This window comes from Pteropus medius, unplaced genomic scaffold (assembly GCF_902729225.1).
Source record: "Pteropus medius unplaced genomic scaffold, Ma_sr-lr_union100, whole genome shotgun sequence".
Taxonomy (NCBI): Eukaryota; Metazoa; Chordata; class Mammalia; order Chiroptera; family Pteropodidae; genus Pteropus; species Pteropus medius.
Window position 1 is genome coordinate 5,985,857 of NW_024342467.1, and position 288,358 is coordinate 6,274,214.

The following is a 288,358-nucleotide window of genomic DNA, read 5'->3' on the forward strand; positions in this document are numbered from 1 at the left end:
CATGAGGAGACAGAGGATCCTCTACTTCAAACGATCGAAGCTTCTCTCCTCTGAACTCCTATCACTACCTAATGATACCACTTATTTCATTTTTATCAGATCATCTTCTACTGTTGTAATTTTCATTTGTTTTTCTCTTCTTTCCAGAACAAAAGTATCATGGAGAATAAAAGTCCTGCCTTTTATCTCTTTGCAGAATTTCCATAGGTCCCAGAGGTCATGAACATAAGAGATGCTCAAGAGTTAGGAACCTGGGTTTGATCTGCTGCTTAGTTTTCATCGAATGACTCTCTCAAGAAACACATTTGCTGCTTATGGCCCACTCTGCCAGCTGGCCTGGAGTGCACAGAAGAAGGAGAATCCAAACAAAAACTGGAACACAATTGAAACAGTTGACTCTAAACATTTTTATCACCAGATATATTATCATTCATTTCTTATTGTTATTTAAGATCATTTTTAGATCCTATTGATGACAAGCTGTGTAGGGGAATTAAAAAAAAAATACAGGATTTAGGTATTGGCAGTGCCACTTGACAAGCTGTGTGATGTTAGGATCCTCCCTTGGCCTCCACGAGCCTCAGGCTCTTCTGTAAAATATGGATAACTGAGTGCTCAAGAAAGTTCTATCAGATATGTGAAAATTATTTGGCAAAGAGTGAAATGCAACTTAATGGTAATTATTATTAAATAGCTAGTTTGTCTCCAAAGCACTCTACCATAATAAAGATCACAGAGACTTTACAAAGAAAAAGAGCAAAGTCTTTCTTTTACATACTTTGCCCATACTTGTGTTACTTTATTAAGTCTCATAAAATATTTCTCTGTTAGATGTTTTTTTGAAAAAAAAAACAAACCCATATTTTGAGTGTTACAAGTTGACCATGGCTAAGACTAAAAAAAAATCCAGATCTCGAGAAATGTTCAATATTCATGTGATTTTGTGTTTAATTTGGAAACATGAGCATTTCTCTTGGAGAGAATGGATGATTGTCCCACATTCTGGGGAGTATCTAATCTTAATATAAGAAATAAGTCAAGTCCTTTGGATAAGAATGTAGTAGAGAGCAGGCACTGCTAGCTCTCTGGCCCAGGCATAGCTGGGCCTCAAATTCCATGAACGTAAAGTGTTACTGATAGTGAGCCCAGTGGAAACGGGCCAGATGTGAGTGGCAAACCTACCTTCACTTCTCCTTGATGGCAGCACATATTCCTCTAACAACAGAAATACAGTGGTTTCAGGGAGAGTCCAGCCCCTACTGCCTTGAACTGCATGCACCCGAGATCAAGCTCTCTGAAGGAGCTGGAAGAGCATCCAAAACTGATACCCGGAACGCAGGGGCGGTTCCTACTCTGAGGCTGCAGTGGGACACACAGGGACAGTCAAGCCTGGAAATGGCGGAGCCCGGTAGAGTGGCCTTCTCATGAGGGTCATGAGCAACGGATGTAATAGCATGGCAACAATGAATAATAAAGGATTAAGGAAACTGAGATACTTATTCTAGAGCATTGCTGGGGAAGATACTGTGAATTAGATTAGTTTTCGGCAGAAACCATGTAGGTTCATGTTTTAATAATTTGGGTTTAAAGAAAACAAGTGTAAAAACAAATCATTTTTACACTACAGGCTAGTGAGGCCACCAATATTAAAGTTATACAATCACTTAAAAATTGTGTTGAATCTGTATCTGCATTGCCAAATGAGCATTGTTAATTATGTATAATTATTATGTATAAATATATATTATATATATGTAAAATATATTTTCTCTATTTTCCTGATTTATTTTAAAATAAACTTTGCTAAATCAGTAATACCTAATCTCTGTAAGTTCTTCTTGTATGTGCACACAAAGCACCAGCTCACAACACAATTGTTTTAGAACAACTCTCTCAAGAAACTGTTGATGTGAAAAAATATATATTTTTTCTCTTTCTCTACATTTTCTCTTTCTATACACACACATATACAGAAAATCAAGAGGAAATTAAAAGAGATATATTGGTAAAATTAAACTTATGAGTTGTCTTTCTTAAGAGAAAGTTTTACATTTAGGTTTTAACTCTCAAGTCAAAGGAAATAAAAAGACCATAATTTTCAATTCCTATTCTGAGATAGACAGTTGCAAGAGTGTGTATTAAAAAAATCTCTACAGGAAAAATCCCCAATCCATCAAACTGCTCTTCACTATATTCACAGATTTATGTAGATGTGTAAAAAGAGTCACTAATTTTTTATTAATAATAAACTAATAATTTACATATTATATGTTTAGTTTGCTAAAAGAATATAAAACAGTAGTTGAAAGATTGTTTGATATTAAGCAAAAATTAAAAGTTAGTAAAATAAAAATAAAATTCCATTTAGGCAACATATACGAGTTTTGAAAGAAGTAGTGTTATGCATTACCCCATAATTAACCCCAAATCTTGTAATGTCCATTAAGAATCCCAAACCGGAGCCAAGAATATCTAGTCTATAGTTGCTTCCCCTGCTATTTTATAATAGCATATTGCACTTATCTTAAATTCCTGATTTATGGTACAACTTATGGATATTCCCACTGGGATTCTCAAAACTCTTAATTTGTTTACATACTTTGGCTTCTGTCCAGATTTATGTGAACAGTAACTGATCCAAGAAACAAACAGGCGGAAATGTCTTTGAATAGCATTCTTTCACTATCAGGTCATACATATCTCCATTCAGTAAAACAGGCAACTGAATTCCTGAACTGGGCAGTTCAATAATACATTTTTAAAACTCAGGGGGGGATTAAGGAGAGCGGTTTTCTATTCAAACAAGAACAGAAAAAGGAACTATGAACTTAACAGGGTCTTAAAAACACACACAGGATGGAAAAGAAATTCCTCCAAACTATTGAAAAAATTAGTAACACGCAGATTTTATCATCTACTTCCTCCTCCTCAAAGGGATGTTTTGTTATCCACTTAGACTGAAGAGCTTGCTTTCAACCAAATTAAGGACTCGGATGTAGAGAATAGAAAAGGAAAAAAAAAAAAAAAAAGAAAAGAAAAACCTGACATACCAAGATGCCAACCAATAGTCCATTTCAATAGTCCATTTTATAATGAGGTAGAACAAAGAACAAAATGGATAGCACCAAAATGGCAAAGCTCCAGAAACCTCATTCAGTTAATCTATTAGATGCTTTGCCAAATCTTATCCAAATAACCCAATTATTACAGTCTATAGACTACGGGAAATTCTTACAAAATTGGCCTCCACTTGGAATCTCAAATCATGTCTCCACTTGGGTCAAAAAGATCACTACGATTGCCTTGTTGAAGCTTTTGCCTCTAGGCTTAACTGTAATTTTGCAAAATGGAAAATGAGGGAATGCATCCAGGTAAAATTCTGGATGTGGATTTAAATCAGATTTTTTAAAAAAAATCTTAAATAAAGAACAGTCCCTCCTCGTTGTAATCTAATTCCCTGAAAAAATGTGCCTTCAAAGTAGAGGCAGAAGTTCTAGATTTCCAAATTCAGTTTAGCTTCCAGTGTACTGGGTGATCATGAGCTCTTAACCTCTGCATCTGCCTTTTTGCAATCGTCATATCACAAGGTTGATACAGATCTACCTCACAGAGACCATGCAAGGATTAATTAAGGTTAAAAAGGAAGAAAAAAATTGCATTTGACAAGCCAGGCCTCATCCATGCTGCTAAATAGACTCAGATGTTTTAACAACTGTTCAGATTATTTGGTAGCATCCTAAGTAAAGAATAAATTTGCATAATGCATTTTAGCTGTGAGGGCATTTTTAAAAATCAAAGATTCCAATATTTCAAATGGGAAGAGAGAAACAATCTGGCTCCATTCAGGTCGAACCCATCACACTGGGCACCGTTCACTCCAAAGTTTTCTGATCTATCAAACATTGTGAACCTTACGTTCTTAGGAGAGTCTCATGGCAAGGGAAGACTTCATACTTCCTCATGCCTAGGCATTTATCTTCTTTTCTCTTGTAAAGATGGTGAAGGGATTTCAACTTCTCTTTTCATGTCTTTTGCATTGCTGAGGCACTAATGGCTACATGCAACTCTGACTGATCAAGAAAGCATTTGTTTCTACTTTTTCATCTTACGCTTTTGTTATCCAAGTATGTCTGAACATTCATTGCCTGAGGAAATCCCAAAAACTTTAGAGCTCACAGAGATGGCACTGATAATAACTGAATGTGGTTATCAGTTTTTGTAGCTTTTACTGGCACACACAGACCCAAGGATGTTCCAAAATATGTTTGTGTGTTGGGAGTGGCAATTGGCAAAGGAAAGGAAGCATATAGAAACATGGAAAGGTAATGGGCTTTACCATTTTCCTTCTCTTGCTATTAAAGAAAAAAGATACTTGAGATTCCCATCTTTGAGGGTCGTTCTTTAAGGAATCTTAAAATAGTATCTTTTGTAATATTGTACAGCATCATACTTAGGAACATAAGCTCTAAAGTTAGATAACCAAATTTGAATATCATTTCTTCCACTTGCTGTCTGGGTGACCCTTGAATAAATTGTTCAAAATGTATGTGCCTTGGTTTCCTCATCTTAAAGAGGGAGATTGCTATACTACCTAGCACATAAAGTTACGATAAAGGAAAAAAAAATTATGTACATGTAAAGCAGAGAACTTCTGGAACATAGTAATCATTCAATAAATGTTAGTTATTTTTATTATCTATCACTTTAAACACCTATATTTTAACTCAATATCATTTCAGGTCCAAGAAAGTTTAACCACATTTGAAACTTTTCTAAAAAATTCGGGTGTATTTTTGTCTTTTAATGACAAAAATAGGGAAGAAGGCAATCCTCAGGACCTTCCAGCACCTTAGGATCATTGCTCTGATCAACATTCTCCTTATAAGCATTCTGCTTTAGCAAAATGTGTGTCTCCAGCTACATCCTAGACTTGTGGGGGCAAATACATTGCACACTGCCACAGATCTTTCCTTGGTTACTGAATGATGTGCAATAAAAAGATTCAAAACTCCTTACTATTAAAAAAACAATGAGCATTTATTTAACTCACCTGTCTCCTGGAGGTCCACTGAACTGGGCTAGGCGGCCATGCTGATGTCAGCTGGGCTTGTTCATCCAGTGGTTGATGAGCTAGAGATCAGCTGACCTGAACTTTTTTCTCCTTTTGGAAGCAGCAGGCCAGGCTGGGCATGTTCACCTCCTGGTGGTAGCAGAAGTAGAAGAGGGCAAGCAGCAAATGAAAGGTCTCTTAGATCTAGTCTCAGGGGCACACTGCCATTCTGACTCACTGCAGTCAAAGCAGGTCACATGATGAATCTCAAAGTCAAGAGGTGGACAAATATTCCTCCTAAGGAAGCTAAGTGGAGGAAAAGAATATTTCTGAACAATAATTCCAACTACCACACCCATACAGACACTGTTAAGTGATCAAAATACTCTTTTCCAGTGTGTCTGAGTATAGTTTTTATATCCTTAGCAGCCATAATAATCGCCAGGAAACCTGCTAAAAATGAAGGAAAAAAGAAAAAATCTAACTGAGACTTTGGGTTTTGCAAATGTTTAATAAATTTATAGAATAATAGATCTGGATCCCAAATTCTACCTATAATATAAAACATTACATTGTTATATTTCAGAAAAAAATGTTATATTTATTTCATTGGTGACTAAGTTAGTTTGAAAAAATATGTACGTCTGCAATAAATATCAATAAAAATTGCCACTGTATTTTAAAACATCAATAATTTTAGTTATTTATCAATCATTTATCTTGTTTTATAAAGAGAATATTCTGAGAATCTTTAATAGTAGTTTGTTACTTTTCATTGAAAAAATATCCATATGTTTTTCACAATTTTGAAACTAAAAACATGTAAGAACATATATAAATGTTACGGTGCCAAACCACCTACACAGCCACTTCTAGTTCACTTATTTTAAACCATACTAATACTAAAATCATATGTATTTTTCATTTATTCTGTTTATTTTTGAATTAAACTTTTAAAATAACTTCATTGTTTTCTTATTCCAAATGGCTTTCTTAATATTTTAATTAAAATATTATGATTTATGCTTCCTTCACATAGTTTAAACATTAAAAGGAAGTACAATTTGCAAATTCAACACAAGAAACTTTTACTGCAACTTGACTTTTATAAAATGATTGTATGCACATTTATACACATAGGAAAATCTGATAGTTGTAAAAAACTAGCATGGGGAAAGAGTTTTCCTGTTAAACCAATGCAAAATGCTAAAAGTGACTATAGTAAAAATGGGTCCAGGTAGAATATGGGGGTCTGATTTTAAACTGAAATAAGTCTATTTGCAACACAAGAGCTCTGAAATTGGCCACTTTTATGAAAACTACTACCTCTTACCAATATCAGTCATTAATCAAACCATTGATCACACTGTTAAATTCCTAAAAAGGCTATCTTTAAATTTCATTTTATTAACTAGCACATATTTAGAAAGAAAATAGTCTTTTCATAAAATTTTCTACAGGTAGAAAGCAATTTCAGCAACCCTGAGGCACAATTACTATTCTTTTTAAGGGATTTTAGAAAATAAAAGTGAAAATAGACAGTTCTCATGAAAGCAATTAAGTTTATAGAAGTAGCAATAAAGATATAATTGTAAAGTTACCTCTGGATTTCTTAAACAATTAAAACAAGTAATTTATCTTTCTCTCTTGGTCAATAATTCTCTCCATTCCCTTCACCCTAGGTTACAATTTCTGTATGTTGGAAAGATGGTTAGAGAGCCCAAAGCTTCAAGACTTTCCTCTGGCGAATGGGCCAGTCTGTCACTCCTCATCCCTTTCTCCAGTGCCCTGGCTTATTTCCCACAGCCTCTCTACTGGATGTCCTTTGCCAGCAATCAAGTTTATACAGGGAGATGAGCTTAAAATATTATCAGTGGTCCTGAGTTTAGGCTCTGCCTTTTGTTACGAGGCAGCCGAATGGCACCGGGCAAAGCAGTTAAGATCCCTGCCCATCACTTCCCATCTAAACAATAAAAGATGTGGGGAGATTTCTTTAATTTTTTTTTAAATCTGTGAACCTGTAGACTATAAAGGAAAAAAAATAAAATTAGGATGATCGTGGTGATTAGTTTGGGCACAACTGAATATTTTATTAACTAAATTTTATTACACTAAATGTTTCCAATTACATAGGGCAAAGTCATACTAATTGCTCCCGGATAGATTCTCATCTGGTATGACATTCCATTATGAGGCTGATATGTAAGAATTTAGCCAGCACTCAAGTTATATACAGTGATTTTGCTGTGCCTCTAGATATGTCCAGTTTCCTGTCTCATACACCCATCCTCTCTTGAAAACCTTGATGGCATTTCCTCATTTGCATTTATGAGCAATTTCTAATTCTTAAAACATGTTCGCCTGAAGACTTCAATATGCTCAAGGTGCAAACTTCTCACAAGACTGCCAACCCAATGCCTCAACGGCATATACTTTCTAACCAAAATCTACATATTGCCCATATGTTGTCACCCTTAAAATTTGAATTAAATTATTTATTTTACATTTCTTAACATTTCTGAAGAGACAAAGACAAAGAGGCAAGCCCGAGAACTTAGCTTCAAACTACAATGAAAACGCATTTCATTAAGGAGAATTGTAATAATTATTCCATGTCTATTACTTCTACTCACTATTACTTAAATGTAAAATATAAACTCTCCTACTAATAAAGATACTTGAGACCTATAGGAAAAATCATCCAATGTTAAGAAATTCTACAAGGTAGATATTTCATAGAAAACATTTCATGCAACCTTTATAGCTTCCACATGCAGTCTAAGTGCTGAAATAATCTGGTCTAATGTGTTTCTAAAAAGTAAATGTGAATATGAAATAAAAGGCATCTCTAATAACTGGATGTACATAATCGTAAAATATAATGTAAGGAAAAATCATCAATATTTAAGATGTATATACCAACAGAAATTTGAAAAAATAAGAACTTGATTTAAAATGAGAGCAGTAACTGTATCAAAAGAATAATTAAATTCAATATGGATGTATACACAATGAAAATTGAAAAGAATAAGAACTTGATTTAAAATGACACCAGTATCTATATCAAAAGAATAATTATGTTCTTGGATGTGCAATGACTCTGCCTTTTAGAAGAACACTAAAATTTAAGATTGAGCAAAATAATTTTATTTTTATAAAGCTTTCCAAGTCTTCTTTTAAATTTATTCAGAAAAATCAGGTCTTTTAAAATGAGTCAAAATTATGTATCGTAAACCAAGGAAACAGAAACATCCAATTTTAAAACAACAGAAAACCAGGAGGAGGTTACATCTCCATTAGGGATTAGAGTAATATGAGGCCAGTGGTGAAGATATCTGAACCAGAGTTCTGTGCTATTGTCTTTTTTAAAAAAATATGAAAAAGTCAGAACACAATATCTTATGGTAGAGGACAATTTTAGAATTAAGAATAATTCTGAATCTCATTTAGTTTCATTATAGTGTGATTTACTAATTAACACAGAGATAATAGTTCAAGTTTTCTAAATTCTTATTCCTTGGTGGATTAGCTCATTCATCATTATATCTATTTGATCTTTCATGCCTTTGTGAAAAGATTATGAGACAATTACCTTCCACTTCTTTATTCTTTTCCAGTTCAGGCAATTTAATTTGACATGCACAAAAGTAAATTTTTTTTCACAGATATAAACATTGATCAACTTTTATAACCCAAGCATCATATCCTACAAATCATAAAACATAAAACAACTTAAACATTCTACCACATAAAATAGAGAGGAAGCACAAAAGAGATACTTAGGTAAACATTTCTAAAAACTCAGGAGGTAATTGTCTCTGTGTTTTTCATGCTACCAGTAGCTGACCAACGAGTCCAGAATTTCTTTCTTTGATTAAGTTGGCAATAATAATGGCACCTTGCCTTAAACTGTCCTGTAGTTTCTGCTTCTCCTAAAAAGAAAGGATAAAACAATAATTACTTTAGAAAGAAAAGACATCACACGTTAAATTTAGTAGAGTTACATTTCTTTTTTAAGTTTGTTTGTTTGTTTTTTTTATTTTAAAGTACCCCCAGGTTTACAAAGATATAACTGACACATAATGTTGTGTAAATTTAAGGTGTACAACACAATGATATGATGTATGATATACATTTATATTGTGGAATGATTAAGACAATAGTTATCATATCTATCATTTCATACACTGACCGTTTGGTGGGAGGGTGTGAGGACATTTAAGATCTACCCTTTCAGTAACTTTCAAGGAAACAATATTGTTAACTATAATCCCCATGTTGTACATTATATCCCCAGAACTTATTCCCTTTGTAACTGAAAGTTTGTATCCTTTGACCAATATCTCCTCCATTTCCTCCATCCCTCAGCCCTTGACAATGAGCCTACTACTCTCTTTCTATGAGTTCCAGGAACCACTTTTCAATGCTTTCTGGACTCAGCATTCTATAGAACCCAGATCATAGTCACAGGGATAGACTTGGTCCCTCAAATAAAGGAGAAATTCTCTTGCAAGCACTTTTCATTATAGACAAAAAAAAAAATTTGATGAAGATATCAAGAAAAACACTGATGCAATTTCAAATGCTAACAGTATAAAAGATTATTTTCATTTAATCCAGTATCTGACCAACTTTCACTCTTCCCTGAAGTGTGAATATTTCATCAATGATGCAAGTCTTTCTTTGCCTTGTTTCTGAATGTCTCTAACAACAGACTTATAAACTATGAGTACTGGTGTGTGGGAGGAATCTGCTTGTTGTTTGTGAAGAAAAGATCAGGCAAATTTGTGAAATTCGTGAAATCAGTTATCTCACAAGTTGCTAAACTGTGGTTTTGCCTTTGAAATCATATTGCCTATTAAAATATGTTTATTCTAATTATTGAAGCTTCTTGAAGCCATGAGGGGATGATAATATGAAAAAAAAGGGAAAGTGTAAACAGAGCTAATATCGCTAAGGTCTCTGTGTTATAACTGTGCTATGTTAAAAAAAGAGGGCTCTAGTAACCAACCTCTAAATTTGGCCTTTTCCTTAATACCTTATCCCCATGTTCAATATATTACTAGGACCTGCTGCTTCTGCCTCTTTCACATTTTTTGAATCCATATATTCCACTCAAACTGCTGCTGCCAGCATAAGACCTCTGCCTTGAATTATTGGAACAATCTCGTAACAGCCTATCTAAAGTCTTATACCATTCTACCCTATTTCCTACACAGCAGTCAAAATATTTATTTTAAAATATAGATCTGTTCACATCACAATCTTGCCTGAAATCTTCTGAAGGCCACCTTTAAACTTCAGGATCAAGTCTGAGCCCTTTACCCGGTAATGGAAAGTCTTATCCTTCCAGCTTCTCCCTTAAAACCACTCAAATCTCCAAGCCACACAGAAGTGTTTACGATTGCCCAAGCAAGCCATTTTCCTAACCTTTCATCCCTTTGCACCAGCTAATCCCTTTGCCAGGAATGCTGTCCCACTCCATTCCCAGCTTAGCTGAGTGTAGTTTCTCTGTGGTTCCACCCAGATATCAGCGACTCTTGAAATCCATCCTGGCTCCTGTCCTCCAGCCTCTTTTGGGTGAGGTGAGGCTATGTTTCCACAGCTGTGAATTCCTTAACACACTGAATTCTAAGTCTTTTTAGTTGTCCATTTATTCCACCAGATGATGTTTCTTGATGTGAAGAATTTTTCATTTTATCTTTGAATATGAAACACTTAGCTCAATGCCTAACACATGGTAACACCCCATAAATTATAACAAATTCAAAGCAAAGGAGGCTCTGTGATAGAGGTATCATCACCCTTTCAGTTTAAGTCATTTGCTAACAATGGCCATTATCTGGTTACTTTGTTTACTCCTATTAGCATATTTAGCCAGAAACCTCAACAATAGTACAAAGAAGAATGTTCTCGAAGCTTTACCACTGCCACCACCAGGCCTCCACCAGCCCCAGCCCTGAGTTTCTCATACATGAGGATGGTGGTGAGAGCCCACCTCTGTTAAGCTACTCTTTTCCATCACTTTCTCTGGTGAAGCTGGGAAAGATGCACAAGGGGCTGGATGGTGGCTACTTGGCTTCTTTCATGTTGGTTTTAATGACATTTCAATATTGGATTTCAAATGGTCTACTGGTTTCTAGAATATCACAAGACTTAAATCATATAAAGATAAATAATTAGAAAGCCAAATACATTTGGGCTTAAAATGTGATTCATTTATATAGAATAGATATCATCCATGCCATGTTGTTCATTAAAAAAAAAAAGTATTCTAAAACTGAACAAAATACAAACCAACTATAGGTATGTATCTGTTACTCTTAATGATTAATTAATTACAATGTCACAGGGTTAATAATATACATCTACCCCTCAGTCTTATTTGTTAAATTAAGACATACAACAGATGATGACAATTAAGGTTTCCCCTTCAAAAATAAACAAAAAAAGGCTATCTGTATAGCCTCTTTGAAACCAGTGTATACTTGTCAAATGAAAGCAGCACAATAATAAATGAAGATATGAATAGAAAAAAACCTATTTATGATTCTAGGGCTAGAAAAGTCACATTTCTATATCTTGGAATAAATCTTCCATGCTCATTTTGATAGCCCTATAACTTATATATTTTTAGTTAATAAAAAATTTAAGAATATTCTTTTAAGAATTCAATTACTTCTGCAATTTTTTATTGACATCATTAGAATTCAGTGAGAACTTATGTTAGTCCCCTAAATATTTGTTTTTCCTCTCTGCCTCAGCTCCACTGATCACTTCATTGAGAAATACGGAAATTTAAAAACTGATTAAACGAAATGGTGAGACACACATATACTCAGAAAATTCTGGTATGTATAAAGATCAGCTGGTCAAATAATTTATGGGTTTCAAACTAATATCACCATTCCATATCTCTATAAAAGTATTGATAAAACAGGTTAAAAATGCAAACTCAAATAGATCTTTTAAAAGCATTTCTTGATTCCAGTGGAGATGCAAAACAGTATTATTAATCTTTGAGGAAAGGGGCATCATAAGTGGTCATTTCATTACCATTCACACATATGTATGTATAGATATACATAATACATTCCTTGTGTGTTCCAAATATTATGTAATAAAACGTTCAACATTGACACAAAGTAAGCAAGATCAACATGAACACTGAAAATCACGTTGATAATATGTACTCTTGATATGATGTGATACAAATGGCATTTATCTTTGTGGTCTTCCTCTGCAAAACCCATAACTCCAGTCTAATCACAAGAAAAAGGTCAGATGAATTCCAATAGAGGGGCTTCCTACAATATATTTGACCAGTACTCCTCAAAATTGTCAAGTTCATCAAAAAATAAGGGAATTCTGAGGAAATGTCACAGCCATGAGGAGCGTAAGGAGACATGACAACTAAAAGTCATAACGGTATCCTGGAATAAAAAGTTAAAACTAAGAAAATCTGAATAAACTATAGATTTTAGTTGTTAATAGGGAAAATTGGGAATAAGGCATTTGAAGACTCTGTACAATCATTTCAATTTTTCTTGAAATCTAAAATACAAAATCTATTATTTTTCAAAAAAGGTGTGTGTTCAATTGTGGAGTCCAGAATGGACAAGGGATATTTTGGAAACAAGAAATAATTACTAATTTTCATTGTGGCATATCAATGTGATAAGCTAGACCTTCCATTGCAGGAAAAGGGGGTACCCAAATTACCACAATAAAAGATAAAAATTACCAAAATTAAATTTATCAGCAGTTTATTTACTGTCTGTAACTCTAGCAACTTCCATGCTTCAGGTTTACCTTCATTACCTTGATTACTCACCAGCCATAAAGGTCATGAACTATAGTGGCACACCAGTGTTTACACACCCACATACGAAAATCATGTATTTGTTAAATTAAAAAAAAAGAATATATTTAATGATAAGTCTGCATTATTGTCATAATTATAATTACTTGTTTTATTTTATCTGCTCACTTCATAACAATGCCAACCTTTTATAAAATAATAAAAATATAACTTCTAGCTGAAAAAATACAGCATTCACTCTTTTTCTTGGTTACAACTGTATTATATAATAGAAACCAGTCAGAAAAGTAAAAAATAGAGTAGTTATATTTCTTAAAATAATGAGAAGGGAAATATCAAAATGTTAATAAGAGTAATTTTCGGATAACAAATTTATACCTATTTTTATTTCCTCTGTGTGTTTTGCTATATTTTCAAAATTTCCATAATGAACATAATTTATTCTTCTAAAACTAAAATAAGTTATTTTAAAATTTAGTTTCAAGACTTTAAATTCAAGGAGCTAACTTTGTTTTGTTATCAGATTAAATCAATAACGCAGAATATTGTCCAAATTTCCAGGAAACATTATCTCCTTAAAAATCTTCAAAATCTTACCCCAAAAAAAGCATTTTTGGTTGAATATTCTAGTTTTCAATAAAAGGTCCAAGAAAAAATCATATTAATAATGCATACAGTCTTAGCTTTCATGAAAAATATCATGAAAGTCCAACTAAAAGGGACAACAAAGAATATGTACTTAATTTTATCAGTACATTAACAATTGTTCATTGAGACACTGAGATCTTTAAGAGTTTCTAACAAATTTTTAAAATATTAGAAAGAATGTTAGATAAAATAACAATATAAAATAGCTATTTTTAATTTTCTATATCCTCAAACTGATTTAGGATTAGAATTCACTACGAGTTTTACCTAAAATAGTATCATATTTATCTATTTCTCCATTCTTTGTAATTTCAAGAATAGAATGAAATATACCATGCTTAGATAAAATATGAACAAAAGTTCTTATTACCATTATCGTTTAAACACATAAGGTAATTCTAAATTTACCTGATAGTAATTAAGTCTTGTCAATTGAATCCTGGACTTTGATGTGTGTGTGTGTGTGTGTGTGTGTGTGTGTGTGTGTGTGTGTGTGTGTGTGTGTGTGTGTGTGTAGGGGGTTTGGCTGATAGGTAGGTTTCCTTATGATGGTTATATATATATTTCTCATTTTCAGTAGAGGAGTAAAGTCATGCTGCAGAAATTCTCATGGAACTTCTAAATCTTTGGCAAGATTTGGGGAATCAGAGAAAGTAGATTATTATTTTCACAGAAGCTTGAGAATGATAGCAGTACCTCCATAATTCACAGCAGCTCTTTTCCCTCCCCCCACCATCCATCTCATGATTTGCACAAATAAAGCCTGCAGTTCCAGAAGTAAGTTACTAAGAAGTTGCACCTTACACATGTACACAAATGTTAATTTTCTATAATGCCCATGTCTTCAAAATGTCTTACTTACTAACCATTCCTTTCAATTCTCTCAAAGGGCAACTTTTGACAAAACTATTACAAGTGTACATAAACTTGAAGAACTTTTTAAAAGGTATATTTTAAAACATTAAACCCTATCATTGTACTACACAGCTCTCAGTATTTGAATTAGAGATACAAACTAATTTATGGTATGCTGTTAGAATCAAATTTACATGCATTTTGTAGAATGTGGTCTCAAAGAATAGCAGGAAAAGCAATGACGTCATTGTTGTCCAAATCTTTATAGACAGACTGAAAGGAAAACTTTTAGAGATATTCATCCTCCATACACATCATTCCTCAAGAATGCAATGTGCTCTGTTAAAAGGAAAATCATAAAATTAAAATATATGTATATATATTTAGGTTTTAGATGTCTCAGGAGATTACAGAGCCCTCTTGAAGGGTAAACATTACCGTGTCTCAGCAAATTTCATACCTAAAATCTAATTCAATTTCCAAGAGTTACAAAGCTGTCTTGAAATTCAAATGCTTATAATTTGAAATATATTCTTCTTCCATACATTCTTGTTTTGGTGAACTTATGCAAAAATTACCTAAACACCACAAAATTTCAAAGACTCTAAACAAATAAAAGTGTACTATCTATATCTATATAAACATGTAGACCTACATATCTTTCTATCCATACAACATACAATTACAAAAATCCTAAGTTGCAGATTTCGTTACATTTTTAAGATAATATCAAAGTTAAAAATATCTGTATACATTTTGCTGATATGGAAGAAAAAAAATCTAATGGTAAAACACTGTCCCCTAGTGGAGATGAAAATGAATGTTTGGTGTTTGTAAAGTTCTAAAATGCAGGAAAAAGCAGTCAGTCACCTATTGAAAGAGTTTAAGAAAAACAAAAGTCATCTTCCAAATAAAAGCATTTTCCTCTTGTTCATTTGAGTGAAACAACTGTCTCCAAAACCTAGATAATAAAATACTCATGAAAATGCACATGAGTTTAGTTACTAATATAATCATCACACAGCAGTTTTCATCTCCTTTATTCTCTGTGCCTTGCACACACTGTAGGTGCTTGAGTGTTTGTGGAATGAGGTAATTAAGAAAAAAGATTGGTCAATAAAACTCTGGGGGGCAGCACGGTTACTTTGCTAAATAGGAAAGGCCCAAACTATGCAGTGTTCAGAGCCAAAGTGCAGGGGGGTAAAACATGGGCAGCCAAAAGCACGAGACGTCTGGGCTGAGAAACAAGCAGTTCATTATTGTGTCAATTATTTCTAGATCTGGGACTTGTCATACTGTCATACTTTACTATCTTACAGCATCATTCATAATATAAATTCTACAACTTAAGAAAGTTGAAAAAGCAGTCTCATACACAATGTCCCTTTTAATTAGCAAAACTGTTTTGATCCTACACAACTCATCCAACAGTTACTAAGTCCTGCTGGTTTTCTCTTGTGACATCCTTCACCAGTCACAGTCTAAGTCTACATCCACGCCATCCTATACCTGAATTCCTCTAGGATGCCCTAACTGGCTACTTCTCTTTGCCTTTGGCTATTGTTCTAACCTCACAACAATTTTTACCATATCAAACCCATATTACTTTCAGCACGAACATCATCTAAGCATTCGAGGCCATCCACAAACAATCTAATCAACTCTTCTAATCACACTTCTCACTCCTTTACTATACAGAATCTACTTTTGTGGCCATACTGGTGATAGTCATTGTTATTCCTTCTCCAGTCAAATAGATTCCTAATCATTGTCTAATTCATGCTGAGTTTCAAAGACCTGGCTATGATGACTTCCTCTTATGATATTGTCTATTTTACTAGACATCAGCAATTTATATGATCACAGACTCATAGTTTCTTATTAATATTTTTATTAGGTTTACATATGTACAGGTCTTATTTTCATAGCTAAAATGTAGATAATAAAAGATAACTCTTCAGAATTAAATCCTAGACTCACATAAAGTATTATATCCATAGCAGGTACTCATTAAATGTTAACTGGATTAATTTACTAATTGATTCTATAAAGATCTGGCTTTATATATAACTATTAAGACATCTTTGAAATATCAAAGTTTTAAGATAAAAGATATATCATTATGGAAATAATCCCTTAAACATAAAATTAAGAAAAAACTTGTACCTGTACCTAGAAACTAGAATTGTGTCAAAAGCTAGAATTCTGAGCTAAATAAATTATGTCAAAAGCTAGAATTCTGAGCTAAAAGAATACCTGGTCTGGGAGGTAAGTGTAAGGGACATTGATAAATTAACACTAATATACCCAAGTTAGAGGGATAATAGTAGATGACGAGGTGGGATTCTCTTATATGAGGTGGCTGTATAAGCAGAAAATCTACATACTAGGTGCGGGTTGGGCAATGGATACTGTTTCTACAATGCATGAGAAATAATAAGAGAAACAGAAAGATCATTCAGAAGAGTTTCTTCTTTAGTGGATGGCCCAGGTGTTAGTAGAAAAACTACTGACAATTTCTCTTGAAGAAGAAAGTCTGGTTAAATTTTCCCATAAAATATAATTTAAAATTTTTAATTATAAACTTAATGCAAGAAAATAATTAAAATGGGCAATTCAAAAATATTCTCCTGGTAGCAATGTGTGTGTGTGTGTGTATGTGTGAGAGAGAGAGAGAGAGAGAGAGAGAAGAAAAAAGCTCTTCAAAGCTCTTCTTGTTGTAGAATTCCAATTAATAAATTTGGAAAGAATGATGAAAATAGGAAATCACCACTCGAGAAGTACTACCATATAATTGTTCCCAGTAAGAATCATCAGTATATACTAAAATTAGCATGCACAATTCTGATAACTGGTATATTTACATAGTCTCAAGATAGCTCCCCACAAGATATTTATTAATTATATAGGGGAAAAAATAACAAATTTTCAGTGGAGAAATGTGGCAGGCCCCACATTAACTAAGTGATCACAATTGACATCAACCATAATGAGACACGAGGACATCATATAACCTCTGATATAATGCACTGAGAAGAATACAACATTACTTCTGTAGCACTCTTGCCAAGAATTCATAGCCTGTGTTTATTCATGAGGAAACATCAAACAAACCTAAATCGAGAGACATTATACATTATAACAGGCCAGAATTTATCAAAAATGCAAAGTCATGAAAGACAAAGACTGATGATGTGTCCCAGATTAAACAAGACTAAAAAGAGATGACAACAAAATGCACCATGTATCTCAGTGCTGGATCAACTAGAAAAAATAGTGGGAAAACTGACACAATGTAATAAAATTTCTAGATTAGATAATGGTGTTATATCGTTTATTCCTTGATTTTCATACTGTGATAAGATGTTAATATTGGGGATTCTGGGTCAAGGGCATACAGGAATTATTTGTACTATTTTTCTTAATTTTATTAAATTTATTGGGTTGACATTTATTGGTTAATAAAATTATATAGATTTCAAATATACAATTCTATAATACCTCATTTGTACATTGCATTATGTGTTCACCACCAAAGTAAAATCTCCTTTCCTCACCATATATTTGACCCCCTTTATCTTTATCTACCTTTGCCCACCCCCTTTCCCTCTGGTAACCACTAAACTGTTGTCTTTGTCTATGAGTTTTTGTTTGTCTTGCTTGTTTGTTGCTTTCAGTTTTATATCTCACATATGAGTGAAATCATATGGTTCTCAGCTTTTTCCATCTGACTTATTTTCCTTAGCATTATATTTTCAAGATCTATCTTGAATGGCAGTATTTCATCTTTTCTTATGGCTAAGTAGTATGTCACTGTATATATGTACCACATCTTCTTTAGCCAATCATCTATCAAAGGGCACTTTGGTTGTTTCCATGTCTTGGCCACTGTGAATAAAGCTGCAATGAACACAGGGGTACATATATCTTCACAAATAAATGTTTTCAATATTTTGTGGTAGATACCCAGAGGAGAGATTGCTGGGTCATATGGTAATTCTATTCTTAATTTTTTGAGGAACCTCCATACTGTTTTCCACAGTGGCTGTACCAATTTACATTCCCACCAGAAGTGTATAAGGATTCTTTTTTCTCCACAACCTCTCCAACACTTGCTATTACTTGTCTTCTAGATAAGAACCATTCTAACACATGTGTGATGGCATATAATTGTGGTATTGATTTGCATCCCCCTAATAGCTAGTGATGTTGAGCATCTTTTCATATATCTATTGGCCATTTGTAAGTCTTGGGAGAAGTGTCTGTTCAGGTCCTTTGCTATTTTTTAATTGGATTGTTTGTGTTTTTGTTATTGTTGAGTTGTATAAGTTCTTTATATATTTTAGATATTAGCTCCTTATCAGAGGCATTGTTTGTAAATATCTTCTCCCATTCAGTTGGTTGCCTCTTTGTTTTGTTGATGGTTTCTTTTGCTGTACAGCAGCTTTTTAGTTTGATAAAATCTCATTCATTTGTTTTTTGCTTTTACTTCCCTTGCCTTTGAAGTCAAATTCATAAAATCCTAAGACCAAGGTCTATAAGTTTAGCATCTATGTTTTCTTTTATGTATTTTATTGTTTCAGGTATTATGTTTAGGTCTTTGATCCATTTTGAGTTAACTTTTGTATATGGTAACAAACAGCAGTCTCGTTTCATTCTTTTGCATGTGGTTTTCCAATTTTCCCAGCATTTGTTAACGAGGCTTTCCTTTCTCCATTGTATGTTTCTGGCTCCTTTGTTGAAAATTATTTACCCATATATATATGGGTTTATTTCTGAGCTTTCAATTCTGTTCCATTGGTCTGTGTCTGTTTTTCTGCCAATATCATGCTGTTTTGATTACCGTCACTTTGTAGTATAATTTGAAGTAGGATGTGATATCTCCGGTGCTGTTCTTTTTACTTATTATTGCTTTGGTTATTTGAGATATTCTGTGATTCCACGCAAATCTGATGATTGTTTATTCTATTGCTTTAAAAAACGCTACTGGAATTTTGATGAGGATTGCATTAAATCTGTATGTCACTTTGGGTAATAACCATTTCAACTATGCTTATTCTTCCAATTCATGAACAAAGAATATGTTTCCATTTCTTTGTATCTTTAATTTCTTTAATAATGTCATATAGTTTTCAGTGTATGGGTCCTTCACAACCTTTGTTAAGTTTATTACTAGGTATTTTATTCTTTTTGTTGCAATTGCAAAAGAAATTTTTTCATTTATTTTTCTGAAATTTCATTGTTAGTGTATAGGAACACAAAGGATTTTTGTACATTGTTTTTGTATCCTGCAACTTTACTGTATTTCTTTATTGTTTCTAATAGTTTTTGGTAGAGTCTTTAGGGTGTTCTATATAAAGAATCATGTTCTCTGCAAAAAGGGACAATTTGACTTCTTCAGTCTGGATGTCTTTTATTTCTTTCTCTTGCCTGAATGCTCTGGCTAGGACTTCTAGTACTATTCTGAATAACAATGATGATAGTAAACAGCCTTTTCTTGTTCCTAATCTTAGAGAAAAGCTTTTAGTTTTTCATCACTAATGAAAATAGCTGAGTGTTTGTAATATATGGCCTTTATTATGCTGACATACTTTCCTTCTATACCTATTTTATTAAGTGTTTTAATCATAAATGGATGTTGTATCTTTGTGTTATTTTTTAATTTCTCATTTTATACAAATCCAAACTAATATATATATATATATGTGTGTGTGTGTGTGTGTATATATATACATATATATATATACACACACACACACACACACATATATATATATAATCATCATTGACTTTAAGTGAATAAGAAAGGAAAAAGTAAATAAATATGCATGTAAAATTCAATAAACAATCAGCAGTAGTAAGAAACAAGATTATACCTTATGAAATCACTAGGGAAAAAAAGTAAAGGAAATATAATACACTCTATGAGGTAAATTCCATTACTTAAAAACCTAAACCAAGAGAGGTTAAGAAACTTGTCCATAGTTGCAGACATAGATAATGAATGAAAAAATCAGACTTGAAACCAAAATCAGAATCTATAGAGTCTAAGCACTTAACAACAGCATTAGAGACATTCTTATCTAAGAAAACATGCTTCTATATGACTATTTAAAGTTCAGATTCATTAATTTTTTTTTTGCTCAGCTTAATATCAAAGTAAAAATATAATCCCTCTTGAGATTTTTAAATGACTCAGGAACAATAAATAGGCTGTGTGGTCTGCCTCCACAACTGTAAAAAAAAAATACCAATTTATGTTTTATGACATGAATACAAACTGATGAGAGAATTAAATCTCTTGGATCAATAATAATAAAAACTCTAATTCGTACATTGGGACACTAATTCCAGAATTTGTAACATCCAGACAAAAGGTAGAAGCAAGCATTATTCAGTGACTATTTATGGAGAAATTAAAAAACAAAGTTCTGTAAAACAAATGTAGGGGACATAAAGCAAATATTTATTGAGTCAAAATGTCATTTTGTCTTATAGTTTACATCGTCACACATGTACATTGCAAAAGTAAGCAGGAAGCCTTGTCAATTTCAGGAATTGTCATGCCATAAAACGGTAAGTCATAAAGAACAACAAATACCAGAATCATGTTGCTAGAGCAAAGGCAAAAATAAAAATTTAAACCAAAACACACATTGATTTGACTGTCACGGTTGGATGGGTTTGGCATGATCCCTGGCAGGATCTGTTGTATATTGAGAAGTGATGAATGTTAGCTTTCTCTGCCGACATGTTTTCAGTGAGGTATAGAATATAGGAAAGGCTAAGCAACATTTTTAATGATTGCTCCAGCATTTTAATAAACTGAAAAAGATCTGAGGCGAACACAAAGAAGCAGTGCACTAGAAATCTCCTGTGCACCCTGGAAAGCTTACAAAGGCAACACTAACATGTTTCCATTCACTCAGCCTGGAGCATCGTTCTCCGGTTTCCTGAATATACTAATTTCATGAAGAATAATTTAAGTGTTATATAGAACACACACAATCAAAAGGAAAAAAAGGGCTATAAAATCTTTCTTTCTTTTGTTTATTCGTTCTGATTGGGATTGGAAGACCTTTAAAAGACAAATAAATGCCCGGTGGCTATAAATAATTAAAATACTAGCAAAGAGGAGTAATAATTACAAGAAAAAATGTGTGTCTGGATTATACACATCTAATGAAAAGAACGAGATACTTGTGAATACTGAACACTAAATCATGAAAGCAAAAAAAAAAAATGATTGATAATCTTTATAGAAATACATTAAAAGACAGTTAAAAGTAAACCCCAGTTCAATGATAGAAAGTGTATATGCATCATTATTATAAAAATATAGTCCTCACAAAGAATGAAATATTTATTGCCATAACTTGAAATATGAAAGGAAAGCATGCACTAAAAAATCTAGCCTGCTCAGATTTGTTTAGTTTGGATTTCAGTACTTTAGTTGGAAATAAGTTCTCATCATTGTGGGACAAAAACAAAGCAAAAACATACACTCACAGAGATTACCTATAAAGACTATAGCTTACAATGGCATTCTTCTAGATATTATATTCCTCATTTCTGAAAGTAAGTCTTGTGAAATTTAGGAAAAGAAAGGTAGGGAAGGTTTGTCTAAGCATTATGGAAAAAGCCCTGGGGTTTGTTCTTCATGTTTTCAATCATCAATTCTGGAGGAACATCCTGATTACAATTATTTTCAATCTGAGGTAACAATTTCACGTACAGTCCTTTATAGCATGTTACCTTTATATCTTTAACTAATTTGTGGTGGATAGAAGAAATAGAGTGGTTTTACAAGGGAAACAAAATAGATTTGTTTAATCAAACAGTAAAAAATGTATTGTTCTCAATTAGGCATATTGTAGACATATGATTATTAGAGAACATAAGACAGTCCAAAGAGTTTTCATTATCTCATAACATTAGTTTGGTTGCTTGTTTTTTAAAAAAATAGGAGGTATGGAAAGATTTTAAATATAAGTGATACATGTTATATTTTAATATGCTTAACATTTAAACGCTCTAAGAAATGTCACTAAGCTTCTAAGTATTTCTTCTTCCCTTCAAAACAGTTAGTTGACATTTCCTGCAGTCTGATACATTGCTAATTTCTAGGGCATATCAAACAGAAAAAAAATTCAGCTTAAGTTATAGAGGAGGAATATTGAATACAGATGAACCATAAGGAAATAAAATTTCAGATGAGTCTAAAAGTGAATGATATTAGATCCATGAAGATCTATCTTCTCTGTCAGGAAACAAGATTCAAAAACCCCAGTAACAGAGCTCTGTCTAGCAATATGCACTTTCACAACGACACAAGAGGTCAACGATATTCTTTTAAATAACTGTTTTATAGGTCTTAGCTGGGGACTGCCCAACTATCTAGCAACCAAGTAAATATCATGTAATTGTGAAGACGAACTCTAATGAATTGCATGCTAAGTTGTGTGGTGTTTCAGAGGCATGGAAAGGAGTCAGTGTGCCACAGCAAACTCTACAGATATCCATGGACTAGTAACTTAAAAGAGATAATGAATTTGTGAGCTTTTAACTGCTTTATTTACAACTGCCTACATTTTAGAAAAATACCTTGACAGATTGAGAATAAGTAAAGGTTTTAAAAATTTGACAAAATAAGATTTCAACAAATAAATATAAATAAAACAAAAAAATAAATAAATTTGACTTAACAACCATTCATCCTAATTTGAAACTGATAATCACCTCTTTTCAAGGGCTACTCAAAATCTTAATACCTGAAATAGCATTTAAAATATATAATTTCTTTTGTATCCTGCTACTTTACTGAATTCTTTTATAAGGTCTATCAATTTTGGTGGATTCTTTAGATTCCACTTCTGGGTAATTATCCTCAGAAAACTAAAACATTAATTTAAAAAGATATATGCACTCCTGTGTTCACTAGAGCATTATTTACAATAACTGAGATATAGAAGCAACCTAAATGTCCATCAACAGATGAATGAATAAAGATGTAACACACACATGCACACACACACACACACACACACACACACACACACACTGAATATTACACAGCAATAAAAAAGAATGAAATCTTCTCATTTGAACAACATGGATGGACCTAGAGGGTATTATGCTAAATGAAATAAGCCAGACACATAAAGACAAATACCACATGGTTTCACTTATATGTGGAATCTAAAACAAAACAAATGAACAAGCAAAATAAAATAAAAAACAGACTCATAGAAACAGAGACCAAAGAGATGGTCACCAGAAAGGAGGAGGATAGCGAGATGAATGAGAAAGGTGAAGGAAAAGATAGTTAATAATATTGTGATAAGTTTGCACAATGACGGATGATTACTAGAATTAGCAGTGAACAAATTGTAAGGTATACAAATATTAAATCAGTATACTGTACACTTGAAACTAATATAACTGATATATTTTATACCAATGGTATCTAATTAGAAAAGTATAATATAATATAATTTCTTATTTTGATTTTGGGATAGTTAGAGAAAGCACAAAAGAAAGAGTGGTTCATTTTTTGAAACTAAAAAAACAATCTTTTAAAACTGTGAATAAACACAAAACAAGAGTTTGTATTACTTTAAATATAGTAATTATTCAATTTCCTTTTTTTTCAGTTATAAAACAATACCCAAGCATAGCCGCCACCATTTACTCCGAGGCCATCTAGGTAATGTACTATTCATTTAGAAATAGCTCATTTCTTTCAAGCAACCCAACAGAATAATTTAGAGGCTCATTAAGAATAAACTCAATGAATCAACTAGATAGTAATCATCATAAATTTGAAGAAAATGTGAGAACGATAACAACCAAGACAGGGTGCGCTTTCAAGGACGGGATTATAAGTAATGAGAACTATAATGATGAACTCTCTGGACTGCCACCTCCACCCACTGCTATGTCATACGTTCCAAACATCTTTAAAGAAGAAATCAATTACTTTTTAATTTTAAAAAGTAGGTTGTCTAATGCATGATGGCTTGAGAATATAAAAGAAGAACAAAACTTTATTTTTGTGAGAATGTCTTATTTTAATAAATCATTGAGAAGCTGAGGACACATGCCCTCCTCATTTTAAATCTCTACAAATGTGCATTAGTGGTGATGGTGACATTAAGTGCACTCTGGAAGTGCACATGTGCAAACACAAACACACATGTGATAATACTAGAAATGAAAGGAAAATGCTAAGATGTGACTATGCATTTTAGAGAATGTTTGAGACATTGAAAAAAGATGGAATCATACTGGAAATAAAAACCATAGACCAAAACATGCACAAGGTAGGGTGCTGGAGAAGGCAATTCCAGGTTGGTTCGAGCTGAGGGTGACCAAATTCCAGGAGCAAAAAAAATTCCTGGGCCAACCTCCAGGGTAACTAGTCATTAACTATATTCTAAGGAGACAACAGGATGGCCCATACTTCACTCCCTGCCTCCATTAAAAAACTGGCAATAAAGATGTTTACTCATAGCCTGAAGCAGATCGGGCACTTGATCCAGAGAAATAACAATGCTTTAGGTTCTTAGCAAATTCCAGAAAGAAAGGGGTGCTTTTCAAGGGAAACAGGCTATCAGAAGTAAATGATTTTAATAATAATAACGTGAAACTTTAATGCCGTGTTAATTAAAAGTTGTGATAATATGAATACAATGTTTTCTCATCACAATACTCTGTGAAAAAGAATAGTTTATACTAAAATTTCAAGTTTGATTTTAACATATAAAAATCTGTTGTGATTTAACACATTAAGAGTAAAGGAAAAACACACTAGGAATGGTTAATTATATGTCAAAAAGCATTTAGTACTATTCAACATCTATCTCTGAATAAAAAGAAAAAAGAAAAGAAAAAAATCAAGGAAAAATGAGGAGAATAATGTTTCATTAAGAATTTTCCTGAAAGTTAGAGAAAGCACAAGGATAAATGGTATCACTACTGGGTTTCTTAGCTAATGTAACAGGACAAGAAAAATAAATTAAAGGGTTAAATATTAAAAAGACATAATCTATCCTCTTTTTTAAACATAAGGAATAATCATTTGAAAATATAAAAGAACTATTAAAAGAGTTCGGTACATGGATTAGATATAAGATCAATCAAAACAATGCAAGCTTTCTTATATAATAACTATAACCAATTACAAAAGTTAATATTTTTAAAGCTCCTGCTCACGATATTTGGTAGCTCTCAAAACACTGGCAATAACCAATTATAAAAGTAATAATAGAAAAAATAATCAGAATAGCAAAAACATAGAAAAGCCATAAGTGATCAAAATTAAGTCTTGAAAAGTATCAAGCCTATTTTCAGCTCTTTGAATATGTTCTCGTCTATCACACAGCCTTCTTATATGCTGCTTCTTCTCTCTAGAAAGCATTATCGTCCACCTTTACTTTCTTTGGTCTGTCTCCTCAGTTGGAAAAGCTGCCTTTCATTTTCACTCTTCCTCAAGAAAGTCTTTCTTGACACCTCTGCCTGGTCAAACCCATCCATCTTTGGCTCTCGTTGTGTTTCTCCTTTTAAGCTCTTGTCTCTGTTCCAATTTTATATTTTTTGTTAGTGTAATTCACTCCTTGCCTGAAGCTCCATGCTATGATACCAGCTACCACGTAGCCTCGTCTGTTTTGTGCTCAACACTGACTGTACTCTGAGTAACTGTCATGATACCCAAGCCAGAGTAGATACCAGTACTTATTTTTACAGGGAATTAAATATTTTGAATGAATAAATGTGTAAGGGATAAAATTTAGGTTTCTGGCATTGGTTGTTGATGAACTTCTGCAATTCTTTCAGGATCCTTCTTTTGCCCTTTTTCTATTCTAAGTTTCCATTTTATCTCCCTCCAACTCTTTCCCATTACTCCTTGACATCCAATTTCAGTGATCAGGAAAAATGTTTCTGTTTTAAGGTTCCAATCATGCTGGTATATTACCATCCCAATTCTCAGGGTCCATTCTTTCCTGATTGATGACCTAGCTTTATGTAAAACTCGGGACAAAAACACGACTGTACACAATTACACAAGTTAATAGAAAGTTCTATGACTGCAAATCCTTCCTTCTGTGCCACACTGCTCATTCCTAAATGGAGGAACAGATTCCCAAAGGGCAAGTGTCACCTTACTAACACTGACCCCAGTCCTAACTCTGCCAGGTTGCAATAATTGGGAAGCTCCCTACAACTTTCTTTTTCCCTTTTGTATACTGCCTAAGAGTCCAGTAACTTAAGGTAGATGCATGATGAATCTCTGTATCCTATTTTTAAAATTAGGTCCAAACTTAGCATCTGGAAGGTATTCTTAGGAGTTTGGGATTTAAAGATGAGGAGATTCCCTCTTTTCAGAATGAAATATATTTCCTATTTGGGGTTCTTTTAATTCATTTTAGTGAATTTTCAAAGAAAAGACATATGTATTTAACTACTCAGCCCTTAATACTCTACAAATCTTCCCGAGGTAAGATTCTGCCTTTTGATTAGTTTGTTTCCAGTAGTTTTCGATAACTTGGCCATGTTACTCCATTCACAGTTACTAAATCTCCATTGTGTATATATACAGTGCTATATAAGAAACTATAAGGTACACAGAAATGTGTTAACAGGTACCATTTTTAAATGTAATATCTGGAAGAGAAATGATCAAAGAGGGACTAGAGCAGAGGTTCCCAACCTTAGCATTATTGTCACTTTGGGCTGGATAATTATTATAGGGGATTGTTCTGTGCTTTGTATGATGTTTACCATCATCCATAGCCTCTGCTCACCAGACACCCATCACATTGCATGTGCAGTTGTGAAAAATATCTCAATGTGCCCTGGGGCAAAACTCCTTCTGATTGAGAACTACCAGATTAGAGGTAGGGAAGTAATTGTTTTTAGATATAAAGTAAGGGAGATCTTTACTAAAGCAATGAGGACTCGAAATACATAATGAAGAACACATATACAGAATTCCCTTATTGATTCAAATTGCCAGTCTTTGCAATGGGAAAATGCTACTCAGAAAAGGGACATATTTTAATGAGGTGAAGAGAGGTGTGGCAAAGAGACATGGAAAAAGTGGCTGATTTCCTCAAATGAAATCTAAGTCTAAGAACAATAGTCGATAACTTTAAGAATTTTTTTCTGAAGTTCTAATAGGTAAAAATAAAAATAGAAGTGAGTGATACAGAAAAGGTCTGAACTATGAGCAATCCTGATACTTCTAAACGTGCTTTTAAAAATTATGACTGAATTGCATCCAGGCCATATTCAAATTTACTTGTCAAAATATTAGAAATGTTCCTAAAAAGTTTCACAAAATTAAATCCAATCATAGAACAAAGGTATCTTGAGAAGTTCTATATGTAAGTAAAAACTATATCAAACTTCTGAAAAATAAAGAATAATTTTGTAGTATGATTACTTCCTAATATGCCTGCTTTGGAGTCTGGATTTTTATATTGTATTTCCTTAAAAGTGGAACACACTATTAAAAAAGTAAATAAGTAATACTAAGTGTCTTTGGCCAATATCTCAAAACCATTTTAGTCCAATATACTTAAGCAAAGATGGAGGATTTTCTGCCTTTTGATGATCATGTTTTCATCATTATAGTCAGATGCTCTTGGAAATGCTCACAACAAAACAGAAAATCTGTAAAGGGATATTTTAAATAGACATAATTTCACATGTATGCCCAGAAGGTTTTAATAAATCTGAACAAGTACAGTGTCAAGCAAAATGTTAATCTGTACCTCTGTGAAGACCTCTGTTTGACTGGTTCTTCAATATTTTGTGGTTAGGTAAGACTTTATTATATAAACGGTATATTGAGCTTTATGCCTTGTAATTATGTTAAGTGTTATTTGTGAAAGTTCCTTCAACTTATTTGGAATTTCATTTCCTCAGCTGGCAGCAATTACAGATTCAAAGACCACCAGAAATAATCCTTCAGCCCCTTTCAGGATCCACAAGCTTGTTTTGAACACGTAAGCAAGCGTGCAGGAACACTACACTCCGATTATAACGAGGCCAGAGGGAAGGTTATTCTTTCCATTAAAAACCAAAAAAAACCCCCCAAAAAACCAAAAAAAACCCCTGCTCATAAATGATTCAAAAGCCAAAAGAGAAATGATAATTCTACCAACATATACAACTTTATCTGAAATCAGAGCTGCCCAATGCAAGATTTTGAACTTTGAAAGTAACAGCTCACACAAATTACTGACTACTTCTGCCCAGTCAGTACATTCATCTAACAAGGCCATTTCCATATGAGCAACCACAAACATTTCTGGCTTTGGTTGTTAATCTCCCATGAAAAACTATTTCCATACTATTTTTAACTTGTATATGGCAATGATTATCTGTTTATCTCTGAAGCATATAAACTCTTACAGTGTCCTTTATAATGTATTTATACCATTTTCCTTTCCATGTCCTTGGCAGATGGAAGTATTCACATCTCTCTCCCAAGAACAAAAGTTGAGAAGCACATTGCTTCTCCTTCAAAACTGGCTCCTCTTTGTCTCCCAAATTCTTACACTATTAGGTCCACTTCTTAATAGCTTTTCAAATTCAACTTCTTAGATTAAAAAATGCAATTGTGTGATACCTGAAGCCAATTGATATAAAAGAGTTGATTAAATGGCAAATGAAATTCACAATTCACTTTGAACATATATATATATATATATATATATATGTTAGGTATTAAATGTTTAATATATAAATATATATAATAATATGTGTAATATTATTATATATAATATATATTATATTATAATATATAATAATATATATTAAATGTATATACATTAGGTATTAATGTTTTACTATAAATCAGAACTTGAATTTTAAAAGCATAGGAATCCTTTCAAGATATTAAAATAAGAGATCTGATTGTAAAATTTCTTACATATGTTTTACCAAATGTTTTAAATTAACTCATTTAATATACTTAATATCCATATGATATGAGTATTTTTTTATCTTTACAGATGAGAAAAATAAACTTTAGAAAAATTAAGTATCTCATCTTAGTTTACAGAACAAATAAATGATGGTCCTGGGTATTAAATCCAGTTCAATTTGAATTTCAAAAATAACTTTTTTCCTATGATTCTGTGCTCTATCCTTTTTGAAGTTCAAAAAGAACCCAATTACCAAATAGACTGACTTCTAATAGGTAAAACCTAAAACAGAGTTATAAATTGATGCAAATAATTGCAAAACAACACATGGTCTTTATTCTTAAGGAATTCATAGTTTGGTGTTGGAGACAAAACTTTTTATTTCCATGGTGTCTTTTAGAGTTGTCTCCATTGCATCAAATATATGGAATGTCAACACTACAGAGATAAGGTTTCAGGGTAGAAAGTAGATATCCATGGTTTATTGGGGTGAAGTGAGAGGAGAGTAGTGGGAAGATATATATATATATATGTAAATATATATATACACATATACATATATTTATTTATAATTATATTACTATTACTATTACATATAAAATAAAATTATATTATATTATATGATTTATTTATATTATTATATACTAGTTAAAATCTTAATGACATATAATATAAATATATTATAAAAGCATATATACACATATGTATATACATATGATACATCTTCCCATTATCCTCCTCTTATTTCACCTTAATAAACAATAGACAACTATTTTCTTCCATGAAACCTTCTCTGTGAAGCACTGATGTCCCATGTGTTCAATAAGTGCACACACACACACACACACACACACATGTATATGTCATATGTGATCTATCTACACATTATATATATCAATATATGTATGTATGTATCTTATTTTAGAATTTATGTCTAGATTATGATGTCTAAAATTATTCCCTATATCTGAGAGCTCTGAGCTCTATAATTTGGGGCAAATTCGAATTCACTAAGATAATTTCTTGAAATACTATACTACAGAAAACAAGATTAAGATATTGCTTCAGAAAGAACTGAAATGTTTGACTTTAGTGATCTGTACTATAACCTTTTTGATGTAATTAACTGTGGGAAAGGAGTGCAATGGATGGATAAAAAGGGCCTTTTGCTCTTTAGCAGATATACTTCTATATTTTTCAATTGTTTTATTAAAAACATTGACTCATGTATTAATTTTTTTAATGATAACAATACCAAAGATATATGGCATTCAAAACTACATACTCAAAGGAGGGCTAAATTTTAGAGACAGCTATGTAAAAATCTCTCTTTATTGGCATATGATTATAGTATATAATAGTTAAATTTAATTTTCAATCATCTTAATCCAACAAGAGGTTTAATTTTTCATTTTTAACTTAAACTGATAATAGTGTTGAAGGGAAAACTTGAGTTTTTCATTAGAATATCCACTGCTTTGGAGGTTCTATTTATTTTCCATAATCATTTCATATAGAAAAATAACTTGAGGATAAACCTAATGAATAATTCTGAACCAGATTGAAAGATAGCTATGACCTTTGCCTTTTCATTAGCATATAGCATGCAGTATACAAGCAACACATGATGAATTGTATAGTGTATGCTTACAATTATGACCTTGCACACAATATGAACATGCAGTACTGATTAAACTACTAATGCTTTATTAAAACTTTAGGAAAATATCCTGTAGGAAAAATATTTTAAAACATAACCTTTATTCATTTTTGAAGTGACAAAAAAAGTTAATGAAGAATTAAAACAACAATATAACCAACATGTTATAGAAATAAATAAATAGAACATAAAGTATGTCAGCTATTCATATATATCTGACATATTACTCTAAGTGAACCCTTTCTAGCTAAAGATATTTATGTGAAAACAAGATCATCATTTCTAGAGAATGTCTGCCATTTACTTACCATCTACAATAATAATTCAGATAGGACAAATAATTTACAGTTTAAATATCTATAATTTCTTAGAAAAGGATCTGGCTATCGGAAGGTAGAACTAGTAAAAGCTCTATAATTTGGGGTAAGGGGTAAAAGTTAAAACTATCCTTGAGTATAACTTGAGAAATATAAAACAATAAATTTGAAGTACTTTCACAAACTATTAACCAAGAATGTTTTTGAATCATTCCTGAGTCTTTAAGAAATCATCAGAGGGTATTCAAATTATACTGCAAGTTTACATTTACCTGTATTGACCTGTTTCATGTTTTATTTTACATCAATGAGGTGTGTAAGCTTATTATAACTGCAACCCCATACAAGCTCCAAAACATAAACACAAGGAAAAAATGTAACTTAATGGCCCTAAAATACTTTTCTAGTTATATAAAAGCATATACATATTATGAAATCATTTTAAAAAAAAGACAAATTCTTCTTTAAAATTGTGCTGGTCTTTGACTGATGATAGAGAATAAGAATCATTAGTTAAAATATCCACTAAATATTTTAAAGGACCAATGTACTCTACGGGAGGCTCACATCATATGGGGAAGCCATACAGCCATTCACTGGGAAGAGGCCGCGTAGAGCATGAGCAGGACCATAAGGAGAGGAAATGGGCGCTCTAGTCGAAGTCCATGAGGTAAGAACACTGTGACCTTGGGTGTCTCATTAAACTTCACCTATTCTCATTTCCTTTTTCAGCTGCAAAACAGACACAACAAACCACGATGTGTCCACCCCTGAACCTGCCTTACCCACACCAGAACTTTTCTAAGATTTAAATGTGAACTCTGAGAAAGTCTTGATGAAATATAACATCTTATGTAGTTGTCATATATGTTTTATCACTGATTCTCTTTATGCTACTGGAGAAAATAAAGTTAAATTAAAGTAATTTATATCATGAGGATTTTTTATATCCTGAAGTTACTCAAATATTTACTATAATTTACTAATATTTACTATAATATTTATTCAAATATTAAAATAATTTAAAATAGAAATATGATACAGAAATCAGATGCTTTTTTCTTTCTTTCAGAACTAGATTACACTTGCCTTCAGATCCCTGGTGCCTGACTCTTAAAAACTGATCAATAAAGGAAGGAAAGAATGCAAAATGTATTTTGTGTTACCCAGACTGACATCTGCTATATGGCTTAAGAGTTAATGTAACTTAAATAATCTCAACTTATAGATTTGGCATAATTTTCTATTTTGGAATTCCATAACTATCTACAGTTGAATTGTTTTTAACCGAGCAGAAAACCTGCTACAAAATAGAGACAGGTGCTATGATTAACAGATTTAATCTGGCCAGGTATACTTCTCATAGACATAATTAAATTTAAGACTACTATTACTCTGTCATCATTAAAATTCATAAAAAAAAATTTAAGTAGAATTATTGCCCTTGGAAAAGTATACCCAAAAGAATACCATACAGACTAAAGAAAAAAAAAGTACCATATTTGTTATTCATCAACTTAAGTATTATCTTTCCTTTCCTTTATTCATGTAGAGTACTAGGCAGAGACACACAAAAAATTAACTGTAAAGCTGAAGAGCCTCAGCTGAAGAACCGGAGAAGAAGGGCAGCAGTGAAACCTTCCTTCTCTGGCCCACTTTCCACCCACAGAAACCCTGTAAGGAATCTGTCAAATCTTTCTGTAGAGCATAGTTTGAAAACCACAGCTTTAAATTATTTTTTTATCTCAATCTTATAAGAACACCTTTTCTAATTTACAAAGAAACTTTTATGAGTTTTGAATATTTCCCATCATCACCTCCTATATATGTTTCAATAACCCAGGACATGTCTATTTAGAAATCTCTGCCATTTTTAACAAATAGAATTTATTTATTTATTTATTTATTTATTTATTTATTTATTTATTTATTTATTTATTTTACATTTAGGGGTCATGAACTGCTGAGATCTATGCATTCATTTTTTTAAACAACTATTTTTGAGCATCTAGTGTGCCTCCGGCACTAAAGACAGGTATGAAACACTTCACGAGAAAAAGGAACCACTGCACAGCATTTTGCATGTTAATGCCCAAACTGGTCAATGGGCCGGAGGTTAAGATCTTTCCTGATTTGATCCTCCCAAATTGCTTGCCCATTTAGTGTCCTGTTTCCTGCATCTTTCTCCTTCTACGTCAGTTGGAATCCTACACCATGAGTCAGCAAACTACGGCCCTCAGAACAAATCAAGGTTATCTCCTGTTTTTGCAATTAATGTACTATTGGAACACAGTCATCTATTCATTTACTATTAGTTGGCTACTTTTGCACTACAATAGGAGAACTGAATACCCACAAAGCCCCTATATCTTCTTTTATCTTTTATAAGAAAAATAAAACTAATTTATAACAACTTACAAAAACTAATTTTGAATCTGTTTTAATTATACAATTTCTTAAATATTTAATCAACACTTGACATTTGAATTTTATACAAAATACCAAGAACTGATGTTTCTATACTTTGCTTCTCTAATTTGTGAAATGAGTTTTAAAAAATAGACTCTAAATGAGCTAATGGCTGTATAGAACTCTTGATTTAGTTTTCTACAAAGACTAACAAATCCAAAACAGTAAGCACAAGAGATTTGAGTGAGCTATGTAAATATGAATATTAAAACACTTTATTTAAAAGGCATACTAAAAAGACATCCTATATCGTCTACCATTCACTATAATTCTTATCCTTCCCAGGCTAGTAATTATCAGAGTGTTAGAAAGAGATTATTTATTTAATTGCATTTGAAATTGCTCGATAAGAAAATCCCTGGTGAGGCATTTGTATGAGTAATGTCAGGCAAGCTTAAATTTTATTGAGTACAAAATATGCACATACTCATCTACCAAGTTCAAACATTCAATTAATATTCAATATTAATTTAAATACAGGACCACACTTTATGTGAAAAAGTTTCTAATTTTAAGAATAAAGTTCTATATTATATTAAAGAGACTGTATAGGAAGAGAAAGTCTTTATACATTGAGATGCTTGGTAATTTAAATATAAATGCTGATAAAACTGTTGAATTTTAAGCAAGTTGTGGGCACACAATTGTTCCAAAATAGGCCCCATTTCTTAAAGAAAAGTAAAATGTATGATAAGATTTTCCTAGGTTTGCATTCACATACTAATATTTTAAATTTCTTTGGCTACCTTCCCAGCCTACTCAAAATGCAACATCTACATTAATAGTGTAGATCTGTAATAAATCTGCTCTTCAGAATAATGTATAATTCAAAAGTCTATCCTATGTTAAGTTCTAATTAGGTTTTAAGCACGTTTAGATTTTAGCGCATCAATCTATTATAAAATCACCAGAGCAAAGAGTAATGAATCTTGACCTTAGTTCACTTATAACTTATTTTCTTCATGCTCAGATGGGACTGTAATAAGAAGAACAGAGATGATTTAATGATGACTAATAAATGCCTGAAATAGATCAAGAAAAAAATTATAGTAAACATTTGTAACTGGGTAGACTTGGTAGTATTATACTCTATGTGAAGTTCATGGTTGCAAAATAATGTGAGAAAAAATAAAAGATATTCCTTATTTTGTAATTGGCTCAGTTGATGAGTACAGAGTACTGAGAATGGTGCATGGCATGTGGTAAGCAGTATACAAAGCTTCTATCACATTCATTACCATTACAACCATCGCTATCATCCCGTCTTAGACATAAAACAACACAAACAAACAAACAACAAAATAATTCCTCTCTAGGAGTGCAACACTTAAAAGTCTTGAAATGTATGCTTCTGTGTATTTAGAGGTGAAAATTTCCACTACTCAGGAAAGATTTTATAAGACATCCAAGGAATTAAAAACTTATGGAACAATTTTGAGACTAAAGTTACTGGAAACAGAAGGCCAGAAAAGTGAATCCTACAGACATGTATAAAATCTTTTTAAGTCAGGGGTAATTAACATAATAAGTTTATCCATGGAAACAAATTCATGACTACCTGAAGAGAAATACAAATAAAGTCACTGGATGTTCAACTGCCACCAAAGGAATCCTTGAACTCTGAACATTTCATTCTGATTGAAGTAATGCTAACAAGGTTTATTTCTCTCTCACAGGGAATGACTAGCTCTGGTTTCTGTAGACAAGTGCAAAGTGCGAATGTCCCTATCATCATTGTCTCTTCATAGTAGCACAATACAGTAACAGTGGTATGGACAATGGGATTAGGAGATGTGGTCAGATATTTTAGCTGGGGGATGTAGGACAGCTTTCCGAAAAGACATTATGAGGGGAACACCAAGGAAACTACTCCAGCTCCTGGTAAGAAGCCAGCAGCACCTGAACTACAGTGGTGACCGCAGGAATGAAAAAAAAAAAAGAAAGAAAATGCCAGAAATATAGAATTAGACTTCAGAGCATTGACTTATTAGCTCTAGGGTACTAAGGAATAATCAGGGGTTATTCTTAGAGGTATTCAGGTAACTAAAAGAAAAGTAGCTCCCCTAACAAACAGGGGAGTCAGGAGAATACAATGGTTGAGACTCCTTATCTATAAAATTGGAATGAATACTATCTCATGGATATAGAAAGAGAGAAAGCATGAAGACTGAGCACTGTAGCACACAAAATCAGTCCTTACATACTCTGGCTTCGATTGTCTAAATGGAGTTGATGATCCTTGGGAAATATATTATGATAATATTTGCGATCAAGGGGAAACTGATTCACATAGCTAATTTATAGTCTCGTAGAGTAAACTTTACATCTGATTTATTCAATAGATTAATGTTACAGAATTAAATTAACAGGTAATATATGTAATTATGTGAAATGGGTAGAGCTTTGGAACTTCATCTAAGTTTTACATAAAGTATAATTTTGGATTCAAATATAGTTCTATAAAATTATGAGTATCCATAAAATTAAAGATGCCATACACAAATTTTAGTAGAGTTATCACAAACACTGAAAACAGGCAAGTTAGAATAAAATGATATATAATAATAATAAGTAAATGTAAAAAAAAAAACTCATGCAATTAAAGATATGATGAGCTCTAAAGTCTCTCAGAAATACCCTAAATACCTTTCTAAACCTCTGTGGTTCTGCACCTGTAAAATGTAAAGAAGGAAATAAAGGAACTAACTGAAAATTTCATTGAATTTGTAAAGGTGCAGGACTTCCTTCCCAATCTCCAAGCCATAAGCTCCTAGACCTTGTTTCCTCATGTGTAAATTTCCAAGTAATGTTACATTGCATGTATTATATGTTTTGTGATAAAACAAACAAACAAAAAGTCATGGTCAATGAAGTGTGCTAAATTCTGGGTTAAACTGGTTTCTTCACTACCTGACTACCCGAAGTCTTTTATATGTGAATACAGTAGCATCATTTTGCAAGGAAATTTCACCATGCAGTTATTCACTTCTTGGGGGAGAAAGAACACAACACATGGAGAATCTATGCTTTAGGTGATTTCACCTAAGTTTCCAATATTTCTGTCATTGGAGCCTCATAACAACCAGGGAAGAAGGCAGGGCAGATGAGGATCCAATGACTAGTGATGAGGAAATTTAAATTCAAAGACGTAATGCAAGCTGCAAATGGTAAGACTGACCTTTAAATGTTCTGAATCTCAATCAAGCACTATAGCTTTATTAACTGAGACAAAATTTCTGATCTCAAGAATACCACCTACAAGTGGGAGAGACTCATGTCTCTTCCAAATATGACATTCTATTCTACTCTGTAAAACAGCCATGGTATAGTTTACTGACTCTAACTTTGAAAAACTTAGGCAATTTGAAACAGGTTTCATAAATTAAGCCTAAATGTGGAGGTCACTCAATGTTATTAAAGCTTGTGCCAAGTAAAGTTTTTGATATCCCGGTAACTTTCTGTGATTATCTAGATTCAAAGTTCTCTTGGAAGAGATTGAGTGGTGTCTGGAAGACCAAGGAAGGCAAAATACTTTCAAAGATAAAATATCATTCCTGAAAGGACAATCAGCTGCTAGCCAGCTCTTCAATGACAACCTACACGAGAGGCTCTTAAAATTCTTGGGAAATTATTAACTGCATATATTTAAGAGACAAAATGTATTTTGCACATATTTCATTTTAAACTGTAAAAATATGCAGTAATTTATTCAATATCTTATGTGAGAGACCTGGCCTCAATACCAAAAATTCCCCCAAAACCTGAAATCAAGGTTCTTGTGACTCTGAATAAATTCAGTCTTAAATCCTAACTCTAAAAATCATCTCCATCTCTCTCTCTCCCTCTCTCTCTCTTTCTCTCTCTCTTTCCCCCTTCCTCCCTCCCCCGCTTTCTCCTTCCCCACCACTCCTCAGAGACTAGGCCTTTATCCTGGATAATCAGCAATCCCTAAGGCAGCAGAAGACAGTAGCCTAGACCTGACTAATGGTCACAAGGTCTGGACCTCTGACAGGCTAAAGATAACACCTTGACCTAAGTTGTTTCACTTCCTGAGCCCTAAGGTGGAATGACTCCCTGGCTACTTTCCCGTGAAACTGAACTGTCCTCAAGACCTGAAGAAATGATGCATTACTCTTACCTCACCTCCAACCAATCATCTCCAATCCCAGCACAACCCCCAACCCCTAACCCAGGTGTCTTTTGATTTTGCCCTATATAATCTATTCCCTAGAGGCATCAGGGGACCAGGTCTTTAGTGCTAGCTCACCTGTGTCTCCGGACTTGGCACCAATTCCCTAAATAAACCTCTACTTACTTTCTTTGCCACAAACTCCTATTCCGTCTCATTTGGCTGTCTTGCATGCAGGCAAAGGAACTCCTTTAATTCAGTAACAAAACCTCATTGTGATGTTATTTACAACACACAGAAAATTATTTGTATTTTGTTAAAACACAAACCCACACAAGCAGACATGCACACACAGATACACACATTTCATTATGAATTTTAGGAACTTCAAGATATACAAAGATTAGGGAAATCTCTTCACCAAGATCATGATATATAGAACATGATTCCCCAGATTTGAAGTACTTTAGTATACTGTTGATATTCAAATAATTCGTGTGCCAATATATTCATAATCTTATTATTATATTTAAAAATAAGTATATCCCATTTTTGGAATCTCTAAATTACATTGCCAAACTTACCTCATTTTGGTTTGTTTGGTTAAAATTGTTGTTGCTTAATCTACAAGGATCTTTTTAAAAACTGATAATACCCCAAGGCTTTCATTTAGTTATATTCACAACTACTCTAAACAACAAAACTGTGATTTAAAATTATAAACTTACTACACTTGATCTTAGCCAAAAGGCCGAGAAGTGATGTGGGATATGAAACTGAAAGCAACAAACGAACAAGACAAACAACAGAGATTCATGGACACAGACAACAGTTTAGTGGTTACCAGAGGGAACGGGGGTGAGGGGAGGTAGGTGAGGGGAAAAGGGGTCAAATATATGGTGACAAAAGGAAATTTAATTTTGGATGATGAACACACAATGCAAAATATATATTATTGAATTGTATCCTTGAGACCTATATAATTTTATTAATCAATGTTACCCTAATAAATAAAAATAAGTAAATACATAATAAAATTATTAGATTAAATTCTAGAAATTTTAACATTCCAGTATACAACTCCTTGTGTCATTAATATACAGTACTTTGTTTCAAACCTCTTCTGACAATAACCTACAAATGATCCTCACCACTACTGAATATTGGTGGACTAGTTTTCTGTTTACTGCCATAATTGATTACTACAAATTTAGTGGCTTAAAACAATATAAATGTGTCATCTTAGAGTTCTGTAGGTGAGAAGAATGACACAGGTCTCAGCAGAGTAAAGGCTCTGGGGGAGAATTCACTTCCTTACCTTTCATAGCTCCTTACCCACAGTCGTTGGCTCATGGCCCACTACTGTCCTCACAGCCATCAATAGCTGGGCAAGTCGTTCTCACTTCGTATCACTCTGCCTCTCCTGCTCCCACTCTTCCACTTTAAGGACACTTACGATTCCATTGGGAGATTGTTATTTACCCAAATTATTCAAGATAATCTCCCTATTTTAAGGTCAGCTGACTGACAACCTTATCAGTATCTGCAAATGTAATTCTCCTTTGCTATATGAAGTAACATGTTCACTAGTTCTAGGAGTTAGGACCTGGACATTCTTGGAGAACAGGTACTCTGCTTACTAGAGTTGGCCACAAGCTTACACTTAATATGCTGTTGGTCAGTATCTGTGTTTATCAGCAAAGGCATTTTTATTTAAAGAATGTTTACTTTATTCATATAACTCATGAGTCTCTATGAGTAGAATACAGTCATATCATTTTTCAAATGAATTTGACCTTGTAGTATTCACTTCTTAGGGGAGCTTCAAATAACGAGTAAAACTATAAACTGTTTGTTTATAAAAAACTGAGGACGAAGCCTTAAACAATTTAAGATCTTCAGCATAACTTGAGATTTCAGAAATTCCAATATACACAATGAACTTTGCAATTGTCAAGTCTGAAATCATAAAACTAGGATGATCTCACAAGCAACATTCCTACCCTCTCTCATGAAGAGGCAACTCCCTGGCTTCTGAAAAAGCATTTGCCTGATATACACCTCATGCCTCTCATTTATTTCCTTCATAAATTCCCAAGGATTCGCCTTTTAAATGAAACCTTCTGTCAGTAGCCTGATATAAATGTGTGGCTACACCACCGCCCACTTGTACTTCCTAAACACACATGCCCACATGCTTTTGTGCTTGTCTCTGCCAATCACGGTCTTCATGTGGCTGATGCCATTTAAGCAGTAGCCGCTTACTTATCTGTGCTCAAGACTTAATCAAGGAACAAAATTTTCCTTTTCAGGAAAATATGAATCTGTCCTAACTAAAGGAAGTTATACTTTAAGCTCTTTAATGGTTGGCCTATATCTGCCTTATTTCAGCTTTTCACAGGTCCCAGAACATAGTGCAGATACAAAAAATAATAGTTCAAGGAATAAACAAAGGCATATTAACAAGTATCTCAAATCTTCTACCATTTTTGTCCTTACTTGTTGAACGAAGTCTAGTTCTCTCGTTATATAAATTTTGCCCTATTTAAATTCCAACATTCAGTCATATTTTATTTACTAAATGCCAACTATGTGCCTGGCTTGTAATACCGTTTATTAATACAGTGGCAATTTAGTTCCTGCCTTCATTTATATAATTTGTGGTCTTTCAGATTTTTTAATCTTAGTAAATTTAAGATGTTGATATCTATTCCATGAAGCATTTCTCAACACTTCAAGCAAAAATAATGTTTCTCTTCTAGTCCTTAATATTATCTATTCTACATACCATTTACACTGCCTCACACAGCAATTATTTATATACACATCTCATCTCCCCCAATGTATTCCTTATATAGCCCCTTACAATTTATTTTACTCACATACACACACGATATTTCCAGCATTGCTAGACATGTTTTTTTCTCTTAAAAATATGACCTCCACAAAATCATAGGAAGGATATGTTATCTGTTCTGAAATAGCAATTCCCACTTTCATTGAATGTAATTCTTTTCTCTTTATCAACAGTGAAATATTTAATATAAATGTATTAAACATAAATATAAAAATATTTAGAGTGTGATTATAAACTAAGGTACTATGGGTAAATATACATTAATTATTATTCTACAGATAGATAATATTCATTTCAATCATCCCTGTACCCTAAAGAAATTAGGTGTGAACATCAAAATCTGTCCTTCCTAATGACTTACTAGCAATGACTGACATTTAGAGCAATCATTAGACTGCCAACAGATTAATTTGATCACACTTTCCATCAAGGAAAGTGAAGCAAAGGCAGTGAAAGTTACAGAGTTATAAATATTATTCAGAAAAACTGCAAGATATATATAACACATAAATCTATGTTTTTATGCAAAGCATATAGAACTGTTTTGTATAATATTTTATGGTGTTAATACAAAAACTGCACAAAAATTTTGCATGAGCATGACAGGAGTGGCCCTTCTTAGAGTATGTTTGAATCTAAAAAATTAAATTAGATAACAATAGATATGTGAACCAGATAAAGTAGATTGTGCCCAAGAGAATGTAGCTAGTTGGCAAGTGAACAAGAACTTGATCTGGAAATAACTGTCAGCTCTTATTCTAAACCTTTCTAAGTGTAACACTGTCATCTCAGGAGAGGTACTGATGCAGACCTGAAGAGCAGGAACAAGTTCTTTGTGTTTTGGAGATTTGGGCCATTTAATATTTCAGAGTGCTCTTCAAGGTCTTCTTAAATAAACAAGCCTGCCAAATACGATAAAAATTAGGTGATAGGCTACAGAGAAACAAATGAATAAGCAATAAACTACATGCAAAATGTTTCGCTTCATGTACAGAGGAAAAACAATTTCAAAAGGTAAACAAAAATAAAATGCTAAGTTTTTAAAACATCTTAATGTACCCTTTAGGCTTGAAACAATTTGAATCTAGAAAAATGAATATTGTATATCCATTTATTGTAAGGATCAACAAAGCCTCAAATTTAATTTTAAAGTTAACTATTTCCAAGATTGAAAATCTCTTCCATTTTATTTCTTTTAGAGTTAATCGTCAGAAAGGAAAAAAAACTCTTTAACCTCTAAGCAGCCTCTCTATTACTATAAGCAGCATTTTATAAGTCACTGAAGTTGTAATACCATTATTGTAGGCAAAGGAAAATCAATGGCAGACTCAAATCATAATTTCATATATTTGCAATGAAACCATATTTGAGAAGAACAAATATAGAATTAAAAATAATTAGGTCTACACATGGTTTGTTTCACTGTCACCAAAAATCAGGTCATTGGTGATTTGGAAGGAATGGAGTTGATTTGGATTCATGGGGTATGAATCCCAGTAACTTCTGTTTTTAAATGGTTTTTTTCGGGGAAGCTATGAGCAGCCTGGTTTGGCTCATCCCTGTCGAGGTCACAGGTAATGTAAAGGATTTAAATAGTGGAGAAGCTGAAACATTTGCATTCTATTCTGCCACAGCCTGGAAAGAGACCCCCAGCCTATGACAGTATTACTGAATGCAATATCTAGAATAGCACTCAACAGGGAATGCACGGGAAACATGCATACGTCCGCCTCATGCCGCAGCCAGTGATTTCTGATTGAGTCTTGGAAACTGTGATAATAAACATCACATACTATATGTACAGGTAGCATGTTGACTATTGAGGAAATCAAGGCTCTTATCTAGTATTTTACATTTCTTCAAAATGTAGCATTCAAGCATAATAATATTTTTATTTTAAAAACGTAATCTGTAGCATCCCTATAACTGAAATAGTTCCTTAGGTTACCAGAAAATTGATCCATAAAAATTGCAGTTGAGTTCTAACTACATCTATATAATCATTTAGCCTCCTAAATGGAAATGTCAAGTATTAAGAGAAGCTCACTTTACTCATTGGTATAACATACAACTGGTGTTCTCAATCTGATAATAGTCAGAGTGTTTTGGGGCCATAATTACTTAAAAACTTTTACGATTACACTTGAATAAAGATTTCAACTAAATGAGAAAACTGACTTTTTATGACAGTAGATTTAACAAAAATCCTGTTATACAATTTCAGTGGCATATTTAGGGAACTAGGATTTATCTAACAGTTTTATTTCCCCTCAACTTAAGGATAACCAGCATCTTTCTTTTTACTTCAGAATTTAAAAAATTTATTTTAATTGTTAAAACAAAAACCTCCCTGTCTTATTAAGCTGACTATTGTTAAGATGAATAGATGACTGTTCAGTGGAGGATGTTGAAGTGATTCCTGAGAGAAATCATCGTTAAGGATGCTAAATGTTAGGATTGAACCTGAATGAATCCCTTGACACACTTTGAAAGTATGAACCAAAGCTTTCTAAATAACTTTTAATCTCCCATTTAAATTTTGGTATAGAAAAAGAAGTACATTCTATTTTGTTATTTTTAGAATTAAAATTAATAATTAAAGGAACAACACCACCCAAAGGAAAAAAACCATGAGTTGAAAGTTCAGGCTGTCAGTCAGCAGTGTTTCCTCAGCAAGCACCAAATGCTGTAAGGAAATACCAAAGGTGCTATTTTCTCATCACTAATAAAAAAGCAGATAGCTGCTTTCTTAGAATTCTGTTAAAGATGCCCAGCAGGATTCACGAAATGGTACAACAGTAAGTGACAATGCCACCTGAGACAGTGTAAGTGAGGTGGGTATTGTGTCTCTAAATGGCTGAATGAGCCAAAGATAGCAAATCATACTATTTGTTACTTTGTTGCCTTTTCCAAGGCAGGGGATATTTTGGTTCATAATGAATATGACAAGAGAACTTCAGAAAACCAGAAACCAATGCCTGAAACCATCAACTTTCTAAAACCTAACTTGGGAATATGCAGTTTCCTGTTCCTTTGCTTAACTGCCCACAAATTTCATGTCGATTTTGAAAAAAAAAGTAAAAATTCATATTTCAAATTATATGTACTCAAACTCATATTCTGTAGTGAGTGCACAGAAAAAATAACCACTATCTTCACCTCCAAGAGTTTGATTTTTTTATTTGTACAATATCGATACTACTAAATCAATACAAACCTTGTTTTATATATATATATATATATATATATATATATATATATATATATATATATACATTATATACACATATATACATATGTATGTATATATATGTGTGTGTGTGTGTATGTATATATGTATATATATATGTAGTTTTCTTTAAAATATATGCAGAAATATGGATTGGGTTTATTTTCTATCTTACAGGAGTTTTTAGTTTCTAACTAATATATGTTTCCTAGGAAGTTCAATGTATTTTTCAGAAAGAAACAAAAACAATGCTGTATGTTAATTCAGTGCAAGCTCTACTTTGTATATATTATAGTGTTTAATTGTAATTGCCTTAATTATCAAAATTATTGACATTTTTTATTTTATATATTTAGAATTCCAGCTTTTAGGGTAAAAGAGCACTTTACTGGTTGCTTGCCTGACTTTTACATATGCTTGGCTTTAAGTAAAACTGACAGTGCAAATATATATTTATCCAAGAGAAAAAAAATTAAAGATTTATTAGCCTATCAGAACGATTCATTGTCAATTTCTTATAATTTCTTAATACATAAATTACCAGTGAGGTATTTAAATTTATACTATTAATATAAAGGATCAGCAAATTACAGTAAGTCAAATCTTGATCTGTGGCCTATTTTTATTCGATCCATAACCTATATTTTTAATTTTAAAGGTTTGTAAATAATGAAAAACAAAATCTCAGATAGAGACTATTATGTGGCCTGTGAAATCTAAAATATTTACCATCTGACTCTTTACAGAAAAAGTTTGCTGACTCCTGGTATAAGTAATCTACTAGCATTGTTTTTTTAATTCAAAAACTTGGATTTGAAAAAGGAAAAAAAACTTGATTTAGCCAACTTTTAGATTTATTGTATGAAGCAAAGCAAACTGCATATAAACAGAAGGGATAGATAAAAATATTACCAAGTTCTATTTCTTAAAATTTTCTCACACAAAGGAACCTAATTTGTTCATTACATCATAGGTAGCAGGCGGGTATTATATAAGATACTTCACACTAAAATAGTCTCATGTCATTACAATAATGATGGCCATTTTATAGCAGAGGAACCTGAACCTCTGAAAGACTAATTTTTCTTTAGAAAAATGTGTTCACTATGTACTAATATTTTTAAGTAGCATTATATTTATTATAATCTAATTTTGAACTTTCCAACTTCCCCCGTTGTGATTGAGAAAAATAATATAAACAGAGCCATTTCCAAATGGTGTCAGAACCACCATCCCAGAGGAAAGGCCTTGCACGTCTTACTCCTTGAACCTTTGGAATGTTTGAAACGGGCAAATAACCTTTAGATTGGGCCGAATCAACATTGTCTTACATATAACTTTTGTAAAGCTAACAGGCAAGCAGACATTCTGACTACAAAGACTGAAAATTAGACATTGTTTAAAATTAGTACCACCATGTATAGCTAAAGAATAACTCAGCTTATTAGCACCAATAGAGATTCTTTCCTTATTAACACAAATAGAAATTCCTTTTTTCTATTCATATAATTATTCTCCTTCCCTTTCTCATAAAAACCTCTTACTTTCACCCATAATTGAAATACTCTTTAAATTTTTGCCTGAATCAGTGCTGCCTGAATAGCTATTCTTGATCGCACATAAATGCCTGTTGCCTTTCACTTTGACTTTTTTTTTTAGGTTAACATGCTATACTCACCAGGCAGAGATGAGTTATCAACTGCTGGAATTAAATATCAAGCATAAACAATTTTGTCCAGTATTGTATTTTAACTTTTATTAAAATAATGCCAATTTGATTTCTGTTTTATGTAGCAGAACTTAGATATTTAACTACTCAACTCAAAATATTAATTATATACTGGCATATAGCTTTTCGTTGGGTAAATTGTTTGAAATATAATGGTATATGGCTCTCAGGTGATTAAATATGCTCGAGTAACCCAACAATAAGTGGTGGTAAGTAAGTTCATAGTGGGTAATGGCCTGCCTCTCAGTACTTGTAACTGGGTGGGCCAAAACGAAACAAAAACAGAATTCAAGGTTTCTGTTTCCAGGAATTTAATATAAATACATTTATTGAGCCCTGGTTAAGTTATATGGGCTTGATTCCCCACATGAATTATATGTTGAACGTGAAAGAATGCTTATAAAGAGTTTATCATGTATGAATACTTGTAGTAACAAGATCGAACTTCTGTCATACAAGTTTAAGAATAAAAATGTGTGCCTGAGTATTAAATATATAAATCACTGATAAATTAATTTTTTCTTAGACTTATTACTCAGATTTAAACTAGAGAACACATTGGAGATTTTCTTATTTTTAAGACTTTGTAACAAATCACGAAAGTCTTTTTTTTAAATGGTTCTCTTTGATTAAGAATTTTACATATTATTTTACTAGTGATTCTTATTTTTCAAATTTGAAAAATAATGTTATTGCTCTTTAATTCTAATGTATTGCTGCTTTTTGTGCATTTTTTAATTAATTTTTACCAAACCATGAGCCAGCTATCACCATCATACATATTCTAAATGCATCAATAGTCCTCTCATTTTAATGGTGCAAAAATTCCTGCAAATCATATTCCTGCAATATCCAGGCAAGTTATCAGTGGACTCATCTCATTGAACAGGCTATAGACCACTTTAGATATTGTTGAATTTAATGATGTGTGACACATGACAAGCAGCATACTAGGCATGTACAAGAGAAACACAATTATAGCGTGAAGGAAATTACAATTTAATAAAACAAATAAAAATGGGATCTTTAATCTCAGTTTGAGAACTGTGCTCTCATGGATATAAGGGAAGTCAAGGCAAGGAAGCACCATAAATAAGTATGATTAGGTCAGTATAGATACTGTATAAATTTCTTAAAGATTAAACCATTGTTTATAAATTAACTAAGCAAACACAAATGAAGCTAAACTCTGTATATTCTTACTGAGTTATGGAGAAGCAAAAAGTAATCGCTATATAATTTTGCTATCTGGAATTTAAAAAGTTTGTTTGGGTTAGTTTATTAAAGCACTGGCCAAGGTTCAGATTTAAAAATAGCTCTAGGGTCAACATTCATTCTCATTTTATTTCACTTGCTTTATCTCAGTAACTGTCACTTCTCTGTCTGAGTTAGACAAGCTTTTGGCCAGTTTTGCCCTTACTTGTACTTAGCAGCCAATTTCTGTGTTGGGGACAGACACTGGCAGCTTTCTCAAAGGGCTGTGCCAAGGGTTTAACATTCTTTTGTGTGGCCTGCATGAATGAAGAGAAGGAAATCTAAATATGCTCCTAGTCTGAAGAGCCAGGGGGTAGAAGTTTTGAACACACATAGAATGTTCCCTCTGGTGACCTCTGCAAATTCACTTGATTTTCCTCACTCCATCTTCTCCCTCAGAAACCATGTGCTGGGATTTTATTGATGGAAATCTTAGAAGCTAAGAGAGGTATTAAAAGACACAGTATGACTTAAGAGTGAATTATAAAATGATAGGCCTAATCTAAGAAAATTCTATACTATATTATGTGGAGTATTTTCACTGCCATGAAAAGATAGAAACTTTATGGCATGAAATCCAAGCTTCTTGTCAAATGATCAGAACAGTATTGTATTGTTTTTCTTTTAACTTTTTTGGGGTCCCATAACCCTATTAATCTGATGAAAGCTGTGGATCTTGTAGAAAAGTACTTGCATCAACAGACATTGAATTTTCTTTATAATTTTAGGGAGCTTTCCTTATAATTTTAGGGATCACCTGAAATGAAGCCAACAAACCCAATTTAAGAAACTCTGATCCAATCCAACACTCACACTTTACAAATAATAAAATAAAGCTCCAAAGAAGTGATGTATTTTGCTTAATACAATACATCAAGTTAACAGAAAAAGCATATGAGTGGTTTTTTTGCCAAATCTAATGCCCTGAGGATACTCTTTAATTCTTTTAATAACAAGGACTTCAAAGCAAGTCATAGGAAGTTTCTGAGAAAGAGAAGAAATACTTCAAGTGTTTTTTTTGTTTGTTTTTTGTTTTTTTTTTTTTTTTTTTGTAGCATGGGGAAATCAATTGTATCTGTGTCAGATATTGTTAGCTGTCTCCTAAAGACTTTCTCCTTACTCCTGTACAATAGTAAAGAGTGGCCGAGAGATGGCTGCTGGCTGGGGATTGCATTTCCTAGCTCCCTTTGCTACATGTATAGCCATGTGATTAATCCCTCGTTGCTAATGCAGTGTACACAAAAATGATGTGAGCAACTTCTACTTGACTTGCTTAAGAGAAAATCTTTTCCCCAAGGCTTCTGTTCTTTTCTATTTAGAGTAGTGGCAACTAGTGACTTTAAAAAAGTTATGCATTAGAAATGGCAGGGGCATCACCTGCATGAAACAGAGCTGCCAACTGACCTAGAAGATCTATCTGTACTGTTACTCAAGAGAGAAGTCAACTTCTAGCTTGTTTAAGCCATTTCATTTTGGGATCTCTTTGTCAGAGCACTTTAGCCCTTCACCCTGATACGGTATAAGGCATTAGAAAACTACAAATTTCTGTATATTCCTATACGTATTATATTTTTGTGCAATTTAAATAAATCCTCAAAAAGACTTTTTAAACTAGCAAATATTAATATTTTTTATAAGAAACAAAAATAAACCAACTTTTATGCAAGATAGACACGATAAAATGTCCTATCACAAGGCTCTACAGAAAGGGGAATGCAAAAATACTAAAAAAGAACCATCTGCTACAAATCCCAATAGGTTGATGTTTGCCAAAAATGGTCAAGTTACATTAAAAGTTTTTGAAGTTTGAGTACAACTTCTGAATCACTAAACAAAGCTAAGAAGACAGCTAGTTTCTTTTGTTACATATGGACTATTTAATTATTCATGGAATCTTAGCTCCTCAGAAGACAGAACTGTGAATATAAACACAGGGTAGAATTATTATTTAAAATCTAGTTTTAGCTAATTTTCAAGTTGACTTGATTCAGAATAGAAAGTTCTGGCTCACCTCTATCATACATATTTTATAACTTATTATAGAAATAAACCCTGCAGTAAACTTTCTCTTCTATTTTTATTGCCAAAAGGTACTCATAAAAAAAAAAGTCAATTAGGAAAAATTAGAAATTAGAAAAATTGGATTTTTCTATTGGAAAATGCTCAAAGAAGGAGTTCTTTGGTTTTACAAATAAATGGAGAAATAAATACATTCTGAATACACTTTCCCCCACCCCAGCATTTTAAATTCAATAAAAAAGATATAATTGACAATTCTACAGCATCATTTCTGGCATTACTTTTATGACTGTAAATAATCTGGCCTCCTGCATGAAGCAGAGCTTTGCCTCTTTGGGGACAATCGTCAATAGCAACACACTGAAGCTTCTGTGCCACTGCTGCTGGCCGTGGCACTGACAGAGTCCCATTAGAATGCTACACCGTGAGATCTTGTAGTTTCTTAAATAAGTAACCCCACTGCATGGGTCCAAAACTGGCTCTAATTCGACCAAATTTCACTCCAAAGTAACAAGTGGTACAATACTTCCTACTCAGAGATTTGCTTGTTATGTTAATGCTTCTTAAAATATATATGTCTTTATTTCAAAGAGAAAGTGCTAGCTATCAGGTGCTTCCTCACCTTCTTGCCACCAAGGTTACAAAGCATCTGCATAGGAACTCTCCTTCCTCCTTGCATTCTGTTACACCCCAACATTGTCCCTCCTCTTCTCTAATACGTTCTGTGTTCTACAGCTTTGGACGTCCTTATGCTACTGGGCATCACTTCTCTCTCCCACATTCCCACCTTCTTAACTTCTCCTTAACATCAGTATGTTTCCCATCTTAAAACGATAAAAATCTGCTATACCTGCTTGTCACCTTTAGGCCTCTACCTTCGTCCCCTCCCTCTTCATAGGTGTCATACTGTCCTCAAATTCACCAGCTCTCAGACTTCAACTCACTGCGGTTTGATTTCTTTCTAACAATTACATGGCAACAGCCCTTATCAAGGTTACTACTTTCCCACTTCTCTGTAGTTTGAAACAAATGATTCAAAATGCTCTGCTTGATGGGGTAAAAGGGGTCAAACATGTGGTGACAAAAAGAAATCAAATATGGGCGGTGAACACACAATGCAATATATATATGCTTTACAGTTGAACTGTACACTTGAAACTTACTGGATTTTGTTAACTAATGTCACAATAATAAGTAAGTAAATAAATAAATAAATAAATAAATAAATAAATAAATAAATAAATAAATAAATAAATAAAATACTCTGCTGCTTGACAGCATTTTAGGATCTGAGAATACTCTGCACTGACCAACTTTGAGCCCACCACTCACTTTGTTATAAACATGGCACAAGGGGTTACATTTACATAGTTACAATCTAATGGTAGCACTTGGAGGCATAAAATGCACTGATCTGCTTTTTTTAGTATCTGGCAATGTTAACCAATTCTTATTTTATTGAAATATCCTTTGCCTTAGTCTCTACATTGTCCTACTTGCCTGATTGTCTTCCTACCTGTGTGGTTACTTCTCAGCAGGTCTCCATTCTTTCACCCACGCCTTCAATGCACCTTCCTTGGGACTCTGTCATAGGCTACCTTCTCACTCTTCACTGTCTGCCTGGGGTACCCTATTAAATCTTTGGCTTCAATTACCTAAACATTAATAATGCCTACATCCATATCCTAATAATAATGACAATAAATATTATTTCTGTTACTCTGACACCATGTATTTTCAGGTGTTAACATATTTAATCCTTACAACTCTATGAAGAAAATACTATTTTTATTCAAATTTCAAAGATGTGAAAAGTTAAGTTCAGAGAGCTTTAAGCAACCTGTCCATGGCCACAATGCTAGTTGGTGGCAGAGCCAAGATTTGAATCAGATAATTTGGCCTCCAAGTTTCTGTGGGATGCTTCCGATATCACCATGCTAAAACTTTATAATTACATAGCTCCAAGTCTAGCTCCAAGACCATAAATAGAGCCTTAACCTCACAGTCCCCTGGACTTTAAATCTTCATTCATGACTACTGGATATCTCCACCTGAATTTAGCTGAATTTTCAGCAATGCAAACCACATGACTGGCTAGATCTGCATGAGCAAAAGCCTTTGGTGTGAGTGAGACCAATTACACCAGCCCATGGCCAAATATAAATTAGATGAAGATGATCAAGCTGGAGGGAAATATGTTCCTACTTCATTCCTATAACTATAGTTTTAAAAAGTACATGTAATTTAAATATACATGTAATTCCAACTTTTCCAAATGAAAAATTGTGTTTGGGAAAAGTATAAATTCATGGTATTAAACATTAGCCCATTTATTTAGAGGGAATAAATACATGAAAATGCAAAATTCATATAATATTCCCTTTAGTTTAAGATGACTTAATCAAAGCTGTTTGGACCCATCAGGCCACAAACCGTATCAACCAATCAGAAAACAGCTGTAACAGCTGTACCCAGACCAAAGTCTATTCACCAAGGGAGATACGTATCTGTTCTGACTCAGGAAAAAAGGGTCAGAATAAAGATATGCAGTTCAGGTACCATGGATACATGAAAAAGCGACTTAGGTATAACTGGCAAAATGACATTTTTTTCCCATAACAGGTATACACATGATTAAGGCAGACATTATTACCACTTTATGTTAAATAAGACCAGTGACAGTTTGTGCCTTATGTATGACATTCGATTGGGCTCTTCTGCTCTATAGTAGCTTCACTCTCAAATTCAGTATGCCCAGGATGAAATTCATCACCTGTTCCTTAAAACCTGCTCCCTGCCTGGGGTCAGGATTTCAGTGAAGGACTCCATCATGAACCAGCAGTCTAGTCAGAAACATGGGTATCATCTCTGATTTCTCCTTCCTGACAATTTCCAAAATACTTTTTAAATATAATCTATATAGTGGTTTGATTATAGCAACCTTGTGAAGCTGTATTATCCTTAATTTAAAATGAAAGCACTTATGCTCAAAGAGGTTAAGTGCTTTTGCCCAAAGGGACAGGCAGAACTAATGGCTTTGATGTTTATTTTGTGGTGTCTCACTTAGTTAATATATTTATACACATTATTTCATTTAATCATTAGAACATTCCTGTGATTAAACCTTTTTTTTCTCAAATAATGTAAAGTGTATGGAGAGATTAAGCCAGTCATTTGAGGATCTGAGTCAGGATTTGAACTCAAGTCTATCAGGCTTAAAAGCTCCTCTTAATTACTCCTGTCCTTAGAAAATTACAGAGTAGGAATCTAAATCCAATTTATTTCCCAGTAGGCAATCAATCACTCTATTGACCAGATATCCGATGGGACATTTACAACTTTAATTTAGGCCTAAAAGCTTTATAAGAAACTGTTTTAGGCCTTTTTCTTAAAAACAATTTTTAAAAAAAGTTTGTATATACTCTTAGTTTTGCAGAGTCTATAAAACCTAACTGTTATTTTAGTGATTGAGAAATTTAAAATGCATTTTAGAGTTATTATCATTAAGAACAATTTTCTATAACAGTGCTGGACTTTTATTTATAGAAAACATGGCAGAACATATAGAAAACCTAATACAGAGCAGACCCTGGAAGCTACTCTTCTTCAGAGTGATTTTATAAGTCTATTTTCCTTCTTACCTAAAATCGCATAACTCTTTATCCATCTTCCCTAACCCTATCCAGAAAAAAAAATCCAATCATCCCAGATATTTTTAATTAATAAAGCCTATAAGTTTTATTTATAATTATATATAACAAAGGAGAAACACTGAGAGATTAAATTATCTGTTTAAGTCATACAAATAAACTAGCAATAGTACTAGGTTCATAACATATTTAAATTTGTCTTATAAGCTAAACTCGATTTTTGACATCTGGGGAGAAGAGCCCCACTTCTAAAATATGTTCAGCCTTCGTCAGTTCCAGGAACTAGATCAATGTCCTAAACATACTCTTGCCATTGAAGAGCAACATAAGACTATATATGCTATAGCCGCAGTCTATGTATGGGACCACCACACACAAGGAAAAGTCACCAATTAACTAACTTCCTATGTTCACTGGCAGATGGAAACCACATGTAAAATCAAAAATCATCTTTACATTAGGAAATATTTAGAACGAGGTTTTGAAAATGCTATAATTGCTTTCTTCCACCTCACTCTCTCCTTCCTCCCCCACTCACTGCAGTTAGACTGCTATAAAAACCATTCGTGCCCCCAAATTATTAAAATATATAGCTCATGTTGGTAAACTTGGTTAGGATTCATGTCAGGTATCCTTGTAGAGCCTTCTGTAGACTAAGGGATCAAACTCAGCTTGTCTTCATGTTGTAAAATCTTCGGGATGAACAACCCCATGAAGCTGTAATTACTCTATCCTCACTCTTCATTCATTTAAAAAGTTCCAAAAGCCCATGTTACAGTTTCCTTAATTGAAAGAAAGTGCAACGTTCCTCTGATCCCATTGTCTAAATATGAACTTTTTATGGCTCTCCCTTCATTTACTACCTCTTAAACCTTATAATATCCTTGTTTATAAACAGAATTAAATTTCTGTTCAACGATTTGTTAATTACAAGTTTTGCCTGTTTTAATCTGTAGAGCCTTAGGAAAAAGGAGGTGCATTAATAAATATTTTTCTATGTAAATTGTTCTTTTTTTAATAGCACTGGGGCATACAGATGCAGGGAGGTCTCAAATGCCATGTTTGTAGCCTAAAATATCTTTAACAGACCGTAAGTAAAGAAGATTCTACAACTTCTATCGGTGAAAATACATGGGCCTCTCTACAGCCTCCAGTTAGTTCTTACTATCTAATGCGTCAAATTTCAACTCTTTGGACCACTTTACAAGTCTGTCACAGCATGGACTCAGTGGGGCTCCACTGGTCTTGATACCAACCCAGCACCCCTCTGCTATAGGCACCCTGCTCCTTTCCATCTCTTCATCTGTGCCACTGCCCTTCTGTTTGCTTTTTTCAACATAATACAATCCTAAGACTGTTTGTAACCTCTTCAAGAAAGCTTTCTCCATCTTTTCCAACCTACTTTCATTACCAGCGTCACCAAATTTGTAGAAAATTTGTCAGGCCATAGCAAGCTGGCACTTATTTATGTGCTACCCCCTGGCTGGTTGCTGTAAGTCAATGCAATCTTGTCATCTAATTTACAAAATCTGTAAGCACAGGACACATGTCTTATACTTTCTTTGGACATTTCCTGACAGATGCTGCCTCTACACCATACAGAAGGTGATCAATATATCCAAATGTATTAAGAGATTAAAATATTATCTGCCCCAGGTTTTCCATGAAGGGCAATTCAGTCTGGAACAAAGGTACGAAGTCCAAGTTGCCAGGTTCATGACTTATCAATGTGTTTCTCTTACCTAGGTCAAGGTCAGCATGGTACTTTGTAGAAGTTGTCCTATTTAGGTGAGCAAGCTCATCTTTGGGCCACTGACATGTGTGTATAAAATCAAGGATAAGTATTTTTATCAGTGACTTACATGTCACTGACTTCCTGATTTCCTTGAATACACCTGTATATCCTGCTTCAGGGCCCTTCACCCTGATCTCTTCTTCTGAGGAAGTATTTCTTCCCCATCTATTTATCTAGTTAATTCCTATCTACCGTTAAACATAACCTTCTCACAGAAGCTTTCCTTCTTACTCCTCCTCTCTCACTGCTATTCAATGACCATCTGCTCTGGTAAACTGTACCTCACTAGAAAGCATGGATCACATGGTGTTATTCCACACTGTATATCTGGTGTACTGTGTACATATGTCGATATTAGTTACTGAAAATTTATTTCCCTTTTTTATTCTTGTTTTCTATGACTTATTTGCAGTTAAAATCCCATAGTCACTTTTCTTGTTCCTTGATGTGTTTCTTAGCATTTGATGATGGTCATTACCCACCATGTAATAATTTTAGGTGGAAAAACACAAAAATTATGTTATTTACATAAAGAAAGTGACAAGATCAGGCAAACAATACAAATACAGGTCTACATTTCCTTTTCATAAACTCGCTAAGGAGAGGATTTGTGGTAAATGCTAAGTTATCTGCTTTTTTGATTCCTATATGTGCTTCTTACAACTTGGTCCACTATAGACAATATGGTTCTGGTTTTCTTTTTTTAAAAAACCAGTTCATGTACAACTACTTCAAATTAAGTGAACAGAGAAAAAAAAACTACATGATGGACTATGAAAAGGTAAACCGAGAAATGGTTTGTATATAAACCATTATTAGTATGTATATATTACACCAAAATGGATTTCTATGACAGAGAATATAAAAATATTAAATTGATAGGCATTAGTATTTTCATACCTAGCATCAGTGTTCTCAATGTCATTAAAACTGAATAATATCCAGACTGATACAGCTTATTAAGAGTGAATAAAATAAACACACATACACACACACACACACATAAATCATTGACATAGCACCGAAATAAGAACTGCTCTCCACATTCTCATTGAAGTGAGAAAACAAAAAAAAAACAAAAAAAAAAAAGGAAAAGAGAAGACATTTGTTATCACAACAAGAGAGTCCTGACTAGTTAGTCAGAAATAGTCGAGTGTTTACCTAAAATTCTAAGAAAACGCAAACACTATATACAAATAAATTCTCTCGTTCAATTTAGTCAGAGTCAAGGTTAAGGTTAACCAGTACACTAGAAAGGAAAAAAAAATAAAAAAAAATATATACCATGTGGCTTTATTTACACAACTGTTACTGAAAATAAAGTTTCTCAACAAACAGGTAATGAAAACTACCCAAGCAGTTACAATTAGATTTGGCTGACGGTACTTGGCATAGTGACAGTCCCTGAGGGGGCTTCTCATTTAAAATCGCAACCCCACACAGCTAAGGGCATGTAGTCAATGCCAATGTATATGGCAAGCTTTCGTAGGGAAGTTTCAGGCATGTAGGATTTAAGAAATTAAAATCCAGCTCCCGGAAACATGACTTTCTATACTCCTTGGTTGGCAGAATTGCACAATTTATTACACAAATAAAAAAAGACCATGGAAATTATATCTTATTTCCACTTTAATACCCAGTTTATATCTTCCCTAACTTATAAAAGACAAGACATCATTCAAACGGATAAAAATACAACTGGGGCACATGAAAAATACATGCACTACATTAATTTAAAAAAAAAAGAAATAAAGGGTAAGAAATTATAAGGTAGAAAAATTCAATCCACTCTCATTTGAAGAAATAAAAATTTTGTTGATAGATAAAACAAGCTGCAGCTGTACACTTGTCTAACCCTACAATTTTGTCTAATACATTTTTATAATTAAACATTGCTAATCATAATCTAAAACTGAGACTCAGGAAGGAGAATTACGTAAATGGAATATTTCTCATAAAGTGGTAAAATGATCACCTTTTATAATGTATTAAATATTCTTAGGAAACCATGCTTACTCTGACAAAAAGAATGTAGGCAGCTTAAGGATGAAATACTAAGGCTTTAAAATTCAAGAAAAAAAAAATTCGATGACATTTAATGTGACATCCAGCTAACTCACAGTGTGACTTAGTCGCCTAAGAATAACTGGTCCTGAACTTGCCCCATGTTGCATCACCATGTCACTAGTGTCTCTCTCAAGGATTACAACAAGAAAAAAAAAAAAAAAAAAACAACTATAAAATTCATATGCTTCTTCTTAACGACTGAGAAAATGAAGTTATTTCCAACAATAGTCCTTTTGTCTACTGAGATAATGGAAAACCTTCCTTAGATCCAGAAAAATGAGAGGCTCTGTACTTAGGGAAAACAAAACAAATATAAATGTCAATATTAAATTATAAGCAAAGGATCTAGACTTTCCTGGTAGACATAATAATATACTAGTTTTAGGAAGCTCTAAATTTCTGTGACCAGTGGCTAGTGTTTTTAATTAGTCCATATACTAAGGAGAAATTTTAGGCCCTAAATAAGTTAAAATAGGCTATTAAACCAAAAAATATGGAAGTATAAATTACAAGCATCTCATAAAGTAGGATATGACTATTTGTTAATTTATGGAACTGATTCTTTGTCTGATATCTTTGAGAGCACTATTAAACCATAGTCTCCTTTTTCTTTTGCAGGGGTAGAAAGCAAACATTTAAAACTTTACACAATTAATTAATAAATAATTAAGAAATGGGTAGCCAGATGAGAAATATTGGAACCCAATATCTTTAGAAAATTTTTGTATAATGTACTTTTAGCTGAAAGACATTATTTTTATAAATCTTTCACTATTGCATATCAGGAGGCACCTACACAGCAGCAGCAAACTTTTAAAATGTTACCTCCACCTTTTGTAATAGCACTGACTGCTCACCCTTTTATGATTAAAAAGCTAATTCATATTAAAATTTAGACAATGAAATGTAAACGTTTCACATATTTTATATTACTTGTCTCTTTTACATAATCTTTGTTTAAAGTGTATCTTATTAATTTTAACCTCAAAAAGTCTCCCCCAACTCACTAATTGAGTCTAATCAAAAAGTATTTTCCAAGGAAATCTGTTTAGAACAAAGGATGAATTTTCCCTGAGAAATAAATAGTTTCTATCAGTGGTTCTGCATCTTTTTTCCTTGCTAAGACACTGGGATGTACTATAATTTCTTCACAGGTATACTTGCTCATTTGCATCCTCCTCACACCAACCCTTTTGAAAATCGTGGTATAATTTTTTTCAAGTACTTTATTTAAAGAGCTAATAAAGGTGAACTATGTTACAAGCAGTACTATAGATTTCTTCCTTTCCTATTGTGAAAATGCCATTTCAGCCTCATACACTTTCTTCACCTCCCTCCCCAAACCGGCAGAGTATGGCTGCTATTCTCCTTCCTACACACTCTTAATCCGGCAATTAGAAGGTACTATTTCCCAATTTGTCTCCCACCTTAAATGAAGCAGTAGAGATACTGGGGAATTTCCCTTCTGCAATCATACAGGCAGGAGTGGGCAGAGCAGATCTAAGGAGCTTGATACTCACTGCTCTGGAGTTGGGGCTGCAGCCAGAACAGAAAGTGTAGCTATTTGGCAGCTGCAGAGGGAGGCTCCAGCCTCACAGAGCGGGGACAAGTCAGAAGCAGGGCAGCATATGACATGAGGACTGGGTGGTCAAGTGTAAAAAAAGAGTAAAAGGTAGAAGATAGGTATGTCCCATGACACAGGGAACCGGTAGTAACAGTCCTTTTAGCCAAGAACATGAGTTTGAAATGGCATTTGGATACATGGATCATTTCTAAGTCGAGTTTTTAAACAGGAGGTTGTTAATATTGAATGGTGAGCAAATTCATTTTGATAATGTAGACAAATGAAAAACCACTCAGTGGCTCTTCTTTTATGAATTATACATATGTGATGATTAATGTGATATTTTAAACTGTGGCGCTCATATATATCCTGTGTGACCTTCATATAGGTCTAGAATAGGTGCGCAGGTGATGCATAAAGGATATTTAACATAGAAATATCAATCTCAATTCATTTTAGTAACATTTAAACAGGACACAAGTGATCCTGCAGTGGGTAGAAGACCTCTTAAACAAACTTAAGTTTAGAGAAGTTATTGGTACACCCAACATACGTAGGGATGTTTTCTCCCTAAGAAAATAAACCTGTCTCGTAACAAAAATTCATGATATCCATAAATAAAACACTGATGCACTTTGTTTTTAACTGTAGAAAACTACAATTCTCTATAGTTTTATCAAGATATTTTTAATTATAGAGTCAATATTTAAAATTTTAATTACTTTAAATATTCATATTCTTTAGAGGTTAATTAGTTCTATGGACTACTTGAATGATTCCCAACCTAGCTGCATAAGAGTCACCTGGAAAGCTGACTGATGTCTGTACACTACAGACAGAAAGATATTGAATGTAAGTTTCAAAACAAAACAAAGTATTAAATATAAATATCTAAAAGGGGATGAAGTGTATATAATATGCCCTATTTGCGTCAATTTCATTCACTGTTTTCAAAAATGATGAAGTGCACTCTGTTCTCCAGGTCTCTGTGCAACACACAGAATCAGAATTCCACAAAGTAGTTACAATTAAGATGTGGAGGTAAGATGATCAGTTAGGTCTGGAGATAAATAGTTGAAAATTGTCTCCACATGAATAAAAGAAATAAATGTAATAACCCAGAGAAGAAGTGAATAAATACATATATATGTATGTTTACCATATATTATTCAACACTAAAAAGTTCAAAAGCAAATCCATAACCATATCCATTCAGATGTTCTAATAAAATATTAGATTCTGTCTTATCATTCATTAGTTATCACCACAATCAAACTTACAGGTGGAAAAATACTCACATGATGCTAAACAAGTCAAATTCTTGAATTGTATTACTCTTTAAGTGACTTATTTACCAAATCTCTAGCTTCAAGGTGTAAACAAAACACATATGTGGTATCAAATGCACCAAAAAACACAAATTAATGTTAATTGTCACTGCTAAAATCTAAAACTTGTCAGAGCAGATATTCTTTTTCAAAATGAGATTCTCTTTGGAAAAAAGAGAGCACTTTACTTAAGTAAAAAAAGCATAAATTATTAATTTAAAGCAAGGATGGTATTCTACACTCAATGTGTAATTATATTCCTCCACATATACAAAAGCTTTTAAGATACTATTATACTAAGAAACATTTTAAAATATTGTAAATACTAATTATTAGCAAACGAAAAGCACTGATTATATTCTTTAACAAATATAAATTGTTCCTTAAATGAAACCTTTTTATTTATAGTAAATAACTTATATTTTAAACTATACCATGTAAAATCCATATCATACACATACTCAATGTAATTAAACTAATGAGCAACAGAACTAGTATAATTTTGATTATCAGCAATATTTATTTCTCAATCTATAAACCTCATGTTCAATTGTTATAAAGGATGGTAAACATATTCCACTGAACAATAAATAAAAACATATGTAACTCACACTTTACATTTGTTTCATAAAATATTTCTTGGCATCTGGCTAAAATACATCATTTCAGATTCTTCTGTAAGAGTCAACTAATCGGTGGTAGGCAACTTTAACGGGAATAAAAGAAAAAGTATTTTTGCCTGGTGAAATTATATCAACTATTATATACTTGAAATCATTAGTTTACAAAGTTTTAAAAGTTTAAAACTTTAAAAAAATTATGAAGTGCATAAAATTTTATTAGAAATTTTTAGGGAAGGGCTGCTGGTAAACGAGCCACAGTAAAATTCTTTGTTTAAACAGAAAGTGATTTAAGAATTACAAAGGTATAGATTTGTCACCATGGTCTGTAAACACCATTTCAATAACATTCTAATAAATCAGCCCACTGGTAACAAAGCCCTTTGTAATAAATGTTAAATAAATGGAGTATTTCATAAGTTATCAAAAGGAAAATTCCAGTATTAACTTGACGAAAATAATCAGGAGATAGATAGGACTTTAGACTGCATCTACTACAATCTTCTCATTTTAAGAAAAGGAAACTGGCTCTCTTATTTCCACTTCAAGACCATGCTGACTCACAGCAATTTTTAATGAATTAAAATTCACCCAAAGTTTAATTGTGACTTGTGCCAAGTTTTCCTTCTTATTATTCTTTTGGTCTTCTTCCACTTACAATATACTGTTCTATCTCAAGCTGAAAAAATCAAGACAAATAAAAGGTCTGATGACCCATTTTTACCTTTGTGAAGGGTAAAATGATAGACTGTGCCAATGACACTGAGTCAATGGAGTGACAAAAAAACTTCCGTTACCATTACATAAGCCACTTTCTGTAAATGTCCAAAGAAAGGCTTCATCAGTAAAGACCTCTACTTCATATAACAGAAAATCCTAAATCACATGAGCTGCTCAAGTTTTAAAGAATGAGGACATTATTATCTCAAGCTCCAAGTGCTTTACAGTCAGAGCACCAGTTTCACATCTCAAAGATACGCTCCATCATTTTGATCATCAAGAAGGGATACGAAAGTATCTTTCTTTTAATTTTAAAAACACTTTAAAATGTGCTTTATTTTCTGAACTATTTAAACTTAAGAACTTTTTTTCCCCAAACCTTCCTAGAATTCCTGTGCAAATCAACAAGATTTAGTTCTTAACACATTTCTCCTCATATTATCTTTAGACCAATATACCTTTGGAACAAAGGATGAGTTGCTTTTGCCTCAGACACACATCTTCATGCAACAGGCATAGATACTGAAGAGAGCCTGGGTTTTGTTAAAAAGAAGGGGATCATGGCTGCTGAGTAGTCAACCACCAATGTCAACTACTGCTTTAGCTAGATAATTTCCATACACAGCCTTATTGTCTTATTTTCAAAACTGCCCAGTCCTACCTATATATCTCTATTCCCTTCCTGAAGGAGACTCAAAGTCTCTTCTGGACCCCGCATCAATCTCTAAATCCAGGATCTCCATGTAAGAGAAATTATCTCCAGTAGGTCCAAATTGCTTAGCAAACTATACCTAAATGCTAAGGTATCTACTCCCTCACACTTACACACCAACCAACAGTGGAATTAAAAAAAAAAAAAAAAAAAGGCCACCATAAAATGCCAGAAAGAGAAGTCAATAAAAAGCAATTCAAAATAATCAACGGTCCATAGTGAGGTTCCAATTTTCAAACTCTCCTTCAACTTAGATTTAAAGCCACATGCAGAAAGGATCTCTCTCAGTAAAGCCATATTTTTTTCTTCTCAAGTTTCAAATAAGCCAACTTTAGCCTAAGTTTGTTTCTTTATGATGGATTGCAAAAATTGCCAGTGTAATCCAGTATTGTTCATTTTCCCTACCATTCCCTCTAATGCTGCAGACACATAGACAATTTTCAAAGATCTAACAAGCAAAAGTTCTCCAATTTTTTTTGAACCAAATAACAAGGGTCATCTGCATCCTAGCCTATAAGAGTAAGGCCTCACTGGTCAATTCTACATCCTCCATTCACTCAAGTACATTTTAGAGCCTTTTTCTGACAGTTCCACACTCCATAAACCAAATATCATGCCAGAAAGAATGCATTTGGCTTCAAATAACAAATATTCTTTATCTAAATCAGATTATTCAAGAAAGACATCTATTGGCTCACATAACAGAAGTCAGACATAGATATTCTTCAGGTTGACCCATCTTTCAGTTTGACTGTGTCGCCAGTCCAATGTTCAATCTATCTGTCTGTCTGTCTGTCTCTCTCTGTCTCTCTGTCTCTGTCTCTGTCTCTGACTCTGTCTCTGTCTCTCTCTGTCTCTCTGTCTCTCTGCTTTACGGTCTTTAATGTTGGCTCCATTGACAGACAGGTAGCAACATGGCGATAATGGTTTTAGAAATCACATCTGACACAACAATGTATAGAAAAAGGAGACCTTCAGTCTCTGTCATTTTTTCTCATGACCAAGAAAAACTTTCCCATAAGCCTCCAGCAGAATTCCCTTTGTGTCCCATTGCCTAGGATTAATTTCAATGCCTATTCTTTAATCACTAGCACAGGAAATAGTCTAATCACGTCAATCCTAACAATTTAGGATAGCTTTGACATAGAAAGCAATCCACCATGCCCACTCAGGGTAATATAATATACAATTATGGTGATTGTTTATTACCATCTTTTAGGACTAGATATTCTCCCTGTTATAGCACAAAGCCCATGGCAGGTTCCAAGAACATATGGGACTTGATAACAAATAGACAACAGTTTAAATCCCAGCTCTTGCAGTTATATACTGTTTGACCTAGTGCATGCTGTTTAAACCCCCTGAGGCTCAGTTTCCTCATCAGTTAAATAAAGATACTAACACTAACTCATCTCACAGGGTTATTGAGTTTCAAGCAAAATAATGTGTGCAAAGTATCTACATAGTACTTTGCACATGCTGGATAATTAATTCTTTTCTTTTCTTTTCCTGAACATGATTTCTTCTCATAAATTCCCTCAATTTAAATCAGCCTCTTTCATTCAACAAAATTACTCACATAGATTAGGTTTTAAGGTAAGATACTACATTATCCTGTTAGCAAGGTAGATTCCTATGATTACTAAATTATTTCAAAATCTATTAAAAATATTGTTGTCTATAGTATATTACTGAAATGTACTTCTTTAAAGAAGTAATATTATATATGATATGTATATTTTATATATTTTATATATATAATATTTATCCCACAGATATTTTAAATTGTGCAACATTTTCATAACAGTACATATGGTGAGTCAAACTGGAAAAAGGCAAAACATATCTAAAGTTCCCATGTAGTAAATTTTTTTTAAAAAAAGTATGTAGTTCCCCAGATTTGTAAAAATTAGTAATTACTAATGCACAAATCCAAATTATATATCATTTAATTAATATCAACACTTGATTATTAAAGCAATTCAAGCAAGAAAAAATAACCTCAAGTTTTCCCACACACTTACAGTAATTTTCAATTTATTACAAAACATTATCCATCCAGTAAAACATAGATGGTTTACCAAAACAATATACAATATTCCAATTTAACAGTAATGCATAAAATCTACACTCTTGTATTGTTTCATCCCATATGCACTTCATATTTATTTTGTAGAAAAATTTTATTTTACACTCTTAACATTTTCTTGATATCTCTCCTACCTGAGAAGAATCGCATAAACAGCCTCATGTGAACTAAACAGCCTCACATGAACTAAAAATGTAATAGAAATGCAACCATATTACATATTACTCTTAATAAAAAATCAGAAGATATTATCTGGGAAACAATTACATTTTACTGCTTCTCAATGGCAAAGACACCCTGAAAGATACAATTAAAATATACATGTTAGTTATTAATGTTTTTAAAGTAAAACAAATACAGTTTTAAGGAAAGAACATTAAGTAAAGGCAAAGTCTCCCAATCTCCCTCACCATCACACTCTAGTCACTGTTAGCAATTTTATTTTGTCTTTTTTTTTCTAGTGCTTAGGTGGGTTGAGGTTTTTCTGTTTTTGTTTTCATTTATCCATTCTTTTATTCTAGATTGGTTGAGTTTTTACAGCCAGAATCATATGTTTTAATACAATTTTGATTGTTGGTTACTTGGCATAACAAATATTTTCCATGTTTTTCATAACTTGTCACTCGTAATTTTTAATAAATCTGTAACATATTATCGATGTTATATATCATTTTGATAACCATTCCTATAGAGTCTTTTAAGTGATTTCCAATGTTTGGGACATTTTTGTGCATATAATTTTCTATACTTACGATAACTTAAATGGGATAGAATGTCAAAAGTAAAATATCCAGATCTAGCTAATATAGATGATTTAAGACTAATTTTATATATATACATACATATATATATATATATATATATATATATATATATATATATATATATATATATATATATATATATATCTATGTGTGTGTGTGTATATGTATATCTCTCCAAGGCTCAACTTACTACCCCACATCTTCTCTAATTGTCTAATTGTGGTATAACAAGTGTGGCGACAGTAGAGATTAAAAGAAAAGCTCAGTGACTTTGTATGTGGCTCCCGTGTGACCTCTCTTAATATGGATATATATACATACACACACATATGTAAAGCTTACACTCTGGTCATTTTTCAGTTTTGTCTGAAGGCCAATTGATGATTGGTGGTTCTCACATTTGAAATGCACACTTTATGTTCCATTGGAGACTAAAAAATCAGGCAAAAGTAAATCCTCCAGGTGTCAAGTTATATAGAAAATGCCATTTACAATTAGCGGCACACACCACGGCATTAGAAAAGTGAACAAGGGAAAGAAGTGGCGGTCCCAGTAAGAGCTAGCTGTGGTAGCAATGAATAAGGAGGCAACTGTGAAAGAATGCACATGTTACTTAACTTAAAAATTCTACCTTTAAGAATAAACTATTACTCTTTTACAGAAGTAAACACACAAGAGTATGATAGCACACACTCATATACCTAAATCTTCTCTATAACATCAATAGTTTAAGAAATAGTTTACAACAATTAAAGCAAATTATAAACTTAAATATATTAGCATAGAAAGTCCTCCAGGCTATAAAAATCCATATGTATACATATACATAAATATAGACAGATTTGATAAAGCATAGAAATGTATCTAGGTAGATACCTAGTAAAACAGTGGTCCGCAAACTTTTTGGCACCAGGGACCAGTGCTCCTATGAGAATCTAATGCCTGATGATCTGAGGTAGAGCCGAGGCAGTGATGCTAGCCCTGGGGAACGGCTGCAAATACAGACGAAGCTTAGATGGCCTGCCAGCCACTCACCTCCTGCTGTGCAGCGCCTGTGTGGCCCGGTTCCTAACAGGCCATGAACTGGTACCAGTCCCCAGTCCACGGCCCAGGGGTTGGGGACCCTAGCACTGAAATATTAGCAGTCATTTTCTTTGGAGAAGGAGGGGAATTAAAAGGAATTCATTGGTTGATGCATAATACATTTAATATTTTTCAACAAATGCAAATGTTTAAAAAGATAGCTTACTCAGTTAAATAAAAATAATGACAACTATCGAAGAAGTCTTAACCTCAGGATATGGTTCCACACAATTCATGCCTATCAAACATTTTGACTCCTGGTTTTCTAATAATAATAAGGACAAGAACAGAATGTGCTCCTGGGGTTCCCACACACACTTGGAAGACATTGTTGGACACAGCAGACTGGGAGTGACAGACTCAGCAAAGGAAAATATCAAAGAGAGAACATGACCTGATCATCAAGGGTTGCAATGAATTTAGGAATGTTAGTTAACTTATATGGAAAGGTTGCTGAAGCATCTATCAGAAAAGATCTAAGAAAGCTTTTTAATTTTCTAATTTTAGCCTATAATTTTACTATAATTTTCTCATGTACAAAAAGTTGAAAAGAAAGCATTTAAGTGAAAGAAAGCACCTCTTTCATATTGTCGTAATTTCTACTTTTCAGAAAAGGTTTTAGAGTAGTCATTTAGAAGGGACACGATAATCAGTCAATAAAAAGAGAACCTTCTCTTTTTTATTTTACATAATGATATCAGAGTTAAAAATAAAATCTCAAATAATTTTAATTTTGTATCATAAAATACTATTCAGTGATTTTTAGGCTGCACAGTAAAGATAAGGTTCTCCTTCTTCAGGTATCACCCTCATGCTACCTAACTTAATATTTTAGGCCCATTAAGCATATGTACCATGTGGTTTCCACTCTGCTCTATTTGTATGTGTTTAATTAGTCATGGTACAGTGAAAACACACACTCAGTCTCTAGGCAAATTTCTAAGGGATTTTCTGTTCCTAAAACTTGAACCTCATAATAACATTTCTGGATTATGGCCCAATAAGTACATTTACAGGTTTTATATTTAGTTTAGACAGAAAGACTTTTTATTCACATTCTAATCCCTGCTAGTATAAGTACTGTAACAACAACAACAACAAAACATATGAAATGGAACATTTTCCTGAATCCTTTTCAAGCCAAATTTCTGCTTAACGATTTTTTTACTAGTCTAGCTATTTACTTTTTTTCTGTTAACCTTAAAAGATACAGAATAACTAAGTCAATGAAGAGCAGGTATCTTCAGTATTCAGCGCAATCATAGATAACATGAAGGAAATATAGATACATAAAACATCAGAAAAACACGTAAAGCTCCACGTAAAGAGAAATATGACTACGATTTGATAGATACATACATATTTCAGTAGTTCAGAGGGAATATGAGATGGAAAGAAATTAAATAATTCCTTGAGAAGTGGAGAGTTGATAAAGAAGATACATGGACTTGAGAGGTTGGTTAATCTTCATAAATGCAGAAGTAGAAAGTCCAGAAGCAAAAGCAGGAAGGAAAGTCCAGAGATTCGTATGGCTGAAGCAGAAAGTTATATTGGAGGTTAATAAGACATCTTTAGAGGCTGGGGAAGTGTAAATATCCAGGATGAACATTTCGGGCTGCAACATGATCTGGTTTATGGTCTTAGATAAATGAGGAACTGCCTCAATGCCAGGAGATGTAAGGATTTGGATGAAGTCATTATTTCAATCCCGCAGTAATATTTGTTTTGTGCTGTTTTACAGCAAAGACAATAAGGACGAATGTGTGGTGGTGAAGCAGAGATGGCAAGGCAAGGGACTGCTGTAAAACAGATGCTAACCTATTAAACTGTATATTCAATGATAGCAGTATGGATTCAAAACCATATTCACTGATTGAAATGATATTATACACATGCATACACATATATATGTATATATATGCATATAGATACACATATATGTTCAAACGATGTATTGTAGTTGTTAATATTACAGGCTTAGTTATCAGGCTGGCTTAAGATTTTATTCTATGTCTGCCTCTGCTAGCAGCATGACCTTAGGCAAGTTACAGAAATTCTCTAAGCCAATTTCTGTACCCATGGTGAATGATCCCTGATAGGGTCATTGTAAGCATAATGTTAGATAATGAACCAAGAGACCTAAATTCAGTGTTAGAACACAGTAGTCCCTCAGTAAATAGTTATTCATCATCATCTTCTCAACTTCTCAAAAACAGTATAATCTATATTAAATTGCATTTACTTTTATGCACATTCCTTTTAGAAGAAGTGCCTCACTTCACAAAGATAATCTAAGATTATTATAATTCTGTCATTTTTTCCATCCAAATGTATTTTATAAATAATTGACTAATATATACGCCAAGGTTTTTAGGTCCTTAACAAGTTCTTTAACAAATTCCAAGATATAAAGAGACATTATTTCAGCTCTTCTAGCCATAATATTTGAAAAGAAAAAAGAAAAGAAGGGGGGGAAAAAAAACAGAAAAAAAAAGGCAAGATTAAATGCAAATTAAATGACTCCTATGTAAACATTTACTATGTTGCAACATCATTCAGCATCTCCTGGATCCTGGTGGACAGACATACATAACAACCTTATGCAGACTTCAATGTTTCCAGTTTCTTCTCTTTGGCTGATATAGGTCATTGCGACTAGAGTACATCTCAGCAAGAGCCAGGCTATCTCACTCTCAGTAGCAACTAGTAGATAACAAGAGAATATCCTCTAACGGTGATTAAAACCTCTGCAAACGTTGAAAACTGAGGACTCACAGAACCTGCTGAGGCCCAGGAGGGTCATTTTGCTGTGACCAGATCTCATTTACTATCCACAGAGATAAAAAGTACACAAGAAAAATTCAGAATGTATATCAATTTCTACCCAGACAACAATATGGTCTGGAAAACTGTGGCTGCATATTTACCATCTGGCAAGTGGGAAGCATTAACAATCAAGAGCTACCACATAGCCACATGCATGGAAAATCTGAATCAGCAACAAAGCCAGAAGCATACGTTCTGCCAAAGAATGAATATTCATAGTGTTGCCAGTACCACACAGGTTGAATTAAACATAAACGCAAACAACTGTTACAACTTCGTATTGATATTCTCCCCAACGGCAACATCAAAGATCAAAATAGAGCATAATGTAAGATAATTCAAGATTGTTTATATAGTTAGTGTGAAGAAATGAACTGAAGACTAGTAGTGATCACAGGAATGGCTTTTCTAAGTGGGAAAGAATATTGCACAGGAATAAAATACAGAACACAAGGAGGACCAAAACAAAAATATCCAAGACAAATAGCAGGCTCTGGAAATCCTGCACAAAAATATAATTGCTTTAGCCTGTCAAATCTGAGTATGTTGATTTCCATCTTTCTCAAGCCTCTTAAAATGTGTTTATCACTAGTCAAACCCTTCAATATTAAATATCAGTAGAAGGACCTTTACTGATGTTAAATATATATTTCCAAATCTCTCATGCAATAATTCTTTGGTTCACCATAGTCTATCAGGATCAAAAAAGTAAGTTTAAACACGAAAGGCTAGACTTTCAAACATGAGGCTAAAATGAAAGTTCATCCAAACATATAAATGTCAAATCAGATTGCAGACACATAAACCAGATGTCTATCTGCTAGCATGTGCATATAATCCACACGGGTCTGTTTTCACTGTTCTCAGTGTTTCATTTCAAGTTGTCCAGGCTAAGCAAAGCTAGAAAGCTACTTTTACTTATTAACTTTTAATAGAAGACACCTCTAACTAGGAACTTCTCCTTCACATAATGTATAATACAAAGACATTGGGGTTTGAATCTCTTTTAAGCATTAGGAACAAAGCATGGTGCAGTTTGGATCAGTGTTACAAAATGAACCAAGTAACTATAATTAAACAATAAGCATTCCTCAATAGACTTATTCCATTTGGCTTCCTCTGTATAACCAACAATAAAAGGAAATCTTCCAAAATCACAGGTCTGATCACGTTATTCCCCCAGTTAAAAATTTTCAAAGGCCTCCCTTGTCTTTAGGAACAGCACATTTTTAGCGTGGCTTTTGGAGCCAACTTCAATCTCATAATGTAGAGCAGAGGTTTTTTCCAACATTTTCAAGAATGAGGACCCTTTTCAACTTCTGAATTGCTCACAGACTATATACTGCCCAGCATGATCATAGCAGAACTTTTAGTATTTATCAGTTGAATAATGTATAATTATTAAGTTAGAAATGTCATTAAATTATCTTTATCAATTATAACACCTATATGTATTTGAGAATAACATTTATTGCCTACAGAAAATTCTGAGAGCAAAATAGATTCAAAGACTTTTCTAAGGATTTTGTGGCTTATGGATGAGGAACTATTCAGATAATGAGAATAAGGAATTAGCAATTTCTGGGCACAATTTATATTTTTACTGTTGTAGCTCTGTTGCCTAGCACTATGTTTGCAGAAGGAGCATGTTCTTACTTGCTAAAAGAATGAACTTCTTAAGATCAGGGTTCTAGTCCTAGTTATCAGGCTTTGGGGCTTTGTATTCATTGCTTCATCTAGTGGTCTTGCTCTCCCAAGGTATCCACGAGGCTTCTCTTCAAGATTCTGCTTAAATGGCACCATCTTCATGAGGCAACCTCCCATGTGAGATCCTTAACATCCCCTAATTTATTCCACTTCATTTTCCCCCTAATTCCTATCATTTTCTATTATTCCATAACTTATTATAGTATATTCTTTTGCATTATTTTTTACTGTCTCCCACCCACTAGAATGCAAGCTCCTCAAGTACAGAGATTTTCAGTGATTTGTACACTGGTGCATTCCAAGCGTCTAAAACAAAGTCTGACAGAGTGAATTTTTTTAAATAATTAATTTTTTGACAGATCATGCCATCTTGTTGATTCTGATCCTTCATTTGTAAAAAAGAGAAATGAAATCTCTCCTACTCAATTTACGGAGTGCTTTGAAGAGCAAGGAAAGGTGATCTAATCATTATTCTAAACTTTGTGTAATTAAACTTATAATTCTTCCTCATGGGATGGTGCTGGTCAAGAGGATTAAAGAAGCAAGGCTTCCCCTCTCACCTAGAGGTCTACAATTTGGGAAGGATAACTCACCTCTTCAGCCAACTGTGGTTCAATTCATGAACCTGACCTTCTTATACATTTGACGTAACTGGTAGTTATGACTATAAAGATAGCGTACATGTTTTTATTACAAATTTTAAGCCATCCTGCTTCGATGTGGAATGTTTTTCTTTCCTTAAAATCCCTCCTGTTTCCTAACTGAGTTGCACGAGATTCTCCGTAATTACTGGTATGATGGTTAATTTTATGTGTCAACTTAGCTAGGCTGTGGTGCCCAGTTGTTTGGGCAAACACTAGTCTGGATGTGGCTGTCAAGAATTTTTAGGTATGATTAATATTTACAATCAGTTGACCTGAAGCAAAGCAGATTATGCTTCATAATGTGGTGGGCCTCACCCAATCAGTTGAAGGCCTTAAGAGCACTGACTGAGGTTTCACAAAGAAGAAGGAATTCTGCCTCAGGACTAAAACATAGGAATCTCACCTGAATATCCAGCCTGCTGGCCTGCCCTACATATCTAAGACTTGTCAGTTCACACAATCATGACACTCTCTCTCTCTCTCTCCACATATATTCTAGTGGTTTCTTTCTCTGGAGAACACTTACTAGTACAATAGAGTTCTGATGCTGCTGAAGTTTTAGAAACAATGCTATTGGCATGCCTGCTTAGAGAGGCAAAGGCAACATGCACAATCTGATAAGTTATTCCTTAAGGAAACCAGTTTTCATTGAAACATAACTCATGTACTACAAAATGCACAGATTTTAAGTGTAAAATTTGAGTTCCCATAAATAAACACAACTGTATAGCCACCATCCCCATCAATATACAGAACATTTCCATCACCTCTACTGTCTTTTTCCACTGTTCTGATTTCTGTTACTATAGTTTTATTAGTTATAGAACATCCCATAAAAAGATTCATATAGTATGTACTCTTTTGTAAATGTTTTCTAATGCTTAACAATGTTTTTGAGGTTCAACTATGTTGTGTGTATCTGTAGATTGAGTTTTTAACTTTTACGTTTAAGTTTCTGATCATTTATCTTATTTTTGTATTAGGTAAAAGGTAGAAGTTGAAGTTCAAAGCTTTCTGGGAACTCTTTCCAATTGTTCTAGAACAATTTGTTGAAAAAATTATTCTTTTCCTATCAAATCATCTTGACTCCTTTGTAAAAATCAATTGACTTCATATGTGTGGGTCTATGTCTACACTTTCTATTTTATCCAATTTCTCTAACATTATTACACCAACCCCAAATAGTTTTGATTCTGTAGCCTTACAAGTATTTAAAGCAAAGTTGGTGTGAGTCATCCAATTTTGTTATAGTTTTAAGAAATAAAGCTATCCTACACACTTTGCATTTCCATACAATTTGAAAATCAATTTGTGATGTTCAAAAAATAAATGACTGTTGGTATTTTGATTAGGATTACATTAAATTATAGCTCAATTGGTAGGAAAATGTCATCTTGTCACTCCATAAAGGTGACATGTGTCTCCATTTATATAAGAATTAATTTCTTTCAATGGTATTTTGTAGTTTTAAGTATAGAAATCTTGAACATTTTTCTAAATTTATATTTCTAAATCTTATGTTTTATCTTGTTACTATGCTACTGTTCATTTATTAACTTTAGTTTCCAATTTTTTATTGCTAGAATATGAAAAATAAATTAAATTTTAAGTATTGACCTTAGAGTTAAGGAAACAATATTTCTCCAATGTTAGTTAACTATGAGACTTTTTCATGAAATACTTATTAAAATCTTATGGAATATCCTATATAGCACAATATAGAAAAATCTGCTTTACTTCTAAGGTAAATTTGCTTGAATAAAAAAACTACATTTATAATTTGTGATTCACTAGTATTCTCAACCACAGAGTTTACCATAGATTAAAATGATAAACTTTATGATAATAATTCTGCTATATTTAAGTTGCTGCTCATATAAGTTTAGGAAGAAATTGAATAAATGCTCTAGTATAAGTGCCATAATATAAAAGAGGTTAAATATCAATCTTTTCTTTAAAAATTTTTTAAATGGCTTCATAAATCAATAAAATAGTACTGCTTTTGCAGAGATAGGATAAAAATACCTCAAGGCACAACGCCTCTGTGCTCACCCCTTTGTGTGTGAACAAGGCTAATCATTTAGCATCGTATTCTTCCCTTATGCAGGATTTTCTCCAGGAACTCTCTCTGCGAATTTAGAACTCTCCTGACCTCTTCACCACCAACACCAATCTTCTCCTCCTTCAACCAAACAGCATGAAATCTTTTTATACATTGTGGCTGATTGGTTGATTTCACTAAAACTGAAATATATCTATGATAAAAATTTACCAGGCACAGGTAATTTAAGCCTTAATGCTAGAATTAAGCACCTGTTCATCCATTACCAAAAAAAAAAAAAAATCATTGAGCAGATGATGGAGAGCTGCAGTGATAGAAGGGGACAAACAGGCTTTTAAATCCCATTACAATTCCTGGGTAAGCCCTGGGGGAAACCTAACTGAGACCTTTCAAATTGTGTCATAAGCAGAGTGGACTGTGAACAGGTCTTTACTTTCCATATCTTCCAGACACAACACTATTGTCCTGAGATTTAAAAAATATATGGGGGCCTTCCACAGTGAATGAAGCAAGGCACTTTTATCTCTGGCTCCTTCTGGCATACAGAGCCTACTCTGTCCAATGAGCCCTCACTGGGTTTCTTTGTACAGACTACACATACCCTTCCCTCAAAGAGATCTCTCTTTCTCTCTCTATCTCTCTCTCTCTCTCTCTTTCTCTCTCTCTCTCACACACTCGCACACACACACACACACACATTTTGTTAGTACTTATTTTCCAAGTCTCAAGCTCTCTTACCTATTTCTACCCACGTCCCTTTGTCTCTCAACTTTTCCCTAAATTTGACACAAGGCTTCTAACTTGAATGTCATGAAGCTACAATCTAACTAAATGTTAGAAAAAAAAGAGACAGCTATTTGAAATATTTCTCTCCATAGAACAATCTAAGTGACAAAGAAAAATAATTTTAGATTTACTCTTATATCATGTTTTATTTTGTTGTACTGTCTTCATGAATAAGTTTTTGTTTTTAATCAATTGAGTTACATGAATATAATGTATAATTTCTCTTACAGGTCAAATAAAGAGTACTGAAGAAAAAGATGAGCGGATTGAACAGTAGTCAGTAGTCTAATCTACCTTAATACTCTGAAGTTGTGCAGACTTTCGAAATTATGCTCTGTTTAAAATCTTTCTTTTGTTTCTGGTGGGGTTTTTTTTTAAATTTTAACATACCTAAAAGATATGACATATTCTCCAAGGATGTTCTTTGGGAGGTGACATTTGACAATTGGTAAAGTGGAGAATTTGCAGTTTTAAAAACTCCCCAGGTCATTCCAATAGGTTGCTACACCACCATTATTACCCCATTCCCATAAAGAATCATGGAGACAAATTAAAAATAAATAAATAAAACGGCATGAAAAACACTGTTTACAATGTTCTTTATAATACATAATTAGAAATCCAACCCAAAACAAAGTAAGCTACACAACGATCTCTGGAAACAAAGATAATTAAGATAAGCAGATAATTAAAGGGAGCACTATTAGAAAAACAGTGTTATAGCTCCCAAGTTTTCTCTGGAATGTATCCCACCAAGCCAGTTCTGGCAGTGAAATGCAGCAAGAATCTAAAAATGATTCTCCCTGGAACCAAGTATTTCCATAGAGATTCTGTTTAACGGGGTTAATTTTTAAACTGACTTAAGCATTAACTCTACTTCTCTATAGCCTCACCTGCAGCAATCAAGGCAGCATGGGCCAGGAAACAATCTCTCTAGGTATGGATGATGACACAGCCAGTATCAATTCTAACTGCGCTAAGATGGGCATTTCCCAGAAGAGCGAAGAAGGGCCTCAGACGCCCAGGTTCAGAAAGATGCAGAACAAGTCCTGGGAAGTCCTCAGCTGTCTTTGGCCAGGAGTTAGGATTTGAGAAAGTACAGTGATACCCGAAGTGGTCAAAACAATTTTAATATCTTCCTCCCCCATCTTTGGGACCAGGCTGTGAGTGCTCCATTATAAAAAGCCTCTTCCCTTTAATAAGACTTTTCTGAGAGAATGCCTTCAGGCTCTGCTCTCTAAGGCCCCTCCCACCCCTGCACAGCCATTCTTGACAGTGGATGGGAACAGACCATTTGCTTCAGCTCCATTTCTTTTTCTTCACTCCTCTGTCAAAACTGATGACAAAGGCTGGTTCTGGGTTTCCAAGCACATCCAGGCCAGGATTCCTTTGGTTGCTCTCTGCTCCACATCCCAGGTAAGAAAAGACATTGCAAATCTCCACCCTAGCAGCACCTCATCTCTAAACAGCTAAAGTGAGAATACTGGATCATAAAATAATCTTAAGAGGAATATGAGCTAGTTTGACTTTTAGGATAAATCAAAGTCCACTAAATGTTAATAATATAACATGGTTTTCATTTGTGTGTGTGTGTGTGTGTGTGTGTGTGTGTGTGTGTGTGTGTTTAAAAATCTGAAATCCTCCGTGAAGAGGTGAGCATTGTGGTGCATTTGAGGTCCAAATCCAGTTTAGCCAACCACTTGTTAGCTTATGGTGTAAGGAGTTACTTAGGTATCTGGGCCTGGGATCCCCCACCAGTACATGGTGGAGCTATTAACACCCTTATCACAGGACTATTCTGAAGTTTCAGTGACAGTGTATATGAAAGTGCCTGGTGTACACAAGGCTCAAAAAATATTGATCTTTTTCCCGAACTCTATAAATGGCTAATTTTAACAAATGTCCTTCATTTAGCAGCTTCACTCGGCTAGGCATAGGTAGAAGAAGAAAATAAAACATCAACCAGAGTTAGTGCGGTTATCTTAAGCTAAGTTAGTCAAACGCTGTAGATACTAACACCAAGTGCATTCAAGAGAAATGCAGCCGGATTTTCCGAATCATGTAGCTGACCGAAGTTCAAAGATGGAGAAACTCAAAAACTCTCCTATTTAAGATGCCAGAATTCCAGAACTTAGCCACAGTCACAGAAGAGCCATTGCTCTCACTAGCTGAGAAGGTGTGCTCCTTCCACATCAGACTTTCAGGTCACATCGCTCTCAGTTTCATTTTCCCTGAACAGTAAAGATAGCAAACACCTAGGCTCGTCTTAGTTTTGCTGCTGTTTTCATAGTAATATGTCTACTTGTAACCTAATAATGTATATTATTCCAACATACAAAATATGCCAGTCCTGTTGATTAGTCAAATACTGACAGTCATATTTAGTGAAATGCAACAGTCGCCTTGTTTATCTGACAACAAAATTGGGAAACACCTTTTCAAAAAGGCAAAAATCTACCAAAGCCCAGGTCGGACAAAAATAAAGTAAACCTGATCAATGTGACATGCCTACATCATGAATATACATTATTGTGAATTTGAAGAAAGCCTGAGGGCACAGAAAGGAAAACCTAGTTATGAAACCCAAGCACACCCCTGGGAAGGACAGATGTTGCTGTTAAGGGTGAGGTTGGAGACCAGGCTGATGTGAGGAACCCTGATGGTTCAATTCAGGAAAGCATATTGCCTTCACTTCTTTAGATGTCAAATTGACAGTATGCATTTTCTATTGGAAAATTCTATTTTTTTCATTTGAAATTTGTATAATATAAAGAAATGAGAATTGCAGAAATCTTGGCACATAAAAACCCTGCCCAAACGTCTGCCTAAGAGATGACAAAACTCTAGCATGGCTTCTAGCAGCATTAAGGCCAAGACTCTAGGATGACCCCACTCCCCCATGAAAATGCCTGCCTGAGAAAACACAACTATGCCAGCAGAATTTACTGTTTGTTCTAGCCAATACCAGGAAATAGGCCCCTGACCTCCCTTTGGAGCATTTACTAAAAAAGACCTATAATTGTGAATCCTTTCTCTGTCTCTTTGAGATGTACATGTATCTCCTACAAGTCAAGAATGCCTTTCTCAGTCACCTGAAAGCCATTCCTTTGTGTAAGCATCAAGGAAGTATAGGACTTTGGTCTCCCAGACTGTGGAGAATAAAATCATAACTTCATAATTGATATTTGCCAACTAGCAGACACAGCTGGCCTAATGACATTCTTACTGATCAACGCTTTGTCATTTTTCATTTGAGTCCCACTCTGTCCTTCCCTATTCCTTCACTCTCCTTTTAAAAGGGCCCAGTCACCTATGCACAATTCAGAATGCAGCTCAGCCGTGCCCCCTACTGTCGGTAGTTACTAAGAAAATATGTTTTCACCACTTTTAACGTCTGGCTTTATCTTTGGTAGTAGCGCCATTGATGTCTGTAAAGGATAATTCTAAAACTCTTAATTTCTAAAATCAAGATTAGCATCATAGCATAAAATTTACCAAATGAAATGGATTAGAACAAATAAAAGAACTAAAATATTTAATGTATATCCTTAAGACTTCTAACAATTCTATGAACACATGTGTGTACACACACACACACACACACACACACACACACGCCATTTTAGGATTCTAAGTTCCAACTCTGTAGAATGAGACCAGAAAAACAAAACTAATTCGTAAACGCAAACTGAAATTTTTATATTACCATTAAAATAAAATCCTCCCAAATCACATTTCTATGTATAATTTGTATGTTTCCTGAGTACAAATTCTCCTTAACTTATGACAGGGTTACACCCTGATAAAACCATCAGAAGTTGAAAATGTTGAAAGTGGAAAATGCATGTAATACACCTAACCTAGCAAACATTATAGCTCAGTTTAGCCTACCTTAAACATGTTTAGAACACTAACATTAGCCTGTAGTTGGGCAGTTATCTTGAGTTTCATCACAAGAGTATTTGCCTTCCTCTTCTTCTCATCAAAAACAGGAAACACACATGGGAGTTTTGCAGACATAGTGAGATGTGACATCACAAAACACTGTATCAAAAAAGAAACACTGGCAACACAGCACATTGTAGTGTTGTTTACCCTCGTGATCATGTGGCTCACTGAGAGCTGTGGCTCGCGGTCTTTGCCTAACATCATGAGAGAGTATGGTAGATACCTCACATCGCTGGCCAGAGAAAAGCTAAAAATTTGAAGTACTATTTTTATTAAATATGTACCATTTTCACACCATCATAAAGTCGAAAAATCATAAGCTGAACCACCATAACATGAAGACTATATATGCTCGTCGTAAATTAATTTTTTAAAACTTCGGTAAAGATTTTTCTCTAACTTGATAAAGTATTTTTGCACTGACTAGAGAATTTTTTATGGTGTTTCTGGTTTCCAGATTTTATTAATTTCATGGACCCAAGCCAATCAGATATTCTACTCTAATTTATTCCAAAACCATCATCTTGAGATCTGTAAACTTCCAGAAGAAAAGGCTTGCCTTCTATGGATAGTACTACTTTTCTACAAATAAATAAATTTCTATTATGTCGCATGAGTTCCTGTGTAAGAAGCAAACTGGCTACACTTAAATACTAAATGACATATTCTTCATCATTAATGTGATTTAAATTCATGGCTTAGTGTACTATAAATTGTTAAAAGTTATGAATGTCCAAAAGCATTTTCTCACATTACATTTTGGAAATGTTCACCTATAAACCTCAAATCTTCATAGTATTTTTCAAAAATTGACATCAAGAGTAGCATTTAATTACAAAAGCTACATTTACAATGAGCATCTAAAAATACTATAAATATGATGTACATTAAATATTTTCTTCAAGACATTCACATGCCTACAAATTCAAAACACTTATGAAGTTCTAGAAAGTTCTAAGTTGCTGCCTAATATGATTTCTAGGTACCACATAGTTAATCAAGCTTCAGCTACTCTATGGTATCTTAAGATTTCTCCTAAATTGATTAATATTTTTTTGCAAAACTTTTGCAGAAAGTAAAATTACAAGACTTTTTCCAAATGGACCATGTATATTTCAATGCTTAATATTGTGAAAGATTAATAGACATATCAATTCCCTTAAGCAACAAAGCAAGTTCCTATCAATGAAAGTTCACACAGAAATGTGGTAAGAAAGCATACAGAAACCTGAAAGACAAACATCTAGTACACAGATATCAAAAGCTGTTATTGCTTAACAGTTCGCCAGAGAAAAAACAGTACTGAACTCTTCCGATTCAAAAGGAGGTTTTTTCTCTCTCTCTTTTTAAAATTTCTGCTTTTATTTTTCTTTACACATTCTCTTAATACTTTTGAGCTATGACTAAAAATAAAGACTAATAATTTCATCAACACATAAAAATAACTCAGATCATATTCACTGCAAGAGAAATTGATTAAAAAATTATTACAGATTCTTCAAGCTAAAAAAAGAGATCAGTGGAACCCACATACATACACACACCCCATTTAGTGTATTTCTATTTCATAAAGGATAGCATTTAAAGTTTCTAACAGTTTGTTGCTCTTAGGTTAAGAGAAAATATATTAGTATATTGATTTATATGCAAAAGTTTGTTCAGTTACTAAATTTAAAAATTTGTCTCTAATTTCTCAAGGTTTCAGCATGATCAGATTATTTGCTAATAATTATAGGTTTGTTTCTTACTTTCTAATTCCTGAACCTTTTATTTCTCTCTTGCCTTACTGTGCTAATTAGGACATCCAGTACAAGGTTGACCAGAAGTGGTGACTGTGGTTATTCTCTTCTTTATTTTAAGGCAATATTCTTAACATATATTAAGTTTCATGTTTGCTTTAAAATTTTGGTATATCACTTTAACAAGTTAAGAAATTTTACTTCTATGCCCTGTATAGTTAGAGTTTATCATGACTGGGTGATGAATTTTACCACATGTTTTTGCTCCAACTATTGAGATGATATTTTTCTTCTTTCATTTGAATATATGGTAAATTATTATAGTGAGCTTTTTAATAATAAGCTCTGAATCTCTGGGATAAGGCAAATGACATCCACATTTATTAATGATATTGGCCTGCAATTTGGACTTTATTAAATTTTACCTCTGTAAATTCAACTATAATAACATAAATACTAAGATTTAACCACTTTTCTGTTAATATTTCACACATTTTCATGAATACAACAGGGATAACATAAACAGAAATCATCAGAGAAGTATACTTTAAATGAGTAAGGCAAAGATGCTACTCAAATATATGATTTTCTGATAATACTTGCAAGTATTTTCGTACATTACATATTAGTCAACATATAGTTATATAAGGACCTACTTTGTACCAGGCACCATATTGGATGCTGAAACGGATCAAAACACACACACACACACACACCGCACACACAACCTGCCTCATATTTTAGGTGAGAATGACAGATGATAAGCATATTTTACGTAAGTAAAAAACACTGTACATCACATTTTGTTAAATTGCTATGAAGAAAAAATATGAAAGGAGATAAGGATTACTTGAGTGGGGGAAGGGCAGAGCCAATACACATTCAATACAAATTCCATCTGGAAAAAATATATATATGATAAAGGAAACCAAAGCTAAGGATTATGATAAACAGCATAAATGTATGAAAGTTCTAATTTTTTTTATGTGTGGGGATAAATACAATTATGACAAGGCCGATAAATACGGTAGAACAGTAGTTCTCAACCCATTTCTTTCAACTGTAACAAAAATTAAGAACAATGTTCAGGATGTGAACTATCCTATCCTTTCCTTCCTCTCTTGAGGGTGCACGCTGGAATGAAAATGAGACAAGCAGGCATTACTATTACCATGGTTAATTATTTTTATTAAACTAATTTTTTTCCTAAGTTTGGAACTATTTTTAACAATATATAATTAATAGGGCATTTCAAAAATAATTAAAAATAATTGTGGTTGGCAATCTTTTAAGAAGATTTTATCTAGCTATACTTTGAAGTCCCCTAAAAAATCTGACACTCTATAATTCCAAGGTAATTAGTAAACAAGCACCTAAATTTACATCATGTGGACACAAATGTCTTTATCTTACAAATTTACTAAGATGGAAAAATGCCCCAATTAATAAACTCTCTTAGTCAATTCAGGCTGTTATGATAAATCACCTTAGACTGGGTAGATTAAATAATAAATATTTACTTTTCACACTTCTGGGGCTGGGACATCCAAGACCAAGATGCAGGCAGATCTGGTCTGGTGAGAGCCTACTTCCTGGTTTGAAGATTGTTGTCTTCTTGTATCTTCACAGAGCAGAGGTTAAGGGCACTAATCCCACTTATGAGGGCTCCATCCTCTGGACCTAATTATCTCCCAAAGGCCTCATCTCCTAAAACTATCACAGTGGGGGTTAGGATTTCAACATATGAATTTGAAAGAGATATACATTCAGTCCACAACATAAACAGATAATAATCTAGCATTTGGGTCTGTCTAGCATCTGTTCCCCATGCTGTTGGGAACGGTACCACAATTTTCTTTTGGAATGAACTCAATCTTCACACTCACCCATGTACTTTGGGTGAGCTGACCTGTCCCCAGAGGTGGGCACATTAACTTGGCCTGGTGAACAGAATGAACACACATGGGCTACAGTAACTGAATTGGTAAATAAAGATATATTTTACAAACAAGCTTAACAAATATGAGAACAAGGACTTTAGATGAAAATATTGGGATATGGACATTCATTCCACTACGCTTACTAAACTAATAAACCTGGAGGTGGAGGTAATGTTTGATACTATTTAGAAAACTGCATGAGAATAAAAAAACAAGTCATTGGGTATAAGCAGGAGTGGAAAAGAAATAGGAGAGAGAGGCAATCGCCCTTTGTGATCATAAAATTTTGTTTGGGAAGCATAATACTGAAATCTATATCTTAACATAAAGCTACAGAAAGATTTACACACATTTATTAATAGACAATATGTCTGAGAAACCAAAAAATAATATTAAGGTAACTAGTTGAAAATTTAAAGATAAAATTCAAATGTAAACGTCTATGTTATAAACAAACTATGGCAAGTATTTCACAGTTCATTAAAAATCATCAATATATTTACCTAAGCTACAATTTTGAAATTTTCAAATATTACATAGCCTATATTTTTCTTTTTAAAATAAAATTTATAATAAATTTAATATTTTGGCCAAACACTTTTACATGTTTCTCATCTCGAATATCACAAGCATTAGAAAATACATGAAATTTAATGACCAAATAATATAAACCAATTAAAACTCTGACTGGAAGTCTAGAGGTTAGCAGTGATTTTGTCACCATATCTAAGACAAACTGGATACTTGATGAGACAATTACACCACTACACTGTATACCTGAAACTAATATAAATTAATATTAAGTGTCAACTATAATTGAAAAATAAAACAATAAAAATGAGAAAAAATAAAAGCGCATGACATAAAAAATAAAAAATTTCATTTTCTTCAAGCAAAAAATATCAAAGAAAATGAAAATAATCATGCAAATTACAGACTGAAAATACTCATAAGGATTTCAGGCTCCCTATAAAGGATAATTCAAGATATAACATCAAAAATTATAAAACTACAGGAAATAAGGCTAATCTAGGAAATAAAAGTATGATTAGGAGACCATTAATCACATCAATGGATTCCTAAGTACATTAAATCTAACTGGATCCTGTAATTGAAGGCAGAATACCACAGTGCCAAATTCTAGAAAACCCCACTATAAAGAACAAAAATGTTAGAAGGCCATAATTCTTCCTGCAACAGTAGAATATGCAGAAAATACACAGACACACACACAGGCACTGTGTATTCCTTGTGTTTTTAAAAGAAATCACTTCCCTGTCAAAAAAAACAAACATATCTCTGCACACTATATTAATGGCACTGCTGACATTTGTGCTATTGATACTCAAATGTCTTATATAGCAGCTAGGCTTATACATTTGCACAGGTTAACCCTTAGAGGTTACACATTTAGAGCCTGCAAACTGCTTGGGTCATAACAAAGTTCTATGGCCTTCAGAAGTGATTTCATTCCTTTTCCAGTGACTCCGTCATGCCGGATCTTCTTATTTTCGTTTTTCCATAGCTTCCTTTGCATTCTGAAACTCACCAACTGTATTGTGCAAATATATACCTATGTTTGTGAGTATTTTCAATGGATTTTGGTGCGTGTTCTATTCTACTATACAAAGGAAAATGCTCACAGAAAGATATAGAGGTGTTCAACATATGGTATGTTTTTTTCCTATTCAAAGAGCTAAGATTAACCAAGGAAATCAGGAAATTTGTGATAATTCATACTATGAGAACAGCATTTCACTATTTTATAATTGAACGACATAAATTTCCCACAGTCTGACTTCTTTTACTTTCCTATTGGCAAGTAAAGTTTTAAAAAGTGAAAAATAAATACATAAATAAAATTTCCATTTAAGTTTAGTATTAAAGTGAAATGAAGGATCATGGAGAAAAGCTGTCTTCCTTCATAAACCTTGTTAAAGTCAGGGAATCACTTACGTAGACACAAATTTAGTGATCTCCGTAACTTTTCTTTAAAAAATCATAACTGGATAAGCTTTTTGAATTTTTACTATTTTTATTTAACGTATATTTTAGTTAGTCAGGAAATTCAACTCTTCAGAAAAACCTAGATGAGATAGCTCTCTGCTATTTCATCTTAGCACATGTACTTTCTTATTAAGAAAAGCCCCAAAGATACACTAGCTGAAAAGATCTGTAATCTCGAGTGCAGTATATAGTGTTTTAGCTGGTAGAGGCTTCCACAGAACCAGCCTCATAAGCAACAGAAGGCAAAACAGCTATTTCCCATTACTTATTTCTATGAATTTACTGTAAGGGTCACGTTTGCTAACCTCTGGGAAACACTTATCTGTGGAAATAATTAAACTCTAAAATATAAAAGTTATGCATGTTTAACACTATTAATCTGATACAGTTCCTCCAGTAAAAACTCTCTCTGAGGGCAAAGGTCAGATCTTGGCCATCACTTCACTTCCTCATGATGGCTTGCAAAAGTCCTTTCTTGCATATACTTAAAAAGAAAAACAAAACTTATTTCCAAGGTCTTAAAACAATCAGCAAAAATATGGGGAAAGGTAAGAAAAGTAATTCACTTGTAATTCACTTGACTTGAGAAAGTATATTTGTGAAGAAAGCTCATGTTCTGGTAATGTTGCCAGCAAAGCCTCAACTCTTTTAGTTCATGAAAAAAATGGAAACCACAAAATAGAAGGCAAAACTTTGGAAAATATGAATGAGGCTTTCTGAAATCATATTGGCCGGATCATTTATTGAAAATTAATAAGCCCCTCCCCATATTTACATAGTTCTTCAACTGGTAATTTTTAGGCTAAATGCAATGCCTCTATTATTGGAATTGCTATCAAGGTTCAGATTGATTTGTCATTGCATGTTTTAATCTTTCCTCTACAATTAGCATATTTTGAAAAACTATATAACATCTTCATCTAAAAAAATAGATTTATGGATTATGCCTATTCTCTTCATGGGCCAGAACTGAGATTTCAATAACTTAATTTTTAGCAACTTCTTATAGGTTTTTAGCCTATTCTGTCTGTTGAGAATCAGAACATTACTAATAATCTGTACTAATGCTTAGCTTTCTTAAAAAAGAGAGAGAAGCTACCCTCCCTAAAGAGCCTAAATCTTTTAACTGCACCAAAACATCTTAAATATGAAGTCAGAAATTTAATAAAAGGATCAGAGCATTAAGATGGTGAGGAATATAGCACAATTATTTTAAACGCTGGTATATATATTTAGCAAAATTATTCCTATTTAAAATTCAAAACTAAACAGATCAAGTCAGACTCAAAGACATTTACGCAATAAACAAGCAAGAAATAACCTGACTTTTCAATAGAAAGGAACTAGAAATATGTAATATAATGCACATGCATTAGAATACTATAAATGTATACATTCATATATTAAATAAAAGACTTTTACATATAGCTCGGTATTTGGTAGTTGGTATCTTTTCACAACAACGTATCCTCACTAGAGAATCAAAATGTTTTTGTTATCTTTACAGTAAGAACTGAGCATGAATTTGGCTCAATCCTGCAAAATGAATGTAACGACATACTAGTAGGTGGTATATATAGCTAAGTTTAATGGTCCCCGTTTTAATACATCTCATGTTGCCCTAATTTTAGCTTGAAAGCCTATAAACAAAAATTAAACTTCTTTCCTTTGAGTATTTCCAACACAAAAGTCTTTGTGGTAAAAAATAAAAAAATGTAAAGTCTGTCCTATAGTATATATTAATTTCTTGTGTTCCTGAAATTTCTCTTTAAAAAAAAATCTTTCCATATAGCAGAATATTTGTGGCCTAGTTATAAAATTTACTATGATTTAGAAGCATTTAGACCATAAATACAGATTGAGAATCAAAATTTAAAAAAAGAAATAAGAGTAAAAATGCAAAAGATTAAAATATACAATTTTAGCTGAAGTGGTAAGTTGTGTGGAACTTTTTAAATACAATTTTCTTATATTCTTTCTGACACAGGATTTCAGCATAATACAGTGATTAAAAACATACAAACAATGACCAAAAGCATGATAATAATAATCATGAATAGTGTCTTTGTAAAACATCTGTTTTTTCTATTAAAACCCAGATTCTAAAAGTTACTGTAGATATGTTTGTTATTAAACTCATTTCCTAATAGCATTAGTATATAATTGCCATCATGCATTCAGTAAGAAGTTGAAGCTTAATTAAAATACATTTCCTTACCAACTGTCAAAGGTGAGTAATGAGATGAATTGAAAACTAATAAACCTTGCCATTTTCTATACACAAATCTACATGCCAAACATTACTCATATCTCCCTAATTCTCGTGGAGTAGGTCCCTTTGTATTTCCATTATGATGATAATCAGAAATGCTGATAGGATGTTCAGAGACAATAAACACATGTTCTATTTTACAAACTATTATCTTTTCTAAATATTGACTGGGCAGAAAATAAGGAATTTGCATACAATCAACTCTTGTTCCTGGAAAATAGTCTTTAGACAATCCCTGGTTTGGAAAATATTACCCTTAATCTAAATGACTTGAAATACCTAAGAGTCAATAGGCCCCAAATATTTCAACGTATTCAAAATTATTGCCATTGATGTAGAATGTCAAATCTTAACATAATTATTTTGGCTTCACATTTCTCCTATCGAGTTTCACTTCCCACCCTACTTGATGTTTTCAAGTCCTTTAGCACGCACATGATGTTCTCTACTTGATTCAGTTAAACACTGCAATTTTGGAGTTCTTTGTACAGCTGCTTCTGCAGTTTGGATAATTAGTGTTCCATAAAATAAAAATAAACAGTAAAGGTATCTCCCTCCCTCTAATGTTATTTAAGGAAAGTCTACATACAACTGCTGTGAGCTGAATATATACAACACATTTTATTTCAAAGGGCTGAAATAATGCCACGTACATTAGAAAAACTCTCCATTTTCCAGAGACTAATTATTCGGTTTCTTCTTTTGGCCTACTTGTCGTGCCTATTTTTTTCTATTAGTCAAAATATCAGAAATTGAACAAAGAAAGACTAAAATTAAACCTTATTTTCAACTTTTCACTGACATTAGTAAAAGAGCAAGAGTTTTACTGGTGGGACGGGGGTGGAAGGGGAGGCGGTTTATAGGAAATCACATGGTTCCTGATGAAGTTTCTCAGCGTTTTCCACTAGTCCGCAAACATGCCTTCCCTGAAGGTCACCAACATGATTCCGGTTATCGGATGCATTGTCTTCCTTTCACCTCCAGTCCTCGTGACTTTCTATCACAACTCTTTCCTAGAAACTCTTCTCCAAGTCTCTGACGTATAATCCTTCTGGGTTATACGATCTTACTTTAATGGGTCTCAACTTTCTCAAATGCAATGCCACCATTTCATTTTCTAACACTAGCTTCACTAACCTAAATTGAAATAATATAGCCCATCTATAAATATATGCCCCCAATGCATTTGATATGGATCTGACCTGAATCAAGCTCTTTAAAAACAATTGTACAGATAATATAAAAATAAGTTTCCATGTCTTTGGCTCTCCACCTTCTTGATAAACACTTTCTAGCTGTTACTGCTCTATTCACATGTCAAGAGAAAAATTATATGTGTGTATAATCATGTGTATGTACATATATATGTATGTATGTATGTGTATACACACACACATATATAAATAATCTATATGTATTTTTTTTTTATATTGAAATATTCTCAGCCCTATTTTGGTTATAAACTCCTTAATTTGCATGGAGTGGGTAAAAAGAAATATAATTCTTAGCCTAAAATATTTGCAGTCTGGTATTGTGGTAGGTGGCATATGATATAGCTACAATGATGACCCCTTCCTGGTATTCATGCTTTGTGTAATCGCCTCCTGAGCATGGGTAGAACCTAGTAATTTGCTTCAGATGAACAGAATTCAATGTAGATGATGAATTGTCACTTGGTGATTATGTTACAGAACACTGTGACCTCCATTTTAGTTCTCCCTCTTGCTCGTTCTGATGTCGTGAGATGTACTATGTATAGATAGGTCCCCATGGCAAGTAACAGAGGCAGGCCTCCATCCATGAGCCTGTGAAGAACTGAGGCCTCTCAGTGCGATAGCCCAGAGGAACTGAATCCTTCCAAAAGGCAGCTAAGTGAGCTAAGAAGGCAGATCATATCCAAGGCAGCCTTGAGATGACTATAGCCTTGAGAAATGCCCAGAGCCAGACAACCCACAGAGACTGTGACATAATAAATGTTTTAAGCCACTAAGTATGGGGGGATTTTGCTATGCAATAATAGCTAACCAATACATTGTTCAAAGGAATTAGCTCATTAAGAACTTTCCATGGCCATCTTCATTCATAAATCTGATACTTTTATTCAAAAAGGAGAAATCTGTAGCAGAAATTTGTTTCCAACATTCCATTTCATTTAGATATGTCCAAGTATAATAGCTTACTGCCACTCTCTCTAATGAATCTGCAAAGTAAGCTAAGCAAACTCCCTAAGAAGTTTTGACTTTCAAACTTACTCAATTTTGAAGAGACATTATCTTTTATAACCTTCATATTTTCCCAAAGAATGACTAAGTCTAAACAATGAAAGCCAAAACAATATTGAAAGTGAAAACTATTCAGTCTCATAAACATTCCCACATCAAAAAAGCCTGATTACTCTGAACAGGGTATTATGGGTTTCTGTAAACCAATGTGGTGCTGCATGTTTGGTGTGCGTGCCATATGATTCAGTGTCATGGAAAATATTGTTTGTTTAGTAAATAATTCCCAGTTAAATTCCAAGTAATTGCTTATTGCAGGAAGTAGTGTCCCCCAAGATTATCATTTTTAAAAAAATCCATTTCTGCTACTTGATAACATACACCTATTTGTTCTCCAAATGATCATACACACTTGAAGGATAACTCATATGTCTAGAAGACACAAAGCAAATGGGATGCAGGTGAGGGGGAAAGATTGGTGTCAATTGTGTCCTACAAATTCAGGTCTCTTGGCACAAAGATATCCTAGAATAGTGGGACCTATTCATATATTTCTTAATGTCTCATTATAAATTTACCTGAGGTAATTACAAAGAGATTCATAGTCAAGAATGTTTTCTGAATGCTTTTACAGTATAAACAAAAACTTCAAAACCTGAACAATAGGAAAAGACAATAGTATTTAACTCATAAATATAGAGAGGTCTAGTTTGTACTTTGTGACAGATGAATTTATACAGCTTTATCTAATTTAATATTGTTACCAAAAAACTTCATTACATCTTTCCATATTCTATTTTGGAGTTATATAGAAGGATTCTCATAAGTCTTTTACAAATAATTATTTTTTAAAAAACAGAAAATTACAGAACTCTGTTGGCAACTTCTTTCCTCTTTTGTATGCCTTCCAGAACTGTAATTGTAGAAACAGAAGAAAAAGTGGCATTCAGGAGCAGGAGGCGGGTAATGGAGCGCCTGTTTTACCTACTGACCTCTTCAGGGCTTGGTTTTTGTAGCTCTGCTGATTGATGCAACCCTGTCCAATGGCCCTACCTTGTGAAAATACTCATTATGCCAAACATTGTTTTCAAAAGTCCTATTTCCCACTATATCAAACCCAGTGGAATGCCAATTCAAAGGGGGAAAGGAGAAAGAGAAAATGAATAGACTAAAGTGGTACACATTCCCTGCCATGCTAAAATGTGTTATAGTTTCTTTAACCTTTCCCTGATGGATGCTAACTCCCTGTTATGGACTGAATGTTTGTGCTCCCCACCAAATTCATATGTTGAAATCCTAACCCCCATTGTGATGGTAGAAAGTGATGTCTTTTGTGACTGGGTCATGAGAGTACAGTCCTTGTGAGTAAGATTAGTGAAGAGAATAGGTCTCTACTTAAAAGAGACCTCAGCAAGGCCTCCCCCCCTCACAGCCACATGAGGATAAAATGAGAAAACGGGGGTCTGCAACCAGAAAGAGGGTCTTCGCCAGATCTCGACCATGCTGGCATCCTGATCTCAGACTTCCAGCTTCTAGAACTATGAGAAACAAATTTCTATTGTTTATAAGCCACCCAGTCTATGGCATCTTGTTATAGCAGCAGAACGAACTAAGAAACTCCCCTGTGGTCTTCTACTTTATTAACATGTCAGTAAGAAAAAGAATAGTTTCCTCTCTCTGAACCTATAATAAAATATATAAACTATAATGGTTAATTTATCAATGAAATAAAGGAAACAATAGTTGAACAGGTAAAGTGCATGGTGCATGTTCACATAGAAAGAGGAAAAAAGAACCTACACCCAGTTCCAGAATGTTCCTGTGTCAGAGTGAGAAATGGTCAATGGTGTCACCTGACACAGTCTGCACACCTCCTGTGTCTTTATCTTTTCATCCAACAGAGACTTTAATAGAGATGTTCTGACCTCTGCATTTTACAAATGGAGAATCTGAAGCTTAGAAAACTTATACTACTTTTTTAAGCTCATACAACTAGCTTTTAAATGAAAGGAAAAGATACTAATTCAGTGCAAGTAGTAATCAGTTATACTAGTTTGTGGCAATTCTTTAACCATGAACCTGTGTGCTTCTATCTCTGAAGTCCTGAGCATGTACAATGCACAAATTAAATAGAAAACTGCCACTAGACTTTATAAACTTCATAGACTTTTATATTTTATTGGCATAAAAGTTCATGAGCAAAATGTTGTTTAAAATTTATACTTGCAAATATTTGCATTAAAAAACAAAATCATCATAAAATATTTTAGACTTCAATAAAATTAAGACTTCAAACTCAAAGCTATTGGTTTGAATAGTTCATGCCAGAAATACAAAGTCTCCATAAGACCACTGCTATATGATCAGATATAGATTTTCAAATAATTAGAATATGTTTCTCAAACATATAATTTTCTATCTTGGACTCCAAAGTTGACTTGCATAACGAAGTTGGAATAATAGGATGGATGAGGAGTAGTATTTTATGCATAGAATTATGTAAAATAATACTTAAAAGGTGACTAAGCTCCTATATGTATTAAATTAAGGAAACCTGATTTTAATATTATTTACAGTTATGTCTGCATGATTATTTTAGAAAAAAGATAGGACCTGATTTAAATTCATTCAACAAATTTTGAAGGCAAACTTTATGCTACATGTCTTGTCTAGAGCATATATTTCAAATCTTTCCCGATTTACAACCTGAAGAACTGAGCAATGGATGATAAAGTCAGAAAACCTAATACTATATATAAATGGTTAAGCCTGTCACTTGATCCATAAGTCTAAGCTACTCACAAAGAGCTTATTCTAAATTATTAATTATTTGAAGCCAGTAGAATATTTTTAAGGTCAATTTTGGGGAAAAAAATGTTAATTAGTGCTTTACTACATTGATACAGCTAAGGAACTAGCATATTCAATAATTTAGCAAATAATATCTCTATGATTAGAAAAATGCAAACATATGGAGCAAATCTAGAGTTAAGCAAAGCATCTGTTAAAGATTCTTATGTAAGTAGAGGAAACATAAAGAAACTGAGTTGAAATATTATACAATAAGACGCATCTGTCAGTTACCAAATTATCGAAGAATTATAATTAATTGATCACAAACAACATTATAGAACATTTACAGGTACTAAAAAAGGATCAATCCGTAGCTTTTTCCAAAACAATTTTTCTGTAAATGTATACATAAAACATAGACATCTAATTTGTAAATTATATAAAGAAACAAATTACAGCTAATTAATAATATGCTGTATTTTATACAAAAAAGATAAAGACTGAAACACTAGAAAAAACTAATAAATTTAAATTCACCAAACACAGAAAGTACTACATATGTGTGTAAAAGAACTCTACACAAACACAAATAGAGGTTTAACAGCATCATGTGTTTAAAAGAAAAAATGGCTTACATAATTCTATTTAACTATAAATGTCATATACATCAACACCATGTAGGTGCAGCCAAAAAATCAAGACCATCTACATTATCAGAAATATCATATCATAACATAACAGGTCCTCTCTAATCCAGAAAGACCATATGTATAGCACAGATATTGAAGTCAATTCCGTACCTTCTCTCTTCCGAGAAGGGACTATCAATAAAGAAAAAGAAGCACTTGATGTTACATCTTATGAAAAGTGGTAAAAAATCTAGAAAGGCTTCACTGATCAGAGACTTAAAGGATAGATATTAATTATCTATGAAAACATCATAATGACTATCGCAGAGATATATTAGATTTAGAAAACTAAGTCCAATGTATGAACACTACAAAAAGTTGTATCTCACAGTACCATGGAAAGCACAAACTAACACTCTTTTCACTAAACAGTGAACAGAAGGTCCACCTTATATATTTTCATATCCTTAGTGTTGACAGAATGCCTGTCAAGTAAGCACTCAATAGTAGAGATACCGACAAAACTAAATGGAAAAATTAGTACTGAAGTATAAAAACAGTGTGTACAGATAGCAGTTTCTTTACTTAGGGCATATTTGTGAGAAGTGTTTCCCAAAGTTTGTTTTACAAAGCTTTAGTCCAATGACTTATCTATGGTTAAAGAGTTATAGGAGAAAAATGGAAAACTGCATACCCTTTGTTCCCAAATTGTAATATGAAATACTCATTAGTATGTTAAGGATTTGTGAGAAGCCCTTCATTAAAGAAGTCTGTTAAACTCTATTCACTGATGCTTTCCCAACATTTTAACCACAGCCCTTTTTAATGGAATATCTGATGAACATCCCAGAGTCCTTGAGTAAATGCTCTTTAAGGTGGAATTATGCTTTGGACAGTGTATAGGGCAAGTAAGACCAACTCACACCTGCGTCTTTGAGGACAAAAGTAAACTCTGTATTTTCAAACATTCTCACATGTTCGAAACATCTTCACTATTGTATTTTTAAGAAGGGACAAGCAACACTTAAATATGCTATATTAGTTTTCTAAAATGATGAGAGACATATCGAAGGCCTTGCAAGACTATCTTCTTCCCACTTTGGGGAAACTTAGTAGAGGGCTGGCTTACCAGGTTGTATTTTTCTCAAAATAACAGAGGTCAGACACCAAATAGTAGGCAGCAAAGGCTGGTGCTTTCCAAGAAGGCCACTTTTCCCAACAGAGAGCCCACTCAGGTACTTAGTCTCATACATATTCACTGTAACCCATTCCATAATTATGTAGAGCATGGCAGGGTTAGGAAAATAACCTCATTGTGAATATGAACATTACAGGGGTTATACTAGGTTTAACAAATAAAAACACAAGCTACCCAATTATATTTGAATTTCAGAATAACAACATAGAATTTTTAGTACAGGTACGTCCCATGTAATATTTGGGACATTCTTACACTAAAAAATTATTGTTTATCTGAAATTCAGATTCAACTGAGCATGCTATATTTCATCTGGCAACCATACTCGACCATAGTGGAATGTCAGCTACAGTGTATACAGGCCTTTTTTGCTTAGCCTAAATCATAGGACAAAGAGAGTTCCAGGGATTGTGTGTGTTCTATCATGTCTCAGCTTTTGAGATTTACTCAAGGAAATCAAACTTATGTCTCCATAGTGTAGCATCAATGTGCATCTATGACTCTTCACATGGCACATAGAAAGGACTGATTTATTTTTCCCATCATATAATCTAGAGTACAACCAAATGCAATCTAATGAAGGGAAAACAGTTCTGAATGAAGATACAGACCTGAGTTCTTCATTCTTACTCTGCCAGTTATATGTCCTTGGGGAAGCTTATATATTTCTTTAGACTTTGGTTGTTCTGACTTTAATAGACCCTACAGCACTAACATTTTATGATCCCATGATCCTAAGTAAACCAAACTCTGCCTTGTTCTTGATCACTAACCAAGGTCATGCTTTCATACTTCCGAAGTACAGGAAATGACCTTAAAGTTAAAGAAAACCAAGGGACTGGCTTAAAGATAATCCTTATATTTAATTAAATCCCATTTGTTTCAAAAGAAATATTGTTACTTTCAGGCTAAAAAGGCACCTTAAATATTTTATCAATAATAGCTGTTATTCATCAACCATGTAACTTTTGGTATCTGTCATATCCTGGACAGTCAGTACCAAATATCTTTTTTTCCAGACCATTAAAAAAACAGTTTACTATTTCACTTCCTCAACTCCTATGTGGTACCTCAAAGGAATTATAAAGCGTTCTGCAAATTCCATGAAAGGTATCGATGCACAAGAGGGAAATCCACCTTCTCTCACAGATTCTCTGAATAGTTTGCGTTACATAACATTTCTCCGCACAGAGTTTATAATGCTAATTCATTTTGCCTTCAGCTTAACTAACTTATTGCTATTAAAAAACAGCAACTATCTGAGTTTTTCTCTAAATACCATGCCCTCTTGTAATCAGAATGTCAGGCATTGCTTTCAAGTGATTAAAAATTTGATCATCAACATCTTTAGCATAACATAAAAGAAATAAGTGATTTCAAATTATACTAATGGCTAAGAGTTGTGACCACAAGATTGCCAGTTAATTATAAAAGTCCAGTTAGATTTCAATTTCAAATTTCAAATTCCAAATTTGAGACATACTTAAAATTATTTATTATCTGAAATTCAAATTTAACTGGGCATTCTTTTTATTTGCATATCTGACAATTCAATGTGGACTACCTAGTATGAGATAAATGTCAATCTTGTATTTTTTCCCTAATCAAAACATGTTTCGATTTTTCTTTTTTCCTCCAGGGTCGAGAAGTTCTACCTACTACAGAAAAGAATATTTGACTAATTTTCAAGCCATATTTATTCTTATTAATATCTCTTTGCTTTTAACAAAATCAGGCCACACCATTAAAATTGTAGTCTACAGAACATATAATCTGAAGAGACCAACATTTTACATACCTGTGGATAATATATGAGAAGGCCACATAATAAAATATTTCTTTTTTTCACTTCCTTTGCAAATTCCCTAATCTGCATTAGGTTTTCCATTTCCTGACCAATAGGTACTGATTTATGATCAAGAAAATGCACCTGAAAAATAATGTAATAGGTAACAATTAGAATACCATTCCCTTCACTTTCCTTTGAAAAAAATATAACATTAAAGAAGCTCAAAACACGTAGAATTATAATACTGTAATTATTTTTATCAATTTGTGTTAATTTCTAGTTAAGCATGCTAAGCCATAAATATTTAATAAGATCAATGAACCATCCTTTATAAATAGAGCCAGTAAACATTCACTGAGAATACATACTGAAAAACATAAAGTTCTATTTGAACTTATGTCAGAGTCAAATATAGAAAGAATATATGATTTCATCAATTTGTCCAACTTAATTCATAATTCACAATTTGAAACTAGGCTACAAATATATATATATATGTTAAGAAATTAATTATATCAATAAAATTCAAGAGTGTTTATCTAATTATGAACATAAAATTTTTTAGAATTCCTTTCAAAGTAATTAATAATTGTAATTCTAACAAATAATAATTTATTTCTTAAAGTAAGTCTGGAATAATTTTACATAGAATTATTTTTTAGCAGTGTTACATTGTGTTCCTGGAATTATTCAAATGATAATCTTTTAACCATTATTTTTCATTTTAAGGAGCACAGGAGGATCTTCCCTCATTTCTCAAAAGTTATTTAGGCTTTATAGTACTGTTTGTCTTCTACAGAATATAAAAGACATATAGTGTCAAAATAAACAATTTAAAATGTAAATGTAAACACAAAATGAACACTCAGAAATCTGTGTATTCTTTCATTATACCAAATTTTTAAAACTTTCAAGATTTATAATTTGATCAATTATGCATATTTATTAACTAGAAGCATTTTAAAATATACTCCAACCCGATATTTTTATACTACTCCCTTCCCATCCTCTCTGCCCATTTATATGGAAATATTTTATTGTGTTCTTTCTATAACACAAGGAAATGAGATTCTTTTTACACCCATCACATTGCATTTTTCTTTCTCAGGGAAAAGTACTTACTAGCATCTATTTTTAAAGAGAATTTTGTGATGACATGTACACACACACACACACACACACACACATACACATATGTTTTATATATATAAATTAATAGATACTCAATAATTATTTCTTGGAACTTTTCATTAAATATAGTTAACTGAAAACATACACATATAATTGCTTCTTCCTAAAACCTAAAGTGGCAAATTAAGACTTTTTTCCTTAAAAATGCTCAATCCATAAAGAAACTGAAAGAAGAGACAAAGAAAAGCAAAAGAAAAAAATAGGAGGTGGGGTAATAAACAGCAGAATGAAAAGTTTTCAGGTTTTTCTATCTGCTGAACACCTGATGAAAAGACGATTAGACCCTATGACTCACCTTTCCTTAGCTCTTTTTTCCTGAAATTTCAGTTTTATCAGGCAGCACTGCTTATGGTAAAAGTAACTCCGGACTGCTACTCCACAGCCAGGCTGAAAGAATTGTGAATGAACTATAAATACTAGACCTTACTTCTATGTAATTTAACTTGGAACGAATGAGGTGTTTCCCTAGCTGGGACCTGGAAGCTAATGCCTATCAGTTGTTGCAAAAGATGTTCATTCCTATGTATAGTTTGAGCCTTCAGAAAGGATGGCTCATACACCATCTTTCCCTTGCCCTTGAGAAGCAAAGGTGCAGGGAGGAAAGGGGGAGAAAAAAGTCCGGATACTAATATGAACTGATGAACTGAAGAGCTAAGGCTGAAGAAGCATGTTCATCTTTGCCGGGACCTTTTTTCCTGTCCTGTAGTCTTTTACAAAGTTGAACAAAGTAGTGCCATAAAGTTTTCTAGTTTTATGAACTTGAAATATCTAGCTAAACCTAAAATTTCTGGTAACGGGTTTGCCATCAAAAACTGAGCTACTTCTCCAAACTCAAGGCAATTCTGGAAACTGCCGTCACTGTATAGATCTGAAACCAGGGGACTGTCTGAGGGTAAGATTCTCTCCTGAGCCCATATTGACAGATCACTATGAGGCCCCATACCAGCTGGACTGGGGAACAACACTGCTGTTTGGTGACTATTTAACTATTTTAACTGTGTGATTACTTGTATTAGATGCCATGAAATCCCAAGGGACACCATGCCCAACGTACTTTATATGGATGGAATGTCCTGGAGTTATGCATTATACAAACTGGGTGACCTTATTGCTAGCCAAGATAGATAACTAGATAGACATTTCTTGTTTAATACAACATAAGTTTTCCTGTCAATGTTTGAGTTCTGAAAAATCTCATCCTAAAATAAAGGTGGGAAGAGGGTTGGTGGAAAAAAATAGCACAGGGAGCAGAAAACACAAGACTAATTTATAATTACAGCCTTTGTAATCACAGAAATTTAAAATGTACAAAAATGAAAGAGTGAAAATACTGGTAACGTGTTAAATGGAGAAGGAATGATGGATATAATAAAACTGGGAATGGAGTTTTGCCAGCGAGGTTGGCCCAGAAGGAAATTCAATCTGCCAAGAGCTAGGGAACCTCTATAGGAAGTCGGAGCTGGGAGCAGGTGCTCACTCCTAAGAGTATCCTAAAAGAGAGCCTGAAACAATTTTTTTTTTATGTAACTTAATTACATTAAATGTTAATTAAGAAGTTAATAATAACTTTGGGAGCCTAAAATGGTGGAACTAAAACTCTAGACAAGAATAAATTACATTGAAATAAGAATGCTCAATGGATAATTAAAGTGGCTGAATCTGGTTTTGTTTTGGAGGACAGAAATTAGATTCTTTACACTTGGGTAACTTGTAGCTAATTAAGCATATTTTAAAAGTAATGGTCTTTAATTAAAGCTACATATGACGATACTTTATAGTTTCTGAACTTGCAGAGAGAGAAAGAATTATGCATATCAATGTAGCAAAGCATAAGAGGAAAGTAGCAAACAAAACAACTGGCCAACAGCAACAACAAAATAAGCTTGTAGAAAGAAACCCAAGTATAAAACTAATAAAAATAAATGTAATACATTTAAATTCATAACTCATAGATTTATCAAATTGGGATTTTAAGAAAAATCTCACAATATGCTAGTTATAAAGTTCAAAATAAAAGGATGAAAAAGACATTCTATGCAAATACTTCCAAAAATAAAATTTGTAGCAATATAATATGACACAGTAGGGTTTAAGACAAAAACCATTAACACAAATAAAAGAGGAATAGTACATAGTAAAAAACAAAAATTACAATAATCATAACCTTATTACTAAGAACATAGATTTGAATCTATGTTCAAGCAAAAAAAAAAAAAAATTAAGTTGTAAGAACACAATTTCCTAATCCAGAAACATAAAGAGATGTCTTGCTGCACTTCTCTTAGAAATTAACATATCAATCAAAGATTAAAAATTTAAAAAAAGAAGAATGTCATAAAGGTTTCCACTTCTAGTGCACAGCTGAGTTCAGGGTTTCTTCCTTTGCTTCCAACATTCTAATTCTATTCCTGTTTTCCTAGCTGTTCTTGTCTAAGCAAAGTTGCATGACACGGCATATGAGCTGATGCCACTTCCACATTACATGGACTTAACTCCCTTATTTACCAATCACATGGAAGCTAATTTTTCTTACAAAGACATGTGCTTTGGCAAAAACATTTAAGTTAAAGTGAAGACATGATACAATAAGTTTTATAAGTTCTCACCAAGTCATGAGTGGAAGGAAGACTTTCACTCCAGCTATACAGATCAATAAGCTACAACATACTAGCTCCTTAGAAAGGAAAAAACGGCACTTAAGAAAAACGGTGCTTAAAAAAATCAGTAGGCCAATGCTGTTCACCACGGACTCCAGGAACTGTCGCATAAAAGTGAGTTCTAGGCAAGCTATTTATAGATCTACTAACTACCTATGTTAACAAACCAAGTACTTAAATTATAGGGAAACTTTAAGATACACAGTAGTAAAACACAGGAGGTTCATACAGGTCCTTTTCTTGAATGCTTAGGAGGTGCTGAACATTGTGCTAGTTGAGATAATTAAATTTTAAAGAAACATATGGATATTGACCTAAAGAAATGTATAACCAGGTTGACAAAATTCAAGCATGAAGAGGTAGGATGCATCTCAAAGTTCTTTCACCAGATTTGGGGGCGTGGGGATGGCTCATGATATATGTAAAACAGAAGATAATCTCCAGCAGACGTACTTCCCAACACCAAAACCATGAAACTGAAGCATATGCTTTACTTGTGCTACTAATTTTGAACCTCTAAAATACACCAACTACTTATGAGTTCCAGAAAAATTTTCAGTTAATACGATAACACAATCAATTTTAATTTTAAAAACAAGGCAGGTTTATACAACCACAGCAGAGGGTCATGTTAACTCAAGAGAAATGTAAATGTTTTTGCCTTAAGAAAACAAACTTAAATCCTGGACAGGCTTGCACCCATTGAAAGGTAGCAAAACATTTCATCTATGTTGCGTTCTGCAGATTTGCTTATAGCTAACAAGTAGATATTCTTTGATCTCTTTTTTGTACTGTTCACTAATTTGCTATATGTAAACTACAGTAAAAACAATATTTCCCATTTAGGATGCCATTTCTACAGTCCTTTTTCATTTATACATAAACAAGATAAGGCTTTTACCTACCCGCCCCCCCCCAAAAAAAATGTCTATTTTTTTAAAGGTAGAAAATTCACTCCTATAAACTGGTAAACTGCCTAAACATTTAACATGTGGGGAGTTTCATGGCTCTGTGGGTGGGCCAGGTTTCTGGCACTTGAAGTTTGGAAAAAGCTTCTCTGTGTCTCATGTCTTCTATGTTCAGTTGTACACATGCTTTGTATTTGCCTAGTAACCATTTAATATATTCCTGGTCCCAGATGAATTCCAATTGATTTTTTAATATTTTAAAATGTGATTTTTTTTCACTTGTCTCTGAGGACAGGTACATTAAATAAAGGGCAATAATTAATATCATATACAATATTCTTTAAAATATAAGGAATGATCCCTAACCCCACATTTAACACTTGTTTCATTTCAGAGTTCATGTCCACAGGAAGGCCTGAGATTCAGGATCATGATTGGAGAAGAAATAGACTCTTTGGTTTGAATAAGAAGAGAGTCAATTTGTGAAGTATAAGTATATATCCAAATAATGCATTACTTAATGCCCACCAACGTGGAAGGAAGGGCAGTCGAAATGAAAGTTATGGTAATCATCAAATAATTGCATTAGAAAGACTTATTAGATGGAACAGAGGTTCTCTGAATCCACACAATAGATACTGCAAAATTATCTACATTTGTATACAGAAAAGTAAATTGTGTGAATTAGGCCCAGCATCTTCAAAACAGCGCTATTTAAAAGAAATATGAGGGAAATCTAATAACTGAAGAAACGGGCCACTACTAAGCAGATCAAAGTAAGAGTTCATCTTAAAGATTAAAAAAAATTAGAAAAACTTTCATCTCACTTCAACTATTTATGACTACATAGATTTTATTAATGAAAATTGCTTTAATTTAATAAATTGTACTTTAATAAGAAAAAAGAACAACTTTTTAATTTTGAATCACTTCATTTTAGAATTTAAATCAATGCCATGATGAAATTCAACTCACATTTCTGATGAATAGAAACTAATTATTATAAGCTATCATGGAAACTCAGAGCAAATACTTAACAATTCATTTGTAAATCTTAACAAAATAAAATAACAAAATAAAAACTAGTAGGTTGTGAAATAATAGAATGTAACAAAAGATAGTAAATAAAATAAATGTACTTTCCATTAAAATATTAACCATACAAAAGATTTTAATGTTTCTATTGCTTTAAAGAATTAAAAAATAAATGAGCTTTATAATATCAGTAAAATTTTAGATTCATGTACATTTTTTTCAGATCCTTATTTAAAAGATCAAAGACGTAATAAAACCAGAACTTCACATTTTAACCAGTAACACAAAAACCTAATATTTTAAAACATGTAAAAAAATCAAAGTGAACATTTTTTTTTTGGATTACTTCACAAAGTGATTTCTCCTATAAAAACATAACTTTGCCACTGTTGCATTATAGCACAATTATCCGAAGCATTACACACATCTATAAATAATTAACGTCTGTACCCTCTGTAACAAATTTTAGAATCAAAAGTTAAAAGCAATCCAGTGATTAATATGAAGCATTGATTTGTTTAGCTAACATTATTTAAAACATATAACTTTATATTTATTTATGTTTCCCTGAGAAAAGCCATCAGAGAATATAAATTATGGAAGTAAGAAGTTACAAAAAGCAGGTATGTGATCCTTTACTGAGTTTAGTACATAATCTTTGCATATTTTAGTAACTTGTCAAAATTTAATTTTGCATGATATAATTTATTACTTACTGCTCAAGAAACAATCTATAATTATTATTGTGGTTGTCCACAGGCCATTTAGCTAAGCATTACATGTTATTTTTAAAAAATAAATAATGAATATTTTTGGAATTCACAACTAGACACCTTACATATTTAGGGCAACCACTAAACATTAGTCTTAGAAAAAATACAATACAAAAAAGTTCCAATTACAGGGCTTCAATGATAAATTGGAAGGTCATTGGTATTTGCTTTGTTGGGATATTTTTGATTAAAATAAAGTCCTAGCTTATCTTTTTATCTGTAAGAGAATTTGTTTTTCCATAAAGCTACATCATGTAATAGAACTAACCTGATATAAAGGGTGACCAAATAAAACATGGCCGAGATATGTACTGTCCCTACTAGATAGCCACTAGCTATCTATGGCTATTTACATTTAAATTCAAATTTATTAAAATAAAATATAAATACAGTAGGTACACCTCATGTGCTCATAGCCATAGGTAGCTAGTAGATGTAATGTGCAAGAGTACAGAAATCAAACAATTCATTATTGCAGAAAGTGCTAATGGGCACACTTGTCTATCTCAAAAGAAGCATATGTAATATCATTTCTGGTCATGCATGCCATTATGTGTTTTTTTGGTCATTAATTTATGTGTCTGTATTACAAAAAGAATTTTTGTTCCTGACTAAATGTTCTGTTACTACTTAAAATCCCACTATGAAAAATTAGATATGAATGGGCAAAATTACATAGAGCCTGAGCTAAAATAGACTGAGCTTTTTCTTATTTACATATAAACATATTCCTGAAAAAGTGGATGAATGTGAATGTGTGAAAATAAAACTCTCAAATTGAGATAAGCCCAGCTTCTTTTTCTGCCCAAATGGGAGTAACAGGGACTAAATTTATTTTCCTACCTGAAACAGTAAAAAAGTGTGCAAACCATATGAAACAAGGATTCTTAAGACATGATACACTAAGCAACAAAGGACATCTCTGAAAGATGAGAAATAAAGAAGTTAAGCCCTACATCTGCCCAAACTTACTGCCTTGAAACAGTTTCTGGGCCATGGTACATGAGGGAAGGGCTGTGGACATCTAGGTGTAACAACCTAGGTAGACAAAGGTGACAGAGTACCTGAGACGAGAGAGGTGCACAGAGCAAGATCTCTGGACATTATCAGAGTAATTCTCTTACATATTCAGTAGAGTGCTGATGAGTGCATTCATTTGAGAAAACTATCTTAGAAGATGCTGGGGAAAACACCACCTGAAAAGATTAGAGGGGACAGAGCTTGATGCACCCCCAGGGTCAGGAACAGTGATGGCAGCCATCAGTCAGAGTAAAAATCTTGATATTTTACAGGGCATTAAGTAGAAGACCAAGAAGTTTCTTACTTAAGTTGTGGAGAATGATTAGCACTATACTAAATATACTAACTAGTCCCACCTAAAAATTATAAAAACAACAGTTAAAAGATCAAACTGTCTCCAATTAACCGCATCCTGAAACAAAACTCAAAAATATTGATAGTATTTGGTCACACGCACACACACTTACACACACAGAGTGAGAGAAAAAACAGTACTTGACAAAGTAAAACTCACAATATCTAGCAGTTAATCCAAAAATATCAAATGCACAAAAGAATTCAGAAAAATATGACCCATAATGAAGGCAAAATCAATCAATAAAAACTTAGAAGTGACACAGAATTAATGAAAACAGGACATTAAAATAATTTTACGGCTGTGTTCCATGTGTTCAAAAAGCTACAAGAAAGAATAAGCCTATTAAGTAGAGAAAAGGAAAATATAAAATAGATCTAACTTCTAAAGAGAAAATCAACAACTAAGATTTAAAAACAAATAAACAAACAAAAAACAAATATAACACCGGAGGGGATTAACAGCGGATTAGACATTGCGGAAGATTAGTGAATTTGAAAATATAGCAATGAAATGAAATGAAACTGAGAAAAAGGAAAAAAAGACTAAGACTCAAAGAAAAACAGGAAAAATAAACAGAACATCAGTGAGATATGGATCAACTTCAAACAGCTTAACATACAGGTAACTGAAGTCTCCAGTGAAGTAAGAAGGGCAGAAAAAATGATGAAAAAATAATGGCTGAAAAATTTCCATGTTCAAAGAAAATTAAAAACCCACATACTTTACCTTAAACACACACACACACACACACACACACACACACACACACGTCATCATCATCACAAAATCCCAAGCATATAAAGAAGCACAAAAATAGGATGCATAATGAGACAAATATATCATTTAAAACCAACACAAAATTGATAAAGATGTTTGCATTAGCAAAGATTAACATGGGTGTTATAACTGTATTCCAAAGTTAAGTAGAGAAATAGAAGATATAAAAAGGACCCGAATTAAACTTGTAGAGATGAAAACTACAATGTCTAAGATGAAAAATGCACTGTATTTTTTGTTTTTAATTCAGGTCTGGGCGCATCTGCACACAGTGAACGTACAATGAGGTACTTTTGTGGCCTATGTGCGCTGAACTCAACTCAATAACAAACGTCACCATGGCACATGCTTTCACCATGGTGCATGGATAAACTGAGTAATACAGACAAGTGACTAAAATATCACACCCTTGATATATTATAATCTCAGCATATAAATTTGAAGATAATTTCATTTAACATTATATTTATGACAAGACCACAGGCTACTTACTTTCAGGCTTCTTGATTCATTTAATTGAAGAGGATAGATTGAAAGACAAAAACCTTCTTTCAATTGTTATTATTATAAATGTTTAACAGGTCAGTTTATTGCACAATCCAAATAAAATGCAGAAATAGCTTAGAAAAATAAATCTTCAAAACTATTTTCCATAAACTTTGATATCAAACTTGTGTCTTCATCAAAATAACATAATATTTATATTAATTAAATATACAAGTTAATGATACACATGTGAACTAAAAGATAAAATTAACTCATAAATGTAAATTTTTACTTGCTTTATGTAGAAGTGATCCATTTAGAATTTTGAAATAAAAAAGAATGCTTCTCCCAAAAACGTTTGAAAATCACTCCCTAAATTTAATTTATAAGAGAAAAATAAAGGCTCACTTAGGAATGAGAAACACTTCAAAGTTTAATGTTATCTTTTATAGTAAGTATAGAAAATAATTTAAAAGTAGATATAACTAGCCATTTATTGAAGCATGAAAATATGATTCACAAAAACTGATAAGACACCTATAGACAATTATAGTTGAATGAAACAAGATTTCTTTTTCTAAAAGACAAACAAAAAACAAACAAAAAAAAAAACAAAAAAAACCCCAGAACTATACCAAAAAAGTAAGGAGGATAGAATAAATCAAGATAGTAAAATTCATAAAGTTTAAATTTATACATAGTACAAAATGGCCTAAAACTTCAGGTAGAACTAGCAGTATTATTCTCCTTAATAGAATGTAGCTATTGCTTGTGATGCAATTTCTATTTATTCCCTCATACTCAGTCTCCTTTATTTCTGCAAGTCACCACAAAGTATCTCTTTGTGGTGGGCAGCACTGAAACAGGATGGGATAGGAGACATCATGACTCAGAATGTCAAGGCAAGTTTAAGTCAATTAAACATTTCTGAATGCCCATTGATGCGGTGTTGGGAAAGAGAAAAAGACTCTGAGCACAGAGGTATTAAGGAATAATTCCAATTTCATCATTTGTATTTTAAGGATAATAAGAGTCAGGGAAGCAAATACTAGAAAAATGGTGTTTCAGGTAGAAAAACTCACCAGGAAACACATTAGGTAACATGGTGTATGTGTAGAACTACAGTAGTTTAGTATTACCAGAGGGCAAACTGCTCAGTGAGAATATGAGAATAAGGATGATAAAATTAGCAAGACCCAGCCCAGGCCAAGGCTTCATGATCTAATAAGCTTTGTCCTGTAGGGGATAAGGAGCCTGTGGAAGGTTTTAAGGGGAGAAGCTTGGTATATTTGTAATTAGCAAAGCCTGTCATGGTGACTATGATGAGGTCAAAACTGAAACAAAACAACAACAAAAAAAAACTGTTGGGAGGGATGGTTCCTGGAGGGATGGTTCCTGGAGGGAAGAAGATGAATTCAATTTTTTAAAACTTCACAGCCTTGATATTCTTGTCAAAGCTCAGAGGAATGATGAAGACTAGAGATAAAAACATAGGAATTGGTACATGAGGAATACTTTCAATCATGGGACTTGATGACCCAGAGAGTAGATGTCTATTAAAGAAATGTCTAACAGGTATTTTAGTCAAAGGTACAAATAACTGTGGCAAATAGGTCAGTTAGGAATGAAAATTAAACCAAAGATCAGGAAACAAGGGTCCATGGGTAAAATCCAGCCTCCTGTTTTTCTGTAAATAAAGTTTCATTGGCAGACAGCCACAATCATTTTTTTAAAATCTTGCCTATAACTGCTTTTGCACTGTAACGGCAAACCGAGTATTTGTAACAATGGCCCCAAAAGCGTAAAATATTTCCTATCTGGCCCTTCACACGAAAACTTTGCCAATCCCTAACTAAAACAGTCATCTCAGATCCAGGCAAAGAAAATGGCCTGAGTTATCTCCTGCAAAATGAGAGCATTCTACTAAATGGTTTTTAAGATCCTTTCTCCTCTAAAGATTTGGTTTCTCTTACTTGAAAAGGGCAAGTACTAACATCCCTAATGAACATCATGTGGTAAAGTGAAATGAGCACGATGCATATTCTTAAACTGAGGATAATGACATCAATAATAATCAACTCTCCAAATTGTTCTGAGGATTAAATGGAATCACATATTTTGAAGAAAAGAATGTTGACTTATCGAATATTAAACATTCAATAAGTGTCTGTTATTACTAACATTAACATAATTATATTGATAGAGATGCATTAGCAGGCCACATTTGTGAGGAGAGGTGTCAGAATTATAAATGTAGCAGGAGTTCCATCTCCTATAAACAAGAAGAGCAAGAAACACAAGATTACAGTTGGATTCTTTCTGGTTAAGCGAAAAAAACTCCGAACTTTTGTCATGTCCATAAACACGTTAAATTAAAAAAAAAAGAAAAGAAAAGAAATGAAATGCATAGTTCTCTCTGAACAGATCTAGAAATGAGTATAACACTCAGAGTACTAAAAAGAGACATGCAGGTAATTTTAACCAGTCCTGTCATTCCCAAATAAGAATTTTCCAATACTGACACTAGCTTTATCTTGGCAACACTTGCAGCTTCCACCTTAGCAGGTACCAGTGAAGCACCCCGGAATTTAAGTAGAAAAATTATAAGCTTCAAAAGCCCATAAAATAAAACCTCTGATGCCTGAAAAATTAAATCACACTATACTTTTCCAAAGTACCACACACAAATTTATTACAGAACAGGGTTCAAGCCAAAGCATGTTTGGATCAAGAAGCTTTCTGCACTGATTTTATCACTTTTCTATACTGTGAATAAAAGAACAGTTCAAGCTTTCCGGAAAACTGCAAAAGTAATCTATTTTTAGGTAACTATAGATTTTTAGCCACAGGAATAGCACTTAGGCCTGGTAATATCTATATTAACCAACTTCCTATCTATTAATGTTTGACTCATAAATAAGATTTGTTTCTGTTTTTTATTTTAGTTTTTTTTCAGAATATGAAGCATTAATAAAGGAAAAATTCATTAAAAAATGATCATACAAACACTAAATAAGAATTTGGCAAAGGCAGCGTAAAATGAAAGATATTTTCAAATTGTGCCTATATCCGGATTTCATTAAAATTCTAACATTAAGAACATTATGGAGGCCTTGGAGAAACGTTACTTGCCTTTCCAAGGCTTTAGGATAGAGCTTCTGTACATACAAGCACACACACACATAACACACACATACCAATGAATAGAAAGCTTTTGAATATATATGAAATCATTCCAATTACCTCCACCAACAAATTTAGAATAGTCATCTGCCTACTCGATCTCCAGGTACAAATGAAAAAGAAATGTCCCCATCTCACTATCATTCATCTACTTGCATAATATATCTAATTGGAGGTTTTATTTCCTCTCATTAAGTCAAGTGCCAATTCTTAGTATTCTATCTCTCGACTACATTTTGATTTCGGCCATTTCTGCCCATTTACTCTAAAACTACTGTAGTCCTAGCTACCACCATTATTTCTTAGACTACTGCAACAGCCTCCTAACTAAACCAAATGCATCAAGGAATCTCTCTGATCTCTTTAATCTTTTCTCTGTTGTATCCAGAATGATGTGTCAAATGCAATTCTGATCATATCAATTTCTACTATGCAGTGCTGCTTTATAAAGTTCAAACCTCAAAGGCCCACTTTGACCTAGACCTGCCTAGACCTTGCCTCAGCTCTCCCCAGTGTGTAGTTCATTTTCTCTGTTTCAAATCCACTGGCTCCTTCTCATTTTGACCATTCCAATGTGCTACTCTTTCCAAATCGAAATGCTGTTCCTCCTACTACAACTCTTTATTCCCCCTTGGGAAGCAGCTTTATTTACAAAACAGATTTAAAATAAGAACGTGAAATGACAAGCTCTTGGGAATGTGAGAGAGCTGGCTCTTGGGGGTCCATGTATAAAGCCCAGGTGCCCAGGTAGAAGGCCTACAGGAGGGCTGAGTGTGTGAGGGGGACCTGAAAGTTGAACTCCTTATATTTCTTGCTGCCCCCACGGCTGTCCTGCGGCTGAGCTTTCCATTTCTTTTGTTTATGTTTGTCACCATGCTCAGCCACCATGGACTGGACCCTGCTCAGTCTCCAAATTCCAGCCTTCTCTCCCATCCTTAAGGAAGATCTCTCCTGATCTAGTCCAAGCAGACCTAGTTCCAATTATTGCCTCAGGGTGGTGGATGGAAGGGACAGTGATCAGGATCCTGTGACCTCCCAGCCAATGATTCACTTGCCAGGCTAACTCTGGTCATTTAATTAAGCTCATATTATTGAGAATTGTCATTTTAGAAAAAAATAAATGAATAAAATTATTTCCTTACTTAACTGAAAAAGATGAAATCATCTGGAAAATAAGCTTATATAAAATGCCCCATTCTTCTAAAGTAAGATGTAGTTCTTTAAAAAGGATTAATTATTAAGTAAGCTACATTTATGTCAAAATACCTGTCATATAGAATTCAAAAAATGTTATAGAAATCTATATTAAGCAATCAATTAGGTAATAAAGAGAACAGGATAGTTCCCTATAAAGTGCTAACTAGATAGCACCTAAAGTGAGTTTAAAATGAATTGGTAAGAAGAAGCTTTAGTGCGAGTTTTAATGATTAAGGAATCGTTTTCAGAAGATAGGGCCTGAGCTAGATAATGGAAGGATAGATTCCTTGAGAGAGCAGTGGGGGTGGGGTGGGTGAGATTAATCTTGCAATTGTTGTTAAAAAAAGAGAAAAAAGGAATGAATGCAAAAGGGAAGTGAAAAACAATCTAATAAAAACCAGACTATAAAACGAGGAAGATAAATAAGGGTAAAAATGCAAATGAAACCATAATAATAATTTAAAAAATCTCATGAATCTTGTTGTAAGGATTAAAGTACAGAAAGTTCTCAAAAATGGCTCAAGAAAAAAAAATACCATACCATTAGACTCCTACTTAACATGACTATAATAATCTGAATTGCTCAACTATATCTACACATAAAGACATGCATAGTAGATCATACAAAAGTAAAAAGTCTCCACAATGTACTGTAGTATAAAAAATATTTTTAAAAAGAGAAGCTCCTTAGACGTCATCAAGAGCATCCTACTCTGTTCTGAGATAAAAATTCTGAGATATAAAGTAATTTGTCCAGGTTATTAGACATTTGTTATTTGCAGACCTAGTACTTGTACCTTGAACCCCACTCTAGGTTCAGCATCGTTACCATGAAAATGATCTTCTAAAACTTCTAAATAATAGTCGATTATTTCTGTTCAACACTACCTTTACACAATATAATTTATTTTTCTCTGTGAAGCAAAACCCTTTTAAATATTATAAGCAAAGTCGGGCTTGGCCTATTTATAGTAACAAATGTATTATGTTAATGTATTGCTGATTATAGAAATATAACATTAATTTTAAAATAATAAATGATATTAAAAATATATTTGGTTTCATCTTTGTAAAGAAACAGCAGAACATAATTAAGCTAAAGGCTATTTCCATTACTTAAAATAGAATCCAGTGCACAAAAAATGAGAAAAATGCCCAGGACTATATTTTTAAAAACTGAATGACAAAACCAATTTTTCAACTTCTTTTCTAGGGCTAAAATTAATGTAAGCTGCCTAACAAAGAAGGTTAGTTTCATTTATTTTGCCTCCTGTGCATTCCATGTTAAGTTTTATACACTGATTAACTAGGATAGCACTGGCAAATCAATTCACAAATAATTTTGCTCATCAGACCAGGCTCAGTAAACTATTTAAAGTAGAAAAATAGTTGAGTCCAAACCCAGCGCTTAATCAAGAAAAATATATTCATAAAACCTAGAAAAAGTCTTCTGGAATTCATTCTATTTGCATATTCCATTAGAACGACTTTCTATCTGAAAATAAATAACCTATATTCATTAAAAGAGAGAATATGAGAAAGATGTGTCCTGTGAGAATGTCTTCATACACCTTCTGTTACATGTCCATCACAATTAATCTTAGGTAATTTCTATATCCCACAATACAAACTTTCCAGTAATCATTTAGCCATAAGCAAAGGTCTCCTAAAACTTAAAAGTTAATTCTTTCTATTCAACAATTTCTACAAGAATGACTTCATCATTCTCATCTTTGTGTTAGATACAAATCCCTTCATGACTGAAATTGTTAAAAGGTCCTAAAGGTATTGTAAACAAGCATTTATTTAGATATTATTATTGATTTAAGCAGAAAATACCTGAGACTGATTATATTAGCAGAAAACAAATGAAAACATTTGTAGAATTTGTGGAAATGACTGCATCTCTGCCACTGAAGCTGCGTACAACCACAGAAGAGAAAATTTTAATGTATCAAGTAAAAATATCATAAAAATTCAATATATAATAAAGTTTTAACTTTCTGAAGGAAAAATCAAAAAGGTATCCATAAAGCTACAGTTACCAACATGGGTAAGACAGGAGCAGAAGAGGGATTTGTCTCTCTTCTCCCTAAGCCATTCATTGCCTATGTAATACACACAAAAAATATCCATTTGAAAATATGTACAAATAAAATAGAGACCTGAAATATATATGTTGTTAAAAGTAAACTAATATGGAAACGGCGAGAATTACAATAGCCTGTTCTCTTTTGTTTGTCTTATAAGATCATGTGCCTTGAAAACACATTTTCTTAGCCTGGTGGTACAGGGTTAACAGGAGGAAGCACACAGAACAAGTAGTTAGATAAAAGGTGACAAAGATACATGTTTGAGATCTGGCATGAAATTTAACAGGATCACAGATTTTTATAACTTAAATTCAATAAAGGCTCGATACCCTTTGAAGCTAAAGTAAGAAGTTATTAGCACTTAAAAGAAGGAATCTAATGTTTTTCCAATTGTCATTTGTTCTTTATTAGGAAGAAATATTAAATACATATATGTGTGTGTATATGCAGATTTTTAATTTTTCCAGCTTATTTAACACATTCATGAGAGCATAAAAGTAACAAGTGTATCTGATACATCGCATACTGGATTGATTCTGTTCTTGGCTCTGCCATTGGTGAGCTGTGGAACCTTCTGGAAACAATTTACATCTGTGACAGTTTCTCCAGATGTAAAACTATCAAGTGTCAATGGATGGTGGTTTTCTATGTTTTTATTTGCTGACATGTTCAAATATTAAACAGTCTGAAATATTTTAAAGATCATATTGTCTGATCTGCGGTGTCAATAAACCATTTCCCAGTAACTAGAACTAAATTAGGCACTTTTGAAGGTTTATTTATGGTTTTCAAAGCACTAAAATTCTATATGATAATTTGTTTTGCCAAAGTGAATTCATGAAGAGATTCCTATCTCTCATAGAGCACCAATAAAACTGTCTACATTGTCAGGCAAAAGTAGAGCGCTTGTGTAATTATCCAGGTAATTACCATAAAATTATTTTGCTGTGGAAAACTGATAAACTACTCTATCAAGTAAAATTAAAGAACTTGTTTCATTTGTCAATTTTTAACTTCTATTTAGATTTATTGCCAATTACTTTCTGTTTATAAAAATTTAACATTTCTTTGGTGCCTCTTTTATGAATCAGCTATGCTCATCAAAAGAAAAACAGCTTTAAATAAGAATATACTGTCCATTATCCCATCTGATACTAGTACCAAAGGATATTTTGTGGAAATCTTGCAAAATCCAAAATCCAGAAGACTTTTTTTAGGTTTTACTTTCTGGATCTGCAAGGGTATTTTTTGAGAATTTGACAATTGATTATACATAATCTTGACTGGACAACAGTTACAGTTAGTTTTGTCTCCTAAAACTCTCTTCTTCATTGATTGGGCAGTGGGGGAGACGGAATACAAAGAAAAAGAAAAACAGCTCTCTCGTCATTAATTCATTAATTTCTAAGCCACGAACTCAGCCTACAATTCAGACTCTTAGTGCTTTTGAGTCTTATTTCATTTAGGAAAAAGCCTATACTCTTTTGGAGTGATTTTTAAATCAGAAATTTTATGAAACTACCTTTTACTATTTTACTATTTTCGTACATTTAATATATTACTTTAGTTTTCTAAATACTTGTTCATCATTATTTAAGTAGTGAACAAAAACACATGATAGGAGTAGAAAACAGAGAACTGAACATGAACATGTCCCATGTTAATAGCTGTTGTTTTAAGTCATTCCAAAAAGGGCATCCAGACAATCCTCTTGAGAGTTGCAATATGAAAAAGGTTCTAGTAATCAGTACTCCATACCCACTGGTAACCTCAAAGAAGAGAAAGCTAACAGTAACTTCAGTTAACTCACGATGAAAAATTTGGCTCCATGATAACTTACATAATAGACTAAAAGGACTCTCAAGCATAATTCCTACACAATTTAACTTTACAAAAGAAAGTACTGATTTTTAATGTTTATAAGGCTTTCTTGTTAAAAGACATAAGAAGGAATCTAAATTTTTTAAATTCCTTTATGCCAACCAGTCAGGTTGTGCTTGTCATCTGAGTATGTATTTCCAGAGGCTCACAGTTAAAAGACTGTATATATAACAAATCTCGTCCTTACACATATACAGATTCATTGGGAAACGAAACACTTGTAAAGTGACTCCACCCAGCTATTTCTACCCATTTTAATGCTGATATCGAGTTTAGCCTAAGTAGTCAACATTACCGTCAGTCAGTTTCTAGCTGATTATAGAAAGCTGGAAATTTCTGATAATTCAATATAATTACAATGAAATTAAGTTACATCTACCAAAACACAGGTTATCATTAATTAAATCAACATTGGTAAACTCCTTAAATCATACTCAATGCTATCAACAAATGAGAACTCGGCAAAATTACACTACTTGATTATATATATATATAAAAGATGGCAAAATAGAGGTCCAAAAGAATATTTTGAACATCAAAGTATTAAGGATATTTTTACAAAACTAAAAATGTCTAAAACTATTTTGCAAAAGTGACCATTTGAAATGAAGCATGTCACAACATATTATCATATACTGTCCACAAGATTATATGAAAAAGTTCATTTTTACAAATGTAACCTGATTTTCTTAAATAGAAAATAAAATTGTTTTAGTTCTTTTAAGATAAGATTTTTTTTCTACTCTTTATGGTGTAATTTTGATCCTTTCTTTAAGGGGATCTTAAAGCAGCAGCCTCCTACCTATGTCAGTTTATCTTAGACAATGAAACCTCCTACATTAAATATATCCTAACCCATTTTACTTTCATAAAAGACTGGAAGAAGCTGGTGTATGGACATTCATGGACCCCCAAAGAACCTGAAATAAATCAAAATATGGTTAAGTATCCATGTACCAAGAACCCAGCAACATAAACTGTTGACTCCTTTAATGCTTAGCTCCCTTCCACAGATAAAATTCCAGATGACGTTGAAAGTCACATGTACCTTTTGAATGACTACTGAATGAACTAACAAAGAATGCCAAAATGTTTTTATATCTAATTTGTGAATATAAGAGATAATGAGGGCTTCATCAACACTGTAGGCCTGACACCAATTTTTGCTCTTAGAATCTGATCTAACATTGTTTTTGCCAAATGCCCCAGCTAAACTGCCCTTCGGCCCCATTTCTTCTGAATAATTTTCCTTGTAAGGTGAAACTTGATGACATTGCAAATGACAATTTTAACTAGATATAGTGTCTCAGCTGAAAAACCCTCACAAACACCTAATCAGCCACAATTTTACTTTTCATTTGGCTGATTCCCAGTAAGTCTTCCTCCCTTCTGATGTACTGCAATCAGAAATTGATAAATCCACTTGCATCGGAAAAACAATCACTGAATTTCATCTCAGCCAAAATAAAATAGGCTTTTACACATTCACAATGTATGTATTCAATAACTACTGAATCACCCAACTCTGCAAAAAAATGTGCATATTTTCTATGACTTTGGTGTCATTTTGGATTTATTTTCTGATGAATAAAATCTACCTGTTTAGGAAAGAAGATGAATAGACTCCTTTTTGACTCTTCTTTTGAGAATTTAAAATTGCTTAACAAAAGCCTTATTTAAAAAAAAAAAAAATACCCATGGTAAAGTCCTTTCCATCTTGGTTTAATCTTCCAGCAAAGTAATTCAAATAGAAGCAAAGTAGAAACACCATAGCCTGGTATGTGTAACATCTTTCAGTTATATATATACATAGGTATATCTGTCTGCATGTGTATTCACACTTAGATACTCATACACTATATGTGTATATATATATATACATATATATGTATTTTTTCCACTTTACTAATATGTAAACTGTGTCCTTAAATATCTAGATTCAAGTATAAATCTTTTCTTTTACTGTACTTTGCAATAATCATAGTATTTTCCACACAACTATTAATTTAGGGACTATTTGAATGGTTCTGCCAAATTTTAAGTCACAAGATAATTAAAATGGTCTTTTGGCCACTTGAAGGAAAAGTAGTATCAGAAAAAGGATGAAATCTTTACACGATCATTTCTAGGACAATTCAAAAATCCAGAGACAATTTACTTGACTCTCAATCCAAGAAGGCAGTATGCTTTTTACTCAACTTTTCCAGCGATGTGTTCTATCTTAAGGATACAGATTCTAGATATGTTCTAATGACATTTCCAATTAAGTTTAATAGCAACCTTAATATAAGCAACAAGAAAATTATGAGTGAACAAATATTAGTTATGGAGTGACAACTCTCCAATTTAAAGTAAACATTTTATAGTGTTTATAGTATATACACTTAGAGTATACAGACTTAAAATAATACTTTTCTCAAACTACTTGTGGGAGATATTTCCTCCCTAATTAGAGGATTGTCCATCTTTTCCTTAATTTGATACAGAACACCAGGTAGCCAAAAAAAACCTGGTATTTACTGGGATACATGAAATGGAACTTGACAGAAGTAAAAAGAAAATTAAATGCAAATATTTATGAGACCAATACAAAGGTCTAGGTTTGAGATTCAACAGTAGAAATGAAATAGGAGAGCCAACAGTTTAAAAACACTGTGTGTGGAGATGGGGAGGCGGGGGCGGGGAGGTTGTATCTGATAGAGGCAGACAGAGGGAAAAGGTAGGAGGAAAATTCAAAGGTAACACAGATTTCCACCTGAGTGCCTGAAACAACTGTATTGCCACTGAAAGAAGTCAATCGATGGGGAACGTGCTTTTGTGATAGATCAGATAGATCTGATATGCTAGGTGTGAGAAGACAGTGAAGTAAACAAACAAATGTACTTAAGAGAATGTTGGAAAATGTATGACTGAAACTCAGGAATCAAGAGCATGAAAATGAACTTTGAGTCCTATCACCCAAACTAGAAAGAAGAGGAGCTAGATTATTAAATGAAACTAACACGGGTATGCCTGACAAGGGCCTAGCAATGTGATATCAACTATGCTTTTCATTCATTGGAATCCTTACAATGATTTAGAGGAGGTAGGGTTATCAGCTTCATTTCTAAAATAAAGAAGGCAAGCCTCAGAAAAGTTAAGAAACTTGACCAAGGAACCGAGGTATTCTGAGTTCAAAGCTCTCATCGCAGCACTGTATTGCCTATTCAGAATAGAATCTGGTAACATGGACTCAGTAAACTTGCTAAGCACATTAATGTGGAGAGAGAATGAGATGGCCAAACATAGAATTCTGAACTTACCACTACCCTACAGAGCATTAGAGACTTCTGGCATTGGGCACATTTCATAATTTTTCTTAAAAAAAAACAAAAACAAAAACAAAAAAAACAAAAACAATAAAAATATCTGTATTTCTGTTAAAATCAGTCACATGTGGAACTTGGGTTTCCATAATCAGCAGGACCACAGAACTTATCTTTAGGGCATATAACCAAATACAATAGGCTGATAAAATAAACCTACCACAAATGCTAGTTTATTTCTACTTGCACTGCTTAGTCTAAAGTTACTTATTTGTAGTGCAAATTATTTTTACTCTGTATTAATGATCTTACCTGACAAGAATTTATTTTCCACACTATGAAATAGGCCTGAGCATAAGGAACTTGGCTATTGCTAACCAATTGTTTTGAGGATTTCATGTTTGGAATCCATTCTCATAGAAAAATATTGCAGACTAGATTCTGCTACTCAGCTATTTTGGAAGATCTGGCCTCTTATTCTATTATTGTCTGCTTTTTTCTCTCATATATCCCCTCTGCTACACAGTTAAATAGGCCAATCAAGTAAATTCTATACTAAAAATAACACTTTTAGTCATTCACAAATATCTCCCCCAAATTTTCTTTCATCTGTTGCTCTCCTTACTTTTGCTGTCCATAGAACAGAAAAGATAAAATGACCTAAGAGTAAATTTTCTTTCTTCTCATTTTCTCTTCTTATTTTTTAATTTCAGGGTTTCTTTTCTAATGGCCTCCTGATAATATGCTAAATAAATCTTTCAAATTATCCAAAAAACTAGTCTACTCAGCAACATGTTTTGCGATTTTAATGAAGTAAAAGAAAAGAAATTGGTCGCCAGAGGTTGATTTAAATTGTTTTCCAAACCTGTCACTTCAACCAAACAATTGCAGTAATAAGGGCAAGCAGTTATAGAACTCACAGCAAGAGAGTAAACTCAAGAATCTGCAATGAAGAGTTTCTTCTTTTGGGTATAGATGGATTTCCTCAGTTTGATGAAATTTTGTTAAATAGAACACTTGAATTCCAAAAAAGAAAGCATAGTTTAAAGAGAAAAATCTGCATTAATTCACTTACTGAAATAACAACAACAGGATACAAAATGGAAATATTACTCTCTTTAAGGACATCCAGTAATTTCTGGGTTTCTTCAAATTCAGAGGTCTTAACCTAAAAGACCAGAAAAATAAAAGTGAAAAGAGGTTCTTAAATGATTTAAAAGTTAATTCAAGGAGAAAAATGGGGAACTTTAACATAATCATTTAAAATATTTATCATGCTCAATTTTTAAAACATTTTTAAAAGATAACCATAGTTTATACCTATTAGAATTTGAACTAATTATTGATTTATTAATGTGTCATCTTATTTGCTTTACACCAAGTACAAGATAGAAAACAAAATATCGTCTAAAGAAATATCATTGTCTTTTCATTATGGGAATTAGCTTGTTAGAAAATGTTATTTCCCTATTTCAAAAGATAAAATATAAAATTTCCAAATACATATTAAATAACCAACTCATTTACCAAAGTCTTAAATTCAAATATTTAAGAATCAAGAAAAATAAGTTATTTTCCACATTATACTTATACAGATCCCCAAGGGCTTTTAATCATTTATATTTACTTACATTTACACAAACAAAATTGTAGCATTGCTCTAAGATGATTTGCTGAAGATCTCTGCCAGGATGACAAAGAGACCCAGATGTGACTTTTACATGCTAGAAGAAAAAAATAGGGGGGAAAAAAGAGTTTGCAAATTAGAAAGACCAAACGTGAACATAAACAACTTTGTTACAAATGAGGACAAAATTGCTACAGGCACATAAAGCTAAGGGACATATATGAAAACAAAATAATTGAGGCTTAAATTTATTTGGCTACCAAGAAAAAGACATTTGAACCAGTCCATGAATAATGTTTATTATTTTAGCAAACATGGATATTAGGTAATTGTCTCAGATAAGAAAAAAATATATATACAAAGAATGTATTACAGAGAATGTTTGGAATAAAATAAAAAAGTTGATTAGACAGGGATTGTTGGAGGGTTCTGGAAGCATGTTAAATTACTAGTCACAAAGAATAGGTCTGACAAAACCTGGAATGACTAGAAGCAAGGAAAGCAATAATAAATTATAATAATACAGTGATAGAGAAAAGAGTTGAACTGAGGTAATAATTATAAGATAAAAGAAGAGATGATGAGATTATTACTAGAGGTAGTCCCAGACTAGATTTAGAAGGAATGGTACATATATTACAAAAATGTACTAATAAGATTTTTATTCCATATATTTCAATATGCTAATTAATTTCTATTTTTTCTATTACAATAATAAGAATGACTTAATTACTAAACAAGGGATTTGTTTTAATGATATTTCTGCTATAACAATTCCATAGGAAGTCACATTTCAGTGGTTAATAACAGCATTATATTTAGAATGCCTTACAATTTATAATTTTAAAATACAATGCATATTCCTTAGTAAAGCATCATACTCTATAACTCTAACAGTATCACCTATTCAATAGAATTCAGCTTTAGTTCTACAGGATTTTGACAAAATATCTGAGAAAAGTAAAGGTTTTGAGGTCTTAGCTTTAGTATAGGAATTGGTCGACTCATAAATTTCAAAAATTTTATTTTGGTTTATAGTTCTTATTGAGTACAAAATTCAGAGAGAATATTTAATAAAAAACAAAAGCAAATAACTTCCATAGTCATCAGCCACGTGCTGACAATGAAATAGACAAGAAATCAATTTCCTTATGCAGCATGAAGTTTGTTGGAGGAGTCACATCTTCTAGATATTACAGAGAGACAAATTTTTAGGGGTTTCTCATATATCCAAACATTTTAAAAGGCATTAATAGCTAATTTACCCCAGATTGGATGTCCATAGCATGCAGACTTGCAAAGAAAGATACACTGCTTCCTGGAGTAAATTTGCTTATGTTTCAGAAAGTAAAGAGAGAGACATCTCTCTCCCTGGAGCAGATTTGCTTAGCGTTCCAGGGCAGTAAAGACAATCTCTCCCATTAAGAGGAGGATGGACTGGTTTGCCAGCAGCTCCCTCTATCAGACCAGCACTTCCCGATACCAAGATTCTTCTTTGATGCAACCCACTGCCTGGCAACACCCAGTCCTAACTGCATTTTCTGGTGGGACCTGCAATTCAGAAAATCAGTGCTATACTATTATTCTCCTTACTGCTACTGTTATAATAAACTGTCTTTTTTCTGACCCTGAAGTTTCATGTCTTTTGCAAATATTTATGATACTGACATGCATTTTTGCATACAAGTAGGGTATAATCCTCAGATCCTGCCAAGTTTGTGACTTGATGAAATGTGAAATAAGGCAACCACATCATCAGATCTTGACTTCAACAACTGTAAATGAAATCTGAATTCAAAAAAAAAAAATTACTTTATAATTTTCTTTTACATGTACATAAGTAAGATATAGGATGAGAACATGAAGAATATTGTGATTTAGTTTTTTAAGTTTTAAAATTGATAAAATTCTTGAGAACAGGGTATGAGATACTTGGGGACAGAAACATTCATGTTTGTTTTTACCACTGTCAAATGCTTGATAAATAAATTTTTTAAACTTACCAATTTTTTTTTAAAAAGGTCTTTCAATGAAAAAAGGTATATGTTCTTAAAATAAAATATATATGGAAAAGCTTTTTAAAAAGGCAAAAAAAAAAAGTCATCCAAAAATACTTCTACCCAGAAATAATTACCCTAAACATTGAATAAGTATCATTTCAACAATTCTCTATTAATAACAAAATATTCAGTAAGCTGGTGAAAAAAAAGAGATGAAGGAACAAAAGCATTCATATATTCTATTAAAATGGGATCGGAATACGCATGTTATTTTTAATTATTTAATGTTAGAAAATATATACATATATAGTAAAACCAAAAGTGCTATTAAATGTCAGATAATTCTTCACTAGCAGTCAGTTTAGATAGTTTCTAAATGTTAAGAAAAAATATCATGGATAGAGTTAAGACTGGACTTTTAATATCAATTAATTTTATTTATAAGTCCATATTTACTTCCTTCTACAAGAGAGAAAGTAACAGCACATTTTAACTTCCACCCACAGCCTTGTTCTGGTCAATCATATTATTTTTACCTTGACAAGGTTTATTAGATTCGTATCCTATTCTATACACAAAATCCATACAATTTAGACATAATCTATCTGCATTCAAGGAAATTAATTTGTTAAAATCTCTCCTTTTCTAAATTCTTCATTTTAATTAAGTCTTTATTTGATAAACTTCATCCATAAGAAGTTTTTGTTTTTTTAACAAAGCCTCAACACTTTTATTTTACTACATTAATAATTTATTTATTTATTTTTTCTTATTTTTTAAACGAGGCAACTCTTGATTGACCTCGCATATTGCAAGGACCTGGTCAGTTTACGATCCTTTATTTTTTTTTAATTACTTTTTACTCCTACAGCACCTGATCTTTCTACGTGGTCTCCCATCCAAGTATTAACCAGGCCCAACCCTGCTTAGCTTCCGAGATCAGATGGGATTGGGGTTGTTCAGGGTAGCACGGTTGTAGACAATAATTTTATTTTTCAATTACAGTTGGTATACAATATTGTATGTTTCAGGTGTACAACATAGTGATGAGACATTTATATAACTTACAAAGTGATCACCCCAATAAGTCTAGTACCCATTTGACATCATACTTAGTTATTACAATATTATTGACTATATTCCTTATGTTATACTTTACATCCCCATGACTATTTTGTAACTACTAATTTGTACACATTATCCATATGTTAGATGCCTTTATCATCATTCACATCTATTCTCTTTATTATTTAATTTTTACTTGGAATACACTGTAATTATCTCAAGTTTCACCCTACGGTAACAACCTGACTCGATGTATTCTATTTCTAACGTACTACTTAGTTCTATAATAGGGTTGCTCTAGTCTGAATTTTGTTTCCTTAGTTATTCAAACACTCTATTAATTCTTTGCAATGCCGTCTTGAGTTTTTAATCTTCTTGAATTCAGATTTTTACTGAGCTCTTCTATAGAACCAAAAGGTATTAGAATATTTCAGGGGGTAGAAATAGACTTGAGGTTTCTTTCAGATTTTTAAAATCTGACTTGAATGTGAATCATTTTATATTATGAATTTTATGAATTATAGAGTTTTCTAATTGTTTTGTTTAGTTTTGTTTGACCAATTGGAGAGTTAAAAATGGTAGGCACTGATAGATTTCCCCTCCACAGAGAACTGAGGAATCTTGTCTGACTTTTCCTTGACCTTCATTTCAGCCCCTCAATCTGCTTCTTTCTAAATTAAAAATATAAGAATGGTCTGGATTTAATAAATCATCGTTTGCCATAGAACAATGTCTTGAGGCTCCGTGGATGGGGTTTAAAAGACATAAGGAGCCAGGTCATCATCTGTTTTTTTTCTTGACTGTTACTTGTGGAATTTACACATGAAGTTGGGTCTCTTACCTACATTGGCTGTTGTCAGTAATTTTGTTGGCTTGATTTACTATTTCTGGTTTTTTTAATCACTGGAGGAGGGAGATTTTGTAAATGATATTTTCCTGATTGTCACCATTATTTTTAAATAGTTCAAGGAATTACTGTATTTTACTTGTTGTCTTAGCCCCTTCGGGTTGCTATAACAAAATACCATAGTTTAGGTGATTTAAACATTTCTTTCCCCCATTTCTGGAGGCTGGGAAGTCCAAGATCAAGGCAGGGTACAGAGTTCCTGTCTGGTGAGGGCATACTTTCTTGTTCAAAGACAGCGGTCTTCTTGCTGTGTCCTCACAGACAGAAGAGGCAAGGAAGCTCCCCACCCCGGGGTCTCTTATAGCAGCACCAATCCCATTCATGAGGGCTCCGTCCCCATGGCCTTATCATCTCCAAAAGGCCCTACTTCCTAATACTATCACTTTAGGAGAAGGATTTCAATGTATGAATTGGGGGAGAGAATACATTTAGTATATAGCACTTGCATATCATACATTCTAAAAAAAAAGGTATTCACTAAACATTAAGGGTATTTTAAGATCAATATTCCTAAAACAGAGCTTCATTTCACTTTTTTCAATTAAGAATATGCAATTTTACATATACATATATATTATAAGAATGTGTAATTCCTACTAGAGTAAATCTAAGATTGTGAATTTGTTATTAAAGTCCTCCATAATCTATTTATAGTCTATTCAAATCTTAACCATCTAACTCCACTCTTCACAGATATTCTTAAACTCTAAGACCATTTTCCTCGACTGTCACAAACACTGGGCTCATTGTTGCCTGTGATGGCTTCAGTCCATATTGACTTCAAAATATACTTGTTTCCTTATTAATGCTAATATATATAGCTTTATATATATTATAAATATGTATACTTCTTAAACTATATGTGTATATATATTTCTTAAACTCAATTATTAACAATAAATAAATATAACATAAGCTCTTAGAAAATAGGATATATATAGAAAGGACAGTGCCCAGCCACAGTGTCAATTATTATTATTAAAATATATGTGCTATTATGTGATAAATTAAAAACTCCAATTAAAGATAGTCACTCATCAACTAATGCCTACAAAAACAGAAATGCATACACAATATTTTTACAAAAGGCATTAAAGGTATTTTTGTACCCCTTAAAAAACATAAAATGAAATTGTATTTTTTTCCTTCTTGAAACTGAGACTCTTAATAATTGTTTCCAGTTAAGTGTAATTCTTTTATTTGGTCATACTGCTTTCTTCCCAAATGGAAAACAAACAATATTTTCCATGCATAATAAAAGGAATTTAGTTTTAACCTAAATATAGCAATAGACTCATTGACACCTTTAATAAACAAAGACTGCATTAGACAATGCTATTAGGTTGTTTATGAATAAGCTCTCCGGCATCACGGTATGCTGTCACTACTAATGTTACCATACCCAAACACAGCAAGTGGGGCAGTCTGCTGGCTAGAAGGACCCCTTGTACTATAAATATTTTGGTTCAAAGAACATTTAAAACAACCTTCTAATGTGTTCAGTACAATTAAAGTATACAAAATAAATAAATAATTTCCTTATAGCATAACAAGTAATAATTTAGAAAAGATTTACTATTAGCTGAATACAAACGTGCATATTCAAAATACTATTTAAAGCATAGATCTTAGGAAGAGAAACGGGTTGTCAAAAAAATGTTTTCCATGTCAAGTAGAGTTAAGGCTTAACTAAGGCTAAAAGGCTTTGGTTCCAGTCCCATGAGTCAGGTTCAAAAATGTGTTTCTCTTTTTACAGACAGAACATGTTGGCTGAATCATCTCTGATCCTGAATCCCTCAATTTTTCACCTCTTTCCCATTCAAACAATGGCACTAATTGGATATAAACAAGGGAATGAGAGAGAGATGCCCTTACTTTCTGCTCTGTAAACAACACTAAGAATTAAAAGTCTTGTGGCTGGGGTGTGGAGAAAATGGGGAGACCATTGGTCCAAGGGTACAAGTTTCAGTTACGCAAGATGAATACATTCTGGAGATCTAATGTACAGCATGGTGACTGTAATGAACAACATTGTATTGTATATTTGAAATTTGCTAAGATAGTAAGTAGATCATAGGTGTTCTTACTAAAAAAAAAAAAAGTATGAAAATGGTAACTATATGAGGTGATGGATAAGTTAATTAGCCTGACTGTGGTGATATATTTACTTCAAAACATCAAGTTATATACCTTAAATATGTACAATTCTTATTTGTTAACTACACCTGAATAAAACTAGGGGGAAGGAGTTTTTTCTATATTGCAAATCCAGATTTTTTAAAGGAATCTTCTGTTTTGACTGCTGCTGGCTGAAGGCTAAGACTGGGCTGTCAGCTCATCAGTCACTGTCTTTATCAGTGGAGTTGTCTCTGGCCTGTCATCAGTGCTGTGTCTGGACCTTCAGCCAGAGAATTATGGCTCAGAGCCTCTCCATCATCATTTTTAGCAATCTTCATCTGAAATACTCCTTTAGGTAGTATTCACTATTTTCAAATTTTGAGTTGCCAATTAAAATTTACTTCATGATTATTTTTAGACGTTTGTGGAGATTTTGTCCACTTAGCACTGTGTATTTACTGTATTATTGTTATTTTTATGTTTTTTAAGAATTCAGTTTTAAAGCTCCTTATTGTAGGTAATAACATGGCCTCTGGAGCCAAGCTCCCTAGGTTTAAATCTGGCTCTGCAACAAACTTGCTGTGACTATATTAATTAAGCCCTGTGACTCAGTTTACTCATCAGTAAAAGAAATATCTCATAAATTGGTAGGAAGATTAGTTAAATTAATATGTGAGAGTTAAGAATTAACTTTTCCAGGAATTCTTCCCTATAGATTGAATTCCTGGAAAGCTGCAGAGAAAAATTCTATAGCTTTTAGGTAATGAATCTTGGTAGAGTTTTCAGGTGATAAATGAATCAGGTTACTACTATTCTGCCATGTTAAATAAGCTATGGATCCCCAAACATGAACATTAATTTGGTGGATCATATCAGTGGCCTTCTACTTCATACCCTGCCACCACAAGACTCAGGTCCTAGCCTGTTGGACATACCATAGAAAGTTTTGATATTCTCCCAATCCTAAATGCTGGGCAGGCAGAATAACACTAGAATCAAGGTTCTGCTTTGTTGCACTGGTGTTGAATCCTAGTCCCTTATCACACCAAGAAAAGGGCTGATCATTCTTTAATTATGCAACTAAAAGCCACATTGCACAAAGATTGGAGCCTAGCATTCAGCCTTGAAGATCCATTTGCAATGCTACATGGTGCACTGGACGGTGCTTCTGTTCTTGAGGCCATAGACTTTCCCCAATAATCACTGTTCTAGAAAGTCTGAAGTCCAGTGTGAGTGCTCTCATGTCATTCATCTGTGTTTGCTTGAATATATGTAAAGCACTAATAACCACCCTTGCACACAGTGCTATATGAAATGTTTCCTACTATTATTTCACTCACTTTCATTTAATTTCTGCTTTTAAATGACCCTTTAATACATCACCACATCTCTCCATTACGCCCTTTGCATTTAATACCTTGCTTTTACTGAGGCTTTACTACTATTTGTCATAATCTATGCTAAATACTTTAAACAAGTATCTTACTAAAATCATATAGCACACCTATGCATATATTATCCACATGTTATGGATAAGGAAGCCGAGGCACTAAAGTTGAAATAACCTGTCTCAGATCACACACCAGTAAGTGCACCCAGACAAAGGCCTATTGAACACCCAGGTCCACATACTTACCTCTAAAGTACACTGGGTATCAGTTTACTCCAGGTGACTATTATCTCATCACAGAAGTCACAAGATCTTCACTCAGAGAGTGATGGATGCTACAAAGTTCCAAAGTCAGCTAGGAGAAACACTTCACATGGAGGAAATCATTTGAGTACTAAAAAGCTTAATTGCTGCCATGTACAATCCCAACTCAGATAATTTCTGTGAGTCCTGGACAAGGAAGAAAGTAACTAAGAAAGGTCCTCCAATTCGGATTCTCAGATTTGATCTTGGAAAACAATAAAGTGTTCTGAACCACTGCGTTCACCATATGCCGAGCAGCTGGTGATAGTCGCAGGAGTGATAATTATGGTAATGTCCCCTTTAAAACAACCCTCCTTTCGTGCATCCCTCTCTCACACTGTTAATATTCTCTTTGAAGGCCAACTATTGTTTTGATGCAAAACTACAAGGATTGTAGAATGGGAAATACAGGCCCTAATCTCAGCAAATCTAAGCACTATCACAAAAAATTCAAGGCTCCCATTTTATCATACAAATTATACATCCTAAACTAGACAGTGTCTAAACCAAAAATAAAGCTACCAAATGCACATCTGCTCAAGTTTATTTTTTCCATTGAGTTTTACTACAAAATGTTATACTTCAAATAACTAATGGGCAATATTGTAGTAAATGAAAAATGAACTGGAAGTAACTCACATAAATCATGTTTGGCAGGCATATTTTGTAAATATTATGCATGTTGTCATTCTGTAAATGACAGAATGATATGTTAAAAAGGTATGTGAAGCAATATGACCTCTTTATGTTTCTTAGTAATGCATAAAACATTTACAAGTTGAGAACTGGCAAGCTAACATAAACAAATCTTATCTGTCTTAATTAAAATAAAAGTCACAAAGAGAGTATCCTATACACCGATGGATTAGTTTCATTCATTCAACCAATAAATATTTATTGAGGGCTCTGAGCTAGACACTAGATTGTACACTGAAACTATAGCAACGAACTAGACAAAATTTCTGTCTTCAGGAAGCTTAGATCATACTGGAGAGAGGAAATAAAGTTTATAGTTGCATTTCTCCAATTTCAATATGCATAAGAATCTCTGGGAATCTTGTTAAAAATATAGATTTTTACTCCATTAGATAGGTAGTGGGGTCTAAGAATACACATTTCTAACGAGCTTCCAGTTGATATTGCTGTAACTGGCCCATGGATTACACTTTAAAGCAGCAAGAGGTTAGATAATTCAAACCCGTGTTAATCTAAAAGTCCTTTTTCATTTTCAGTCGATATGTGTACTGAGTGTGTCTCCGTGTAACAACCAGAATAACTTTAACCTTGACGGTAGCAAAGCTACTGCCTTTTAAAATAATTTAAAATAAATTACCCATATCTATTAAATCTATCAGTATGGCAAACATAATTGACTGAAAGAATTCATCATTTTGTCTATGGCCATGCAATCCTGAACAAGCCAGATCCCATCTGATCTCGGAAGCTAAGCAGGATCGAGCCTGGTTAGCACTTGGATGGGAGATCACCTAGGAAGACCAGGTGCTATAGGCATAAAAAATTAAAAAATAAGTTATTGTAAGTGGACAAGGTCCTTGCAATCTGTGAGATCAACCAAAGGTTGCCGTGCCTAAAAAAAAAAATTCATCATTTCAACCTTTTTTCCCCTCAAATTCTTGCCAAATTTATAACACAATCTAATTTATATTTATAAAATTTTATCTTTTTCTAAGTAATACAGACACTGCCCAGATATATATCAGTATAATTAGAGCTTATTTTCCACATACATGTACCCTGAAATAAAGTATGTACAAGTAAACTGTATTCCAGTCAAAATGTCTTTAATTTGAAATTACTAATTAGAATCCTACCAATACTGTTTCCAATCAGTTTTATAGATTATTTAAATAGTCTACCAAAAAACTATGGTTTATACTTTTAGCTATGCATTCATTAGAAATTACAAATATGATACACATAGCTTTAACCCCAAGGAATTGTAAAATTTGAGTGTGCATGAAATGAAATAGGTTATATTAGCAGTTCTTAACTGAGGGCGTCTTTGTCCTTAGGAGAAATTCAGCAATGTCAGGAGACATTTTCAGTTGTCACAAGTAGGTTGGAGAAGTACTGCTGGCACCTACTGCGTAGAGGGCAGGGATGCTATTAAACATCATATAACACACACACGCGCACACATACTTGCACACGCACACACGCACACGCGCGCACGCACACACACACACACACACAGGTCAGCTCCAGAACAAAGAATTATCTTCATCAAAATTTCAATAGCATAGCTATTGTAAAATTCTAGATTAGAGAAAGAGCTGTAGCTTTTTTGTCTTCAAAATTTAATCGTGAATCAATAACACCCAAAACAGTAAAATTCTAACAACTTCAAGGCTTTAACATATATAAGTAGTCATCCTTTTTATAAGGTAAATGCTAACATTGCATTTTATCTGATGAATGTCTTAAAGTAATTTTTTAATTACATTATACCACAAATGCGACAAGTGTGTTCAAAATGGCGAGATGAGATATACATTAAAACAGATTCTCAGCTCAATAACCTCTATCTGCTACCTAGTTTTTATATTCTCTAATTTTAAATTAGGAAATAAACAAGAAGAAAACTAAAATCAGCTATAAACATGCATGATAGCTTAGTGAAGAACCTTTCACAGGTAATCACAAAGAAACTATGCACTATATTAACTATTAAGGATATTTAATACCACTCCAATACTTGTACAATCCAAATATTGCCATTATAATTCTTCAAGTCCTACACAGTAAGAAAACTATTTTTCATTAATGTATTTTCCTCTAGAAAAATATATAATTGCTACATTTACGTATAAACTTTCCATCTCATACAACTTTCCATTATGAGTTACATATTAGTAATCCACTGAATACTAATCATTAGCCTATAGGTTCAAAATGTTTTTGAAATATTAAAGATAAGTTAACATTCTGAGCAAAAATAACAAAACATGATCATGTGACTTATTTCAGAAGTGTGTGAACATGTGTATACCTCAGGATATTTTTAAAGTAGCACATTTCTAGATAATAAAGCAAGGTAGATTCTTATTACAGATTCTAAAGAATACATTAAAATATTGCTTATGGGCCTGTTTCTTCATCCCATTGTAATACCCTCTGCAGAACTGATTTTTCCCTCACTGTCTCTCTCTCTCTCTTTTCCTGACAGAAAGCGGCTGGTCACAAACTTACTGTTGCTAACTCCAATTCATCTAATCTCTGCAACATCTGCTATTTCCCCTTCTCTTCCCACTGTTTGTGAAAAGTTTTCTTCTGGTTGGGAAATCAATTAGAACTTCATGGGTGTACTTTGTGTTCTAAGCTTCTCAACTGTTCACATGATTGATGGATGCCCAGAAGCTACCTCTTTATCTCTAGAAACATTTGGCTGATGTCCAGGTGGAGAAGTTTTTCAGAAGCTTTCTTATTCATCATCCTATCACCATTAACCACAACTATTTATCTGGCTCCCACCATATGTGCAAGGGATCAGCACTGTGCAAGTGATCAGTGATAAAAGAGATGGTGAAAGAAGTGTACATAAGAATAAATAACAATAAAAATAAGATGTGCAGAATGGCACCACTATCGGTGAGTAGTTTAGGAACTCCAAGAACGATATAAATGGGGACAACTTCATGGAAAGAGTCATTGAAGCTATATAGTATCAATAGATAGAGCAAGAGAGAGAAGGAGATGTTTAACCTAAGCAGACAAGTTCTTATAGGCTTTGGAAATAAGTTTTCATGTAACAAGATGCCATGGATAATTTCCTGACCACAATCTCAAAGGGATATATTTGGTTCAGTTTCCCCAGAACAACAAATGCTCTGGAGTTATTATTTGGTTAAAGCCCCCAAAACAATAGAATAACCTACCTTTTGTTGTTACAAAGTAGAGTTATACTGTATGCAAACAGCTGAAATAAAATGCAACTTCAAACTCAATAATTAGAGGAAACAAATTAATAAGTATAAAATGATGTTTTAAAAACATCATTATTTTTCCTATATTCAGAACCAAAAAAAAGTCGATAAGATAAAGTAAAATTACAGAGAATAAGCTTTAAAACTATGTCTCAATTTTAATAGCGGAAGAAAATTAGTACATACATACATCAAAATCAGCTGTTGAAGGTTAAAAACTATAATCTACATGCCAAAGAACAATTTTTTCAGCTTTTTATAAGGATTTTCCTTCTAAACATATTTATCATGTGTGTAAAATCAATTAATTTCCTAAATTAGAAACCTGACTTTGACAAATACATGCCCAAGGCTAGATGTTGGCCATTCTTTTGGTTTACTTGTTTAACTCAGTATAACAGTTGTCTAGAACTTGTGAACATAGCCCTCATTCCTAAGTGGACAATGTGCAATATCATTTTCACAAATTAACCATCTGGTTCCTTTAAGGAAAAGTCATATTTCAATATGTCTCTGTGTCTCAAAGATATACACAGATATAAAAGGTGAAGATATATTAAGTATGTAAAGAAAAAGTAGAGGAAGTGGCATTTAAGGAAGATTATACTTACTCTCTCATTAATAACCATACTCTAAAATCACGACAACCAATTATAATTATAAACTCTTAATTTTATTAGATACAGCATGGACATAATTAATACCATCCCAAGCTACTAGGTGGTCCAATATTTTTGAATTTTGAACCTTCTTTTTACCTCTAGAAAACTGATCAGGAAATCTGGCTAACATCCCAAACAAACACAATGAATTTAGTTGGATGGTCGTCAGCTAGTTTCTGCAGTCCTGTACATACACCAAAACCACATATTCTAACCGAATTAATTGTGGTGGGATGTTCAGAATCAGGGGACCAATAGGAGTGTTTACAATGAGATTTGTTATTACACTGTACTTCATAGTGTTCAGCTTCAAAAAATAAAAATCTTATATCTCTAAACTAAAATATTTTGTTATGTGTCAAAATAAGCATAAAACAACCCCATTTTGAATGAGTCTTACAATGCTGCTATGACTTAATTTGTTGTTTCTTTTATTCCTGCTTTTCTTCTTAGTTCATTTGCTATTTTTGATGTTTTGTTTGACTAATATGTCATACGCCAAATTTAGTTCAGTCTGTAAGAAAAGGCAGACATCCATACACTGGACATAACCCTGAGGGCATTAGGAAAAATAAACTAGGTATCATAGAGAGCCTTGAAAAAAATCGAAGCATGCCTTACACCCAGGAAAACAAATGATTTTCAGACATATCCTGCTTGTCATTTGTGGTTACACAAAACAATAATTAAATCATGTGCTCCAGGAAACAGGAAGGCGTGGATAAGCAAAATACATGAAAAGCCCCTATAGTCCATGTTTGTTCAGAACATAGATCAGCATTCTTTAGAAGCTCTATTTATTTTATTACAGGAATGAAAACTGGGTTGAAGACACAAGTGTTTTTAGGGGTTAATATGATATCTGAAAACATTTAAATACTATATGTCTTCCTCTAAACAATTTTACTTTTAAGAAACAACAGCCAACCTAATATTTTTATAGATGTAAATTAGATCATGTCATCATTTCCAGCTAAAGTCTTCTATTGCTTCGTTTTGCTTTTAAGACAAAATATAATAGTAGCGGCAGTGGTGGTGGTGGTAATAATAGCCTTAGTAGGCTTAATATAGCTTACAAGGCTGCATCTAGGTCTGTCCCCATCTCTGTCCTCACCTCCTGCCACTCTATCTCAATCCCAATCACTTCACTTGAGCCACAGAAGTCTTATTTAAGCCACCATGAATGATGATATTTATGTGCCTTTCATACACCATTCTGGTTGGATTTCTCTTTTAATAGGTAACTCCTGATTACCCTTTAGACTCAATGAATGGCACATCCACCAAGAGACTGCAGCTCACTTCCCTTCGCTCCCGATTTCAATCATTTTCCAGGGCTCTCTTACATGAGCACACAGTTTACTTATTCCTTAGAAAATTACAAATTAAACATATTTTTTAATTTCTTTACTGTTTTATCCCTGACTTAACAGTATGTTCCTTGAGGACGGAGAATAATACTTGCTCCCTATATCTAGTGACTAAATCATTTATTATTTGGTAAATAAATTAGTGAATTAAGGAACTAATGAAAAACAGATCACATCTTCCTTCGTATGAACTCCTTACTACTCTCAGCACAGTAAACTTTCAGCATAAACTATTCTTCAACATTTGTTGAGAGTTGGGAAGAAGGGGAGCCACTGTCTGCTACTCTAATGTATCTCTGGAGACCTCTACCTCCAAAGCAAATAGGTTCCATGAAATACTTCAAACTCCTTAAGAAATCAAAGAAGGACTATAACAAGCCTGATAATAAAGCCCTGAAATTTAAGTGTAAGTATGAGATTTAAGAAAGGTGCATGTGTATAAAAGGTGTGGGGTTATCCCTTACCCAGTTAGCTCTTTTTTTTAGTTGTTAACGACCTCTTCCATGTATTTGGTGAGTCAGAGTTTAGACAGTCAGTTCACCTCTAAAGTATATCTCAATTATCTAGCAAAGTATACCCAATCTCTTCCTTTAGTTTCAATGGGAACCATTTTTTTTTTTCTTTTCATGCCAGTAAAACAGTTCTCCCATTGTGTGCGGAGCAGCTGCACACCCACACTGATCTGCCCTACAGGTGCCAGGGTTTCAATAGGTGACTTCATCCTTTTTAAATGTTCTTTTCAAAGTGAGACAAAAACTCGGAGAGGTAAAAATGTTGGAATACTTGACATTTTGTGTTTGTAAGTCATGGGCTGAAAAATGCCACCAGATAAAGCTGCCCTTATAAGGAGAGAGAAAAATTATATAAAACTAGATAATTTCTTTTCGAAGGGGACTTCTTTCTGACCTTAGGTATAAGCCCTCTGTCAAATTTTAAAATCTGTCTTTTATTTCTTTTATTTCACCTTTCCTTAGAAGGCTATTAAGTAGTAGAAATCATAATGAATCAACTAGCACCTGCACTCATGAGTTATATGATCTTAGGCAAACCATGAAACCACAAGAATTCCCTATTTCTATTTATAAAATGAAGGGGAAAGTCATGTCATGTTATTTTAAAAGATTAAGGTACATAGCACTGTCTCTGGCCCATAGAAAGAACTCCAAAATTGCCGGCATTGTGGCTGTTTGAGAGAAAATGTTCTGATAAGTCCTAGTATGGTTTAATAGTTTTTAGGCAAGTTTAGAAGCCATAATAGATTTAGCAGAAATGAATGATAACTCCCTTTCCGAGGTGAACTGAGATTCTCTAAATTAGCAGGACACACAAATCACAGTTTTAGAAGTTCTACATCATCTCCTACTTAAAAATAATAATAATAATAATATATTTCCTCAAAGGCAGATATTACAATTAAGAGGCAATTGAGAAACAGTGGTATTTTTTTTTCTTTTGAATATCTGTATACAAGAAGGATTTCAAAAACCAAAAACCTAAAGATAACATCTACCACAGAACCAATATTTGTGGGTAGGGTTAAACTGCCAGCAACTATAAAGAGCCACACAGTTTAAGAAACAGTGCAGGAGAAAGTAGAGTAAAAAAAGGAGCCAACACATACACACAAACACACACACACACACACCACATCCACACACACACATGCACACACACACACACACACTCATCTCTGGGTAGCTTATCAGGCCATTCTGGAAATAGTAGCAGAATAGAGGAGACATCTTTGTAGGTTCCAATTCAAAGGGTGAAAATAAAGGAGCCACATAAAGCCACATATCATTCTGCTGGGATATCTGGGAGTCTGTCTGGGAGTAAAGAACACTCACAGCTAATAAAGGCAAGCACAGATCAAAGCACCAGCCTGAGAAGAAGTCTAGGTTGACAAAGAGAGGTGCACTATGAATGAAGAAAGAGAAGACCCAGGTAAAGTAGGAGGGCAACAGAGGCAGAAGCTCAGAAAGAACATGACCGTCTCTTTCCATTTGTTCCTGAAAACAACTGAAAAAGGAGCATTATGCCATTAAGCCAAAAAATTATTATGATCCACTCCTTCCTCCTAAAAATAGATAAAATTCTCTTACTTAAAAGGGAGAACATTGAGAGGATCTCGAGAAATCTCATATAAATTTAATATATGAAATAAAAGGGGGTAAGGAGCAAAATAATAGGGACAACATAATGTCCCTATCGGCAATACATGCACATTGGAAAGATATGATCACAAAACAGATGAAAATGGCAACTCAACATTTACTAATAAGCTAAAAGAATTAAGAAATGATAGAACTATAAAAGTAAGAATTGGAATAAATCAGAAATTGATTAGAACAAGAGAATTGAAAAAATAATGTTTCAGAAATGAAGAGTAAATTAGAAAGAATACAAAATTGAATAAATATAATATATAATGCCTAAAGAGAAATTTAAGATTGGAAGTATGAAATTTTTTAAATCAAAAGATATTTAAGAAACCCAAGAGAAAGTACTAGCTATAAAAATGGGCAAGGAATATATAACCTTCATGAAATAGAAACCTTTGAAAAAGAAAACAGGAAATACTAAAAACAATAATGCCATAAAAAGTTTAATGAAATAAAAGATGTGAAATTTTATACACACAATAAAAACTCTGTGTACACAGGAATATTAACCCAAAATGGCCAATACTGAGAAAATTCTAGTAAAAATAACTTTTCAAGGAAAAAATATGTCCTTGGGCATTGAGGAGAGACCAAGTCATTTATAAGACAAAGGAAATCAGATTTTCATCGCACTTGATCTAAACGCTTTATGATAGAAGACAATGGAGAGGCATATTTAAAATTCTCAAGAAAAATTTTTTGAAGCAAAATTTTTTTTATCTAGCTAAATAAATCTGTAGGTATTCATCCACAGAAAAATTTTATTCCTATGCAAGAACTTGAGAATACTGCATCCAGGAGCTCTCCCTAGGAAATCTATCAGAGGATTAGTTTCAGAGAACCAAAATGATTTGCAAGATATCATATATTGCTTCATGGTGAACATTAAACATATATTTACTTACAAAAGAAGGAATAAATAATGGTTTTGAAGAATAAATAACAGTATATAATAACACATGAATGGGAGAGTATATAAAATGTAAGTATTGACTGCAAATATAAAAATATATTAATTTAAATTAGATACTGAAAAAGGGAAAGTAGGAGGAAGAAGACATTACTTAATATCAATGTTGCCCAGAATAGAGAACCATTATGTAATAATCAAAATATTAAGGTTAATAAATAAAATACAAAGGTATTTTATAACAATATTAATATGAAGGTAGTGCTCAAAGGGGAGGGAGGAAGAAACCTTAATAAATGTCAGGAGATATATATCATATAGATACAAAAACTAGAATAAATAAACCTTAAAATTTTGAAAAACTGGTTATTTATAAAAGAGAAAGGCAACAGGATACAGAAGGCAGGGATAAAAGTTATACTTCTTTGAACACAATTTGCTTTGTAGATTTCATTTTGACACAACAAAATTTCATACCTAATTAGAAAACATTTATTTTTTTTTAAAAAAAAAGCAGTGCCTAAAAATAAAATCAGAAAAATAATGCAAATGATTTTGTGTATTCAGTTAGTGGCATAACCATTCAAAAGTACTATTCTGAATGATTTCAAAATACTAAAAAAAATCTTTAAAAAATTAGTCATTCTTTTATCTGTTGGAATGTGAAAATTTTCTAGGATGGTTTATATGGGATAGAATTGCATTTTATTCTGGACATTATACTCATTCCTTGGTGAGAGTATGTCCTCACACCATTAGGTTTGGCTAGATAGCTCCTCTTGCCTGTCACTGATTCCAAAATGATTCAGATTTTTCTGATCAACTCTGGCATTTTTCATATAGAATTTCCAGTAGGCTCAAGGACTAAAGAATTACAGTTCACATGGATGATGATTTCACTAAGGGAAATCTTGGGTACAATAAGGCAAATTTTTGATATTCAGAGAAGACAGACATATACGGTACTGCCTCACATGCCACAGAAATCTAGGATGGCCATGTCAGTGGGCATTTTCTTTTTCAACTTAGTAACAGGTATAAGTTTGTGGTAGGCAACCTCTATAATAGACCCCCTAATGATTCCTATACTTTCCAATAATTCACAACCTCGTATAATTCCCTCCTCTTGAATTTGGGTTGAAAATAATGACTTGCTTCAAATGAATAGAATATGACAGAAGTGATGGGATGTCACTTCTAAGATTAGGTTACAGAATTACTGTGCCTCCCATCCTAAATGCCATGTTGTGAGACAGCAATATGGAGAGGTCAACATGGTAGGGGACTGAGGCCTGCCAACAATCACACATTTAAATTTGGGTCCAGAATCCATTTGCACATCAAGTCTTCAGATAAGACTACAGTTCCAGCCTATAATGATAACTTCATTGTAACCAAATGAAAAACCTTGGCCAAAGGAACCCAGTTAAGCTATGTCTAGATGCCTGAGCCACACAAAATATGAGCTAATATATGTATTATTTACAGTCACTAAATTTTGAGATAATTGGTTATGCAGCAAACATAGTACAATATATAATATTCAACTCTGTAATAACAAGTCATGATCATTTATGCATCTGTTTATCTATTCAACTTTCGACAAATGTCCCCGCTGTATTAATGCTGCATCAGAACTCAAATGCAGTTGGAGAGTGTCTCATAGAACATAATAGAAGGGTACATAAATAAGACTATAGGAAAAGGGTAGGCAGGAAAAGCTCCCGAGGGAAAATGGCATCCTAGGCGAAGGCTCTGGAGGTATAAAAGTAATATTGAATTTACGAAATTGAAAGAAGTGGAGCTGGCCTGAAGAGTAAACAATGTGGAATGTGCAGGGTTATCTGGTGTGGGTACCAATTAAGAGGGAAGATTTTGATATCACAGGAATGCAAGTGCATCTCCATGTTCCTGTTCTGCCACTTCATAGGGACAGTTTAGACATCCTCCCTGTGCCTCAGTTCTCTCACTTGGGAAATAATGATGCTAGTAATTATTTCAGAAGATTTAGAGCATATGGTATGATACCTAGCACAAAATAGGTGCGGAAAATTGGTGGCTGTCATTATTGCTGTTTTTGCTATTTTTATTAGCAGTATTAGTAATGTGAGAGATCTTAAAAGACATGGCAAGGAATGTTTGTATTAATTCGGGAGCAATGGAAAGCCAAGAAACAGATATATGTGGAGAATGACGTGGTAAAATATACAATTTATAACCATCATTCTAACAGCCATGTGAAAAGTGAATGTGAGACGGGCAAGACTGGAGGCTAGAGGCCAATTATCAGATTGCTGTGATAATCCAGACAAGAGCTAGGACAGTGGCAGTAGTGATGAGGACAAGAAAGGGAGACGTCTGAGGGATATTGAGGGGGAGAACTCAATTGTTTTGGAATTTGATTTACTTTGGGAATGAGACACAGAATGAGTCAAAGATTATACCAGGTTGAGGGAACTAGGCAAATGACACACATTTTCAGATACTGAAACCTTAGCTGATAGAGGAGGATAGGATTGGCTGGAATGAGAATTTGTGAGTGTGAAATATTGCTGACATTTAAGTTTGGTAGTCTAAGGAATTTTTTACTGAATTTATAGAATTAAACAAAGAGCTAGAGAATAATTTTGTCTATAGCAAACAGGATATATACAGCCATCAGCATGGTTTCCTAGAAAATTCCACTCAACTGATGTACAGAAATTTAAAAATTATAAACAGAATCCTTCAAAAGAAACTAAGAAGCCAAGAATGCAAAGAAGGATCAGAAAAATAAGATGTTACAAAATCCACAGGATGACATTTCCTCTAGAAGAAAGTATTAGATAAGAGAGTCAAGTCCTACAATAAATCAAGGTAAAGACCAATAAATGCCTTGTGGATTGTGTGCAGGGAGGCCACTGAAAATTCTCTGAGAGCAGTTCCTATAGAAGCTTACGGTAGCAGTCAGATGGCGATGGGCTGAGGAATGAGAAGATAAATTATTCTAAAGAAATTTGGCTTCAGGGTAACCTTGGTTAAGAGAGAAATGTTTGTTTGTTTCATTTTAATTAATGGAAGGAACTGGAATATGTTGTAAAGTTTATGGGAGTGGGGGAGAGAAGTGGGGGGGGAGGGGGGACCGGGGCAGGGAGGGGGCGACCAGAGCCTGGGAGAGCATAAACAGCCTTACTGAGAGGATGGCTACAGACCCAAGATTCTTTAGAGGTTTAGTGCCAGGAAGATAAGGATGTCCCCATATGCGAGTGTATAATTCCACTCTGAAGGTGAAGACAAGATTATACCTAAAAGTGGAGGAAAAGATGGTAGAGTGAGACCAGTGGTTCTCTACTAAAGGGTTATTTTGCCCCTCTCCAGGTACATTTAGCAATGTCTGGAAAATTTGGGGTTGGTACAGCTACGGGCTGAGGGTAATACTGGCATCTAGTCGGTAGAGGCCAGGGATATTGCTAAACACTGTAAATGCACAGGGAAGGCCCTCACAACAAAATATCATCTAAACCAAATGCCAGTAGAGCAGAGGTTAACAAAATCCAGGTCAGACATTTGAGGAGGTTTAAAATATTCACTGCAGAGAATGAAGAGCTGACTATAGAACCGTGGCATGGTTGCTTTAAAACATTCAGTGCCCACTGGAAAATAGAGACCAGTGTTTTTTAACATCAACAATCTGCACGGCTATATAATTTTCCTCAGAAGTATTAAGATTGAGTAAAGGCTTAGAGAAGTGAAAAGTTAAAATTAATACATGGACGGAGTTTTACCAAGTGGGTGCATTCAAAGGACAAGAGAATTGAGATATTGATAGAAGACCCATGATCCACTGAAGTGACAGATTATGGATTCTAAACTAGGTAAGGAATGGTATAAAACAAAACGTAGCTGAAAGAACAGAAAAAATAGGAGGCCCGGAGTTTCCTGTAAATTTGAAATATGTGCAGTAGGAGTAATTTAGTAAAAGATATGGAATGACAAAATATGGTAGTCAGAAGTTGAGAAATAGCCTTAGTATTTATTTTTCGATACAGTTAATATGATGGCAATATCCAGACTGGACCCAATGCGTAAGTAGATGAAGTACACTAAAAATGAAGTTCACTGGCAGTGAGAAGAATATGAACCTGAGAGGCCAGGATGATAAATCACACAAGGCCAGAAATGTACCCATGTATATTCCTAAATCCCATGTCATTTCATCCCTAAACAATATACAGGAAAAGCAGCTACAAAAAGTGAGTATTATAATAATTATAACCAAAAGACTCCTTGCAGGGTCTAACACTAGAAAGACCAATCAAGGAATGAGTCACACAGATTCCAACAGCTAGGAACTCAACAGTTATAGAAAAACCCAACTCTCTAAACTCAGGGTTGGTTGATAGCCAGAATCCCAATACTATTCTTTCAGGTCCCATCTTACTGGCTTTTACATTAATTGGCTAAAGAATGAATGAGATTATCCAAGAGTAAATTGACTATTTCTGAGGCAAAAGGGTGCTTCAATGGGTCAGGCAATGGGAAGTTACCTACCTTTAAATATTCTGCAAGATGCAGCAGTGAAATTGGGGCACAGAACTTAGGAAGAGATTCTGAACAAGTGGACTGAAAATAGAAAGTATAGAACACATGCTAAAATTTCCAAGGATGGAGGAGGAATGCCCACGAAGTCAATGGATAAAAGCAACACAGAGAAGGAAATTGTAGTTGAACCTTTATGCCTAAAAGACAGCTGAGATAGCTCTTATATTCTTCTCAGCTTTGAGCTGTTGCTCTAAAGGCTACTGGTAGAATTTAGCACTGACTGCCATCAAAACCCCACGGGGGTGGCTTGTTAAAAACTAAGATTCCAGGACTGAAGTTTGGGAACTAGTAGTATCTGCTAGTTAATACTGCCATGCCTCTGTCTCAACTCATCTTCGAAACTGATTATTATAGTCCCTGTTCATTGGAAACTTACTACAAGGCAGATGCACTTCTAAGCATTTAGAATATATTTATCTTATTCAACCTTCCCCCAAAATTTACAATGTAGATGTTATTAACATTTTCAATTTAAGATAAGGAAATTAGGCAATAAAGCTGACTTTTGAGCAAAAGCAGTCTGATAACAGAGCCTGTTCTCTTTCCAACATTGCTAGCATGATAAATTAGCTAACTAAAATGAACCTTTTCCTTTGGCTTTTAACTATCATTTTATTTTGTATATTGTTAAAAAGTCATTGCATGTTCATCATAAGCTCTGATTAGTGGTTATACATATTAATGAAAACAAAGAAACTAAATTTAATAAAATCAGCTTGGCAAACTAAACATTTCAAAACACAAAGTTGTCATAAAAATCCATAATAGAAGTACTTGCTGGTAAAAGTTGTAAATATGGACCTCCTCGCACTTATTACTACTTTGTCCATTTCCTTAGTCCTAATATTAGATAAGTTTACCCAGAAAGTTGATCAGTTCAGAGAATAAGGGGGAAATAAAATAAAATGAACATTCACCTCTTCAACATCATGAAACTCAATATCTGAATACTTACATTTAATTCATTTTTTAGCATCTCTTCAAAATGATGACCTACATGTTCTTCATCTTCTTCTGTGTCCATAACTATGCAAATCTGTTCTGAAATTCTTTCTGAGATAAAAAATTTAAAAACAATTTAAGTTTCAAACAGAAAATGGAACAAAGCCCTAGTCTAGTATGCCAAAACCTATGCTTACTTGCAGTTCATAACTATTGAAAAATAGGGAGGTTTTAGCTTTAGACCAAGTAGAGTGACTTGGACTACACACTGAGATGTCTTTGACTCTTTTAATCCCAAATTCATAAATCTATGCATTTTACACTTTGTAGGTAGCTAACTAGGACATGTGTAAAGCGACAGAAAGAAGAGATCCTAGGATACATTTGAAAGGGTATAAATGGAGGTGATAGCTATTTAGTTTGCCCATTCGATCCTTCCATGTTTATAAGGAGCGTCCCAGAATCTGATAAAATCCCATCTCCCAGGAAGATCTCCTTTTAAGACAGTCTTCTGTGTGCAGCTCATTGTGCCACCTGGTGTCCTGGTTAAGTACAGCGTTTTCCTTGGCATCTCTATGTTCAGTCAATTCAATACAATTAAGTTCCTGCCTGTTTAACTATTACAAGTAAAAATAGCCAAATGGATTGTCTTCAAATTTGGAAGGCTTATTTGACATGATTTGATTTAAAAACATAAGTGATATGACATAGTAATATTCACCTTTGTGTCCTTTCCCAAAAGATGTGCAGTCCTTCTCTACAGTAGACAGATCTGAAGTACTAAGAAATGGCTAATTGCTGCCAGCTAAGAAGACGGTGTATGGTATTATGTCATAGATAAGGGAAAAAAATGTAATTTTAAATAGGAATCTCAAATGAAAAGTTAGTTTGATTAACATTTGACTCAGCTGCTTCTTTTATGGGTGACTCTTTATAAAATGCTTTAAAAAAAAAATTGATCTAGCAATAGTTAATGATTCTTCCAAGCAAAGCTGAGGAGGACAGACCATTTAAAATAACACCAGTTAATAGTACTATTACTAACTACCTCCCACTTACCAAGAGCTACGTGCTATATTAATGTCATCCTCATGATGACCATGCAAAACAATCTATATAACAGATTCAAAAACTTGACCAGAGAAATGAAGAAACTTGCCCAATATTATAACGTTATGAGTAGTAGAAAAAGGATTCAAATCCAAAGAAATTAGGCTTACAAATACAGTTATTCTACAGCACTAAAATGAGGAGAGGAAAAAGACATTTATTGAATATCAAGCATTTGCATATAAAAGGCCCTAAAGCCTTCATAGTCATTATTCCATTTAATGCCTCAAAATAAATGTCTTATTACCTAAACATTATAATTCCTGTTTTTATTCACAAGGATGTTAAAATACAGATCTTTCCAAAGCTTGTATCTTTTCTATCATGCTGCCTACCTCGTAATCATTTCTGTAAAGAAACATAATGTATTCTTACTTTCTTGTACCCCACAATTCAAGAAAATTAAATATATATAGATGTGACATGTAATACTTCTGTTACTGAAAATTTTAGTCAGTGTGCTCTGTACTCATGCAATGTTCTCATAGGTTATTCTGACATATGTTTCTACTCCTAAGGGCAAGATTATCCAACAAGAATGATAAAGGAAAATAAGAAATTTTGACCCTTACTGTCGTTAGTTTTCTGAATCTCCATATAAGTAATCAACTATTACAAAAATTCTTTAATTTTTATTTGAAAACATTGATTTTATTGAAATAATGTTGTATGAAGAGGATTGGTAAAAAATAACTAGAAAATGCTTGATTAATAAATTATAATACATTATTCTCTGTAAAAATAAGACATGAAAAAAGAAAACTATACATAAATATAGTAATTCAAATGAATTGACAGGATACTTCTATTCTGGACACAGATCTGCTACACTTAGCTACATCAAAATTATTTCATTTCCTTAGGACTCGGTTTACTCGTCTGTAAAGTTCCTACCAATTTTAAAATGTTTTTAATTCTAAGTAACATGATCCTAATAAAATTAAAACATAATTTAGAAGAGAAATGGATGATCCAGATAGTATGTCAATCAGTTTGTATCTCTCAGAACAATGATGTTCCACATATGTCAATCAGTTTGTATCTCTCAGAACAATGATGTTCCACATTGATGTTCCATATCACTGTTCTGAGAGATACAAACTGATTGACATATCAGATAAATCTTTATAATAAAAATGAGGTCGGGTCTCACTCTTGAAAGATTAATAGATTTTGCTGAGGAACTGAAGTGGGGCTTTGAAAGTAATTAAGGGAGATAAGATGAAAAATATTTTTAATGTATTGAGGTAGGGAGACTATGGGCATAAACTTAGTGAGGCAGAAGACAAGATAAGTACTCGAAAGCCATGGAATAATTCAGTAGTGAACTATAAAGTAGGACACTTGGTGAAACCAGATCATGTAGGTTCTATGCTGTCTTGAATATTGTATTGTCACAAAAGTTTTAGATCCCAAGATAACTAGCACACAAGCAGTGGTCTGAAAATTAAGTTAATACAACACGTGCATTGTAAAATTAAATGTGTAGAGAAATTTGAACTTTGCAATGTCCTAGCAAAAACTGAGACAGTTATATTTTCAAATACACACACAAAATTATAAAATTAAATAGAAAAAGCATAAAAAAGTATATGAGAATAATAAAAGATCTTACATTATGGGATTTTTAAAATGTTTCCTGTTACATGGGAACTGTAAAGATGCTTAACTGTGAGATTTTAATGAGGATTAAATGAGTTAGTATGTATGTGTAAAGTTATGTAGAGTACCTGATACAAGTAAATCCCCAATAAATGTTAAAAAAATAACTGTTTTTGTTGCTTTGGTCCTATATATTCAATAAGAATATAAATTAAGATTCCTTTTGTCTACTCAAAATAGAATACATTTCTAACTTCAAACTATCCCTGTGGTCTTAATATTTCAGAGTTTGGTAAATAATCTATATCACTTTGTCCTACTAAACAAACTTTCTTTCCAAATTTCGGTTTTACCAAACATACATAGTTATGTGTAATAATGGAATATACATCTTGAGTAATAAACAATCCTATGTTTTCATCCATGAATTCCTTTAAAACTAAAATGGATATCTTCTAGTTTGTATTGTTCATTTCTCAGTTTGCACATTAAATCTAAGTTAAAGAATTTTACGTGATTTCTATTAATAATTACATGAACATGCACTGACAATCTTAACTGGGAATGTTAATGCACTTAAGATCTTCATCAAAAAAAGACAATAGCAATGATTGTACTTGTTCCATCCGATGGAAGACCAAAATAAAAAAGCATGTAGCTATAGGAACAGGGCTCAAATAAACTGAACCTCAATTCACCAGTTATTCTATTATCCCCCAATTCACAAAGAAAAGAAAAATATATATAGCATTTAAAAGTCTTTTTTTTTTCATGAAGTACAAAACTCCTTCCAAGCATAATATGATTAATCTTTATTATTTCTCAAAGCAAAGTGTTTAACAACTTCCTTGAGGTTAATGATGAAATCAAAACAAAAATAGGAGCCTTTAGAATTCTTAATCTGCTGTTCTAACTATTAATAAAGCATGTCTTAGAAACTTTTAGAGGTTAAAATAAACAAAACAAAAGCACTGAGGAGAACCACAAAACCATGTTACTTCCCAGAATCAAAAAAAATTCTAACACAAGAATCTAGTCTTTGTTCTCTCCCCAGAAAAGACTTAAGGATAAATTAGAAAAATACTAAAATTAACATTAAATCATACCTGACTCTGAGTTTTAGTTTTCACACTACCTTCTCTTTTTAAAATAGGTTTTTAAAATTTTCCTAAAAGGACATTTGTGGCACATTATGAAATATTTTGATAACTAAACCATTAGGGTATATCTCCCCAAAATTATTTTTAACATGTACTAATTTAAATTGAATAACTTCAGTTATATACAGCATCTGAGTGTCACACAGCTCAGTGTGACTTAACAGAGAGAAAATTCAAAATGGAATAAGTCTACAAGTTAGTATTAAAAGCTGTAAGTATTAATAAGTACACATTTTTCAGTTAATACCTCATCCCCATGCATGATCCTTTTATACAATACCTTAACCACCTTTTAAATGGTCAAGGTATTGTGTACAATTGCCAATACAAGAGTTCCCCCTTATCTGCTGGGGATACATTCTAAGACCCCAGTGGATGCCTTAACCACACATAGAACTGCAACCTATATGTACTGTTTTTATCCTATACATACACACCCATAAAATTTCATTTATAAATTAAGCACTGTAAGAGATTTACAACAATAACTAATAATAATAATAATAATAATAATAATAATAATAAAATAATAAATAGAACAACTATAACAATATATTGTAATAAAAGTTATGTGAATAAGGTCTCTCTGAAAACTGGTCTGATAACTGAGATGGCTACTAAGTGACTAACAGGAAGATAGTAGCATACACAGCATGGATACCCTAGACAAAGAGATAATTCATGTCCCTGGCGAGACAAAATGAGACAGCAAGAGATTTCATCACATTAATCAGAATGGAATACAACATAAAACTTATGAATTGTTTATTTCTGCAATTTTCCACTTAATAATTTCAGACCACAGTTAACTGTGGGTAACTGAAACTGCTGATGAAGGAGAACTATTGTCATTAATAATTATACCAAAAATAAATAATACAAAACTTGATTTTACTTTGTTGGTTGTGATTAATTTTATATGTCCACTTGATAGAGCCATAGGGTGCCCTGATACCTGACCAAACATAAAATTTGAGTGTGTCTAAGAAGGTATTTCTAGATGAGATTAAATGGACATTTAATTTTAGAGACACTTAAATGGCCAGACTAATAAAGTAGATTGCCATCCCTAAAGTGGTGGGCCTTATCCAATCAGTTAAAGACTTGAAGTAAACAAAAGGTTGACCTTCTCCCAAGTCAAAGAGAATTCTTCTTAACTAAAACATTGATTCTTCCTGGTTCTACAACAGCCTGCGGGCCTTTATACTTGAACTGGACATTGGTTTTGCAGATTTTGGACTTGCCTGCCTCTATAATCCATAATCACCTAAGGCAATTCCTGTGTGTCTGGGTGTGTGTCCTATTTGTTCTGTGTCTGTGAAAAACCCTGACTAATACACTGGCAAATAAACTGTAAGCATTCTTCAAAAGTAACAAATAGTGCCCAAGTACTAATCATAGGATTCTCACATCCTTATATTCCATACAAAGAAATATATAATTACATACAACTCCTTGAGCCTCATAACTTATTTTTCAGCCAGAGCATACCATCTACATTTCTTTGGACTAATGTACATGTTCTCCCTGTCTGCAGGGCCATTTTATGTCCTTCCCTAATTCTCCAATAAAGTCCACCTCAAGCATCATCTGCTTTAATAACTATAGGCAAGATGGGTACATTTTGTATTTTGTACATAGATATATAGATGTAATTTGGTGGGGATTGGGAGTCAGAGAAGAAAAATGTAGAGAGGTAACAAAACCACCGGGGATACTTTTTTGAAACTACAATACTCCACATCTCCAAATCCCCAATTCTAATACTCAAAGATATCTCTCTCAAGCACACATAAGCACACACCCAGGATTCTCCTTACATTCAGAAGAATCCTAAATCACTGTACTCTTGATTCTGACTGTTGCTGAGGAAAGGTCTTTCAGTGTAGTTTTAGAAAAGAAATCCACGTGTTCCGTGACCGTGATAAGTCTATTTACGAAGCTGTTGTTCAGGCAGTACACACCTAAAAGAGCCATGCCACTTCCTTGGACTCAGCAATCGTCCTTACAATCAGTGCGCACATGCTGATTATTCGGGACTCATGTCAGTTTTCTTTTCATTAGTGTATGCAATGGTATATGTTTCTACATTAATTTACTTTTAATCTACCTATATCATCATATTAGAAGTGAGTTCTTATAGGCATCATATTGTTGTTATGTTTTAATATCCATTCTGAAAATATTTATCTTTTAATTATGCTGAAACCATTTACTTTTAATTATCGATAATATGGAATTTAGATCAATTATTTTATTATTTATATTCTTGTTTTTTCTGTTTCATATTTCTGTTTCTTTCCTTCTTTTAGCTTATTTAAACTTTTTAGTATTCATTTTTAATTCACCTCTTGTACTTCTGACTGTATCTTTTAGTATAGGTTTCTTTTTAATGTGGTTGGTCTAGGGATTTCAAAATACATACATATCTAACCTCTCAGAGTATACATAGAATGAAATATTTTACCACTAGTATAATGTAGAAACCTAATGACAATATAGCTTCTGGCACTCTACTGCCTTTAAGTCATAGGTAGTTGTCTACAACATTGTAGCTGTCTGATAGACAGAAAATCTCATCAGAAAATGTTACTCTTGCTTTCTTTCTTAAAGTGTTTTTAAAAAGTGTTTTATTCTTTAATAATTTTATAAAATGCATATAAAACTTGATCTTCTAGCAAGCTGCTGCTTGTATAAGTAGATCAGACAACTACAGACCAAGAAAAGATAAGTAGATCAGACAACTACAGACCGAGAAAAGATACTTAGTTTGGGGACAGAAGGACCTCAATTTGTTATCTTTGCTTTCAGTCTATAAATAGTTTGAAAAAGTAAAGAGAATTAGAAGAGTCTATTCTATTTACCAATTCTGTTGCTCTCTCTTAATTCTTAATGTTTCAAGATTTTTTTCTGGCATCATTTCCTTTCTGTCTGAAGAACTTTCTTTAGATATTCTTCTAGAGTACATCTGCTGGCAAAGAATTGTCTTTGTTTTCCTTTACCTGAGATTGTCTTTATTTTACCTTCATCTATGAAGGATTTTTTTTTTTTTTTTTTTTGCTGGATACTGAATACTGAGTTAACAGTGTTTGTTTTTAGCTCATTAAAACTCTTGCTCTATTTTCTTCTAGTCTCTATGGTTTCTGGTGAGAAATATAGAAACTATTGTTCACAAGCACTGCATTATTTCTATTTTCAAGATTTTTGTCTTTAGTTGTCAGTAGATTGATTATGAAGTCCTAGATGTGGATATCTTTAGGGTTGTCATGTTGGAGTTACCTGAGCTTCTTCAGTCTGCCGTTTTGTTTCTAACCAAATTTGGAAAGTTTTTATCTAGAATTTCTTTAAATGTTTTTTTCTGTACTGCACTTTCTCTTCTGCCAGGACTGAGATGACCCATTACTTTCCCACAGATGCTAAGAACTATTTATTTACCCCTAATCCCTTTTCATTCTCTAGTTCAAACTGGAAAGAAAAAAAAAACCTGATTTAATTAACTTGAGTTGCACTTTCTCTGCCCTCAACATTCTGTTATTAAGCCCATCTAATAAGTTTTTTGTTGTTGTTGTTGTTGTTATCATATTTTTCAGTTCTAAAATTCCCGTTTGGCTCTTCTTTATAGTGCCTATGCCTTTGGTAAGACTTCCACCTTTCATTTCAAAAGCATTTCCCTTTACTTATAGCATTTTTATAATCAGTGCTTTGAAGTATTTGTCAAATAAATCCAATATCTATGCCACCTCAGCATGGATATCTATTGATTGTCCCTTCCCATGTGAGTTTAGAATTTCTTGGTTCTTTGTATGCCAAGTGATACCGGATCACATCCTGTACATTTGGGTAATATACTCTCTTACCACAAATCTCTCCTGTACATTCCCATTGCTCTGACGTGTCCCTTTTCTGCACTCCTACCAGAAAACTGGAGCTTTTTTTACCCCACTTTGCACACATTTCTCGTGACCACAACGGTGTCCAAGTGCAGCAACGGGAGGACAGAGGGAAAAACAGCAACAGTGTCCACCCCACTTCTTAAAGCCACAGCAACTCCACTCAGAGAGGAATTTTTACGTCTCTCAGAATGTTAGGCTTCTTCGGGCCCCCACCACTGCTCCTGTCAGTGCCGCTACTGCCGCATGATTGCTCAGGAGCTGAGGCATTAAAGTAGAAAAAAAAATTTTAAAAGAAGATATCTCTACCCTCTCTGAATATTAGAAGACCCCTTTCCTGCTCCTCTGTCCAGAATTAGGGGGCTTCTCTTGGAGCTCTGTATACTCCAAAGCCCACTTCTTAATTTTGCGCTACACTGGACCCATGTCAGGACATAGCAAGAGAACAAATGGCAAAAGTCACTACCAATTATGCGGTATTTCAAGTTTGGATCTTATTCATTAATCTTCCTGCTACTATTTACTTTGTATCCTCAAATAAATGTTCTATATATTCTGTTCAGCTTTTATAGCTCATTCAGTGGGAGAAACAAGGTTTTTTCTTGTTGCATCTTACCCAGAACCAGAACCTTACTCATGTCTTTTTACATAACAAGTATAATAAAAATCTATGCCTAAATAAACATAAAAGAACACATTTAACAAATATTCTAAAGCTTCTAGGTGAAAATAAAACTGTAGTTTAATTGGCAGCATTTTTCTTTTCTTACTGGTATAAAAATAATATTGCTTCTTACAATTATGGCACCTTAGAGTCAAGAAACATAATAGAAATGAAGTACTTGTTACATGCCTCCCTAATCACACAAGATTGCATTGTGGATGACAGCTGCTTATCTAACAGAACATTATCCACCTTATACCAAAATAGTAAAGACAATTTAAACCTTTAAATTTAAAAATCAAAGTCACATTGTCTCATTTGCATATTAATATTAATCAGGCATGAGTTAAAAATGTTTTCCAATAGGACCCTAAATCAGATGCTTAGAGATTTAGAACTTAACCATAAAAGCTCAGCTGTTTCGCTGGTCTACAGTGTACTAAAGAAGAGAACACTAAAATACCAAAACCAATTAAGTATTCACTGAAGCATATAAGGATATAAAATAGAGGAGACAACTTCTCAGAGGGTCTGTTGTCCTTCTGTACAGGACACTTTCATGATACCGGATGCATACTATTAGCTTCAGTGGAAGAAGTGAGAGAAGACATGGAGTTTCTTTTAGCAGAGGATGCTCCTCTGCTTCTCCCTATTTCTTTGCTCCTCAAGAAATCAATAGTGGCAGAAAGGCAGGAACATTATCAGAATTCCAACCATCTACCTAGAGGGTACATCAAAGGACTCCTAGAATTATATCGGAAGGTCAAAGTTTTGAATGTATCACAGCTTTGTGTGTCAAACTCTTGAAATTCTCTCAAGTTTCAATCAAGTTGAAAATACAATAGAATTTCTTCAGGGCTTTCAATCCTCCATTTTAATGAGCTCTGCAACCTAAAACTTAGCCACTTTTGATTAGGATTCGTGGCTTGGCAAAATACATTCATGCGCAATGTGTTTTCATAAGTATTTAATTCCGGTGTCATTCTAACTTAAGTCTTTCATGGGCAACAAGAGGCATAATGTACAAATCTGAAAGTTTATGAATGAGACCAAAATCTAATTTATAATATACTCATCTTTAAAAGTTCCTCTTCTTGCCCTTGATCATTGGATCTCATGGTATACATAAAGTATACATCTTCCTTCAAAAGTTAGAAAATAAATGCAATTTGGGGTCTTCATTTAACTTCATAAAATGGTAATATGTACAATTTCCAATATGCAAAGCTTCCTCTTCATCTGATAGATGCACTGACACATTGATAAGGATCAAAGAATATCTAGACATACGCCTCCATCAATCAGTCATCAGTAGGGACTCATGAGTGCTCAGGATGGTGATTATATTTTACGAGAAACTTTAAAATTCCATGGGGGAGAGACAAAACTAAATTCTATATTAGTTCAACAAGCAAGTGGGCAAATATATCCAGAAGTCAGCCTTCATTTTTCTTAAAACCATCTAACACCATGACTTTCATCAGGGCTCATTATCCACTACACTGACCTCTTGAGCCAAAATTTTAGTGCTCTTAGGTAAATAAGAAATAACTATCAAATCCAATGGTAATCTTTTCCAAAAGATGTTTCAAGTATTAATTTATTCAAAGTGAGAGCAGTTATCTTCTATTCTCCTGTTCAGTTCCTTGAATCAAAAGCCAATCTTAAGAGTCTACTTTCTGTCTCACGTGAAAGAGTTAGTATTAAACAGAATAAAAACTGTTGATTCTTGAAATGCCTGATTTCTATCTGTAGAAAGATGCCTAAAGTTTCTCTGAACACCTTGATAGAGGAAGCTATTAGAACAGGAAGGGGATGGTAGGCAGTCAATACAGGTAAAGCGGCCAACAGTCATGACTATAGGACAAGTGGACAATAGGGACGGTAAACAGAGACACAAGAAAACCATACATACCTACATTAAAAGGTCAAAGTGGACTTCTGAGAGGTTTGATCTACTGTTGACTGTATATGTTTCAACTAGAGGGCAATGGTATACAGGTAGACTTTTAAAAAGATGTCTTATATCAGATCTCAACTACATTTTTAAATGAGTCACGGAATACATGATGAAGCTTCCTACTTTACAACTAAAAGGAGCAGACTTGTGACATCTTGTTTCCTGCACATGTTTTTACTTGTAAGTATATTACTGTTTTCCAAGTATAATTTTTTCTTTCTTTTCTAAGTAGATATTCTTTCTGAATTAGTTAAGAGAGAAATAAATTTAAAGGAAATGCTAGTGACTCATCAGTGGATTTGCAAAATGTATTATTGCTTTGAGTATAACGTCATGTTTAGAGTTTTTGTGTTTTTTCTCGTCCTACCTACATCGGAGTAAAGTATAACTGGCTGGCTTTTGTCTGTTATCAAGTCTTATTTAGCTCGTTGTGACCTTAGAAGTTTTTGAATATGACAGCTTTACTTGACAATGTTTGAATTAGCATCTTGCTAATGACAAATTAAGAAAATTTTAAATTAAACAAAAAATGAGCTCCACTTTCTCTAATCTCAATCCAAATATTTAACTTTCTAATTTACATTTTTTTACAATAAGATTCCAAAGAAACCAAACTGCTATTAAATCGTATTGCAGTCTTCCTGTTCTTATTAATTAAAGCTTGACGCAAATGTACTTACAGATTCGCGTAAGATACAGTCACAGTACTGTTTTCAAGAGAGTGAAGAACAAAAAATTATGTTATGTACAAAGCAGTTTTGGTATTAATGTGAAAATTTGGAAAATGAAGTATCAAAGTAAAAAAACCAGACATCAAAAATTATAGTTTCTATGTAAATCTTGGCTGTCACTTTTCATTGTCCAAAAGCATGGTTAATAACATAAATGGCACCATCAGTGGGTATTTAACAAGAAAAATCTGATGAGGATATACCACAGATGCAGAACACTGTCCAGTTACAAATGGAGAAACTCTTATTTAAACTTTTTACTCTTTTCAATGATTGAAAAAAATTCAAAAATATTTTTCACTTAAAATGCCATGACTTTAAGTGAAAATATTAAAGGATTACTACAAAATTAAGGCATTAGTTTCTTCATATGTATAAAACATGCACTGTAACATAATGAGTCTTTTTAATTTTTAATAACACTGAATTAATTTTATTCACATGTGATTTTATTTTATTCCTTTCAGACAAAGCCAATTTAAAAGTATATTCGGCTACTTTCAATGTATAAGCACAAAAAGATTATTCAGTTTGCCTACTGGTATAATTTTTTTTTAAGTATAAAACATTAAAAAAAGTAGGCACATGGGGACTTGTAGCTTGACGGTTCACAAATACTTAACATTAAAAGAAATTACCTATATTACTGGTGTTGAAAATAAAATGTATTTTCAGAATACAGTCTAAATTTCTAAACCAATTGGAGATGTTGTATTTCTGAGAAATCAAAGTCAATTCTTAACAAATGGAAAAAATTACACAATGACTGGGAAAATACATGAATTTTTTATATGAACATTAATAGTAACTATTTTTAACTAATATTAACTAAAGCCAGTTAAAAATAAAATGATTTTCAATTTTAACTATTTCATTTTTCCAGTTTTATATAAACCACCATATGAAAAGAGGCATCATGAGGCTGTTTTATAGCACAAGTTTACTTAAGTTTGTATTATTATAACCAGGAAAAAATACAATAAAAAAATATAAAAAAATAAAAAGTTTAAAAACACTCTTGAGCCACAAAATTAAATATATTAAAAGATTCTAAGAAAGATGATGGTAGAAAATAAATACAATCTTTTATTTAGAAGTTCCATACAGGCTTTTCTTCTTAGATTTTAGAATATTGACACTTTTGCCAGGATATGGTCAGCATATTAAATCAAATGTGGGGCGGGACTATTTGTAAGCCTAGATAAAGCATGTTACTGCTGGTGTCTGTTATCACTTTAATAGTGTGTGTAGGTTTGAGCATGCAGAGCAGGCTTGGGTGGGCTCAACCAGCTTATGTGACAAAAATACAATAGCTCTTTGTTAAGAGGCTGTTTACAAACTTATCAGTCAACCTAGTGTCTTGTGCCAATTAATCACACTACTCCCTAGAAAAGTTTATGTTTTAAATTTCACTCATAGTAGAAGCCTAAAAGGAATAAACATTGAAGGAAATTGACCAAATCCAACTCTCTGCCCCCCAAAAAAAGAATATTAAGAATGTTTTGTTACATAACAGTAAATTTGTGATTAACTGTACATTTTTCAATGCAGACGACTGTGTAAGAAATAGTCATGAGAATACTACTTTATATACATGTTTCCTATTATTGAACATTTTACTATAAAAAATCCAGGTAAATATGCTGATATTAATAAACTAAGTTTAAAAATAAAACTTATCGAACAACAAACATAAGTTAGATTTTATAAATCACAATTTGGATATTTTAATCAAAAATTTGCCTGAAGTTATATCAAATTTCCCATACTAAACTAAAGATATATGCTTGCACAGAAATTAAGACAGACCAAAATATACATGCTGTTCCAGTGACAAGTAAATTTGGGAGTATAAACTGCTCTTGCAAGACATGATGCCAATCAAAAAAATGTTTTATAGAGTCTGAAAAAGCTAAGTAAACAAGAAAATAGTTACATCATAATATAATTTTTGACCAGCAATAATTGGTATTCGAGTGAAAAAAAAAAAAAACAGCTTAGGAAAGATAGTTTACAGAATACTAAGCACTCATATCACAGCATGAAAAAAATATTCCATCTTAGAAGAGGAAAATTGTTATGGCTAGGTAACAACGTTAAACTACCAGAATTCACGCAAAAATAAAAAAAACTAAACAGCACCCAACCAATCAATTTAAAAGTATTATTCTGATTTTAAATTTTATTTTTATTCTTTTCTTGGTTATAACTAGAAATCTGCCATTTCAATATTATGTTTTTCCCACACTCTCTAGAAGACTAATGCGAGCTTAGCACAGCACTGGCAGAAAATATCTTCAGTCTTGATTATGTGATTATTCTTTGGGAGGTCAAATAAAGATACCGTTTCAACCCAAGAGAATCAGAGTTGGGCAGGCTGAAATATATAAGCCATTTGCTGTACCCACCAAAGAGACATATCGAATCCAGTGTCCACTTCAGTGGTCAGCATGAGTAGCTATATGCCTCAGAGGTGCAAAGGGCCACATCCCAGAGTGGAGTCAGGCTTAAGAAAAAGGAAGACCTGGGTTTAAATTGAGGATCTTACTCTTACTCTTACTCTGTGACCCAGAGGAAAAAGAACCTAATCTCTGTGTCTGTTTTTCCACCTATAAATGGGAGCAATAGTATCTACATTACAGCATTATTGTAAAGAATAAATGAGATAGAATAAGTGCTAGAAGTCCTGGTTTTACACCTTGTCAAAAATGTGTAATCAAATATTGCAACACATCTATACTTTTAAGAGAAAATAAAAAAGAAGTATGATATAGAGATAGATTCACTAGATCCCAATATGTACTTGAAAGAAGCAAGTAGCGCGGTAAAGTGGGAGGGAAGGGCCCCTAGTCCCATAATTTAAGGCCCTTAGATTCTAAGGAAAGAAATATAGCTGCACCCTTTATCACAAAATTAAATTCAACTCAATGTTAGAAGATACAAAAAATATATATTCTTCCTTCTGTCAGTGAATCACAATCTAAAAGAGGTTCACACCAAGTTATGAGCAATGCCGAAATCCAGAAAGTTCTTAAATTTTTAAAATTGTTTTCATATATAAATCTGGTAGCAAAATCAGTCCTGAACTTGAACTGGCTCTACAGTGATTATTCTTGCATTGAATGTAAACATTCGTGCATCACAAGTTTCATTATGTGGAGAGGTCCCAAATCTCACTGGTGGTGTGACATAATATATAATGTAATGCAGTAGCTTTGGAAAATACAAAGTATTCCAAGGATTTCATATAGCCCAAGGATTTCAGGTGAAGGAATCTAAACAAACTCTGCTTAAGGAATAAAACAGAATAGCTATATAAAGAGGTAAACAACCTAGGGTAGAAACCTGTAATGAAGAATGTATTTTCTATCCTTAAATTAATATTTTCTTAGAACTCTTGAATACCCTATAATATGGAAACAACAAGGCAAATTACATCGTTGCATTCTTGGAGAAGCAAGAAATAATACACACAAAATGCTTTTAAACAATGTGTGGCACAAAGTAAGTACCAATAAATGCTATGTAGTGGAAGTGCCTAGAAAAATACTTTGAATATTAGGAAAAGGCAAACAGGTGAATATGTAGCTTAGTTAGTCAGCTATACGTCATATTTCATTTTGGAATTTTGTTTTTAAAAATCCAAATGTTTTCTTTTTCCTATTCTCAGAAGTATTTCTACTCTTAGGCCTCAGAGGTAGTATTAGTGTAAGTCACGGAGGCAGGTAGGAATTTCAGTTGAGCAAAAAGCATTTGGAGCTGATAGAATATAGTAAGACTTCGAGCTGTTAATGCAATAAAGATATGATTTGGAAGGAAATAAACTATGTGAAGAGCAGCCTATAGGAACATTTCTGGAATCTAATGTACAAACTAATCAGCCAGATTTTTTGTTAAAATGCAGATTTTAATTTAATGTGGTGAGGCCAGACACTCTGCATTCAAGTTCTCAGGTCATCACAACAATGCTGGTCTGGAGGCCCACAATGAAAGAGGAAGGCCCCAGGCCAGAGGTCCCGAAAGTGCACAAGTAATATCAGACTCGGGGAGTTATTAGAAATGCAAATCCTAGAACACAAGAAATTCTTGGAGACTGATGATCTAAATCAGCTATTAACATTAATCCAGTCTGACAGATTATTTTTCCTGAGAACAAAAGAATACTTTTTAAATACTTTAAAAATAAAAGGAGCATACTAGACCACATGACCTAAATAAGAAAAACGATTTCTCTCTGCAAACAATTTCCAAAACTGTAGCCCCTGCAATTACACTTACAGGGCAGACTTTTACAGATAGGAAGCGTACTCTGATAACATACAGGAAGAAGTGTGTAAAATCCTCAGTTGAACCATTTACCAACTAATCACAAAATAGATCATTTCCATGTTACCCAGGTAACAGAGATACGACTTTGTAATAAAACAAAACTGAGTTTTATATTTCCTTGTGTTGAGAATGTAACGCAATCATATCACTGTTTTGCTAACTCCTTCAGTATAATGACTACACATCGCCTGGTTCATATGTAAATATATGTCAACATTTTGATTTATAGCTATATGTGATCTGTTTAAATATACAGATAAACAACTTACAGTATATTAATGGTTTGAAACACAATATTCTTAAAGGACAAAAACCTTTAAGATATGGTATAAATATAGAATGTCATGCCCAGAGAAAAAATTTAAGTTTTCTAAATGTAAAGCCAACTGATTGTTAAATAGGTTTTCCCAAAATTTTAAACTAAATTGATGCATTAAGGATTCGAATTCAGTATTTTCTTCAACTTCAAAGTTTGAATTCACAAGTTCACCCCTCAATCAAAACCTGAGCACATAGTTCTGTACTTAATCTATTTTTGAAGGAGTCAGGATTGGGGTGGATCCCTCTGATTTTTGCTAGAACCATATATTTAAAACAGGGCTACTGTCAGGAGATATATCTGATGGGCACGCTGGGGGAATGGAAGGGGAAGGAAGGGAAGAGTGGTCCTGGTACCTAGCGAGTAGAGGCCAGGCATGCTGTTCAATAAACTACAATGCAAGAAACAGTCCTCTCAACAGAGAGTCACTCGGCCTAAAATGCCAATAGAGCCCAGATAAAGAAACCCTGATTTCAGTGATGGAAGCTGCAAAAACAAAGAACAAATGTCCCGGGTACAGCATCGTTACATTCCTAGCTCTGTGTTAAGCACGGTAATAAGTATTTGTTATTAAATAAACTACCTCTCTGTAGCTGGGATTTTAAAGTCATAGAGATGAAAAAAATGAGGAATTGGTTATTACCTATATAATATCCAAATTACAAACCAAAATTATAGTCATTGTCAGAACAAAAAAAGGAATTGAAAAATAATCCAGTACAACTTCTTCATTTTTGTAAAAAATATTTCTTATATTAAAGTCTACCTAATGTACTGATATAACAGTGATGGGAGAGGGGGTCAGTCCTGTTATTAGTAAAAATAAAATATAGTACCTTTATAAATTTATTAAAATATTAGTTTTTACATAGTGCCAATGTCCCATACTTTTCCCAAATTAATAAAGCATTTCCTTTATAAAAAGTAAAACCAATGTGACATAAATCATAATAAGTGATATTTCACAAGCAGAAAACAAAATAAAATATAATTATTTTTCAAAAAAGCAAATCACAGACTTCCATGGCCTACAGGCATTTATCAGCCAGATAATACTTCTGAGAATTCTGAGATTTAACATGTCATGAGAAATTCTGAACTGGCTTACATTTTTGAAACACAGGAACTGAGAGTCACAAGGCCAAACATACCCTTAATGATCGATTCAGCTGCATACAGATCTTGTTTGTAGGTCACCTAAAGGACAGATAAACCTCATTAGATTTAACAGAGCAGGAAGGAATGCGAAAGCAATAAAATTATGCCCCCAAGGAAATTCTTGATTCTGGAGAAACTATAAACACATAATACTGACAACTTCTAAATTACAACAACATCAGCAAATTCAGAATAATGTATTCTATTTCTACAAATGGTTGAAGATTTATTTTTAAATCTGGAAATAAATGGAGATAATATATGGCAGTGTTTACCAAAATCTTATTAATGTAACTGAAATATTATGTCAAAGAAAATGTGGTAGTGTTTAAAGTATTAGCATTATTGTTTAATAAGGTTTTACATTAGAAGAAAAGGTAAGTATAACAAAAATCACCAAATTGCATTTTTAGTCGAAATGAGGAAATTCTCAAAGATCAACTCATGTTAAGAAGGGACTTCCTTCTGAATTATCTATATAGCCAGATAAGATTTAATAAAACCTTGTGAGGTTTTTATTAATACATGCATTGATAAAAAGAGCCTAGAGGGTACCACCATGTACATAAGAACAATCATGATCTTTCCTTAGGAACATGCAGCCTCTGCGCAGTTATAACCGGCTCCTTGTAATGTAACCTGGCATGGTCCTAAGACAGATACTTCCCAAACCGTATCCAGTGAGCTCAGGTATAGAACATGTCAGTTGCTCTGCACTGCAGAATTAATTCTCCTATATCACAGAACTGAAAAATGTAGTAAATAATAAATTATATTAATAAATAAGGTCTTAGAAACTCAAATTCAAGTGCCCTAATGGTTATGGTGTAAATGGTCCAAAAACCCACCTTGTGAAGTACTCACCTACCTTTCCATGACTACAATTTGGACTTTTTTCCTCCAAATTATCTCATAACTAGACTTGTACAGAAACTTTGTTCAGCTCAAGTGGCTAAGGGCACTTCTACCAAAAAGAGTTTCCCTGGCTATGCCTTTATCTTGGCAGGTAAATCCTGGTCCAAAACTATACCTTACAATGAAGAACTAAAGTATCAGTTAACTTGTAACACAGATGGAAAGTTGTTCAAGGATTCAACCAATCTATTTAAATCAAATGTGACATTGATACAGTATCTCTAAAATCAGTACATGTCAACCAAAACTAGTACTATAGTTACAAATCCACGGTGTAATTCTATTATTTGGGGTGAGGGAGACAAAAAACAGATATTTAAAGCTTCATGCTATGCATCTTACTAAATGAAAGAATGTATTGATGTTATTCATTCATTCAACAAATATTTATCAAGTAACTGTTATGTTCTAGGTCCCTTTCTAAGTGCTGAGAATAGAGCAATGAAAAGAATGAGCAAAACTCCTTAACCTGTGAAAACTACATTGTAGTGGAGAAATTCTTTTTATAAGAATTGAATAAAATACGTTTTTCTTTTGTTTGGTAGAAAATCAAAAGTTAACTAGATAGCTGAAATAGGACTCAATGTTTGCAATTTAAATTAGAAAATGCTTAATTCTATAATTGCTATGTAAACTAGGAAGATGGTTAATTACCAAAATTCATTTTTTATCTTATTCTGCTGTTTTCGAGTGGTAAAACTATATTCCAAATTAAAATAGAATTGTGAAAGTATCTTTTTTTCTCCAAATAAATCTTAATGATCGGTTTTATAATTAAAGAAAACTTGGTCTCAAATATTAAATTTTTTTTCTAGCATACTACGTTTTGCATTGAAGTTAGTCTTATGAATAAAATACATGTTTTTATTACTTAAAGGTTCTTTCTCCACTAATAGTAAATAATTAACTGTATAAACAAGAAAGACTCAAAATTTCCTATTTTGTCTTTTTCTTGTATGCTGTGGATACCTACTATATACTGATTAAAGCTTTTGATTTTTATTAATACTTTCCTCATAGAGCTTTAATAATTCAACTACAATTCTTAAACACTAATTTAATGAAAATAAACTACAAAATATTTCTGACAAACTTGTATTGTGTTTAAAACAGCCTCTTTTTTTCTAAATCAAACATCTTCCATACATCAAAGGAAATAGTACTTGAAAATGTAATTCTAAATTGATGAGCTAATTATTTTTCTGTCAAACTCTTATGGTAATATGGGTTGCCCTTTTTTATTTTTAATTATTAACTGTTTAATAATCAGTTTTGAAGTTGATTTTCTTCTGTCAGCATGATCAATAGTTTTTCTCTGACAATGCACAACACATTAGGGCAAAGTTATTTTTTAAAAAAAGTCAACCCTGTGTTGATGAAAGATTGCTTCAATCCTCCAATTTATGTGTTTTCACACTGTATGCATTAGAGCCTCGGAAGCCACCTGAAGACCAGTGGGAGGTGCTCTGTGTAGCTGAGACTCCAAGCCTCACATCTGCCACTTGCCCAGTTAAGCTCAATTTTGTTCTGTTTTCTTTGACTGTGCAGAATTCTATACACTATTTCACCTAAGTAAGGTCTTTAGCTAATATGTATGTGTGTATGTGTGTATATATATACTCAGCTATGTCAAGGTGAGTTCCAGAAAACACTGTCACACCTACTTTGCATTGATCCATCTGTGTTGACACTCAATATCGTAAATTACACAGATTTTTCAAAGCCAGGTCCAGCTGGCTACCATCTTACATAAATTAAGTTACACTACACTTAATGTTCTCACATCTTTCACCTTATGAGAAAATGACTATGTAACTTCAATAATTAGAAGCAGAAAAGCTAAATTTTAAAGATATAGAATGTTTTATTAGATATGAATTTAGATTGGGAGTTATTTATTATATTTATTTCCATTTCATCAATTATATCTATGTAGAGAATATTCTTTCCTCTAAATTGGATAACTAGATGAAAATCTCTAAAAGAAACAATGCTGGCACCACATTGCATTTTTGAGGTTAAAAAGCAAAAAGTGAGACTCTTTTGTTTCTTTTGTTCTTAACAAAGATGCTAGAATATTTGTATTTTGCATCAAAAGGAATCCTCAAAAGTCAGCTATTCCAAGATATTATGATGACTCAAACACTTCAGAAACTCCTCCTTAAAGAAGCATTTTCAGACAATGGGACACAGTTGAAATTCTTAAATAACAGGTTATAAATCTTTAATAAATCTTTCATGCCTTGAGGATGGTTTTAACATTTAGAAACAAGAAGTCTGTTCAATTAGGTCTGTATAGTGTAATAAGTGACCACGTCTTTAATATATTGGGACAAAAACATGGTACAACTATAATGAAATATAAAATCTTCCACAGACTAGATGAAATTTCACCAAAGTTAGTATGGATTCCCTAAGGCCTGGCAAGGCACCACCACTCAGGGAACGCGTGAGAGCTGATCTCTATTCCTGAAAATCAGTCCTGTATCCTTCTGTGGTTGTTCATTCTTTGGGGAGGGGGTCCATCATCCATGGGGATGTCCTCTGCCTTGCTTGGTGATCTGAAAAATTTGATGTTTCTTCCAGGCCCCAGAGAAACTATAGCAAGAAGGTTGGCATCAACTCTGAATGTTTACTTTTTATATTTACTCCTAAAAAGATAGAGGCGGGTGGGCATGCATAGAAAATACAAAACATGGTAGATCAAATACAGATGTCAAATTATAATGTACAATTGTAAATTACATAATTGTATTAACCAATGTTACCCCAATAAACTTAATAAAAAAGAAAGGAAGGAAGGAAGGAAGAAGGAAGAAGGAAGGAAGGAAGGAAGGAAGGAAGTAATGTGATGAAGAAGGAAGAAGAATAGGAAGGAAGAAGGAAGGAAGGAAGTGGAAGAAGAAGCTGAAGGAAGGAAGAAAGAAAGGAAAGAAAGAAAGAAAGAAAGAAAGAAAGAAAGAAAAAAGAAAGAAAGAAAGAAAGAAAGAAAAGAAAATACAAAATAACTCTCCTGGGATTTCTGGTGGCAGTTGAATTAATAATTCTACATGCACTCATAAGAAATTTCTAGTCCTTAGTCATACCACTGTGGGGGGTGAGTCTCTTGATTTCTGAAAGATAGGGAAAGGTATCCTAACTCTGCATTTCAGAGTTCATCCTTGTCTTACTGTTGTATCGTAGTGAAGTGCCTCTTAAAATGTGTTTTTCACTGTGTCAGATTTCTGAATCATGTTCCAGGTACTTGGCTATGCCACCTGAGTCCAGTACCAGTTTTAGTATAATTGTACTAAATCTTTTCTCAAATTAGAGTTAAAAAAAAAAAAGTAGTACCTTTGGAATTATTATAGAATTATAACACTAATTTCAAAGTGTAGTTTTCATTGCTTTGGTATAAAAGCAATGGAAATACTCTTTATACGTACAAAATGGTAAGACCACAAATTAATAAAATTAGAAGCCAATACTAAAGACAATTCATACAATGTCACCAAAAAAGGCTAAATAGGGCTAAGTAAACATCTAGGAAAATATCAAAAAGATAAAGGTGGAAGATGAGACAGGATGCAAAAGAAGAAAAAAGGTAAATTTAAACAACTGTAATATTTGCACTCAAAATAATTTCACCTCAAGAGAAATGTACCAAAAAAGATCTCATTCATAACTGTCATGTGAAAGACTTTTTGCCCAATCCATGGCATTTCATGCCCATTTAGAATCCAAGATCTCGTTGAGGTACATCATTATTCAAACATCTTTCATAGAAGTGGGGCTTCCTTTCATCCTCGTGTTTGGAAAATGATACTACGAAGATGATCCCTCTGGGCCTAATAGTCTGTCATCCTTTGGCATGTGTATTATTTCCTAGAATTGCCATAACAACTCCCAATTGGGTGGCTTAAAACAACAGAAATTTATTCTCTCATAGTACTGGAGACCAGAAGTCTGAAAATCAGGTGTCCACAGAGCCTTGCTCCCACTGAAGTCTTTTTTGCAAAAGAATCCTTCCCAGACTCTTCTTAGTTTCTTTTGATTGCAAGCCATACTTGGCTTTCCCTTGCTCATAGATGGATCACCCTACTCTCTGCCTCCATAATCATTAGCATTCTCCCATTATCTATGTCTGTATCTATTCTCCTATTCTTATATGTTTAATTTAGAGCCTATGCTACACCAGTATAATCTCATCTTAACTTGATTAGATCTGCAAAGACTCTGTTTTCAAATAAAATCACATTGGCAGGTGCCAATGGTCAGGACTTCTGGTAGGAACATAATTCAACCCATACCAGCATGTATAAAATGATGCAACACAGGAATAAAGAGAAGCACTTAAGTGAATCACCGCCTTGGTGCACTGATATTTACCGTACATAACAGGAAGGAGAGGGACAAAATGTGAGGACTAATACTGTGTTGCTGGAGGAAGCAGTGAAAATGAGATTTCACCAAAACAATTTTGAAATAAATCTGTGAAAATGATGTGGAAATTCAAAGAGCAATGTGCTGCTTCTCTTTTATCTGCAGACCTCAGAGTGCTTTACAAGTTTGAAGAAGGCTCAGAATACCCACGAGAAGTAGATAATCACACACCCTAAGATGTCAGTATTATGTCTCCAAAGAGCATTGACATATTAGTGGCAATAAAAAGTCTCAGAATTTCCACTTTGTTTTACATAGTCTGCAAATTATGTCTAGTAGACAAAGGAAATTCTATAGAAATGTGTCTGGATCTTTAACAAAACACCTAATTGGTTATTACCAAAATCCTCACAATGAATATGTATATCACCATCTGAGTCATATATAGAAAATGATAAACAAAATGAATAAAATGTTCACCTCCTGGTTGATGACATTTGGATAATCTTTAAAAAGCAAAAATACTGCATGAATTTTCTCCGCTGGGCAATAATCCAGGCATGTCAGTATTTTGTAATCTTAGAACAATTTAAGAATGTATGAGACAATCTCAACATGAAGCAAAGCCCATTACATTATTGTGCAAAGTGCCTAATAAACTCATAGTTTCTAAATCAACAAGGAAATATGCTTTTGGATTCATATAATCTTCGAGTAACAAAGAATCCTTCCTAATCAGATTTAAGTGGATAGAAATATAAAGATTCCATCCAAGATTTAAAAAGCAGCAATACTTACTTCAAAATTATGCAATGACCTTACAACTCTAGTTCAGAATATACTGTCCAATTCATCATTCTCCTAACTGATGAAACAAATGAGAGTCATGCAACAAAATATTCCTGGCTTAAAGAAGCTGTAACACGGGGCTATAATCACTTCATTCCTTCCCAAAAGAAAGAAGTTTGTCATTAGAAGAGTCCAATTCCTCATCGAGAGCAGTGAGGGGATCAACTACCCACCCCACTGGGGCAGAACTGTGCAGATATTCTTTCGACCCAGTTAAGTTGTAGCTCCCACCCCAGGGCCTGAAAGGAAATGTTGCTATTGTGGAAAGCAGTGTTGCATCCTAAATCTAGTTGAGTGTAAGGCAACAGAGTAAATGGTTATGTACAGAGAACAAGAAAAAAACTGTGACTGAAACGATCTTATTGGTCAAATGGAGTTTGCTTGAATAAATTACATCAAAGTGAATTTTCTTGAAACCCAGCAACAGAAATGATACCATACTTTCATGGCTTAGAAAACTCAGTGAGACTGTTAGCTCCTTTAATATATGCATACACACACATGTGCGTGCAAGCGCACGCGCGCGCACACACACACACACACACACACACACAAACACACCCCTTTTCTCCTGGAAATATTGATTCGGTATGAAAACCAAGTATTTTTATACTATTTCTCCATTTTCTAAAGCGCCTGAAAAGTATTTGTATTTGCAGAATATGTCTTCAAGAATGACATAAGCACAGACGAGATCCAGAGCAAAGTACCAACTTCATTACCTTCCAGAGATCAGGTGATCCTTCCACAAGTTTGGCTTTAATGTGACAGTATTTTAGAGCTAATTGCAAACACTCGGTTCCAAATTCCAGGTCATAGTCACTACACTGGGTAGAAAAAAAGTTAACAAGTTAAAATATAATTTTAAATAAAACTAAATCACGTATTTAATAATCTATTGCATAAAGAAAAGTAAGGGCCTATAGAATGTGCAGGCTCTTTAGTTAGATACTGATTAATCAAGTAACAAAATAATTTCCCCATGCCCTTAAAACTAGTATAAAATAAGAATGTTGCAATTGTAACAGTTTCAAACTTCCTCAATAGTTTCAGGAGTCAGATAAAGATAATATTTTATTTGCTTTACACATAAGCTACCTTTTCAAACTTGTTTCTAAAATACTTGAAGGTATGGCTGGGGATTACCAAATCAGAAATTGATTTAACAAATATATGTATTCATAAAACTACAAATCCCATCTTATATTTATATCAATGTATATTTGCAGGTCACAGCTCTTTTACTCACCTTAATATTTTAAATATCAATATATCCTTTTTAAAAGATTTATGTTTTTATTCTGAATATGGAAATAGTTCAATCTTTAAGTATGACGAGAAATGTAAAGGCCTATCATTCATTTAGTAAAATATAAATAACAATTTTAAACATTTTAAGCAGAACCATTAAAATGACCAACATATATAATTCAGCTGAATAATAGTAAGTACCTAAATCATGTCCAAGCTTTGTATTAAGTATCAGCATAAAAGAGACATGTACTGTGTCTTCAAGGAATTCAAGTCTAAAAGGGGAGTCTGATCTATAACAAATATTTTATGACAGAATGTGACAGATGCAGGACTAGAAGAGTATCAAGAAGTAGACCAGGAGGTAAACTACTTAATTCTATGTAAGGGCATCAGGGAAGCCCTAGCAGAGAAAATGGTCTCTGATGTCATTTTAAAGACTGAATAAAAACTCCCAACAAACAAACATCGTGGACTGATGGCTTCATGGGTGAAGTTTACCAAACATTTAAAGAGTTAACATCTATCCTCAAACTATTCCAAAAAATTCAAGAGGATGAAAGGCTCACAACTTCATTTTAAGAGGCCACCATTACCCTGATTCCAAACACATTACAAGAAAGGAAAGGAAGGAAAGGAAGGAAAGGAAGGAAAGGAAGGAAAGGAAGGAAAGGAAGGAAAAGGAAGGGAAAGGAAGGGAAGGAAGGAAGAAGGAAGGAAGGAAGGAAGGGAGCATGCAGGTAGTAAAGGGCAATGAAGTGAAGTATGGTTAGAAGGAAGGAAGGAAGGAAGGGAAAGAAATAAAATTATAGGCTGATATCCCTGATGAACACAGATGTAAAAATCCTCAACAAAATATTAGTAAACCAAATTCAGCAGTACATTAAGAAGATCATACACCATAATCAAGTGGGATTCATTCATGAGATGCAAGGTTGGTTCACTGTCTGCAAATCAGTTAATGCAATATTCCACATTAACAAAAATGAAGGATAAATATCATATGATTATATCAATAGATGCAGAAAATGCATTGGACAAAATCCAGCATTCATTTATGATAAAAACTCTCAGCAACGTAGGTAAAAAGGGAACATACCTCAACATAATAAAGGCCATACATGATAAACTCACAGCTAATATCATACTCAACAGAGAAAAGTTAAAAGCATTTTCCTTAAGATCAGAAACAAAACGAGGAAGTCCACTTTCACCACTTTTATGCAACATAGTACTGGAAGTCCTAGTCACAGCAATCAGACAAGGAAAAGAAATAAAAAGTGTCCAACTTGGAAAAAAAGAAGTAAAACTGTTATTCTTTGCAGATGACATGATACTATGTATGGAGAACCCTAAAGATTCCAACAGAAAAATATTAAAATTGATAAATGAATTCGGTAAAGTAGCAGGATACAAAATTAATATTCAGAAATCAGTTGCATTTCTATACACCAGTAACAAATTATCAGAAAGAGAAATTAAGAAAAAATAATTCCATTTACGATTGCATCAAAATAAAAAATAAAATACCTAGGAGTAAATTTAACCAAAGAGATAAATGGCCTGTACTCAGGAAATTATATGATGTTGAAAAAAGAAATTGAGGAAGATATGAATATATGGAAGCGTATATACCTTGCTCATGGACAAAAAGAATTAACATTATTAAAATGCTCAAACTACCCAAAGAAATCTATAGAATCAATACAATCTCTGAATATTAACGGCATTTTTCACCGAATTCAAACAAATAATCCCAAAACTTATACGGAACCATAAAAGACTCCAAATAGCCACAGCAATCTTGAGAAAAAAAGAACAAAGTTGGAGGTTATCACAATACCTGATATCAAACTAAACTAGAAGTCTATTAATCAAAACAGCATGGTACCAGCATAAAAACACATAAAGATCAATGGAACAGAATAGAGAGCCCAGAAATAAATCTACACTTATGTGGTCAATTAATCTATGGCAAAGGAAGCAAGAATATACAATGAGATAAAGACAACCTATTCAATAGATAAATGGTTTTGGGGAAACTAAAAAATACATGCAAAAATAAATAAATAAATAAACTAGACCACCTTCTTACACCATATATAAGAATAAACTCAAAATGGATTAAAAACTTAAAAGTAAGACCAGAAACCATAAAACTCCTAGAGGAATATGTAGGCAGTAAACTCTGACGTTACTCTTAGTAATATTTTTTCTAATATGTTGCCTTGGGCGAGGGAAATAAAAGAAAAAATAAATAAAAAGGACTACATCAAACTAAAAAGGTTTTACATAGCAAAGGAAACAATAAACAAAACAGAAAGATAGCCTACTGAGTAGGAGAAGGCACTCATCAATGATACAACCGATACAGGGTTAATATCCAAAATATATGAAAAAACTCACACAACTTAACACACACACAAAACCTAACAATCCAAATTAAAAGTGGGCAGAGGACCTAAACAGACTTTCTCCAAAGAGGACATACAGATAGCAAATATACATATGAAATAGTGCTCAATGTCACTAATCATTAGAGAAATGCAAATTAAAACCACAATAAAATATCATCTCACATCTGTCAAAAAGGGCATCATCAATAAATCAACAAAAGTGTTATCAACAACATGGAGAAAAGGGAACCCTCATACACTAGTGGGATTGGAAACTGCTGCAGCCAATGTGGAAAAAAGTATGGAGGTTCCTCAAAAAATTAAAAATAGAACTGAAGAAATCCAAAACACCAATTTTAAAAGACATATGCACCCCTATGTTCACTGCAGTGCTATTTACAATAGCCAAGATATGGAAGCAATCTAGGTTCCATCAACAGACAAATAAAGAAGTGGTACATATATATAATGAAATATTACTCAGCCATAAAAAAGAATGAAATCTTAGCATTTGCAACATGGATGAAAATGGAAGGTAATAAGTGAACTAAGTCAGACAGAGCAAGACAAATACCATATAATCTCACTTATATGTGGAATCTAAAGGATAAAATAAATAAACAAAGCAGAACCAGACTCCTAGATGCAGAAAACAAGCTGATGGTTGCCAGATGGGAGAGGGTTGGGTGCAGCAGGGTGAAAACCGTGAAAAGATTAAGAGATACAAATTGACAGTTACAAAATAGTCCTGGGGATATAACGTAAAGCATAGAGAATATTGTCAGTAATGTGGTAATAACTACGCACAGTGCCGGGGGGTACTAGACTAGTCAGAGGATCACTTCATAAATTATATGTCTAACCACTATGCTGCATACCTGAAACTAATATAAAATAATACTGAATATCAACTGTAATTGAAAATATTTTTAAATGGGGGGAGGTGAAGGAGAATAAGAGGTGCAAATTTCCAAGTATAAAACAAAAAAGTCATGGGGATGTAATGTACAGCATAGGGAATACAATCAATAATATTGTGATAACATTGTATGGTGTCAATGGTTGCTGGACTTACCATGGTGATCACTTCTCTGGGTGTATAAATGCTGAATAACTATGGTGTGCACCTAAAACTGATATAATATTATCTGATAGCTAGACTTTAATAAAAATCTTTTTAAAAAATACATAAAGACTGAATAAAATTGGAGGAGAGGTATATCCTTAAGGCAAAAATGCCATTCAAAGATATAAAGATTTCAAACATCTAGTAGATTCATATTTTAGAAACAGCATATCCATGTAAGAAAGAATGCTAGAAGGCAACAAATATGATTACGACATTTAGCAGCATATGCCAATGCTGTTTTATCATACAGGAGGTTACAAAATCCTAAGTATATTTATTTGTGAAGTTAATGGAGAGAAAAATGTAACCATCAAATATATGTGGAGTCCCAAATTGACCAGAAGAGTCTCCATTTAACTCTTCTATTCTGATATACTACATCCCATGAGCTATTTCTTATTTTCATTTTTAATATAGTATTACAAGCAGTAGTTACCCTCAGATAAGATGAATTTCGGTAAACCTCCACTTTGTACTTCCAGCATCTGCATGGTCTCATCTAGTAGAATGTGAGATAATATATGTACAATAAACAGAGTTTCCTCCTTGGCACATAGTTAAATCCCAATGATGACTAGCAATACCCTTTTCCTGACTCTTTCCAGAGGCAGGATACTGAGCACATGCATTGACAGTCTTAAAACACAAAGCGCACACTGAGAGGTATCCATAGAAACAGCTACTTCCTTCCAGTCTCAGCTGCGTGCCTGCCAACCATGTGATGTACCAGCCAAGATGGCAATGGCCTATAAATTGCACAGTCTTTAGGATTCCATCACCAGGGTCAATGGAAAGCATGGAAAATTATGGGTCAGGAATATATGAAATATATATACACTGGAAACATAGGCTGAATAATCTTGGCAAAAAAAAAAAAAGTAGTCTGAATCTGTCATTCATTGTATTGACTAATATTACAACTATTTATGGAGTTTTTGTTAAATTTTTGTCAATAAAACCTTGCTTTTCGCATTGAGTTCAAAAAATGCATGCTTAATGATAAATTGTGCATTCCTATTTCTTCAGAACAATGATGATGATTTCTATTTTTTCCTAGGATATGGAAAGCTGGGAAAAATTATGCTCATTTCTGAACAACAACAACAAAAAAATAAAAGATAAACTATAAAAGCACAACTTTTTCTTGAACCCATCAGAACTGAGGTCATAGAATGATCAAGCAGCCTTAAATCCAAAAAAGGCATGCCTTCCCTGAGGAGAGGCAGGATGTCATCACTTGCTCAACTATGGCAGCACACAAGAATAAAGGGCTGGGAGCCATGCACAAGGGTAGAAGAAGTAAGCTAAAAATTTCAGCAAATAGCTAAGTATTGAGTGGAGGCAACTGAGAGAACATAGAACCTCTGAAAGCCACAATCACAAGAGGAGTTGATACCCACTTTCAGGTTCCTCCGCTTCAGCAACCTGCTACTGGGTGCTCATTAAGTAGTATAATGTTATTTTGAAGGTGACTGTGATTAGATGTATATACTAAACTCAAGGCAATCACAAAACAGACATCTTTAAGTTAAAAGTTCAATAGTGATTAGATATATTCATAAAAAATAAGAAATTAATACAAATGCAGGCAGAAAAAGAAGAAGAAGAAATGGAACAAATAGAAACTAACCAGAAGCATGGTAAATTTTAATTAAGAAAGTTAATGAGTTTGTAATTGCACAAAATGTCAACATGTATTATCCATCATGGGGGTCACAGGATACACAAGCATGCATGCACACAAACAGATGCTGAGAACTCTATGCCTCTCTAAAGTTAGAACCAAAATATTGTCAAACTATGTCCTCCCCAGTGAGAAGTGCTGAGGACACTGTTGTCAGAAGTCCCCAAATAAATAGTCCATCCCAGTCATGTGTTATAGTGAAGCTCACAGTCAACAAGCCACCAAACCCAACCAGTCTCCAACACAAAAACATGAACAGAAAGCATAGATTTAACTGAAACTCAAGGAAAAATTCAAACATGAAAGATAAGTTAAAAGGGCAAAAAAATAAAGTATTTTGAAGGAACTAGAAACTATGTAGTTACCAAAAAAAACAAAGACTGGATAAGCCCAAAATGAGAAAGTATTTATACTCATAAAATAAGACAGGATAATATTTAAAAGGATGGAAAACAGGAAAATAGGAGAGAAAAGGATAATCAATGAGAAACACAAAGTCCAAAGTGGTAAAAAAAAAAAAAAAAAAAAAACCAGAAGGAAAGAATAGAAACGGGTAGGACAAGAAAAACAACCATTTTTTTAAATTACAGTAATGAAGATCATAAATTTCTAAATTAAAAATTCTTATGAAATTAACTAATAGATGAAAACACACCAAACCCAATTAACGGCAACAACAAAAAGTCTCTTGTAAAGAAATAGAAATCCAAATTGGTCAAGACTTCTTAATAGCAACAAAAAAAAACTAGAAAAACAATGGAACAGTTTCTCCATAATTCTTAAGGTAATGATTATCGACATAAAACTAAACTCCCAGAAAAAAAGCTATATATCATGTTTGAGGACAGAATATGGTGTTTTACAAACACTGAAGGTCACAACAGAATTTTAATCCCTATGGGCTCTTTTTTATTGAGTTTTTTAAATAGACCTTTGTGGGGCCAGTTTTAGGTTCAAAGCATAATTGAGCAAGAGGTACAGATATTTTCCATGTATCTCTACATACTCACAGTTTCAGTCATTATCAAATCCTTACACCAGAGTGGTACATTTGTTAAAACTGATGAACTTATACCAATAAATCATCACTCAAAGCCCACAGTTTACATTAGGGTTCACTCTTGGACTTTTACAGTCTATTAGTTGTCACAAAGGTATAATGATACATATCCATCATTATGGTACCACATAGAGTGCGTTTTCACTCTCTAAAAATTCTCTGTGCTCCTCCTATCCATCCTCCTCCCTGCCCCAACCCTCGTCAACCACTGAACTTTTTCCTATCTCCATAGTTTTGCCTTTTTAGGAAGTCATACACTCGGAATTATACAGTACAGCCTGTTCAGATTGGTTTATTTTCCTCAGTATAATGCATTTAAGTTTCCTCCATGTCTTTCATATCTTGATGATTTATTTTTTAGCAGTGGATAATATCCCATTGCCTGGATGTACCACAGTTTTTACTCATTCACATACTGAGGGATTTGTTGCTTCCAAGTTTTAGCAATTATGAAAGAAATGTAGGTTTTGTACGAATATAAGTTTTCAACTTCTTATTCATGAGTAAATACAAAGGAGTGCAATTGATAAATCATGCAATATGTTTACTTTTGTAAGAAATTGCCAAAATATCTTCCCAAGTAGATGTATCATTTTGCTTGTCTGCCAGCAATCAATAAGTGTTCCTGTTACTAGCATTAGGTGTTGTTGGTGTTCTAAATTTTGGCCACTCTAATAGATATGAAGTGACATCTCATTTTTGTTTTATTTTGCATTTTCCTAACAACATGATGTAAAACATCTTTTCAAATGCTTATCTGTCATTTATATATATTCTTTGGTAAAGTGTCTGTTTGGGTCTTTTACCCTTTTATCAAATGAGCTGTTCATTTTCCTACTGTTGAATTTTAAGAGTTCCTTGTATATTCTCAGTAACAGTCCTCTATCATATATGTTGTTTGCAAATATATTCTCTTTGTGGCTTGTATATTCTCATTCTCTTCAAAGTGTCTTTTTCAGAGCAGAAGTGTTTAATGTTAATGAAGTCCAGCTTATCAATTTTTTTCACGAATCATGCCCTTTGGTGTTATATCTAAAAAGTTACCACCACACCCAAGGTGATCTAGGTTTTCTCCAGTGTTATCTTCTAGGAGTATAGTTTTATGTTTTAGATTTAGGTCTATGAGCCACTTTTTGCATATGGAGTTCCAGTTGTTTCAACACTATTTCTGCTCCTTTATATTGCCTTTGCTTCTTTGACAAAGATTATGTGGGTCAATTTCTGGGTTCTCTATTCTGTTCCATTGATTTGTCTTTTCTTTCACTAACAGCACACTGTCTTGATTACTATACCTTTATAGTTAAGTCTTTGAGTTGAATAGTCTTAGTCTTCCAACTTTGTTCTCCTCCTCCCATATTGTATTGGCTGCTCTGGTTCTTTTGTCTCTCCATATAGACTATAGAATTAGTTTATTGAAAGCCACAAGAATTGACATCTTGAAAATACTGAGTTTTCCTATCCATGAAAATGGAATCTCTATTTATTTAGTTCTTTTATTTTGCTCATCAGAGTTTTGTAGTTTCTTCATATGGGTTTTTATACATATTTTGTTAGATTTATAACTATGTCATTTTGGGAGGTACAAAAATAAAAGATGTTGGGTTTTTAATTTTAAATTCTACCTGTTTATTGATGGTTTATAGGAAAGCAATGGACTGTTGTATATTAACCCTGAATCCTACAAATTTCTACAATCACTTATTAGTTCCAGGAAGGTTTTTTTGTTTTTTTTTTGGTCAGTTATTCCAGATTTTCTACACAGATAATTATGTCATCTGCAAAGAAAATTTCATTATGTCCTTCTCAGTCAAAATACTTATTTTCTTTTCTTGTCATATTCATTAGCTAAGAATTCTAGTTCAATGTTTAAAAGAAATTTTTCTTGTTCCCAATCTTAGTGCGGAAGCTTCTAGCTTCTCATCATTAAGTATAATGTTAGCTGTAGGTTTTTTGTAGATGGCTTTTATCAAATTGAAAAAGTTCCTCTCAAATCCTAGTTTGCTGAGAGTTTTTATCACGAATGGGTGCTGGATTTTGTCAAATACTTTTTCTGCATCTATTGAAATGATCTTGATTTTTCTTCTTCTGCCTGTTATTATGTATTGCAACAATTGATAGTTTTAAGTTGAACTAACCTTAAATATCCGAGATAAATTACACTTGGTTGTAATCTGTAATTCTTTATATACATCATTGGATTCTACTTACTGATACAGAATTTGCTAAATAAAGAATCTTGGGAATTTCTGCATTTACGTTCATGAGATGCTGGATATAGTTTTTTTTGTAATATTTTTGTCTGGTCTTGGTATTAGGCTGGCATCAGAATGCTCCGTTTCTATATTCTAGAAGAGATTGTAGACAATTGGTATAATTTCTTCTTTACATGTTTGTTAGAATTCACAAATGAACCCATCTGAGCTTGGAGTTTCCTATTTTGGAGTTATTAACTATTGATTTAATTTCTTTAATAAATATAGGCTTATTCAGATTATCTATTCTTGTGTGAGTTTTTGCAGCTCGTGTCATTCAAGGAATTGGTCTATTTCATTTAGGTTGTTAAATCTGAAGACACAGAATTTTTCATAATATTTCTTTATTATCGTCTTAATATCTATGGGTTCCCTAAAAATTTCTTTTATTTCATTTCTGGTATTAATAATCTGTGTCTTCTCTCTTTTGTTCTTAGTGTGTCCTATTGATCTTAATAATCTTTTCAAAGAACCAGCTTTTAGTTTTGTTGATTTTGTTTACTAATTTTGTTTTTCATTTCATTGATTTCTGCTTTTATTATTTTTTTCTTCTGTTTACTTTGAAATTAATTCGCTCTACCTTTTTCTAATTTTATAACATGGAATGTTAGATTATTAGTGAGATCCTTCTTTTCTAATACATACATTCAATGCCATATGTTTCCCTTCAAGTACTGCTTTTGCTGCATTCCCAAATTTTGATGTTGTTTTCATTTATGTTTAGTTGAAAATATTTTTAAATTTCTCCTGACATTTATTCTTTGATCAATGTGTTATTTATAAGTGTATCATTTAATCTCTAAATATTTGGGGATTTTTCATCTTGTTTCCTGTAATTGATTTCTAAATTAATTCCATTGTGACCTGAGAGCAGACATTGTATGATTTCTATTCTTTTTAATTTGTTAAGGTGTGTTTCATGGCCCAGAATGTGATCTATCTTGGCGAACTTGCAAAGAATGTGTAGTCTGGCATTGCTGAATGAAGTAATTCATAGATGTCAACTATATCCAGTTGATCAATGGTGTTGTTGAGTTCATTTACATCCTTACTGATTTTCTGCTTGCTGGGTTTGCCCATTTATAATAAATGAGTATTGAAACCTCTAACTATAATAGTAAATTCATCCATTTCTCCCTGCGGTTCCATCAGGTTTGTTTCATGTGTTTTGAGTCTCTGTTGTTAAGCACATAAATGTTAAGGATTTTTATGTCTTCTTGTAGAATTCTTGTAGAATTTATCTATATGTAATATCCCTCTTTACTCCTGCTAACTACTTTCTCTGAAATCTGCTCTGTCTAAAATTAATATAACTACTACTGCTATCTTTTGCTTAATGTTAGCATAGTATATATTTCTGAAATCTTTTAATTTTAATCTATATGTCTTTCTATTTAAAATGGATTTCTTGTAGATAACATATATTTAGGTCTTGTTTTGTTTTTGTTTTTCCCTTTTTTAATTCCCCCCCAAAACAGACACACTTCCACCCCTGATCTGTGGATGTTGCCATCTCCCCTTAAGAACTGGATCTCTGAAGGTGGGGCATCTCCTCTCACATGCTGGTGGCAGGCTCCCGGGGTCTGGCGCCCCTGGGGTATAGTCCGTGGCTCCTCCTGGGGTGCGAACCCAGGACCTTCTGCATGTAAAGCAGACGTGCTAATCACTACACTATGGAGCCACACCTAGTCTTGTTTTTTAACCCACTCTAACAATCTCTGTCCTTTAATTGATTTATTTAGATTACTGACATTTAAAGTAATTGACACAGTTGGATTAATATCTACCATATGTGTTACTTTTTCTATTTGTGAACCCTTGTTCTTTGTTTCTGTTCTTTATCTGTCTTTTATGGTTTGAAGTGAGCATTTTCTTAGTATATATATATATATATATATATATATATATATATATATATATATATATATTTTTTTTACTTTTAGTGGTTGTCCCATAGTTTGCAATATACATTAACCACTTATTCAAGTCTACATTTTATATCACTACACCACTTCATAGGTCATTCAAGTGTAAGAAAATATTTCTAATTCCTCCCTCCCTTGTAACATTGATGTCATTTATTTCACTTATACGTAAATATACAAAAGTACACATATGTATACACACATATACACACACATAAATATACATTAAATACACTGTTGCTGTTATTATTTAGAATAAACTCTTATCTGTGAGATCAATTAAAAATTAGAAAACTAAAGTTTTTTCTTTTATCTTCACTTATTTCTTCTCTAACACTCTTGCGTCCTTTCTAAAGATCTGAGTTTCTGACCCACATCATTTTCCTTCTCTCTGAAGAACTTCTTTTAACATTTTTGAAAGGCAGGCGTAATGGCAACAAATTTCCTCAATGTTTGCCTGAGAAAGTCTTATATCGCTCCTTCATTTTTGGATGGTAATTTTAAAAAGTAGAGAATTCTAGGGTGGTTTTTCTCTCTCAACATTAAATATCTCCCTCTACTCTCTCTTCTTGCTTATATGGTTTCTGAGGAGAAGTCCAATGTAATTCTCATCTTCCCTCCTCTGTAGGTAAGGTGTTTTTCCTCTGGCTTTTTTTCAAGATTATGTCTCTTTGACTTTCTGCAGTTTAAATATCATATGCCTAGGTATAGTTCGTTTGGCATTTATCCTTCTAGGTGTTCTCTGAGCCTCCTGGATTCGTGGATTTGGTGTCAGACATCAATTTGGAGAAATTCTCAGGCATTATTGGCTCAGATATTCTCTTCCTTTCACCTTTTCTTCTCTGTCTGGCATTCTCATTATGTACATGTTACAGGTTTTGTAGTTGTCCCACAGTTCTTGAATATTTTCTTCTGTTTTTTTCTCGTCTTTTTTTCCTCAAAGCTTTTCAGTTTTGGAAGTTTCTATTAAGACATCCTCAAGCTCAGAGATTCTATCATCACTGTGTCCAGTCTACTAATGAAACCAAAGGCAATTTTCATGTCTGTTAGTGTTTTTGATATCTAGCATTTCTTTTTTATTCCTTCTTAGAAGTTCTATCTATCTGATTACATTGCCCAACTGCTGACAATGTACTGGTTGAACTCGAGGTCCATGTGCACAAAATTTCAAATACTCTAGCAGATTCCTTGACCTTTATCTTCACTTGAACAACTGATTTCTGTAAAAAACCTGAAAACTTGGTTTCACCACTATCTGTAGCTCCTCTGATTTTTTTTATTTATTTATTTCTATAACTCAGGCTCTGACCAGAACCTCCATCCATCATTTCTCTTACTCTGTGCTTGCATTAAAGTGGACCTGTTATCTCATTGAGGCATCCAACCTGCAAAACATCCACTTGCTCTTGTTTAGTAAACCTCCGTTTTCTCAGACGGCCCTTATCAAATAGGAGACTACGGTTGAAGGCGTGAAAAGTTTTATTATGAACACCTCCAACTGTCTTGATCTCTTGTCCATCCACTAGATCTCCTTTATAAACTCCAAATACAAATCGATCATACAACCTGTTTTCTTATTTTAAGAATGTTACTTCATATTTTATCAGTTATAAATGTACAGAGTTTCAAGAAGCAAATATCCAAAGCAAGGTTAGTTATGAAAAAGTTTACTCCGCCCTTTTCACTCCACGTTACCTTCCACAGAGCAATCATATTTCCTTTTAAATACACACACAATCTCAGTGGCATGTAGCAATAAACTGTTCTCACTTGCAGTGCTGTGGGATAGCTGCGATGACTCTGGTTACAGCTGCAGGGCTGTGGGCTGGCTCTGGCAGCTCTGATCCATGGATTGCATTCTGCAGACCAAACTGGAGAAGCAGCAACCAACCAGAGTATGCCTTCCTATAACAATAACAGAACAAGAAGAGGGCAAGCAGAACAGCACAAGTACATTTAAGCCTCTGCCTACAACACATCTGCCAAAATCCCAAAGCAAGTTAGGAGACGAAATTCAGAATTAAAGAGGAGAGAAATAACTTCACTTGCCAGGAGGCCATGGCAAGGATACAAAAGTAGAACACTGTGGCAGCAGACTGAAGATTTGGGATTGAATAGTTTATCATACCATATGTCTAAATAACATACTTATGATGTCTCCTCTGGATTTTCTGAGTTGGCCATCATCTATGGAAGAAGAAGAATTTGTCTTCTTTTTTCCTAATCTCATCACAATACACAGTATCACTTCCCATTCCCCATTCCTTCTATATCATAATTTTGGTTGAATCAATATTGAGTATTTACATCATTGACAATGTAAATACTACTCACTGCCAAATTCTATATTATAATGCCTTTCCTACATAAGTCTTTGTTTTCCCTAGAATTAGAATTTTAAGTGTTTAGTTTTCTATACACATATGACTCATTCAACAGCACTTAGCTATTTGTCTGGATCTATTCTCAAGATATTCAGACACATAAGGCACTTTGCCAATTTTTTTTATTCAGAGGAAGTCACCGTTGGAGTCTTCAGACCTTTTTCAACAAGGACTGGTTGTCTTCTGCTAGCCACATAGCTATCATCTTAAAAACTCCCTTTATCATCATCCTGGGGATAATCTTCATCTCTCCTGTCATGGGTCTCCTGTTTCCCACATAATCTTTCTTGATTTGATTCCCTCATTTTTGTGGAGCAAATCCTCTAGTAGCTTTTCTAAGTAGGGAGCCTAAGAGGTGAGTTTTTAAAAATTCTTTTTGTTGCCTTATTTCTTTGATATTTCCTCCCCTTTATTTTCTCTTTTTTGAAAATTTTGTTATTGAGTATCAAATCTCTTTAATTGGGCATCTAATTTTCTTTGCTTTCCTATATTTTATTTTTTTGCCCTTTGGGAGAGAATTCCTGATTTATTTTTAGCCCCAGATCTTTTTCGATCCTTTAAATATTCATTTTCTGTACTTGCTTCAGGTTTCAAATAACTTTTATCTCTGTAACGATACTTTTCAAAAGTTTTCCTTTCCCTACATATTTGCTGCTTCCTCCATATTACTCCTTTCTGTTGCTCTGGTCTGTATCTTCAACAGTAAATGCATTCTTTAGGTGGTACGGTGTTATTTCTTAGCTTATATTTAAGAGTAGAAGATTAAAAAGCTATTAAGCAATGAGTACAGACGTGGGTTTTCTGAAGGATGAGCTTTACTATAGGGTGATGGGGTTGAGATATTTACTGGGGAACCCCAGAGGTTAGAAATACCTATCTTCTTAGATTAAACAGATTCCTCACTCAAAACTCTTCCAATTTCTATCCAGGAAGGAAAGTCAAGCCACCAGGATACTAGCTAATGAATGGAAAAAGAGACCATGAGCTTCCCCATTCAGTAGTCAGGAGGCATGCACATGGTTTGTTAGCCACTGTTTTGGGCAAAGTGTTCGTTCCCTTGACTGAATTCAATATCCTCCCCTATACATAGGGAGCACTGCACCCCACCTGCCTCTGTAGGTGGGGATGGGGTCATATAGTAGAGAAGGTGATTTAAAGATCAGACTGCTTCTTAAACAGTTTTCAGCAAACCACCTCACTTTTTCTCCTTCAGTCAGTTCCAGAGATACGTGGTACTGCATTTGGGGGAATTTCTACTGTAGACAATTTTAATTCTTAGCTTTCCCTATAACTCTTATAATTCAGCCTTCTCTTATCTACTGCATCAGTTACTATTTATTCACCTGCTTTCCAGCTATTTGTTTGCCATCGTCCCCTCCCTTAACTCTTATTCTTGTGGCTTTGTTGTTTTTAATCCCTTCCTAGCAGCTTTAATGAGGTTTTAGGAGTGGGCAAAATTAGATACATGTTCAGTTGGTTATCTTTACCCAGAAATAGGAGTATATACATTCTAATCATGTAAATAATTCCAAGTTTCCTTCTATAAAAATGGTTTCAATTTCTATTCCCATAAACAATGTATGAGAATGTAGCAGAGCTGTTAACATGAGGTAAATAAATAGGACTCAGAGGGACTGGAAAACCTCTGAAAAAATATTTTGTGTATAATGCGGTTATTTTTCTGGGAAGATATTACACAAGTTGCAGAGCTTTTATAATACACACAATAAAGTTAGAAACCATTGTTTTATGGTAATTATGTAATGGTCCATGGCTACAAATAATCCCATTACATATCTATCCTTCCAGCCTTAACATTGTTCACAGTATTATTTCTGCAAGGCAGCCTGGGAAGTTTGCCCAACAAAGAACAATATATACATTAGAGAAAAACTAAATCAAAGGCGTGCATGCACAGGTTTCTCACTCTGCAGTTACAGATTCATGCTCAGAATGTTTCAAGTAGAAACAAAATAGGCTATCTTACAATTAGGTAAACAATGAACACCTGCATTCAATTTATCATCTGAAAATCAAACATGAAGCATTTTGCATACATTTACATGTTTGAATTATGCAATGTATTTTAGAATTGCATGGGAGACAATTATCCAAGAAGCTTTGTTCTTATAATACATCAGGTCATTTTACGAGTAAATAAATAATCTCAGACTAAATTTATGTAATAATACAAATTCAAGCCTCGCTCTTCAGGAAACAAAGTACAAATGATCTGGCTAAAGATAAGATTTCTCTGCGTACAAATTTTTAAATATGTTTACATAGAGTTACATTCCCCAGTAATTCTAAAACCATATTTTTAGCCTTTTCCATTGAACCTCACAATCAAATATTGTGAAGCACAATTAAAAACTAAGAGTTTCACTTGGATATTTTACTCCTCTTTTATGTATCTTCTTTAAAATAGTAAACTGATCAAAAGTAAGCAACAAAATTAGGAAAAATTAAGATATCAGAGAAAAGGCAGTTTTTAATTCACACACAAAGAACTGTTATAAGGCTGTTGCCATAATCTTAAGAGAATGGGGATCTCCAATAAATTTAGGAACTATAGAGAAGAGAGGGTCTAGAGCTAGAAAATACTTCAGTAGCAACAGGATTGATGACTTTATTACACAGGCTGGAAGATGCAGAAACAAAGAGGTCTATCAATTAGGCTAAATGGTATCAGTTGGATGTAATTTACCTTTAGGATATCTAATAAAAGTACTCATAGGAATTGTAAATATATGCCCAACAGTTACGAAAGAAAAGAGGAAAAAGAATGATCAGAAAATTGGGGTAACGTTTATCCATTTACTAAGCAAATATCTATGGAAAATTTGCCAGGCAATAGTCTAAGCGCTGAGAAGGATGAGGAAGACTGGGGGAAAACCATAGGAGGAAATGTAACACAGCAATACTGGAGGTGTGCTCACAGATTAGGGGAACTGAAGAGAAGCAACAATGATATCATAAGATCGGCTCTATATTTTTTAATTGACACATTATAGGCTGCACAGAATTTAACCTGAGTTCAGTGCAAGCAATTAAAGTTATAACAATCTGCTTTATATTCAAGTCAGACCATTATCTCAATTCCTTTATTGACCGAAAGTACTATTTTAAAACTAACACTTTCTACATAAACAACTTGTCCAGTAGCCCCTTTATGACTCACTCCTTATACTAATTTTAGTACCTTCAGCTTTCTCTCCAGTGTTCTCATATTTCCCATTATATTTTCAAATCTTTCTTGCCAGGCTTTCATTTTGCAGTCTAGCTTCCCCACTATCAAATCCTGACTTAAACATTACCTATGGAATTCTGTGGCTCCTTTGCTTCTTAAAAAACTGTTCTGTATAGTCTACATCCTTAAACTATGATATAAGTCATAACTAAGAGAGCAGGAGTTAAATCTGCCTGAACACTAAATCACTGAGATGAATACTAACCAAAAAAAAAAAAAAAAACAAAAAACTATTCATCAATAAAATGGAATGAAGGCCTGATATTTGTAAGAACATGGGTGAATCTCAAAATCATTATGCTTTAGTGTAAGAAGCCAGGCATAGAAGACTATGTATCTACGATTCCATTTAAATGATATTCTAGAAAAGTGAGAACTACAGGGGACAGAAAACACATCAATGGTGGCTGGGGTCTGGGAATGGGGAAAGGAAACTGACATATAATAGAACGAGGTAAAAATTTACCAACTTGTAAATCTAGGCTTTAAGAAATCTTGTGTTTCCACATTATTGTACTTCTGCCATCTCCATGAGGAAAGCATGCCTAGATAGACAGCTGGTCAAAGAAGGTGGAGAAGAGGTGTCCAGCATACATACACCTGCAGCGCAAAGTAGAGCTGTCCCAAAGCGGAGCTGCACAGCCAAGTTCATCCAGATCAGCAGAGCCACAGCTAACCCACAGACCCATGAACATAAACTGATTATCACTGAGCTATTGTCTTCTTGAATAGTTTATTACACATCATTTGTGTACCAATAGCAAACTCATGTCATTATTGAAAAAGTTCTTTGAAATTAACCAAAAAGTAGGAAGAATTCAATGAATAAGTCATCTATAATATAATAAAGGAACTCAGCACAAAAAATACAAATATATGCAAAAATAGAAATGTCAAAATGTTGTGTAAAAAAGCAAGTCATAGAAAAATATTATCAGTTTGATTCTATTCATAAAAACTTTCAAACCCAAGCTATTGTAGACACATCTACATGTGTGTTAAGACTATAGAAAAAAGCAAGAAAATCATTAACACAACATTAAAGAAAATAATAGGAGGAAAGGGAACACAATCAGGAACAGGGATGCAAACAGAAAGAAACACAAAGAAAACGTCAAACAACGTACTGGCAATGTTCTATCTCATGAACTGGATGATGAAGACAAAATTAAACACCTATTATTTATCTGTAGATCAATCTATCACTTATTGGATTTCGTTAACCAATGTCACTATAAGAAAATTAATTAATTAAAATAAATAAATAAATAATCTATCAAATGGTATATAATACACACTAAGGAATATATTTTATCAAATACATACATACAAAAGCCTTGCTGGGCAAAGAATGGACTGAGATCTGCAAGTCTCTTCCTCACCAGCAGAGAGCTACATTAGCTGTGGCCCCTGGGCAGAATCAACATAGCACAGACAGTTGCAGAATGGTAAGAAACTATTTAGCAGGATTGTCTGGGGACACTGGGAGGTTAGCCAGGAACACCTGGATTGCAATGTTCTTCTGTAACAGATAATATACTATTCTGAGAAACTTAATAAATCTCCTTAGCAACAAGGAGTTGAGATATTTCATTTGTTGTCAACAATATAAAACAAGTGAGTGAACAGAGATCAATAGGTAGGTCACTTTTCTGTTCCTTCTCTGCACACTCTATGGATTACACCATGGACCAGCAGAGTATGGCACTGGCAAACACCAGTTCTTCTGTATCATTACACCTCACTTTGAGCATCAGCCTTTGATTTACTTAGACACTTGTGTTCATAAAACTACCCTAGCCCTCGCCACCTCTAGTAGAGATGGAAGCAAATCAATTGTGCACTACTATTAACAAGGTCTAAAGAGAACGTACATTCTTCTACACAGTCACTAACCTTGTTTTACTTATGAAATCTGCCTATGATATAACAGTTACAAAAGACACTGAAAATTCTAATTTCATCTTTCTTGTTATTATCTAAATAGTAAAAGTGCCTAAAACAATGGGTGATTTTGAATCGTTCCTGAATTTATCTGCTTTTGTTTCCATGATTAGAACATCATCAAATGAGATACTGAACTTGAATTTTTTTTTTTTTTAGGTGAGGCAACCCTTGCTTGACCTCACAGATTGCAAGGACCATGTCAGCTTACAATACCTTATTTTTTTTTTATTTTTTATGCCTACAACACTTGGTTTTCCTAGGTGGTCTCCCATCCGAGTACTAACCAAGCCCGACGCTGCTTAGCTTCTGAGATCAGACGGGATCGGGCTTGTTCAGGGTAGCATGGCCGTAGACGGAAATATTTTTAAGTTGAGTATACTACAGATATTGAATGCTTGCCATGCCCTCAATGTTTTAGAAAATGCCCCAGTCTACAGTTCCTGCTAAGGAAGCATCACGCTTGTTTTATTTCCTGTCTTCCTGTCATTCTTTCGCTCCCCAACCCCACTCCATATATTCTGCTGACTGATGTTTTGGTGAGGACCTATCCCCAGAGCAGCCAATCCATCAGATGATCAGTGACTTAGATCTAGGTGTATTGGCTGATGAAGAATGCAGAGCAAATCAGATTTCATCTGCAAGGAATCTAAACTAAGACACGATGAAAGAATTTGCAAGTTGGTAAAAGTCAAACTTATGCCCTCGTCTTGGAGTTGGAGAGCTATGGCAACTAAAGTTGAAGTGAAACAGAAATCATAAACTCGGTAGATGGAGAGGGAAAAAAATGAATTAATCATAAAGCAACAAAAACCCTAAAAATAATTCAGGTCTCAAAAATTTACCAGTTACCAACCAATTATATTTTTCCAATAACGTACATGTCTTTCTTGGAAAACTTTGAGTCTCTCTTTCTTGCAAACACAAGAGCTAGTCAAGGAGGTTCTGTGGACACTGGAAAATTCCAGGAACAATAAGATTCCTCTCTAGAGGCAATTATCTCAAAATTCTCCTGAAAGAGTGATGACTGTATAAGTACAAAAGCATCACTGATGGTCATTTGCAAATATGGCAAATTATCCAAAAAACCTTCTCCAAGTCAAAATGACAGGTATCATGCTAAATAAACTCTGCAAAAGTGCTAACTAGGTACCCTTCCACAACACATTGGAAGCCTCCGAAGTTTCAGCCCATCATGAGCATGAACACTGAGAGCACTCTTTACTATGCATGGTGGTTTTAGGATATGCTATATTGTCAGACATTCAGAGGATTCCATTTTTCACTTTAAAGTAAAACATGTAGAATGGAATAAATACAGCTTTCACACAACCAACATCAAAAAAACTGGCGCTTATTCTTTTTAGGGCAATATTTTGGTAATATACAGTAGAGGTGGCAATACAATAAGTGGTAGTCTGTTCAAAAACTGTTAAAAATTTAATCTTTATACTCGAAAAGCATGCTCTCAAAAAAACTCGAGAATAGATTAAATAGGTATAAAAAGGAAAAAAAGTTTAATGACAGCACTAAGGACAAAACATAGGACTCCTACCCACCGTAGTTCATAATCATCTGAAAAGAACTGCATTCCCTCCCTGATTATTATTATTTTCTGAATGTTGACATTTATTCCCTGCTATTCAATGTAAGCAAGAGCACATTCACTCTCCCAAAAGATTATCACGATATTAAACAGACATCTAACAGATACAGGCCTAGATTAAGTACCAAAAGCGAAAAGGAAACAGCTCTCTGATTAGTTTTCATTATGAAAAAAAACATTAAGAGTAGGAAACACATGCAGATATTAAGAAAGGAAATCCACTTAAAATGTGGATGTCATGAGATCAAGAGAGATCATCTATCCCACAAAGCCCATCACAGAGTAACTGTTTCTCCAGGGAATCCTCATATGGACAGAAAATTTAATAGCCATCAAGTACATATGAGCTAAATTTATCATAATTTTTAGGAACTTGGACCACAAAAAAAAAAAAAGCTGAAGCAATATTCCTGGAAAAAAGTGATTAATCTATGTTAAATGCACTTAATCAATTCTGCATGTTATGTTTTGAAGTTAGAAGATTCAAAATATAACTAAAAATAGTTCTTGCTTAATGTTGTGGAGTTTGTTAAATCGTGTGACTTCTTCAGAAAGTATAATGCTTGTGAAAGATCTCAGGGTGATTACACTGAAGACTAGAAGCTACCTATCTGATTTGTCTTTTATCTATCTCTTGGTGCACAGCAAAAAGATATAACAAACTTCACTGATGTAACTCCAAAGTGAACCAAATGCCATCACATTTGCCTCAGCCAGCACCATTTCTGGTTGCTTTGCTGCAGTGTCAAAGAAAAAAAACAGGAGTTTGATTCTTGATATCTTTCCAATAAAGTGAAATGAATTGGAGTAAGACTCTCCAGTCATTTTCATGTTTTAGCATTGTCTCATTTTTCCTAAAAGAATAAAAATATTTCATATTATTCCTTCAATCATCTACCTGATATAGCGGTTCTTTTACTTTCTTCTGTCCTAAGAGTGGGGAGAATTCCAACTCACTCTAGGTCAAACTCTGATTACCTTCAAACAGATCTCAGCTTTGAGGAAAAACAAGGGAGGGCGGCTGAGACTCAGGATATCAAGTGATAAGGACCCTTAATGCTTTTGTTCAGACTGCATCTTGTACTGACAGAAAAATGGTAAACAGCAAGGGAATAGCCATTGGAGAGACACATAAGTTCTGCCGAGGGTAAAATACTCCTCTTATACATTCAATTTATTAAAGAACTGTTTCTAAGTTAAAAAGAAGTTTTCATCTTAAAATTAATGCTTATTAAGAAAATGTATATATCAATATATATAGGTTTATGTCAATATATATATATGTCTACATATGATATAGTCACTATATTGATGTCTACATGTCAGTATAGTCACTAAAGAGGAAGGGGGAGCTCTTTAATTTAGCAATAAAAGTGTAACATGCAACACATAGTCACTCCCTCTTGCTATGCACAGAAGGAGAAGCTCACCACACCTGACCAAGGTGTACCCTGTGTCATTAACTTGCTACAAAATGCCAGGCCATATTCTCCATCACACATTGCCTTCGCCAAAGGCTAAGATAAACTCTGCATAATGTTAGTCTTTTTTCTCGGTTCTCCAAAAAATTCAAAGGCTTAAAGAGACTTCTTGATTTAATTTCTCTCATATCTAGTATTTTTTTTAAAGCCACATATCTATTTATCCTCAGAGGTAGGTGACATTATTGAGACACACCTCCACACACTGTGAAACCTTTAGGGAGAAAACATCTTCCAATATGTCGAGGATAGTTTGAGGGTTTGTTTGTTTGTTTGTTTTTATGGTTTCCCCTCTTGTAGTTTATTCTTTATATTATTTTATTCAGTCTGCCTTAATTTTTAACCAAAAGATTAAAAGTTACTTATACAATTAGTGTTTTCGTTTTCTTCAAATACCCAGAAAGGAATTGCTAGATGGTATGGTAGTTGTATTTTTAAATTTGAGGGTAACTTCCATACTGTTTTCCACATCGGCTACACAAATTTACATTCCCAACAACAGGGTTCCCTTTTCTCCACATCTTTGCTAACACTTATTTCTTGTCTTTGTGATAACCATTCTAACAGATTTGAGGTGATTTCTTAATGTAATTTTGATTTTCACTTCTCTGATCATTAGTGATGCTGAGCATCCTTTCATGTACTGCTGGCCATCGAGAAATCTTCTTTGGAAAAGTGTCTACTCAGATCTTCTGCCCGTTTTTTAAATTGACTGTTTGGCTTTGCTACTGAGTTGTGAGTTTTTATATATTTTGAATATTAATCCCTTATCAGATATATATGATTTGCAAATGTTTTCTCCCATTCAGTAGGTTGTCTCTTCATTATGTTCATGGTTTCCTTTGCTGTGCAGCGGCTTTTTTACTATGATACAATCCCACTTATTTATTTTTGCTTTTGTTGCTTTTCCTTCTGCAGTCAGATTCAAAAAATCACTGTCAAGACCTATGTTAAGGAGCTTACAGCCTATGTTTTTTTCTAGGAATTTTATTATTTCATGTCTTAATTTTCAAGTCTGTAATCCATTTTGAGTTAGTTTTTGTGTATGGTGTAAAATAGTGTTTTATTTTTTTGAATGCGGTTCTTCAGTTTTCCTAGCAACATTTATTGATGAAACTTTTTTTTACCATTATACATTCTTGACTCTTTCATCATAAATTAATTGGCTATATCTGTATGGTTTTATTTCTGAGCTCTCTATTCTGTTCCATTGATCTATGTGTCCATTTTCATTCCAGTATCATACTGTTTTAATCATAATAGCTTTGTAATATAGTTTAAAATCAGAGAACATGATGCCAGCAGCTTGGTTCTTCTTTCTCAAGATTGCTTTAGCTATTCAGATTTTATACAAATTTTAGAATTTTTTGTTCCATTTCTTTGAAAAATGTCATTGGAATTTTGATAGAGATTGCATTGAATCTGTAAATTTCTTTGGGTAACATGAACTTTTAATGTTGATTGTCCCAGTCCATAAGCACAGAAGATCTATCCATTTATTTGTGTCTTCCTCATTTTGTGTCTTCTTCAATAAATGTCTTGACATTTTCAATATATAGGTCTTTCACCTCCTTGGTTAAATTTATTGCTAGATATTATATTCTTTTTGATGTAATTGTAAATGGGATTATTTTATTTCTCTTTCTGAAAATTTGTTATCAGTGTATAGAAACACAACAGATTTTGTGTATTGATTTTGTATCCTGCAACTTCACTGAATTTATTTATTAGCTATAACAATTTTTTGATGGAATCTTTAGGATATACTATATATGATATCATGTCATCTACAAACAGCGAGTTTAAATTCTTCCTTTCCAATTTGGATGCCTTTCATTTCTTCTTCTTGACTAATTGCTCTAGCTAGTACTATATCGCATATAAGTGCTCTAAGTGGGCATCCTTGTCTAATTCTCTATCTTAAAGGAAAGACTTGAATCTTTTCACCATTGAGTCTGATGTTAGCTGTGGACTTGTCATATATGGTCTTTATTAAGTTGAAGTATATTCCTTCTATAATCACTTTGTTGAAAGTTTTTTCTATCACAAATAAATGTCAAATTTTGTCAAATGCCTTTTTTATATCTATTGAGATGGTCGTATTATTTTTATCTTTGGTTTTGTTAATGTGGTATATCACACTGATTTGTGAATGTTGGACTATACCTGCATCCCTGAAATAAATTCCACTTGATTATGGAGTATGATCCTTTCAATGCACTATTGAATTTGGTTTGCTAAAATTTTGTTGAAGATTTTTGCATATATGTTAATCAAGGTTATTGGCCTGTGATATTCTTTTCTTGTGGTGTCCTTGTCTGACTTTCGTATCAGGGTAATGATGGCCTTATAAAATGAGTTCGAAAGTGGTTCCTCCTATTCTATTTTTTAGAAGAGTTTGAGAATTGGTATTAATTTGTCTCTGAATGTTTGGTAGAATGCAGAAATTTTTAATCTAAGATTGCTTTCAGAGTACAATCAAGCTTTCCACTGCCCTCAGATTGTATACACGCAAGTAGTATGTGATTAAGAAAAACAATTAAGAGCTACATTTCTTCTGAAGGTAATTAAATTATATATGTGTGGAAATTTTACTTCTTAGAGGTACTGCTTTAGATTGTACCCAATCTTTTCTTCTCATTCGTAAACTTTATAGCAACAAAACAAACATACAAATAATTCTACATACATGTGGATGTATGTATACACACACCCATACAAAAAGCCATGGCTTCTATGGACAAATTAAGCTTTAATTTCTGTATTTTCATGCAGAATCTCTTTAGTTAATAAAAACAAAAGGCCTAAATAAAATGCAATTCTCATTTGGTTGCAATCATAAAAGACATTTTTAAAAAAGTCCCTAGAAACCATGATGTCAGCCACAAGTAAAAGAAATACTTCATTAAACTCTGGGATAGTCATATCAGATCAGACCAAAAAAATATTCTTGTTTGCGTCAAAAAGTTTTCAATAGCTTTCCCTGAATTTAACAATCAAGAAAAGGTAAAGTTAAGTCACTGAGGATAAGCAGCTGAAAATCACTTTATTTCTCTATCTTACAAGTGATAAACTGTGAAATCAAATCATGTTAAAGGTCATGATAAAATGCACTCATCCATTACAAACACATATACACATACAAATTAACAACTGTCATATGTCAGGAACTGCAAAGCAGTAAGAATCAATTCACTGCATTCAAAGTTTTACAGCACAAAAAGAAATTGTGTGATTTTGTAAATTTATGAACATCTCATTATTACCTGCACTATTTATATAACACAGCTTAGCAAAAATAAAATTGTTGTACACAAATAGACTAGTTTCTCAGAGTGTTACTACCTATGATCCACAGAAAATGTTCCTTATGCTAATAAGTTAAGGAAATGCTAGTTTCAACAAAGTTCAGCAACTTCAGCTCAGAGACTGTAGTTTACTAATAAGTATTTTAAATATTCAAATGGGGGATATTATTTCTATCATTTTCCAAATATATTTCACCATGAGACCTTTTTTGATAACTTAATATCATCAGGAACAATGTTCCATGGAACTCAGTTTGTAAAATTAGGATTTAATCCAACCTACCTCAGCTTTTCCACATTTTTCTGCAGAATATACTCACAGATTCTGTCTCTTTTGTTTCTCTCCCACTCCCTGTTTCTGTGTCTGTGTTCTTCTTTCTCTCTCTGTCTTTATCTGTCTGCCCTTCCTTATCTTTCTTTCTCCTTTCTCTCCTGCTCCCACATCTCTGCACCTGTTTCTCATTCTCAATCTCTCTTTTAGTCTCTCTGCCTGTTTCTCCCCCTTCCTCACTTTCTCTTCCCCTTCTCCCTCCCTTCCTCTTCTTCCCTCTAAAATCTTTTATTTGTTCTCTTTCTCTCACTCTCATACACATAAACACACACACACACACACACACACACACTTACAAAAGTCTTACCCTGCTTTCATGGCAACTATAGCATCTATATGTTAATAATGAGCCCACAGTTAACAACAAGTGGACCTTTGATCATATATCCTAAGAACTTATTTTCAACTCAGTACACCCATGTAGTCATGTACGTTGTTTTATTTATATTTTAGTCATTGATATTACTGTTTCCAGAAATGTCTCTTAAATCAAACTTAAATTCTATGCCTATTTAATCGGAGGGACATACACCACTAACTGCATCTAATGTGAAGATGATCTAGTAGTCCAATGGGAGAAAATATGTTAAATTAGCAGATCAGGCAAATCTTATCATATTTAAGGCAATTAAAAAGTCAAAGCAGGCACAAATGTACATTTCAGAGAAAGCTGTTTTCTATGAAAAAGTTGTCTCATCAATTAGAGGATATTAATAAAGAGGAAGAAATTATAAAGAAACAGAAAGAAATCCTGGAATTGAAAAGTTTAATAAAGAAAATTAAAAATTGACTAGAAACGCACAACAGTATGCTTGATCAGTCAGAAGAATTGGCATATAAAGATGGGTCCAGTGAGATTATCCAATCTGAGTAACACAAAGAAAAAAAAAAAAGAACAAACAAAGTCTCAAGAGACCTGTAGGGCATTATCAAGCATGCCAAAATATGCATAGTGAGAGACCTACCCAGAAGTAGAGAAAGAGGCGGAAGGAATTTTTTCAAAAGTAATGGCTAAAAACTTCCTAAATTTGATGAAAAATGTAGCTTTATACATCTGAGAAGCTCAGTGAACTCCAAGCAGGATAAACAGAAAGATCTTCATCTGGATTCATGACAGTCAAACTGTCAAAAACCAAAGACAAAAAGAATATTGAAAGCAGCAAGAGAGAAGTAATTTATCATGCACAAGATTCGCAGTAAGATTAACAGCTAATTTCTTAACAGAAACCATGAAAGCCAGAAAGCAGTTGGAAATGCAAAAGAAAAAGACTGTCAACTAAGAATTCTATATCCAACAAAATAGCCCTTCAAATATGAAGGAGAAATGAAGACATTCCCAGGTAAGCAAAAACTGACAAAGTTTTTCTACCTACCATGGTCTACAAAAAAACACAAAAAGAGTCCTTGAGACTAAAAACAAAAGGACACTAAAAAACAAACCTAAATCTGCATAAATAAGGTAATCTGTAAAAGTAACTACATACCTAGCTAAAAGGCAGAATAAGTATATTTTTGGTTTAACTCTTTTTCCGTCCTATCTGATTTCAAAGAAAATTGCAAAGAGCAATAATTAAAAATGAGTATTAGAGGATATACAGTGTATAAAATGCAAAATTTGTATGATGATATAGCACAAAGGAGAGTATAGAGAACTTAGTATGGCTGAATCTTGTTTAAGAAGGAAACAATGTGGATTTTTTAATATAAAAAGATTTCAGTTAAAAAAAATATGTAGGGCAGATAGATACATCTGCAGGCAACCATCAAGCCACTAGTTTGGGAACTCTGCTGTAATGTCACTCTCGGCCCTATAAAATATGTAGAATTATCCAATTTTATATATTTTAAATCCTCGCTTAATGTCACTTATAGGTTCTTGGAAACCATGACTTCAAGAAAAATGACATATTAATGAAACCAAATTTACCACAGGCTAATTGATATAATAAACAAGTTAAGTTCCTATGGCATATTTCTGCTCACACACACACAAAAAAAATCACCAAACTAAATAAAGACCCCAAATACTTACAATATTAAACATTGAAATAAATGTGAGTTATACATACATTTAAGAAAAATGAATAAAACAAGCAAAGTAATTATTTTCCAACTCACTTATTCCAGTTCAGGGTCACAGATAGCCAGATTCTATCCTGGCAGCTCAGGGAAAAAGGCAGGAACCAACCCTGGACAGGATGTCATTCCATCACAGGATACATTCACACACACATCCATATTCACTCAGACGAGGGCCCTTTAGACACACCAGTTTACCTAACGTGCACATCTTTGGGGTGTAGGAAACCACACTACCTGGAGAAAACCCATGCACAAACATGGGGCAAGGATGTGCACATTCCACACAGACAGTGGCACTGGCCTGAAATCAATTTTTTTTCTCATCAATATTTTAACAAAATGATATTCAATGAAACGACATTATTCAATGACCTGCTATACAGGAAATTTACTCCAAAAACATAAACAATATGCTATGGGAGCTGAAATATTTATACATGTTATTTTCTCCAGAATCCAAATGATTTCCTTTAATCCTCTGCATCATAAAGATACGAAGATTTAGTTTAATCATTGCTAAATTCACTTCCATATAAAAAAACATTATTTCTCAAAGAAAGCCCCTCAATGTATGTGTGTTTTAATGTATTATTTAAAAAGTGCTTGTAGTAAACTGCCACCCCAAAATGATATGCTAGAGAAGATAATCAATTTCAACTAAAAGCATAAACCTATATCCATCATTTCATCCAAATTGTTAATTCTTATAAGGGATAAAAAAATATTTTTATTGTGTGGCTCTTATATGACAGACACTGGGCTCAACACCAATACAAACACAGTGAATAAGACAAAGTCCCTGCCTCCCTGAGCTACATATTATATGGGGATTAAGGTAGCAAACAAGTACATAAACCACATAGATATTTACAAATGAAAATAAGTACTATGAAGGAAGTAAAAGAATTAGAAAAGAAGTAGGAAAAAGCAGACAGGAAGGCATCATAGGGAGTTACTTAAGTTATGATCTAAAGAGTGAGCTTAAGCCAGAGTATAAAAAAAAGAGCTTGTGTCAGCTGAGAAAAAGATATGTAGCCAGTCAGGATTTTAATGCTGCTAAAACTACATGAACGTTACAGGTTCAGCACCTATTTTGCTCATACCAGAAAGTTTATGGCAAGAGGAGAAAAAAAGGAAAGAAGTTAATAATAATTAAAAGAAGAATAGCAGAAGCGACATCTATTTGTTGAGCACTGAAGAAAATTGAAATATTGGTCAAATTTTCTCATCTCCCTAAAAAATGGCATACACTTATCCTTGCCATAATCTCATAAATACTGAGTTCTTGCATACTGCACTGATGCTGGGATTGTCCAGTGGAATATGAATTGAAGTGGCAATGTGCTAGTTACATGCCTACTTCTTATAAAGAATCATATCTTTCCACTTGTTCTCTAGTAATTTCCACCATTGCTCTAAGAACTTCCCCAAACTCGCTGCTATTCCTTTAGCCTGGGTACCATAAGAGACACACACAAAGCAAACCTAAACACAGCCCTCGTCAAGGAGCCATTCATAAAAGGAACAGCATAACTAGAGCCACTCAGTCAAACCTAGCCTAGATCCACCAACATTGAGCCAATCTGCAGACAGGTAAACAAGAATAAATGATTGTTGTTTCATGCCATGCAGTTTTGGGAATATTTATACATAATGACAGCTAACAAATACTTCTAACAACAGGCACTATACATGGAATTTTACATGGGTTAGCTTATCCAAACTTCCCACTGACCTTTTGAGAGATACTACTTTTAGCCTTATATATTAAAATTAAAATTGACAATTTTAATTTTAATTGAATAATCTGCTTACAGTCACACAGTTAATGAGTGGAAGAATCATGAAGCAAACCCAATCAGTCTAATTTTAAAGCCCTATGCCTCTTTATAACTATCATAGTCTCCCTCCTACTTGGCTTGTTTGCTAACGATATCATTGTTCTATTTCTAGTCTAGTATTGATGGATGTAAACTATAAAAAAATAAACTAAGGACTCTGTGTTTCCAGATTTGTTGTTGTTGCTGCCTCAGTCAGGATCAACTTAACCAGACTGCAAAATAAACAAAGTGTTATCAAACTCAGATACCACTTTAAGTGATATCTCTACTTTATCTTCCAGAAATATATAGAGTCAAGAAGCAAGCTGTTACACTAGAAATTTTTTTTACTATTTATGATTTATTGATTATAAAAAAAATTAATTGAATTCCATTTATACAAGAATATCTTACTGAAAAATAATATATTACTGTCAGATGGCATTATAAGTACACAATTTTATAGTGACAACATCCTGTTGGGAAAGAAAATATGAAGGCAAGAATGTTCTTTTAGAAGTAAAACAATTTGATAAATTCCTTCATCTGAATCAATAAAGCCATGGTAAGTATAAAAAGTGAAATTTATTTAAAATGCAGCACTCAATGCATATTTAGGCTTTCACGTAATATTATACTGGTTTATATACCACCAGGACATGATATAACATGATGATTCATAATATGGTTGAAAACAAAGGGCATTTAGGCATTCCACAATCCATAAGGATCAGGTATGCAGAAAGTAGACTAGCCTACTACCAATGAAAGGAAAAAAGTCTGTGACTTCCTGATATTCTTAATTCCATGTAATATTTTGTGGTAGGGAACACACAGACTGCACAAAATGATGTAACCCATCTTTATCAGCCTAAGGAGTCTTGAAATACTTAGTCTTTTTCTTTTTTAAAAATTTGCAAAATAACTTGAGATTGCTTTAAGGGAAAGGAAAGAGAAAAATCTGGCCAAAATATCTTAGAATTTAGTTATTTTTATAAATGGAAGATATAAAATTTTCCTTGCAGTTTTCTTATTACTCTAAAGATGATTATGGCTAAGAAAAGGGTGTGTTTCCAAAAAAGGAATTGAGTGTCATTAAACATATAACTTAATAGGATATTTCCTGAACCTCCTCACTGAACTCCAGCCATCAGAAAATAATGGAGTTAGTCATCCTATTTATTTCTTCTATTTTAAATATATTTATTCCCCTAAGGCATGTATATCAAAACATACTCAAGAGTGAGACTAAACCACAAAGCTAAACAAAAAAGATAAAAACCACACAGAGAAAAAGACAGGCAATGTGCTAATAAAAATGCACTGCTGAACACATACACAGCTAACGAAATAGTCTCTAGTCTTTTCATCCTGGGTTACCAAACCTTATTAAAAAGACATTTATATACGTAATTATACTTTTTATAGGCAAGCGTCATCTAAATGTGTATGAAGCATGTCATTGTTGTATGAATTGGTTTAGGAAATGTGACAGGTATTGTAATCAGAATGCAATTATTATCTTGTTTTTGGCATTAGATACATATTGACCCTGTATGAGTACCTTGACTTCTTAACTACAAAATGAGAATATCACCTACCACTTACTCTGCTTTCCACACAGTGGGTAGTCAATAAACTGGTTTCCCTGCCCCTTTGCGTGAATCGAAAATTCCATGTGAATTTAACAAAGGAAGTGTATCCTAGAGTAAGGCCAAAGAGGACATTTTAAATCACGGTTTCAAGTGGCCTAATAGCCTTAAAAAGACAGGTTTACTCCTCCCCGGTCAATCCCCAGTACATACAAACTTCCAACTCACACAGCAGTCAGATGAAAACGCCTGCTCACAGTGGAAGCTCAGACACAACAGACACCAAAATGACAACTGCAATCAAAGCAAAGAGCAAGTAGCTCTAAACCAAGTATGGGATTTATCTCTTGTTCAATGAATAATAATTCTAATATTTAATTACTATGTATAAATTTTAAAGTAAGAAATATATAACTGCAAAAAAAATGCGATAAGGCTAGACATGTTTTAATTCTATAAGCTAAAAAGGTCAATTACTACAGGAGCTTTACATACAAAGACCAGTATTTTTGCCATTTGAAATGTACCTTCCGTCCTCCCAACCCCAACTCCACTAAATCTGAAATCTCGTTCAAAGCAAGTCTTTCTCCTCTTACACGATTTAAAATATTCTTTTACCAATTCATCTGGCAAATGTCTTTACCACTAAAACTCCTCATATATTTTAACAGCTTCATTACATAAGTTTTGTCTGTTTGGGCCACGTTAATATCTCATGCCTATTTATGCTCATACAATCAACCAAATGAGCATTGAATATATTTTCAATCTCTGCTCAGTTTTGTTCAAGTAATTATTGCCTTACCCAGCCCTTTACCTATTTGAGAATCATAAAACCTGAACTAGGGGGATTTTTAGATCATATAGTCCAAATCCTTCATTTATAGGTATGAATATAAGCCCAGAGAAATTAGACTGTGCCTATTATTCTTCAAGGTCAATGAGCTAAAAATAAAATGAGGGCATTTTGGACTCCCAATGTCATCATTATTTCTGACCCATTCTATCACAGAGGAACAGGCTTGAGGAAAGGAGGTTTAATGTTAGAATGACAGAGTGGCAGGGCAGGCAGACCCAGCACAGGGAAAACCCACCAGAATAGGGGCTTGAGCAGGCACCTGCTAGAGGTGTCAGTTCATTCAGCGTTACAGACTAAAGAAATATATATGTGTGTGTTATGATGACCTCAAGGCACTAAAATACATTACTGCTTTATACATAATAGTATTAAAAGATCAAATAATTTGACCATAGTTATAATGGTAATAACGCCTTATAGGTTTGACAACTTATATACACAGTCAATAACAAAATACGATTGGAATAAGAAAGAATTACACAGAAAAAAATTCTAGATTACTTCTAAATCTATCTCAAAATCATGAAACTTAAAGATAAAAATGTTTATGTAATTAACTACAAGTATTTACTAGGGACTGAACAAATTGAACCAAAGAATAATGGAATTATTCATAATATGTAACTTTTATTAATTTTCTACTATTTCTAGGTATTTCCTTTTCAACAAGCCAGCAAAGATTATATTTTTATCCCTTCCATGGACAAAAATACCAAGGCTCAAAGAAGTGAATACATCAAGTTACTAAACAATGAGTAAGTTGCAGAAACCCGCAGAAACTCAGCTACTTGCTTCCACAATTCTTGATCCTCCAACACGATGATTGTGATAGATTACAAATAACCACAAATTCCTGTGGGGGTGTCTGTTTTCCTTCTCTTTAAATACACAGGACCAATAACTGCTCTGACCTGCAGAGCATGACAGAAGTGATGGCATACCAGCTCTAGCCCAGGCTATAACAAGACTGGCAGTTTCCACCTTGGTCTCTTGAAACCCAGGCTATCTTCAAACTCACTAATCTTTTCTTCAATTCACCGTTCATCACAGCCAATAGAGTCACATTTTTTTTTTATCCAGGATATTATATTTTTCAGTTTTCATACTTCCATTTGATTCTTCTTTTTTATCCTTTCAATATCTGTCTTGAATATACTCATCTCTCATCCATTATACCAATCTTTTCTTATAGATCCTTCAACATATCTGTCATAGTTATTTTAAAGTCTTACACTGCCAAGTCCAACATCTGGGTCTTTCTCTATTGACCAATATTTTCTTAACATAAATCATTTTTACTTCTTTTAATATTTAATAGTTTTGAAATATATACTAGACACTGTATATAACATGTTATATAAATTATAGATTCTGTTATTTTCCATGGTGTTTCCTTGGAAGTGCTACTCCTAAAATGGAGTCCTTCTAGAATATTGATGAAAGGCAGAGGTGTTTACCAATTCCCTTTAACACAGCAAGACTCAAACTCCAAACTCTGTCTCCCCTGGGGCGAGCAGCTGCTAAAGCCTCTGCTCATCTCATCAGGTTTCCAGTTGTTTTTCCCTGGGTCCCAGCATTCATGGTTCAGGAGTCAGCAAATGCTTGGGGAGATTTTATGACAGGCATCGCTCCTCTGCAGTGCCCTACATTCTGGAATATCTCCCTCAATTCCTAACATCTCTGGCCACCCCCACATTCCATTCTCTGGATTCTCATGACAAAAAAAGGATAATAGCTTTCTGCCTTGCCACTACAGGGACTGAAAGTGACCTCGAAAAAAAAAAAAAAACTACATGTATCATTCAGCATTCAGTCAGGAGTTGTAAACTACACAATAAATTAAACAACAAAGATTTAATTTACAGTATTATTAACTATATACCATGGTTTAACTACTAAGAATAAATAAAACAGAATTCTAAAAAATATACTAAATCTGAGGGAACGTACCCGAGGAAGAAACAAACTGGGAAAGAAGGGGTGCCCTCTCTCCAAGGCTGAGATTCAAACCTCACTGGAAAAGGTATGACCGCAGCCTGCATGAAGGTGGAGAAGTTTAGTGGCTTGACCTGGGCCAGAAATGGTGCACAGTCGGCACGCCCAGGCTATATGATAGAAACCACGGAGGAGAACTGGCAAGCTGGGGACCTCCCACTGGATGGCCAGGAGCCTGTGGCTGATGAATGGAGAACTGCAGGCAGGGACTTACAAGCTGGAGGCCTACTGTTGGAATGCCAAGAAACTAAGGCTGGCAGGCATAGAACTGCAGTCCAGAACGGGCAAGCAGAGGAACCTCCACCAGGTGTCAGCAGGCAGAAGCTGGCAGGTGAAGAATGGCAGGCCAGAACTGGCATCAAACACTTGCCAAAAAGTGAATGGAACTTAGTGTCAAAGACAATGGCCTCAAACACTTGTTAAAGAGTGAACGGTACTAAGTGCCACAGACATCCCCCAATGGCAGTTTTGGAGCCAGCAGGGGCAGAAACATACCAGAACTAGGGAGAAAAAAGAAAAAAGAAAAAAAAAACTTCCCTCTGGGAGTGTCCCTGTAGCACCCTACACTGATGAAGCTTAAAATTTCTTGGCAAAGGAAAAATGTTCAATGAATCCAGCAAGGCCCTGAAAAGTGGATTGAGAGCTGAGCAGGGAATATCATATAAATGTGCATCTTACCCGCTGTGACTCCCTTCTTTAAAGGGTAGAATCTTTCTAATTTTTGCCCACTTTTGGTCACTCTGCACTGAATCGAGTTCATTCAAAAGCATATGAAAATATCTCCTTTAATTGTTCAGATGATGCTAAACTACATCTCTAGATGATATTTTGAAATATCAAACTTTCTCAAGATATTAATGCCTGCAAGTAATAATGTCCATAAAATAACAACAAACTTTGAAATCACGTGTAGGTAAATGATTAAAATTTTATTTGTTAAAAGTCTATTTGAATACATGTCGAAGGGCACGTAGTTAGAAGGGTTGGATCCTGCAGAACTATTTCAGATCTAATTGTTCTCGACAAGAAGTATAGTTCTTAAACATGCCAGCATTAAGGTTAGTCAATAGTAAATCATTTTATACCATTACACACAACTTTTCAATGTTCTAGGCAGCAGACCAATAAGACAAAATCCTGCCAGAACCACTTAAAAGCAAAACTTTCCTTCTAATTCTTTTGGCAATACTTTGTGAAACATCCAAGAAGAAAGCTATATTACAAACTCAAACAACTTTGGCACCAAACACCATGTAAATTTATTACTTCTTGAGAGACATGTGTAACTTATATAAAAATGTATTATTTTTTAAACAAGGTAAAAAAAAGAAAAAAATCGTTGCTTGTACAACATATAAGTGGACACAGCATGGACACACCCCACAGATGAATCAGATGATGTATCAGTTTGGGGACTGGAGCCACGGTAAGTGATGTATAATGAGAGGTTATAGGAATTAGACCATACACCATTGTGTTATTGGGAAAGGTGCAGCCGGAAGGGCAAGTTGAAAGATCAGAGAAGACATCACTGACTAGTCAATCACACCAGACAAGAACATCGGACAAGTACATCCAACCACCAAAAAGAAACCTTGAGGGGAAAGCCATGAAGAAGCCTGTGGGAAACAGTTACATCTGTGTATATAGCTACTGCCTCAGTGGGTCCCCATCCCATTACGTGATGACAAAGCAGGGCTAGTGATAGTCAACAAAGCTACCAGTCAGAAAGACAAGCTAAATGGTGGAACGAGATGACAAGGACAGTTTGGAACCCACCAGGCATTTTTTTTCTGTTGGTTGTCCCATCTGACAGCAGAAAGACCTTAAGAGAAAATGGCAGCTGCCTCACGTCAGCCTTCTAAATCTCATTCATATTGGTCTTTTGCCAAACTAACTGAGAAAAATAGGTTCCCAATTTGACCAAACTGACACAGCGACACCCAACACAGATGAATAGCACGCAATTCAGATATACACAAAAAAGGATTTTCATTAATTCATCCACTTAACATAACAGACACAGTAGGTAAGAAGCATATGAATAAAGTCGTATGACTTTTAAAATCCATATTCATTCATGATAAGGTATATCCTCAAAATAGCTCACCATACTTTCTCCGTCATTCTGCAATTTTTCTAAAGTAAAAGAGCCTCAGATCTGACTTGAAGTTCTTGGATCTGCCTAGGAAATCAGTTTTGTTTGGGCCATAAACTGCTAAAGCTACCATTCTGATGCTAATGAATACATTACACAAATTAACATAAAAAAAATCAAAAGACTAAGTGAAATTAAAATTTATTTCAACAATTCTGGAGGAAGAGAATTTCCTTTAGCACTCAAGTAAATCAAAAAGGTTTTCATTTTAAATCTTATTTCTTCCCCCTTGCAGGTACACATAACAGTTCATGATGTGATCGTGAATTGCTTGGTAATCAACAGCTCTGTAATCCTTGGAGGAGGAGGAATTAGAGGATTGCCTGGGTACTAGTGTCTGTCAGCTCTTGCCACATACAAAGCCTGGAATCTGATGATTAGTTATGAATAATTCTTCAGTGTCCACCTGTGTAATTTCTCAAACTACCTAGTAACTCCTACCTCTTCCGACCATCCACCAGAAGTCAGGACCTGCTTTGAGATGTGAGGTCTTGAAGTAAAAGATTGAGAAGAGGAAATACTATGTCTCTCAGTTCATTTCTATTTAAAGCAGCTTTTCTTGCCAAATTCTGTAACAAAGAGATCAGGATTTTAGAAGACAAAACTAAAAGCTCTTGACAGCTCCAAGAGGCCCTTTGACTACTGCTTATGATAGAATAAGTGTTTCCATTGTCTGCCTCTTCCCACGCATTCCATTCCCCCACCTTTAACTTTCTTACCAGAAAGCACAAACAGACAAGATTTCCAGTAATCTCCCAGACTGAAAAATTTTTTCCCAGGATCTTATTTTTCCAATTCGATGTCATGAACTCAGAACAAACCACAGGAAGAAAGTAACAATTCTATTATTTTTTTATACCCTCTCTATAGGATGATCCATGTTCTCTCTTCGCCTCATCTTTTGTCTGTCTTCTTTGTTCTTATAGGCATTTGTAATTGAACTGCATCCCCGCTGTAGTTTTAAATTTTTTTCTAACACAGATAAAGACAGATGTTTGTGTCTTACTAAGACATGGTTCCCATAGAACAAGTGTGAACTAGAGTAAGAGTATGGAATATATTGGTAGTATTGTTTTCTAAGGTTTCTGCAGTAAGTCTGGTTTTATATTCTTTTATAATACATAAGGAAAAGAGATTCATAGCCTTATGTAAGAGCATTCCATACTTTAAACTATAAAAAGTCAGTATAGTTTTTTAAATTCTTACAATAACATATATTAAACATCTACTAGATTTGAGGCACTAAGCTAGACAATAAAGACAAAAAGAAGAATAAGAAGGAAATATGTTTAGAGTCTGTGACACCAAAGAGTGCGTCATGGCCACAAATAACCAAAACAATCTTGAAAAAGATAAAAAGTTGAAGGTCACATATCTCCAGATTTCAAAACTTACTGCAAAACTACAGTAATCAAATCAGTGTGGTACTGGCATAAGGACAGACGTATAGACCAACAGAATAGATAGCCCAGAAATAAACTCCTATGTATATGGATGGTCAAACAATTTTTCACAAGAGTTCAGAGAACATTCAGTGGAGAAAAGACAGTCTTTTCAACAAATGGCACTTAGAAAACTGGATAGGCAAATGTCAAAAATAAAAATGAAGTTGAGCTTTTACCTAACCCCATAAACAAAAACTAAGTCAAGATTAAATGAAGACCTAAATGTAAACACTAAAATTATAAACTCTCAGAAGAAAATAGGGGAAATCATGACATTCACTTTGGCAATGCTGTCTTAGATATGACACCAAATCGCAGGCAACAAAAATTTTTTAAAATAGATAAATTAGACAACATAAAAATGAAGGGCTTTCACACATCAGAGGACACTATTGACAAAATGAAAGGGTAATCCATGAAATGGAAAAAAAAATTGCAAATTATGCACCTGAAAAAGGGTTAATATCCAAAAATACATAAAGAACTACAACAACAACAAACTATTTTTAAATGGGCAAAGGACTTGAATAGACATGTCTCCAAAGAAGATACATTAATGGCCAATTTGTACACAAATGGCCTCCTTCCTACAGATACAACTTTTTTGATTAAAAAGATAATATGCCAATAAATTTGAAAATATCTATAAAACAGATAAATTGGCACAAAGAGAAAAAGAAAACCTTGATAATTCTATAACCATTATGGAGACTGAAATGTTATTTAACAACAATCGAAAAGGTGCTCCTTAATGAAAGAAATTTATACACGAATAAAGGAAAAGATTTCCCATGTAATGGGTGGAAAGATTTAATATTGTTCAAATGTCTATGCTTCTCAAAGCAATGTGTATATTCAATGCTCTCCCCATGAAAATCCTAATGGCATTGTTATAGAAATGGAAAAAGCAATCTTAAAATTCACAAGGAACCACAAAAGACCCAAAATATCCAAAATGATTTAAAGTAATAAGAAAACTGGAGGTATTGCACTTCCTGATTTCAAAGTATATTACAAAATTACAGTAATCAAACAGTGTGGTACTGGAGTAAAAACGGAAATAGACCAATGGAATAGAATAGAGACTAGAGAAACCCACACATATATGATCCACTGATTTTTTACTAGAGTCCTCTTCAACAAATCATGTTGGCAAACCAGATATCCAGATGCAAACTAATGAAATTGAACCCCTATTTTACATCACACACAAAATAAATTCCAAGTGAATTAAAGACTTAAAAATAAGACTTGAAACTATAAAACTCCTAGAAGAAAAGCTTCTTAATATTGCTTTTAGCAGTGATTTCTTGGATACGATACCAAAAGTATAAACAACAAATTACAGATAAGACGGCAAACAAAAATCTGCATAGCAAATGAAACAATCGACGGAATGAAAAATAAACTAAGGAATAGGATTAAATGTTTGTAAACCATGTATCTAATAAGGATTTTTTTAATTGAGGTGTAATTGACACATAACATAATGTTAGTTTCAGGTATACAACATTATACAATATTTGTATACAATGTAAAATAATCACCTTAAGTATAGTTAACATATGTCACCTTACATAGCTATAAAAAAATTTTCATGTGATGAGAACTTTTGATGAACTTTTAATGTAAGAATCTCCTACAACTTATAGCAAAACAAACAACCCAATTTAAAAATGGGCAAAGTATTCCTCTATTCATTTCTCCAAAGATGATACACAGACAGGGGACTGCAGCCCAAAACCGTGGGATATCACTTCATGCCAGTTAGGATGGCTATTATCTAAATTAATTAATTAGTTAATTGATTAATTAATAAAAATATAAGTATGGTCAAGATGTGGAGAAACTGGAACACTTCTACACTGTTGGTAGGAATTTAAAACAGTACAGCCACTATGGAAAACAGTATGGAGGTTCCTCAAAAATTTAAAAACAGAAGGGAGAAAAAGGCTATTCTCCTAAGCCTAGCCCCCTGAAAAGACTCTAAGCTTAGACAGTTTTACTGGAAAGTTCTATCAGAATTTCAAGAATACTATATTTCTTATAAAAATTGTTCCAGAAAATTAAAAAGAAGAAAAATGACATCATTTTATAAGATTAATACTGTCTCATATTGAAAATCAAATAAGGATATCACAAGAAATAGAAGACAATTTCACTATAAACACAAGAAAAAAAACTATCAGGCAGCTAAATCCAAGAACATAAAAAATTACACCAAATAGTGTTTATCTGAGTCTGCCATGTTAATTTACCATATTATTTGACTATAAGAGAAAAATCACATGATCTCACTAAATAAAGAAAAACAAGATTTCAAAAAAGATAATATTTACTTGCGATTTTTTTAAACAGTAACTTTTAGGAAAAGAGTTAAAGATTAATTTAACTTGTTAAAGGCTTTCTATCAAAAAAAACCTACAGCAAACATTATACTTAAGAAGTTATAGCCCCTTTGTGATGAAATCCAGAAAACTTATTATTTTTGCTGTTCTACAACATGATACCAAAGGTCCTAGCCAAAAGTAACAGTGAAAGAAAAATAATGATTCAAAAGAAAAAGACAAATTTCTCATTTTTTTGCATATAATATGATCATTTATGTAAAACAGAAGAATTCAAGTACAAACTTAAAAGTTCCATGAATTTAACTGTTATAAGGTCAATCTACCAAAGGGGGTTTGAGGGAACATAATATATAACAGCAAATATAAATTAGGAAGTACAATACAAAAGAGTTTATAACAGCATATATGTGTATGTGTATATACAAAACATAATAAAGTAAAAATCCTTCAAAGATATAAAAGAAGATCTGAATAAATGAGTCATACTATGTTCATAAATGGGACAACTTACTATTTAAAGGTGTCAACTTGATCCCTAAATCAATTTATAATTTTAAAACATTCCAATAAAAGCTTCCAGTTGGCAGGAACTTAACAGATTTCAAAATTAAACAAATGTAATAAAGGCCAATAAATAGCGTATCAATCATATCTTATGCCCAGCTTCAGAATCTCTTGGTCTCGTACTCACTCCCTATGCCACCAAAGTGACTAACCACACGTGGGCCCACTTAGTTCTACAGACCACAAGCCAGATTCTCTGGCTTTTCCATGTAGCTACCTCTGGACACAGGTACAGCACTATGGTATAAATCATGAGATCTGGCTTCCCTTGGAGCTGAATGGACTCGGTGGTACCAGAGTTCATTCCTTATAGGAGTAACTTTCACCAAGAGAGAGATGACAGATGAATTGTGTCTCTTAGAGAGTCTATTGGAAGAAAAAATACAGTTTTGTATAAACCTATCTGGGTACATCCCATGTGATGACCAGCTGTATTTGTTTGTGAAGCAGTAGTCAGATTAGTAACACAGCAGGTCCTCAAATAACATCATTTTGTTCAACATCATTTTGTTATAATGTTAATGATGCTGGGCCAGGACCAATGTCTGTATGAGCTTTGCACATTCTCCCCCACACCTACATGGATTTTCTCCAGGGACTCCTCTGTTTCTTCCCATCTCCCAAAGATGTGCATGCACGGTAAAGTGACATATCTAAATTGTCTCAATCCTAATGATTGTGACTGTGCCCCGTGATGGAAGGGCATCCTGTCCAGAATGGGTTCCACCTTGTGCCCTGAGATGCCAAGAGAGGCTCTGGTTACTTTGACCCCGCACTAGAAGCAACAGATTGGAAAAGAATCATCTTGTTTTTATTAATCTGTCTTAAATGTATGTATAGCTCACACCTATTTCAATGTTTAATACCAAAAAGTGTTTTAGGCCAGAGGATAGAGGGGAAGGGGAGGTAGATGGGGAAAAAAAAATAAAATATAATAATAATATATATAAAAAACAAAAATGTTTTGGGTCTTTATTTAGAAGTTTGGTGATGTTTTTGTGACCAGAAATATGATATAGGAATTTAACTCTCATCTATATTAATTAACCCACAGCAAAATTGGTTTCGTTACGAGTCATTTCATTTAGATTTGCAGTTTCCAAGAACCTATCATCCATGTTAAGTGAGGACTTACCGTGTCTCACCTTACATTAGTACTTAACCCTTGCCTAAGGCTGTATTTGCTAGGAAACTTGTGCTGAAACACATAATTCTGAAAATAATTAACAAAGAGTTAAAACAATGCAGTAGTATCACAGGAAACAAATCAGTGAATTAAGAACCCAGAAATAAATCTATATGGGTATTAGAAATTGGCAATATAACAGAGGTCGTTTCACAAATTAGAAAAAAATCAATTTAGTACATGATGCCAGAAAAACTAGCTCACTTTACAAAGATGAAAAAAAAGCTGTAACTCCATTTTGCAGAATATTTTTAAATGACCTCCAAAAAGATTAAAAACTAAACCCATAAGATAAAATACAACCACACTGTAGGAACAAATTTCTTAAGATCTTAGATACACAGAATTCGGCTGCATCAAAATGCAAAACATTAAAGATTACATTAATGGAAAATTATAGACTAAGAGAAGATACTTGTAATGTGTAAAACTTAAGGAATAATATCTAGTATGTACAAGAAACTCCACCAAATCAACAAGAAGAAACTCAAAAGAAAATGGACAAAAGTTATTAATAAGCATTATTAAGATATTAACACAGAAAAATGTAGAATAATTCATCCTCAGTAGCAATCAAATAAATTCAAATTAAAACACAGAGATCAATATACATCTATCAGACTGGCAAAAATTAGTAAGTTACAGCATTTCAAAACTACAGATGTAGCTGAAACTCGAACCACTTTCCCCTCCCATTTCAAAACTACAGATGTGGCTGATACTCGAACCACTTCCTTGCTACTGGGATCTCACTCGTGCAGCCATTCTGGACAGCAACCTGGTAGTAGGTCATGTACCCTGTGACCTGGGAATTCCACTTCTTGATGTACACCCCAGAGGAACTCTTGCACACTCTTGCACTATACTTACAGAGTGACCTACATGAGGATACTCATTTCCATATTCAGGGTAGCAACCAATGTAGGTGTCCATCGACAATGGACAGATAAATAAAATGTAGTCTATGCACATGATCAAAAACTATGAAATAATGAAGAACAATGAATGAGCTCTAGATTCATCAATACATATGGTTTCATAAATAGTGCTGAATTAAGTATCAAAATTTTTATGTAAATTTTAAGAATATAACATGATACCTTTTAAGAAAATACATATATCTACATACATATGTGATAGGTTGATTACGGGGATAAGGATTAAATACAACAGAAAAGGGTCTTCTGGAAGGAGGAGAATAAGATCTCAGATGAGAAAGGAAAAATATACATAAATTTTTTTAAAAATTAAAGGAGGTGGCTGGCACAGTAAACAGTAGCCGACTATAAATAGAGGAGGATCATCAACCAATTCTACACACCTAAAGTCCAAAACAAAATAGAGAACACAAGTGACAAGTTTGAACTTTAATGTGTCCCTGAATACATGTTAAAATAATTTTTAAGGCAATCAACAGAATGGAAGAAGATAATTGCAAACGATACCTCTGATAAGGAGCTAATATCCATGGTACATGAAGAATTCACACAACTCAAAAACAAAAGAACAAACAACCCTTAAAAAATGAGCAGAGGACATGAATAGACACTTGTTCACAGAAGACACACAGATGACCAATAGATATATGAAAAAATGTTCAATATCACTAGTAAGGGAAACACAAATCAAAACCACAATAAGATATCACCTCACACCCATTAGAATGGCTATTATCAATAAGACAAGAAATAAGCATTGGAGAGAATGTAGAGAAAAGGAAACCCTCATACACTGTTGGCAGGAATGTAAACTGGCGCAGCCACTATGGAAAACAGTTTGGAGATCCTCAGAAACTTAAGAATAGAGCTACCATATAACCCAGTGATTCCTCTTCTGGGTATCTACCCAAAAAATTTGAAAACACTTATTCATAAAGATATATGTACCACTATGTTCACTGCAGCATTATTTACAGTAGCCAAGACATGGAAACAATCCTTCCTTTGATGGATGATTGGATGAAGTAAATGTGGTATATATATATATATATATATATATATATACATACATACAATGGAATACTACTCAGCCATAAAAAAAAAGATGAAATATTGCCATTTGAGACAATATGAATGGATCTTGAGAATATTATGTTAAGTGAAATAACTCAGACAGAAAGGATAAGAACTGTACGATTTCACTTTTATGTGGGATATAAGACAAAAAGCAACAAACAAAATAAAACAAACAAACTCATGGATACAAACAGCAGAATGGTGTTTACTGGAGGGGAAGAGGGGGAAGGGAAGATGAAGAGATGAAAGGGGGCCTAATACAAGGTGATGAAACGAGACTAGACTTTGGGTGGTGAGCACACAATAGAGTACACAGATGTATTATGAAGTTGTACACTAAAAATTTATATAATGTTATTCACCAAATTTATATAACGTTATTCACCAATGGCACCCTAATAAAGTTAATTAAAGAATTAAAAAATAAGTAAAACAAAACTAATTTTTAATGTCAAAATGGAAGGAGATAGATTTCAAAGTTTTCAATAAATGAAAAAAAAAACCATCAGGAATTCGGGGGATCAGTAAATGACTGAAGGAGGAGAAAGAGGAGAGAGTGGTAAACTCCAAAGCAGAAGTGTATTTCTTGTTGCTTGTTTGCTTCTTTTTAATGAAAAGTAAAAGGAATTGCATATACCAAAAATAGACATTGTAGGGCTAAAGGTAAGTGTGATGAGGAAACTAAGTCATGAGCTCCATAGACGAGGAAGATAATGTAATGCCATGCTAAGGAGCTGGTATTTTATCCTGTGAGCCACAGAGGGCCACACAAGGTCCTAATGCAGTGGGCCAGCAGGGACAGATGTGCAGGCCCACTTGCCATGGTCTTTGATGTGAAACACTGATCAGGATGGACAAGGATGATGGGAGGAAAATCATCGAGAGATTTCTTTTCCCCAAAGTCTACATGAAAGATGAGGAGGACTAAATAAAAAAATAAGGCAATAGGATATGATGGAGCGGTTTTAAACTATAGTCAAATGTAGGGGAAGATTCAGAAAAAGGCACGTTTGTGAAAATCACTTATAAACTAGTATCTCTATACACATTAAGTAAAATTGGAGACAAAATAATTTAGTTTTAGGCTATTAAGAAATTTCTGGAAGTAAAAATAATGTTCTCAAAGGAGGTCCCAGCCAGTGTCACAAAGTGTTTTGGTTTTCTTGTCCCCCTATAATGCTTTTGAATTTGTCCAAAATTGGGACAATAAAAGTGATCTGGCTATATAAGCCAGTTCAGAATACTTGATAAAAAATATATAAATAAGCAAAAGTAGGAGGCAGAAAAAGAGAATAGGATAAAAACATAAGAAATATGATGAGTAAAAAAAATCATGGCTTTAGAAAGAGTTTAATTGCTCTTCAAATACACCACCAAGTTCTGAATTTATTTTATCTTATAGAGTACCATAAATAATATACAGATCATGGTTTTATTAATGACGTGCAAGTTGCTGCCACGGTTTGCAGATAATTTCACTAATCTAAAATGACAGCTCTTTAAGACTCAGAAAGTTTTATCTTTAAATCTCTCATTTCTCTTTTGCACTAATTTTTCTTCACATTTTCTTCCATCTTTAACTCACTATACCCCCCACCGCTGATGACATTTTCATTCTTGTCCCTTTCTCGATTCTCCATTTGTTAAAAAATGATTTGTACCTTCCTCCTACCCCTTCCTACTTCTCTTTTTCAATACCCCATGTAGAGTGTGTGATTTCTTGAGACTATTCTGATAATCTGGTCTTCACATCTGGTCTGGGCCCAGCTACACACTCATCGAAGTCCCCCTTCTTCACCACGCTGGGGGTGAGGAGGGAGATAGAACGGGGAACTAAACGCTGTGAAAATTGCAATATAACTTCTGAAATTGTTAACACCTGTGGCTATAAAGACACTTGATAAAATTCAGTTTTAACTGGTTTGTCAACCCAGCATTTAAAGCCCAATATGTTAGTACTCAGTACAAGATATAAATTTTATTTCTTCTAATGCATATAGGATAGGAGCAGGATATATATCACAAAAGAAAAAATTCCTGCTATATTCTTTACATATTATGATTATGATATTGTACCTGGAGACTTGTGGCAGGAATCTTTAAAAATCGAAGGGTTTGTTTTGATTGTGTTTTTTAAGAATGTTTTTATGCTTTCAAGCTAAACAGGCACTTAAAAAATACTCATAGTGCAGATTGAGAAGCTGTAACATATAAATATTAAATATCTCCACAGTAAAGTCTAGGATAGCAAACCAAAAGGTACATAATTAACACCCCAGAGAATTCTTCCACTGGTTGAGTCCTGCTGTGTCTTTAATGCATGTATTTAATGCAATGTATTTTCATGAAAACTTATTAATAAATTACCTTCTAAAATTCTGAGAATCTAAAAACTTGAGTGTTAGACATGAGGCCAGGTCTCTAAACAATAAAGTTGAGAATACCATCTGTGACCACCAAACCAATTTACTTAAGAAATGGATTTATATAATTTGAAAAGCTTCTTTGTACAAAAATGTCTTATTTTTCCTAAAACTTATTTATTCTGTCTTAAAAATAAGAATCTTTTGGACCAATCTTTGGGGTTGTCCCTTAGTTCTTAGAGACCGTGTAATTTTCACTATTGCATTTTTTATTCCTTAATTTAGCAATCTTTTCCTTTAGCAACCTCATAATGAGTCATTAAAAATTCACAAGGAATAAAATAAAAATTTTAGATGACCTTGAGCAACGAAAGAAAAACCAATTATGAAATACCTAATTAGAGAGAAAAACCCAAAAACAATTAAAAACAATGCTTCCGTATATATGCATCTTAAGTATCTATCACACCCACAGATTTTTAATGATTTTAAATTAATATTAACCCAGACATAGACATTAGTAACATTTCAGGAGCCAGACGTACAACTAATTTTCTACTTTGCTTGTGTACTCACACACTCATACATTTAGATCTATAAGGGTAATCAACATATTTATAGTTATTAATATATTTTTGTGTCATTGTTGTATCATTAATATAACATCCTATCATGAGCATTTTCATGCCAAAAAATTCTACAAAAACTCAACTTTAAATGACCCTCTAAAATTTCTACTATTAAATGTCACTAATTGATCTCTAGAACTATAGGCTTCATAGAATTTCACATTTAGAAAAATGCTGCCATCACCAACTTTATATAAATCTTTGCCCATCCTTCAAATAATTTTTCAGATGATTTTCTTAAAGGTTTTAGGAAGAAATTGTAAATACATACATATGTACATATATATTACCCCCACGCAAATGTAAGCTATGAACTCCTCCAGGAGCTAGAGATAAGAAAAAGTCCCTGATCTCATGGAACTGACATACTATTTGCAGGGAGAGACAAATACTTACCAAAAATATGTAAATGTCAAGTAGTGATATCTAATAAGGAAAACTAAAGCAGAATAAAGGAATACATGATAGAGGATGCTATTTTGTGTAAGATTATCAAGGCAGGTTTCTCTGAGGAAGTGACATTTGCACAGGGACCCACGTCAAGAGTAGAAACAAACAGTTTCTGGCAAAAGTGGCCTAAGTAGATGGAAGAACTAGCACATAGGCCTTCTTTTCATATATTTTTTTGTATACATGCACACTCTTATAAGTTCATCCCACTGAACAAATATGTACTTGGTATTAATATGTCAAGTAAGTTGCTAAGAATGAGACAGATACTGTCCCTTCCTCACAGGGTCGAGTCTAGCAGGTGAGTCAGATATTTCATAAATTACTTCCCAAGTAATGATAATTCTGATGCTAGGTAGAAAAAAAGAAGGCACTAGGAAATCTTGTAGTGAGTTTGCCTAACCTAGTCGGGGAGGGCGGGGAGGAATTGGGAGACAGGACAGGCTTTTCCGAGCAAGTGATAATTTACCTAACATCTAAAGGACCTGTAGCAAGATAGGAAGGAAGTAAAGTTCCAGAAAGGAAGAAACTTGTATTTGAGGAAATAAATAAGGTGACCCTAGCTAGAGCATATAGAACAGGAGGATGAGTGAGGTGAGACAGAAGAAACAGTAGCGGAGGTAACAACAATCCAGCAGGTCAACATACAGCAGGGCATCTTAACATCCATAACCTCCCAGCATCACCTGAGGAAGAAAAGTCATCCATGATCTCAAACTGCAGACCTCCTACCTTTTTGGCCACAGTCCACACGACTTTGGATCAGATTAAGATGCTTCTTTGACACACTGACTTTAGTGACAATTGCCCAATTCCTGTTTAACTCTCAGGAGATGGTAAACAGTATTATGTGTTTTCTCCATGAATTTCACAGAGGCAAGTTACACCCTTGACACCATCTGTTAACTGAGTGGACCCTCAGCCAGCATCTGGGGAAACTGGCTCTTGGAGTACTCTCAGTGAACAGTTCACTGATAAGGGTGGTTCACGATGTCCAGACTGTTTGCATAAACAATTTGGTTTATGTTAAATACCTGCTTTCCTTCTAGGAAGATGAAATTTTATGTGCTAGGTAGAAGATGTCTACGTGACGAACTTCAATAAACACCCTAGATACCAAGTCTCTAACAGGCTTCCGTGGGGAGAAACATCACACACGTGCTGCTGCATTTGTGTTGCTGGTGGGAAGGCATCTTTGCAGTGGGTCATCTTTGGGTGAGGAAGAGAGCGGAGGAAGGATTCCTCCAGACTCTGTTTGTGTCTGTCTCATATGATCCAGCTATAATTGGTTACTTCACTGTAATCGATTTTAACCACAAGTACAAGTACATTCTGAGTTCTTCTAGCAACTCTCCAAATACAGGGGTTATTCTGGGGATACCTCCACACAGCAGCTTTTTCAAAAGCCCAGAATTCTTACCTGCTGATATGCTTCATAGATCACATCAAATAGAAAAGCCTGTGGCATTTCACTTGCTCTATGCCTGGCACGTTCCAACGAGTGGTCTAAGCAACCATCAGCAGATGGACTGATGACAGTAGATACAAGAGGTCGAACTGCCCCTGCTGCCTAAATAACAAACAAACAAAAAAAGACAAATAACACATTTATTTCACCTAGAGAATATTTTAAAGTAACATTCTGAACTCTATATCTCATTTTGGAAAGCAGATCTTAGTCATGCCTCCAGCAAGCTACCTCAAGAAAACATCTGAACGAGTGTAAATTTGGTTCACGAATCAAAACATTTCATGTCAATATAGTTAGCAGTAATGTAATGGCTCGGTATAAGCAAGAAGAGAGAAAGAATAATCAGGAGGATCGTTTCATAAATGATATAAATGTCTAACCAATGTACTGCATAATTGAAACTAATAATAAAATTAAATTTAAAAAAAGTCAATCTCATAATTTTATAATTCCATATTCTAAGAGGTAGAAGTTTTTTCTTCATTATAGGTTCAAAATCCTTTTCATCACAGGCCACTGTAGTCGAAAACTACAAAAAGGATGCAAAGATACAATTGAGTATTCCCTGAAGATCAGAGAGAGAAAGAAAAAGACTACTATGAAAGAACTGAAATGGATTATACATGAATTACTAATTAGTGTGCCTTCAAAAGATTTAATTTACACATTAGATCATTAAGGAAATAGACATATTCCCTAAGATCCCTAAAATAAAACTCAGCAACAACCCAAATAAAAATGAACTTAGATCTTGCTCTAAATCCTGTTAAAAACAGTTTCCCTCAAACATACCCTCTATGTGATGCTCTTGCACGCAAAATATCCATTAACATCAGCTGCTCTGATGAAAGTTCTGTCTCATGAATAGATGCACCTAAACTTTATAAAATGATACACCTTCATATCAGACAATCTTCTCCTTTATCTTTAATACAGTCTCGCTGTAATACAGTCTTGAAAGTCATTACCAGACAGTTGCCTTGGTGAAGAAGTCTTAAATATAGATTCTATAGTAGGCAGTTAACTAAATCTCCTTTTATTGACACCAAAATGTCCTTTCTTTCATATAATTGCAACATAGGGATTACAATACATGAAGCTAATACACAAATACAAATTTGGTCTTGAGACCAACATCTGAGCAAGATAGATAGTCCATGAACTAGTTTACAAAAGCTGAGAGATTGGCTAACAATCAAAGCCAATGTATGAGCCAAGCAGACAGTTTACAAACTGTGTCACCATTTCCAGTGACTCAAGTAAAAATTTGGAGCCCCAGCATAAAAGCAAAAATGAGGCGAAAGCCAGGGGTGACACAGAGGGTGTAATGTCCAAGTAAGTGAAAAGTAAGTAAGGACCAAGCCCAACTGGTCAAGCGCAAAACATATCAGAAGGGGTTAGAAGACAGGAAAGAAACACTCACACTGCTTTTTAAGAAAAAAATTACATTTACATCGCAACTACTTATATGCAATTTTATGCCAGGCCACGAAGTAAAAATTTATAAGAGAAGGTGAGACATAAGAAATGTCAGCGTGAGGAGTTCCACATATTTTCTCCCAGGAAAACACTATAACTAGTAAAAATTATTTTTAAAAAAATTTTAAAGCCTTTGAAAATTGTCCTAAGGGCATTCAGCAAGATAGAAAACATTTATTCTAGAAAATCTGCTGTATCTTGGTAAAAACAGAGAGAGTCCATGGTACTCGAGTCAGGATCTGTTCCTTTCCTCATTCCACTGCCCAGTTTAGTGTGACTGACATTCCTTTCAAATAGGTATGGCCAAATTGGTGGGGAGTGTCCCCTCTCCTCCTAGCTCCCACTGGGAGAAGCAGAATGCTAGCATTTCCCATCCCACTCAGTTCTACAGAGGCTAAATTACAGGTTGGAGACTCCCCTCCACCACCTATAGCGTGACAATCTGCCCCAAGGAATGGTAAGCAGAGACTGGTGGGGCCTGGATCATCCTCACCCCAGATCATACCTAGCGCAGTGGTTCTACACTGTGGGAGGCAAAACGAGAAGATGAGAGTCTTGGAATGCTCCCACGCAGCACCCTGTTCATGAAACAGTTCATGGAACTCTGACGAAAACAAGACATCAAGCTCACCCACAGCTCCAAAGTCATGGTGCAGTGATTTTTCACAAGGCAAGATACAGGCTCTAAGGACAGAGAGCTGCGAAACTCTCCCCAAAGGAACTCATTTTATTTGGAAGAGTGTGAGTAAGTTTAAGCCCAAGTGCATTCTCAAAAGAAATGGATGTTATCATGGTAAGAAGAAGAAGCTGGATACAAATAGCTAAACTGTAGGCCAGCTAGGTTACCAGAGACAACGAGGGAAAGAAGACAGTTAACAAGAGCCCCCCTAAAAGCAGAGCAACCTTCAAATACTGGCCTCAAAAACCAACTCTGTAGAGGGACCAGAACTTATCTGGATTGGACTGTAGTACAATTTATGCCCCAGGAGTTGTGCCCTCCATCCTCTCCAAAAGAGCAATTAGCCAGCATAAAATGGAGCTTATCAGTTGGATGTGATATCAACAGGGGCAGACAATATAACAGAGATTTTAAAAAGATAGTCAAAGAGAACCCTGCTAAAACCACTGTCACCCCAGGGTGACTAACACATGCCCTCTGAGAAGTAACATCAGAGGCTTCACCCAACAGAAGAAAAAGACTTCAATAAAATAGACTTGTAAAGTTGCAAACAACAGCAAGTCCTGGGGAGGTGGAAAGGAGAGAATCAGTATCTGAATCTTATAAAATGCAATATCTAAAATATCCAATTTACCAAAAAATTGAGACTCAATGAAACAGAAATATGTGAACTATACATACAAAGAAAGCAGTCAACAGAACTTTCTGTGATCTTAGATGTCACACTGAGATAAAGACTTCAAATCAGCTATTATAAATATGATCAAAGAATTAAAGGAAATCATGATTAAACAGGTAAAGTATAATGACAATATCATCAATATTAAGACAGACATTTTAAAAAACTAAATAGAAATTTTAGAGTTGAAAAGTATAATAATTAAAATGAACAATTCTCTACAGGACTCAGCAATGGACAAGAAAGAATCTATGGATTTAAAATTAGATCAATAGAGGGTATGCAATACAATGAAGAGAAAAAAAGAATGAAGAAAAATGAACAGAGTCACAGAGAAATATAGGGCACCATTAGGCATACCAACCAGAAGGAGTGCTGGAGGTAACAGCAATCATTTTTACAATAGAAGTACCAAAAAAAGAGGCAAGAGAAAGGAGTATAAAAAACTATTCAAAGAAATCATCACGATATTTCCCAAAGTTAAGGATAACATGAATCCTCACACTCAAAGAGTTCAATAAACTCCAAGTAAACACACAAGAAAATCATATCTAGACACATCATAGTAAAAATGCTAAGAGCAAAAAGCAAGGAAAACATTTTGAAAGCAGCAAGAGAAATGCTTTATCTTTAATGAGAGAACACTAATAAGATTGACAACTGATTCTAATCAGAAACAATTGAGGCTAGAAGGCAGGGGAATGATCTAGTAACTGCTGAAAGAAAAAAACTGTGAAAGATTTTAAGTCCAGCAAAACTAGCATTCAAAAATGAGACCAAAATAAATACTCACAGAAGACAGAAATTGAGAGAATTCTTATTGGTAGATTCATCGTACAAAAAAAATACTAAAAATCTTCAAGTTGAAAGCAAGAAACTCCTGGTAGTAATTCAAATCCACATGAAAAAAACAAAGAGCAGTGGTAAAGGTAGTATGTAACCATAAAAAAAAAAAACAGTATAAATGCATATTTCTCATTTGTTATACTAACAGGTTTTAAAAGCAATTGTATGAAACAATAAATGCATAATTTAATTTATCAGCCTATACAACATTAAAATGTAACATATTTGACAAAAACAGCACAAAGGAGCAGATAAGAGTAAAGGTGTTAGAATAAGGAAATTATAGCTGATAGTAACTTGAATCTATAGTAACAAATGGAGAAAACTAAAAATTTTAAACAAGAAAGTTAATATAACAAACTATAAATCTAGTATATACTTGTTGGCCTTCTCTTACCTTCTATAAATGACAAAATAAGATAAAGTATTGGGTTTCTAACATACACAGAGATAATACACAAAATAATAATAGCCAAAAAAAGGATAGAAAGAATAGAGCTGTATAGGAATAACATTTCTGTATCACACTGGAATTAAGGTAGCATAAATCTGAAGTAAATTATGTTGAAATGTGTACTGTGAGCCCAACAGCAACCATTAAGAAAAAAAAATCGAAGTGAGAATATAATTAAAGAAATTAAAGTTGCAATAGAAAATATTCACTTAATGCAAAAAAATGCAGTAAGGAGAAATAGAAACAAAGAAATGTGAGAAATAAACTGGGAGATGTGACTCCAGCTATATCAATAATACCATTAAATGTGAATGGATTAAACAATCCAATCAAAAGTCAGATTGTCAAACTGGATTAAAAAACCCAACTGTATCTAGTCTACAGGAAACACATATTTGAGATTCAAAAACACAAATAGATTGAATATAAAAGGATGAAAAAGAATACATCATGCAAACAGCAACCATAAGAAAGCTATAATAACATTAGGGGGAAAAAAGACAAAAAAAAAATGTTGCTAGAGATAAATAGAGCCATTTTATAATGAAAAAGGGTCAGTTCAACTAGAAAGTATAATTATAAATATATTCATCTATAACAGACCCCCAAAATACATGAAGCAAAAACTGGTAGAATTGAAGGGAGAAATAAATCCAACAGTAAAAGTTGGAGGTATCAACAACCCATTTTCAATAATGGGTAGAACAACTAGGCAGAAGATAACCAGAGAAATAAAAGACTTGAAAAATCCTATAAACCAACTAATCCTAACCATTATGTATTAGGACATTCTAATAGTAAAATACATGTTCTTTTCAAGTACATATGGAACATTCTCCAGGATAGAACATATGCTAGGTCATAAAGACTCAATAAATTTTATGGGATTGAAATCATACTAAGTATGTTCTATAATCACAATAGAGTGAAATTAGAAATTAACAGAAAGAAATGTGGAAATTTCATAAATATGTCAAAAATGAACAACTCACTACTAAATAACAAGTGAATCAAAAAAGAAATCACTAAGGAAGTGAAAAATATTTTGACGAATGAAAATCTAGTGAAAAATACTTTGATGAATGAAAACATAGACAAAACACTTAAAAAAAAAAAAAAACTTATGGGATGCAGCTAAAGCAGTCCTAAGAGGGAAATTTATTTATAGCTGTGAATGTCAATGCAAGAAAAAATTTTCAAATCAAAACCTAACCTCCTACCTTGAGACATTAGAAAAAGAAAACCAAAGCTAAAGCAGGCATAAGAAGTAAATAAGATTAGAGCAGAAATAAACAAAATAAAGAATAGAAAAGTAGAGAAAAAAAGGAAAATTTGGTTCTTTGAAAAGATAAAGAGAATTGACAAACCATTAACTAGACTAACCAAGAAAAAAGTCTGAAATTAGTAAAATCAGGAATGAAAGTGGTAATATTCCTACCAACCTTACATAAGTACAAAGGAATATAAAACATGAACAAGTGTATTTCAACAAATTAGATAACAGATGAAATTACAATTTCTTAGAAAGACACAAACTACCAAAACTAACTCGAAAATAGACCTATAACAAGTAACAAAATTGAATTAGAAATATTTTTAATTTCCCACAAAGAAAAGCCCAGGCTCGGATGGCTTCATGGTTAATTCCACCAAAAAGGTGATTTTTTTTTTCAATGCCAATTCGTCACACTATTCTAAAAAAATAGAAAAGAAGGACACTTCCCAATCATTTTGTAAGACCAAGATTATCCTAATACAAAAACTAGACAAAGACATAACAAAAAAAAAGTAAAATTATAGACCAATATCCCTGATGAATACAGATGCAAAGATCTTCAACAAAATGCCTACAAATCAAATTTGGAAAAATATAAAAAGTATCATTCACCATGACCAACTGGAATGTATCCCAGGAATGCCAAATGGTTGAACATACCAAAATCAATTTAATACACTACATTAATAGAATAAAAGACAAAACATAAACATCTCAATAGGTGCAGAAAAATCATCTGACCAAATCCAACGCTCCTTCATGAAAACAAGCACACAATAAATTAGGAACAGAAGAGAACTTGCTTAACTTGATAAGGGACATCTATGAAAAACCCGCAACTAACATCATGCTTAATGGTGAAAGTTTGAATGTTTTCCCTTAACATGAAGACATAAGAAGGATGTCCACTGTCACCACTTACATTAAACACTGTACTAGAAGTTCTAATCAGTCCAATTAGGCAAAAATATCTAATAAAAGGCATCAAAAAATGAAAACTATCTCTATTTTCAGATGATGTGATCATGTATATAGAAAATCCTAATGCATCCACTAAAAAACTATTAGAACTAACAAAAAGTTCAGCAAGAATGCAAAAGACAAGTTCATTGTATAAAAATCAATTGTATGTCTGTTAGAACAATCAAAAATGAAATAAAATAATTCATTACAATAGAGTCAAAAAATAAATATTTAGGGATATAGTTAACAAAAATAATGCAAAACTTATATGCTAAAAACTACAAAAAATTCCCCAGCTCCTATGTAACGGCCAGCATCACTACCCACTTATAGAAACCCATTCCTCCTCAAGTACTTCTCTGTAGCAATAGTCTTCTTTCTCTTCTGCCTCATCATTTTTTATTGCTCCACTGAATTGCCTCCATTAGTATGCAAGCATTCTGTGACATCTCCTAGTATTAAACTAGTCCCCTGATCACACATCTTTCTCCAGCTAGCACCAAATTTCTCCATACAAGTAAAGAAAAACTGAAAAAATTATCTGTATTACTCCATATCTCCAATTTCTCTGTCCTCCCATGCTCTCTGGAATCCACTTCAACCGGGATTTTATTGCTACAATGACACAAAAGTACATTTGCCAGTGTCACCAATGACCCCCACATTGCTAAATCTCACAGATAGCTCTTTTCCTTCTTGAGATCGTTTGTTCACTCAATTTTCGAAAACTATTCCCAAACAAACCCTCTCATCTTCCCACCCTCTAGATGCTGCTAGATCCTTATATTCTCATTCTGAACAGTGAAATGTTCCAGAGCTCAGACCTCAGACTTTTCTAGCTACAATCATTCCATAGGTAACCTCATAAAGTTACATGGCTTCAAATACCATCTATGTGAGAACTTCCAAATCTATATAGTCAGCCTAGAACTTTCTCTTGAACTCTGGACTTATACATCCAAATATTTAACATCTCCACTCAGATCAAAACACACATCTCAATAGTAACATACTAAAATCAAAGTTTTGAATTTACCCATACCACACACCTCAAACATGCTCCTCTGTAGACTTCCCCATCTACATAAATGTCAATTCTATTCTTTCAGTCGTTATTACCAAAATTTTTGAAGGTCATCATTGATTTCTCCCCTTCCTCACTTACTCCATATCCAATCATCAAGCCTCATCAACTTCAAAATATCCCAAATCTGCCTACATTTCACTGTCTCCACTACCACAGTCTGAACCCAAAGTACCCTCCCTCTCTCAGACCCCAAACAAAATCAAAAGCCATGAAGGAAGACATTAGTAATTCTGACTATATTAAAATAAAAAATTGCTTGTTTATCGCAAAATAGTATTTATAACTTAAAAAAAAGAAAGTGGAAGAAAATAGTTACAAAGCATACAGCATATGACTTGCAAAGTATTAATGTCCAGATATGTAAATAACTCCCACAAATTGGTATTTATATTAAAAATAGGAACAGGAGCAAAAGACTTTATATGGGCAATTTAATGGCAACACATAAAGCCATAAATTTATGAAAAAAATGTCCAACCTATTAACAAAATTCTAACTTAAAGAACAAAGAGAAAGCATTTTCCACTAACGGGATCAGAAAAAAATATGTCTAAAAACATCAAGTGATGTTGAGGATGTGAAGCAACTCAAATTCTTATTATACACTATTGATGAGAGTATGATTTGATACAAGTTTTGAAAATAATTCAGCATCATCGGGTAAAGGTGGTAACTTTTATATGATAACTGCATATACCTTGACTCTAAGAAATCTTTGTATATGTACACCAGAAGAGGTGTGTAATAATGTTTATGCTAGCAACATCTGCATTAACAAAAACTAAAGAAAACAAATGTCCATCTGTAAACATGATTCGTAATATATAATATAAAGTAGTGATCATGAATTAACTATAGCTGCAGTCACGTGAATATATTTCCTCAACTATATTGTGCAAAAAATGTTGTCAAGATATATTCAAACGTAAGATTTAAAAAATCATATAAACACATGTCAATCGTATATCAATTATACCTCTAAAAAACTTATTAAAAAATCATACAAACATGACATGCTACATCATAGGAGTACATGCTACAAAACTGAAGAGAAAAGCAGGAGAACAGCAAAAAACAAAGTTCAGGGTAATGTTTATCCATCTGAAAGGAGTAAATAAGATGAGGGCAGGGACACGGTTTCAAAAAGAATGGTAAGGTTTGATTTATTATACTAGGTGACAGATCCAGAGGTGTCCAAAATTCTCTGCATGTTTTCAGTATTTTTAAAAAGAAAATTTCTAAAATCTGTATTTATGAACTCTCATTTTTCATTTGTGAAAACTAACTTCTCAAGAGCAGAAATCATCTGTATTTGAGATGTCATTATAGCAGGAGGAATAAATTCCAAGAATAAGTAGGTTCTTGTCTATGGAAGGCAAAAGATCAGTTAGAAAGTAGTACAATATGAAGACAATTGAAAGCAGAAGGTGACTACCAGCTTCCGGGATCTTACTAAACAAAAGGTCCACAAAAAGGGTCACAAGTGAAAATCACTTTTACTGAGCCTTCTTTTCTTTGACTATCATTCACCCATCTATCTGGTATAAACAGATATAGAAAAAGGAGGCTGATGTTAGTAGATGTGTACCATAGCTACTTCCATGGTAAGGGATATTCGTTCAGAAATAAACATGCAGTGAGTCCTCACTTATATGATCTATTCTGAAATTCAAAGCATCAAAATTACAATGCAAGTATGGGCAAAGTCGATTAGTTGCCTCCCACATACAGCAATCTGGGAAGTTTGTTATATGAAGCATGAAGACCAAGTTATCAAATGCACTGTCTCCTTGGGAATTAGCATAATAGGGCCTGAATGGAAGCTTAACAGCTCAGCACCACAGTGATTACTTGCCTCTCAAGCTAATCTATCAAAGAAATTCCACATGTCAATGCATGGGAATCATCATAGATACAAATCATACAATGTGGAATAACAAACCCACCTCTCCTGTTTATTTTTAAAAGCAAAATTGAACAATACATACTATCCATCCACACAGCAGGTGCTAACATGCACTCCTCCTCAAGCATCTGCATTCAAGCTAATTATGACAACGCACAACAGAAATCCTCCGACCTTGTAATTACAATTTCAGTTAGCTGAGTTGTCTTTATTAAAAGACTACTTAAGAAAAATTTATGGAATTACATCTTCAAAGCTAATCATTAACAATTATGAGATTTTGAATTTTTTTTATAACAGAATACTTCCAATCTCCTTTTTTGACAAATTAAAAGAATCTATTATTTATTCAATATATAAGTATAGGTATTTTAGAAAAACCTCCATCCCATTTATGGTATCACTACAAAGCACACCTAAAAGTGATTAAGCAGCAAAAAAAAGGAATAAGGAGTCCTCCATTTAATATACTAAACTTTAATTCCTGGAACTTAAACTAGTACTATTTACATTAAATTTAATATAATGAGGTATATTACACTTGGATATACAATAAACTTTATTTCATTTTAATCCCTAGATATACTTACTCATCATGCCTTGATGTACACCTTCTCCAACTTTATTTGAAGGTAATTCATAGAACAGATATACAGGGGTAGGTGGTTTCAAGTAATGAAGCAAAACAAAAGCTTTTCGCACAGTATCTTCTTCAGCATCACAAACAGATCAAGTTTCATTCCTTGGCAATAGGGAATGGCTCAGCATCTGCCCTGGGCATTTAAATCTTTATCAAAGTAAGACTGAAATGTCCCACTAAATGAGAATTCACTCCTTTCTCACAAATAAAACTGCTTCTTTAGAGATAGGACTTAAATCAATACCAAAGTGTCTCTCTAATAGATAACGACACAGGATTCACTGACCCAGGAGAGCTCATCACCTCAACTGCACCCAGGACTAAACTCACCTTCAATGTACTTGCTCATGATCAAAACTACTCTACAGAGATCTAGTACAAGTGATTATTAGCCATAGTCGCTTCTACCTAATGCCAAATTTCCAAATACAGAGTCAAATATATGCCAAGTGATTTTCCATCTCTATTTTAAAACATACCCAGAATATACTGCATAAAGCTGTAAAACTGAATAGTGGGAAAGTATGTTCTTCCTGATGCACTCATATTAAATTTAAGAGAACTCCCAAATTGCTATTAATCATTAATAAATATAGTCATGCTGCAAAATCCCAAAAGATTACATACAAACACACCAACACACACATGTCAAAGTTTCTGGTCATTATGTAAATTTCACTGTTTCTTTTGAGAAGGTGACTCAAAGATTTTCTAAATAAAAACTAGTAAATGCTTAATGAAAAAATGTATATTCTTCCTACACAAAAAGTGATGCCTATATAATCCTTTGACTTTAAGTCTTCTGTAACAGACTACTATTATTAAAGTTATTTAACTGTTCTAGTAACAAAATATCCAGTAACTTTTAAACTGACATTATACCCAATTGCTCACTAAATTATAAAGACAATTATTTACCTTAAGAAAAGGAATAAGGTGGTGATCATTTCACAATATATGTAAGTCAAATCATTATGCTATACACCTTAAATTTAATTACTACTGCATGTCATTTATAGCTCAATAAAATGAAAAAATAAGAAATAAAGATAAGTTCATCCGTAGTATTCTGATTAATTATGCTCTAACTCTGTAAATTTATTATCTACATCACTGGTATAGGGGAAGTTGGAGTGGGAGTAGGGGAGTAAACAGGGACGCTGCTAAGCATCACATAAGACACAGGACAGCCCCGCACAACAAAGACTTATCTTACCCAAAATGTCAGTCTTGCTAAGCTTAAGAAATCCTGTGCCACAACAATATTCAAATACAGAAAGAAACAAGATGTGGAACCTTCTCTCACAGGCAAAAATCTCTGTTGCTTTAGATATTGGAAAAAAACAACCCATACAAGAGATTACTGTAGTGGACCTTATGTTTAATGAGATATGCAGTAAGATGTACCATGAATCAGGGCTCAAAAGGTCTCAGACAATTAGAACTTTTAGATAAATACAATTTTCATGGGTACGTCTGTAGGTGGCAACAAAGTTAGTGTCTAAACTATAATCTCACCTTGTGGCTCATACACTATCCATTCAGTCAGGTCCAGTCAGTCTGGTTCCCTGAACATTTTTAACCACATGCACTTTTCTCTCCATCTTGATTGACTTAGATCGGCCATCATCACTCAGCTGGATCATTACTGTGATTCCTGAACTAATTTAATTTCCCTAAAACTCTTCCTGTGCTCCATCTACCAAACCAGGGAGACAGTCATCTTTCTAAAATTCAAATCTGATCATATTATTCTCTGATGAAAATCAATAACTCTCTCTTACCTATAGGATAATAGTCGAGGAAAGACATCATGGAAGATTAATGAATTCCAAGCTACACATGATTCCACACTGAAAACAGCAAATTTAAGTGATTCTGTTCATTAGAATATAAAAGGTCTGAAATTCAGGCATAAGACAGAGATTTGGGAAATAATAGTGTATCTGTAAGAGTTAAAATGGGTGCATACAAATGCATTGTACCAAGTTATGTTTAAATATTGAAAGATATAAAACCAAAAACATAAGAAAAAGGAGACCAACCATATTTTTAAAAAAAGACCAAATGGAACTCCTAGAAATTAAAAAATTATTAAAATTTTTAAAATCCTTAAACATAAGATTTGGTAGAGCTAAAGAATTAATGAAATAGAACACTTAAATTACCTAAGAAGCAGGCAACAAAAAGAGATGGAAAATAAAAAAAAAGTTAGGAGACACGAAGACAGGATCAGAAAGTCAATCATACATAGAGTGATCCGTAAGAAGAGAGAAAAGCTGTGTGGTAGGAAATAAAGCAGAGTTAATATTCAATAAGATAATGGTTGATAATTTTTCAGAATTTATAAAAATACATGAATCATAAAATTCATACAGGACAATCAATCCAAAGCAAGGGGGGAAAATCTATATCTAGATGCATCATAAAGATACTGCATAATATCTATGAAAAATAAATTATAAGATACCTTATATTAACCAGAGAGAAAAGGCAGATTCCTTTCAAAAGATACAATTAGACTGTTTAGCAGACCTTGAAAGTTGAATAAAAGCCAGGAGATAATGACAGTATATTTTCAAAGTACTTGAGGGAAAAAAATAGCTGTAGTCTTAGAATTTTATACCCAGACAAACTATTACCAAGAGTAAAGGTGAATAACACTAAAAGGATTTCACTATTGATCCTACTGAGGTCACCTGACCTCTGTGGAACCCAAAAATGGTGTATACACAGAGAGAGAGAAACTGGGTTCTGGCGATACATTCAAGTTCTTATATGCAGACACCTCTAATGCCAGCATTAATTTCAGACATCTTTTCTCGTAGGGTAACACATCTTCATCAATTTGGTTTTACTTTTAACCAATGTTAAAGTTAAACTATCAAAGTTATCTTTAACATGTATATCCCCCTAATGGGCTGTCACACTGTCTAACTTACTTAGAAAATGATTTATCTAAAAGGGCCTTTTAGTAGAGCTTGAAAATTAAAGACTAAGAAAACAAGAAAATACGTCAGAGTCTATAGGGCACAATTTTAGAGGACGAAGGAGAATGGGTTCAAAAGAATACATGGAAAACAAATCGTAAAGTAGCTCTGACTAAGCAAAGGCATCACTCTATTCTTGTCTTGGGATAGCATTTGATTCAGGCCAATCTTATGCAATTTACTGCCCAGAGGTTATAAAAGATGCCAATACTTCCTACTAATATAAGAACTTCAACTACTAGTGCAAGTCTCAATTAATTGCATTTATGTTTTTATGATTAGAACAGTATGAGAGTTGCCAGGAAGTGTTGCCTAACCATTGTAGGGAAATTTTGACTAAGCAAAAAATATTACTGAGTGTTTGCAATGGAAAACTATGTATTATTTAGAGCAGACTCTTCCAGATTAGCTCAGTCTCACCTCTCATTGCCTTTGAGCTCTTTTACAACTTTTCAGAACTTATAGTAACTGATAACAGTACAAAAGTATTCTTGACTATAAACATGCAACTATTTTCTATCTAATGGAGGTCCAGTTGACACCTTCCTCCCTTGGAAAAGCAGTTTTGTCTATTTGTGAATTCATCTCAACATTCCTTTATGCCATACAAATTTGTGCTTTCTGGATTATAATATCTGTCTTGTTCTCTCATTAATGAGTTCAGTAAAATTCCTAATACATGCTCATCTTGTACCTGTAGAAAACTCATGATTTTATACCTTTTTGAAAATTATACTTTAACAACATCAAAAATAATGCAATATTTTTAGAAGAGACCAGATTTCTGAAGCTGAATTCAAAACAAATTAGTTGTAAAGTTTTTGCTTGAAACCAGCTTCTTAATGTAATCAAAAAGCTTCATGGCTTGCATTTATATTTGTTAGTTTTATTTAAGATGTATAATGTGATTAAATATTATAAACTACATTCTGATTAACAATGTTAAAATCAGAAAGAATTCAAAAGGAATCCCAACAAATCTACAAACCTAAAACACTAATTGCTATACATTTTAATGTTTTTTAAGCCGTCTGTTAAACAATATCTTTAGCATATTAAGTAGAGCAAGATAAAAGGTCTCTTTTGTTTTTTTCAGATACATTACCAAAAGAATCACTTTATAGACCATCTCTTAGGAATAATCTCTCTCAAATATAATACTCAACAATAAAAAAATCCCAAATGTATATAAATTTTATAGTGAGCTTGAGTGATATTTTCCAAAGGTAACATAGGCAAAGAGCTATATTTTTCTGTGTATTTAACATGCATTGAATTTCTAACCATCTGTCCAAATTATGTAGTCTCTCCTAGAAACTCTCAAATTTGTAAAATTTTACTCATATTCCTAACAGTTATAAATCCTTTGTTCCTTCATTCCTTCTCACCACCCTTATAACTGATCATATTCCTTCTACCACAATGGAGGAGCCTGGAGAAGAGGAAGGGAGTCAGGAAAAACACAAGAACCACAAGAAAGTTTTTTGGTCACTTATGTTCCTGGACCACAGCTTTCACCACATCAAAGTACCATTTAGAAGTGATGCTAACGATGAGAAATCAAATGTTTCATTTAATTCATGGAATTCTTAATCAGGTCTAAATTTAAATAAATTCATGTTGTAAAAATAAGAGATTAAATTAGGGACAATTTCCTGACCATATGACCCAAAGACATATTAGTTAACTTAGGAGAAGTCATAGACTGTCTTTCCCAGATACATACTTTAAAACTTGCTGGCCTCCAGATGGCTAGGAAGACTTAGATGATTTCTTCCATTCATCTACAACCCTTGGAGGAAACTCTAGTACTTAGATGTTATAATTCATCTTTAAATAATACCATTTTTAAGTACTTAGAACTCTATTAAAATAGTTAACATACAAATTTTCTATCCTAAAAATCTTACAAGTATTAGCATCTATATTTTTACAAGTAAGGAAGACAGGCCCAAAGAGATTAAGAAAGTTGAACACATTACACCACTAATATGATTTAAAAAACTGAAAATTGCGACTCAGTCTGTCAGACTCCACAGATTATTTCTATTATCTTATATCAAGTCTGTGCAGCAATTTTTTTCACTGTCTCAAATTTAGACTGCAAACTTAAGTTTAATATCTACTACCTTATTTATAGAATTGTATCTAGTAATATAAGGGAAAAAACATGTTCTAGAGATTACAATAGGTCTCTTGCAATTCTGTGCTTATTTTGATGAAATAAAAGTGAAAACAGAATTCTGTCACCTTAAGATGATTCATTTTAAAGGTTGCAAAAACCTTACCTGGCTCTTTTGACAGAAAATAAACCACTTCTGAAAAACAAAACTAAACTAAAAACAAAAAATTTGACTGCAATGAGCCAGATTTTTGTTAATTTGTTAATACATATATATATATATATATATATATATATATATATATATATATGTGTATGTATCTTAGACTTCTAAGTGATTTCTTAGACATTTTTAAATAACTGCATATTTCATTTCATTCCTTTAAAGTCCATTCATATCTATACAATAATGACATTATTACTACTTTCTCCTCAAAATAATTCATATTATGATGATAAATGACTATAGCAAAAGATAAATTCCAGAACAGTCTCACAATCTATAAGACTATAAACTTCCTAAAACAAATTACCCTAACATCTTTAAGTCATCACGCCCATTTTAAATAACTTGACATTTAATTCCCTCAAAATTCAGCAAATGAACAACTCTGTAGTTTTGCCTCTTCTATGCGTTCTCAGGAGTATACTTACCCCATGTTCCTTAGCAGCTGTGACAACTTTAAGGAGAATGTCTTCCTCAACAAAAGGCCTCACAGCATCGTGGATAATCACTACTTCCGGCTTGGAGAGCTGAGCGTCCGGCTGACCCTCCGCCAGTGCTTTCAGTCCATTGAATATTGACCTGTGGCGGGTCACTCCAGCTTCAACTAGCGAAATGCGTTTATGCTGGTACCTCTGAATAATACCCTTCATTGCGTCCATGTTCTCTCCCGTTACGGCCACAACAATGTCATTTATCCAACATAATCTAAAAGGAAAATATGTATACATTTCACATAAACTGATTCTTATACGACTAAGGTTAAGCTAATAATAGAAAATTGAATTTTTAGTTAAGTACTGGTATGTCTTCATAAAGAGATTAAAAACTGAAAGTTAATAACTAAATCAGTCTTATTCATTTTTATCAAATCTAGTAAAGAGACTGATAAAAAAATCAGTGAATATGTCACACTACAGATAGAAACACATAGATATATAGTATTTTGCAATATATTGTGTACAATATAGATTGTATATGATATACAGATAGATATTAGAGATTTGTAACTTAAAAATTAAATTTGAATAATTATGATATTAATCTGTAGACTGAGAAAAAAAAGACTATAACAAGAATATGCTTTTAAATTGATTTTTCCAAATAATTTTTCTCATAGAATAGAAACAATTCAAAGCACGTATAAATTCCAAAAGTTTTGTCTCTTTAGTGAAGTCCATTGAATTGGCACAAACCTGGATCACTAACACGAACTGCCTACATCAAGGTGAAATACTGTATCTCAAATAGGGAAACTGTAATGATTAAATTTGTATAAATATAAAGCAGGATCTAATAAAATGAGAAAAACTCACAATTTAATGAAATATAAAATTAAATCAATCTGTTGAGTCAGATACAAAAGACGAAACTTTTTTTTTCTGTTGTAAAACATTATTTTAAATAAAGACCTACTGACATACATTGAGTGGTGACCATATTAAAGAAGTCTGGTGGCCTTCTCTATAATACCAGTGCTAACTGAGAGTACTGTCACTTTCCCCAGCCGCAGCCCAGACCAAGAAAACTCCCTCTGACCCATGATATCAACTCTGAATAAAGGTCACTTTAGAAGTTAATGGCATTCTTAGCCTATGAGATCCTATATGTTCATGCTAGACAGTTAAAAGTCTTAAACACATTTTTAAAGAGATGGAAGAGGGGGTCATAAAATTACTAAATAGTGAAATTAACTCTCTGCTTTATTAAAAAATTTAAAAACACTGGGTTGCTTTACTCGATAATTATCAATCTCCTACCTTCTGTTATTGAACAAAGCTTTCCTATAACTCAAACCCTATTCTGCCTTTGTCTATAACAATACTACACTGATGAACAAAACCAAGAGCTACTTTATAAGCACACTGTCTTTTCACTTTCAGTCCATGCCTTTAACAAATATTTATTGAATACCAAATTAATGCTCGGCATTAAGTATACAATGGAAATAGTCACTGCCTTCACAGAGCTCACAGATCAAACAAATAAGAACACCAATAAACAATTGCAAGCTGTGATCAAATGCTGTAAAGGAGATGTCCAAGCTCCGGGACTGCATGCAATAGAATATTTGGACTGGCAGAGAAAAGTCTAAGATGACGCCGACTAAGGAAGCAGCGTTTGCTGCATGATCCAAGCGGTGAGTGGCAGAAAAATAGGAAAAGAGGTTTGGAGGGAGGGAGACTGGGCTGATATAAGCAAAGACCATGACAAGGTCCTGACGGGCTGGAAGGACATAGAGTTCTGTGAGCAAGGGGGAGACAAGCCCATGAAAAGGCTGGAGGCCCAGGCAAGCACCAGGCTAAGTCAGGCCATGAGAACCTCCCATACTGTGTTATGGGTTTAAGTCTTTAATTCTAAAAACAATAGGAAGCCATAGAAAAACTTTATGCAGGAGAGGTCATTTACACTAAAAACAAAATTAAGGATACTCACCTCCATCAATGTTTTAGACACTGTTCTATGACATGATGGTAGCAGAATAAAAACCCCCCAAAGATGTCCATCTCCTAATTCCCAAAGCCTGTGAATATGTAACTTTACATGCCGAAGGAACTGTGCAGATGTGATTAAGATCTCAAGATGGAGAGATGATCCTGGACTCTCTGGGTGGGTCCGATGAAATCACAAGAGTCCTTATAAGTGAAAGAGAGAGGCAGTCGAGCCAAAGGAGGAGATGTGATGACAGAAGCAGCAGTCACAGTGACACATAAACACAAGTCCAGGAACATGGGTGACTTTGTAGAATCTAGACGATGCCAAGTAAATGGATTGTCCCTAGAGCCTCTGGAGGAACACAGCACTGCCGACATCTTTATCTTAGCCCAATGGGACTGATCTTGGACTTCTGACCTCCAGAAGTGTAAGATAATAAATGTATGTTGCTTAAGCCACTCAGTTCATGGAAATTTTTATAGCAGCAATAGGAAAGTAACTTAACAGCATAAATTTTACTCTGGCTGCAAGGTCAAGAATAGAAAGGGGAGAGAGAGAAGGGATGCAGACAGACCGGGTAGGAGGCTGCTGCCTACGTCTCTGCAAGACAGTGATGGAGCTTCTAGATTGGATTTAAGAGGTAAATTATAAGTAATCTACATTAGTCAGTAAGACTGGCAAAATAAGTCAATTATCACATAACATAAATAATAGCTAATATCAATTAAGCACTGTGTCTTAAGCATTAGCAATATTCTAACTCATGTAATCCTCACAATATACTGTGTCTCATAATATGGAAAACAAATCAGAAAGATATCTGATATAGATACATTACGCCTTATTCTCCTATGCTACCATCTTATGCCAAAAAGTACTTGGAAAAAATGTTTTTACCATTTTTCATCAAAACAATACAACATTCCATCTTCTAGAATGTAGGCTACTTCTCCCTGTACCACTTGGTCTCTCGCATGCCCCTCTTACTCCACAGACCACATTCTCTCTCACCCCCACATTTTGCTTGTGCTATTTCCTTTGCCTTTCAACACTATCCTCCATCCCTATCACTCTGCCATCCCCACCCACTCCAGGCTGAGTCCTACTCTTTCTTCAATTCAGGTATGGCCTCCCTCAGGAAGCTTTACCTGTCATTCAAGGTGAGGCATCCCTGCTCTTGGCTTCCAGGTAAGCTTCTTATCGCTACAGTTGTATCAAGTATCATGCTGTATTCTGTTTCATTTCCCAGCCCTGTCAGTAGGCTATTAATTCATAGAAATCAAAGATGACAACACCACAGGACTTAGTACCTACTAAACTTTCAATGATATTAATAGAAATCGCAGCTTAGACACATGGATTGTTTGCTAGGTGCCATCACTATGTAGAGCATTTGCCTGCAATATCACAATACTAACATCAGCTCTATGAAGTAGTCACTATTATAATCTCCATTTTACAGAGAACATAGAGGCAGTGATCTACCTTTGCTCAACACAGAGCAGTCATTCAAATATCACTGTTCAATGAGTTAATGACCTGATGAACAAACTCCTAAAGGTAAATCCCAATTTTACTGGAATGCCTTAAAATAATTATAATTACTTATGTTCCATCAAACAGAAAGCAGTCAAAATAGATGTAAATAATTATAAACAGATAAATGTGTGACTTTAGACTATTTCACACAATTGTATGAAGCTCTAAATAGAAAAGTGCTTTAAACCAGTTTCTCAAACTGCAGATTTCAGGACCTATTACTGTGTTATAAAATCAACTTAGTAAGTTTAGGCTAATATTTTCGGGTAAATGAAAAAAAATTAGAATGCATAGCAAATAGTAAAGATAGATTGTTTTCATAAAATGCAAATATGTGTGCGTTTATGTATATAAATGTGTTTGTCATTGAGTAATGATACAAAGTGTAATTCTTATAACAGGTCCCAATAAAAAAAGTATGGAAAACACCATTTTAGGTCATTCTTAAGAGATAATGGGCTTATTTGTGCTCTTTTGTTCGGCAACTAAGCATGTACTCAGTACTTTTAAGCCTTTATAAGTATTACTTGTATTTCAGAGGGTTTATTCACATTCTTTTCTAGTTATAGAATTAAAAGCCTTTTATAGTATTAAAATTTAATAATGTAGAATCATGAAACCGAGAAAGACCTTAAGTACCTCACACAGTGCCTACTGAACAAATATTAGCTGAATAAATGGATCTGGCTGACCTCCTTAGTTAAGGGCAAGTCCACACTGAACCCCATGTAGCCGGATTTTATCAAGTTCTCCTGAGTATTTCCTTCCTAGCACATTCCACAGGCAAATACAAACCTAACCTCAAGCTCCATTATACCTATAGACATTTTGAGGAAGAAATATAATAGCTCAGATGTTATTTTCTCCCAGAATAACAAAAACGTTTACAAGAGTTCTCTGCTCAGATAGATCAGTTGAAAACAGGAGATTTAAACAAATGTTTTTAAAAAGCAGATGGAAAATCAGGCCCCATTAACACCTCTAAAGCGCTCTCACTGAGGCTGCAAAGTTTGGCCCCAAGGGACAGTGGCAACTGCAGCTCACTGCCATGACAGTCTTTATGGAAAATCGGCCTCTAACATAATTTGGCCCAAATTTGTGGATTTCAATTTCTCTGTACCCACCATGATATTTCAGCAGCAAAATACTGAATTTGTGTAAAAAAGGCTGGCTCTTGATTGCCTTCGCAACATCAAGTCTCCTTCCTATGGCCCACCAAGGCTTTCAGTTGTCAAGGCCCACTTACCGGTCCTGGTCTTATCTCTTGTACTGAAGGAGTGCCAGGGGCCATTGGGAACTTCACACAAATTCAAATCATCTGATCAAAACATAGTCCTATTGTACAAAATATGGGCCTATTCTTTCTCTTGACTTAGACTTGACACTTTCCTTAATGAAGCATTAAGATAAATTTTTTAGAGTCAAATTCATATATCTGAGCAAGCAATCAATTAAAAGCATCCTAAATGCTTTTCTACTTTTGAATCCCTGATTTAATTAATCACTGAAACCTGTCAATTCCTGTCTTCTAAATATTTCTCCTATCTTCCCTACTCCATTGCTACTTTTAGCTTAATTCAAGCAATCCACATTGCTCATTTGGATTAACAATTATGAATTTCTATTCTATCTTGTTCAAACAGAATTAGCAGTGGTTTTCAGAAATAGAGGACAGAACAAGTTTTAAAGTACACAAGAAAAGAAAAATGAAAGACAAGGATAAAACAGAAAATCATATAATCCATAAGTTAATGAAAGACATACTATAGAATCTTATACACTTACTAAAAACAGACTTCCATTGATTTTCCAAGTAATAAAACAAGAAAGCAACCCTATCTCAATCACAAAATCCAGAGTTTTCATAACACATATAATTGACAACACAGATTTTTTTTCAACTTTATCTGGAGTTATCAGACTGAAGAAGGCTAACTCACTTTAACCAAACTAAAAAGAGACTGAAACATAAATTAGCCAACAGTTTAATATACAATGATATACATTACTAGCACAAGGTCTGGAATGCTTTTTATCAGTGGGATGGCATATTTTTTCCCTATAAAAGATTTGTATGGGAAGCCAATTATAATAAGGTTGTTGATGAGCATGAAACCATATCAAGAAACAAGTTATTTTAAGCAGTGTCCTCCACCTAGCAGAACTGGAGAAACCTCAGGAACCACGGGGGAGGCTGTGCCAGACCTTGTTCAAATCTATTGTCAGAGGAATTCCCACCCCCACCCAGCCCACCACCACCACCAAGAATCTGAATAAGCACTGCCAACATTTGCATCTCTAACTTACTTTTGTCATGGTTATCATTTTAATCTATTTAGCTATTCCAGGTTGTCTAACCCTCCTTAATGACACTTTCTTTCCTTAGATATTTGAAACCAGAAATTAGATTACTGTCAGGAATTTTTACTTCCAATTTCTGATCTGAGAATACATTTTTTAAACAGTAAAATTTAGATGTTTGAGTGGGTCAATTGTGAGTGGATTTTATAATTTCACTGTCAGAGCTTTATGCCCCTGCTAATAATACCACTTTCACATGATTTCTTAAAGCAGTATACTCTTTTATAAACTCAAGTCACAAAGAAATAGTTATGTGAAAAATTAATACCCTTGATCTGTTTTTTGTTAGTAAAATTAAAAAAATTCAAAGGTCTCCAAATTATATAATCTGTTGTTCAATAATTTATATTGCAATGCCTTCTAAAAGGCCAAAATGAAACTTTCAAACTCCTAGAAACTTCAGTCAACTTCTAAAGCCCCTGTTACCAGTACAACCTAGAAATTAGTTATACTTGATTCTTTTAGTTATACCCATAATGCATAGATCTGAACTACAAGAATACAGCACATATATGAACATTTATAAGCATGTCCATCTATACAGATACATGTCTATAGATATGGACACATATGGCTAATTGTAATAAATATATCTCCACACAACTGATTTTGACAAGACTTTGAGCCTCCATTTGTCCAGATAGAGCCTTTAGCCAACACATCTCAGATTTGTGAGGATTCAGAATTTCTTTTGAATCTCATTTAATCTGACAAACAGTTATCTAAGAAATGGCAATGGCACATAAGTAGAACTTGGCTAAACTAAAAAATGTTGTAGTTCTCCACTTTTGCCTGCAGGAAAACACAAAACAAACACAATCTGAAGTTCCAGTCTCACAAGATAGTGTTTATCTCAATGTCTCAGTGCCTCCCCCAACTTCTCAATTATAAACGGACAGGTGCTTCATATGTAACATGTTGTTTGAAAAAGAAAAAAAAGAAAAAAAAAGAAAATCCAAAATGCAGTCTGGCTCTTAATTCCTCTTTTGTCATGGGGCCTCTCAACCAGCCATTGGTTGTGCTGCTTCTGAACCAGAGAATAAGCCGCCAGGGATCTGATAAATCTGAGAGCCTGTTCCTTTTGAAGGTTCCAATCAGTTGTCCTTCCAGCTCTGTCTACCCTACCTCCAGAACGACCCTGTACCTAAATTCCTGAACCTCAGGTCCTATGCTCAATTAACTTGCTTCTCACAACTGTTCTGAGGGTTTCTGTTTCCACTTTCCTGAGCCTTTTAAATCTGATTGGTTAGCACTCCTCTCTCTCCTATCTTTCTTCCAAAGTTTTCTTGATATCTTTTATCTGCTCTCCCTCCTCTTGGATTCATTTTTCCTTGTGGAGCTATACATTTTTACTCCCTTTAGGTGGCTAAATGAAGGAGTGGAAATAAACACACATTTAAATGGCATCGTTTAAAAGCAAGACTGGTCATGTTTCTTTACATTTCCCTATTCCGGTTCGGAAATTTGGGGCCAAACTTCAGGGAGACGCTTCTTCTCTCTCCTAAGTCCTAACTAGTTAGTTCATTGTATATTGGTTCAAAATTCCACAAGATAAATCAACCGATAAAGTTATTTATCAATAAGTATCTTTAATTTCTTTGTCAAGAAAAAAATAAATAAAGATTACTCACAACGACTTCTCAACCTCTATAAATGAGAAGGCAAAAGATTGAGTAAGGGAAATCCTACCTATGAAAGCCAAACAAAATAAGTTTTGAAGTCAAATTCACACATTCATAGCTCTTAAAGGGTAAGGAAAGCTGACCATCTCTTAATGTAACCTGAATGACTGACAGTGGTGACATACAGTTACATCTTCTCTTATTTGAGACACTGAAAGCTGTGCTTTCATAAGTAGTAAGCACGCATAATTTAAGAATTTCTTAGATAACTGTTTGTCAGATAAAATTAAGAATTTTACAAGACATTTTTCCATTTCTTTATTTGAATTTGCATAATTTATCTTTCAGGATAAAATAACCTAGGCCTTTTGGCACCATGCTATAGGAAAACCATAAGTAGTCTATGGAACTCATCTTCTTCCAAAAGAGAATGGCTTTCATTTGCCAAATGGCTAAGAAGCACCCATACACACACCACTGTAATGCAAGGTTTCCATGGATTTCCTGAGAAATGCCCAAAATATAATATTCTTCAGGCATTGTAATATGATAAAAATGAATCTTGACATATTTCAAAATGGAGGTTTTGACTAGTTACTATTAGGATTTTACGACTGCTGTTATCAATTAAGTAAAAATGGAAAACAAGTGTCTTATTTTCCATAAACAAGGGCTTTCCAGAAAATTCTTACATTTTAACAGTGATTTTTTTCAGTAACCACCTATCTCAGGCTGCCTCAGAAGTTAAGACGCAAAACTGCAAATTAATACACAAGTTTTGATAGGAAAGAAAGTTAAATGTAAAAATGATTACACTCCCCTATATCTAATTACAAAGATCCTGGTGGCCAAGAGCCACTGTGTTCCATAAGATTCCTGCATAAATGAGCTATGTTGTCACAATGTCTATGACACTAGAATATTATAGGTACATGATTCATACAGTTGTTTCAAGGAACCCCCTATTAACTACCCAGAGAAATGGAAGACTACAGAAGCAAGAGAAGCAGCACCTGGAACTGTTTCAATGTTTGTATGAGTTTCAGGTATAACCACGGGCAAGATAAACAAATCAAGGGTGATTTTCCAAATGACAACATTCATAAAGTAAAATAACCCTATGCAAAGTAACTTGGGTCCTTTGGCTTCTGGCGTGTGTGTGAAAGCCCTGGGGGAGAAGGGGGCTCTTTTCTGGGTAACATGCTATCGTCCTTTGACTAGAACCTCAGTAGCTTCCTTTTCCTTAAAGCCTCCTGCAAAGGCTACGCTAAAGGATGCCATCTATCTTAAAATGCAGACGATTCACTTCAATCTAAGGTTTAACGTACTATCACAGGCCCACGAAGGAAGGCCCACTAGCTTCAAGAAGTTTAAATACCTCGGCAACAGGTATGTGGACCTTTATAATCCCTGCTTCCGCCCCTCCATCCTCACCCCACGTTCCATCACATTACCTGGTGTTAAAACAAGATAAGTTAATGAAATAATATACCCCACTTTTTCATCTGCTTAGTTCCTCACTACAGCTCCCCTGGTCCGACTTTTCTCATTTCCTCCCCCTCCTTCATTTCTCCAACTAATCAATTCATTTTCCTAACAAGATAAGGCATGTGTTGGCCTAAACTTCAGAATCTAGCACCCTTAAATCCGTCTCCACCATTAAAAGACTGGGATTAAATTCTGCTCCTCGGTCCACCTTCAGCACCGGGTAATTAGCAGTGTATCTCATATGAAGTGCTCAGTTAACGTTTGTGAATGAATAGATAAAATGAACGAACAAAGGCCCACGAAACTAGATGTGCAAGTAAAAGTCATAACCCACGTGGATGCGGGGAGTGAGAATGCGCAAGCGCAGAGAGAGAGCGCGCGAGAGGGGCGGGGGAAGGGAGAGAGGATACACGAAAGAAAAAGAATGAAGTGAGAAAAAGTGAGAGCATATGAGAGCGTGTAAGAGAATATGAGAGAGACAGGCAGAGACAGGGAGCCTCTTAAAACTGCTTCTCCTCATTAGGCCCCACAGGGGCTACAGTTAGAACTACTGTTCCTTAGTCCCCAACCGCGAGCTCGTTAGTCCAGCTTCACCTCGAGCCGGGCTTTTGCCCACCAGGCGGACGGCTTGGCCACGTAAAGGGCTCCGCGGGGCAGCCCCAGCTCCTGTCCCTGCGTTAAAGGGCCAGAGCTGCCCATCTCTGCCGTGCTGGCGACAACAGAGGCCACGCTTGAGTGCCTGCGCCGTGGGAGTCGGCCCCCCATCCGCCGAGAGAGGGAGCGGCGCTAGAGCAGCAACCGGGGCAGGTGTCCCCGGCCGCCCCAAGCCGGCAGGGCGGAGGGCGGGGAGCGGGAGGCCGGGCGGAACCGCGGGGCGCGCCTGGCGCCGCATTACCTCTCCAGGGCCTGCAGGGTGTAGCTGATGAGCGGCCTCTCCAGGATGGGGCAGAACTGCTTCGGGGTGGGGACGCCCATCCTCTCCCCCCTCCCCCCCGCAGGCAGCACGGCCGCCACGGCCAGTGCGCAGCGCTGGATCTGGGCCTCGGCCCCGCTCAGGGAGGAGGCCGAGGCCGCCGGGCCCGCGCCGCACACACCACGCGGGAGAGGCCCCGGCTCCGCGGGCCTGGAGCCGCCCGGCCGCCCGGGCTCCATGGCGGCGCGGCCCGCCCCTCGCTCCGGCGCTGGCCGGGCTCGCGGGGTGGAGGGCGGACGACAGCAGGGGTGCAGAGCACGCAGACGGCTCCCACCCGGGCGGAATGGGCCAGTCGGTTGTGGTTCCCCAGGGAACGCTCCGGCTTCCGATCTTTCCTCCAGGCGCGTCCGCGGCCTCTGAGCCCAGCGCCCCCGGGAGGGCTGTTTCCCAGCTTGTCGCTTTGCCTCTGGCAGGCCCAGCTAGCGCCGCAGGTGGAAGTGTCAGCCCTCCTCATATACCTCAGGGTCCCCTTAAACTTAGAAGCTGTGAGGTCCAGGACTCCCTCCCCTCCACCTCCCCTTGAAGAAATTTGGAAGAGAATTAAATTCAAGTCCCATGATGGGACAGAAATGTGCACATCGATTATCTTTCATCAAGCTCCGGAGGCTTCCTGATTCCATCTTGGGTAAAGAAAGATGGATGAGCAAATGTTATGAAACATCAATAAGCCAGACTGCTGAGGTTCCCACATTTGCAAGTTGAACCCTCCTGGAGTCATACAAAAGTACTGACACCTACATGTCCCAGCCTCAGACCAGGGTTTAATTGGTCTGGTGTGTGGCCTGAGATTTGGGATGTTTGTAAAGTCCCCAGGTGATTCTAATGAGCAGGCTCGTTTTGGAACCACAGAACCAAAGCAACTATACTAATAATTGTTGAACGATGGCACATTATCTCATTTAATCCTGGGGTGACCCCCAACTATTATTGTTTCTCTTTTACGGAGGAGGAAACAAGGTTTTAATGTTTAAGTAACCTGTGTGAGATTGCACACCTAATGGCAGAGCTGTCTTAAGGCACTTGCACAGAACTACAGAGTTGAATTCCAGTCCTGAAGCATATCTTGCCCTTATTTAGTGCTGTTCTTGCTGGCAGTGTTTACCATGAAAATGCAATGAAGTGTGTGAAGTGTCAGAGCATGGTGTATTAATGTCCCCAAATGTAAATTCCATGATAGTAGGGGCCTTTATTTTTTTGGTTTGGGTTGTGTGCTCAGGTCCTGGAGTATAACAGAAGCTTAACAAATATTTATTAAATGAACTACTGATTTAATAAATTAATGTGAATCGAAGTATATATAATTATTTGCTATTTCGTATTTATTAATCTTCACCCATCAATAGTTAATATAAAGTTCATAAAAGGGGAATCGAGTACTAAAAATATCAGGTTATATATTCCAATTCAGTATTTGGACCAATTTTTCCCAGTTTAGATTAAAGCATACAAAATTAAGATATAAATTTGCTTCTCCTATCTTCTTTTTATTCTTATTATTGCAAGAACTTTCACTTTTAATCAGTTATTATTACTGACATTTAATTTCATTCTAGTTGATTGTTAGGTCACTGATTCCTAATTCAAAAGTAGCCATCATAATACACTTGACTTTGTAGCACCACTACCACACCTGTGTCTGGCCTATACTATGCACTCGATATCTATTGCCTAACCAGATTCATAAATGAATGAGTCTATCTAGACAAGCAGAAAGGCAAATCAGCTAATTGTTTCTATTAATATTGATCATATAATGCCTTTTATTATAAGTGCTGCAGGTGGAAGTGTCAGCCCTCCTCACATACCTCAGGGTCCCCTTAAACTTAGAAGCTGTGAATAGGCAGTGGAGGTTCAGGCCTCCCTCCCCTCCACCTCCCTTGAAGAAATTTGGAAGAGGTTTAAATTCAAGTCACACAATGGGACAGAGAAATGTGCACCTCGATTATCTTTCATTAAGCTCCAGAGGCATCCTGGTTCCACCTCAGATAGAGAAAGATGGATGGACAAATGTTATGAAACATCAATACGCCAGTATTTTTACCCATTTTAATCTAACAGTAGAGTTAAAAGCTAGTGTTCATTTTCTTAGTCTTGGGAAAAAAAGCATTATATACCATTCAACTTTGATATGCTTTAGCCAAAATCTTATTTTATTGATTTATTTTTGTACTTAGAGCAAATATATTAATTTTGCTCTGTTCACTATGAATCTTTAGATCTTATATACTATCTATTAACGATTTTTAACAGACAGACTTGTACAGAAAAAAGGACTAACTGTTCATTTGTATATCACACTATGAGAAGCAACAATTTTTTCTGCCTTTTTATGTAGATATAAATAATTAGTTCCCTATCGTGCATATTTCGGGTAAAAGATATAGTTTCCACGTTACTTCATACAAAGTTATAGCAGCCACATTATGAGAATATCTTCTCTACAACAGGCATTTGAAATGCATGCTGTGAGGAGGATACCTCATTGTCTGGGCTCTGCTTACCTGGAAGCTGCAACAGTACAAAGATCCTGGAACCACTAGCATGAGCCAGCAAAAAAGGTAAGAATTTTTGCCAAGTCAGACCCCCAGATCTCTACCTACAGTTTGGTTGAAACAGAGTGATAAGAGTCCCTTTTGTTTATTATTAAATTTAGATTAGCAGGAGAACATATTTGTGAAACTAGTTTCTTGGGCTTAGTGACTCTTGGTTACTTTTTATAAGTACTCATGGGTTTTGTTGATTGTGTCTTTCTCCATCTCTGTCTTGTGTCTCTCCTTTCGGCTTGTTACATGTCCTGGGAACTTAGCCTTAATGACTGGTGAGAATATTTTCTCTCTGGCCTTCACCATCCAGTGGGTGCACTTCCTGGGGTGCGCTGTGCTTTCTGTCCAGCCGCATCAAGCTCTCAAGGGAGTTTTCTATGTCTAGCCATTCCTGCCCAGACATGGTAAAAACAGGATCCTGTATTTACCTTTCTTCTTTTCTGCCAGTTGGAGGATGCACATGCTTCTGGCGGGCAGCAGAGTGAGTAGACTGCGGATGCAAGCTTAGGGAATCAGAATCAGGGGAAAACACACGATTCCTCGTGCTTTGGAATGGCTGTTTCTTATTCTGGGAGTTAACTTGTATCTTGTGAGGGTTGCATCCTTTAGCATTCTCCTTTGAGAATGCCTCTTGTATTTATTTATACATTCTTATTGATTTGAGTCACTGTTAAGATCCTACTAATCAAGGCCAGACAGTAGATCCTTTGAATTGGAAAAACTTCTAAATTGAAAAGAAAGAAAATATTTTTTAGAGAGCTCACATATTGTCATTAACAGCTAGTTATTAAGATACCTTTAATAAGATGGAAGGACAGAAATTATAATGAAAATCAAAGTCCGCTCAGACCCTTTCCTTCAGACATTTTTTTGCCTTCAGACATTTGCAGATATTATAAAAAATCAGGACATTGGAAATACAATTGTCCTATTAAAGAAATAAAAGAAAAGGGAAAAATGGCAAATCTTGCTGAATACAACCTAAAAATTTTATATCTAAAAGTTCGGCTTGGTAACTGTCAAGTTGGAAGCTCCAAAATATGGCCAGACAACAGTGTGAGCTAAATTCAATTTACAGTTGGGTCCTACCAATCTGCTGCCAGCCCTCAAGGAAATTATAACTTAAAATTACAATGTCAATTATGAGCAGCATTCCAATTAGATGAGGTTGTTTAAAAATGCACTTAAAAGCAAGGGCTTCCAAATCAAATATACAGAATAATATACCTATATTTAATTGGTATGCAAGAGCCTCCATAAGGCTTCAAAAAAAAATTCTAAAATAGCTTCATTGAAGGATTTGTTGCAAAAGACTAATGCAAAATGAAAGAGATAAAAGTACCTAAAAATAAGGAACTGTAAGACTGACATTACCCCTTATAGGGGATTGTCCTCTAATATCATTTATTCCCTGATCTAAGAAGCATAATTAGAGAACTTCTTAAACCCCAGGAGGATCCTTAAAAATCTTTTGTAAATAGATTACCTCCTGAGCCCAGTGAGAAAGGGAAATAAAATTTCACATTGTCTCCTCCTTCCCAAATCCAAGCAATCGGTTATTGATTCTTTCTTTCCCAGGGATAGCTGTTGCCTGTGTCCTAAAAGGTTGGCTTGGCTTTCTGCTTGCCTGGGACATGCAAGCTGTCAGTTCTTTCTTTTGGCTATCAAAGGGAATGACTCTGGAAGTTAATAACTTTTTCACCCTTTTGAGTTCATTTGAGTCCATGATACTATTTAATACTGCCAGAAATATTTACTGTTGTCCTAGCTGAAACCTGACAGGTATTTGAAAGGATTTAATAACTCTATGATAAAAACAATTTGGCCAAATTGACAGCTGGATTTCAGAGACTGATAGGAACTTAAGGTGGGAAGGGGTGCCTCCTCCGAAGCTCAAATAAAACTATGTACCCAGAGGGAAAGGAGCAAATTAGAGGTGATGTAGTTGGACAGGTAGATCAACTTATGATGTCACTTAAGTTATAACTGATTCTTTGGGAAATTGAGAGCATGTGTTCTTATCTTACAAATCTTGGCGAAACCAGAAATGCAGTCTAGAAGTAGTTCAAAGCTATCCTCAATTACTAAGACTGAAGAAAAAAATAGGAAATGAAGGATTTTTTGAAAGCACAAACTATTCTGGTTCCAAGATTGCCTTCTCTTTACAATATTAACAAGAAAAAAGCTTCAGTCATCTGAGCAGATGAACTTAACTTATTACCTGTCTCATGGCTAAAATTTTTAAATGAAGGATGGGTGGTCTCTGTTTGCATCTGTCTGTATGTTTACATGTTGGTGTGGTATTTTTTTTGTTTTAATCTCCGGACGGTATTGCTAATTTATAAAAGAGCTCCATTTAATTGGCTTAAACAAATGCTTATATTAAAAAAACTCAAAAACATAGTAGAAACTAACCAAATGCTTTTTAGGTTCACGTAGTCTGGAGAAATATTTGGTGTCAGCTAATTAAGTTTATTGGTTTAATTAAAACAGGCATGTCTTCACAGAGTTATCATCAAGTATAATACTTCTATTTTATCTAGGCTTATTAGTCAGATGAGTTTATATTATCTCTGTTGCAAAATTTGTTAGCAGGTCAAATAACTTGGTATGATGAAATTTTCACAGGTGATCTAAACATAATTGTTAAGAACAAGTGAATTAAATAGATGTAAACAGAGAAAAGTTTTTTTTAAGGTGAATTCTTTGGTAATAATTATATTTTATGTGTACTTAAAAATGATTTCCTAAATCTCTTTGATAACTTGAAACTTTTAAAGTTTTGCTACATTAAATTAAATGATAGAAATTCATTGACTATTTAGATCATTTCCAAATAAGATAAAATAATGAAATATTAATTACTGAACATAGGTTTATCTACATTTGGCTTCTTATTACTTTTGGCTTCTGATTACAGAGAAACTAAAGCTATTCGGGTTTGTTAGTAAACAAGTCTTTTTGAAAGACTAGTCTTCTGTGAAAAGCAAATATTTCTAGAAATTATAGAATATTTATAATTTATTAATCTCAAGAATACTGGTGTAACAGACAATTCATAATTGCTTACTTCTTAGTTTTCACTAGGAATTAAGGTTTCTAAGAGTTAAAAATTCCAATTAATATGGGAGGAAATTATACATTTTCAGTAATAGAAGGTATAAGGTATAGAAATACATTTTGAGCTAATTAAAAGAAAATGGTTCTAAAATAAGTTGGTTATTTCTGAATGGGTAAGAGAATAAGAGACAAACAGGAACAAGGAAAGTCGTAGAAGGTTTGTGAAAAGAAATCTTGAGAAAGAAATGTTATGTGTGATCAAGCTGGATAAGATTGAATGCATTTGTTAGAAGGGTTGTTGTTTTTTTTTTAATAAGCTTTAGTATCAATAGTGTATATTCTTAATATTCTTTCATCTGCTAAAAAGACAAAGTTTTCTCATACTACTGATCTGCTCCTGATAACTGTGAAAATTCTTCTGCCAAGAAAGCAAAGATTCTGTGTTTTATCGAAACAGTTTTCTGTGTTGTATATCATCTTAATCAGATCTTTGATTGCTTAAGAAACCTAAATTTTCTCAATAGTAAGAGCTAAAGGCATTTCTGTATTTAAAATGCCCTTGCTGACTTTCATGCAAAGGCAGTAGCAACAAAAACCTATGGATATGTGACCTGACATTACAAAAGGATAGCTGTGTGTGATTTAAGTTAAAGCTCTTGAGATAAGGAGAGTACTCTGTATTACCCAGGTTGATCTAGTGTAATCCCAATGGTCCTTAGAAGAGGGAGGTACAAATTAGAAAAAGAAATGTGAGGATAGAAGCAGGGGTCTGAGCGATACAGGGCTATGAGCCAAGGAATTCAGGAAGCTTCTAGAAGCTGAATAAGGCAAGGAAACAGATTTTCACCTAGAAATTCCAGCACATAGTCCTCCAACCCATTTTCAGACTTCGGACATCCAGAATACTAAGATAATAAACATGTACTGTTTTAAGCCACTAAATTTATTGTAATTTTGACAACAATAAGAAACTAATACAGCTTCATGCTCAGGAAGAGCTTCAGATTTACAAGTTGCCTATGATCTCTAAATGAAGTTGTACATTGTTAGAACTGCACTGTGTGACTGAAGAGAGAAAACACCATTCATTAAATGTAAGCCCCGTAAGTAGATCTCAGTGCACCCATGGTTTTTTTAATAAACCCTTTAATTATCTTATAAATAATAAAACATATTCTATTGTACTAGGAATGTCTACAGCATAGTTTTGTTAAATGTATACTACAATTTTATAACCTCCTTTTGGCATGTCTACTTTTTAATGCATACAGAAATACTCATTAAATAGAAGTGGCTCTCATCTTCATATCTGAAAAGGCTTAAAATTTCCTTTTCTGTTTGTTTCTGCATGTCAGTGTACCTTGGAAGATTTATCTTAGGGATTTTATTATTATTATTATTATTATTATTATTATTATTAAAGAATTTTAGATTAAGTTTGCTTCATTTTTCTAGTGTTAATTCAAGTATATTACGACTGTCAGCCACCTCCCCTCATCCCCAAACACACTTATAGTTTTAATAGCATTTCTAGAGGTTAGTTGGGGTGTTGCTCACAAATGCTAATGAACAGCTCGATGGTTTACCCTTTAACTCTTTTGAAATCTGAGCCAAAGAAAATATTGTTCTACCATGGGCCAGACCTGCATTTCTTTCAACCTATGAATTCAAATTCTGATTTTGCCATTATGTATCTTAAGTAAATGGTACAGTCTATTAGCCTCTGACCTTTAGCTCATTTTTATACATAAGAAATGTGACACTCCAAATTGAAGTCTTTCTATAGATAATTCAAACCAAACGACACATGACAAGATTATTATCTTTCATTTTCTTAGTATTTCTTGCAAAGTTAATTATCAACTGTCTCAACTGTCTACTTTGTTTTTTCTGTATACTAACAAGGGAAACACTGGTGGCTATTTAGCCTTAGGACTGAATGATAAATTTGACATCATTCATGCTACCGAAGATTAATTTTTCATAAAAACCACTTGGGAACATGTTAATATATATGGTATTCCTTACCCATATTTTTATAATGTAATTATTTATATATTATAAATCATATAATCTTAGAAAATATTACTGGAACCTTCCGACAGAAATTTTGTTTGTTTGTTTATTTGTATATATTTTTATTTTTTTATTTTTATTTTCTCTTTCATTTCAATGCCATATTATATCATGTCTCATATCTGACAGAAATTTTGATTTCTGTCATCTGTCATCTGTACATCTGGAGGAGGCCTAGAAGTCTGTATTTTTAATGGGCTTCCTTAGATGATTCTAATGTAAGTGTGGGCCAGACTTAAGTAAACACTGAATTAAAGAGTTCTGCCCAAATTCACTTTACACTCAATGCATTTAATTTTAAGATCTAAAGCAAAATGCATGTAATATGTTAAACGTGCCATATAAAAATTGTATAAGAAATCCATTAAAACAATGTGTTTTATTTTCTTGTTAATTTATAAGGAGGGAAACACAAGTGCTAGGGGGGAAGAAAGATGGTAGAGAAATGGAGAACTGAATCATTCCGACAGACCTGTCCCTTAAAAGACATTGTCTGAGAGCCGCCATGTTCGTGACTACCACTTAAGCAGAATTGAAATTGTTGCCTGGAACTCTGCCCTGAGCATATGCATGGAACTAAAGGGTCCAATCCCATTGAGAAACTAAAAGAAACTGAATCCCAGAAACTAAAGGAGGGGAATGACCTCTGTGCGTAAGGGATGTCGGAGACGTGAATCTCTAAAATACTTTTTTAGAAAACAAATAGTTAGTCTTGGTCATGGCCAGTTTTCGTAATTTGTGGAAGGGAAGAACATACAAATCATCAAAGAAGGGCAACAGCTAAAAAAAAAAAGAAGGAAGATTTGCAATCCTGCAAAGAAAGATACTGGCAGCAGCTATTCCTATCCATTCGAATTGCAACTCATTACTAAAGCAAGATTTAAAGAAGAAAAAGAAAACCAACTAAGCTTTAAGAAGTAAATGCTCTCAGAGAATTCGAAGTCATGTCTGTTATCTGAGGAATAAGAGAAGAATGTGGACATTGGAACATGGCATTATGACCACAATCACTGCCGCCAGCACCCCACTGCCAATCACAGAATTAATATAGGAGGAGAGCTGTCCACTAGAGTCTGAACAGGGGTCATCATTGCTTTATAATGCCTTACCCAGAAGGGTACCAAATCTGGATCATAAGTCTATCAAAAGGGACCGTGGCGGGCTGGAGGTACAGAGAGACAAAAGTAGTATGAATGAAGGGAAAGAGAGAAGAGTGAGACACTGACGATATAGTCTCTTCAGTGATATGAAGATATGAGGACATAAACAAGCTTTTAATTTTTGTGTTTTTTAAGTGATTTTTTTGCTCTCTAGCATGGGGCACTTACTGGGCTAGCCAAAATTAAAAGAGGAGGAAGGGGAGGGGAGGGGAGAAGGAGGAGGAACGACGAGGGGGAGGGGTGAGGGAAGAGGAAAAGGAGAAGGCGAAGAAACAGGCAGATGCTGTATAATCTGGTTAGGAGAAAAATAAACTGGTCTGGACAAGAAGCACTTAGTGATGACAGAAAGACAATGTTTCATGTAGAAGTAAATTGTGGCAGATTGCAAAGAGAAAGAAATGAGGTCACTGTGTTTTTATGCTGTATGTGAACAGAAATAAGTTAAATAGAAATTAAGTACTTCCATTTGTGACCATGGCTACCACTAATTGGCTTAAGACATAAGTAAAAAAAAAAAAAAATGAACGAATAAATGAAAGAATGTTAGATATGCCAATAAATATAAACCTAAATGCATGAAAATCAATTTACACTTTGCCTGCAGAAAAATCAGAATACTTTATTCTCCTCACCCAAAAAGTTGGTTTGAATTTAAGTTTGCACTGACCCTCCTCACCCCAACTTCATATTTCTTCTATGTTTCTGAGTCTTTTATTCTTTAGAAGAACTCAAGACCTTTATGAAAGATTACTAAGTAAAAGAAGAACACCTCTTTTTATCAAATCTTTCCTTAACAATTATTCTCTCTTAACTTTATAAAAATCTGTGACTATTAACTGCTATAGTACAATAACAAAACTGTGTACAAAACTAACCAACACTGATCCTGAGCAAATTTCAAATTTCATTATGTTTGTCTTTGGCCCTCCTGACTTCTTGCCTTCCTAGCCCATTTTTATTTCTCACCACTATCTCCTGAATTGAATGTCTCAGTATCAGCTCTGCTGCCAGGAGTTCACCTGTGGCTTTCATCTGTGGACTTAACCCTGCCAGTCCTCCTGATCAGGACAGGCAGCTCTTTCTTGTATGAGGACTGCATATTGAGTTTGTCTCCTTGCCTAGAATTGCCTCACCATTCATGGATGTACCCACCTCCTAGCAACCTTCCTGAACTCGACTCCTATTGACCTATGTATTATGATTGGCTTCTGCTTGGAATTCTACATCTCTTTGGCATATTTAGAATAGAACCCCTGTTTGACTGTCTGGGCTTGAGTCACCAGAGGGCTAAGCTCTTACTAAGTGGCTAAATAACTTCTTTGAAAGCATTAATCACATAAAAACAAATGTTACCCCTTGACTGCCTTTAAGTGTCAGTCCTATGAATTCTGATGCCTGGGTCTCCCTGGGATGTTCTATAACCTGACCTTGACTGACTTCCCATGCTCATCGGATGCTGCTGCTAAGATTTGGGACTGTTCAAGTTATGACACTAAGGCCCTACTGCCCCTACTACACCTGCCTCTCAAAGTGATAAAAATCTAACCATCTCATTTATCCTTGGAAATACCAACTAACAGTTGTTTAAAACATTTCCATTTTAGTAAATATCAGAATCATAATCTAAAGGCATAATAGTCTAAACCTGGAAATTCCCAAGGCTTAGAAATAATAGCAATAAGTCAAGAAATATACCTTACACGTGAGGCCGATGAGAGTCTTAAGAACAATTTACTTACTATTCTTTATTTTTGAGTGGGTGGCCAAAGATAAGTGTGCTGCGTGATTGCTAAATCAGATTAAGGTGTGGAGAACAAGAACTGTATTGTTTTACAACTTTTTTTCAGTTGTCTGTTGCTATATAACTAAGCTTTGCCATTCCAAAGCTTAGTTAAATAACACTATTTTATTGCTCATAATTCTGTGGATCAGGAATTTGGGAAGGGCTGAATGAAGCAGCTCATCTCTCTATTTGGGTTCAACTGGGGTAGTTCAACTGGAGTTGGACTATTTGGGTTCAACTGGGGTAGTTCAACTGGAGTTGGACTAGAGAAGGATCCAACATGGAACTCATTCATAAATCTGGGGCCTTGGTGCTGGCCATTGGCTGGGGCATCTCAGTTCTCATCCACATGATCTTTCTCCAGTAAGGTAGCCTGTTCTTTATATAGTGGCTGGATTGTAAAAAAGCAAAAGTAGATTCCATCAAGCCTCTAAATTCTGTGACCAGAACTGACATAGCATTGCTTCTATCTCATTATATTGGTCAAAAGAAGTCACAAGTCCATCCCAAGTTCAAGAGGAGGGGATATGGCTCCACACCTTGATGCAAAGAATGGCATGCATTACAGGGAATGGAGGAATTATTAACAGCCATCTTTGCAGTCTTCCACAGAATCCTGTTTTCAGGATTCTCGTGTCTTTAAATCAGATTAGCAATATCTACTCAAAAGATACAGACTCCATATATCCCTGGCCTCAGCAGAGCAGAGGATTCAAAGAGTTATTCCCTGGCCTCCTCCCAAGAGAGGAAGAGGTCAAAGAAAAGCAGGGTGATCTCTATGGCTCTATCTGTTCTTTAGAATTCTTTGTTTCTACAGGTTATTCACTGAGCTGTCAACAACTGTCCAAAACCCCCCCTTTTTTTACCATTATAAAATCTAAAACTAGGGTTGAAATATTAGCAAAGTGAGTTTATACCTAAGATATTGTTTCTTTACTAAAGATCCTATTTTTACACAGTCTAAGTGATAGACGAAGGACTGATCTCCAAGATGTGGCAGCCTTTTGGTTTGTAAGTGAAGCCTTCCTCAGAATCAAACTGTTGAGCTAGCACTTTATTAGAGAATGAAATGGTGGTGATGAGGGTTTTCATTATTATTTTTTTCATTGCAATCACAAATGTTAACTTGTATTTAACTTTCATCAGAGTTAAAACTATTTTGCATGATGGCCTTAATTTAAAATTTAATAAAATGAAAAACATGGGGAAATATTTGCAATAACAGAAATGACAAGCACAATTCCTTTGAAAGTCTGTGAACAATGCGGAAGATGGCTTCTATCACCCCCAAACTGAAAATTGTAAGCTCTGAGTATTACAATCTGTTTTGGCCATTTATTCTAAAAAAAGAGCCACATATGCAAAATGATATGGCCTTTTTTCTCCACGTATGGTTACAAACTCAGCCAACCTGGGATTTCTTAACATTAAGCCTACACTGTCTTGGAAAGGGAGCCAAAGGGCCCAATGTCCGCTAGAGATGCACAAACTTCTTTCAAGTGAGTGACTGTTACCAGCTTTTGATAAACCCCTGGTGGCAACACTGGGAAAGAAATAATGTATTTTGCTAATTTCTTCCATATAGTCACAGGGTTCTGCTTCAACAATCTCTTTTGTCTAAATTTGGCCTCTCTTTTGAAATCATGTATGCCACATCTGAACTGTGAATTGCTTCTTCATGTCTTTGGAGTGGAACTGGATTGAGTCCTATCTTGTGGGAGACCTCTCCAGTTCCAAATCCTCTGAAGAGCATAAGTTAATATGTCAGACCAAAAAACAGTGAAAGAAACTGTCAACAGATAAGGAAAATCAGATGAGGTTGAAGAGGGAGTGTGACTTTGACTTTTGCCATTGCTAGTATATTCCAAATTCTGATTCCACAGCAAGTGGAACTAACAGCAACTAAAGCAAAAGCAGCTTTACCCTGATAAGCTGCAGATTGGGAAGGAAAAAGCAGGTCCAGGTCCTTCTTGGCACATAACCTAGATTAGTAGTTCTCAGTAAGGCTACACATCGAAATCACCTGTGGGGTTTCTAGAGGTGCATATGCTGCATCGGAATCCGAGGCAAGAGCTTGAAAGTGATTATTCTGATAAGAGCCTCTCTTGGTGGTCACTATACTAGGTTATACACAAAGGTGAAAAACCTGACCTAGTTTAACCACTTGTAATTCATCAGGGTGAACAGAGGGCCTTATTGCATATTGGGTTGAGCACTAATCAAGGAATAGGTCTACTTTTACTCTGTGGTAACAGACTTGTTGAATAGTTGTAGCTAATTACATGTCTTCCATGTCAGACACAGTATTATGTCCTTATATGAATAATTCTTTCAGATCCACAACTGCTTTTGTGAGACAAAGGTTACCATTTCTCTCTTTTACCAGTGCAGAACCTGAAATTAGTGACTTGCCAGAGGAAGTGACAGGCTGTGATGCCAGGTCTGTCTGAACTATACTGGCCTCTGAAGGACAGGATAGCGTTTCCAGCCTGTTTTCGGTACTCCTCGTAGTGAGGTTCAGCTCTTTCACAGTGATTAATCTTGACAAAATATTAAAATAAACTATTCTTCAGTGAACAGTGGGCAATATCTCCTACAGCAAACTGTCCTGATCAAAATGAGATGAGCTAAGTAAAGAAGGTATTGAAAACTAATATGCCTTAGAAATTAAGATTTCTTTTTATCTTGAATGTCAGCTCTTACATCATTACCCTCTAGTATAAATTATTTGTTTCTTCAAATATTGCTACTTCTTCATTTTATTACCTGAATTCAACATTTTCTATTATTTCAAAACTTCTATTTCAAAATTTTCTGACATAGGCCACCATGATTCTTCTTGAATAGATGCATAATATAAATAAATAAATTGAAATTGAGCCCACTATTAATGATGAAATATTCCCAGAAATTACATACTGACTCAATTTTTAATGGTCTTTGTTGTTGGATTTTGAAAAAGCTTTTTGAACATCTTAAATATATCCAATTGGTACAACACAGAGACTTCTTATAAAAATCATACTTTCATGTCCTCAATAACTTGTTCTAGCTTAATACTCAGGGACCAAGGTCACCATGTTGCAAAATTACTAAAGAACCATACCGTAAACTTTGCTACCTGAAGTTGGGTATTGCAATGGTACTGACAAAACTTTTATTTATTATTTCATTATTTATTGTTAACTAATTTTAGAAGTATTGGATTTTAGTGTGTGTGTTAGGTTTGGGATTTTAAAAAATGATTCTTTGTGCCTAAGTTACATGTTTTAGATTCTTCAAAGAAAGGATTAATTAAATTTTGCTTATTTTTTTTCCTGGTAAAAACTATTCATCGAGCTAACATCTAAAAAAATTGAATTTCAATATTACCATAAATTTGAAGTGGAAAATGTTTTTCCATGAAGGAGGAATTTGTGAAAATTGTTAAAAAATAATTAAAATGATACTCAACTAAAGAGTTTATTGTGGGAGGGAAAGTGATCTCTTCTTCATGAATGGAAACTAAATGTTTTCATAAAAGTGGTGTAGTTATTACAACAGTGCAAATTATAATAATAGTTGGAAATTGAATAAAATGTTACTAAATTTCAAAGGCTCCCCTTTTAATTCAGTTTTACGTGATTGTCACTTGAATGAAATAATGGCTAAGTATTTCTCCTTTGTGTGCTTGTGTGGTAGATATTTATTATTTGAAATTTCCCTGTTTATAATCATTAGCATTCAAACTTTTTGACTGTCAGGTTATCAAAAAGTTGAAAAGTGCAACCCAGAAACAAATTGGTAGAAAGAAATATGAAAAACTAGCATCTCCCTAGTGTTTGTTAGAGACATTTATGCCTGGAATCTCAAGAGCTGATTTTTTTAGATTGCTGATTATTCACTCTTATGGTTTAACAGACACTCAGAACTCAATGCAAGTACCAATTCCACTGTATCACACACCCTCATTGACTGTCCCCCTTTTCATAGTTGTTTAGAATTCATTGTCTATTACACCAGTGATCTCCAAAGAAAGGTATGTGTACCCTCAAGAGTCTGCAACACAGTCCATTAGGGCGTAGGAAGTACATGTTAAAATTTCTATTTGTTTTGCTTTCCTTTTGCATCCTTTTTAAAATTCAATTTTTGTGAGTTTTGTAATGTGTTAATTTTAGCATAGTAGCGTATGTATACTATTTTTAAGTATTTAAAATGTATATTGCTAGTACATGCTCAAAAATTTTTTAATGACAGAGATTCACGTCCAACAAAGTTTAGAGCCAATGTTCTATAGTTCTTTACTCATTTTAACATTTAAGTAATGACTGAATCTTCCTGGGCTCCTACTATCTTTATGATCTTAGGTGAGTTGTGAAATCTATGTACAAAATAAAACTAATAATGATACATTGCAAAAGATGTAGTGATGTGTATCATTTTTGTGAGACGAATTTTGTAAGAAATAAAGTGCTGTTCAAATGTGTGTGAACACTTTGGGAGCAGACAATAGTTCATTTGTGTACACCCAGGACTTTTCACAGTGGCTGGCAAATAGAATATGTTCAATAAATATATGAATGAATGAATGAATGAATGAATGAAGTCCGTATATCATTAACATTCTTATGAGAAAGAGCAAGATATGATGGAAAATATAAATGATCATAAATGAGAAGAACCAATTTAAGGCTTGCTGTATCCTTGGCCCTGTGATTTTGAAAAAGTCATTCATCTTTGCTGAGCTTAGTTTCTTCCATAAATTAAGCATAATAATATCATTCTCCTACCCTACCTCACAAGGTTGTTTACAGAATAAAATTTTTGTGAATTATAAATATGAAAGTTTATCAAGAACTATAAAAAAACTCTATGCTAACATCGGTGATTATTTCTTATGTGTCTATCATCTCCTAGTAAATTGTACTTAACTGAAAGGAAAGATTCTTCCCTGCTTTATGCTTTAGTTACATTCCCTCTCGTGTCTAATGCAATGCTTTACCCATAATGAATTCTTAAAAAACAGAAGAAAGGAAGGAAGGAAGTGGGGAGGGAGAGAGGGAAGAAAAAAGGAAAGAAAAGCTTTTTAAGGAATGGTGGCCTTTTATTTTCAAACCTGCCCATACTTTTGAGCAAAAAGGTGGTGGTGTTTGAGGGGTTCCAACCAGTACCAGCTTGTGTCCCCCCAAGCACTTTCTATCAGGAAAAAGGCAAAGCATGTACTAAAGAGAGTGCTTGATTTATACCTGTCTAGGCAATCAACCTGCCACCCACAGAAGTGTTGGAAGTTTGGCAGTTAATCAGCAAGGCATTTTTTGTGCTCTATTCTCTATTGATAATCCTTTGAGTTTGTTCCATAATGGTATTTCTTAGTCATTTTGTCCCATAATGAAAGCTCTGTGGGTAAGGACTTAGTCTATACCTCCACAGCATCACCAGTGCCACAACAGTGCCTGGGTGCTCAATAAATACTTGTTGGATTAATAAATTAATCAACTCATGGAAATGAAGAATATGTATACTGAATTAAAAATTCGAAGTATTTATCCAGTCATTGATTTGATTTAATTCAGTAAAAGTTTTCCCCAATTTCTATCTTTATAGAAAAGATTGAAAAAACTAGAGTTTGCACTGAATTTTTTAGTTTTTAACCTTCCTCTCATATTCAAATTACATTACCATTTCTCTTTTATGTTTATGTGTATGCATGTTTGTTTTAAATGTATATAAATAATGGCCATCCTTTTTATTAAAACCCAGTCCTATCTAAACAATTTTTCTGAGGACTATATTTTATTTTTGAGAAAAAGGAAAAAAATAATCACCATGTTTGAACATACACACATCCATTCTCAAGGATATGCCTTTCTTTGGACTAATTACACCTTTTTCCAAATGTATAACCCAAGGAATCATTTTTCACACAAATCAGGAAGGTTATAGAATGTATTTTAGAATTTAACCATTCTATCATTATATTTATTTTCAGAAGTTGAATTATGAACTCAAAGATTAGAAAATAATCACATGGTTGGTATTATTTAAATGTGCTTTCCCTAAGACTCAAAATTTAGATGTAATTTTTCTCACTCTTCCAAATAGAACTTTTCTAAAGCAGTTGACTATTATCTCTACAAGGTTTATAGAGTAATAATACTGAGGGACCCAGAGTTGTTTCTAGTTGCTCAACTGACCAATTAAGTTTCTTTCTCTTTTCTCACCCTACCCACCTCTTGGTGAGTCAATTAAAGAGGAGCGAACTGGTCAAAAGGCAAGGAGTGAGGGATGAGGAGAGGCAAAGTCCTGGATAAAAAGAACTACATGATTAAATCCAGACTAATCAAGAGTTGACTTAAAATGGCCCTTTTTAAAGGAGACTTCAAACTGTTGTCTCCTAACCAGACTGGAGAATTCAATTTGGCAAGATCAGTTGATTCTTTTGCAGATGCTTCAACCTGACAGTGAGCAACATGTAGTGGTCTGGTTACCAAGGCAAGAAATTGGTAGCACAGAATAAGTGGAGATGAATCTTTTCCTAATCGATCAGGGTTACATTTCTTAGAGGTTGCTTAGCCTGTTACACATTAACAGCATGTTTTAAACACTTTTTGTGCTTTTTAAAATTGATATAATTATAGAAAATTTTTCTGCTAACAACTTAATTACAGGAAAAAATGATGATGAATCCTTAGCTATTGACTCATGTTCATAGCCTAGGATGCTAGGGATATTTCATAGTAGATTGGCATAATTCAACTTCTTTTGCATGGGTGACTAAATTGGGCTCAAGTAGAACTTAATTTAGAGTTTATTCTATAAATATTCATTTACTACAATACAGTGAGATTCTTTTTTAAGTGACAGATTCTACTCTATTAAATATATGCAATAAATTTTCCAGATGCCTAATAATATAACCAAGAAAAAAAATGCTTTGGAGAATTGAAAAAAAGATTCATGCAATATCTGGATCTAAGCCAGCAATAAATAATTAATCCATCTAAATTATGTTTGTCCATAATGAAACCAAAGTACCAGCTTTCCAGATGTCCTTAACGTCACCCATCCCATTATAAGTCTACAAATACTGACAGCACCTCCTTTGGGGCAGGGGAGATGTAAAAGAGAACATATGCTAGTGGAATGGGAGAATGCAACCATAGGCATGTTGGACAGAATAATTATAGTTCTTAAAGCAAGAATATTCAAGGAACATTGCATAATTGTGTGTTACTGAAAAATCACAATGATCAATTGACCAGTCTACAACATCCTCCACTAGAGATGGGGAACCTCCTTTTCAACAAGTACCCTTGGTACTGGAAGACAAGTGGCAGTTGTGAATTGCCAAATGTTCTACATATGTTGACTGTCAAACAAAGGATCGTTTTTTTTCAGTATGTGTTTCCTGTTATGGATACTTAATTAATATTTGTTGGACTTTCTTTACTTCCTCATTGCACTTATTGCCATTTATCTATTTTCTTATTTGCTTATTTGTCTCCCATTCTAAACTGTATACTAACCATGGCCACTTGTATTAGGAAGAGAGATAGTTTTTTAATCAAGTTATAATTCATGCAGGAAAGTTCATATATACTTAGTGTAGAGGTCAACAAATTTTCACAAGTTGAACACAACTGTATAACAAGTGTCCAACTTAAGAAATAGACTAGCAGAGACTAGCAGCACCACAGAATACTCCTGCGTTCTAAGTTGTTAAATTCCAGTGGGAAACATTCCCTGACTTCTAAAAGACAAGATTTCTTTTGCCTGTTCTTGGACTTAATATAAATAAGATTATACAGCATGTATTGTTGTATGCCTGGGCTCTTTGGTTCAACATAAGATTCATATTTTTATGAGATCCGTAAAAATGCTATGTTTATGAGATTTGTATTGTGTGTAGTTGTAAATCATCCATGTCTCTGCAGTGTTACTTATGAGAAGATGCCATAATTTATCCATTCTATTGCTGATTTATATTTGGATAGTTTCTAGTTGGAACTATTCCAGATAATGCCACAATAAACATACATTCACAACAAATCTATGTCTTTTGGTGCACATATGTACGTATCTCTGTGGTATATATATCTAGCAGTGTAATTGTCAGGTCATTCCAAAGTGGTTAAACCAGTTGCAACTTTTACCATTAGTGTGTGAGGAGTGTTATCTGGTCTGTTCACCACTGTATCTCCTGCATATGTCACAGTGCTTAGCAACTAGTGGGTACTCAAAAACTTTTTGGCTAAATCTAATTGATATATGTTAGAAATATCTAAATGACTATTAGCACTTCATTTATTTTTTCAAGTTTGTAAAAAATGAAAACAATTTCTAGCCCAATTCATAATTTTACCAAAAACTATTCCTAGATAATCAGTTCCTGAAAATGAGACTTCACCATTCAATGCTGTTTTCTAGCACAAATAGCTGACTCAATGGAATAAACAGTATCAATTTGACAACATAACAGAGTATGGATATGTCAGCACTGAAAAACATTTTAGTCTCAACTTTCTCAACTCCCCTTTATACAGGTATGGACACAGAGGCCTAAAGAAATCAGATTAGGTGCCCTAGGATTAAGAAAGCATTCTTGGGATTCATAACTGCATATTTTTTTTTTCTCTTTAAAACTTCGAGTTGAATGATTATTTCATTTGTATAATGTGTTTTACCAAGAACAGGACAGAGTTTTATATTGGTATAACATTCATATTTTTACTGTGACCACCCCCACAAAACCTTTTTTTCATTACTTAAATAGAATAAATTTTCATTGCTATTTAAATTGCTTATATTTTATATTTGGGATAAGATTTGCTCTTTTTTTTACATGATATGATCAGAATGAGTTCTCAAGATTGGTGGTTTTTTGGATGGACATTTTATTTGTTTATTTCTTTTTACCAAATGCACCTAATGAATAAGACCATGTTGAAGGATAATAAGGCTTTCTTTCATCTAAAGAATAGATACTTTATAGTGAATACAATAAAAATTGAGAGAAATTCAATTCGATATTTAATATGTTTCTACTCTGCGATTGCCAATACTCTGAAGAGGATAAATCATTTCAGTGTTTCAAGGTCTGGGACATAGACTCAATTTGGATGAAGATATGTGTAGTAGATTCTACTAATGACTTCAAATTTTTAACCCACTATTTGACTTTAAATTCAGTCATGTAACTTTCTTTGGAAAATGGAATGTTAGGGAATACAAGTGGCCAAAAGATTGAAAAGCACCTGTGCTACTAAGCTTTCTCTCTTGAGCCTCTCCTGTGACCATGAGATACCCATGAGTTCCCACAGGAAGTTGAGAGACATGTGGAACAGAGCCTAGCCTAGATTATCTGAGTTCCAGTTAACCTCCAGTTATATAAATGAGTCCAGCTGAGATCAACCAGGCTATTCTAAACCCCGTATAGATCAATTGATCATCCTCCCCCCAGAAAACCATTAAATATGTGATCTAAATAAGTGCTTGTTACAGTATACCACTGAAATGTCATCGTCATAGTGCAGTGGTATCAAAGAGATAGGTAACTGATACGTGTCATTACATAAGTACAGGTTGACAATGACCACATTTGCCAGAGGGTGGTAAAAGGTGCAGGTGCCACAGCAAGGGCAACCTGTCGGTAAATAAGAGGCTAATCCAAGTTAAAGATGTAAAGAGTCTTTAAAACAGGACTGCAATTAGGCATATAAGAGCTTAGAAGTCACACTTTGTCCTAACAACAAGTAAAAAGCTAAACAAACTGAAAAATCAACAACTCCCTTTAGATCTGTCAGAGAAATGAGGCCACAGGGTAAACTCCTGTCCCCAAAATGACTTTTATAATGTCTTATAGATCAGGAATCCACCTTTGGGATCCTTTCCATCCATCTAAACTTATTACTAACACATTTTATGTGCCATGTTTTGTCTTTCCAGAAATATCCTAGACTCTTCTGTGAGAATAAAATATTTACTTACTTAGGCCATTGCTAGGGCCTATTAAATCTCAGGCCTCATAATGACAACTTTTTCAAGAAATAAAACAATGTAAGTAAGGGATAAAGTGAAGGGCTGTCTAAGCTCTCTTAAGTTTCATGAAGTTAAAAAATACGCTAACATTAACAACTTTTTGGATATAGCCTGAAAACAATTTATAGTAAACATCCTTAAAAGGAACTTAGGACCAAGAAAGAGGGAATAAAACTGTCATAATAAAACTGCCTGCCTCAACTAACCCTATTCTGATATAGAAAACCATATCAAAGAGAGCACGCGTCAGTTAGACTTGAACAAAACCTACTTTGTTTCATCTACATTGTTGAAATTTTTCTGTTTTATTAGACAATGATTCTTTGTGTTAAGGATAGTGTATGTACACTGTAATTAGTCATCTGTCTGAGCCTCAAAAACCTGCTTGGGATGCTGATTTTTACCTCCATAAAGAACTGAATTACAGAATCAAGAAATATGATAGAGAATTGGGAATGTGACATTGAGTCAAAATAATGAGCCTAAAAAGAATCAGAAAAAAAAAATCTTTAAGGAAAACACCATCCTCATGGAATGGACTTTCCATAAATCCATGACAAATACTGGATCCAATCTTTGCATTGAACTGCCTTTCCAGAAAACCTCACAAATGTTTCAGTTTTTATTAATTCATTTACAGCTGTCTATTTAGTACTCATCTGCTACAAGAGGGATCCCAGACACCTGGGAATTGGGGATTGTACAAGGCTCACCATCAACAGGACATGTAGCTTCAGCCATGCTTCCTTACCATAGCTTGGGTGACATTTCCCAAGGTAGGAAGAATAAGACGTGGCACTTCTGACCATCTTGCTGTCTGAGGGTCTCAATAGCCTCTTCCTGTCTCATAGCAACAATTAATCTCAACTCTCTCTAAGGAATTCTCTGTTTTGGAAAAACAAGAGAAATTCTTTCTCATCAGAAGGTAACAACCTATTATGCAAGAGCTATACAAATGGTATAAAACATGTTTTACCTTTCCCAGAAATTTCAGTCCAATTGAAGAAAAAGAAAATGATATACACAAAACCTAGTGTTATTAAACCGTCGATTATGTGGTTCAGGTTATAGCAGCAACAAATGAGATAGGCATCTAATAAAATTATTTCTGTTTCCATTTCAAAGAGTTTTATTGTTAATCCAATGTTTAATAGAAACAACTTACTAATCAGAGCTGTTTTAACTTGTATGTAACAGTAGTTTCACCTATGGAAAGCAAACACAAAACAGGAGAGAAAAAGGGGATTAACAACCAACTACTATTTTTAAACCATCAAGTCATACCTTATTTCTATAAGAATCATATAGAATCATAAAAGTAATGAAGTTTTTTTCATCTACATATATGAAAATTCTACTGTTTCTAGAGTGCTTACCTTTTCTAATATAAAAAAGACATGGAGATTTCATATTCATATTAAATACAGACATTAATTAGGAATATAATGTATATAAAGGGTATAAAAGAAATATGCCAAGCATATTAAGAGTATACTGGTATAAAAAGTTTCATCATTTTTTATGCCAGTAAACTATGTTGAAAGAATTTTAGCAACAAAGCCTTTATTTATACTTCTTCTAAATATCTTTTTGCGAGGCCAAGGATATAATATACTTCCAGATACAACAGGCATATTTTCCTGGAATTTTGCCATTGCTTTTTAGAATGGTGTGAACTACATTATTTCTATGTATGTTATTGTCTTCTGGATTCCCACCACCATAAAACCATATTGGCATATAGAAGAAAATATATATGACAAAGAACTTAGTAAATAAGGGAAAGATTAATCAGGTGGTGATTTCAAAGGAAACTATAATTCGTAATGCACAATTATCAATAACACAGAATAGGAATAGAGAATTGAGAAATGTGCAAGAAATGCTTTGAAGTAGTTTAAATAAACAGTATAAAATCTTGGCACAAGTTTTCCAAAATTATATGATGTTTATTATATTCAGAGAATATAGTCAAGTCTGCTTGTTCTTCTTTTGTGTTATTATTATTTTTTAAGCTTTATTGATCCATGGGAGTACAGGAAGAAAATTTGCATTCAATTTTATCATTTTATCCTGTTCCTATTTCTAAATGTTTCATAATGTGTATAATGCATTAATATGGTTATTTATAATACATAAGTAAATTGTGTATTTGAGAAAGATACTCAAACATTTTTTTCTCATGAAGAACATGTTCAAAAAATGTAGAGAAAAACTTTAGAAAATTAAAAGCATAATTCTAAAAGCTAAATTATAAAAAGAAAAAACAGAATAAAGCAATTGTCTGAACATTTAGGGTTGGATCGGCATACTGTATTGGAATTATGAAAAAGGAGGAATGAAGTAAGTGAAAAATTACTCTCTTCCTTTTGTTGAAGAAATGAATGAGGGTGGATGAGCCTTGATATGACATACGGATAAAGTAAGCAAATACAATAGTAGTCAAGGCTAAGTATAGAGGCGAAGGAGAATGTGTGAAATAGTTTCCTACATTATTTTTTGTGTCACAAATACGTGAAATAAATGGGAAATGACAACATAGCCAAAAAAAAGCAAGCTTAGGATGACTCGAAAAGGAATGGATAAAGGAAGGGTACGGCAAGAGCAAGAGAGAGAGTGAGCTCCATTTCAAAACTACCAAAGTATCAAAGCTTTTTTTTATTTAACATTAAATAAGATCGGTCCACTATATATTCCAAAGATGCTTTTGTCGTCTCCCTTGCATTCTCTTCCCTTACTAACTTTTTCTTCTTTTCTCTCTTTCTCTCTGTCCCACCCTTGATCTACTTTCTGGACCAAGGGCTTAGAAAAGATGGAGTCTCAAGCCTCAAGTCTACATTCTCCTCCATCCAACTCTCTGGTCTCATCTTAAGAAAGACAATAACGTTAATAATAACAGTAACAAGTCACTATGAGCCCTTACACTCAGGAACTCTTCTAGGGTTGATATAGTTACCCCATTTTACAGATGAGGAAATTAAGGCACATGTTGCTTAAAGTAGTCAACTATTAAGGGCAAGACCAGAATTCAAACCCAGGTATCCCGACTCCAGTACCTGTGACCTTGACTGCTTTGTAATACCACCTAATAATATGCCAGATAAAATACAAGTGAAATTTGAATAGATTCCCCATTTAATCTTTTCTTTGTATCCCCATTCCTAGGATTCCAACATTCTAGAGCATTTATTTGGATCAAGTACCAAATTACCACTACTGGATTAAGCCCAACATATGGCCTTTTCAACTGTAAGGGAGTGGAATAAGAGAAAAAAGGAACTAGTCAGTTACAGATGTTATTTTTATGTATTCAGATGTAGGTGAAGAAGAAATTGTAAAATTGGCAGTGCTTCTTATCCTTTGTACATCTGAAGACTGTGCTCAGCAGTATAACCACTAAGCAAAGCCTGGCACAGCTGTTCATTCTTTCTCCTCATCTTTTATCTATGTAGTGCTTTCCCCTTAAAGTGAGTCTTTGAAATTCTGAAAGCTGAGTGCTTCGTTTCCCATCATTCCACACCTAAGCCAAGTTTCAAAATTGGCTTTGATGTGTATTTAAAGTGTCCTGGCATCCTGCTGTCATCATTCCCTGGATCCGTCCCACTCTGTGAAACTGTGATATGATCATCACTGTCCCAAGTAAAGATACCAGCTGCATAGGGAACCATGATAGTGTCCATGGGTTATACTGATGACTGCTAGAGAGAATGCAAATGGGTAAGGGTAACATATTTTGAAGTCATGTAGGAGTTATGTAGTTACCCTTCTTTTACTCTACAGGTTTTAAACCTTAGAGTTCTAGTTCTGAAGTTTCATTCTTGCCACAAATTACAATAGCAGCCAAGCTTAAACATGTCAGATTCAAATGCTTTTTTTCTAAGATTGAGGAATAAGCTTAACATATTCCTCAATATGTATTCTAGATAATTTTTTTTGGTGAGCATTATAGTATTTGGTGAGTCATTCTCAGTTAATTTGTGATGAATTTATAAATTAGATGTATTTTTCTTCCAAGCAGTATGCTAGTTCAAAGCTTGAATGGCTTTCATGAAACGAATGCCCAAATAGAAACTGATTTGTAGTGAATTCACTATGATTGCATGTTTTAATGATATGGTGGTTATTAAAACATGTACCAACAATAATAGCAAAAACAAACACCCAATCCCTATTCCCCACTCTATCTATAAAATGTAAATAAGTGAAATTTTCTCAGTCTTTAATAAACATGCCCCTGTTTTTCATGTGCTAAATGAGAGATTGCTCAAAAAATGTTATCTGTTTTTGTGTCTTTTTGGTTTTCAATATGTTGATTTGTTTCTTGAGGTACATGATATCTAATCTTAAAGTAAGGCATCTAAAGCTCTCAGAATTTCTCTCAAATATTTCTTTTAGATTCTCATCTCAAGTATAAAATGATGGAATGGGAAGATTAATGTTGAAAAGGACCTCGAAGAGCATCTTAATATCTACATTTTATAAATTGAAAAGGAGAGAGATTCTGTGATGATTCAATGGCTCTTCAATGCAATACATGGTTCCAAATATTGTGAAGAAAATTGTGCAGAAGGGGATGGGGCCAGGCAGCTTATATTTAGCTCCCCATGTCCAACCTTATTCCTCATCTTGCCCTTTGCCCTAGGCCGACCAATGTGGATTAGATTCATCAGCTCCTAATCCTATGGCCTCCAATAGAGTCAGCCAATGGAGATCCCTGGCAGGAGATCAATCAGAAGAAGGAAGGATCCAGAAGAATGACAAGGGTATTTATTCCCTGGCTCATTGACTTTTTTGGTTCCTCTGACTGACTCCTCAGATTGACCATAGCCACTGCTCCTCTCAAAATATGCTTTTACCTTCCAGGCTCAGATAACCTCATCCTTCTCTCTTTTCTTAGAGTCTGTGGTTACAACATGGTTGCTGTTGCTGGCCCTGGGCTCCTGTACTATGACCTGTGTTTTCCCTGTACCCCTCCCAGACTTTTATAATTGGGGTAAATAAATTCTCCTTAACCAATTCTGAGTGTGTTATGTTTCCTTTTGGGATGCTAACTAATGCAGAGATGTCAACTCAGATCTCAGGAAGTTTACAATTTAGCTATATTTCCCAAAGCTATTTAGAAGTAGCAGACTTGAGATTAGAATTAAGGTCTCCTAACTCCTGACTGAGAGATCCTTTAAGTACCCCATATGACCCATAAACCAGCTTAAACTGACCCAATAAATGGGCAGGTATATATACTTTGTCACATATAGGATTTTTTAATCTACTGATAGTATTTAAAAGTTAGGAAAATTCATATAAAACATTTGGATATTTTGGTGAAATTTTGCTGCTATGTGTGGGAGCAGATTTGAATCAGCCCTCTTTTATGTGCAACGTTTTTGCTATAGTCTACACCATTTTCCCTTGCCATACTCCCAACCTGTTGGTCCTAGTAGGAGATGAGGTTGTAAACTTTATTTTGATGTGTTTTCTCTTCCAAAGATGTTTGTATTTGAGAGAAATTAAAAAAAAAAAGAAAAGAAAATGTTAAATAATGATCTTCCAGTGGTAGAAGATTAGGTATCAGTAGTTACAAAAAAAGCTGGAGAGAGGATTGTTTGTTTGTTTGTTTGTTTGTTTGTTTGTTGTTTGCACCAGGAAATGAGAGCGGTAGAACTGATAGCCTGAAAATTACACAGTGTTTGAAGATTCCTATTCCGGGCAGCAGTCCCAAGAGACTGTGGCTTTTCAGAACTCATTCCAAAGCTATGCTATGGTGTTGCTTGTGTGTCCTTACAAGCCTTTTTCCCTTGTCATCAGCCTTTTCCAGGTTTTCATTTCAGCCCAGCATACAGCTGCTCTGGTATTGTGGTCATTTTCCCATTGAACATGCTTAGCATTACTACTGGTAATAAAAGAGATAATAAAACACAATGAAAAATCCTGAACCCAGAATGTCCAGGAACCACACCTATTTCAGTTTAATAATATTACTGAATCATAAATGTCTTAATTCCAAAAGAACACAATGATCAAAAAAGAGCTTTGTTCCAGCTCCAATATCTGTTGGAAGCATTCTCTTGGATTTTCCACCCCACCCTCCACCCCGCCACCAATATATGAGTTAAGAAATGGGTATATAATATACACTTACACAAATACAATTTGTCTTTTAAAAAAGTTATTACCCTTAAACATATGGTAATGACTGAGAACCAACTAAAGTTATGCAAAATCAGCATGGTTTGCATGATATCACTGCAATCATCTGGCGTAATTTATAAAATTCTCCATATTTTTGGAGATTGCTTTACTGAGACCTTGCCATATATAGCCAGGCTGATCATCTAATTATTATATGCTCCTCTCAAGAGAAAATTAGTTAAATGGCATTTTCCAGAGGTATATAATTATTTTAAAATATCTATATAAATATTACAAGAAATATTTACAAGAAATATATTCAAGAAATATTTAGTGTCTTAGATTAACAAATCTCTACATATTTTGTTTGCTTGTTTGCTGAAGTTGTCTACAGCTATTTCCTTTATTCATGCAATCATCAGCAATAAAGTGTTTTACTTAATATGTGGAAACTACAGGAAATAGGAACTTTTACGTTTAATAGCAATGTTTAGAAGAAGACTGAAAAAAGCAACTTGTAAGCACAAAAATATTTAAATAATTAAACAGAAATATCTCTATGAAATTTCTAACAACTTTATACAAGAAAATAGATTCTTTTGTGCAAGTTAGTGCTAAGATTATATCTGCTTAAAAATAAAGGCAGAATAATTTTTTCCAGTATATTTTTATTTTTTTTAATTTTTAAAACTAAAATACAATATCATATTAGTTTTAGGTATACAACATAGAGATTCTATATTCTTTATGACGTGATCACCATGTTAGGTCTAGTAACCATCTGTCATCATACAAAGTTATTATAATATTCTTGACTATATTCTCGATGCTGTATATTCTATCCACATAATTTGTTTATTTTATAAGTAGAAGTTTATACCTCTTATTCTCTTCACCTTTTTCACCCCACACTCCTATCTGGAAACCATCAGCTTTTCTCCTGCATCTATGAGTTTGTTTCTGCTTTGTTTGTTTATTTTGTCCTTTAGATTCCACATATGAGACCGTATGGTATTTGTTCTTTAGATTCCACATATGAGACCATATGGTATTGCTCTGTCTGACTTATTTATTACCTTCCAGGTTCATCCATGTTGTCGCAAATGCTAAGATTTCATTATTTTTTATGGTCAAGTAATATTCCATTGTTTGTGTGTACCACCTCTTCTTATCATCTGTTGATGGGCACTTAGGTTGCTTTAATATGTTCGCTGTTGTAAATAATGCCTGAATGAATATAGGGACCATATATCTTTTCTAATTAATGTTTTGGATTTCTTCAGATAACTCCCAGAAGTGGAATTGCTGGATCATATTGGCAGTTAGTTTTAATTTTAATTTCCTGAGGAAACTCCATACTGTTTTCCATAGTGGCTGCACCAATTTACAATCCCACCCATAGTGCTTGAGAGTTCTCTTTTCTCCACATCCTTGCCCACACTTGTTGTTTGTTGATTTATTGATGATGGCCACTCTGACAGGTGTGAGGTAATATCGCACTGTGGTTTTAATTTGCATTTCTCTGATGATTAGTGATGTTAAGCATCATTCATGTGTCTGTTGGCCATCTGCATGTATTCTTTGGAGAAATGTCTCTTCAGGTCCTCTGTTTTTTTATTGGAATGCTTATTCTTTTGTTATTGAGTTGTATAAGTTCCTTATATTTTGGATATCAACCTCTTATTGGATGTATCATTCAAGAATATCATCTCTCATTCAGTAGGTTGTCTTTTCGTTTTGTGGATGGTTTCCTCTGCTGTGCAAAAGTTTTTAGGTTGATATACTTCCATTTGTTTATTTTTGCTTTTGTTGCCATTGCCCAGGGAGATCAATCCAAAAAATATTGCTAAGATCAATGTTAAAGAGTTTACTGCCTATGTTTTCTCCTAGGATTTTCATGGTTTCAGGCCTTATATTTAAGTCTTTAATCTATTTTGAATTTATCTTTGTAAATGGTGTAATAAAGTGGTCTAGTTTCGTTTGTTTTCATGTCTCTATTCAGTTTCCATTATGCTTTTATTGTTTATAATAATCTACATCAAATTTTTGTGTCAATATTAACATTCCCTTCTGAAATACATAATTTCCTATTTTATGTCTAGATAGTACAATTTAGATAATAGATCATTTCAGTGATACCCTATGAAGCTTGCTCAAAAATGAGTTTTTTTTTGTAATTTTGCATTTAGCAGTAGGACATTTGTTATTTTCTTAATTAGATCACTATTTGTTCACCAATGTATTCTTAGAACCTAACAGACACAGATTGTATTTTCAACATTACTAAATGAATGAATAAATTAATGAACGAATTTCAAATGTCATAAAATATTTTGATTAGAAATATCACTATCCCACTTATATGACAATGTGTATGATTTTCAAAATGAGAACTTTCAACAAAAGCATAACATCATTACTTTTTAATAAAACCCAATTCTCATTATAGGTTACAGCTGGTTTTTTATATTATTTTCTGTAGAAAGGAGTAGAGTAGAAAAGGTTTTCTTTTATGGAGAAAACTTCTAATACCTTTTCACTGGTCCTTAACATCTTCCTGATGTTTCCTCAGGTTTGGACAAAATGTGGGAAATGCCCTGTAACAGGCTACAGTCTCAGCCTTTCTGGAGCTGGGTTTTAATTTCATCTTATATTGTCTTCCTTGACCAGGTATTGGTTATTATTGAATATGGCCATTTCATAATAAATCTGACCAAAATCTTGATCTAAAAATTTCACAATTGAGAAAACTGAAAACATTATCAGAAGTAGATAGTAACATTAGTCAAATCTGCCTTGGTGGGAGTTAGTGTGACAAAATATGGCCATATTGTTTGGCATAACAAAACATGAATATTTTAGTCTGGAAGACACTTTAGTCACTATCTAGTTCAATTCCCTTACTGTATGGATCATGTAATTGAGCCTTAGGAAGCATAAGACACCAGTGTAGAAAGGAGTAGAGTAGAAAAGGTTTTCAGTGTAAGTTCACCCAACTAATTAGTAGCAGTTCAGTCTAAACTATAGCTCAGTTCTTATTTCCAAGTTCGCAAGTCTTGAAGTCACTTGCATAAAATTGCTACATTAAAAAAATTGAAAACTTTAATATTACTTTATTATGTCAAACTAAGTCACAGATTAACTGTAAAATTTTTCTTAATTAGTATACAAAGTAGACAAAAAGAATCAACTCTTAGGAAAGATAATGTCAACAAACAGGCAAAATGACAACTCTTCGTTAGGTTATTAAATACATTTGGCATTTTTTGTCCTTGGTTTATAATAAGGAAATCTGTGGCAAGAAAGAGTTGGGTTTATTTGTTATTTTGTTGTTGTTGTTTAAACTTTCTAAGCTTGAAGAAGTAAAAAAAACAAACCACACATACACAAAGGAAATATTTTATAATATGTAAATCACAAATGAAAAGTAAGAGAGCAAACAAAAGAAACAAATATACAGAAAGTTCCACTTAATAAAAATTGTCAACTATTTAACATAAAATATAGTGCTGATTAAAAATTGTAAATGATTGTTAAAATATCCTGGTTACTGGACTGCTGGGATCATTGTTTCACTTTGTCTTTGAATACCAAATTTAGGTTAACACCTCAATGACTAAAAGAACTCAAACGATCATTCAGTGAAATATTTGCCAATTTTATAACATGTAAGATTTTTAAATTTATGTAACTTTAATGACAATAAATTTCAAAAAGAATATATTCCTACTGAAAAATATGATGCTTATGTTTTAATAATAAGTTATCAAACTCTTGTTCAGCTTTAATGGTAATGAACTTTGGCTGAATAAGTCTGTATCACAGACAATGTCAGTTTAGACATTCTGTCTCAAATTAAAGCACCTAATCCCACCACTAAAAAATGAAATCAATATTACAAGGTAACTCTTGGTTTGCAGTTACTAAAATTCAATAGAAAATATTTAAATTCCTTTATAAATCTCCCAAACTGTTTCATTCTTTATCTGTAACAGAAAATAAATCCTTCAGCAGGTCTGCCAATGCAGATGATAAACTATCACTGTCTAATTTGCACTGGAAATAATTATGCAGTCAGCTTGGCATTAATTCAATTTAATCAGTTCTTGAATCTGGAAGTTGAAACATCTTCCCACTGGGATTTCTACAGTAGTTGTTACCCTATTGCTCTTCCAGACAATTTGCAAAATATGCAGGCAAAGGCAGCAGATGCCATGTTAACTCAGGAGTCAGTAATGATGGGCAAATCAATAAAATTGAAAATGATACTGACTAGGAGAATGTTTTTGGGGACATCCATTCTTGTATGGCTCTCTTTGTGGCTGTAACGGAGATTTCTAGCGGCCAAATGTCTACTTACTTCTCAAATGTAGACTTACTTCAATTCAACCTAGAGCTGTATTTTAATAAGCTCCAATGAAACAAGATGGAAATCATCTCTATCTGCCCTTAAGAGAAGGAAACATTCTAACAAGAGAATGTGCTCTAGCACCAAGGATCCTAAGACATTTTCCCACTGAATTCCTTCAGAATTTCTGCAAAGATTCCATGAAAGATTTGATATGTATTTCATTTTTATTAGAACTGTATGACTATAAGAAGCATAGAAATGCTGAATTTAGGATGTGCAGTGAATTGCCAAATTTAATGCAAGAAACATTTCCAAGAGTTAAGTGTAATCCAAATGATACTTTAATTCCAAAAATAATGAATTAGATTTTGAATTAATTTCATGGTGATTGCAAAAAATAAAAAATATTGCAACATACTAAATTTACATCTTCAAAGGCTTTAATTTTAGTCAGCAATTTGGAAATTCTCTGGTTTTGCTTCAGCAAAATATTATTCTTTCCACTCATAACTGCCGAGTATAACTATTCTACTATCTGTTAAAGTAAATATCATGCTGAATAGATCATGTTACATAATAAAAAGAAATCATTCTAGTAGAATAGAGTGAAGAATACAGCAAAATCTGGTAAAACCTTACTAGTTTGATATAGGGTTATAATGGATTAAGATTCAGTTTTTTTATTAAAAAATTTTTTTTCTTGCTTTTCAAAAATACTCAGTAAAATAACAAGGCTAACGAACTATTGCCAATTAGTAGTTATTTGTAACTAGCTAAATGAGTAAATATAAATGATTTGTAATATTATTTTTTATGAATAGATATTTCTATAGGCTCCATGTCCATGTTTTGCTTATGTATAGCACACTATATGTATTATTTATTTTTATACACACTATTAATTTTTCTTGTTATCGACATCCACCTGTATTCTAATATATCTATAAATATTAATGTCTATTTATCTGTCTATTTATCTATCTATCATCTATCAAGCCACTTGAAAAAGTCCTTTATTCATAATGCTCAAAATAAATTTGATAAACAAATTCTTTATAAATATTATGACTATGAACTAGAGGTCAGATTGCTAAAATGATCACAATTCACCATTTTGAAATGATAGTTACTAAGTGACAACAATAAAATTATGCAGAGTTTAATCAGATTGGAACATGTGAGTTAACTGAAAAAAATAAATAAATATGATCAATTCAGATGCAAGTGCATTTTAGCATTTTTAAATAATAACTACAAAACTACTCTTTCTGTTTTCTTTTAATTTTTTCTTCGCTGAGAGCCCGAATTTTTCCTAGGCCTTTCTTATTGATGCTGACCTTTTCCTGTTATTTGATGTTAAATGCCATGCAATAAATGCATCACCAATGTAATGTAACCTGAAATAGATGAGTACATTGAATGTGACCATGAGAAATAGATCCAATTCTTGACTTAGCAGAGACTAAAGAGGTCTTATTTATATGCTTTTTTAAAATTCCATTTTATTTTGTCCTAGTAAGTTCATTTACTAATAAACTGTTAGCAATCAGTGATGATTTTAGCATTTTATTATCACCAAAACTTTTGTTTCAATGTTTTATTAGCAAAAGACAACAATATAGTCTTCTTGATGGTGAAAAGCCATTGTCAGGTCAAATCCTTTTTATGCCTCAGATCTTAGGACACACTAATTTTTGAGATCATCTCTAAGGCCTTCTGTAGAAGGTGCTATCATATTGAGAAGGAATAAATGACTAAAATGTCTTTGTTTTCTATGTTATATAAATATCCCATATTGAGCAATAATGAACAAGTAAAATATACATATGGAAAAATAAATTTTTGGTATATTCAACCTATAATTACTATACATATCCCATGTATTCATATGATGATATAATATGAAATAGATTAAGATCTTAGTTATTAAGATTGGAAGATAAATCAATAGTTGACTAAATTGTTACTTTATTTGATGATACAAATAATTAGCATTATTATAAAATCTAGAGAGTTTGTTTTGTCTTTATATATGTTGAGACTCCTACCTCTTATAAGAAAGGTACAGTATTAATGTTCTTATTTAACTTAGTATGCTATAGGTAATATATATGTGACTTTTAGACTCATAATTACAAAAACAATCTAGTACAAAAATGTACTAAGAACACCTTCATGCTCAGGATCCAAAATGAGAAAACCCAGAAGATCTTATCAATACATAACCAAGCCTCTTTGGTTTTCTTCATTTGAAGTGATGGGATCGATCATTTAATTAAATCGACACATCAATCGTTTAACTGTATAATCTGGTTCAAGACTGTAATTATGTTGCTTAATATGACAACAGCCAAATTTGAAAAACACTGAAAAATTAGTTTTTGTTTTCTTAGATGTTTTTGTTTTATTTTTGGTTTGGGGTCCATGCAATAATATTCAAAGTTCCCCAACATATGATAGTGATTTTTCCAGTTTCTTTCCTAAACTAAGCTATACATTGGAATCACCTGGAAAACTTTAAAAACTGCCAATATCTGAATTCTACCCCCAGAAATTATGATGTAATTTGGATGGCAGCCTGGGCATTGGGTCTCATAAGTTCTCTCACAGGTGATTATAATAGGCAGCAGACTTGGCATTTTCAGGTGTATATAAAAATGATATTCTTAATACAGCTCATTGCCAAATTGCCACCCAACCTTTTTAATCATCTCATTTACTGGAGAGATGGTCTGCCTTTCTCTCTTTCCTCTCGTACTATAGAACTTTCTGGCAATACTCAAAAGTGCCTTATCAAAAAAATCAATTACTACGACACATTTATTCTGTAATTTTCATAAACATGTATATTTTTATACATGTTAGAGGCAAGGACAATAACTTTTAATAGTGTTTATTTTTTAAAAAGAAACTGATAGAATCGAAGGTCAAATCACCTTCTGATTGCACAGATTAAACAAAATATTTTATATTTTAGCTTTACAAAGCATCTTATTGATTTTAAAAGATCCATACTATTGATAAAGTTTATGACCAAACATATGTGTAATAAGACTAAAATATTTATTTTACATATCTACAACAGGTTTTCTTATATTTCTAGATCAATCACAAATCATACAGGAAAATATTTAGGTACATGAAAAAGCTTCATAACATAAAAAAAATTTGACATTTTGAAAAAAATCACATGTGAAAGCTCATTAAATAATAACATTGACAAATAAATAGTTAATCAGCTTTACTTATTAGCTGCTGCCATGCATTTCTGGCATTCCATTCCAAGCGAAGTTCAGCATGCAGGGTATAATTTCATACAATGAGACTGTAAAAAGCTACAGGGCTTATTTTTGAAGTGAAATGTCACAAGTCTTTCACTCTTTCAAAGGAAAATCACTCATGGCCGCTAAACTGTACCCATGAAGATTACCCAAAAAGCACCTTTCTGAAGTGTAATTGGAAAGATTCATGGCAAAAATTTTAACTCTTCAGTTTTGAAGGGGTTTTGTTGGTGGGGATTGGTTAGGAAGTGAAGGGTAACTGAGAAGCCCTTTTCTGTTTTAAAAAGTAATGATTCAGCATACAGTATGTATATAGTATCACCAGTCTTTCAAGAAACATGGAGAATTATACTACAGGATGCGTAGAATTTAAATGCAAATTGCACTCATGGATATGTATACATTTCAAAAAACTTGAAAAGGAAAGCTATTCCCGAAGAAGGTCCTGATACTTAGGACAGCTTGCTGGATTTGATCAAAGCAGAAAGTGTATATTTTCAAGTAAGAAAATAGCAATGGCAGGCTTGAGTCTTCCAAGCTATCAAATCTGTAAAGCAGATGGTTACTAGTCAGTACAGTTTTTGAGAGTCTGAGTTCTAACTCATGCTGTGCTTGCTGGATTTGCTGGCTCTTTTCCTCTCTCTGTGATGCTGGGCTGGCTTGGCAGGCGACATGCTCTCGAAGTTATGACTGGACTCATTGTGCTGCCGAGTGTACCTCTTGCACTTGCAGGCAGTGACCATGGTGATCTTGTAGGTACGTGTGCTGCCATCTTGGCATTGCAGCTGGATTCTCTGGGTACGTGTTTTGTCATTGACACACCTCCACTCCTGGGAGCTCCTCCTGCTCCAGTACTTTGCTCCATAGCCTCCACCGATCCAGTTGGGGAGCACAGGAAGGGGCAAGCACTCACCAGCACATACCAGCTCCTTCAGAGGGCTGATGCTGGTGCACTGGCCATCAGAAATATATTTGGTGGAACGCAGTTCCCGGCAACCCACCTGAACCCGAGCTGGAGGAAACAAAAAAGAAAGTGCATCAGAGGCAAAAAGCAAATGGACATTGTTTTCTTCAAGTAATCTGCAATGAGAAAAATAATATGCAAATGATAGCAAATGGTCAAATAGAAAGTGAACCCCTATTTTATTTTCACAGTGCAAAAATCTGCCTGAATGGTTGTAGAGACACTTTCATGAAAATTACCAGTTTACATGGCTACAGCTTTTTTGGAATAAAGTAAATTAGGCCTGATTTTTTTTTTTTCATGTATGACATTAGCTAATTGCTTACTGGAGTATTTGAAAATCCCACTTTCTTAGTTTTACTCCCCAATAAAGGTTAAGCAGCTCTTACATTTATGTGTAAATATTCATTCTTCAGTGAGCTAAAAAAGAGTATATCTTAACATTCCTTTTCTCACAGGTCATATTTATTAATGTTTGCAAGTGCTCTTAATTAGGTTTTTATAAAAAGTCTGTTGAGAAAATGTGGAAAGTATTTAAATATTGTGTATAATACATAAACTGTCTTAATTAATATTTTGTTTCAGTTATAAAATCTAGCTATAAAAAATCATACATACATATGTGTACAAAGTCTGGCATTTTGCATATCAAACTTAATAACTACATTTTAAACATAAATTCCCAAGCTATCTCTTAAAAACACAAAGATTAAAATGTTTAAAATGCAAAATGTCACTGCAACTCAAAATGTAAAGAATATAAAAGCCCCTAAATCAGGAACGTATGGTTGCCATAACAACTTGGCTACATTTCCATGAATTTTATGGCAGAAAAATGCCTAACATGTCTGATTTACAACTGCAAAAGGAACCACGGTGTTCATTTTCTGAATATTGGTCATGGCAACTTTTTGTTTAGTTATTTGAATTAGATAAGTATGTTCTCTAATTGGCTGTTTCTTGTTATATGCCTTATGTAACAGGCATATAACGAAAACTCATATTTGAGTTTTCTTTTCTATTGCTTTGTTATCTAAACTTGAGGAGAATTGCTTATAACAAGCTTGAAAAGAAAGCAAGTCTTGTTAGCCAGGGGAAAAAAATGTTTAAAAGTATAACTGCTAAAATTTAAAAAGTTAAAACTTATCAGGGACATTGAGGTGGTCTTGCATAGAACAGTGAAAGCTAACTTGAAGTAGATAATGAATTAGGAGTTTTACTTCACCTCTATGCTCCAGTACTTCTGAGGTGAGAGATATAGCTTAAAGAGATATGATAGCTATGAAAAATGTGTGTCTATACACATATCCATATAGCTGTAGAGTGTGGGATTAAAATTCAAGGGTGAACTAGCTGGCTGGTCAGTACGTTCCCCTGTCTGATTCTGTTCCAGCTCACCTTCCTGCAGCTGGCTTAGGAATGCACCTGGAAACAGCCAGAGACAATTTTGACTTGTCTAGCTTTTTGTTCTTGTATGTATAGAGCATAGGCATTTTTGCAGTGACAGTTCATTGACAATGAATACCCACCACATTGCTCAGTAATCTAATAATAATCAGATATTTCCTGTGTACATAAAAGCAACCATCTTCATGAAAGTTAAAACATCTTGGTTTTCTTAGAAAGACATCAGCAGTCATAGGTCAAAACTACTTTTTGCAGTTAAATAGAGTTGAGGAAGAGGAGCCAAAGATTTGTGTAAGATTTTCTGTTCACTGTTTCTCTGTGTCTCTCTTAAAACCTGATTATTAGCATGTGAGTTCTTCTAAAGGAAAGGAGTGAAGCAAAAGTTAGGAAAAGAAATTTGAATCCCTCTAACCTAGTGGCCAATAAGTGTATCGATTAAGCAAACAGAAAAGGAGAAAAATGCTCACTATACAATGTATTATCACACTGTTATTATTTCAATCTTTACAGTTATAACAGTTCTCCAGTCTTTCACAGAAATACACAATTACTTAAATTTTGATGTGATTAATAAAGAATTAGCTCAGAAAAATATGATTCTCCAACATTTTCGGTTTTATCCTTCTTTTACATTGTTCATCATCAAAACTTGCAACTATTTCACTATTTTAGAAATTCATGATGAAAGGAAGCTTTTTTTTCCTCTCATGATTTCTTATACATTCTTTGGTTAGTTACCTTTATGTAATTTCCTCTCATGATTTCTTATACATTCTTTGGTTAGTTACCTTTATGTAATTTACCGGAATTGCACATGTCTTGAAATAAACAGAAAACGATCTGAATTTCTACTATCCAGAACAACACTTTTTAAAAATTCCCATTGTGCATGATTTAAAGAAGCAACAGTTTAATTCCTGGAAACATTTTCTCTTTGGATGTTTGATAAAACTTTAAGTCTGTGCTTGCATTATCAAATCACTGTTTTAGTTATGTTAACTTTATAGGGAAGAATGCCAATATACACATGCATCAGATTACTCCCAGTTTGTTTAGCAAAATATATATAGTTCAGGTTAGTTAGCAATGAAACGATTCTACAGGAATTGAGCTAATGCTACCAAAAACTAAAAGACAAAATCCATACAAGTAAAACACACTTACTGTTCCGATCCAGTCCAGTGTTACTGAAATGCCTGCCTCCATTTCTGGCTTGATTCATCGTGCTGTTGCTGCTGGGGTGTGCTGGAACAGGTTTAACCACATGTGAATAAAGGATTTCTGTGGCATCATTTTTAAAAGCCAAACAGCTTTTCATTAGGATGCATGCAAGGGGAATGAGATAGAAATGAATGGCAGGAGGAAGCATGGTGAGTAGAGGATTTGCTTGTCTGGAGAGCTGGTTAATTCCTTTCCCTCTGCTTCTGCACTGTAACTGTGAAATTCCTCCTCAAGGTCCCCTTTATATATCCCTGAGGTTTGGCGTTCATTCAGGTGTAAAGTTGTGTAGAGCTTCAGAGTGAAAACACAGAGAAGGGGTGGGATCCCTACATGACCCTGCAAAAGAATTTTGCCAATGGAAAAGAAGACTACAGAAAAGGAGGAGCTTGGTATCCAAATTGCCTGAAATTTCAAAGTTGGACTTCATTAGCTGTCTGTGAGCTAAAAGCCAGGCACATTCTATAGCAACTACAGACTCCCTCTTTTTTTTTTATCCTCTCTCTCTCTCTGCCATTTCCTTTCCTGAATCTAGATTGCATTCAGGTTTAATTTCAACGAAAATATGCTGCTGTTCATTTAAAGAGATTTACATATCCATAGTTGTTCTGTATTCCCTTCAGATTTTAGAGTATTTGGGTTAAGAAGGGGGTCCATCCCAGGTAATAGGAAGAATTCATGCGAGTTTAAATATTATAGGACTTGCATGAAGCACCTAGTTTAAACATATTTTGTTTCTCAAGAAACAAACCAGTATATTCTTTTTCTTTAAAGTGTGAAACAGTAAGCTAGAATCTGCCCCCTGGACACACTTAAATAATACAGCTTTGATCTGCATCAACTGCTGTGCTGCTAGGTAAATTATTGCCAAGGGTTCTCTGAAGAGAATAATGAGCATAGCTCTGTCTGCATTAAAGTAACTAATATCAATTTTCTTCTTAAAAATATGTCACCAGCATTAACATATATAGCATCATTTTATATGAAAGAAAGCCATTTTTGACAGATTATTGTTTAGCAAATTTAAAATAATTTTTGCTAGTGTTCTACCTGTATTTCTTAATCATTTGACTCTGCTTCCCGTGTAAGAAACATTATACTTTTATGAACTTCTTTATCCACACCTGGAACAGATGTTCCAATTATTAATACTCGGCCACTCATCCCTATTTAAAAAAAAAAAAAATCATGACATTCCATCTGATTTATGGAACATATTGATTGGAATAATTATATATTCTGAATCATCTTTCCAATTTTAAATCCATTTTTGCCCTTTTATGACTACTAAAATGACCTTATAGCATGGATATTTTATAGCTCTCTTCTTTATAAACCTTTGTCTGTTATACATACTATTTATATCTGTCTGTCTGTCTGTCTATCTGTCTATCTAGGTTTCTCCACAGAGACACTATTGACATTTTGGAATAGATAATTCTTTGTTATGGGGTACTGTTCTGTGTGTTTTGCAGCATACCTGGCTTCTACCCACTAGATGCCAGTAGCAACCTCCTTCCCCCTCCACCCCAGTTATAACAATTAATGTAGACATTGCTAAATGTCTTCATGAGCTAAAATCACCCCCAGCTGAGAACTACTAATTATCTATCTATTTTACTACAAAAATAAAGTAAAATTAAGAACAAAAGACTATTTAATAATACTAAGGAATTATTGTTCTTTTATTTAAGAGTAAAATGGTACTGTAGTTTTGTTTAAAAACGACTGCTTCTTATATAGAGATATGTACCAGACTATTTCTACATAAAATGATATTATGTTTGGAATAAATTTCAAAAACAATATAGGGGAAGGTGGTTAAATTGAGAGTGGGGCAAGATTGGTTATGGGTTGTTGGTTGTTGGGGCTGGATAATGGATGTTCTATTGTTTACTCTGTGTATGTTCAAACTTCTACATAATCAAAAATTTAAAAAACTAGAGTAAAAAATTTAATTTACTGCATACATACGTATTGCCTAATAATGTTCAGATCTCTATCTGAAGGTTATATGTAGCCATTTATTCTAACATTTATTCCTAGAAAATAACACATAATTTTATTAGGCGCACATAGATATTATATGTCAGGCATCCTTCTAAAATACTATGAAGAATTTCTTATCGTGCTTATCAGAAAAATTGACATGAATTACATGAAATATGTTAATATTAACCATTAACCAATAGATCCAATGCCTAAAGGAAGTAAGAGGGTTGAAATAACCTAATTTCTTCCCTACTACTATTTCTCTTTTTGTACCAGGAGGAGATATTTTAATTTGCAGTTTAATTATTAGGTTAGTCTAATCAGATTGACCAAAATAACTCATAATTGTTAAATCTGCTCTGCATCTAATATTCTGTAGGTTCAGCCTTAGGATATCACCTTGGGCAGAAGCAAAATTAGGAATGAAGGCAATGTAGTTGGTACATGTGGAGAGGAACAATGCTGAATTCTTAGGCCCAATATATCTGGCAAGACCAAATTAGAAACCACTTTGATAAAATAGAAACAATCATAAATTTAATATTTAACAGATTCTGACCAGTTTAAAGCTACTTCATTAAGAATCATCACAAACTATAATACTCTGATAAGATTATAGGTACAGATGTTTAATATCATACTCGATTAAAGAAGTATTCCCCTCAGCAAGCTATGTTCTTTCTCATCTCCAGGCCTCTGTGTATACATGTTTCTCCTTCTGTTTGAGGCAGCCTTCTCTCACTCCTTCCTCATTCCCTTCTTCATTGGCCAATACCTATTTTTCCTTCAGGTCTCATTTTCGATGGCACTGGAATTAAGAAAACTTCTCTTGCCTTCTACCCGCTCAGATCTGGAGTCAGCACCCCATCCATATGTACCAGAGTGACTAGTTGCCTGATGGCTTAGAATATCTTATGATAGAGAACTACTTTTATTTTATGAATATTGTTGAATAAGTGGATAAGTTAATTATTTAAGAAATATATAAAAAACTATCCTCTCATGTATAAAAATATTGGTTAATATTTTTGTAGACAATATGGCCCCTGATAATTCTCTCCTCATGGGATTCACACCTTTGAAGCAATCTTCTCCCCTTGAGTGTGGGTTGGACCTAGCAACTAACTTCTAATGAATATAATATAGTAAAGTGCTGAGATGTGACTTCTATGATTAGGTTACCAATAGACTGTGACTTCCGTCTTGCTTGCCTGATCTAGTTCTCTCACTTGCTTTGGTAGAAGTCAGCTGCCATGATGTAAGCTTTCCTATGAAGAGGCCCAAGTGGCTAGGAACTGATGTCTCTCACCAACAAGGAATTGAGGCCTCAGTCAAACAGCTCATGAGGATCTGAATGCTATCAAGAAGCACATGAGTGAGTCTGAAAGCCAATCTCTCCACAGTCAATCCTTCAGATGAGACTGCAGCCCTGGCTTATGCCCTAACTTCAACCTTATATAAGACTTTAAGCCATAGGCACCCACAGGAACGATGAGATAATACTATTTTAACTCAATTTGTTACACAGCCACAGATAATTAATATAATTTGTTACATAGGCACAGATAATTAATATAATAATATCTGTTTACAAATGAAGATATAGTAATTAAGCCAGCAATTTTCTGAATAATGCTAGAGTCTCGAAAGCATCAGATGTAGAACCATTGTGTAACTTTTGTTCTTTGGGCAAGATTCGAAACCTGTTTTTCAGTCCTTAGCTAAGTCATCAGTGGGTCATATTATTAATAACCAAATAACGATATTAAAATTACTACTATTGGTCTGATATGCAAAAGCTGGAAATTTATTTTAGCACTCCGAGTCATATTGTCTATTATGCATCTCCTGGCATCAGAATTAGAAAATCTGAATTTGAATCTTATTTCTAACATTTACAATCTTTATGAAGTTGCATAGATTCTCTGAAACTCTCTTAGTCAGTCCTTTATCTGTAAAATATAACCAAAATCACCTACCTCACAGAAGAATAAAGAATATGAAAGTGTCAGTGCAAAACCTGGCCCAGAAGAAATGTGGAAAAAATAATCATTGAAGATGAGTCTAAAAGTAGTGTTTCTCATTAGAGACTTTGAATTGAAAAACGAGTTTGTAAATATTAGAGAAGTCTCAAACAAATACAATCACCCTATTAAAGGTAGAGAAGAAAAAAGTTGAGAGAAAAGCGATTGTTTAACCTGATTAAATATAAAATAATGTGTAAATTCCATTAAAAAAATAACCTGACTGATTGTTTTTCATTTTTGACAGAGAAAGAATTAGAATACTGGGGAAAAAATATAAACGAAATGTGTTTATTGAATGCAACAGTGAGCTATATCTGGTTCTCTATGGGTTTAAACTATTTTCAAAGAGTTCCAGTTAATAAGGTAGAACTTGGTAACTGGAAAAGTAATTAACCATCATTGATTTAGAAGGGAAAAAAAATTATATAGAATCTTCATGCATAAAAATCCTTAAAAAGAAGATAGGCTAACATTTTTCATTCATTTTGTATCAACATGTGTTGGGCCCAGTATTTGCCAAAGCTGTAGTCCAAGGACTGCAAAGCTGAATGGGACTTGGTGCCTGCCCTCTTCCCTTTATCAAATGCTCTGCTTAGAATCCTCTAAAGGTACCCCCCGACCCTGATACTCCTTCTCTCACCACCTTTATTAGTTGTCTCTTTATTTTTATTTTTTTAACACTTTTTGATTTTATTTGTAGAATAAATGTTCCTTTTATTATAATCTGCCTTAGCATAACATTAATTTAGATAACACTGTTTATAATGCCCTAAGTAACCTGATATAAAACCCAAGTGGAAATTCCAAATTCAGTTGATATATTTCTAGATAGAGCTCCTCAATCTCAGCGCTGTTGACATCTCGGGCCAGATAATTGTGGTGGGAGGTGTCTTGCACGTTATAGAACATTTAGCAGCATCCCTGAGTTCTACCCACAAGACGTCAATAGCACCTCCTTCCCCCAGTTGTGACAAGTAAATGTCCCCGGGTGCGCAAAATCGTCCTGGTTTTAGAAACTACTGGTTTAGGTAAATTCTCCAGTAAACTTTCTAAGCTGCCAGGAAAGCTGCTGTGAAGGAAAACCTCACTTGCAAGCTCAAGGGAGCAGGTTAGGACAGTGGGGACAGGGCCTCCACCTGATTACCCAAACTAGAGACAGTAGTCAGTTGTCCTTTCTACTGGCATTTGCTACCTTGTGTGGTAGAAATTGATGTCCTAGCTGTATGTATTCAGCCCACACATGTCACTAAACCAAACTGGACCAAAGCTGGCGGCATATCCTGCTCCCAGTGGTGCGTGGGAGCTGGAATTTGTTTTGTTCCACAAGCCTGATAGTTGTTCTAAATCATGTTTTACCTGGGAGCTTGTTAGATCTGCAAATTCTGGGCCTGACCCCAGACCTGAGTCAGAACCCCTTGGGGTGGAACCTAGGAACATGTGTTTTAACAATCTCTTCACATCCTTCTTACACTAGGGAATGTTTGAGATGTACTATACTAGATTACACATGTGCCCTCCTGTGGCCTGTCCCCATAGTTTCCATTACAGTTGCCTAATCTGTTTAACTGGAACTTTGCTCCAGATTCTTTCAGTTTGCACAATCACATAGAAGCTTTGCCCTAAAGCTCAGCCCAACTGGCCAAAACCTGAACCAATTTCCTTTTCCTTCATGTATTTTTCCCTAGGGAACTAGATGCCCTCAGTGTCCCCTAGTGACTGATTAACGCTTTGTTCCACAGCAATGGCCAAAACAATTATTACCTACAGGGATATTGTCATTCACTAGGAATTTAGGAGGCCATATCTGGGTCTCTCAGATATCAGTGTTGACCCAGATTTAGCAAAATACTTTGATCGCTGTGGTTTTTGATTATTGTCCACCAGCCTCAGGATCATCCCACAGCCCAGTCAGACTCTCAGCCTTGGCAACACACAGTCTTGCTTCACTCTTTCCTGAAGAGCCTCTTATTCAAGTACCAGCAGGCTTCATCTCCAAGCCTAACTTGGTTATGGCCTTATATCACCAGTAGAGACTTGACAGTTTACGGTTCCCTGGTATGTCAGAAAACTGGAGAACAAAAAGAATTTAGCAGAGGATTTGGACCAACAACGCCAAAGTCTTTTCTGGAAAGTTGTTATTACAGAAATTTTTATTTTCAATTCTTCTATTTTTAGTGAAGTACTTTGCTTCTAAGTTACGTACAGATGGAAGATGGGGGGATCCCACAGCAACCACACAGCTGGAGTGAAGGGACTGTGATAGGGAACATAGAAAACAAGTTTGACTACATTGATCAGTAAATTGGAGCAGATTGTTGACTACAATTCTGCTTTGTAGGTTTCAGAAATTTGTACACAATTTCAACATGTGGGAGAGCCACTGAAGGATGTCTATGTGTGTATGTGTGTGTTTATTTTTATTTTCACAAAGTGAAAACGCCATGTAACTTATATCCAGGTAAAGGGATAGAAAATTTCCAGTATCCAAAAGTTCCCTTCCTGTCCTTTTTAGTAACCACTTCCTTTCTCTTCCCTAAAAAAAAACTAGTGTTCTGATTTTTGATGCCAGTTTTTTGTTTTGCCTTAGAATTTGATATAAAAAAGACTTTTTTCATTGTTGTGTACTATTGCATTGCATGGACACCCAGAATTTATCCAGTATAGACTGAATTAATTCCAGCTTTTAGCTGTTATGAATAATGCTGCCATAAATATTCTCATACCTGTTTTTTGATGCATGTGGGCGTACATTTTTGTCGGATATATGCCTACTTCTGAAATGGATGGGATATAGGATGTGTGCATGTTCAACCTGAGTGGATAATAGCAAAGAGTTTTCCAAAGTAATTCTATTAAATGAAATTTCCACTAGCCTGACAGATTTTAAATAGGGGAAGGACAAGATCAACACCATGGTTCAGGCCACTGAGTCTAACTGCAGTGTGTGATTTAGATGTGTTTTATCCTGGAACACAGGGAAGGGGGACATTATTGCAAAAGTTCAGGTGGAAAATAGTAAGATCCTGCACATGAAGGGGAGAGAAAAGGCTAGGACAGAGCTTAGATATACAGTGGAGGTTGGTTGGCAGGTGATTGAAAATGAAGGTAAAGGTGAAAATAAAGTTTTAAAGATGGGTGACTAGAGAGACTGAGGTGTCAGAAGGACTAAGGTTGGCCAAGTTTAGAATTCAGTAATGAGTTTAGACTGAGGTCAGATACTGGTGGGAATTCAAGAGAATGTGTCTAAGAGACAACTGGAAACAGAGCTCAAGAAATCTGTCTAGCGACTAACAGCCGTTTCACTACCATCCTTTCTTATGACATTGTAGCAATAGAACTTGGTTAAGAAAACTTTTGTCAAATAGCACTTAGCCTTTACGTACCTACTGTCATCTAATTGTGCCTCGAGATTTTTAAAATATAACTCCCTCTTTCAGTAATTCTCTAGTATGAACTATTCTGTAAATATATTTGTACAGTTTTAAAAAATGTAAGCCCTACATTTTATGTGAAACCGTAAATAATAAACATCTCCCAACATCTCTCTTCTTTTATTACCCATGTAATCACTGGCTTAGTTCAAGTTGTCATCTTTATTTGTCTGAACTGCCATCATAACTTCTTAACTGATCTCTTGCCTTCCATTCTCATCACTCTAAAATGCATTCTCCACAGTAAGATACAGAATGATCTTTTAAAAAATGAACATCTCATTTTAAAATGTCAGTCGTTTCTTTTACTTGCAGAACGAGCAAACACTTTCATGAGCCAGCTACCCTCATTTCTTGCCACTTTCCTACTTCTATTTTATGCTTCCCTAGTCGTTTTTCATGCTTACCATTTGAATTAATGCCTTTACGCCTTTATTCCTGTAAAGGTTCTTTTCATAATTCAAAATTCTGCTCTTTGAAGTCATTCTTCAATATATAGACTTAATTAGTCAAACAATGAGAAACAAGGAAAAAGACATTTGGGGTAAAAAGAAGCTTTTCTGAACATGTGGGAGAAGGATCTCTGAAAATTTTGTACTACGATTTAAAATAATATAAAGACAGTTAGTTTAATGTCCATAAATCATGTGATTTACATTTCCAGCCCTTACGTATGGAAAAATGAATTTAAGATCAGTAAAATAATTTAAAATGCAATAAAATAAAGCATTAAAACAATAGAGTAAAAAATATATGCAGATTTTCTGGATAGACAATTTATGAAGCTCTCAAGAGAATGCTGCTTTTAAGTTTCAAATTTTCTGAACAAGTACCCTTCTTAATGTTCTCAGGCATTAACAAGAAAAATTAACATGATTCCTTAATAATACTTAAGCTTAATTAAAAATTTATTGAACAAATACAAAAATGATTCACATCATCGGACAGCTACCTTTTTAAAAACTGAGGTTATAAAATTAAGAAAATAACATATGCATTTAGTAAAAAGTGTTAATAGTACACTAAATAGAAGGGTAAAGTTCACCTCTTCCCATCCCTCCTCCAAACCTCTTCTCCAGAAATGATCACAGTTAGGAGTTTCATGATGTTTTTCAACATTTTCTGCATTTACAAGCACATTTAGGTGTATGAGTATGTGTGTGTGCATGCACGTATATATTTTTAAATTTTTCATACAGACTGGACAAAATTACATTTTGTTCTTAATGATCTATCTTGCACATTTTCCTATGTCAGAATGTACTGATTTCCCTCATTCTTTTCAATTTTTTCATTGGAGGGGGTTGTGTGGATATGACACAAACTATTTAACCAGTTCTTTATTAATGGATTTTTAGATTGTTTTTAGACTCTCTCCTAAATGTGGCAGGATATTTGTTTTGAACAGTTATGTTTTAAGGTCCCTATCCTCTCCTTTTCCTTCATTTGGGTAGTTGAGGAGGGGGTAGAATTAGAAGTGAAAGAGTAGGATTGAGTCTGTGTGCTTCATGAAAGACCAGAAGCCAACCCCTACTCCCTGACAGTGTTCCAGACAGGCTGCTAGGCTGTAAAAAGGCATGATAAGCACATTCATTAAAGATTCCAATAGGATATGGAATTCCAGCACTTCTAGACCTGAAGGGAGCTGGTAGACCAGACATGGGTAGCTCAGTCGTAACCAGTAGGGATTGATTGCTGATGACCAGTTCCTGAAGGAACCTCCCCAGTACCATGGACTTAAGGAAGAAACTACAATGCCTTGATGAGGGGCACGGGAAGGAAGGAAAGGAAAATGAGGGCCAGAGTTCTAAATGAAACTGATTTAAAATTAGAAGGAAATGGAGTATATATTTTTCGTACTCTAAGCTTCTAGACCAGAATTTATATCATCTTTATCAATGTTTATAATTTCCAAGATACCAAGATATTTTCCATATATTTCTTGATATATTTAAAGTTATACTTTAATTTTGGAGGCTTTTTATCCATAAGAAGATAATTCCTTTTCATTGCTCAGAGAAAATTCCTGTTGGAAACGGTGTTCTTTTATCTTGACATAGTTACATGTGGAATTCTGTGATACCCATTTATTCTTTTAAAATACAATTTCAAAAAAATAAACCATGCCTTTTCTATAGGTTTCAGTTGTTAAGGATTTATTATATCACTTTGATTCCACACTGGTATCAAACATAGTTTGAAACACATAATATGAAGAGAGAAGATTTAATAGTTTATTTTGAAGAGAAAAAAATCATTTATGGAAAAGCCATGCCTGCATTGTGACCATTAGTTTTTGTTTGCCATTGCTTTTACCTTCAGTTGGTACTTTTGCAATCTTTATTGAAGGCTTTAGCCTGGCTTAAGGTTGGCAAAAGATTAAGTCAATTAAACATCTCATGGAAACAATTTAACCATTATTCTCTGATTAAATAACATTGATTAAAACTGCTTTCAACGAAGAACGACAAAGAGGATCCTTAAAATGTCTTATGGCTTAGAATTTTATTATGTCAACTAACAGTTTAGATTGTCTTCAGGCCTAATTCTCCAGCATGTTTATATAGCACTTTGGGGCCGCTGGCCCAAGTGCTTGGGGAGACAAGACTCCACTGACAAACAGCCAAAGAAGAACTTAAAACAGACTGGGGAAAGTTCAACCCTGCCAGGACATTGCAAGCTGTTTAGTGACCATCTAAATGTCCTGCTAGTTTTGTTGCCATACTTGGTAGTCCTGGGAATCTGGCTAGCCTCAGAAGTTGAGCAAAACAAAATACAACTGTGCACAGCCACGCCCTAGGGTGACTGTCTCCAAATACCATACAAGTCCCAGGCTGAAGCACTTGAAAGGCTTGGATCCCTACAGATCAAATCTTCGTAAGATTGAGCCTTTAAAGACAACCCTTAAGCACATAAATGTTGTCATTTACAGCACTGTTTCAGTGCTATTTTACCTTTCCAATTATATAGGTGGCTAATGCACATGATAATTATAGTTCCTTAAAATTTATTCACTCTCAAGCAGATCAGCTCAGAAATGTTGGCACAGTTTCAGGGTTCCTTAACAACTGCTTGCCAAACCACTCTTTGATCCAGTGAAATCATCATATGATTCAAAACAAGGCCTACAGCCTTTCAAGAATTTGCGTCTTTAAATCCTCATCTTTATCACCCAACCTCCCCATGTTCGACCTAAAAACTAATTTTTCCTTATCGATGCCAAAGGAATGTTTTTCTTTTCTCTGTGGGATTTTTAATATGCTTTTTTTGTTCCCCATTGTTTATTCACTGCTTTAACTAACATATATTGAGTGCTTGTTATATACTAGAGATTGTGGCTTGCCCTGCAGTGATAGAACTAAGCTACCTCCCCGAAATTCGCTGCATAAGGTGGAGACAGTCAGTCAGTTAAAAAGATAATTACGACATAGGGCTGTAAGTCAGAGCAGGTAGAATAGGGAAAAAGAAATGGGGCTCAAAGCCACTAGCGGACACCAGAATGATTCCCAGTGGAGGTGAATTCTGAACAGAGCCTGAAGGATAAATAGACGTAGACAGATGATAAAAGCAAGTGTGCTGGGGTGTCCTAGACGGAAGAAACAGCACGTGCACTCAGGTCTGGCAGTGAAAGAAAGCATGGCAAATTTTAGAAGCTAAATATGTTTTGATAGCCTTAAAATTTTTCCCATGAAGTAGCTAGAAATGTGGTGGGAGAAATAAGTCCTGAAAAAGAGTGAAAAACTATATTTCGCCCTTCTAAGGAGTTTGAATTTTCTTCTAAATTCATTGTGGACACTTAGACGAATTTTGAACAAATAAGTGACATGGTCATCTTGAGATTTTGCGTAGATAATTTAGAGGGATTGTAGAGGAAAGTTAAGTCCAAAAATCTTTAGGACGGAGTGAGCATATCTCAAATCAAATGGGGGACAAAGGAGAAAATCTGGGAACAGGAAACTACTGTGCAAAAAGCTAAGGGTTGAACCATCACTTCTGCGTGTCAGGACGATGATAAAGAAAGAAAAACTAAAGAAGAAATGTGAAAAAGGACAGGGAAGAAAGAAAAATAAGAGGACTGGAGAGCCGGAGGGAGAAGAAGTTAAGAAGAGGAAGAAAGGAGAGGAGGTGTTTTGGAAACAATCCTTTTGCTGCCTAAATCATCGCTCTCCCATCGGGGGTGAAACAGGGGCTGGAGGATAGAGTTAGGATATTTCCAGAGCATTCTATTTCTTCCAAAACAGACAAATTATTTTCTTTCTTTAAAAAAAAATACACTCTATGGAGGAATGATTGACTTATAAAAAGCCGTGTATATGTAACGTATTCAACATGATGAGTTTGCGTACACACCTATGAAACCATCAACACAATCAAGACTATAAGCTTATCCATCAACTCCAAAAGTTTCCTCCTGCCTCCTTTTTTTTTTAAGTTTTTGACAAATTATTGTTTTATTCACCTTGTTCATCCTAATAATGTTGCATCAGTTACTCGTGTTAATTTGTCTTGTTCTGAAACTAATACAATGAAATGCATGGAATTTTTATAAATCTTCCACTATTATGAATTGAATACCATATCCAACTGATTTGGTCAAAAAAATTCCTTAATGGCTCTTTTTCTAGCACGTGTGTTTTAAGTCTACCATCAAATGCTATCAGCTCTTCCCTAAAATTATGTTCAGAGTCCAATCACTTCACACCATCTCAACTACTACCTTGATCCAAGCCACCACCTTCTCTCACTTGGACAATTACACAGCTTCTGAACTCATATCTACTAGTATCCTCTGGGCACCAGTGCTTTGCTCATAACTCTCTAGTTGCTTTCCGACACCTTATAATGATCTAAAGACTGTGAGAGATCTGGTTCCTTGCTACCTATTTGTCCCCACCTCCTCCAACTTTTCTGTCTTCTCAATCTGACCCAGCCACCCTGAGCTCCTTCCTGTCTCTAGTTTCCATTATTGTCCCAGGGCCTTCACACTAGCAGTAACCCTCTGCCCGGAACATTCCTCCCCAGATTTGCTCAAATGCCACCATCACTGAAAGATTTTCACAGTCATCTTGAATTAAAATAGCCCTCATCACCATTCACATTTTACTTTGCTCACCTTTTTTATCTCCCACCCGCACCACCAGAATGTAAGCTCCTTAAGGAGAGGGCCTTTATTTTGTCCACTCTTGGCTCCCACACACCTAGAATATATCTGAGACAAAGTTGGTGCTCCATATTTCTTGACTAAGTTGATAAATGAATGAATGTATAATCGTCCCCTTAATAGCACTATTATTCTTTGCTTGATGTGTCACAAAGTAACTATTATTATTTACAAGAAAGTTATCACAGAGAGCTCAGTCCCCTCTCTTTACAGATAGATATTCCATCACTGCCAGAATCCTAGAGGGTAAACATCTTTTGTTTGGAAATAATAATGGAAATTATTCAGCAGTGGTTTTAGACCAGATGTTAGTAAACTGAACCAGAACTTAAAATCTTTTCAGAATTCCCATGTAATCTAGGAATGGGCCAAAGTTCTGTTCCACTGAAAATGGTAACTTTTCAAAGGAAATAACATCTTTGTGATGGGATGACTCAGAAATATTTAAGGAATAAGTAAATTTAAAAATCACCCTTACACACTGAGAGGGAACTACTGTTATCATGTAAGTGCATCACTAATAATTTTATTGATATGATATTGAATTAATAGTAGAAAGTGTTTAACTGAATTCTTTAAAATATTTACTCTCTATCCAATATTTTGTCAATGTAGTCCATCTATTTTTGTCCTTTAGTCAAGTTTTGTAGTTTTCTTTATGTCTATATATTTCTTAACTTTAATAATAGGTATTTTAGATTTTAGCCAACTGTTGAAATGAGATTTTTTTTCTTACATCACGTTTTCTAAATGTTTATTGAAAAGCTATAGAATTTGATCATTGATTTTGTAATGACCACAGTACTAATGCTGTTTAAAACTTTTTTTGTTGATTATCTCAATATTTTTGGTAATCATATCATCTGCCAATAATAACTTTTCTTCTTCTCTTTTCAATGTTTAAAATTTTTGTTTCCATCATATATCGTTATTTATTCTTCTGGCTGAAACTCTGTCCCAATGTCAGTTTATAACAGTGAGTCTTGTACTATCCCTGACTTCACTTGGAAAGTTCTAATATTTCATCTTTAATGTTTATGTCTGTATTTATGTATCAAATAGTTGATACATAAATCAGTTGTCTCTAATTCGCTGATAATTTAAATATACTGAAGCAAACATCTTTGTGTATAAATATTTGTATTTTCATTATTTCCTTAGAATGGATCCCATGATGTTTGATACCTGATGCCAACTT

The 288,358-nt window shown here is 33.9% G+C and overlaps 2 protein-coding genes and 4 pseudogenes across 4 annotated transcripts; 1 reads left to right on the plus strand and 5 right to left on the minus strand.

Moving 5' to 3' along the window:
• Nucleotides 1-8,174: 8,174 nt before the first annotated feature.
• On the minus strand, nucleotides 8,175-236,902 carry CRPPA (CDP-L-ribitol pyrophosphorylase A). 3 transcript variants are annotated; one of them, XM_039862439.1, is made up of 10 exons: nucleotides 236,483-236,902; nucleotides 226,573-226,849; nucleotides 210,747-210,896; nucleotides 162,539-162,643; nucleotides 155,684-155,729; nucleotides 138,781-138,878; nucleotides 116,418-116,510; nucleotides 115,862-115,954; nucleotides 93,932-94,063; nucleotides 8,175-8,982 (listed from the first exon to the last, which is right to left on the minus strand). In XM_039862439.1, exons 1-10 carry the CDS (start codon nucleotides 236,737-236,739, stop codon nucleotides 8,878-8,880), a joined length of 1,356 nt encoding a protein of 451 aa, XP_039718373.1. In that variant the 5' UTR covers nucleotides 236,740-236,902; the 3' UTR covers nucleotides 8,175-8,877. The 3 variants fall into 3 exon arrangements, with proteins under 3 accessions (XP_039718373.1, XP_039718375.1, XP_039718374.1); XM_039862441.1 differs by lacking the exon at nucleotides 210,747-210,896; XM_039862440.1 differs by lacking the exon at nucleotides 93,932-94,063.
• LOC120602662 (uncharacterized) lies at nucleotides 38,552-38,646 on the minus strand (annotated as a pseudogene).
• On the minus strand, nucleotides 119,276-119,394 carry LOC120602613 (uncharacterized; annotated as a pseudogene).
• Nucleotides 125,590-125,708, plus strand: LOC120602574 (uncharacterized; annotated as a pseudogene).
• Nucleotides 181,330-181,448, minus strand: LOC120602505 (uncharacterized; annotated as a pseudogene).
• A 33,654-nt stretch (nucleotides 236,903-270,556) lies between the features above and the next one.
• SOSTDC1 (sclerostin domain containing 1) lies at nucleotides 270,557-274,970 on the minus strand. Its single transcript, XM_039862442.1, has 2 exons — nucleotides 274,496-274,970; nucleotides 270,557-271,972 (listed from the first exon to the last, which is right to left on the minus strand). The coding sequence occupies exons 1-2, from the start codon at nucleotides 274,698-274,700 to the stop codon at nucleotides 271,557-271,559; spliced, it is 621 nt and encodes a 206-aa protein (XP_039718376.1). The 5' UTR covers nucleotides 274,701-274,970; the 3' UTR covers nucleotides 270,557-271,556.
• Nucleotides 274,971-288,358: the final 13,388 nt, after the last annotated feature.

What these genes read in the sequence shown, in the direction of transcription:
- CRPPA (XM_039862439.1), bottom strand. Translation starts at nt 236,739, where the DNA reads ATGGAGCCCGGGCGGCCGGGCGGCTCCAGGCCCGCGGAGCCGGGGCCT. An exon ending in CAGCTGCTAAGGAACATGGG is followed by an intron (nt 210,897 to 226,572) that starts GTAAGTATACTC and finishes TTTGTTATTTAG; the next exon opens with GCAGCAGGGGCAGTTCGACC. An exon ending in ACAATTTTGTTTGTGTAAAT is followed by an intron (nt 115,955 to 116,417) that starts GTAAGTAAATAT and finishes CTGGTCTTTTAG; the next exon opens with GTTAAGACCTCTGAATTTGA.
- SOSTDC1 (XM_039862442.1), bottom strand. Translation starts at nt 274,700, where the DNA reads ATGCTTCCTCCTGCCATTCATTTCTATCTCATTCCCCTTGCATGCATC. An exon ending in CACTGGACTGGATCGGAACA is followed by an intron (nt 271,973 to 274,495) that starts GTAAGTGTGTTT and finishes TGTTTCCTCCAG; the next exon opens with CTCGGGTTCAGGTGGGTTGC.